Consider the following 261583-nt stretch of genomic DNA (forward strand, 5'->3'; position numbering starts at 1 on the left):
GTGGGGTCACTGTTTATTATGAGTCTCCTCCACACCTTCCTGTCTTGGGCTGTCACCACATCCAAGTTCTTCATCTTCAAGTCCTCTTCTACCAGCTCCCTCCATCTCTTCTTTGGCCGCCCACGCTTCCGCCTTCCTTGCACATCCATCTGCATGACCCTTCTTCCCACATATTCGTCCTCCCTCCTCATCACATGACCAAACCATCTCAACCTTGCCTCCTGTATTTTCGCTCCTAAGTTCGTAACTTTCACTGTTCCCCTGACATAGTTATTTCTCAGATGATCCTTTCTGGTCACACCGCACATCCACCTAAGCATTCTCATCTCTGCTACTTCCATCCTGCTAATGTTATTTTTCCTCAGGGCCACAGTTTCTATAGCATATGTCATAGCTGGTCTCACTACTGTCCTATAAATTTTGCCTTTCAGATTGATCGGCACCCTCTTATCACATAACACTCCAGCCATCTCCCTCCAGTTCCTCCAACCTGCTTGTATCCTGCATCCCACTTCCTTCTCACCTCCTCCATCTTCTTCCACTGTCGAACCTAAGTATCTAAAGTCTCTCACCTTCCTGATGACATTTCCTTCCAGCTCCAGGTCTGTCTCCTGGCCACCGCCCACTGCGCAACACATATACTCTGTCTTACTTCTGCTCACTCTCATACCTCTCTCTTCCAGTACTTTTCTCCATCTTTCCAGTTTAGTTTCCGCTTCTTCTCTTGAATCTACACACAGCAAGATGTCATCTGCATACAGCATTGTCCAAGGTGCATCTTCTCTCACCTCCTCTGTTACCACCTCCATCACAATATTAAACAGAAACGGACTTAATGCTGACCCTTGATGCAAGCCAACTGTTACTTGAAAACTTTCTGTCTGTCCCAAACAGGTCCGAACACTTGTCTTCACATTTCTGTACATTTCCTGCACCAACCTGACATATTTCTCCGGCACCTTCTTCTCCCTCAGACATCAATTGTATTAAAGTCCCATGATGCAAAATGCACCTCATTTTGGATGTGTATAATGCTGTTCATTATTTATTTCCAAAATAAGTAAACGCTCATCTCCAAAAACTAGGTTTATCCCTCATATCACTATGACCACAATGAGTTACCTGAAGGATCATTTAATTCTTGATCAATTCTTGAATATTTAACAGTGGTTCTACAGAGTGACAGGCACATCCAACCACTTAGCAGATTCACTCATCTCCAAGTGAAAAGCATCCATCAGTAAAGAGTGCTGATAATGGCCACATCAATAGAAGCTATACCATAGGCAAAGATCTAATAGAATGCAGTGATGGAGAGTTTTGTGTAAGTAAAGGTCTTGAAAAACTAGTCAAACCCTCAGAAAACTCCAATGTCAATTATTTTATTGTCTCAATTATTTTTTCATTATTTCTCTATCACTCTAAGATACTCAGCGATTATTCCACTCAGTAATAGCTACACTCTACCACTAGAGTGTGCCTATTTTGGAGTATGTAAAAAATAAATTAAAAATACTATATATATATTGGTAGAGCCTCTGCTACTAATGGCTCAGTTAAGTAAGTTTGTGCGCGGTTAGTAGTTGGAAGGGGACCAATCGTTTGATACTGTTGGCACACTCTCTCTCGATGAGTCTTTGTACTCCTTAGAGGTGTCAAATAATAATAATAATAATATATATATATATATATATATATATATAACTTTGCTCTACCTCTCACCTCCTCACCCTTGGTCTCCTGATGAAGGCCACAGTAAAGACTATACCATTGGCAAGCATCTAATGGAATACTATGATTGAGGCAAATTCAGCGTTTGTATAAGTAAATGGTATTCTCGAAAAACTGTGTTAGCCAATCAGAGATATCTGGCCCATGACTATCATTATTTATAAGCGACAACCGATGAAGAGACAGGCAAATGTTGTGCCTTCTCTTGGTACCTTGCCCTAACGGGATATGCTACTGTCTGAAATAATGTAGGTTCTACGGTCGATTTTCTTTTGTTTACAGTCAGAAAAACCCTCTTTCCCGTACCAGAGATCGACTAATTCGGGAAAACCGTCGAAGATAGGCTTAGAAAAAGTTCCTCCAGTCGGTGTCTAGACTTGAACTTACACCAGTTATCAACAGCACGAGGAGTTGTTTCTTTCGCTTAGAGATTAGTAAATGAATGGAATGCGTTATCAGAGGTAGTTATGTTTTCTCCGTGAATGAGTCCAAAAGTATGAAAGTTAGTGTTTCGTAAAAATGTAGTGGACCTCTTGGATGAATATACAGACTTCACGGAGGTGCCCGTCGAAGAATAATACTCTTTATCAATAGCATTACTTCAAAGTGCACAGAAGTCAGTCTACCGACTTTTTATGTCGGTAGGTGGTAGATCGAGAATATTTGTGATCATTAATTTGTTTCAGATGCTATGTGCTAAGTTTGTTTTAAACCGTTTATATGTGTAATTTAAATATCAAGAACCTAGTTCAGAATGCGGTACTAGTTGAACCATTTACTGCAGAAAGTGTGCATTTTTTCCATGAAAATGATATATGTCAATTACGTCAAAGGGAATTGTTCTCGATATTGAGCTGGATAAGTTCCCTTATCAGATAGTTTTTTTTTTTTTTTTTTTTTGTTTGTTTATGCAAAATGTGATTTGGTTACGTAAACAATGACTAAAAGAAACAGACCAAAAGTTTTAACTCTTAGAATTCATTAGTTGTAATTTAAAATCCGCAGTGTACGTTGAATAACTTCGAATGTTCTAAGTGAACTTGAGAAGTTGTTTTATTCCAGTTAAGCGTATTTTGACAGCTCATGAGAACTTTCAGAAAGGGTACAAAGTTCATTGCTTTTGGCAGTGCGAAAACTAATTCAAGCATAATAGTCATGCTGATTAGCTGAGAATAATGGCTTTCTAAAACGTTGTCTCTTTCTTTACTGCATCTGACTTCTTTGAATAAAAATGTTATAACTCTCGTTCTGCTTTAATCTCTTCCCTCTTTTCAAATGGATTTCTACAATGCCTTAGCTCATTCTTATGCAGCTAGTAAGTATAGTTTTTTTATATTTCATACATTAATTATTAAGTCAATCTTATCATCTTTTCACATTAGATAACTAATGTATGGACTCCATGGTGATACCTGTTAACAATAATAATAATTAAACTAATATTTGATCGACTTGCACTGAAACCAATGTAAGATAAACTTGATGTAATTTAGAGATAATAACAAAAAAACATTGCTGAAAGTAAGGCATTGTTAAATGATGGCAAATTAAGACTGAAAGGTCATGCATGATGTGACTTCAAAATTTTGTGTTTTCTTGAATTAAGAATATGGTTTTAGAACTTCATTTTGTCATGTGTACAGAGAAAACCCTTTGACTCAGGTTAATGAGAAGTGTATCAATTGGAACACATTCCAGAATGCTGTTCAAAAGCAATACTTTTATTATTATTATTATTATTATTATTATATGGTCATCTCTACTCTGTGGAGGTGACCATATTTAATAACTCATAGAGATACGGAATTCATAATAAATGCCCAAAAATGACAAAAAAAATATAATTTTATTTCAAGACTTGAACTTACACCAGTTATCAACAGCATGAGGACTTGAGTTTCTCATGATCTGTCTTCATTTATTTATTTATTTATTTATTTGCCTAGTATAGAGGTACACAGCTTGCCAGTTCACATGGTCTCTCATCCTGTTTTCCCACAGCTCATTGTTGACTACACAGCATTTCATAATCACCAACCATATAGTTTCACTTATTATCCCTTTACTGAAACTCTTTCTAGCATGGACACTTCCTAAGTCATAACTCTCACCAGCTGGTGATAAGTTTGATATATCATTTACAACCATCTTCTGAAGATTTCACCAGTTTCAACATTCTGGAATCTCAGCTGCTTCCATCACATGCTACTTAAAGTACAGTTTACTCTAATTATAATAAATGGTGGTTGTACAAACTAATGAAAAGTCCTAACTCCATAGGCACAGGGCTGTTCTAAAGAAAATTCACACTATTCTCTATAACAGACTGTTCCTATTGTCCCCTTAATTATGCTATATTGAGAATTACATATAGTTATTCCTCAGAAATGCTAGAAAAATACCCTCTTTGATTTTGTGCACTAACTCATCCTTCTATTCCATATTTTCCGAACTAAAAGTCTCCACTCTCCAACTTGAATCTGGAAGGCTAAGAAAAATATATGTTCTGACTTGAATCAAGTCAGAACATATATTTCCTGGTGCTGTAGGCATCAGGGGGGCAGAGCCCCTAGTAATAAATAAAATAAATGTATATGCAAATATTACTTCTGCATTACTTCAACCTTGGTATCACTTTTGGGTCTTTCTTCCACTGATGAGAACCTCACTAAAGCTCAAAATCAGTCTGGGTATTGGATCTTCCCATAATGCATAGCATTATACATGTCAGTATGGACATGTGCATTGCATTATGGGATACTAAGGCAATTGATGTGGTCATTAGCATCTATATACAAGTAGCCCAGTAGTGAAGTTACTTCTTGCACAAACCTAGTTTGCTTACAAACAAAGGATGAAACCAAGAATATAATGTCAGGAGAGTTACCTGACCACTGAAGCAATTGGATGATGTGAGTTTTGATGAATTCTTTCACTTTTTTTTTTTTTTCGAAGTGTGGCATGGAGTGAGATCCTGTTAAAAGATGAGTTCCTTGTCTTTTAGATCTGTGGGACCACTTTTTTCTCCAATATTTTTATGTATTGGTCACTATTCATCATACTGTCAACAGGCACAAGTGATCCTGGACTGTCATGTGTAAAACAACTCCAGAACATCTTTTTAGCTGGGTGTTTAGGAGCTTATTGACGGGGAATGGGAGAAGTGTTCTTCTCAGCCACTAATTTGCGAACATAGGGTACTCACTCTCCTTGGACAAATAAAATGGCTCTCACCTGAGGATATGAACTTCTTGTACTTCTCAACAGTCCAATCTTTTTACACTTTTCTCACTTGAGCCTCTTTTTCTGCTTAGCCTTTGTCAACAGTTGTTTCTTGTTTAGTCTGTGGGCAATCATCCCTGCTTCCAACAATCTTGGATGGGCTGTCATGTCAGAAACATTAATCCCACTAGTTGCCAAGTCTTTATTTAAGTCTTCAGCAGACAATCTTGGAATCATTTTGCTTTTCCTAACTAGTAAATGATCTTGAGTAAGTGTAGTTTTCCTTTTTTGCTCACAATTTCTTTTTCTGTCAGAAAAAAGTACCTGTCTTCCTAATTCTTTTTAAAATCACAATAACGGTGCCCAAAACAACTCCACACTCATTGGCAATTTGTCTTTAAGCCTTGGATGTGTGCTGAGAAAGAGTACATATTTTTGAATACTTTCTTGGAGATGTATCACAGTTAAAACATGCAGCAATCAACTAAAACCAAAATTATTATGAACTGAAACAAAACTCAAAAACTTGACAAAAATTCAGCTTTTTTTTTTGATTAATTTGTTCACTTTTGTATAAAGAAAAAGATGATCAGCATACCCATGAGCAGTACAGGCAAGGAGGGTGATCTGTATGGTAAGAAAGGCCAACGCTAATTATGAGAGGAAGCTAGCTGATGAGTTCAAAAGAAATCCTAAGAAGTTCTTTCACTATGTGGCAAATAAAAGGAGAAATAACTATGAAAGGATGACTTTTAAAAGTGTTGATGGTAGGAAAGTAACAGAAGCAAATCTAATAATTGAGTTACTAAGTGATCATTTTGCAAAAGTGTACCATTTTGGTTGTGATATTGTAATGCCAAATGTGTCACTGACTGAGTCTAGAGACAGAAGAAATAGAAGTGCTAATATATTACAGAACCTTAATGCTAACACTGCCATATGGTTAGATGGCATCTTGATCCATGTGTTACAAGAACTTGCAAGAGAATTAGGACCTGCTCTGATGAAGCTATTTAATTTAAGCCTCAGTTCTGGTAAAGTTCCAAATAGAGTGGAAAGAAGGGAGGTGGAAATAATCCCAGTTTATAAGGAAAGCTCCAAGAAAGGAGTAGCAAATTATAGGCCAATCAGTATATCAGGAGTGATGGTTAAAGTTTTGGAGAAATTGATAAAAATTAGAATTCAGGACTGGGTGGACAGAAATATGATACTTTATAAGGGACAACATAGTTTTGTGAAGGGTAGTGGAGTTGGATAAAGAAAATCCTTACTCATTGATACTGCTGGACTTTGCAAAAGCATTTGACAGGATTCCCCATGAAAATCTGTTGCATAAATTGGAGCAAATGGGAATGGAGCTAAAGCTGGTGATTTGGATTCGAGGGTGGCTGATAGAGAGATATCAGAGTGGTTTATGGAATAGTTGAGTCCAGGAGAAGGCAGGTGACTAGTAGTGTACCTCAGGGCTCAGTACTTAGCCTTCTCTTATTTAATTTGTGCATTAATGCTATTGGAAATAATTTGACAGGAAATATCCACTTGTTTGCTGATGATGCAAAATTGAAAGAGTGATAGTCAATGAACATGATGTAAAATATCTTGCTGGATGACTTAAATATGCTGGGAATATGTGCAAAGGTAAATGGCTGTCAGTTTAACATGGCTAAGCATAAGGTGATGCACTTTGGGAGGATGAGATCATATGCTGTGTACTATATTAATGGAATTCATAGGCAAGTTGACAAGGCAAGAGACTTAGGAGTTATTGTGGATGGAGAACTAAGTTTAGAGGGCATATTGCAAAGGTGGCCGAAACAGCACATCAGAGTACATGGTTGTTAAAGAATACACTGACAAGCATGGATAGGGAAGTTATTGTTCCACTTCATAGGGCATTAATAAGCCCACATTTGAACTATTGTGCACAGATCTAGTCACCTGGATGGATTCCTTGGTGATGAAGAATTAATGTACAGGACCCAGAGGCAAGTGACAAAGATTGTTGCAGGTTTGTGGAATGTTTCTTATGAGCAGAGATTGAAGGTCTATGACCTCTAGAAACTAGCTGATAGGCATAAGAGAGGAGATATGATAGAAGCATATAAGTTATTAAAGGGGTTTTATGGGATTAATACTGATGACTTTTTTTTCTGTACAGTGCAGGAAGGGAGAGATGAGGGGATCATCCCTGGAAATTGTGTAAGAGTGTGGTTAACAACGGTGATGTTAGAACTAGTTTTTTGCTTGGAGGGTGGTTTTGCTGCAATGCATCACCAGCAGTGGTCGTCATCTGTGAATAAGTTTAAGGAGAGGTATGATAGGTGTTGTAGGAATAATGATTAGTGTGTCAATGCAGGGTCTCCCCTAGTCAGTCATCTTACACAATGGAGACACTGTTCTAACAATAATAATATATTCACTGAATTTAACATCTTGCACATAGGTAGGTGGTTTACAGTTTTGCTTCCACTTGCATTGCTTTCTACCAAATTTTGCAAGTCATGATGCAAAGGGCCTGTAAGTTTGTTTGACAAACCCTGTTAACCCCCCCCCCCCCCAAGATACCCGGCCACAGATTGATGGAGAATTGTGCTGATGTTTTGATTGAATAACCACATGTGGATTTTGATTGGCCAACATGTGATTGTTATGATAATTAAAATTACTTTCTTGAGAGAACATTGCCTTATCTGTGTGGAGCACACAGGGGTGGGGGGGTGGAAGTATGATAGGTGTTGTGGGAATAATGGTTAGTGTGCATCATTTTCTTGCATACACTTTAAGAAAACTATTGACAAAATACCATGAGTATGGTAAACTTGAACCCTCTGTTATATGGGATAAAACCAATTTTCACACAGGACCCTCCATACAACTGCTTGGGGGGGGGGGGGAGTTGAAAGAATCTTTCACTGTGCTATTTTGTTGTTCTTTTCACTGTAGCATATGGATAATGTGCTACTAAATGCAGCATTTTTTTTTTCTCATTTCTGGTATCCTCACAGTTCTTCATTTCATAGTGCAGAAACTAGACCACACTCAGAGGTGGTTATGAAGATCAGTAAATGCTTGAGAGCACAGAATTTGACAGCCATAGACTGAACAGAACTCCTGACATTGTTCATTGTGCAAATGTGATTTTCTATATCTTAGGAATACAAAATTTTCAGATCATATTGTTAGTTTGGAGATGTAAATTTTGCCTTTAAAGTTTATAATAAGGATATAAATTAACCTGTGTGTGTTCATATATACATATCTAAAGATAAAACTATAAAATATTCTCACACTTTTCTCTGTTATGATATTCTTGAGAAAGAAACATCTTTCATCATCACATATATATAAGTGAAAAAAAATTTTATATATGTGTGTGTGTGTGTGTGTGTGTGTGTATATATATATATATATATATATTTTTTTTTTTTTTTTCAATATCCTCTATTCTTAACCAATTTTGTGATTTTCTTGTAGCTTGTATAACAAATGAACAGCCACAGAAGTATGAAGATTTTCCACACACTGAACAACCAGTATGGATTCTGGGAAAGAAATATAGTCTTCTGTATGGCAAGTATTAAATAAGAGTTCTTTGTTTTCATCATCATCAAATTCCTCCCATGTACTCTCAAGAAGTATACAGGATATGATAGTACTACATGAAAAATTTACATCATTACTAATTTCCTATCTACAATTTTCTTCCAAATCAATCCGTTACTTGTCAAGACTCCAACATTATCAGATCTTATATTTCTATCTTCTAAGGCACTTTTTACTCTATCTATCCACCTATATCTTGGTTTTCCTCTGGGTCGTTTTCCTGCCAACCTGGCAGAGAACACTTGTTTTGCTAATCTTTCCTCGCCCATTCTATTTAAGTGACCATACCACCTGAGATTAGCTCTGCTAATGCATTCCTGGATGCTGACAATGTCAAGTTCTTTCCTAATATCCTCATTGTTCATGCCCCTAATCTTTCTCAGGACTGTCATATCTGCTGTCTCTAGTCTTTGGTCAAGTGTTTTACTTCTGACCCAGCTCTCAGATCCATAAGTTAAAACTGGTTTGAACACTGTCTTATATACAGCTAATTTAGTGTTCTGACTAATTTCTCTCTTATTCCATATAAATTTATTCAATTGACTTCCTACCATACCAGCTTTGTTGATTCTGTTGTCTATTTCCATATTTAATTTACCATCTTCACTAAAAATCGTGCCTAAGTAGCTGAAATGTTTTACTTGTTCCACAGGTTCTCCATTCACAATGCAGTTGATGTTTTAAGTGCTTCTGCCTATTTTCATTGTCTTTATCTGGTTATTGCTGACCTTCATACCATATCTATTCAACAGTTATTCAATTTAGTCAGGGAATCTTGCAGACTTGTCGCAAATTTATTTAGAAGTATAACATCATCTGCATAAAGCAAAGAGCTGACATTAATATCTCCAATTTTGATATCAGGTTTAATACCACTTTCCTTCATAATGTGATCCATATAGATAATAAATAACAGAGGGGATAATGTACATCCTTGTCTGACAGCAGATTTAACATCAAACCATCTTCCTGTACTTCCTTCAATCCTAACTGCTGATTTACAACTCAAATAAAGACTAAGTATTGCTTGATATAATGCCCCATTGATACCATATAACTGTAGCGTATTGAATAGCTTCTCTCTTGGTACCTTGTCATATGCCTTTTCCAGATCTACAAAACTTAAATACAGATCTGTTAATAATTGGTGGATTTTTATATAGAAAAGGATATTCATAGATATTATCATATTATTAATCCTACCATACAGATGATCTCTGTTCAACAATTATTTTTAATTTATTTCCGAGTGTACCTATATGTTATTATATGCACGAGGGTTCACTCCAATTGGTTCAATGATCTTAATTCTTTCTTTCAGAATCCAAATAATCACTGACTCAAGACTAAAATACAAAATAAACACATTTAATATAACAAAAACAATATATATACACTTCAAACAAATATTACATAACTAACTACAAATTAATTGGATCCAAGGCCTTTTAAAAATAAACTTATACTTAAGACTAGACTAAACACTTTGTTTGCACAATGACAAAATGTTCATAGCCAGTTTCTCTCTCTGTCAAGGCCCTTTTCCGAAGATATATGATGACTCTATTCTTCATTTTTACAGGATCCTTTCTCATCACTTATGTAGCACCTATTAATTCTTCCTGACTCAATTCGGTCTCTTTTCCAGTAGAAATAATAGTCAGATCTGGTGTCCTTAATACAGATGAAACTTCCTAATCAGAGTTTTCTCGAACATTCCTTTAGAACATAAATAGCAACTTCTTTTATTCACTAATTTTTATTGACAGTCTTAACTCTTCCAATTAAAAAAACTTGCAGTTCTACGATTCCCTTTTCGGGATCCACTATAAATCTTTCAATTAGCGTTTCCTCCAATATTCAGTTTAAAATGCATATAGCAATATTTTCTTTTATTTATCCACATACTTATTCCACATTAAAACTTAATATTTCCACGATTCCTTTTTCGGAATTTACTATTAATTTTCCTCCGACTGTCAAAAAAAATTTCATGGAGTGTGCATGCTTCTCAGCGAGCATACGCACTCCATGAAACTGGTAAGCAAGAAGTTAGGTATAAATAATGGCTGACACATCGTCTCCGTTAGCAACAAGAGAGAATGTCTTCATAAAACAAAACTTTTGATAATTTTAAATTACAATAAAATTCTTGTAAGTAATTCAAATATCAAATCTAGTAAGTACATCAATTTTTTAACTTCTTTACATATCATTTTTTACAAAACAATTTCAATAACGGGCACATCGCAAGTGCCGACAATGCGTGTTATGAAACTAAAACTAATAAACATTCTAACCTAAACAATTTGTAAAAATATTCAGAATTTTAATTGTGATTATTTTTACATCAGTTTCATCTTTCTCTGAAAAATTTTTTTTGTAAAAAAAAATTTTAAATATTTAACCTATATCTAAACAAAACTTTTAATGCTTATTCCTAGATCTTAAAAAATAATGTGATTCCTGCTGATCATTATTTACACTCTCAGAATCATCTGATGCTAGAGATAATTAAGAATTTTCATCTTCCAATTTACTATGCTTACAAATTTCATTTCTATATTTCTCAAATATTTCATTTAAACTATTTGAATTATGCTCTAAATCTACAGAATCATCACTATCAGAATCAATTTCTACAGGTTTCTGAGATTCTACAGGTTTCTGAGATTCTTTATCCTTATTAACTAAATTAGAGTATTTTCACATTCCTCCGGCTTATTTAACTCTATATTAACTAACCTATGATATTCTGTTATAATTTCATCCATGTTAAAGTCAGTTTGATTATCACCACTCTTACATTGTACATTATCTGAATTATGTACCCTGAGAGTTCTAAAATTTCCTGCATTAGATTTAGTTTTACCCAAATTTAATTTTCTCCTTTGCTGCATATTTAAATTATGAGCTTTAAAACTATTCCCTTTCCCATTATTTGATTGTGAATGAGATGCACAATTAGTACTAGGAAAACTATGCTCATCTTTCAATATTTTATTCATATTGTCTCCTAATGTAACTAAATTTCTACTCCCTAGAAAGTACCTTTTTAACCTATCAGAGTGTACACTTAAAATTTTACTAGGATTTTTGACATCTTGAATCCTAAAATTCACAGGAGAAAATTTGTCTAAAATTCTATATGGACCTAAAGCTTTCTTTCCTAATTTCCCAACTCTTTTTATACTAGATTATCATCTAACAATACTAAAACTCCTGGTGCAAATGACTTATACTTTCTAAAACGATTTATATAGTTTTCTGAGAACTTAATCTACTTATTTCACCTACTAATCTGTGAGTAGTGGAAAATTTATCTACTACTATTTCAAGATACTCATTTATGTCATTATATCCTGTATTAGGAATGATTGAAACAAGTTCATTAGGAAAGATTGGATCAAAACCATATAAAGCAAAAGATGGTTTTTTCTTGATAGCAGAATGAAAAGCTGATCTACATATAAATAATGCTTGAGAAAGATATGTGTCCCAATCATTCATTTTAATTTTTTTTTAAGTTAAGGGATATTACATCCCATATTGTTTCATAGCCGAATAAGAAACTCAAAGAGTTTCATGCCGAATATAGTAAATATATAAAGTTCGGCGAGTCCAAGCATAAGCAAATACCAGGATAATGTTACAACTGACCCTTTAGGGAGTGCAACACTGAGGCAACTCATGGTAAGGGTGGAGCAAGCTCTGATCACTATTCTTGATATTTCCCCATAATGTGAAACCAAGCTCCTAGGAGCTGTATTACTGTTCTACATCATGAGTGAGAGAAGGTCACTACCCAGACCGGTTTCAACCTTTATTGAGGTCTCATCAGTGAGTAGGTAGACCTAGAAATACCAAGTAGCTGTGTTTCACATTATGGGGAAATATCAAGAATAGTGATCAGAGCTTGCTCCACCCTTACCATGAGTTGCCTTAGTGTTGCACTCCCTAAAGGGTTAGTTGTAACACTATCCAGGTATTTGCTTACGCTTGGACTTGCCGAACTTTATATATTTACTATATTCGACTATGAAACAACATGGGATGTAATATCCCTTAACTTAAATAAGTTTATGTCACCGAATTGAAGCTTTTGGCTCTTCATATAATTAATAATTTATTAGGACACCTTCTTGGCAATTCTCATAGTAGGATATATGTAAGTTCTGTTTGCCACAAACTTGGTATTTCTAAGTCTACCTACTCACTGATGAGACCTCAATAAAGGTTGAAACCGGTCTGGGTAGTGACCTTCTCTCACTCATAATGTAGAACAGTAATACAGCTCCTAGGAGCTGGGTTTAACATTATGGGGAAATATCAAGAATAGTGATTGGAGCTTGCTCCACCCTTACCATGAGTTGCCTCAATGTTGCATTCCCTAAAGGGTCAGTTGTAACACTATCCAGGTATTTGCTTACGCTTGGACTCGCCGAACTTTATATGTTTACTATATTCGGCATGAAACTCTTTGAGTTTCTTATTCGGCTATGAAACAACATGGGATGTAATATCCCTTAACTTAAATAAGTTTATGTCGCCGAATTGAAGCCTTTGGCTCTTCATATAATTAATAATTCATTTTAGTGTTTGCCAGATTGGAAAGTATTTGCTTTATATTTTTATGCAGCCTTTCACACATACCATTACACTGTGGGTGGTAAGGTGTAGTAAAAATCTTCCTAACGTTAAGTAATTTACATAACTGTAACAACAGTTCAGATGTGAAATTTGCTCCTTGATCTGAAAGTGAAGTCTGAGGAGTTCCATATCTACAAATTATCATATTCAAAAACTTTCTTGCAATAGTCTTTGCAGTTTGATCCTTCATTGACACTGCTTCAGGAAATCTAGTTAGCATGTCTATGACTACTAGAATATACCTATTGCCTTTTTTTTAGTAATTGGCAGTGGACTTACCACATCAATAGCAACAGCCTGAAAAGGTCTAGTTGGAATTGGAAATGGTTGTAATGGAACTTTTCCTCTGAAAGGGGATCTTATTTGGCACTTATGGCATGATTTGACATATGTGAGTATATCACTCTTCATACCTTTCCAGATGTAACGATCCTTTATTCTTTCCCAAGTTCTAGAAAATCCTTGGTGTCCTGCCAAGTCTGAATCATGGAAAGTGTACATGATCCAAGGAATCATTTGAGTTGGTGCCAATATTTTCACTTTCAACCTTCCATCTTCCATTTGTCTAGATAAGAGTAACCCATCTTTATCTAAATATAAGTTTTCCAGGTTTAAAAATGTATCCAGTTGAGTTTCACCTTTCAATACTGCTTCATAAATAGTTTTAAGTGCAGGATCATCTTTCTGAGCTTGGACAATCTTATCCTTTTCCCAAATTTGTGAAACTAGGTTCCTTATTCTTTAGTCTCAATATTAAACACTTGATCATTATCATTAGTGTCTTGAAAAACTTCAGGAGACTGCTCTAATTTTCCTTTGTCACCTGATTTCCTGTCCAAACAATATTCTAGTCCACACAAGGACACTGTATTATTAACAAAATTACATGCAAAACCATGACATTTCAGAAAATCAATTCCAAATATTACTTGTACATTTGGATTTAATGATTCTGGAAGAACTATTGATGAATGACAAACTTTCAATGGAAAACAAGGAATTGAAATAAAAACATTTATTTGCTTATTAGCTGAAATTTCTGATTCAAATATACCCTTTAATTTAATTGGACAACTTAAAACTGAAATATCATTTGGAATTAGAGATTTAATTTTGTTAAACAAGCTATAAGAAATGAGTGAGACATGTGCACCTGTGTCAAGTAAGATTTCACAAGGCACATCTTCAATAAATCCCTGTAGAACTGTCAAAGGATTATCTCCATTAGCATAAGGAGCTAATGCTACATCAAACTCTCTTTTAGGGTTTGAGCTGTCTTTAGCTTTACTCATGTCTAATGGGTAGTTTGACATTTCTGTCCTTGCCAGTATGATTTTGGAATAATAATTATTTACAGATTTACTTTTACCCTCAGATTTCTTATGTTGAAAACAAGATTTATCCCTAACATAACAGTCTTTAGCAAAATGACCAGATTTATTGCATCTAAAGCATTTTGGAACATATCTCCTTTGAGATGTTTTATTCCTGTCAATACCATCATATTTACAAGAGAAAGATTGACTATATGTAATATTCTTGGATACTGTTAAATCAGATATCCTCTTAAACAAAAGTTCCTGTCCTTTTACTATTGGTCTCTGTTGTTTTTCTATTTCTTCACTCAGAAATGTTTTCAATTCCTCTAATTTTCCCAAATCATGTAATTTTACCTTGGAATCAGATTCTGGAACATTTTCTATTAGATTTACAGAAATTTCCTTAGACTGTTTCTTAGCACCTTTTAATTTTTGAAACTTTCCCTTTCTCACTTTATCTGTAGCCACTGTGTCAGGAGAATGAGTTTCATTATATTGAAAAGAGCTCACCTGTTTATTGTTTGAGGAATGAAATATATCTCTAAATCTCTCTTCCTTTTCTTTAACAAGTTCAAAACACTATTCAAGATTTTTAACCTTTTTCTTGTATGCTGTTTCTTTCAAATTATCTCTAAGGCCATGTCTAAATTGATTAAACAGCAACCATTCCAAAGAGGATTTCTCTTCAGATGAAACATAAAATTTATGAGCAATGTTCTTAAGTCTGTGATAATATTTTATAACAGACCCATTACTACCTTGAGTGCACTGATGAATTTTCCAAATGTTAGGCTCTAATTCTCTTACAAGATTAACTTTCTTGATTCTAAAAATAAAGTTAAGTCATAACCAATCCTGTCGTCGACTGCGGCATTGTTAATGATTGGTGGATTTTTATATAGAAAAGGATATTCATAGATATTATCATATTATTAATCCTACCATACAGATGATCTCTGTTCAACAATTATTTTTAATTTATTTCCGAGTGTACCTATATGTTATTATATGCACGAGGGTTCACTCCAATTGGTTCAATGATCTTAATTCTTTCTTTCAGAATCCAAATAATCACTGACTCAAGACTAAAATACAAAATAAACACATTTAATATAACAAAAACAATATATATACACTTCAAACAAATATTACATAACTAACTACAAATTAATTGGATCCAAGGCCTTTTAAAAATAAACTTATACTTAAGACTAGACTAAACACTTTGTTTGCACAATGACAAAATGTTCATAGCCAGTTTCTCTCTCTGTCAAGGCCCTTTTCCGAAGATATATGATGACTCTATTCTTCATTTTTACAGGATCCTTTCTCATCACTTATGTAGCACCCATTAATTCTTCCTGACTCAATTCGGTCTCTTTTCCAGTAGAAATAATAGTCAGATCTGGTGTCCTTAATACAGATGAAACTTCCTAATCAGAGTTTTCTCGAACATTCCTTTAGAACATAAATAGCAACTTCTTTTATTCACTAATTTTTATTGACAGTCTTAACTCTTCCAATTAAAAAAACTTAGTTCTATAATTCCTTTTTCGGAATCTACTATAAATCTTTCAATTAGCGTTTCCTCTAATATTCTGTTTAAAACGTATATAGCAATATTTTCTTTTATTTATCCACATACTTATTCTACATTAAAACTTAATAGTTCCACGATTCTTTTTTCGGAATTTACTGTTAATTTTCCTCTGACTGTCAAAAAAAACCAACTCAAGTTCCTCTTAATCTGAATATCTGTCGGCCTGTGTTCTAAATTCTTCCCGAAATAATATCCTTGTTTACACTCCTGTTGCTTCAATACCGAACTTGTCAGCTGTCAATCACACATCAAACTTCTCAGCAAGCATGCACACTCCATGAAACTAGTAAGCAAGAAGTTAAGTATAAATAATGGTTGACACGTTGTCTCCATTAGCGACAAGAGAGAATGTCTTCATAAAACACAACTTTTGATAATTTTAAATTACAATAAAATTCTTGTAAGTAATACAAATATCAAATATAGTAAGTACATCAATTTTTTAACTTCTTTACATATCATTTTTGACAAAACAATTTCAATAACGGGCACATTGCAAGTGCCGACAATGCGTGTTGTTATGAAACTAAAACTAATAAACATTCTAACATAAACAATTCGTAAAAATATTCAAAATTTTAATTATGATTAAAGCGTTTAGTCTAGTCTTAACTGTAAGTTTATTTTTAAGAGGCCTTGGATCCAATTAATTTGCAGTTGGTTATGTAATATTGTTTGAAGTGTGTATATATATATATATTGTTTTTGTTTTATTAAATGTGTTTATTTTGTATTTGGGTCTTGAGTCAGTGATTATTTGAATTCTGAAAGAAAGAGTTAAGGTCATTGCACCAGTTGGAGTGAACCCTTGTGCATATAATAATATATAGGTACACTCGGAAATAAAAAAATAATTGTTAGAAACAGAGATCATCTCTATGGTAGGATTAATATTAAGATAATATTTATGAATCTATATATATATTTAAAAATCTATATAAAAATCAACCGAATGCCCCATTGACACCATATAACTGTAGCGTATTGAATAGCTTCTCTCTTGGCACCTTGTCATATGCCTTTTCCAGATCTACAAAACTTAAATACGGACCTTTATTATATTCCCATGCTTTCTCGACTATTTGTCGTAAAGTGAAGATCTGATCCTGACAGACTCTATTTGGCCTGAATCCAACTTGTTTCCAAAGCTTTTCTTCCACATTTCTTCTCAACTGTTTCTCAAGTATACTTGTATAAATCTTACTAGGAACACTCAGTAGGGAAATACCTCTGTAATTTTCACATTGTTTTATTTCCCTTTTTATCTATGAGTATTATGAGAGCTCTACTCCAATCTGGGCCACGTCGTGGGTAGGAGGCTTCTATTATCCATCACTTCTTCCGTCCTCAAGAGCGGTTTCCTTGTGTGCAATCAAGGTTATCTACCCAAATAGTCATCTTCTATTCCATTATATCAAGCAAAATTTACCAGTAATTTAAGACTTGAGATACGTAATGAACAGTCCTTGACAAATTACTAACGAGAAGTGAAAGATGTGCACGATTGTAGGCCAGTAGAGAAAAAGCAACTATTAAGAAGTGCATATGATTGGTGCGATATTAACAAAAGATCATGCTACCCAAACAAAACCAGCTGACGATTGAATTGAAATGCTAATTCTCTTAAACCGATTTCCATAATATCTGAAATGCATTCGCTATATATTTGTTAGTTTTAACACGTTCGTTCATGATGGGGGTGGTGTAGTGTCAAGCAAAACCATATGTTGCACCTGCTGTATATAGTATTTTCTGTTGGAGGGAAGATGTGATTCATTAGTTAGTGTTTATATTCCCAGTTGTCTGTAATTGCACTATTTGTTGAGAAATATATTACACAGTCTGCAAATGATGTCTGTGAACCTTATCCAGTAACACGATAAAACTAATTGCTTTTCATGTTTCTGTAGTATAATGGCTGTTGGGGATAGCATATTGTTTACTGCAGAGAGCGAATTATCACTGAAATGTGAAATTCGGGGCGAATAGAGACTCGCAATTTGAGTAGGAGAATTCATGCATAATATAATTTAATATATATATATATTTATATATAGACTATAAAAGTTTATGAAATTCACATTGTATGATACTTTATGGGTTATTTCCTTAAGTATCTAATAAGTGGGTTCTAAAATGTTTAGATTTAGTATGTATGACTATAATTTTTTTATTAAAAAAATATAATCAGCAAATATTTAACTGTCAATGGGAAATGGCACCTTTTTTATTTGGTAAACTAAATGCTGTATTTTTGTAAAATATCTTCTTGCCGTAATACGGTTGAACGAGCGCTGTGAGGCAGGCTGCCTCTATGCTACATCCTGTCGACAGTACTGAACAAAGCACAGCGTAAGAATTAATTCATGGTCTATCTTAAACTAACAATTTCCACTAAAAATATAATAAACAATCGAGAATATTTATAAAATTTTCGCTGGCTCATGCTTACTCTGTGAAATAAAATCTGTGGTAATATTAATAACGTTTCACTTCAAACGATATAATTCAAGAATAAGAAAATTTATATATTTTTTTCATTATTTCCCGTGGTGAAATGTCGCCACTGCCTTCAAGTGCTCCTTGTGCGGCGCACAATCTGCACAACTGCACAGCTCGACCCTGACTCCAATCATTGGGAATTCGTCCCTCTGTCCAGGCCTTTTGAACTATGCAGTGCAGCCACTGTAAGATTTATACCTCTATACTTCAGCATTTCTGGTCGAATATCATCTACTCCTGCTGCCTTTCCACATTTCAAGCTTTTGATGGCTTTTTCTCTAGTTTTCATGTTCACCTTTATCATCTATAATTCCTTTTACAGCACTCTTTCCTCTATTCCTAAGCTTCTTCAAGAACTTCCAGAATATCTTGCCAACTTCTTGATATTTATTTTCTATGTTTTTACCAAAGTTTTCCCATGACTTTTGTTTAGCTAGTTTTACACAGTGTTTAGCTTTCTTACATTTGTCTCTGTATTCTCTGAGAGTACTAGCTGACTTATTTGCCAGGAACTTTTGATATGCTTTCTTCTTTTCCTTCACTGCTTCTTTAACTTCCTGTGTCCACCATAGAGTTCTGAATTTTTTTTATCCTTGCAGACAACCTCACCACATGTCTCTCTGGCTGAACCAATCAATGTTTTCTTCCAGGTTTGCTGCTGAATCTCCAAAGTTTGGTTCCTATTCTCAATCTCTTTTATTTTTTCTTCCATAATCTTTGTGTATTTTAATCTCCTGTTCACATCTGAGAGCTGCTCAACTTTTATTCGCTTTAAAACTTTCTTCATGTTCTACTTTTCAATATGAAATTCAATTTTATCCTGCTCAAGACTAAATGGTGATCACTTCCAATTTCAAATCCTCTGTACACTGTGGTGTTCTGCATCAGTGAGAAAACACACTATCAACAATAACATTGTCAATGAGACTTTTCTTATTCCTTGCCTCTTCTCTCCATGTGAATTTGTGCACATTTTTATGTTGGAACCTTGTGTTAGTAATAACCAGTACTTGTCCTGAGCAGAAATCCAACAGGTATTTGCCATTATTATTAGCTTTACTCTTTTCTCCAAATTTTCCCAAAATATTTTTGCATTTCTGACACTCATTTCCTACTCTGTTATTTAGATCCCCAACAAGGACCAACTTTTCCTTTTTCATTGTGTCAGTTGCTTTCTCTAAAGCCTCAAAAAATTCCTCCACTTCTTAGTAGAGCCTTCTGTGGGACCATAGGCACAAATAAGTCTCATTGTCCAGTTCCCCATTCTGATATTTGCATATTTGCCCACGTAACTCTACTTGAGGCAGTCTCAAGTAGAGTTATGAAGAAGATTAGCCATTCAAGAAGATTAGCCTCATATTTATTGTTGAATACTATGGCTACTCCTTCTTTTCCTTGATTGTCATTGCCTGAATATAACATTTTGTATTTATTGCTCAGAAAGATCTCACCAGTTTTTGTCTTTTTTGTTTCAGTCACCCCTATTATGTCGATCTGGTACTTATTTAGCCCTGGTTCCCTGGCAAAAACAACAGGAGCCTTGTTTAACTAGGTGATGTCCCAGCTGTCATGAAATTCTGTCATGTTGTACCATTATTTTGTATTTTGGTTGAAGCCAATAAGAATACAATTTGTTAGGCTAAATCCCAAATTGCCAAGCCCATCCTCGTTCGTTCAGTAGATTCCTAACAGGGTGCACCACAAGAAGGTGAGGATTGGACATTAGGTCAGAAGCCCTGGTCAGTTCTCCGCATTCCTTTAATGTTATAAAGCTATGCAGCTTCTCTCAGTTATACAGCTTAATTTTCTATAACATCGTCGTTAAATACTCTTATAGTATGTGTGGATAGGCTTATGTGTTCGTCAGACATGTTGTAATAGGTTTCACAGTATTAAAAGAACACAGATGGTTAAGAAAATAACTATTTATTAACTTAAAAGCTAATATTTCGCTGGTATTATATCCAGCATCTTCAGAGCACACAACACAAAGTTTGTTTTAAAGGCAAGACAACAACAATCCGGTGTAACAGTGGGGACAGTATAAGTGATTGCAGCATGCAACACAAGACTAAAGTCCTAATATGGCACCATCTAGGTTAAAAAAAAAAATTAAAAAAAATTCAAAGTTTTGAAATAGTAGTCCAAATGATAAAAAATAAAAGTAATAAATATTAGTTTGGTCTTAGGATGACTGTCTCCCAAATCTTTGGTAGATTTATACAGCCATACTTGTTAAGGTTTAGAGTATGTTTCAAGGCTTCTATTGATTCCAGGAACAACCTCTCTGACTTGTAGAAGCTTCTGTGCATTACTTTTGTTTCTTTCCAATTGATCCTGTGTGCAGGGGTATCCAAAGCATGGTCTGCCAGACCTGACTTACCATAGCAAAAGTGTTGGATATATTTTTTGTGTTCACTGAGGCAGATGTCCACATTTCTTCCTGTCTGTCCATAGTAGGCTTGATGGCAAGAACAGGGCACTTCATAGACACCTGGATGTGATAAAGGAGTGCATTTGTCCTTAGGTGAGCAGATGAGAGTTGCTAATTTTATATAAGGTTTAAATACTGTGCGTAATTGGTGTTTGTTAAGCACCCTAGATATCTTTTCAGATGTGCCTTTAATGTATGGGATGGTAATGGTGTTGTTGTAGTCTTCTGTGGTAGATAGAGGGGATTTATGGGTAGCATTTAGTATGTTATCTATTTTACGGGGATTATAACCATTGTTTAAGAAGGTTTGACGTAGGTGAGAAAGTTCAGCAGTGAGAGCAATGTCATTGGAACAGATTGCTCTAGCTCTATTGGTTAGTGTTTTTAAGATACCATATTGTTGAGAAGGGTGATGGTGTGATTGTTTGTGTAAGTATCTCCCTGTATGTGGGGGTTTTCTGTAAACAGAATATGATAAGGAACCTTCTGGAAGATGTGTGATCAGTGTGTCCAAGAAAGGCAGGCAGTCATTGGCTTCTAGTTCCATTGTAAAGTGGATTTTAGGATGCTGGCTATTTAAATGCACTAAAAATGTATTCAATATGTCTGGGCCATGTGGCCCAGACACATTAAGTCCTAATATGTGGCCATATTAGGACTTTAGTCTTGTGTTGCATGCTGCAATCACTTATACTGTCCCCACTGTTACACCGGATTGTTGTTGTCTTGCCTTTGTAACAAACTTTGTGTTGTGTGCTCTGAAGATGCTGGATATAATACCAGTGAAATATTAGCTTTTAAGTTAATAAATAGTTATTTTCTTAACCATCTGTGTTCTTTTTATACTCTTATAGTAGTTAGTGTATTATTTATTATCAAACCAATTCATTTCTATATATCAGTTCTAGTTCTGTTTTCAAACCAACTCAGATCCATTGGGATCTGAATTGGTTTGACAATTGAACTAGATCATCGGTTCCCAACCGGTGGTATGCGTAGCCCTGGGGTTACTTGCTGGGCCATTCAGGGGTACACGAAAAATAATCAGTAATGGCAGAAAAAAAGTAAAGTAAACAAAATGCAAAATTAGTTATGGAACAATAAATGTTAAGTTTGAATCACCGCTAATGGAGACACTTCAAAACCTCTTGCCATTTATTAATACTGAACTATTGGAGAGAGCTTTTTCTTCTTGCACCTTCATAAAAAATAAGTACTGCAACAAGCTTAATGCAGGTCCAGATTTAAGACTGTATCTTGCATCTTTTGAGCCTGATTTCAAGAAACTAAGCATCAAAGCAAGCTCAACGATCTCACCAACAATGTTTCAATCGGCTAGTGATCTGTATACCGATTATTATAAGCTTTTCAGATAACACAAATAAATATTATTAATAATAATAAATCAAAAGTTTGTTAAATACTTGATCATCATTATCAATATTTAACATGAAGCTATACTTATTTCTGTGTTATGAATATTGTAAAATTAAATCTGTGGTTTGTACTTTTAGTGTGGTAATTTTCCTCTCCCAACTCATTACCTCATTTCCACTATTTTATATTAAGATAGGCACTGAACAAAAGTGTCAGTATTTTAAAAACAAGGGGTACAATTTATAGAAATGGGTTTGAAAGGGGGTACACAAGTGGAAAAAGTTGGGAACCACTGAACTAGATAATAAGTCAGCTCTAAATATAGTGTTGTGTGTTTCACTTCTTCTTACTGGTATTCATATCAATCCTACCAGCCTTTCCTCCTTCAGTAGCTTAAATGGTCATGTAGACTTTATAGTAACTTGATTCAGCGATTAATTGTTAAGAAAGATATCATAAACACCTTGATTAATGTATGTATTTTTGCTGTTTAGATTTGGAAGAAGTTAGAAATGATGTAAGATCCAGACTATGGTTCACATATAGGAAAGATTTTCCTGCTATTGGTAAATATATATATATATTCATAAATACATATTGAACAGTTACCTGACCTGTTTTTCTCTATATTTACTTGAATTGTGATGACTGTGTTTGATTTTTAAACATACTCTTCTCTTCTTGAGAAGTATCAAAATTTTCAATTAAAGTTCAAGATACTTATAAAATCTTCTTCTTCTAGGTTCATGTTTATAAAATTGTTTTGGCAATTTTATAAACCTGAAATCAATTTCCTTCAGTTCATTAAAAAAAACAAAATGTTTAGCAGTGCTGACTGACAGCAACAGAAGAACAAAATAAACATTATAATTAAGCCACTGCTTATATTTTACAAGCAAATATTCTTTCATAGTGCACTCTGAGGACCAGATTTAAAGTAATTATACAGCTGACATATGATAGACTGAATGTAATCTTAAAGTCACTGCCTTCCAAATGTTTGGTAAATTAATGCAGCCTTGTTGAGATGTGGGGGTATGCTTTGTTGCTGATTCAGACTCCAAAAATAATCTCATACTTGTAATGGTCCTTATGTAATATTGTAGTTTTCTTCCATTTAATTCTATGTGATGAGTTGTTCAGCATGTGATCTGCCAGTCCTGACTTGCCATAATGATGATAGCATATAAAGTTCTTCCTGTCTAGTCATAGTAAGCTAAGCTACAAGCACACTCCTGGATGTATTAATAGGTTATGTTTATCAGTGACGTCGCATGCCCATTTTGGTTGGGTGTGCTATCATGACGTATGCAACCCGTGCTACAAAATTCACATCACTTTGACCATATGATTGCATTTTTATTGATGTATGAAAGTTAAGAAGTGTACAGCACATCGGTGGTCATTTTAATTGGTCTAATACAGTTAATTGTAGGATAACTTGAAATACTTTAATTTATCAATTAATTATAACCAAATCTATACAAAGTGGGGATGATATGCTTGTTTTAAGATACTGTATATTAGAAAACAGTAATGAAGGAGAATGCTATATTTGGTTGGTATATTTGAATTACTCAAAGGCGTAAAATTTGGAAGAGAAGGATGAAACTTAGCTCCTTCGACTACAATACTGTTGACCACTGTAAATATGGGCAAAAAGGTTATTATAAATTTATCGAAAATTATATATTAAAAACTTGTCTATATTATATATAAAAACTTGCCTGCCATGTCAGTTCACACTTGACGCGTGCAAAACAGATGAACTCGGAAAACAAAAACAGCAACTCATGACAAATGACAACATTCAGTTGAATTGGTTGACACAGTAACCAATCACAGCTTCTAGGTGCTATTGACTCAGAGCTTATCCTGTCTCTCCTTCTGAGCAGTTTAAAACTACTAGAACGATAAGAATTTGGCTCACTGCATCATCTGTGCATTTTGAATTCCCACCAGGTTATTAACACAAATTTGATACAATGTTTATGCATCAAAAAGTGTCCTCTTCTTGAATCATTAGTATATTGTGTTTACTTTAAGGAATCACACAAAGTCTGGAAACAATTAGGAGAGTCTTTAACATGCAAAAAATATAATATCAGTTATATTGCTATTCAGTGAATGAGCACCGCACACCTAGCACACCCTGAATATTCGCCTCTAGTGTTTATCCTTTTGAGAACACATAACAGTTGGTAGTTTGGTGCATAGTTTAAAAGTGAAATGAAGATCTACGTGGTAAAAATAAATTTTGATCTTCTATGTCAGTGGATTTGGGGTGGGGCATTAATTTTTTGTTTTACTTGAGTCTTAGCCAGTTTCAAAAAAAAAAAAAAAATTAAATTGGATAAGTAAGTTCTGTTGTAAGAGCTGTATCATATAGTGACAAACAAATGATTAAAGACGGCTCCTGACCTAATGTCTAATCCTCACCTTCTCGTGGTGTACCCTGTTAGGTATCTACCTGGATATTGAACAAACGAGGATGGACTGACAATTTGTGATTTAGTCGACCAAATTGTGCTCTTATTGGCTTAAACCACAATATAAAATAATGGTTCAACATGACAGAATTTAATGCCAGCTGGAGCGTCTCCCAGTTAAACAAGGCCTCTGTTGTTTTCACCAGGGAACAAAGGCAAACAACGAAAAGTCAGCTACTGGAACACACACACTCAACTCAACATCACCAGAGTTCAAGATTGGTGCTATCAACATAAGAAGCCTGAATGGTAAAGAAATGGAGCTAGCTGAGGAATTAGATAAGTACCAGATCGACATAATAGGGGCGCTGAAACAAAATAGACAAAAACTGGTGAGATCTTTCTGAGCAATAAATACAAAATGTTATATTCAGGCAATGACAGTCAAGGAAAAGGAGGAGTAGCTGTAGTATTCAACACTAAATACAAGCCAATTTTCTTGAATGCAGACAGTCTCAAGTAGAGTGATGTAGACAAATATCAGAATGGAGAACTGACAATGAGACTTATTTCTGCCTATTATACCACAGAAGGTTCTACTAAGGTAAAAGTGGAGGACTTTTTTGAGGCTTTAGAAAAAGCAACTGACAATGAAAAAGGAAAAGTTGGTCCTTGGTGGAGATCTAAATAGCAGAGTAAAAAATGATTGTCAGACATACAAAAATATTTAGGAAAAATTTGGAGAAAAGAGCAAAGCTAATAATAATGGCAAATATCTGTTGGATTTCTGCTCAGGACATGGACTAGTTATTACTATCACAATGTTCCAACATAAAAGTGTGCACAAATTCACATGGAGAGAAGAGGCAAGGAATAAGAAAAGTCTCATTGACTATGTGATTGTTGATAGTGATGTTTTCTTGCTGATGCAGAACACCAGAATGTACAGAGGATTTGAAATTGGAAGTGATCACCATTTAGTCTTGAGCAAGATAAAATTGAATTTCATATTGAAAAGTAGACCATGTAAGAAAATTTTAAAGTGAATAAAAATTGAGTAGCTCTCAGATGTGAACTGTAGACTAAAATACACAAACATGATTGAAGAAAAAATGAGAGTTTGAGAACAGGAACCAAACTTTGGAGATTCAGTGGCAAGCCCTGAAGAAAATTCAGCCAGAGAGTCATGTGGTGAGGTTGTCTGCAAGGATGGAAAAATCAGAACTCTATGGTGGGCACAGGAAGTTCAAGAGGCAGTGAAGGAAAAGAAGAGAAAGCATATTAAAAGCCCCCGGCAAATAAGTCAGCTTGTGCTCTTAGAGAATACAGAGACAAATGTAAGAAAGCTAAACACTGTGTAAAACTAACTAGATAAAAGTCAGGGGAAGATTTTGGTAAGAACATAGAAAATAAATATCAAGAAGGTGGCAAGATATTCTGGAGGTTGTTGAAGAAGCGCAGAAATGGAAGAAAGAGTGCTGTGAAAGGAATTAGAAATGATAAAGTTACATGAAAACTGGAGAAAAAGATATTCTTGTTGTATGGGGTAACTACTTCGAAAAATTGCTAAATGAAACAATCAGTGACAACACAGTGGTAAAAAAACACTCGACAGTCATGCAATCAGGAATACATATCCATACTCGAAGTAGAAAAAGCCATCAAAAGCCTGAAATGTGGAAAGGCAGCTGGAGTAGATGATATTCATATAGAAATGCTCAGGTATGGAGGTATAAAAGTTTTATAGTGGCTGCACTGCTTAGTTCAGAACGCATGGACAGAGGACGAATTCCAGATTATTGGAATTCATATTGTACTCATTTTGTACCCATATACAAAAAGAGAAATAAAACTGAATGTGAGGATTACAGTGGTATTTCCCTACTGAGTGTTTTTGGTAAGTTTTATGCAAGTAAACTTGAGAACGATCGTGGAAGGGAAGCTTGGTGAAGAACAAGCTAGATTCTGAATGGCCCAGTAGAGGCTGTCAGGATCAGATTTTCACTTTAAGACTATAGTCAAGAAATCATGGGAATATAACAAAGATCTGTAATTTAAGTTTTGTAGATCTGGAAAAGGTATGTGACATAGTGCCAAGATGCTTCAGTTGTATGTTTTCTGTTTATACAGTATTGTCAATGGAGCATTATATTAAGCAATACTTAGTTGTTACTTGAATTGTAAGTCAGCAGTTAGAATTGAAGGAAGTATGTACCAGATAGAAATCACATTATCTACATAGCTCAATTAAATTAAAAATTTCTACTGCATCAAGGGCGGGTGCGGTTAAAGAAGCGAGCCCAGCAGGTGGAGAGGATGTTGCGAGTGGGAACACTGAATGTTGGAAGCATGACTGGAAGAGGAAGAGAGGTGGCAGACATGATGAGGAAGAGGAAGTTGGACATTTTATGTGTGCAGGAGACAAGGTGGAAAGGGGGAAAGGCAAAGGAACTGGGAGATGGATATAAATTGTTCTACTCTGGAGCGAATAACGAGGGAAGAAATGGTGTAGGAATTGTGGTGTGTGGCAGAATGAAGGGTGAAGTACTGGACGTGGGTAGAAGGAACGACAGGATCATGCGAATGAAATTGGGTCTTGGAGAAAAGCGGGTGGTTGTATTATGTGTATATGCCCCGCAAGTTGGTTGTACAGCAGAGGAAAAAGATGAGTTCTGGAACGTGTTAGATGAAGAAATGAGGGAATTGGAAGAAAATGAGATGGTGATTGTCGGAGGAGACTTGAACGGACACATAGGAAGACAGAATAGAGACTGTGAAAGGGTGCATGGTGGCCACGGAGTGGGAATGATGAACCAGGAAGGAGAGAGGGTTGTGGACTTTGCAGTAGCGTTTGATCTGGCAATTGTGAACTCGTTTTTCTTCAAGAGGGAAGAACATTTGATAACATTTAGAAGTGGTAACAACAGCTTACAAATTGACTACATTTTGACTAGAAGAAAACATCTTAAGGTTGTGACAAATTGTAAGGTAATTCCAACAGATCAAGTAGCACAACAACACCGACTGCTGTGCGCAGACTTTAAATTAAGATCGAAGATAAGAACTTCTGGTTGCCATGGGATGAAGACAATTAAGTGGTTTCGCTTAAAAGAAGAGAGTGTGAGGAATCGTTTTAGGGAGAGAGTGTTAGAGAGGATTTCGGATGGACTGGAAAGTGTACAAGATTGGTGGAAACATAATTCAAAAGTAATCCTGAGCTGTGCAATCGAGGTGCTTGGTGAGACATCTGGAAAGATTAGAGAGCAGAAGGAGGGTTGGTGGTGGAATAATGATGTACAAGTGGCAGTGACAGCTAAGAGGAAGGCAAAGCAGAAGTGGGATGAGTCAAGAGTGGAAGAGGACAGAGAGGTGTACAAAGAGAGAAAGCAAGAAGCCAAGAGAGTTGTGGCACAGGCGAAGGCCATGGCATATCAAGATCTGTATGATCAATTAGAAACAAAGGAAGGACAGAGAAAAATTTACCAACTAGCGAAATGTAGAAATAAAGCAGCTAAGGACATCTTACATGTGAGGCAGATCAAAGATGCTGAAGGAAGAGTATTATGGAGGGATGTGGACATAAGAAACAGATGGAAAATATACTTTGAGGGACTTCTGAATGAGGAAAATGCAAGGACTCACAGAGGAGATGGGCAGCCTTCTGAGGGGATGGTGCAGAACATCAGTAGAATGGAAGTGACGGAGGCCATGAAGAGGATGAGAAATGGAAAAGCGGTGGGCCCTGACAGAATTCCAGTGGAGGCATGGAAGGCACTGGGGGAAGAGGGAATTGACCTGCTGTGGGACCTGTTCATGAAAGTTTGCCAACAGGAAAATATACCCGAGGAATGGAGGGAGAGTACTCTTGTTCCCATCTACAAGGGTAAAGGGGATGCACAAGACTGTAAAAATTACAGAGGAATAAAGTTGATGTCCCACACAATGAACATCCTAGAAAGAGTTCTTGATGGTAGATTGAGGGAGGAGGTGGAGATTGCAAAGGAACAATTTGGCTTCATGCCTGGTAGATCAACAACAGATGCTATCTTTGGGTTACGACAGATGATGGAAAAATATCGAGAGAAACAAAGGGAGCTACATCTGGTATTTATTGATCTGGAGAAAGCATACGATAGAGTGCCAAGGCAAGAAGTCTGGAGGTGTCTGAGGGAGAAGAAGGTGCCGGAGAAATATGTCAGGTTGTTGCAGGAAATGTACAGAAATGTGAAGACAAGTGTTCAGACCTGTTTGGGACAGACAGAAAGTTTTCAAGTAACAGTTGGCTTGCATCAAGGGTCAGCATTAAGTCCGTTTCTGTTTAATATTGTGATGGAGGTGGTAACAGAGGAGGTGAGAGAAGATGCACCTTGGACAATGTTGTATGCAGATGACATCTTGTTGTGTGTAGATACAAGAGAAGAAGTGGAAACTAAACTGGAAAGATGGAGAAAAGTACTGGAAGAGAGAGGTATGAGACTGAGCAGAAGTAAGACAGAGTATATGTGTTGTGCAGTGGGCGGTGGCCAGGAGACAGACCTGGAGCTGGAAGGAAATGTCATCAGGAAGGTGAGAGACTTTAGATACTTAGGTTCGACAGTGGAAGAAGATGGAGGAGGTGAGAAGGAAGTGGGATGCAGGATACAAGCAGGTTGGAGGAACTGGAGGGAGATGGCTGGAGTGTTATGTGATAAGAGGGTGCCGATCAATCTGAAAGGCAAAATTTATAGGACAGTAGTGAGGCCAGCTATGACATATGCTATAGAAACTGTGGCCCTGAGGAAAAATAACATCAGCAGGATGGAAGTAGCAGAGATGAGAATGCTTAGGTGGATGTGCGGTGTGACCAGAAAGGATCATCTGAGAAATGACTATGTCAGGGGAACAGTGAAAGTTACGAACTTAGGAGCGAAAATACAGGAGGCAAGGTTGAGATGGTTTGGTCATGTGATGAGGAGGGAGACGAATATGTGGGAAGAAGGGTCATGCAGATGGATGTGCAAGGAAGGCGGAAGCGTGGGCGGCCAAAGAAGAGATGGAGGGAGCTGGTAGAAGAGGACTTGAAGATGAAGAACTTGGATGTGGTGACAGCCCAAGACAGGAAGGTGTGGAGGAGACTCATAACAAACAGTGACCCCACTTAAGTGGGAGAAGCTGCAGAAGAAGAAGAAGTTGTACTGGTGCTCAATTAAATTAAAAATTTTATTGTACTGGTAGAACCACTTTGTTTTCAGTATTACATGTGAAAATTGACTCAAAGAAGTGGAGAGGGGAAGACTTGTTGCAGTCCCATCTAGCTGTATGTATATTTTTGTTTTTCATGTAAAACCATCAGCATTTGAATAACTCACAGATGTTAAGGGGGGGGGTTGTAAGATGAATGGGATCTCTTTTTATTGGCACATTCATGAGATTTAATATAAATATTGGTCATGATGTCTGAATTTTTGAAGTGTGGTTTTTTAGAACAGTTTTGTAGCAAATAGAATTTTTTATACAAGAGGCTGAGTATCCTGTGAGGTAAACATTGATTTTGCCAATTGGTTGGAAAATTTTGTAGAATACCCATATTATTGACTACTGGGCACACCGGCATAATATCGGATGTGTGAAATTTTAGACCCAGAAGAAAACAAATCATTTTGGGACAAACATAAGCATAGTCATACTAATAAATAAAGAAAGAAAGGTTGTAGAAATCTTTCTTTCTTTTGTACTGTTGTATTATTGTTGGTGGTTATCATACAACATATAAACTTATTTCTATAAGTTTATATGTTGTGTGATATTTAAAAAAAATAAGTATTATTCAGTCATATTCTGTTTATTTCATTATAATGGTAGTATGCTCTTTATCTTGTTCTAAAAATCATTCAGTAACATCTCTGTGGTTAGCAACTATCTCTGTGGTTAGCAACTATCTCTGTGGTTAGCAACTATCTCTGTGGTTAGCAACTCACAGAGATAGTTCTATTTCCTACATTCAGTGTTCATTAGTATTTGTAATTTAGGTACTTGTCTGAGTGCAGCAGCAAAGTTATGACTGCAGCTGAGAATGTTGACTTCTGTTAGAGATACTGATGATTATATAACAGTTTTTAACTATGAAGTTCATTTTGGTATGACTGTGAAGATGTTATAAAGATTAGAAGAGAAACTTGGAAAAGTACAACCTGGGTTCAGGCTAATAAAGGAATATAACAAGGATTGTACTTAAGTAAAAAAAAAAGTACGACAAAGTATTGAAAGAAAAGCTCTTCACATTGCTGCATTTGTATGCGGTAAATGAAACATTATACAGAGTAACACATAGTCAATATTTAAGTTGTAAGTCAATCAACAGTTAGAATTTAGATTATTTGTTAACGTCAAATAACATTAGTTGATTTGGATTTACTTTAGATTCTAGCTGCTTACTTGTTCTTGCATTCTAGTTTGATATTTCAGTTTCATTTTGTTTTACTAATTCATCGTTATGCTTGTGTTTTTACACAGTTAATCATAGACGTGTACTTCCTTTTTCCTATTTCACTCTAATATTTTGTATTTGTATGCTTACATTTTGCAAATTTTGAATCTTCACATAAATTGCAAACTTCCAAATACAGGTATCCCTTGCTTAACGCAGGATTTGATTAACACAGTTAATCAATTTGCGACAATCCCTTTATATATACGGCAAAAGTTTTAATTAACGTACCTTTAAATTTTCCATGCAAATACATGCAAGCCTCGAGGAGTGTTTCCTGGCCGAGAGAAAGAAAGTCGTGAGTATGATGACGTCATTCCTCCAACACAGCTGGGCTCCCAGAGCCTCAGCGCCAGCCAGTTGCTTAACTTTCAATGCTCTTTTGCTTTTAGCTAACGCACCTGGTCATCCAAATTCTCTTAATGATCTGTGTGAGAATGTGAAAGTTTTATTTTTTCCACCAAATATGGCATCATTGCTACAACCCACAGACATGGGCGTCGTGGCAACTTTCAAAGTCTATTTTCTTAAAAAGGCATTCTCAAAGGCAGCAGAAACAACAACGGGAGAAAATGCAATTACGCTCCAAGAATTTTGGAAAAATTTTAACATTAAGCACGCAGTTGAAAACATTCATGACTCATGGGAGCAAGTGTCTTCTAGCTGCATGAAAGCTGTATGGAAAAACTTTTTGCCCAAATGCGCTGATGACTGATGATGTGTAGTGTTGTCATCCACACAGTGTGTATAGAATCACAATAAGTGAAAATATCTTGGCAAATGCCTAATTCACCACACTCGGTCAACATTATTATTGATCAATTCTTGCTATATCAATGCCATTGTAGCAGACTCAGTCATTATATTATAGCAGTCTCAGGATAGTTACAAATTTAAATTAATTTCACTATAAAATGTTTTTCCTTTGGTCCCTCTTGCTATAAAAATGTCATTGGAGTAAACCTTCTAGTACTTTTGTATCTCTTTTTTTTTTTTACTAAATAATTTAATGAAATTACAACGTCAACTAGGATATACATTAAAATAAATTTTAATATACTTCAATATTTCGGCAACGTCATGTTGCCATTTCAAGAAACTTAAGAACAAGACACGTGCACGCAGGTTCAACAAACAGTAAGTGAGGAAGAAGCAGGAAGCTATTATTTCTCATAAAGTCCTGATGGTGTCCCCTAGTGGGCAATGTTGGTATTCTTGGGCGATTGGACTGAAGGTCTTCTGATGTAGGTTTCCCAAATTTGAGGAAGTCTCATGCAGCTAAATTTGTTGAGGTTTGGATTGTTTCTTAGGGCTGCAGCTGATTTCATGAAAAGCCTGTCATATTTGTATTTACTATGGTGTATTATCGTGGCTTTCTTCCACCATTTTCTATGGCAGGTATCCAGCGCATAGTCAGCAAGACCAGAGTGGCTGTATTGGTGAAACTGGATGTAGTCCTTGTGTTCTGAAATTCTGATATTTGCTGTCCTGCCTATTTGTCCAAAGTAGGACAGCTTACAGCTGCAAGGGACCTGGTATACACCAGGTAGGTCTAGGGGGGGGGGGTTGGTCTTTAGTAGAGCGGATAAGGGATGCCAATTTTTTATATGGTCTGTAACAAGAAGTTAAGTCATGTTTTTTTAAAATTTTTGTAATTTTTTCTGAGGTGCCTTGGATATAGGATATGGTGATGGATTTAGAGTAATCCTTGTGAGGCGGGGGGTTGCAGTTTACTGGTTTCAATATTTTTTGGATTTTTTTGGAGGGGGGGTTAGCCATTGGCTGAGAATGTGGTTTAGTTCTGTGGTTAGAGCATTGTCATTTGAACAGATAAGTTTAGCCCTGTTGTGTAGCGTCTTAATGACTCCATATTGTTGCGAGGAGGGGTGGTGGGATTGTTGGTGAATGTATCTGCCTGTATGGGTGGATTTTCTATAGACTGAGAAAACCAAGGTTCCATCAGGCTGGCGGGTGACTAGTGTGTCTAAGAAAGGAAGGCAGTTGTTTTTTTCTTCTTCCAGGGTGATTTTGATTCTGGGGTGTTGGTTGTTTAAGTGTGTTAGGAAGGAGAGGAGTGCATCGGAACCATGTGGCCAAATAGCGAACACATCATCAACATAGCGAAGCCAAATGGTTGGTTTTTGTGCGGCAGAGTTTATGGCTTTCTCTTCAAAAGTCTCCATATAAAAGTTAGCCAAGGGTGGGGAGAGTGGAGAACCCATGGCTGTCCCCTCTATTTGTTTGTAGAATTTTCCTTGCCAAACAAAATAGCCTGAGTCCATTGTGAACTGAAATAGGGCTGTGATATTGGGAGGAAATTTAGCTTGGATTAGCTCTAAGGATCCTTTGAGTGGGACAATTGTGAATAAGGAGGAGACATCAAAACTGACTATCATGTCAGTGTGTTTGAGTGTAAGGTTTTTCTATGCTGACTTTGAAGTGGGCTGAGTTTTTTATGTGTGAAGGTGTGTTGCCAGTATAGTGTGAGAGAGCTTTGGCCAAATGTTTAGCTAGTTTGTATGTGGGGGAATCAATGCCATCCACTATGGGACGTAATGGCACATTTTCCTTATGTATTTTTGGGAGTCCATAAATACGGGGGGTGGGGGTTATGGAGTTAAATGGTTTTAATTTGTTAGTGATTTCCACAGGCCAAGAAGTGACCTTCTTAAGGAGCCTTTGGAGTTTTCTAATTTGCGAGTTGGTGGGATTGTACTCAATAGGGAGGTATTCTTCCTCACTTACTGTTTGTTGTGCCTGCGTGCACGTGTCTTGTTCTTAAGATTCTTGAAAATGACAACGTGACGTTGCTGAAATATTGAAGTATATTAAAATTTATTTTAATGTATATCCTAGTTGACGTTGTAATTTCCTTAAATTATTTAGTAAAAAATGCATAACCAACGAGAATTACTTTTGTATCTCATACAGCTTTTTTTCATGTAATTAATGTTCTCGTGGTGTAATAAGAATCAAAAGATGATTATACAAAATAGCATTGCCTACCAAGTACAGAGTTATCTCTTGACTCTCATGAGAGCATTTATCATCATCAAATGCACTAAGTTCTAATAGTATTTGCCATAAAAATTGGAATTAAAAATGTACAGAATTATTCCTATGATGTTTAGTACACATTAGGATTATTAGATAAAAGTGATTTCTTCTTCTTCTTCTTCTTTATCCAATAGTCCACAAAGGATTGTAGAATAGATATCAGGAAATATTCCTCACAGAAGTCTTCCACTCAGGTCCTTGATTGACACTTTGCTTTCAGCTCTTTTATTGAAGCACACGTCCAGTTTTTTATATTGTCTGTCCCGTTTATTCTAGGTCTGCCTCTTTTTCGAGTTCCTGGAATAAGTCCTTCATGAACTTGTATTGGTAAACCATTTGATCTGCTGATATGACCAAGCCACATAAGTTGTCTCCTTTGAATCTTAGTCATGATGTTATCCCTTGGACTGGCAAAAGAACGGATTTTTTGTCTTGCTTCAAAATGTGGGATGTGATCAGTGAAAAATCTTGACCAGTTACATATGCTTTATAGTATAGTTCTTCAGGAGAATTACAATAAATTAAGATGATAAGAAATGAGAGAAGGACTTGTACAACATTCAAGCTAATGTTAATGGAATCAATAGTTAAATAGGTTATACATAGTAAAATCATATTTGAGAGCTATTGTCATGCTGAAAGGCATAATGTGCATCATATCTGAGACCTACGTGTGCATGATTTTTGATTAACGAGGATCAGACTTGATGTAAAGTAATTCCTAGGTTTTTGTTGCTTTGGGTTGAAGTATGCATAACATTTCAGAAGCTACTTTGAATTTCCTGGTTGTGGTCAGTATACGTCATTTTTGTTTGCTCCTAAAATACTTTATAAATTTCATTTGTTGTATGGAAGACTAATCTAGATTTGTGTTGTCTGTTCTCTTTTTCACATCTCTGTGTTCAGGCATGTTGATCTACCTGGATCAGCCTGGAATTATTTTGTCAGTAATATCTGTTTGTGTCATTAACTAAAGTCCTCTGCTTTCCCAGGCTGGTTGGCCAAGTGGTTAGCATATCTTCTAACTAACAGGTGGAAGGTTCGAATTCCTCCATGGGCACGGATGTTTGTTTGACTGTCTTTATATGGGAGATGAATTTCATTGCCCGGTGGGAGACCACTATCCCACTTGTTAAAGGCCTGAAGTAGTTTAAAAAGGTTCCATGTTTGGTCTCTAGAGTAGGATTTCCAGATTATGTAAGAATTATATAAACATACAAAAAAAAAAATAATAAATGGACAAAAAAAAAATCCTTAACTCACCTGTTTGACTAAGGTACTATAAGTTTACAACCTTTTGAGGCTTAGTTGCATGTAACCTGACCTGACATCACATGTCATATTCATCTGTTTTCAATGCCCACGTTATTTTGCCATACACTTAAATGAACAGCCAAAGTATGTATTAAAGTTGTTACATAAAATTAGTTTATGAAATAATTAACTCATTAATCACTCAGATAATACACTCTGACATGGACTGTTTGGATGCTCTTGTGCAAATCTTGATGTGGACAGAAAGGCCATTTTGCATCTGTTAAATGTAATCACGGGCTTGCTGGTAAATTTTTAACTGGCTCACTTAAAAAAAATAAAATAATAATAATAAAAAAAAACTCGGCTGTTTTGCTTTTGTGAGAATTAATTACAACCCCTGAAAGCATCAATGAATTTCATTATCAGCAAATGTCTGTTTAATTTTTTCTGGCCACTTCTTCTTAAGGTTAGCAATTATAGAAACATGAGATCATTGAGCATGGGGATGTTCTTACTTTAAAAAGAAGCAGTCCAGGCAAAATTAAGCAGATGTTTGTTGGCAATATTTCTGTAAAATTGCTAGAGGAGATAATTTCTGCAATATTTCTGTAAAATGGCTTCTTTCCCTTTAACCCCCTACATGCACAGGCTACTGCATGAAAGAGGGGAAAAAGAAGCACAAAGGGTGCCAAAATAAGCATAACCCTGCTGGATTTTCTGTGTCACCATATACAACTTTATTGCTCAAATTCTGCTGTCTGCTGAATTGAAGACTGAATTGAATTGAAGTCTCTGCTGCTCTACAGTTTATTAATCATCGTTGGTTTAAGAACCAGTTCACAACATTCTTGAAAATTTAGTAAATGATTCCAGATCTGTTGGATGTAGCAAGCATAAGTTAATTAATTCATACAGCAAAAATTTGGGTTTGGCCATGCGATTAAAACTATATGCCAGATAATAAATAGTTTCAAAGAACTTTAAAGAAATCAATTAAAACTTGAATCAGTCAATCTACAGTTTGTGTATATTATATTAACCTCACAAACAAGAAGCTGCAGAACCCATTGCACATATGCTAGTGCCACATGTGAACATATGGTTAAGAAGAGAGGAAATAATTTGTTTTTCTTGAACAGCTGGAGTTTATAGTCTTTGGGGAAGGAATACTATATCAGCAGACAGAAACAGATTAAAAGTGTAAATCATCACCAGATAGCATATACACTATACTACACATGTGTAAGTACGGTGTATTTTTTTTAGTAATGTATAACTCTACTCTAATTTGTATACATCTTTCTGAAGATGTTCTTATAACAAGCATGAAATGTGAAATCTTGTGATAATTAAAGCTTTTCTTTATTTATTTGGTATTTATTGTTTACATGAATGATAAAACATTTTCTTTCATAATACATATTGTATTACTGAATGGAAGATAAAAAGGAAAAATAATTGTTAGTAATATGATTTTTTCCGATTCATCATTTCTTTTATGTTGTTAGCATTGAAACAATGAAAATCTATACATACATACATACATCTTCAAGGCCCACTCTTCCTAATTGGGTTGTGGGGGCAACAGCTGCAAGAGGAACTTCCAATGGTCACGATCCTCTGCCACCAAGCTCAGGTGTTCTGGTGGGATTCCCAAACGTGTCCACCCAAGGTTTTGGATATAATCTATCCAGCGAGTCCTTGGCCTTCCACGTGGCCTCCCATCCTCTGGCTTGGCAAAGAGGGCCTGCTGAGGGAGCCTTTCTTGTGACATTCTGACCAGGTGCCCGTACCAGCGTAACTGTGATCTCTCAACACGGAGAAGCAGCGGTTGAGTATTGAGGGTTTCCTGAATTGCAGAGCTTCTGACTCTGTTGAGTTTTGTCAGCCCTGCAACTCCTCGAAGGAACCTCATTTCAGCCGCTTGGATTCGTGTCCGCATTCTTTTGGTCATTACCCAACTCATGACCATAGGTGAGGATGGGGACATAGACTGTATTGAAGACAGCCAACTTTGCCTTCTGGCTTAACTCCCGCTTCAATACTACCGAACGGCCAAGCTCCCGCAATATTGAGCTTGCTAAGCCAATTCGAGTATCTAGCTCTACGTCCCATTTTCCATCATCCGTGAATATGGACCCAAGGTATTTAAACTTCTCCACCTGTCTCATTGGGACTCCACTTACATTTAGATTGCACTGGGATGGTTGTCTTGAGACCAAAATTTTTCAGTTTTGGCCACATGAAAATCTATATGATTCATTATTAATGAATAGTGCAGTTAGTAATTATATTGAATTTTCTCTGTAAATATGATCTTTTATGTTCTAAGGTGGAACTGAATATTCATCCGATTCTGGATGGGGATGTATGTTACGATGTGGTCAGATGGTGATGGCTCAAGCTTTAATCTGCAGACATCTAGGAAGAGGTAATGTTGCAGTATTATTTAAAGAGTTTACTGTATAATCTTAATTTTCTGATTTTAAGTATTAATAGATTTAAATAAATGTAAATAAATTAGTGTTACTTTATATAATATAATATATATATATATTTTTTTTTTCATCCTTTCAAATGCACTAAACTGTGTTCACACAGAGTGTTAAGTAAATTTACTGGAGTTCGTATCCAATTAGTGTAATGACTTTTAACTCTGCACTTTTTCAGTGTTAAAGGTCATTGCATTTTGTAGAGTAAAAATATATACTTAATTAAACTAAATAAAACTATAACAACTACTTGAATCCAAGGTCTTCTATATAAGACTATACTTTTAAGATTTCCTTATCTTTAGAGAGTAAAGTCATTCTCTCACTTACTCATTGTATTATTAGTTTGATTTACATATACTTAATCAGCTACACGACTGAGCATTTTGTTTTCCTCAGCAGATATCTACAAAAACATTAAATTTCATTAGAATCAGTTCTTTATCAGGTTTTTTTCCCAAAATATTAAGCTTCTCCTTATCTTCTATGGTAATATAGGATATCAGCATGGGTGCTAAATGGGTGTTCAGCTGAACTGGCTATTCCTTTGACCAGGTATATATAATTTGAGTCCCAGAACAGTGAAGATTCCACCGGAGTGGAAAGAATGTATGGTAATCCCATTGCACAAGGGGGATGCAAAGACTGATGTATCCAACTATTCACAAATCATTATCTCAGGAGTGGTGGTGAAGATATTAGAAAAATTGGTTAGGGCTTGCATTCAGAAATGGGTTGACAGTGAATCTCTACTTTGCAATGAACAGCATGCGTTTACTAAGGGAAGGTCATGTTTTAGCAACTTGCTCATATTCTATAATAATGTTACCATTGAACTAGACAAGGGGAATGGATACACCATGATACTTTTCGATTTTGATAAGGCTTTTGACAGAATATAGCATGGAAGATTGTTGCAAAAAATTGGAGAATATGGGTTTGGATTATAAAATATTAGCACGGATAAGAGTCTGTACATTAACACCCCAACTGGCCATGACGTCTGTAGACGTCCAGCTAAATCTGGATACGATTCTGTAACACCTATTGAATAACATGGATAAGAAGTGCAGCTTGGTCTCACTATTTCATGACAGCAGGTAGGGAGATTAATGATATTGGGAACAATTTGACAGGAGACATACAGCTATTTGCTGATAATGCAAAGATAGGAATGGTAATCAGCAATGCTGCTGATTTTCAGTTGCAGAATGATTTGAATAGGCTGGAATTGTAAGCATGGGCAAATGGATGTCAGTTCAATGTCAATAAATGTAAAATCATGCACTTTGGTATGATTAGATATCCAATGTCGTATTATGTTGGTAGGATTATGCTAGAAGAAACTGATAAAGCTAGGGATTTTGGAGTGTTAGTAGATAGGAAGTTGAAGTTCATGGGGGCTATGTAGCAAAGATGGCAAATACGAGGATGGTTCCATAAGTTTCTGGCCTGACTAACTTTTAGAGATGATAGAAAAGAAAACAACTGTGTCACTTTTCAACATAATCTCCCTTTACTTCAACACACTTTTCACATCTTTGAATTAACACTTCTATGCCCTTAAAAAAATAGTCTTCCATCTCATCGTCATCTGCAAAGTTTCTTCCTGCAAAGATGGCAAATACGAGGATGGTTCCATAAGTTTCTGGCCTGACTAACTTTTAGAGATGATAGAAAAGAAAACAACTGTGTCACTTTTCAACATAATCTCCCTTTACTTCAACACACTTTTCACATCTTTGAATTAACACTTCTATGCCCTTAAAAAAATAGTCTTCCATCTCATCGTCATCTGCAAAGTTTCTTCCTCGAATGTCTTTTTTCAGTTTCAAGAAGATGTAGATCTGGATGCTAGATCTGGGCTGTAGGGTGGGTGTTCAATCTCCTGGAATCCACAGTCCTTCACTGCAGCCTTCGCAACAATAGCCATAGCGATTGGAGCATTGCCGAAGCAGATGATCACCATGACTCTACATTCCTTGTCTCTTCTCCTTTATGGCATCATGCAGTTTGTGAAAGAGCAAAGCATAATATTCTGCATTCAAGGTGGTATTCCTTTCCTTGAAGTCAATCAAGAGACTTCTCTGGCAATCCCAAAAAATTATTGCCATGATCTTCTTGGTAGACTGAGTGACCTCCTTGGCTTCTCTGAGTGGTGGTTCACCTGGTTTGTGCCATTCCATGATTTCCTTTTAGAAAGAGGATCATAATAAAGGACCATGGTTTCATCCCTGGTGACAATGGATTTCAGCACTTCTCTCTGATTCCCTTTGCAAAGTTCTAAAACTTGTGGGAATAGGTCACACGATGCTCCTTCTGAACTGAATAGAGAAGTTGGGGCACCCACCTTGCATTGACCTTCATCGTGTGTGAAGCTTGTCGTGAATGATGCAAAAGATGGTTGTTATAGAAAGCCCCAACCTTGCTGAGATTTCTTTGATATTCAGCCATCTTCATTGAGTAGTTCCTTCTCAACAATAGAAACATTTTCCTCAGTGACCTCCTGAGGGTAGTTCTCTCACTTTTAAACACTCTAAACACACTTCCACAGACTGACCATCATGAGGATAATCTTCAATGCTCTCACTTCCTAGGCAAAGCTGTTTAGCCCATTCCTTCATGGTGGAATATGAAGGAAAAGCAAAGCTTCCTCATAAACACCATCCAATCATTGTTTGATAGCACTTGGAGAAAGTCCTTCTTTGGTGAAAAACTTTATCAACACGGTACTTAATTTTTAATATTACAGCCACTTAGTGTGCCATGTGTTAGTCAAATGAGTGCCTCCAAATGAATGACGCAGGTAGAGTTGAAACTGGTACAAAGCTCCCCATAGATGGTGCTGTCTGTCACACAAGGCATTTTAAATTTGGTGCGAATTTTGTATGTCAGGTCAGAAACTTTTGGAACCCACCTCATACAACTCAAAGATAATTGCAATGCTAAAACAAACTTTCACTTGTAAAGATCAGGATGTCATTTTGCCTCTTTGCAAGTCTTGATAAGACTTCACTTGGACTGTTTTGCACAGGTCTGGTCTTCTGGTTTATGTTGTGATTCTGATACAATGGAGAGAGAGAGCAAAGGAGAGTGTTAAAAATGATATCAGAATTGTGAAATACTGATTATGAAGACAGATTGAGAATTTGTAGACTGCAGACACTAGCAAACAGGAGAAAGAGGGTGATATGATTGAGACTTAAAAACTCCTGAAAGGATCATACAGTTGATGGAATTTTTCATTTTATGTAGGTAGGGAAAGGACAAGAGGGCATCCTTGGAATCTGAGAATGAATGCCACTAAGATGAGAGTGAGGGCTAGATTTTTCTCTTATAGAGTGGTGCATCATTGGAATGGATTGCCATTGGATGTTTTGCTTGCAATCAGTATGAATGAATTCAAGAATAAGTATGATAGCTGGTGTGTGTAGTATGTGGCCTCTCTCGATGAGTCCCTGCTTTCTTGGAGTTCCCTCTTAATAATAAGAATGTGTTTTTTATTTAGCATACATTATTCCATTCATCTTCACTCTCTCAATGAGTATAAATATTGTCTTACCTCAGGCAATTAAATTATAACAAACACTGATAACAAATTCTTTATCATAGAAAAACGGTTTCTCATCATCAAATTCCTGCCATGTACCCTCAAGGGGTGTACAGGATATGATAGTACTACATGAAAAAAATTACACCATTACTAACTTCTTATCTACAATTTTACTCCAAATCAGTCTGTTACTTGTCAAGACTCCAACATTATCAGATCTTATATTTCTATCATCTAAGGCACTTTGTACCATATCAATCCACCTATAACTTGGTCTTCCTCTGGGTCATTTTGCTGCCAGCCTGGAAGAGAACACTTGTTTTGCTAATCTTTCTTCACCCATTCTGTTTAAGTGACCATACAACCTGAGATTAGCTCTACTAATGCATTCCTGGATGCTGACAATGTCAAGTTTTTTCCTAATATCCTCGTTTTTAATATGATATTGCCATTGATGCCATCTGTTCATACCTCTAATTCTCAGGACTCTCATATCTGCGGTCTTCAGTCTTTGGTCAAGTATTTTACTTCTGATCCAGCTCTCAGATCCATAAGTTAAAACTGGTTTGAACACTTGTATTGTATACAGCTAATTTAGTGTTCTGACTAATTTCTCTCTTATTCTATATGAATTTATTCAATTGATTTCCCACCATACCAGCTTTGCTGATTCTGTTGTCTATTTCTATATTTAATTTACCATCTTCACTAAAAATCGTGCCTAAGTAGCTGAAATGTTTTGCTTGTTTCACAGGTTCCCCGTTCACAACACAGTTGACATTTTCAACAATTCTACCTATTTTCATTGTCTTTGTCTTTTTAATGCTGACCTTCATAACATATCTATTACAACAGTTATTCAATTTAGTCAGAGAATCCTGCAAACTTGTAGCGGTTATTCAGAAGTATAACATCGTCTGCATAAAGCAAAGAGCTGACATTAACATCTCCAATTCTGATCTGATATCATGTTTAATACCACTTTCCTTCATAATGTGATCCATATAGATAATGAATAACAGAGGGGATATTGTACATCATTGTCTCACACCAGATTTAACATTAAACCATCTTCCCGTACTTCCTTCAGTTCTAACTGCTGACTTACAACTCAAATAAAGACTAAGTATTGATTGATATAATGCCCCATTGACACCATATAACTGTAGCGTATTGAATAGCTTCTCTCTTGGCACCTTGTCATATGCCTTTTCCAAATTGACAAAACTTAAATACAGATCTTTGTTATGTTCCCATGATTTCTCGACTATTTGTCGTAAAGTGAAGATCTGATCTTGACAGTCTCTATTTGGCCTGAATCCAGCTTGTTCTTCACCAAGCTTTTCTTCCACAATTCTTCTCAACCATTTCTCAAGTATACTTGTATAGATCTTCCCAGGAACACTCAGTAGGGAAATACCTCTGTAATTCTCACATTCAGTTATATTTCCCTTTTTATATATGGATACTATGAGAACTCTACTCCAATCATTGGGAATTCATCCCTTTGTCCAGGCTTTCTGAACTATGCAGTGCAGCCAATGTAAGACTCTTATACCACCATACTTCAGCATTTCTGGTCGAATATCATCTACTCCTGCTGCCTTTCCACATTTCAAGCCATTGATGGCTTTTTCTACTTCAAGTATGGATATGTATTCCTGACTGAATGCCTAGTCAGTGTTTTTTACCACTGTGCTGTCATCACTGTGCTTGTTTCATTTAGCAGTTTTTCAAAGTTATTACTCCATACTTCAAGGATATCTTTTTGTCTCGTTTTCATGTCACCTTTATCATCTCTAACTCCTTTTACAGCACTCTTTCCTCCATTCTTAAGCTTCTTCAACAACCTCCAGAATATTTTGCCACTTTCTTGATATTTATTTTCTATATTCTTGCCAAAGTCCTCCCATGTCTTTTGTTTAGCTAGTTTTACACAGTGTTTAGCTTTCTTACATTTGTCTCTGTATTCTCTAAGAGCACAAGCTGACTTATTTGATATGCTTTCTTCTTTTCCTTCACTGCCTCTTTAACTTTCTATGTCCAGCATGGAGTTCTAATTTTTCTATCCTTGCAGACAACTTCACCACATGTCTCTCTAGCTGAATCAATCAGGGCTTTCTTCAAGGCTTGCCACTGAATCTCCAAGGTTTGATTCCTGTTCTCAAACTCTTTCGTTTTTTCTTCAATAATCTTTGTGTATTTTAGTCTGCAGTTCACATCTGAGAGCTGCTCAACTTTTATTCACTTTAAAACTTTCTTACATGTTATTCTTTTCAATATGAAATTCAATTTTATCCTGCTCAAGACTAAATAGTGATCACTTCCAATTTCAAATCCTTTGTACACTCTGGTGTCCTGCACCAGGGAGAAAACATCACTATCAACAATAACATAGTCAATGAGATTTTTCTTATTCCTTGCCTCTTCTCTCCATGTGAATTTGTGCACATTTTTATGTTGGAATGTTGTGTTAGTAATAACCAGTCCATGTCCTGAGCAGAAATCCAACAGATATTTGTCATTATTATTAGCTTTGCTCTTATCTCCAAATTTTCCCAAAATATTTCTGTATGTCTCACAATCATTTCCTACTCTGCTATTTAGATCCCCAACAAGGACCAACTTTTCCTTTTTCATTGTGTCAGTTGCTTTTTCTACAGCCTCAAAAAATTCCTCCACTTCTACCTTAGTAGAACCTTCTGTAGGACAATGAGGCACAAATAAGTCTCATTGTCCTGTTCCCCATTCTCATATTTGCCCACATTACTCTACTTGAGACTGCCTGCCATTCAAGAAGATGAGCCTCGTATTTTGTGTTGAATACTATGGCTACCCCTTGTTTTCCTTGATTGTCATTGCCTGAATATAACATTTTGTATTTATTGCTCAGAAAGATCTAACCAGTTTTTGTCTTTTTTGTTTCAATCACCCCTATTATGTCGATCTGGTACTTATCTAATTCCTAAGCTAGCTCCATTTCTTTGCCATTCAGGCTTCTTATGTTGATAGTAACGGTCTTTAACTCTGGTGATATTGAGTTGGGGTACTGCTTAATGAACAAGAATGTGTCAAAGTAGAGCTCTTTAATTCTCAGATTTGTCTAATTCCATCACTAGTTCCAAAAAATAATTAATCAATATCACTGGTATCTTGAAGCAGAAGAAAAAACTTTCCATTTCAGCATTTCTTTGAACATTGACTTGGAATGTGTATTTAATATCTGCTTTTTGTTACTGTTCATTTGTTTACTGTATCAGTGTCAAATAATTGTTTACTATATGAAATAATTCACTAACTTTTTATAATAGAATGACAGCTGAGTTGGTTAAAGGAAATGGTTACACAATAATTCTGCTGGATTTTGCAAAGACATTTGGCAGAATACCACATGGAACTCTGTTACGCAAATTACCAGTTAATACATTCTGACTGTCAGAATGTATTAACTGGTAATTTTCTTCCCATTTCTTGTGTTTCTCATACTGTCACCATCATTGAAGATTTCTACTCTGGTTACCCATTATATTATCTGATATTTTTGCTCTCACTACATCTACCAATGCAAACCCCTTGCCTTTAATCCCGAGGTTTCTGGCATTAGTACAGGGAGCTAACTACCAGACTGGTGAATGTTCAGGGGACTCTTGAAACATAACTAGTTCAAATAGGAAGTTAAGAGTTGAATCTTGAATTAAATTTCCCACCACATTTCCTCAGTTTCATTTTTCTTTCTTGATAAAACTAATCCTGGATTATTCCTTAAAATGCTATCATTTTCTCTCTCGCTCTCTGTGTCATTGGACTCTTAATTTAATGCATACATTGATAATTTTAATTTAATTCACTTGAAGAGCCACCTAAATATATCTAATTTCCCTGACGATTCACATTCACTCTTTTAACAAAAAATAATTTTTCATTGAAAGTTTTCTCATCATGGAAACCAATGGGGTCAGGAACTTGGGGGAAATTGTGTAGAAGGAATCATAGTTTATTTACAGAGCATATTACGAATAATCAAAATGGCACATCCATTTATGAGTTTGTTGAAGAACACACTAACAAGCAGGGATAGAGAGGTTATTGTTCCCTTATATAAGGAGAAAAATGAGTGGATATGAATATGATACTCTATGATGGACAACATGGCTTAGTGAAGGGTCAGTCATGCCTTAGTAATTCACTAAATTTTTATAATAGAATGACAGCTGAGTTGGATAAAGGAAATGGCTACACAGTAATTCTGTTGGATTTTGCAAAGACATACCACATGGAGCACTGTTACGCAAATTAGAACAAATGGGAGATGAATATGACACTGGTTATGTGGAAAAGAGGGTGGCTGCTGAACAGATATCAAAGTGGTATATGGAGGGGCAGAATCGAGGCAAAAATAGGTGACTAGTGGTATGCCACAAGGTTCAGTGCTCTTTAATTTGTAAATAAATGATATAGGAAATAACCTGAAAGGAAATATTCAGTTGTTTGCCGATAATGCAAAATTAGGTATAGATGATGTGGAGAGCTTGCAGGGATAAATTGATTACGAGCTATGTACCACATTGATGGACTGTATCCAGGAAATAGATGAAGGGATATAGGCATAGAGTTGAAGTTTAGAGACATATTGCTAAGGTTGTTAAGTTAGCTAATAAGATTATTTGACTGTTGAAGAACACTCTAACGAGTAGAGATAACGAAGTTGTTCTTCCTCTCTATAATGACTCGATATGTCCACATCTAGATTGCTGTGCTCGGATCTGGTCTCTTGAGTTTCTTGAGGAGGAGGAAGTGGTGGAGAGGATTCACAGGTAAATGACCAAGATGGTGAGTGATCTATGGAGTGTTTCCTATGAGGCAAGATTGAAGGGGTGTGGATTGCACAAGTTGGTTGATAGACAGAAAAGAGAGGATATGATAAAAACATTTAAGTTAAAGGATTTTATAGGATTAATGCAGTAGAAATGTTTCAGAACTTGAATTGAGAGTGCAGACCAAGAGGTCATCCCTGGAAGTTGAGTAAAAGTGTAGTTAGTAAAGGGGTGTGAGGACTAGATGTTTCACTCAAAGAGTGGTGAATGAATGGAACTGATTGCCAGTGTCAGTTGTGAGTGCTTTGTTTGTTTGTTAATGGGTTCAAGGAGCGGTATGATAGATTGTGTGGATATTTTGGGTCTCCACCATGTCTTTGGACTCCATGGAGGTGCCTATACATTAATAATAATGACACATCTGGATTTCGTGGGGATGAAGTGGTGGTGGAAAGAATCCAGTGTTGAGTGACAAAGATGACAGCAGGTTTATGGAATTGATTGAGTCTTGGAATGAAAAAATAGCTGATAGGTGAAAAAGAAGAGACATGATAGAATCACATTGTAGTGAACAAATTAATCCTGATGAATTGAATTTTTCTCAAGTTTTTTTTTCAGCTCACAATAATTTTGTTAACAAATCATGATGATAGTTGAAATACTTTGGCTTTTGTACTCGTGACAAAATTTTGTTTCTTATCATTGCATATGCTTCTGTGGAGAAAGGACATGCTAGGAATATGTTTTCCAGTATTTTTCCACATAAAAAATATCACATAGAAACTTTTTTTCTTGACTAGTTTCATGAAAATTCTTTTTTCACTTCATCATGATAATCACATGAATAAACTAAAAAACTAGATAAGTAGTAACAGTTAACAACTCTAGTGAAAATATTTCAACATGTTTAAACTAAATTAATATAAGCATGATTAAACATAATTCCTAATCTCCATCTAGTTTTTTTTCCACTTCATGATGAAGTGAAAAAAGAATTTTCATGAAACTATCAAGAAAATAAAAAAATAGTTTGTGTGATTTTTTTTTTTTTATGTGGAAAAATACTAGAAAACATATTCCTAACTTTGTTTTTCCTAATTTTTGCACAACAAATGGCCCACTAGAAACTGAAATTAATTTCAAAAGCCAGCATGAGAAATGAATAAAAATGAGTAAAGAATTATTGTAGCATAATTGCATTCTTGTTTAGGTATATCATTCATTATAATTATAAAAATGGAGGTAAATCATGTTAAAACTTATTTATTGTAGAATTTTCACCAAAATGTCATATGCATCCTCACTAAATGATTACATTAGGTTGTTGACAAAGAAGTAGAAGATCTGGAAAGGCAATTTAGTTATATTTCTTTTTCTGAGATGAATTAGATCCCAGGATGAAGTGCATTTAATTTGCAAAGAAACTACTGTAACTCTGAGGAAGAGCCATTCTAAATTGCAAACATATCCACATATCTGTACCAGTATGTAGGGCTTAATGAAATGTTATCAAAGATCATCATCAAATTCCTGACATGTACCCTCAAGGAGTGTACAGGATATGATAGTGCTACATGAAAAATTTACATCATTACTAACTTCCTATCTACAATTTTCTTCCAAATCAGTCTGTTACTTGTCAAGACTCCAACATTATCAGATCTTATATTTCTATCATCTAAGGCACTTTGTACTGTGTCAATCCACCTATATCTTGGTCTTCCTCTGGATCATTTTCCTGCCAACCTGGCAGAGAACACTTGTTTTGCTAATCTTTCCTTGCCCATTTTGTTTAAGTGACCATATCATATCACCTGAGATTAGCTCTGCTAATGCATTCCTGGATGCTGACAATGTCAAGTTCTTTCCTAATATCCTCGTTTTTAATATGATATTGCTATTGATGCCATCTGTTCATGCCTCTAATCTTTCTCAGGACTCTCATATCTGCAGTCTAGTCTTTGGTCAAGTGTTTTACTTCTGACCCAGCTCTCAGATCCATAAGTTAAAACTGGTTTGAACACTGTCTTATATAATAACTAATATTTAAGGAATTGACAGCGTATACTAGAAATATAGATTAAATAAACTTTAATATATACTTTCCGATATTTCGGCGAACGTCACGTTGCCATCTTCTTGGGAACTTACAATAAAGACACGTGCACACAAGTACTAATTCGCCGAAATATCGGAAAGTATATATTAAAGTTTATTTAATCTATATTTCTAGTATACGCTGTCAATTCCTTAAATATTAGTTATCATGTTTAACCAGCGTATAAGCCTCTCAACAAGAATACTGTCTTATATAGTGTTCAAACTATCTGATCATGACATCCTAATTTAGTGTTCTGACTAATTTCTCTCTTATTCCATATAAATTTATTCAATTGACTTCCTACCATACCAGCTTTGTTGATTCTGTTGTCTATTTCCATATTTAATTTACCATCTTCAGTAAAAAAAACATGCCTAAGTAGCTGAAATGTTTTACTTGTTCCACAGGTTCCCCGTTCACAACACAGTTGACATTTTCAACAGTGCTACCTATTTTCATTGTCTTTTTATTGCTGACCTTCATACCATATCTATTACAACAGTTATTCAATTTAGTCAGGGAATCTTGCAAACTTGTAGTGGATTTATTTAGAAATACAACATCGTCTGCATAAAGCAAAGATCTGATGTCTACAGTGTTCCATGAAGAAGTTGGCAGTGGGTCAGAGAAATTGGACTGTCCATAGCAGTTCCTTCAATTTTTTTTTAAATGTGAAATAATCAGTATGCATAACAAAATCAAATAGTTTGACAATTTCTGAAGGAAATTTTTCTTGAAGCAAATCAATGGTTTCTGATAAAGGATTATTAGTAAACAAGGATACAATATCTAAGCTGATCATGACATTGGAAGCACTGAGATGAAGATCTGAAATTTTATTTTTAAAATCTAAAGTGATTTTTATATAATTAGAAGATTTAGTAGAAGTCACAAGTAAATTGAATAAGTATTTAGATATCTTATAAACAGAACATCCTATACAGCCAATAGCTAGTCTTAAAGGAATACCTGGTTTATGAACTTTTGGTAGACCATGTAATATAAGTGGATGACCATAGAAGGTTTTAAACTTTTTCTTTTGTTCTTCATCCCAATTAGAACCATTTTCAGTAAGAGAATTAAATCTATTTATCTGACTACAAGTAGAATCAGAAGCGAGGGGCCTATAAGCAGAATAGTCTCAAAGTAATCGAGACATATTTTCTATCGTATTCTCTTTTATCTTGAACAACATCCTTTCTTTTGTCAGTAGGTAAACTATCTTATTATGCCAACTCACAGTATTCCAATATTGAAACAAATATTCATTATCACATCAGTAGAGTCATTTCCAGCATACCTACTATAAACATAATTTTTGTTTTTCCTAAATTCGTTTCTGAAATATCTTCTTGACACTGTTCAATAAAGATCCTGTATACCAAGTTTATCAACCATGATAAACTATTATTTCTTAACTTTTTTACCTTTAAAAATGGTTCAGTTATAGCAAAAAAAAAAAGAAACAAAAACATCTCCAGTTGTTTTGGCAATAAAAATCAAATTGTAGCAAAAAAAAAAAAAATTTTTTTTTTTTCATCAGTCAGTCTGTCTTACAACCAATTTCACAGTGAAAATTACTGCTATAGACCGAACTAAAATATTATCACTTTGAACAGTTTTATGAATAAAATTCGTCTATTACACTTAAACAAGAAATTATATTTCATCTTCTGTTTAGAAGAGGAAACACACATTATGGAGAACTAATTACCTAACTACATTTATTCTAGTGGTAAGACTTATACGTTGGTTAGACATAACTGGTAATTAATTTACGGAATTAACAACGCATATAAAGTAAATTAATTAAAGATAACTTTAATGAATCACTTCTATATTTCGACAATGTCACATTGTCATCTTCAGGAACATAAAGATATGGTATGTGCACTACAGGAACTAACAAAGCAAATGAGGCAGAAATTAAGACACTAATTTTGTTCCTAAAGTACTAATGGTGCCCTCTTGCGGGCTAATTTGGTAGTCTTGGCCGTTGGGCTGAAGTTCTCATAATGAAAGTCTCCCAAATTTGGGGCAGTTTCATGCACCCAAATTTGTTGAGGTTAGGAACGTTTTTTAGAGCTGCTGAAGATTCTTTGAATAATCTTTCGTATTTAAACTTGCTGCGATGGATTATTTTTGTCTTCTTCCAACGAATTTTATGGTGGGTATCTAAGGCATGGTCTGCCAGCCCAGAGCGGCTGTACTGGTGAAACCGGATGTAGTCTTGGTGTTCTGAAATCCTGATATTTGTTGTTCTGCCTGTTTGGCCAAAGTAGGACAATTTGCAGCTGCAAGGGACCTGGTATACACCAGGTAGGTCTAGGGGAAGTGGTTGGTCTTTGGTAGAGCGGATAAGGGATGCCAACTTTTTATATGGTCTGTAACAGGAAGTAAGGTCATATTTCTTGAGGATATTAGTTATTTTTTCAGAGGTGCCCTGGATGTAGGGGATAGTGATAGACTTGGTGTAGTCTTTATTGTTGAGGGGGGGAGGGGGGTTGTGGTTTTCAGGTTTTAGTATTTTTTGGATTTTTTTGGGGTTATAGCCATTGGCTAAGAAAGTGTTGAGGATGTGGTTTAGTTCTATAGTCAGGGCCTTGTCATCTGAGCAGATTAATTTTGCCCTGTTATATAGTGTTTTTATCACCCCATATTGTTGTGAGGGGGGGTGGTGGGATTGCTGGTGAATGTATCTGCCAGTGTGGGTGGGTTTTCTGTAAACAGAGAAAACCAAAGATCCATCAAGCTGGCGGGTGATTAAAGTGTCTAGGAAGGGTAGGGTGTTGTTTTCCTCTTTTTCTAAGGTGAACTGGACTCTGGGATGTTGGTTGTTTAAGTGTGTTAGGAAGGAGTGGAGTGAGTCTGAGCCATGTGGCCAAATAGCAAACACATCATCCACATAACGAAGCCAAATAGTGGGTTTTTGTGGGGCGGAGTTTAAGGCTTTTTCTTCAAATGTCTCCATAAAGAAATTGGCCAAGGGTTGGGGAAAGTGGTGAACCCATGGCTGTCCCCTCTATCTGTTTGTAGAACTTTCCTTGCCAAACGAAATAGCCTGAGTTCATTGTGAACTGAAATAGGGCTGAGATATCGGGAGGAAACTTGGCTTGGATGAGCTCAAGGGTTTCTTTGAGTGGGACATTAGTGAATAGGGAGGAGACGTCAAAACTGACCATTATGTCAGTGTGTTGGAGTGTGAGGTTTTCTATACTGGCTTTAAAGTGGGCCGAGTTTTTTATGTATGATGGTGTGTTGCCAGTGTAGTGTGTGAGCGTTTTGGCTAAATGTTTGGCTAATTTATATGTGGGGGAATCAATGCCATCCACTATGGGACGTAATGGCACATTTTGTTTATGTATTTTTGGGAGTCCATATAATCGGGGGGGTCTAGAGTTATAAGGTTTAAGCTTGTTGGTGACTTCCACAGGCCAAGAAGTGACTTTCTTAAGGAGTCTGTGGATAGTTCTAATCTGAGAGCTGGTCGGATTATATTCAATGGGGAGGTAAGTAGTACGGTCTCGTATTAAAGAATTACTACTTACCTCCCCATTGAATATAATCTGACCAGCTCTCAGATTAGAACTATCCACAGACTCCTTAAGAAAGTCACTTCTTGGCCTGTGGAAGTCACCAACAAGCTTAAACCTTATAACTCTAGACCCCCCCGATTATATGGACTCCCAAAAATACATAAACAAAATGTGCCATTACGTCCCATAGTGGATGGCATTGATTCCCCCACATATAAATTAGCCAAACATTTAGCCAAAACGCTCACACACTACACTGGCAACACACCATCATACATAAAAAACTCGGCCCACTTTAAAGCCAGTATAGAAAACCTCACACTCCAACACACTGACATAATGGTCAGTTTTGACTTCTCCTCCCTATTCACTAATGTCCCACTCAAAGAAACCCTTGAGCTCATCCAAGCCAAGTTTCCTCCCGATATCTCAGCCCTATTTCAGTTCACAATGAACTCAGGCTATTTCGTTTGGCAAGGAAAGTTCTACAAACAGATAGAGGGGACAGCCATGGGTTCACCACTTTCCCCACCCTTGGCCAATTTCTTTATGGAGACATTTGAAGAAAAAGCCTTAAACTCCGCCCCACAAAAACCCACTATTTGGCTTCGTTATGTGGATGATGTGTTTGCTATTTGGCCACATGGCTCAGACTCACTCCACTCCTTCCTAACACACTTAAACAACCAACATCCCAGAGTCCAGTTCACCTTAGAAAAAGAGGAAAACAACACCCTACCCTTCCTAGACACTTTAATCACCCGCCAGCTTGATGGATCTTTGGTTTTCTCTGTTTACAGAAAACCCACCCACACTGGCAGATACATTCACCAGCAATCCCACCACCCCCCCTCACAACAATATGGGGTGATAAAAACACTATATAACAGGGCAAAATTAATCTGCTCAGATGACAAGGCCCTGACTATAGAACTAAACCACATCCTCAACACTTTCTTAGCCAATGGCTATAACCCCAAAAAAATCCAAAAAATACTAAAACCTGAAAACCACAACCCCCCTCCCCCCCTCAACAATAAAGACTACACCAAGTCTATCACTATCCCCTACATCCAGGGCACCTCTGAAAAAATAACTAATATCCTCAAGAAATATGACCTTACTTCCTGTTACAGACCATATAAAAAGTTGGCATCCCTTATCCGCTCTACCAAAGACCAACCACTTCCCCTAGACCTACCTGGTGTATACCAGGTCCCTTGCAGCTGCAAATTGTCCTACTTTGGCCAAACAGGCAGAACAACAAATATCAGGATTTCAGAACACCAAGACTACATCCGGTTTCACCAGTACAGCCGCTCTGGGCTGGCAGACCATGCCTTAGATACCCACCATAAAATTCGTTGGAAGAAGACAAAAATAATCCATCGCAGCAAGTTTAAATACGAAAGATTATTCAAAGAATCTTCAGCAGCTCTAAAAAACGTTCCTAACCTCAACAAATTTGGGTGCATGAAACTGCCCCAAATTTGGGAGACTTTCATTATGAGAACTTCAGCCCAACGGCCAAGACTACCAAATTAGCCCGCAAGAGGGCACCATTAGGACTTTAGGAACAAAATTAGTGTCTTAATTTCTGCCTCATTTGCTTTGTTAGTTCCTGTAGTGCACATACCATATCTTTATGTTCCTGAAGATGACAATGTGACATTGTCGAAATATAGAAGTGATTCATTAAAGTTATCTTTAATTAATTTACTTTATATGCGTTGTTAATTCCGTAAATTAATTACCAGTTATAACTACATTTAATTCTTAACTTATTAAAATAATATTTTACCTCAGTCACCAAGTCATATTCATGGGCACGAAGTATGCTATGCACGTATGCATAGGCACCAGGAAGGCAAACAGAGACTGAGTGCAAATAAGGTAGGGTCCTGTTATCCTCTGTGGGTGTCATGATGGGATCTTGCTTGTTTAGCTAATGTTTTTTTAGATATGGAAAATGTTGTAGTGTCATGGCAGACTTAGAAATAGTCTGTCAGAAAACTTACAAGCAGATTGAAGACACAATTATACCCTCCCCCCAATGACTAATCTTTTCATGGAACATTTTGAAAAAATGGCTGCAAACTCTTTCCATTTCAAACCCACACTTTGGCTATGCTACACTGATGATCTGTTCTCCATTTGACCCCAGGACTTTGGTATGCTGGAAACATTTTCAGCACACTTGAGCAGCCCAAACCAAAAGATCAGTTTCATTAATGAAAAAAGAAAACAATAATTATCTGTTCTACCTGAACACTAGTCGCTCAGCAGATCCTTATCCTTTTCTATATACAGAAAACTTACCCACACCGGTAGATCATCTATTATCACTCCTCTCAGCAGGTTTAGTGTTGTCATAACCCTAGTAAACAGAGATAGAACTGCAGAAATTATTCACATATAGAACACTTTTTTTTTTTTTTTTGTCAGTGACTTCCTCTATTACAAAATCAACAGAACTCTCCTCCCATTCCCAAATTCAATTTTCCCACACATAACCACACACAAAAATTTACATCACAAAAATTTACTGCTATCCTGTCTTACATGGATGCCTCAGAAAAAGTTTCATATGTTCTTAAAAGATATACATACATGTCATGCTAAAAATGAGCTATCTTCATCCATTTACCAAGAGATCCTCTCCATCATCTAGATTCGGGGTGGGGAACCCTTAGGCATTGGAAGACTGCATATCACTTTGTGGATTCCTCATAAGGCTGCACACTTCATATATAATAAATTTTGCTAAAATTATAAAGTCATATGTATACAGTATGAATATCGATACCAACATTAAAAATTTATTAAAACTCAAATATTTTATTTATTTACAAAAAATTAATAATTCAAGAATGAAGTTCTACATCTCAACAGTTAATAAAACACTTTATTTTATTATATTCTAGGAATACAAGCTTTATGTTAATTTATTTAACTAAGTGGTACACTTAGTTAAAGTGGGCTTATTTGAGATTGCTTATTGCTGGTTAAGAAGCAGATATTTGGTTTCAGCATTGTTCTCTTTAACTTCAATCAATCTTCCAGGTGAGTGTTCGTCATTTGTGATCTCAAGCATATCTTAATATGAACCATGTGTGAAAACGTTGATTCACAACAGTAGGTTGTGACAAAACAAGACAGCATTCTTTGAGCATGTTGACAAATTTTTGGATACCTGACAGCATTCTTTCATATTTCATCAGAATCTGTTAGTTGAGCTATTCAGCTACATGTTACTTATGCAGCATGTAGTTGAAGCAATGTGTGGGACTCGTGTGTTAGATTTAATAATATCATCTCATACAGTGATGATAGAAGATGTCACCATGATGCCATTATTTGGCGAGAGTGATCATGTTATTTTAACATGCCAAATGGCTAGCCAGGTACGAGCTTCATGGAACAAGAAATTTGTGTGGAATTACGAAGCAGGGGACTGTAATAAATTAAGAAAACAGATTGATGATGTGAATACCACTTGATCAGTTGAAAGGGAGAGAAATCAGTAATCCCTGGGATTTGGTCCAGATTAAATTACTTATGGCAATGTTAGATTGTATTCCTAAGGTTCGGAGGATAAATAAAGTAGGAGTGAAATGGATGAATCATGGAATTATGCAAGAACTTCTGAGAAAGAAGATGTTATGGAGGAAGTGTAAAGAACAGGGTACCCATCAGCAGCACGAGGAGTATAAGGTGCAAGTTAGGAAGATGATAAGTTTATTAAGGGAAGAGAAGTTGTCATATGAAAAGAGATTTGTTGAAGCAGCAAAGCAAAACCCTAGAGAATTCTATAATTATGTTGCTAGTAAAAGAAAGGGTGAATATGGTTTCATGCAGATGTAACAAGAGTCACATCTGCTGAAGATATGGTGGAAATGTTTAATGACTATTTTGTTAGTGTATTTCATGTAGGGAGGCTAAGAGTAATGTTGAATAGCAATAGCAAGGATGGTAGATAACTGACATTTTAAGAATGGCAAGTGTTTAGAATTTTAAGTAACCTTGATGTTAATAAGGCTGTAGGATTGGATGGGATATCACCATGTATATTAAGAGAATAATGCAAAAACAGTTGGTAGTACTCTTAACTTGGTTGTTCTTACACCAGATAGCCTCAAGGAATAGTTCCTTCTTTCCAGAAAAGTGGAAAGAAGGAAAAATAGTGCTACTGTATAAGGGAGAATCGAAATCAGTAGTGTTAAACTAGAGGCCATTGTGTATATCAGGTATAGTGGTGAAGGTGTTAGAGACAGAATATGAATGTGGACTGACGAGAATGGAAATCTTTTGAGAGAGCAGCATGGGTTTGTTAGGGGGTGGAGAGGTCACTTCATGCTTCAGTAACTTGGTTACATTTTATAATAGGGTGACTAGTATATCAGATGTGGGAGATGCTTATGCAGTGACTTATTTGGATTTTGCTAAGGCATTTGATCACGTACCATGTGATAAACTATTGTTGAAATTGGGCAGGATGGGGGTCACCAGCTTTTACAGAGCTTTGTAACCAAGCTCTGTAACCAGCTTGGTTACAAAGCGGGTTGATTAATAGGAGCTAGCAAGTTGTGTATGGAGGTGCAGTGTTCCCAAAAAAAGGAAGGTGACGAGTGAGGTGCCACAGGGTTCTGTTCTGAGACCACTGCTCTTTAATTTATATATCAGTGATATAGTTTACAGTGTGAACGGACTCAATTATTTGTTGATGATGCTAAATTAGGAAGAGCAATGTCATGAAATTCTGATGTGTTATTGTTACAAGAGGATTTGAATAAGTTGATGCTTTGAGCTAAGAAAGGGGGATGTCATTTCAGTATTGCTAAGTATAAACTTATGCACTTTGGCCAACAAAAATGGAATGAGGTTTACCACACTGGAGGAACTTTGCTTCAGGAAGGCATCTTAGTGGATAGGGAACACATTCAATGTTAGAGTATTCACCAACCATTCCAGCAGTGCATTTCACTTGTTCACCACCTACCAAGCAAAAAACTCTTTTTCCACCTCTTTACTCACATGACGGAACAGAAGTTCAGTTGATACATTGCAAAACTTGTAATGGTTACCCAAAAAATTGCTGCTATAATGCAAAGAATGTTGACACGTAAGGATAAGGAAGTGGTAGTTTTACTCTATAAGATGCTAATTAGACCTCATTTGGATTTCTGTGCATAGATCTGGTAACCTGGCTATATTGGTGATAGGGAAACATTGGAGAGAATGCAGAAGCAAATAGATTGTTTCTGGACTCTGGAGCATCGAGTATGAGAACAGATTGGGGAATGTGGTCTTCACATGATTGAGATTATGGTCTTTATATGATTGAGACATATAAGCTACTGAGAGAGTCTACCAAATAGATACAGGGGAAGTATTGTATAGGATGATGGGTGATGAAAGAACTAAAAGTCATTCCTGGAGGCTGTACAAGAGTCATGTGAGTAAAGAGGTGGAAAAAGAGTTTTTTGCTTGGCAGTGGTGAACAAGTGAAATGCACTGCTGGAATGGGTGGTGAATGCTCTAACATTGAATGTGTTCAAAGCAAAGTATGATAGTTATTATGGTCTGTGAGTATTTGACCTTCCGCAATGAGTCTTCGGACTTCATGGAGGAAGTAATACTAATACTTCAGAGCCATAAGGAAGATCCATACTTAATGTTTCCTCATCAGTTCAAAGCGCATTACAAAATTGGCAGTGCCTTCAAGCATTTGCTCAAATATAGTTAACAATATCAATAACTTTCCTTAAAGTTTCTTTTAAAAGAGTAGATTTGGCATAAAAATTCTGTTGGTGTAATATACAATAGAATGAAATAAAGTTATTGGAATTTTGTATATAATAACAACCAACAATATACTTGTTAGCAATCTGTCTTACACCAGATAGCCTCAAATGAACCCTCTTCCCTGAGACCTAAAATCCTCTTTAACTTCTACCATCATTTTATAAATTTACCACCTGTGTTAAGATGGAAATATTATCAATACTTTCCAGAAAAGATTGCATGTTATTTTCATCTTAACACAGGTGGTAAATTTATAAAATGATGGTACAACATGACATTATTTCATGCTAGCTGGGGCATTGCTCAGTTAAACAAGACTTCCGTTGTTTTTTCCCAGGACGAACAGCGAAAAGTCAGCTACTGCAACAAATCCTAAAACACACCCCAACTTGACATCACCAGAGTTCAAGATAGGTATTATTAACATAAGAAGCCTGAATGGCAAAGAAATCGAACTAGCTGAGGAATTGGATCAGTATCAGATCAACATAATAGGGATGATCACATTATGAAACAAAAAAAGACAAACACTGGTGAGATCTTTCTGAGCAATAAATACAAAATGTTATATTCAGGCAATGACAGTCAAGGAAAAGGAGGAGTAGCTATAGTATTCAACACTAAATACAAGCCAATCTTCTTGAATGGCAGGCAGTCTCCAGTAGAATGATGTGGGCAAATATCAGAATGGGGATTAGACCTATTTTTGCGTATGGTCCTACAGAAGGTTCTACTAAAGTAGAAGTGGAGGAATTTTTTGAGGCTTCAGAGAAAACAATTGACACAATGAAAAAAGAATTGTTGGTCCTTGTTGGGAATCTAAACAGCAGAGTAGGAAATGATTGTCAGACACGAAAATATTTTGGGAAAATTTGGAGATAAGAGCAAAGCTAATAATAATGACAAATATCTGTTGGATTTCTGCTCAGGACATGGACTGGTTATTACTAACACAACATTCCAACATAAAAATGTGCACAAATTCACATGGAGAGAAGAGGCAAGGAATAAGAAAAGTCTCATTGACTATGTTATTGTTGATAGTGATGTTTTCTTCCTGGTGCAGAACACTAGAGTTTACAGAGGATTTGAAATTGGAACTGATAACCATTTATTCTTGAGCAGGATAAAATTGAATTTCATATTGAAAAGAAGAACATAGAAGAAAGTTTTAAAGCAAATAAAAGTTGAGTAGCTCTCAGATGTAAACTGTAGACCTAAAATACACAAACATTATTGAAGAAAAAAGTTAAGAGTTTGAGAACAGGACCAAACCTTGGATATTTAGTGGTAAATGCTGAAGAAAACATTGATTGATTCAGAGCCAGAGAGGCATGTAGTGAGGTCTGCAAGGATAGAAAAATCAAAACTCAGTGGCGGACACAGGAAGTTAAAGAGACAGTGAAGGAAATGAAGAAAGCATATGAAAAGTTCTTGGCAAATAAGTCAGCTTGTGCTCTTAGAATATAGAGACAAATGTAAGAAAGCTAAACACTGTGTAAAACTAGCTAAACAAAAGTCATGTGAAGACTTTGATAAGAACATAGAAAATAAATATCAAGAAGGTGGCAAAATATTCTGGAGGTTGTTGAAGAAATTTAGAAATGGAGGAAAGAGTGCTGTAAAGGGAATTAGAGATGATAAAGTTTGCATGAAAACTGGAGAAAAAGATATCCTTGCTGTATGGAGTAATTACTTTGAAAAATTGCTAAATGAAATGATCAGTGACAGCCCAGTGGCAAAAAAAAACTCAGCAAGCTTGCAATTAGGAATACATATCCATACTTGAAGTAGAAAAAGCCATCAAAAGTCTGAAATGTGGAGTAGCTGGTATAGATGATATTTGACTAGAAATGCCCAAGTGCAGAGGTATAAAAGTCTTACAGTGGCTGCACTGTATAATTCAGAAAGCCTGGCCAGATGGACGAATTCCAGATGATTGGAGTAGATCTCCCATAGTACCCAGAAATAAAACGGAATATGAGAATTACAGAGGTATTTCTCTACTGAGTGTTTCTGGTAAGATTTACGCAGGTATACGTGAGAAACAGTTGATAAGGATTGTGGAAGAAAGGCTTAGTGAAGAACATGCTGGATTCAGGCCAAATAGAGGCTGGGATCAGATTTTCACTTTATGAGAAATAGTTGAGAAATCATGAGAATATAACAAAGATCTGTATTTAAGTTTTGTAGATCTGGTAAAGGCATATGACAAAGTGCCAAGAGAGAAGCTATTCGAAACGCTACAGTTATATGGTGTCAGTGGGGCATTATATCAAGCAATACTTAGTCTTTATTCGAGTTGTAAGTCAGCAGTTAGAACTGAAGGAAGTACAGGAAGATGGTTTAATGTTAAATCTGGTATCAGACAAGGATGTACATTATCCCCCTCTGTTATTATCTACAGGGTGTTTGGGATAAATTTGACATATTTATAATTAATTATATTTTTCAGTAAGTTACAGGTATTAACACACACTTCTCTTCATTTAAAAGTTTGGACCCTTCTTCATTCATATACAAGATGTCAGAAAGGATGGATAGCTGGAACCCACCTGAATCATGGAAGAGAATAACTTGTATCATGATGATTCGTGCCCGCCATCAAAATAAGGATATTACGACTGCTGCCCAATGCTCCCTGAATACAGTAAAAACAATCAGGCATGAACTAGAGACTTGCAATGGTGACTACGAGGATGTAGCAAGAAGAAAGATCCCTAGCAGACGATCTGATTGCGTTCGTACAGCAGAATTCCTCGCAAATCTGCAGGAACAGGTGTTGAAGAACCCTGGCATTGGAATTCGGGCTTTGTTCGTGGAGTTGCTAACTGTAGTCAAGCCCTGGATAACAAGGGTAGCCAATGGTAGGCCGTATGTATGGCAGCAGGATTCGGCCCCTTGCCACACCTCTGGGAAAAGTCAAAAATGGTTGTCTGAAAATTTCTACGACTTCACCAGTCCAAATGTTTGGCCTCCAAACTCCCCAGACCTTAACCCCATGGATTATTTTGTATGGGGCGCAGTTGAAAAAGACACCAATCGCACTTCCAGTAATACAAAAGCCCAGTTAATGGATAAAATTAAAACAATTTTTGCGGCCCTTCCCAGGGAGACTGTAGCATCAGCTTGTTCGAGGTTCCGAGGCAGAATTGAAGCTGTGATCGATGCTAATGGTGGTTATTTTGAGTAAATCTTGTTGATAGTATTGTAATTAACTCTGCCTGTAATGTTTTTTTGTCAATTCATTAAATTTAATAGATACAAAGAAGATTTTCTTTTTCCTTACGAAACTGTCAAATTTATCCCGAACACCCTGTATATGGATCATATTATGAAGAAAAGTGGTATTAAACCTGATATCAAAATTGGAGATGCTAATGTCAGCTCTTTGCTTTATATGGATGATGTTATACTTATAAATAAATCCACTACAAGTCTGCAAGATTCCCTGACTAAATTGAATAACTGTTTTAATAGATATGGTATGAAGGTCAGCAATAACAAGACAAAGATTATGAAAATAGGCAGAAGCATTGAAAATATCAACTGCATTGTGAATGGAGAACCTATTGAACAAGTAAAACATTTAAGCGACTTAGGGATGCTTTTTAATGAAGATGGTAAATTTAATATGGAAATAGACAACACAATTAACAAAGTTGGTATGGTAGGAAGTCAACTGAATAAATTTATATGGAATAAGAGAGAAATTAGTCGGAACACTAAATTAGCTATATACAAGACAGTGTTCAAACCAATTTTAACTTATCGATCTGAGAACTGGGTTAGAAATAAAAAAACTTGACCAAAGACACAAACCGCAGATATGTGAGTCTTGAGAAAGATTAGGGACATGAACAGATGGCATCAATGGCAATATCATATTAAAAATGAGGATATTAGGAAAGAGCTTGACATTGCCAGCATCTAGGAAAGCATTAGCAGAGCTAATCTCAGGTGATATGGTCACTTAAACAGAATGGGAGAGGAAAGATTAGCAAAACAAGTGTTCTCTTCCAGGAAAGCATGAAAAAAAAAACAGGAAAACCAAGATCTAGATGGACTGATACAGTAAAAATTGCTTAGAAAAGAGAGAGAAATATGAGATCTTATAATATTGGGGTCTTGACAGGTAACAGATTAATTTGATGGAAAAATTTATTGATAGGAATTTAGTAAGGAATTAACTTTTTCATGTAGTACTATCATAATATCCTGTACACTCCCTGAAGGTACATGTCAGGAATTTGGGGAGGTGGATATTTATATGATTTGCTTGCTTTACCTTTGTGGTGGTGTATCTAGTAACATTATAGTTTAGGAGTATACCTGTAAATTTTTTGAAATATACATTGCTGTTATATCATTAAAATGAAATTAATATTGTGAGTATACTGTGTGTTGGGGGGTGGGGAGGGAATCCCATTCCTTATGGCAAAGGAATTTTGCTCTTGTCCATAATAAAAGTTTGCGAATGACTTCCAGAAAAACCTATAATAACAGCAATGGGACAGTTAAATATATTTCAGTTAAGAAATTCAATTTTCCGTGCAGTACTTATTTCTTTATGAATTTAGAAAAAAAAATCAGCTAACGCCTTTTTTATTTCTGTATAGGCAGTAGGCGAGGCCGTTTTAGCCCTATCTAACTTTTGAAGACTGAGCGGGCAGTTCAATCTCCACTAGTAGCCAATCATAGATAGCTGGCCCAAGGCTATTATCAATTAAATGGCACGTGGTGAAGAAGGCAATTAGAGAGTGCTGCCATCTTGTGGTCCCTAACACAATATATTTAATGTCTGAAACAGTGTGGGTTCTACGGTCGATTTTCTTGAGTTTCTGGGACGAAAAACCTGAGTTTCTAGGAGAAAAAACCTGCTTGCCTGTGCCTGAGATCAACTAACTCGGGAACTGGTCGAAAAAAGGCTTAGGAAAATTTCCTCTAGTCGTCGACTAGATTCGAAACCAAGTCTTCCTTCGTGCAGTTAAGTGCCGTGGTGTGCAAACATCACATCTACTGAGCTACCCGGGCTTGTTATTATGAATTATGAATTCAGTAAAGTTATAAATATCAGAAATTTAAACATCTTTTAAATTTGAATTTTTTTTAGAGTTAAATGAGTGATGAATTCTGTTTATGGTAAGTCTGTGATGTATAATGATAAATTCTATATAGGGTGGCGATGGATTCCTTCTACAGTCGATCCTGTCTATTTTCATATTTTACGAATGTTTCTAGATAAAAAAGACTGTGCCTATGCAATTCATCAGATAAGTAAGAAATTTGTTTTGATATACATAATGGATTTGATGTAAAGAAATTAAGACTTATTTTTTTATTTGAAAGTGTTTTAATTGTTTTTTAGTTATTTTAGAACTGTAGTAATGAAGTGTTAATATCAAAGACATATTCCTCATCTGTCCTATTTTTTGACAAACAAAATGTACTGTATATGGTGTGAGATAGAGGTGAATAGTATGAAATACTTAGTTGGATGTTGTTATAGACCTGGTAATGTGGATATTAGTGACTATGAAATGTATAATCTAATTAGCCAAGCAAATAAGAAAAGAGTGATTATTAATGGTGATTTTAACTATGGCAATATAGACTTGAATGATGAGATAGCAACTGGAAGTAAAGAAAATTAGTTTCTTGAGTTTTTGAGGGACAACTATAATTATACTTCAGAGTATGTAACAGAGGGTACACAAGGATTTAGGGTCTTGGATTTAATCACCTCATCAGAGGATGTAATTATAAATGAGGTGTCAAATCACCCTCCATTTGGTGAGAGTGACCATGAAGTGATTACCTTGGTGATTTCCAGCAGTGTGAGGACCTCTGTGAGAAAAGGGTTATATGTGAAACTACAAGGCTGGTGATTATGAAGAGCTCAGGGGGCAGCTTGCAGGTGTAGCATGGAATGAGGAATTATCTGGAAAAGAGATCAATGCAGCTTGGAAGATATTCAAGAACTATCTAGTAGAAGCAATGTCTGAATTTATTCCAAGAGTCAGAAGGTTAAATAAGGTAGGTGGGAAATGGATGAATGAAGAGATTAAGCATGCGATACAGAGAAAAAAGGCATTATGGAGGCAGCATAAGAGAAGTATTAATAACCAATTCCATGAGAATTTGAAGACCAAGCAAGGAGGGTGACTTGGTTGGTAAGGGTAGCAAAAGTAAAGTATGAGCAGCAGTTAGCTAATGAAGCCAAAAAGAATCCTAGGAGTTCTTTCAATATGTAGCTAGCAAAAAAAAAAAAAAAAAAAAAGTAAATAAATAAACGAATGATTGTGGAAAGATGACATTGATTGGAGAAAATGGTATAAGGACAACTACTGCAGAAGATATAGTGGAGATATTTAATGAGCAGTTCATAAAGGTCTTTCATTCTTGTGAATGTAACATCATGGAGAGATTGAGAGCAGTTGATGATGAGGAGGAGAGACTGACTGTAAGTGAGCAAGATGTGTATTGAGAATTGAGCAAACTTGATGTTAATAAGGCTGTGGGACTTGATAATATATCACCACATATTCTGATGGAATGTGCCAGAGAGTTGACATCTGCCTTGACATATTTTTTTAATATGAGTCTTGCACTGGGTTGAGTTCCAAAGGGGTGGAAGGAGGGCAAGGTTATGCCACTTCATAAGGGAGGTAAAGAACTCAGGCATCAAATTATAGGCCTATCTGTGTGTCAGGTGTTGTGGTTAAGTTGTTGGAGAAGCTGGTGAGAACTAGGATCCAGAATTGGGTTGACAACAGTGGTATTATCTTTGATGGAACAGCATGGATTTGCTAAAGAGAGGTCATGTTTTAGTAATGTACTTATTACAGTAAGGTGATGGCTTCCTTGAACAGAAGAGAGAGAGAGAGAGAGATACACAGTAGTATACTTAAATTTTGAGGCTTTTGATAGATTACTATATGATAAGTTGATAGTCAATCTAGAGCGGATGGGGTTGGATATTAGATTAGTGCATTGGATCAGAGGCTGTCTGTCTGATAGGTATCAGCAAGTTGTGTATGGGGGAGCAATATCCCGGAAGAGGAAAGTCACTAGTGGTGTGCCTCAAGGGTCTGTTTTAGGGCCATTGCTGTTTAACTTGTATGTTAATAATATTGGTGAAGATTTGGATGGGGATATTCAGTTGTTTGCAGATGATACAAAGTTGGGATGAACTATGAAGAGTAGAGAAGATGTTGTGGCCTTACAAGAACACTTGAATAAATTGAGTGAATGGGCATGGAAATGGGGATGCGAGTTCAATGTTGCAAAATGTAAGGTTTTAAAATTTGGGAAACAAAGATGGGGTGTAGAATTTATGCTTGGTGGGGGATATGTTGCTGGAGTTCGAGGAAATAAGGGATCTTGAGGTGATAGTGGATAAGGATCTGAAATTTAGGGGGACACATTGCTAAAATTGTGAGTGCAACACAAAGAATTCTGGGAATGACACTGATTTGTAGAAGTAAGGAGATTCTTGTTCCATTGTATAAGGCTTTGATTAGGCCACACATGGACTACTGTGCCCAGATTTGGTCAACTTGTTTTTCAAAAGGACAAAGAGAGGTTGGAAAGGATCCAGAGGTGACTGACTAAGATAGTTTCTGATCTCTAGAAAGTCGAATATGAGGAAAGGTTGAGAAAATGCAATTTGCAGAGTCTAGTGGATAGGAGGAGGGGTGATACGATAGAGACCTACATGTTGGTAAAGGGGTGTTATAGGATCTATGTTGGAACGGTTTTACAGAAAATGGTGGGAGATCAGGGGAGAATCAGAGGTCATCCCTGGAAGCTGTATAAGGCGGAGGGTGAGAAGCAGGTTTTTGCATGCAGAATTGTGAATGATTAGAATGCCTTGCCTGAGAGTGTGGTGTCAGCAGAGAATTTGAGTGTGTTTAAGGCGTGGTATGTATGCATGTATGACAAAATGATCTCCTATACGAATCCTTGAAACCATGGGGTCCTGGGATAATAATAAAGCTTTTTTTTTATTTATGATTTATTTATCTGTAATGAGAAAACAAGCAGTTGTCGCTTTATCAATGATTTGACTTCTATCATGAGATGATAGTCAAAGCACTGCAAAAGCATTTCTACGCTATCATGAGATGCTATAGAAATTAAACTGAAAATAGAAATTGTAAAAATCAAAAACATATTCCTATGATTGAAAAACCAAAATGACATGGGGGGGGTAGAAAAATAATGTGTTTGTTTCAGAATATATTAGAAACCAATTGAGTGGAATACTATATTTGATGGTATATTGGAATTTTAGGAATGAGTGAAGTTAGGTGGCCAGGATCAGGCAAAACTCAAGTCAGTGACATGACAATGTACCACTCTGGAAGTTGTGAAAACAACCATCAAAACGGAGTTGGAATAATAATAAACAAAGAGATTGATAAGTCACTGTTGAGCTTCATCCCTTACTCAGATAGGATGATGTTATTAAAACTGAAAGGATAACCACTAGATGTTAATCTTATACAAGTCTATGCCCCTACTGCTGACAAGAGTGATACCGAGATTGAAGAATTTTATGATCAATTAAAAGAACTAATGAAAAATACAAAAAAGCATGATATTAACATAGTCATGGGTGATTTCAATGCTAAAGTTGGGAAAGGTAGAAGTGGAGATGTGGAGAAGTGGAGTTGGCGAACATGGACTGGGCACAAGAAATGAGAGAGGTGACCGTCTTTTTCAATTCTGCCAGGAAGAGGAGCTAATAATCACAAACACATGGTTTAAGCTACCACCTCAAAGATTGTATACTTGGCGATCACCACAGGATAATAATGGGAATATAGTCAGAAACCAAATTGATTACTTACTAATTAATCAACGATTTCGAAGTTCTATAAAGAGTACAAAAACCTATCCTAGTGCAGATATTGCTTCTGATCATAACCTGCTGGTGGCAGAGTTGCAACTTAGACTGAAAGCTATGCTTAAGAAACATCAACAAAAAAGGTTTGATTTGAGAAAATTAAAAAACACAGATAAGAAGCAAATTGAGTCAAGATCTGAATCAAGAGCTAGCACTTATCAAGAATGATGACATCATGAGGGTTGATGAATCGTGGGACAAATTGAAATCTGTCTTCATAGAGAAATATACCAATACCTTATGTCCTAATAGAGCAGTTAAAAAGAAAGATTGGATGACTGATAAAATTCTTTTTCTCATGGATCAACGCAGATCATATAAAAATCATAATCCAACAAAATATACAGAGGTTCAGAAAATTATTAAACACAAGATCAAAAAAGCAAAAGAAATCTGGATGAATGAAAAATGTAAAGAAATAGAAATTCTACAGGAAAAACATGACAATTTTAATCTACACAAAAAGATGAAAGAGACCTCAGGTATATATAAGAAAAAACAATTCTGTATCCTTCGAAACAAAAAGGGAGAAATTATATCCAAAAAGGATGACAAAATACAAGAATGGGTGAAATATATAGAAGAACTCTTTGCTGATGACAGACAGAACCCAGAAAATACTTATGAACATATGGAAGGTCCATGCATTCTAAAATCAGAGGTAGAATGTGCATTGAACTCAGCTAAAAATGATAAAGCCCTAGGACCAGATAGAATACCGGCAGAATAGTAAAGTTATTAGAAGGTGACAACATTAACATATTAGTAAAGCTATTTAATAAGATCTACAATACAGGCATAATCCCTCAAGACTGGTTACAGTCGACCTTCATCATGCTACCTAAAAAAGTAAATACGAAAACTTGTAATGACTATAGAATGATCAGCCTAATGAGTCACGTTCTCAAAATGTTTCTGAAAATAATTCAAAAAAGAATATACAGAAAATGTGAAGACACCATCAGTGATACCCAATTCGGCTTTAGAAACGGCTTGGGAACAAGAGAGGCTCTTTTCTGTTCTCAGATCTTATTTCAAAAATGTATTGACCAAAACAAGGTAATATTCATTTGCTTCATCGACTTCGAGAAAGCATTTGACAAAGTCCAACATGCTAAAATGATTGTACTATTAAAAAGCATTGGATTAGATGGTAAAGACATCAGGATCATTGAAAACTTATAAAAAAAAATTAAAAAATCAGCTAACGCCTTTTTATTCCCGTATACGGGAGTAGGCGAGGCCATTTAGCCCTATCTAACTTTTGGAGACTGAGTGGGCAGTTCAATCTCCACTGGTACCCAATCAGAGACAGATGGCCCAAAGCTATCACTAATTAAGCAGTACGCAGTGAAGAGAGACGGCTCAAATGTGCCGCCATCTCGTGGTCCCTAACACAATATATTTAATGTCTGAAATAATGTGGGTTCTACGGTCGATTTTCTTGAGTTTACAGGACGAAAAACCCGAGTTTCCGGGAGGAAAAACCTGCTTGCCCGTGCCAGAGATCGACTAACTCGGGAACCGGTCAAAAAAAGGCTTAGAAAAATTTCCTCTAGTTGCCGACTAGACTCGAAATGAAGCCTTCCTTCGTGCGGCCAAGCGCGGTGGTGTGCAAACGCCACATCCACTGAGCTACACAGGCTCTGGAACCAAAAGGCATCTGTTCAAGTTGATGACATTATTACAGACTCCATTAACATCAAACGAGGAGTAAGGCAAGGATGTGTGCTGTCACCTCTTCTTTTTAACATCTACTCAGAAGCCATATTTCAAAAAGTCTTGGAAGGAAGAAAGGAAGGGATTAGTGTAAATGGTGAAATCATCAGTAACATCCGATATGCCGATGATACAGCTCTTCTGGCTGACAATATTCAGGATCTTCAAAATCTTTTGGAGCTAATAAATGCAGAGAGTGAAAAAATGGGATTAAAAATAAATAGCACCAAAACTAAATTCATGGTCATAAGTAAGAAACCAATTCTTAATTTAGCACTTTTTTTAAATAGGAAACAAATAGAAAGAGTGGCAAAGTTTAAATATCTCGGATGCTGGTTAAATGAAGATTGCAATCCAGAAATGGAAATAAAAGTTAGAATTGAAATGGCAAGAAAAAATTTTCTCTTGATGAAATCAACACTGTGTAACCGCAGTTTAAACTTAGCTTAGAGTACGCATGGTTAAATGCTATGTATGGTCTGTACTGCTGTACGGTGCAGAAACTTGGACCTTGAAAACAACATCAATAAAAAGACTTGAAGCCTTTGAGATGTGGTTATACAGACGAATGTTAAAAATCCCATGGACAGCAAAAACGTCCAATCAGGAAGTACTGAAACAAATGGGGAAATCACGTGAACTTTTAGATACCATAAAAAGAAGGAAAACTGCATATCTTGGTCACCTACTTCGTAATGAAAAATATAAGATACTTCAATTGATTATAAAAGGGAAGATAAATGGAAGAAGAGGACAAGGAAGACGAAGAAAATCTTGGCTGGCAGATATCAGACAGTGGACTGGTATGAACTCTGAGAGACTGCTCAGAATAGCTGAGAATCGCTCAAAATTTGCCAAGGTGGTCGCCGACCTCCGATAGGAGATAGTACTCAAAGAAGAATATTTAAATTACTAAAAGGTTTGTGAAACAGAATTAGAGACATTAGCCAAGTGAGATGATTGGTATATATATATGGGAACAAATTGGTATGAATAGAAATACTTTTTCATCAGAGGCAAATTAATTACTAATAATTTATATTTTTGATATCATGCGTGTTCAATAAGTTATTGTGGGTAGAACATATCATCCTATAATCTCTGGACATGCATATTCACAGTTATAAGAAATAATTAAAAACTTACGAGGAGAGGGAAAGCAATTTGTTTATGAAATATAAATAACCAATTAAAGCATTACTTGTATATTAATAGTTTAGTAAATGACTGTAAGGGTATATCCATTAAGTATAATAATATTGAAAAGATGATTCATCTAGGCACTTGGTATGAGTTACATGTATATTGATGGAGCACTAAGCAAAGCAAATCATCTTGTGCAATTTGTTGTGCTTTTTATGTGTATTCATTTCTATTTCTCTTTTGCTTTTTCATTTTCGAAGAAGAATTTTATTTTATTCAGTAACAATTGTTATGATTGTGCACTTTATTTAATATAGTAATAAATCCCAAATATGCTAATATTTTGTTGGAGACAACCAGAAGCAGTCCTTTTCTTGTAAAACATAGGAACAAATGAATTTTTATTCACTGTGTGTATTATTTCCAAAGAAGAAATGGGAATGTCTCTATATAGCAAAAATATCCCTATTCACACAGATGCAAGCAAAACAGAGTAGAAGTTTTTCATTATGTCATTAAGTGGGAGTGATAGTAGACAGAGACTTGAAGTTTAGGGGTTACATTGCTAAAATTGTAAGAACATCCCAATGGATTATGGCAATAATGAGAAGGACATTGACATGTAGAAACAAAGAGGTTATGGTTCCCTTGTATGAAGCTTTGATCAGGCCACATAAGGACTACTGTGCTCAGATTTGGTTGCCTAGTTTTAAGGGATATCAGGATGTATTGGAGAGGATCCAGATAAAGTTTACTAAGTTATCAGTTCTTGGAAAAGTCCCATGTTTGGTCTCTAGAGCAGACTATGAAAAATAAGTAAAAATTTACAAAAAATATATAAAATCAATAAGAATGGGCGGGGGGAATTCTTAGGCCTCTTGCGGTACAGATGTACTATAGGTTTACTAATCTTTCATGAGTCGAAACCACATAAAAAATCCTTCAATTTTAACTGCTAACTTCAGCTTAAAAATAGAATATATGTTGCTGTGTATACTGTCCTATTTACTCTATATAATTGTACATTTTAAACAGCATTTCTCTTGACACCTTGTCATGTGTCCCTTTGCTCCTCCTCATTGGTTCTGATTTGCATAACAGAGTACCATGTGGTATTCTGTCAAATGATTTTGCAAAATCCAGCAAAATTATCATCATCATCATTATTATCTGAGACCTCTAGGGAGTTAAGGACTCATTGAGGGAGGCTATAAATCACCCAAATCAGCTATCATACCTTCCCTTAAATTCATTCACACTAGATGTACTCACTACCCATAAGGGAAAATTATTCCACTCACTCACTGCTCTCTGGAAAAAAAAACCTAGCTCTTACCCCTTTCTTGACTGCAGATAAATTTAACTTCCATGGATGCTCCCATGTTCTCTCCCCACCTTCCATATAACAAAAAATTTCATCAGTTGATATCCTGTAGTACCCATTCAAAAGTTTATAGACCTCTATCATATCCCCCCCCCCCTTTCTCCTGTTAACCAGAGTCTGCAATCCACATACTCACAATCTGTCCTCATAATCTAAATCCCATAATCCAGATATAATCTTTGTAACTCTTCTTTGCACTCTTTCCACATCTTCTTTATCCCCTTGGAACCTGGGAGACCATATCTGTGCACAATAATCCAAATGTGGTCTTATCAAAGCCTAATAAAGAGACAAAATGACTTCCTTATTCTTACATGTCAAGGTTCACTTCAACATTGCAATTATCCTCTGAGTTGTATTTTCAACTTTTGCTATGTGACCTTCGAACTTCAAATTCCTATCTCCACCAATACACCAAGATCCCTTGCCTTTCTTGCAGCATAACCCTACTAATATAGTATACCACTGGAACTCTGATCATGCCAAAGTGCATAAATTTATGCTTACTAACATTAAATTGACAGCCATTTTCATTTGCTCAAATTTACAGACTATTCAAATCATTTTGTAATTTCTGAATATCAGTAGCATCCCTGATTGCCCTGCCTATCTTTGCATCATCGGCAAACAATTACACATCTCATGTTAGATTCTTCCTGATGTCATTAATGTATAGATTAAACAATAATGGCTCAAGGACTAAACTGTGAGGTACACTACTGGTCACCTTAAATCTGGCACATTCACACCCACTGTATACCACTTTTTGATATCTGTCTGTCAACCATCCCCTGATCCAAGTCAAGGGTTTATATTCCAATCCCATATTCTCCAGCCTTTCGTGTGGTATCCTATCTGCACAAAATGCCTTAGAAAAATCCAACATTATCATTCCCTTTATCCAACTCATCTGTAACATTGTTATAAAATATGAGCAAATTGCTAAAATATGACCTTCCTTTAGTAAACCCATACTGTTTCTTGCCGAGTATAGCATGTTTGCTTACCAATTTCTGTATAAGAGTTTTTACCAACTTCTCTAAAATCTTCACTACCACACCAGAGATACTGATAGGTTGGTAATTAGACACATCAGTATTTGCACTACCCTTGTACGTTGGAACTATCATAAAAATAAATTACACGATAATCACAGTAATTAACTTTAATGAAATAAAAGTACGAATATTTCATACTGAAATTAACAGTACATTATCAGTGTAGACAACAAGCAATTCAAAGGAATGGAATACCAAGTACATAACAGTCAGTGGATCACCAATTAAAAACTGTTTTCGCATTCTAGAAATTAATATTAATAAAGAATATTATTGAAATTATTCTTAAAGCTATTTTTTGATGGTTACATAAGATAAGAATATCTCAAACGTCTGGGAGAGAGAGACAATCGTTTTGATTCAGATTCGGCCAATGTAAAAGGGCTTTGCAACTTTCTTTGAAAAGGCGTTCATATTTAAACCTGCATCTATGGAGAAGAAGAGCTTGATCCAACTGGATATTGTGTTTAGTGTCAATACTGTTGTGCCAGACCAGACTTTTGAGGTTTCATGTATTCGATATAATATTGATGTTCATTAATTCTTTTTTCCACAGAACAGCCTGTTTATCCAAAGTATGCTCGATTACATTCAAGGTATCTAGTAAACACCAGCTAATGATAGAGGTGCCAGTTTGTCCTTTGTAGATGGCAACAGGTGAGAAATTATGTTGATCAGGAAATATGTGGGAATGAGATGATGCTACTTCAAAATTCTGCTAATAGGTTCCGAGATGCCAGAAATATAAGGCATTGGAACTGCGGTCTTTTGAAGAATCCCGAGGTGTTGGAACATAGGAGTCAATTATCTGCCGGATTTGATTAGAGTTGTAACCATTAAATTCCATTAATGTTTTGATAGTGAAAAGCTCTTGTTGTAAGCTTGAGGAAGAGGAGCATATTTTATGTGCTCTATTAATTAAAGACTTGATTTTTTGAGAGGTGTGATGAGCAGACTTTTGATGAATGTATCTGCTAGTAAAGGTAGGTATTTGATAAACACTAGTTGATAAATAACCAGAGGCTGTGCGTGTAAGAAGGATGTCCAAGAATGGTAAACTACCAGCCTTTTCTTTTTCCATAGTGAACTGAATGCGTGGGTGAATGCTATTGATCTGTTGTAGGAATGTAGTAAGTTCCTCTTCAGAATGCAGCCAAATAGCAAAGACATCATCAACATAACGAAATCCAAAGAGAGGGTTAGGGATGAATGGATAAGAACAAGGTGTCTTCCAGATGGTTCAAAAAATAGTTTGCCAAAGGTGGAGACAGAGGCACTACCTTCAACTTGTTTATAGATCTTGTTTTTCCAGCTGAAATATCCTGAATGTCTAACAAATTCAAAAATGTTTGCAATATCGGGACGGTAATCATCATGTAGTAAATTAACAGTGTCAGATAATGGAATATTGGTAAAGAGGGAAACAATATCAAAGCTGATTAACAAGTGTGATTCTTGTATTTGAACATCCTTGATTTGTTCAAGAAAATGTGTTGAATTTTTCCAATCCTCTCTTTGGTTTCGTTATGTTGATGATGTTTTTGCTATTTGGCCGCATTCTGAAGAGGAACTTACTACATTCCTACAACAGATCAATAGCATTCACCCACGCATTCAGTTCACCATGGAAAAAGAAAAGGCTGGTAGTTTACCATTCTTGGACATCCTTCTTACACGCACAGCCTCTGGTTATTTATCAACCAGTGTTTATCAAAAACCTACCTTTACTGGCAGATACATTATCAAAAGTCTGCTGATCACATCTCTCAAAAAACTGGTGTTATCAAGTCTTTAATTAATAGAGCACATAAAGTGTGCTCCTCTCCCTCAAGCTTACAACAAGAGCTTTTCACTATCAAAATGTTAATGGAATTTAATGGTTACAACCCTAATCAAATCCAGCAGATAATTGACTCCTATGTTCCAACACCTCAGGATTCTTCAACAGACTGCAGGATTCCAATCCCTTATATTTCTGGCATCTCGGAACCTATTGGCAGAATTTTGAAGAAGTATCATCTCGTTCCCACATATTTCCTGATCAACAAAATTTCTCACTTGTTGCCATCTACAAAAGACAAACTGGCACCTCTATCATTAGCTGGCATTTACCAGATATCGTGTGAATGTAATCTAGCATACTTTGGACAAACAGGCTGTTCTGTGGAAAAAATAATTAATGAACATCAGTATTATATCGAATACATGAAATCTCAAAAGTCTGGTCTGGCACAACACAATATCCAGCGGGATAAAACTTGTCTTCTCCATAGATGCAGGTTTAAATACGAGTGCCTTTTCAAAGAAAGTTGCGAAGTCCTTTTACATCGGCCGATTCTGAATCGAAATGATTATCTCTCTCTCCAGAGGTTTGAGAGATTCTTATCTTATGTAACCATAAAAAAATAGCTTTTAAGAATAATTTTAATAATATTCTTTATTAATATTAATTTCTAGCATGCGGCAACAGTTTTTAATTGGTGATCCACCGACTGTTATGTACTTTGTTATTCCATTCCTTTGAATTGTTTGTTGTCTACACTGATAATGTACTGTTAATTTCAGTATGAAATATTTGTACTTTCATTTCATTAAAGTTAATTACTGTGGTTATCATGTAATTTATTATTTATAGTTATGCCACAGGTACAGTACCTTTTAGAGATTAGTGGAACTATCATACATTCCTGTGGTATCATTCCTGACCTGAGATTCAAGTTATACAAACCTGTGAAAGAAAGGCATAGCCAAATCGGCTGAACATCCCTTTAGCGAACACTCTGATATTCCATCTGTTCCTATAGACGAATTCTTATCAAGGGTATGCAACAGCTCTTCAACCTCATTTTCATGAACCTCTAACTCTTCATCCAGTGTTGCAGTAGCACTGTGCACTTGCATACACCTTGTTGATATATTTTAGCAAAGTGTGCACTCATTAACTGAACAATCTCATTATCTTCCGACACTCGAGTACCATCTGCATTCAATAAAGTTATTCTTCCACATTTATTCTTTCTTTTACTTGTAGAATAACAATAAAATTCATTTGTATTGTTGCCTTTAGCTACATGGCCAATTTCTTTTCATATTCCGATTTAGCTTTCCTCACAATACTCGTTACTTTTGTGGCTTGTGCTTTATATATTTCATAATTCCTCTCACTCTTATTCTCACGATCTTCTTTCGACATCATCTTCTTCTTGTGGATTTCTTGCTTTATAAAGTTGGACAATCCATTTCACTCCCAACCTATTTATTCTCCGAACACTAGGAATACATTCAGATACTGCCTCATTTAAGCACTTTTTCAAAGATTCCCATCATTAATGACATTTTTCCTATTCAGTAACTGATACCATGGGACCAAAGATAGCATTTTCCTAAGTTGATCATAATTTCCAGCTTTGTAGTTCAGCATGTAACCTGATTTAATCAGAGCATCAATACAATTAGAAACTTCCCAAGAAAGTACAGCATGATCACTGTCCCCAATTGGTGGTAAAATAGTCATATTCTTCACAAAGATCCCTTTTGATGCTATGAGCAAATCCAGCACTTTTTGACCTCAAATTCTTCTTTCACATGCTGCTTGAGAAAGTTGTATCGCAACAATTCAATAAATTCCTGTTCTTTCTTATCATGAGATTTCTCTTCTACCCAATCAGTGTTTGAAAAATTAAAGTCATCTATAATGATCATTCGTTTGGTACCCATAAAGCTTAATTGGTGATGCATTTCTTCGTCCCCCTGCAACTGAGCCGCCAGGTTTATAGCAACACCCCACCATATATTTCATTCTGTTAACCTCCACTTCACATCAGATAGATTCAACCTCACCGCCACATTGGACATTGTTACCATCATTGTTTTCTTGTGTTTCTACCCTAACTGGACTTAAGCCATCTGATATCATTAGTTGCACTGCTCCTCCTCTCCCGTCTCTTCTGTCATTCCTAAAAATAGCATGCCCATTACACTCCCACTTACCACATCTGATTCTGATAGCCAGGTTTAACTAATGCCATCAATCTTAGGCAACATCATATTCAATAAAGCAACGAACTCAACCCATTTGTTTCTAATGCTCCTGGCATTTGTGTATAGACATAATAAATTACCACCTAGCCTATTCTTTTAATTAGATATGCTATCTATTTGGTCTTGTTCTAGAATTTTCTCTTTTCCCTCTCCAGTCATAGTTAAATCTCCTGAACCTAAAGCATATTTTCCCAACCCTTCACCACATACATAACCATGTTCAAAGACATTCATATCTTTATCACTTTTGCGTACCATAGCTGAACTTTCACACACATTTTTCTCATTCCTCCCTTGATGATCTAGTTTCCCTTGCTCTCTGTATTAGGTCTTATATTAAGAAGTAATTTCTCCAGGCTTTTAATGTCAAATGAATTCAACTGCAGGCCATCCTTCTTATACAAGTTTTTTCTGCTATCAAACATACCCCACACATCTAAAAACTCGCATCCATATCTTCTACACAGCCTGCGCGTGAAATCATTTGCTATCATCACCCCCCCCCTTTCTTAACTCAGTACTGTCATATCTGAGTAGTAATCCAACAATTTTTACTCTCTCGCATTTCTTTCTCGCTTCTTCCAACAGATCTTTCATATCTTCTTTCATACTATATTTGTCACTAAAATTATGTACCTATGAGAACTACCATCTCTTTTACTTTTCTTTTTTGGTTTTCAATTATGTTTATCATATTTTTAAGAAGTGGTGACTCCTTCAGCAAGTGCAAATTTTAAAATTGAGTCACCATACCATATGACCTCTTTTTTCTTAGATTTTAGATGTCTTACCTTGTTGTTATTAATATTTTGACTACTAAGTTCAGTACAGGTAACCCTTGTATAACACAGTACTTATACAACGCGGTTTCAATATAACACGGTCTACGCATTGTAGTAGTAATCCTTTATCTTTTCATATATTTTTCACCGCACAGCTTAAAAATCAAATTTTATCTTCGTTAAATTTGTGTCTGCTTGTATCGCACATGTAGTTATAATTAGCGAATTTATATTAGGGATAATACCCTTTAGCATGCATGTACATTTTTTTTTTTTTTTTTTTTTTTTTGTACAGTCAATTGTTTATTGTATAAAGTGTTTATTGTTGAAAATTGTCTTTGTTTTCTGCCAGGAAAGCACATTCAAAATCATAATTGTGTTAATCTCAAGCTGAGCACTTTATTTTTTGCTGAGTGTTACACATATATTAAGTTACAACCCTCTACACTAAAAGCTTGCCAGGGGAAAAAAAAAAATGGCCTGAAGCCATTCCAGAACAAAATTTTGTACCTCAAGTGGATGCCGAGCTAAGTCATGTAGTAAACGTTGCACACATTTTTGGTGGAGAGGGCCGCGATTGAAAACGAAATTAATGAATTAATTGATGGAGAAACAGATCTAAATGAGGAGGAACTGGTATAATTAATAGATGATGTCGAACCAAATAGCAGGGTAAGTTCTGCCGAAGATTGTGATAAATCCATAGAATTCGGTTTAAAGAAATTAGCAGAAGGAGTCGACTTTGCAAGAAAGTTTTATGGATAATGATCCCTCAATGGAGCTCTCCGGAAAATCACGAGACAATTGGATATTTGTTTACTCCATATTATGAACTTAATAAAAAATTGCAGCATAGTGGTAAGCAAGGTCTTATTACTGATTTCTTGATAATTAAACCAGCCAAAGTATGTAAATTCTGAGAAATATACCAACGATGTCCAAGAGATTTCAAGTGATGATGACATCTGGCCACTCATAAATAAAGAACATCTACGAAATGTTATTTTTGAAGACAGTGATGACAATTAAAATATGCACTTTATTTTATTTTGCCTAAAACATTTATGTATTATGTGCAATGCAGTTTACATACAATTTGTAATTTTTATAATTTTATACTATGTATTTGTTTCATAGTTTTTGTTTTCTTAACTTACATGAATTACCTGAATTAAATAAAAAAATATTTTTGTTGCATATGTCGTTGTTTATATAATTAAAAAAAAATGATTTCAGAACATAACCTTACTTTTTCTATGTGATCTGAGTCTCGTATAACACGATTTATATAATGCAGTATTTCTATGGAACTTAACATCTGCATTATACAAGAGCTACCTGTACTTTCCTGCCTGTGCTTATTCTGATCCTTTTTCTTATCCTGTCTAAGTTTAGTCAAATGTTTTTCCACCTTTTTCAATTTGCTGGTAGATTTTCTAATCATTTCTTTTAATCAAGATAATGCTAATGTCAACTTATCCTCAGACAAGTTATCCTCATCACTGCAGTAGTACTTTTGTTCATTAGGACAAACGCACTCCTCAGTAGCAGCAACCTGAGCTTTAGACGCTGCCTTGTTGTGATGAGTTTTAGGCACCATTTTTAAGAATAATAAAAACTAATATTTCTGCAATTATATTATAATATGTTATAGTACAATAATTACACTAACAACTACAATAATATACTAAAAATACACAATTAAATCTAAGAAAACACTTAATAATTCAACAAAATTCACAAATCTTTGAGGAGCTCTATCAGCACTTATTGCCTTTTTAATATAATATAAATCATCGTGTAGCCATTTTCTTTATCCAACTCTGTTGTTACTCTATTATAAAAAAGTTAGTAAATTACTAACGCAAGACCGACCCTTCACAAAGCCATGCTGACCCTCATACAGTATCATATTTTTATCTACCCATTCTTGAATTCTTTTTTTTTTTTTTTTTTGCCAATTTTTCTAGTACTTTTACCACCATGCCTGAGATACTGATTGGTCTATAATTTGCTACTGCAGTCTTAGAACCTCCCTTATTTAAAGGAATTATTTTATCCTCTTTCCACTCTCTTAGAAGTCTACCAGAGCTGAGATTTAAATTAAAGAGTAGTCAAAGGCTTTGCCAGTTGCCTTGCACATTCTCACAAAACTCTAGCTGATATACCATCTAATCCCACAGCTGTATTTACTTTGAGATTCTGCAACATCCTAAGAACCTCCAATTTATGCACCTCTGTTCCCATATTAGTGTCTGTCACATAGGTTAGAGCAGTACCCTTGCAAAGTGGCCACTCAGTAACTCGACCATTTTATCTTCTTCTGTTACCTCGTAGCCATCATCACTCGTTAATCTTCCATAGCCATTCTTCCTCTTACTTGCCACATAGAAAAGAACTCTTTGGGGTTTCCTTTGACCTGCTTTGCTAGATTTCTCATAATCTGATTTTGCCTTCTTTGCCATGCTGGTCACCTTTCTTGCTTAAGCGTTGTATGCTGGTCACCTTTCTCTTTATACCCTCCACAGCATTTTCTTCTTCTGCAGCTCATGCTTAATGATATTACTCATCTATCTAACTCCTACCCGATTAACCCTCCCTACCCTAGGTATACAATTTAATACTGTTTCCTCTAGATGACCCTTAACTATATTCCATGCACTACTAATATCCTTATCCTGCAGTATTTTATGTCATGATACAGATTTATGCTTCTTCCTAAGCATGTCATAATTACCTGCCTTGTAGTTCTACATATACCCCTTTTTGATGGAATATTCCTCATGTTTTACAATCTCCCAAGTCAAGACTGCATGGTCATTTTCACCAATTGGAGGCAATGTTGTCACCTTGTTTATGGATAGCTCTTCTGATCCTATGACCAGGTCCAACACTCTCCCACCCTTAGTCCCCTCCATCACATACTGCCTTAAGTGATTAACTTTTAGCAGGATTATAAATTCTATTTCCTTATTGCCATGTGATCTTTCCTTCCATTTTATATCTCCATAGTTAGTCCCCAAATAATCACTCGACTTGTACTCGTACTAATTTGGGAATGCATGTCTTCCAGATCATCTGTGGAACTCCCTGCCTACAGCAACAACCAACTGTATATTTTATCTTTACTGGCCTTAATCTCACATCAGATTGCTTCGAATTAACAGCCACCCTCTGGCTTGTCTCCTATTCTTTATGGCTGCAATTCATCTATCATCAGCAGTACCCCGCCCCCCCACCTCCTCCTATCTTGTCTCTCTTCCCTGAAAATACTAAACAATTCACATTCAATTCCTGTAACTACATCATCTGTTGTTATCCAAGTCTCATTAATGCTCATAACTTTTGGCAAGGTTGCACTAACCAAAGTGTAAAGCATCCAAAATTGTAAACTACTAAACAAATTTCTAAAACTACTAGAACATATCCTTTCCAATAGGAAAATAAAGGTTAATCTGAATTCAGAAAAAAGCAGAATGTTTTTCCTAGAGGATGGATTGCCACAAGATTCAACTGTATTTTATCAAAATGTCATTATTGTAACTGCTTTTAGGGAACTTCATATCCTTAATTATTTTTTCTTATTACTCCAGAAGATATTCTATTTCAAAAACCACCTTGTACAAGATCTTTTGCTCATGCAGCAAAGCCTCTGTTGTTCAGACTTGAAGAAATTTTGATATCCAAAATAATGAACATATCATGTTGATTAATTTTAACGGTATAGATGAGAATAAAGACTGATCAGAAAATAACTATTAACTTATTGCTGATATTTCGCTGGTATTCTATCCAGCATCTTCAGAGCACAAAATCAGTTTGTCACAGTATGTGAGACAACAACAATCTCGTATAACAATGGGACCAGTTTGAACAATTGTAACGTACAACACAAGTCTTACTAAAGTATTCCCATGACTTGTTTAGCTAATTTTATATTGTTTAGCTTTCTTACATTTGTTTCTGTATTCTCTTAGTGCACAAGCTGACTTATTTGCCAGGAACTTTTGATATGCTTTCTTCTTTTCCTTCACTTCCTCTTTAACTTCCCGAGTTCGTTCTGATTTTTCTATCTTTGCAGACAACCTCACCACATGCCTCTCTGGCTTAATCAATGTTTGATTCAGGGCTTGCGACTGAATCTCCAAGGTTTGGTTCCTGTTCTCGAATTCTTTCATTTTTTCTTGCATAATGTTTGTGTATTTTAGTCTACAGTTCTTATCTGAGAGCTGCTCAACTTTTATTTGCTTTAAAAATTTCTTACATGTTCTTCTTTTCTATATGAAATTCAATTTTTTCTTGCTCAAGACTAAATGGTGATCACTTCCAATTTCAAATCCTCTGTACACTCTGGTGTCCTATATCAGGTAGAAAACATCACTATCAACAATAACATATGTGAATTTGTGCACATTTTTATGTTGGAACATTGAGTTAGTAATAAACACTCCATGTCCTGAGCAGAAATCCAACAGGTATTTGCCATTATTATTAGCTTTGCTCTTTTCTCCAAATTTTCCAAAAATATTTTTGTATGCCTGCCAATCATTTCTTACTCTGCTATTTAGATCCCCAACAAGAACCAACTTTTCATTTTTCATTGTGTCAGTTGCTTTCTCTAAAACCTTAAAAAAATTCCTTCACTTCTACCTTAGTAGAACCTTCTGTGGGAGACCATAGACACAAATAAGTTTCATTGTCCTGTTCCCCATTCTGATATTTGCTCACATCACTCTACTTGATATTTCCTGCTATTCAAGAAGATTAGCCTCATATTTAGTGTTGAATGGGTTTATGGCTACTCCTTCTTTTCCTTGATTGTCATTGCATTTATTGCTCAGAAAGATCTTACCTTTTTTTTTTTTTTTTTTTTGTTTCAGTCAACTCTATTATGTCGATCTGGTACTTATCCAATTCCTCAGCTAGCTCCATTTCTTTCCCACTCAGGCTTCTTATGTTGATAGTACCGATATTGAACTCTGGTGATGTTGAGTTGTGGGTGGATTTTAGGATTTGTTCCAGTAGCTGACTTTTCACTCTTCACCCAGGTTCCCTGGCAAAAACAACAGGGGGCCTTGTTTAACCTGGTGATGCCCCAGCCGTCATGAAAGTCTGTCATGTTGTACCATCATTTTATATTGTGGCCAATAAGAATACAATTTGGTCGGCTAAATTATAAATTGTCAGCCCATCCTCATTCGTTCAGTATCCAGGTAGATACCTAACAGGTTGTACCACGAGAAGGTGAGGATTGGACATTATCAGATATTTATCAAATTTTGTAAAAGTAAATACTTAATTTTCGAATTAAAATTCATAAATTTTCTTTTAATCTTAACTATTTAATTTAGGTTAAAAATATTATATCTATTGTCCATGCAATCAAACACAACATATTATGTCCTTCCAAACCTTGCAGTTTTATGGTTACATATGTGCATAATTTACTGCCCTTATTAAACCTCAATTGTCATTGTATTTTAGTATGGTGAAAAAGAGGGGGTGCTTAAGGGTCAAAGCTGTATAACTGAGAGGAGACCTCCACATAGCCTTTAAAGGAATGCGGAGAACCGACCAGGGCTTCTGACCTAATGTCCAATCCTCACCTTCTCATGGTGCACCCTGTTGGGTATCTACTTGGATACTGAACGGACGAGGATGGGCTGGCAATTTGGGATTTAGCCGACCAAATTGTATTCTTATTGGCTAAACCAAAATATAGAATGATGGTACAACATGACAAAATTTCATGCAGGCTGGGGCATCGCCTGGTTAAACAAGGCCCCCGTTGTTTTTGCCAGGGAACCAGTGTGAACAGCGAAAAGTCAGCTACTGGAACAAATCTGAAAATAAACCCCAACTCAACATCACCAGAGTTAAGTCCGTTTGGTACTATCAACGTAAGAAGCCTGAATGGCAAAGAAATGGAGCTAGCTGATCAATTAGATGAGTACCAGATCGACATAATAGGGGTGACTGAAACAACAAAGACCAAAACTGGTGAGATCTTTCTGAGCAATAAATACAAAATATTATATTCAGGCAATGACAATCAAGGAAAAGAAGGAGTAGCCATAGTATTCAACACAAAATATGAGGCTAATCTTCTTGAATGGCAGTCAGTCTAAAGTAGAGTAATGTGGGCAAATATGAGAATGGGGAACAGGACACTGAGACTTATTTGTGCCTATGGTCCCACAGAAGGTTCTATTAAGGTAGAAGTGGAGGAATTTTTTGAGGCTTTAGAAAAAGCAACTGACACAATGAAAAAGGAAAAGTTGGTCCTTGTTGGGGATCTAAATAGCAGAGTAGGAAATGATTGTCAGACATACAAAAATATTTTTGGAAAATTTGGAGAAAAGAGCAAAGCTAATAATAATGGCAAATATCTGTTGGATTTCTGCTCAGGACATGGACTGGTTATTACTAACACCATGTTCCAACATAAAAATGTGCACAAATTCACATGGAGAAAAGAGGCTAGGAGTAAGAAAAGTCTCATTGACTATGTTATTGTTGATAGTGATGTTTTCTCCCTGGTGCAGGACACCAGAGTGTACAGAGGATTTGAAATTAGAAGTGATCACTATTTAGTCTTGAGCAGGATAAAATTGAATTACATATTGAAAAGAAAAACATGTAAGAAAGTTTTAAAGCGAATAAAAGTTGAGCAGCTCTCAGATGTGAACTGTAGACTAAAATACACAAAGATTATTGAAGAAAAAATGAAAGTTTGAGAACAGGAATTAAACCTTGGAGATTCAGTGGCAAACTCTGAAGAAAACATTGATTGATTCTGCCAGAGAGGCATGTGGTGAGGTTGTGTGCAAGGATAAAAAAATCAGAACTCCCTGGTGGACACAGGAAGTTAAAGAGGCAGTGAAGGAAAAGAAGAAAGCATACCAAAAGTTCCTGTCAAATAAGTCAGCTTGTGCTCTTAGAGAATATAGAGACAAATGCAAGAATGCTAAACACAGTGTAAAACTAGCTAAACAAAAGTCACGGGAGGACTTTGGCAAGAATATAGAAAATAAATATCAAGAAGGTGGTAAAATATTCTGGAGGTTGTTGAAGAAGCTTAAGAATGGAGAAAAGAGTGCTGTAAAAGGAATTAGAGATGATAAAAGTGACATGAAAATGGGAGAAAAAGATATCCTTGAAGTATGGAGTAATTACTTTGAAAAACTGCTAAATGAAACAAGCAGTGATGACAGCACAGTGGTAAAAAACACTGACCAGGCATGCAGTCAGGAATACATATCCATACTTGAAGTAGAAAAAGCCATCAAAGGCTTGAAATGTGGAAAGGCAGCGGGAGGAGATGATATTCGACCAGAAATGCTGAAGTATGGTGGTATAAGAGTCTTACAGTGGCTGCACTGCATAGTTCAGAAAACCTGGACAGAGGGACAAATTCCCGATGATTGGAGTAGAGCTCCCATAGTACCCATATATAAAAAGGGAAATAAAACTGCATGTAAGAATTACACAGGTATTTCCCTACTAAGTGTTCTTGGCAAGATCTATGCATATATACTTGAGAAACGGTTGAGAAGAATTGTGGAAGAAAAGCTTGGTGAAGAACAAGCTGGATTCAGGCCAAATAGAGGCTGTCAGGATCAGATCTTCACTTTACGACAATTAGTCGAGAAATCACGGGAATATAACAAAGATCTGTATTTAAGTTTTGTCGATCTGGAAAAGGCATATGACAAGGTGCCAAGAGAGAAGCTATTCAATACGCTGCACTTATATGGTGTCAATGGGGCATTATATCAAGCAATACTTCGTCTTTATTTGAGTTGTAAGTCAGCAGTTAGAATTGAAGGAAGTACAGGAAGATGGTTTAATGTTAAATCTGGTGTCAGACAAGGATGTACATTATCCCCTCTGTTATTCATTATCTATATGGATCACATTTTGAAGGAAAGTGGTATTAAACATGATATCAAAATTGGAGATGTTAATGTCAGCTCTTTGCTTTATGTGGATGATGTTATACTTCTAAATAAATATGCTACAAGTCTTCAAAATTCTCTGACTAAATTGAATAGCTGTTGTAATAGATAATGTATGAAGGTCAGCAATAAAAAGACAAAGACAATGAAAATAGGCAGAATCATTGAAAATGTCAACTGTGTTGTGAATGGAGAACCTGTGGAACAAGTAAAACATGTCAGCTATTTAGACACGATTTTTACTGAAGATGGTAAATTAAATATAGAAATAGACAACAGAATCAGCAAAGCTGGTATGGTGGGAAGTCAATTGAATAAATTCATATGGAATTAGAGAGAAATTAGTCGGAACACTAAATTAGCTATATACAGGACAGTGTTCAAACCAGTTTTAACTTATGGATCTGAGAGCTGGGTCAGAAGTAAAACAGTTGACCAAAGACTAGAGACCACAGATATGAGAGTCCTGAGAAAGATTATAGGCGTGAACAGATGGCATCAATGGCAATATCATATTAAAAACGAGGATGTTAGGAAAATACTTAACATTGTCAGCATCCAGGAATGTGTTAGCAGAGCTAATCTCAGGTGGTATGGTCACTTAAACAGAATGGGTAAAGAAAGATTAGCAAAACAAGTGTTCTCTGCCAGGTTGGCAGCAAAACGACCCAGAGGAAGACCAAGATATAGGTGGATTGATACAGTACAAAGTGCTTTAGACGATAGAAATATAAGATCTGATAATGTTGGAGTCTTGACAAGTAACAGACTGATTTGGAAGAAAATTCTAGATAGGAAATTAATAATTATGTAATTTTTTTTTCATGTAGTACTATCATATCCTGTACACCCCTTGTGGGTACATGGCGGGAATTTGATGATGATGATGATGATGAAAAATATGGCTAATTTATTTAAATAAGATCAGAAGAATGACCACCCAAACGTCTGGAGATATCAAGTATGCTTGGCAATTATTCTCATTCTTGAAAGTAAATAAAACTTCACATAGGGCAAGACTAACAGGTTAGCACTTATCACCTGTACCGAAAACTGCCTTATCGTGAAAATTTGAAGCTGATATTAATAAAAAAAAATAATCGTAAAAGATATCGAGTTTCTAACAAAACATACCGAATTAATTATAAATTTGATTTTTATGTAACAATTAGTGATATGTTGAAAAATTTATTATAAAATGTACAGTTATGTCATGCATTTGATTTTTTCTTTTCGTGATTTGGCTTGTGCCATTGTCAAAAATCGTATTTGAGTTTTAAAGAAAGTTTCAGTAAAATGAGTGAAGATACACAAAGTTATGAACCTACTCAGTATTTAAAATTATCATAAAGTTGACTTGTCGATAATAAAGTATATTAAAGAGATCAAATTAAAACCTTTTTTTTTTGGAAATTTTCTGAATTATGTTATGAGGTAAAACCTAAGTTGGAGAAAAAGTGGACATTTTGAAATATTTGAAAGTATTTTAAGTTTTTTTTTTTACATTGCAGTCTTCCTACTTTGGGTACAAGCTTACTTTACATTCTTTTCAGGATGTCAAGTATAAACTTTTTTCTTCTTTGTTTTAGAAGCTGATACAATGCACAGAATGAAATACTTTATAACACAAACTTATTGATGTTTTGAACTAATTTATACTTCTCTTACTTTTTTGAAAAAAAATCAGGTTTAATGATTTCTTGATAATGTTAAAAACATAAACTCTATTTTCATAATGCAGTTTTAGAGGTTTAACCTCTAAAACAACATTATGAAACATATAAAAGCTATAAAAACATAAAAGCTATTTGATATATTTTTAATATTATTGTTGTATTATTTTTCAATTTTAAGTTTAAATTACTTTCAAGAATGCAGATGATCTTGTTCTTTATTCTAAATCCTCTAATGCAACAAATGCTATATGGCCTTTTTTTTTTACATATTACATACATGAAATTTTTGATATCATTCTTTTTTCTTTGTCATGAAGAAATACAAAAAAAATCAGTGTAAATGATGTATGAGTATATATAATAAAGTGTTATTCCTTGCTTCCTTCCTTCCCCCTTCATATTAACTCTTACTCTTGCACACAGACATTTCAAACCACATCCAATGGAATAAGGGGTGGGTTACCCCTTATTCCTATAGTGTCTTGTGTGTGTGTGTATATATTGCATGTGTTCTGTGGCTGGTTTGGCTGATTACAAGATGAAAACCCCAAGTTTTCTCACATCAAGATGAAAAGTCCTAATAAAAGTTCATGTCCTAGATGGGATTTGAACCCAGGTCTTAACAACCAAAGGATATTGTGAAACCTGACTGAGCTATGGAGGCTTCAGCCTGTTATTGCTATTGTTTGTAATTTTATTATAATTATATGAAGGGTATACTAAAATGAAATTTCATTCATTTTATGGGTCATTAATGAATGAACACTTAAAGACTTTATAAACCAATTAATTTGAATATTTTTCGAAAATTATTGTTTTGATTTTAAATTTTAAGCCAGTAATGTAATATCATTCCTGTTTTAGCACACATGGGTATACAAGAAGGTAAAGAAGTTGGACAGTGGTATGGACCAAATACAGTAGCACAAGTGTTTAGGTAAGTATACACATTTGAAAAAAAAAAAATAAAATAAATAAAACAAAAAAGTTGAATAGTACATAGAAGAAATTATGTTCAGTTTCAGTATGAGAATGTGTGGAATGTTCTTGATTAGAGAAAGGATTTATATTATATGGAAAACTTTAAGTGATGAGGGTTTAGGTGTGAAGAGACCTGAAAAATGACAGTTGTTAGTACGAAGCTGGAGATGATTTTGTGTAAGTAACATACGGGGGGGGGGTACTACAAAAGGGAGATTGGTTTTGAAGAGAGTTGATTACAGTCACATACATACATGGGATGAACCTGAATATTATTGCATGAATGGTTACCTTTTACACCAGTATTGGCAGTTGTTGCTCAAGGAGGGGGATGAATATATCATTTGATTGAATGGTATACTTATACGTATGGGGATCAGTTATTTCATACTTCTGCCAGAAGTAGGATTCTGTTGATTTGTTTCTTAAACAACTGAAACTTGAACACATGCAGTCTTTGGGAAAATAGTGTGAGGAGGGTAGTATCAAAGAATAGAGGTAGAAGAAATGTAAGAGAAGTTAGAACCTTTTCAATATCTTTTTTTCATCCTTTTGAAAACCAGATGACAAGATGAAACCATCTTGTCATCTGTTGTATATGTTGCTCTTATATAGCAACATATATAAGAGGTATAAGAAACAAAAACAGGGCATCTGTGAGGAAAGTGATTGAAGAGAATCTGTGAGAGAAGGATCATCCATTAACCACCTAAACAGCCACACAGATAAAATGCATAAAAAAATATGCTTCATATCATATTATTTCTGACACCTAGCATATATATATATATATACTAGGCGTCAGTATATATATATATATACTATACTGACGCTTACGCTGCCCAACCTCCATGAGTTCCGGACTGGTAGGCCGATTCTCCTTGAATTTTGAAAACTCGAAAGGGGGTTCTGCCCCCCCCCCCCCACTGCCGCATGCCGTGCCCAACCCCCCCCGAGTTCAGGACTGGTAGGTCAGTTCTCCTTGAATTCTGATGACTTGAATTTTGAAAACTCGAAAGGGGCAGTCTGCTCCTCTGGCACCTGTGACGCTCCTTCCGGATTGTAGGCCAGTTCTCCTTGAATTCTGATGACACGAATTTTGAAGACTCGAAAGGGTTCCCCTCCCCCCTATGGTGCCCAATCCCCAATCCTCTGGACTGTAGGCCAGTTCTCCTTGAATTTTGATGACTCAGATTTTGAAGACCCGACACTCAGAGTAGCCCCTGAGTTTCAAAATGTTTCAAATAACTTGACAAAAAACGTTACAAAAAAGCTTATCATTTTATATTATAGAGTAGATATATGTCAAGGCTGATATGGTGGTTAATCAAATGATTCTCTTCTGATTAGTATCAAGCATTTTAGGAAGGATTTGGAATTTATATTGTTTTAGCAGTTGTACAGGTAAGAAATAATGCAGTATGCATATTGATGGTAATTAGTCATCTTTAATTATCTTTTCCATAATTTTTGAAAGAACTGAAGTTAGGGCAATGAGATGATATTATTTTTATGGTTGGCTTTTATCCTTTTTATCCTTTTACACTTAAGAATATTTTTGGAATATAACTCATCATAAGTTAATGACTTGCTATATGTGGAAGTTTAAAAGCTAATGATGCAGACTACTCAACAAATTTTTATGAGCTACTTATAGTTTGTGGGTGCTTATTTGACAGCTTCAGCTAGAATCTACTAGCACTAACTGCTGCAGATTAAAAAAAAGAAAGTTCAGTGATTACTATTCATCTTATGACCACCAGTTCATTACAACTTGTCACTGGTGGCTCACAGTCATTTCATTTTTTAATTAAGAAGTCATCAAGAAGTTCACATTTTAGAGCAACTTTCATGTTGCTCTAAAATGTGAACAATCATGAATTCAACAATCATGAAAATAATTTCATGCTCGTTGCTCAGTGTAAATATCTTAATGGTTAAGTATCTCCACTTTTCAGATATAAACAATTAACTTCTGCTTTTGAGTTATATTCTTATTTAAAAATGTGAAAAATTATTTAATACATTATTCACATTTTTATTCCTCTATTATCAGACTTCCATAGAGTTAAAATACTGATTGTGGATGGTCCTACTAGTGTGTGTGTGTGCGCGCGCGCACACACACACACACACACACACACACACACACACACACACACACACACACACACACACACACACACACACACACAGCTCATCAAACTATGCCTTAGACTCATTATCCACCACAAGTTCCATTCAGTAAAACTGACTCCCTGCTCACACCCACCTAATCCAGCTTCCAGGGATGGCCTCTTGTTCTGAAGCTGTCTAAAATCTCTCTACCCCCTCTTTCAAAAAGCTCTTCCATGTTAATCATGTTCATCATGATTAACAATTAATCCATGTTCATCAACACAAGTTGATAAGATGTTGTTACCTCTTCTCTTCTATCTCCTTCACGATATCACCACCAATTGTATACTCTACACCTCATCCTTGCTTTCCAAGTTTTAAAACCTTACTTACACTTTACAGTGTTAACAGATAGCTCTGCCCAGTTAGTCTATTCAGATCCTCCCATAAAATCACATCTACTCTACTCTTCATAATTCTCCCTAACTTTGCATCATCTGCAAAACTGCATATCTCCATTTTAAATCTCTTCTAGTATCATTACATACAAGTTAAAAGAGCAGTAGTCTCAAAACACACCCTTGGGTTCCATTAGTGGCCTTTCTCTTCTGGGATATTGCTCTCCCATACACAACTTCTGTATAGAAAACAAGATTTATTTAATTTGCTGGTTGGATAATTGAATAGTGTGAATTCAATAGTTTTTTTTTTTTTTTTAGTATATATGACATGTGCTTTCCTTTAAAAGTTTAGAGTTATGCTATTGCTAAATTATTTTATAGAATTATTATTATTATTATTATTTGACACCTTCAGGTAATCCAAGACTCATCGAGGGAGGGCACCTACTCTACAACTCTCTGTCTCTATCACTCAACCTCATCCACTAATCTCATCCTCTACATCAACGCCATCTACTATCCACCATCACCAGTACTTTCATAGACAATCACAAACATCCATGCCCACGGCAGGATTTGAATCCACAGCCAGTGGTTAGCATATCTGCTCTCCGCCCAATTTGGCTGGAGAGCAGATATGCTAACCACTAGGCCAACCAAGCTGGCAATTTCTTTGTCTGTTTACTCACAAGATGCTAATTAAGATTAAAATGAACATCTAGATATTAAGAACTCTTAAAAAAATGTAATTAAATTTCTTTGAGTAACTATGAAATGACAGTGAACTGAATTTTGGAAAGTTCTCACATTATGGTAACATAAACATAGTATCTTTAAGCTTGTTGAAACATGTGCATAATAAAAAATCTTAAATTTATGTTTTGCTGATTCAGCTTGTTAGGACTAAGTAAAGATAGTATAAATGTACACTATATATTGCAAAAATTATATTGACACACCAATTTTTGTCAAATACTCCATACACTAATAACATTGCATGTGACACAAGCAAGGTGTATAGGCCAGTTGCTTGAATACTAAATGAATAAGTTGTGTATGATGCCAGAAATTAGGTGTGGTTTAGAGCTAATTAACTTTGAGTATATTGTTGTCATAGGCCTGTTATAATTAATCGCCAGTTAGGTCAAGTAAGCAGCATATTTCAAGTATTCAAGATCAGCTGTGGATGGTTTCATTAAAAGATAGCAATATGATGGTGAAGAAATCTTAGAAATGTTCAAACAGACCACATAAACTGAAGGAAAAGGTTAGGATAGTAGTGAAAAAGGTTATGCACTACTACTACTGTTATGTTTCAATGTACTCTCTTAATTAGAAGTTTGGGGAAATCTGCAGCTGTAGAGGGTTTTTTCCAAAAAATAATGTTCTGAGCTTCATAGCCTCAGTTTTTCTTGGAAGGGCTATTGTGTAATACTAACCATTGTACTACACATCAGGTCAGACAGTGCTCATGTTTGAACTGTTTGGTGCAGAGTTCACTGCAGTCAGTAGATCAGTGGAAAGTTGTATGGTGCAATTAATCACATTGTTGCTCTTCAAATGTGATGGACATATTTGAGTACGTTATTAGCCTGCCAGAAGAAAACTATTTACTGGCATGTATTATTCCATCTTATTAAGTGTGTGAGATAGGATTGTTCAGTGGTATTATGATATGATGCTTCTTCTGGATCCCTTGTAGTAGTGTCTATAAAAATGAATAGCAAATATTATATTGATATTCTGGACGGTACGACAAGGATTACGTAACCTGCAGTAGGCCTCTGAATATTGTCTCTTTCAGTTGATTATCTCTGATAATATGCTGCATACTGAAAGGGACAATATTGTTTGAAGAAAGTGGAAGCAAAAGGTCAGACTAGCCAGCAGCAGATTCCTCATATGATCTCTGCAGAATAGCTTTGAGAGGAGCCCAGAATGTTAGTTGGAAGGCAAGACTTTTCCACATGAATAAGCTTCCATTTTGGGAATGAAATAGGCCAAAAATACTAAGATCTGTTTATCAATATATACTTGAAAATATGTCTGTGAGAGTATTATCTGTAATTGGGATTAGCTAAGAAATCATTATCAAATTCCTGGTATGTACGCTCAAGGGATGTAGAGTATAGTACTACATGATTACAATATTACTAACTTTCTATCAGCAGTCTTCCTCCAGATTACTCTGTTCTTTGTCAGAACTCTAGTGGTACCAGTATTTTGGTCTTCTGATACTTCTAACTGCATCAGACACCTGTTTGGTCCTTTTTCATTACCATTCTGTTAAAGTAACCATAACCACCTTAGATCAGCACTTTTCACACATTCCTGAATGCCAGCAATGTCAAGTTCCTTTCTAATGTCTTCATTTCAATATGATTACTGCATTAAGACCATCCATTCACTCTTCCTGATTTCTCAGAACATATCTGTGATTTCTAGTCTCTGATGAGCCAGTTTATTTTTAACCTAACTCTCTCAAATCCCCATGTTTCAACTGTTTGTCTTCAGGTGAAAATCTGATTCCAAAAACCTCTATTGGCTTTCATCCATATTTTTCTTCTCCAAGTTTCTCTTTCACAAATTTTCTTAACCTCTTCTCAAGTATGCTTGCATAAATCTTATACCTGAACACTCAGTAGCAAAATTCCAGTGTACAGTCAACTCTTACTGTAGCAAACATCACTATAATAAAATCAGTCACTATAAAAAGCTACCAAAAATCCCCAACTGAAGCTGCATAGGTACAGTGCTGTGGTAAACAAAATTCACTTTACCAACCTACTATAACAAACTACTCTTATGGTCCCCATGAATTTTCTATAGCGAGAGTTAACTGTAATCAGGTTTACTGCCTCTTGAACATCTTTGAGACTGCCATGAAGTTTTGATTTTTTTTTTTTTTTTCTTTAATCTTTACAGACTATTTTATCATATGCCTTCTGGATGAATCAGTCAGTGTTTTATTCAAAGTTTGTCACCGAGACTCCAAGATTTCGTTATTGTTTTTAAACTCTTTCATTTTTTTTCTTGAATAATATTTGTATATTTGAGTTTAGCACTTGCCTCTGAAAAGATGCTCCAGTTGATTCTTTTAAAATTTTCTTACAGTTTTTCTTTTCAATATGATATATATTATCAGTTTTATCCTGCTCTAAATTAAATGATCACAGATACCAGAACTGGCTTGCATCCAAAACTCCATCCTCTTATACAGCCTACACCAAAGCCCAGAATTGCTGCAAGAAAATTATCAGCACATTGAAAACTAATTTTGAACCAGCTAAAAGCAGAAAATTTGCATCCTGCCCAAATGACAGCCATGCCTTCTGGGTTCTAGCCAGAGCTATTGGCCATAACTTCTACCCAACATTACTCCCACCACTATTATACCCAGATGGTACTATTACATTATCATCCATAGAAAAAGCCAATCTCCTGGCATCCTACTTCTCCAACTCTCAAATAGCTGATCATGCTAAATATCTCACCAACTGGATTTTTTGGTATCAAACTGGATACCAAAAAATATCCCAGCCCTGATGCCATCCCTCTAATTGTTCGTAGAAGTCTGTGCCCAAGAGCTGACTCCCACATTTTGCTGCCTATTTACACCACTTTCTTATTACATTTGTGTCTATCCTGCAGTCTGGAAATTAACTCGTATACAACGTATTCCTAAGAAGGAAGGTAAATTCTTACTTTCAAATTACCATCAATTTCTTTCATCTCAATTCTTTCTAAAGTAATGGAATGTACAATCAATGACTTACTCCGACACTGCCTTGAAGACTCTCATCTAATAAATGATCGACAGTATGGATTCTGTTATGGCCAGTCAACAGGAGATCTACTAACCTGTCATCCTTCTCTGGACAAACAGCTTGGAAAGGTTTGGCAAATCTCAAGTGGTTGTTTTGATATCTCCAAATCTTTTGACTGAGTTTGGCACAATGGCCTGTTAGGAAAACTCCCATCATTCGGTCTGTTCCCTGACTTCTGCAATTGGGTAGCCAGCTTTCTGACCAGATGCTCACTTCAAGCGATGGTAAATGGCTCCTTATTTTCTATCTATCCTTGTGGAACTCCTATGCTGGAGTTCCACAAGGATCTGTTTTCTCACCTACTCTCTTCCTTCTATACATAAACAATCTACACCAGCTAACTCCCAATTCAGTACAGTTTTGCTGATGGCAGCACATTACTCTCCTTTTCATTTGACAAAGCTTGTAAAATAAAAATCACCACAACCTCCAGAAATCTAACCTCTACTACTTTGAATTCTGATCTTCAAAGCATTCATCAATGGAGTTTGGATAACATTATCGACTTCAATGCCAGCAGAACACACCTCTGCATTAATTCCCACAAAAACGAATCTTATTCTTCCTCAAATCTCCATTCAAGATGAGATTCACCTTCTTGGAATAACTCTAGCCTCTAATCTCTCTTGGCACAAACATATCACAACTGTTGCCTCCTCTGCATCCAGAAAATTAGACTTTCTCTTTTGCTTGAGGCATTACTTTAATTCTGAAGAGCTCTTAACCCTATACAAATCACACATCCACCCAACCATTGAATACTGTTTTCATATCTGGGGTGGTGCCCCTAAGAGCTCCATGAAAATACTGGATTCTGTACAGAAAAGAGCAGTTAGATTGATTGACCCCCCCCCTCACTAATACACTCCACTCACTTTTGCAAATGCATTGTCTATGCAGCCTGCATCTTTTATAAATACTTCTATGGCTGCTCTTCATCAGAATTGGCATCAATAATTCCCCCACCCTCTCACAGTTCATTGTCAAACCCAGAAAACAATTTCTCCTCTTCTTCATTTGTCCCTTCCACTGCTGCCCTCTGAAACATTCTTTCACCACATGTTTCCCAAAGAACACAACCCACAGCTTTTCTAATCAAATGTGAATAAGTTCCTTATCACCCACCCATGCTACTAATGTACTCTAGGTTTTAATTAAAGATGCAAAGAAATTATATTCTTGGTTTCACCCTTTATCTAAGTGTAAGCAAACAATGTTTGCACGTGAAGTCACTTCATGACTGGGCTTCTTGTGTATAGAAGCTAATGACTTCACATCAATTGCCTTATTATCTCATAATGCAATGCACATATCCTTACAGACATTTATTGAAATCTCATCAGTGAGTGCAAGACCGAAGTGATACCAAAGATGAAGTAACTCAGAAGTCATATTTCCATATACAAGTAGTGAAAAGGTATCTCACCTTATTACTAAAATACTCTGAATTAGGGGATCCTTCCCATAATGCTTAGCATTATACATGTCTGTAAAGATATGCACATTGCATTATGGGATACTAAGGTAATTGATGTGAAGTTATTAGCCTCTGTATATAAGTAGCCCAGTCATGAAGTGATTTCGCACACAAACTTTGTTTGCTTACACTTGGATAAAGGATGAAACCAAGAATATAATTTCTTGGCATCTTTAATTTATAGTATAACCAAGTGAAAAAAACTTTCAACATTGAATTACTATACTTCTACCAACCTCTTGTGAATGGCCTCTCCATTAAAATAAATAAATAAATAAAAGAATTAAAAAAAAATCCCCTGTATATTCTTGTATCCTCAATCAGTGTATCAATATCATCACTATCAATAGCAATGCAGTAAATTTTTCTTATGTCTTGTGTCTTCTCTCCGTGTACTTTGTTGTGTTGAATTATGCTGTTAGTGATCACTAGCCCATGTACTGAACAGAATTCCATCAGACACTTACCATTATTATTAGCTTTGTCCTTTTCTATTGTCTATATAACAGCTGCCTTCTCTCAAAAAATTCCTCTACTTCTAGCTTGAGAGGATCTTTTGGCGGACTATAGCCCACAAATAAGCTTCATTGTCCAATTCCCCATTTTGAAATTTGTTCACATCATTTTGTGAAAGTACCTGCCAATCAAGAAGTTTATTTTTGTATTTAGCATTGAATGCTATAGCTACTCTTTTCTTTCCTGATTACTTTTGCCCGAATATAGTATCCTATATTTTTTATTTACCAGAATCTTACTTTTTTTTACTGTATTAATTTTTCAGAGCAGCACCAATTATGTTGATTACCATTATATTCGTTTCTGGTGTAAACTGCAAAATACACTGTGGTTGCCTATGTCCTTAACTACTAGTCCAGTCTTGTTCATTCAATATTCAGTCGGATAACTGCTAATGGTGCACACCATGTGAATGTGAGGATTGGACTTTAGGTCAGGACTTTAGTCATGTTGTTCTCTACTTTCCTTAAAGGCTATATGAAACTTTCCTCTCAGTTAGCTACTTTTGACCTTAAGGTGACACCATTTTAATTATAGATGTGTATCATGTATTCAGGTTTATGTTAATAATGGATTTATGGAACTGTTTAATTTTTGCAACATAGTATATATATATATATTGAAAATACTGTAAAATTACAGAATATTTTCTACTTCATGTGGCATGTTATGTAAAATATAATATGGAGGAAAAAGTCACATTTTAGTGTGTTATGAAAAATTGCATGGATGCATAAAATGGACTCAAGAGGCAGGTTGCAATTGCTGCTTTTTGACAAGTGTATTGTAACAGTATTATTATTCTTTAAAAAAATGTTCTAAACTCTAAATTTTTCTAACTGTGCATTTAGAAACTAGAAAACATTTCAGATAACTGACAAAAACTGATAAATGAATTTTATGTTTTCAGAAAACTTGCTGTATTTGATGATTGGAGTTCAGTTGTAGTCCATGTTGCTTTAGATAACTGTGTCATAATTAATGATATAAGTAAGTTCAAAGAATAATTTACTAGACCTATTAAGATTTTCTCCAGGTTGTCTTGGCATATTAGGCAAATTATAATCTGATGTAAAATTTGGAATTTGCTGCATGTCATATTATTAAATTATTTAAGTATGCTAAACTATTCAGTTTGTTTATTAAATTATTTAAATGAGGGTTTCATTATTTTCCTATTTTTTTATTATCTATTTCTTGTGTAGCAAGTAAAAAAATTCTGCATGTTGTAATGCCACTTGCAAGCCTGCCTTCCTAGTTGGAAGAATTTTTTCATTGCATGGTATCATCACCACCAGCACCACTTTGTTTTGAATGCTTGAAGTAGCTGAAACTGTATTTCAACTGGTATCAAAGTTTGCAGCATTCCTTTATATATATTTTATTTTATTTTATTTTATTTTTTCTCGATATGTCCTCCTTCCATGAACCGTGTGAATAATGTCAAGGATTTTGAAGAGTGTAGCAAGCATCCACTGAGTAGAAAACGAAATATTTCAGAAACATGTTTTTCTTAATTATTACTGAATAACTGCAGAATTATATTCTAAATTCAAGCATTAATTAATAGGAAGAAATAATTTTCTGACCATAATTACCTTCAAAACTTGGAATCAAATTTGAATTCTAGAATATTTGCACAATGCCATTTGACACAAGAGAATGTGAAATAGGCTTTTTCAGTTATATGATAAAAACAAGGTCATGCAAAGCTAAAATAACTACCTTATGTATAGTTTATTAAGTTAGTTTCATATTGTTCCTGAAAATAATCTGATGACAGTCCTTCCTTTCATAATTCATGATCAATTATAATAGTTAATAATAGTACAAAAATCCTACAAAGTTGTAAGGTATCATGATGAGTGTCACAGCTTGCTATTTGACCCACTGTCTTTCATGGTTGAACATGTTCATTGCCAATCACGCGATATCGCGTGATGCGAGTTCTCTCCAGACGGCCGATCACACGTTATTGCGGGGATGTCGCTATCAAGTTTCTAAGCAGAATAGCGGCCACAGCGAAACGGCACGTAATATTTATATTGGCCACTGGGGAAGGGAGTGGATAACTGCCTCCGATAACTGCCTTCTCTCCGCCAGGAGAGAACTCGCATCACGCGATATCGCGTGATGCGAGTTCTCTCCAAACGGCCGATCACACGTTATTGCGGGGATGCCGCTATCAAGTTTCTAAGCAGAATAGCGGCCACAGCGAAACGGCACGTAATATTTATATTGGCCACTGGGGAAGGGATCAACTTTTGTGGAGTGGGGATGGCTGCCAGCCATTGTCTATTGTTTATGTTAGCCAGTGCGCACAGTGGCGGCGTTTGGACAAGGCGACGACGCGACGATTTTGTTTAGTTATTCGTTGATTTAGCTGGCTTGAAGTTTGGTTTTTATTTATTTTGAGTATTTTTTTTTTTTTTTTTTTTTTTTTATTTAGTAAGTTCCCTATAAATGCTGATTTCTGATAATTATTTTTTTCTATTTGTACGTTATTTTTAAAAATTCTATGTGATTATAAAAGACTGATAATTAAAGTTATAATTATTATATTTAAATGTTTTTTATTTGTAAAATATATAACTTATTTGACCGAATTACATATCACGCGATATCGCGTAATAGATATTTAGAGTACATAAATCCTATGTACATAATAATAAAAGCATATAAATAATATATTAACTTATTTTGAGCACAATAAAAACTAAATAAAAAATTTTAAAAATTTGGCCACCACACGAAATTCCAATTTTCAGCTTGGCAATGAACCTGTTAAAGATTTTATAAGTGGGGGAATGATGATGTCATTTAAATAAAATTCCACTTTGAAAATACTTGTAGAAAAAGCATAAGACAGGATGAGAAAGTGAGTGGATTAAACCTGTGTATGAATGGTCATCTTAACTGGATTGCCCTCTTCTCTTCATATAATACATTTTTATTGCTATATGATGAGGCGAAAATGCACTGCAATGTTCTTTCTTTTAAGATTACACGGTGGTCAGCATTCATAGTGAAGAATTTATGGAGACGCACGTGTTAGAATAATTACCTTAAAGACTTTCTTAATGATAAGTAAAGTTATTATTCTAACATGTGTGTTTTGTCTCTCCATAAAATATTTAATTGTCATATTGCTTGATTTGCTTGGGAAATAATGTAGAATTAATTACTGTATACCACTGATGCATTCATATTCTCTTGTATTTGGTTTAGTACTACAAACATTTCTTGGTTTAGCCATAATATGTACAGTATGTCTAGAAGTTGAAATTCTAGGCAAACACATTCTTTTAATAGAAATGCTGCTGGATACTGCAAAATGAAACTATTGTTAGTTTTGCATAGCAAAAAATTTATGAGACCTTCAAAAATATTTTGAGGCATCACTACCTGTTGCATGGAAATTTAATCAAAAGCATGGGTAACTCAAATGAGTATAGTGCATACTGTGGTGCTGCATATGGCATACAGAAACAGTCTTTTATTTTAGAAATATTAGTAATTTTAGTAATTATTTTTGCTTTTATTTTACTTACTTTCAACTGTGTGTGTGTGTGTTGTGTGACTTCTTTAGGTTCCAAGTCTCATCCATAAATTATTGTTGGAAAAACAGCTGAATCCAGAATCCTCAACTTTTCCTGTGAAGAAAGAGTTATCTTTCTGAATTTTAAACAGGTCTCTGACTGTTGTTTTAGCTGTTCCTAATCTTCATCCGGTTTTTCTGAACAGCAATTCTTCACATTAATAATGGATCCCAAGTACTCAAACTTGCTGACTTCAATTCTTTCTCCATTAAGATGCACTTGTTTCTCAGGAGCTTCACTGTCTATATTTTCTTTGAGAACCATAATCTTTGTCTTACTAGGATTGAGTTGAATTCCTCTGTTCTTGCTAATCTCATTAACTTTGTCAAGGATTCATCCTAGTTCTTCCTTGTCATTACAGAGGAGTAGTGTATCATCAGTGTACCTCAGATTACTGATCAATCTGCCGCCTATCCTATTTCCTGTCTTAAGTTCATTCAGTACTACATGCATGATGTCCTCAGCATAGGTACAAAACAGATGAGGGGAAAATAAGCATCCTTACCTGACTTCCCTGCCAACCTGAACCTAATCAATTAATCTAACGCTTTCCTACTGTGGCTACTTGCTCACTGTACAAGTTAGCTATCAACTTGATAATGTGTTGAGGAACCAATTATTTTCATTATCTCCCACAGTTTCATATGCTGAACACAGTCAAAAGCTTTGGAGTAGTATATGAAACACATTACCATAGGGAGTCTAAATTCTGTATACTTTTCAGTGATTTGTCTAAGGCAAAGTACTTAATCTCTGGTACCCTTGTCTTTCCTAAAACCTGCTTGTACCTCCAGCATCTCCACTTCAACTTTGGCTTCAGTCCTATTTAGAATGTGTTCTTTATTAAAATCTTGCTTGCATGAGAGATTTAATCTAATAGTTCTTTCAATCCTTCATATCTCACTTCTTGTGCAGTGGTATGAAACCATCTTCTTCCAGTCTCTAGGACATGATCTGTCTACTATATCATCACAAATCAATCTGTGAAACACTATCTATCCATGTGGCCTTAATTAACTCTGATGAGATTCCATCTGCACCTGGATCTTTATTATTGTTAAGCTGTTTAATTGCTCTTTCAATATTATGTCTAATTGGAGGTGGTTCCAAATTAAAATTTTTCTGGTGAAAGGGCTCCTTCAAATTTTCCTTATCCTCTCTGCTGTACAGTTCTTCACATTACTCTTTCATCTGTTTTTGATTTCTAGTTTTAGTACTTCTTTTAGTACTACTCTATTCCTGTCTTTGATGACATTCAGTTTGGTCCTAAACTTTAAGTCACAAACTAAACAAAACATCCTTTTATAATCATATGCATCACACTTTCTTATCTAATGGCTACAGTTCTCACAGTATTAAAAAAACATCACTCTTTCCTCCAATCATCGACCTTCTCTTCAGAAAGATTTCAGTAATGCTGTCATCATTCCCTGTGTCTAAGGCACTTTCGAAAAACATTTTATTAAAGATCCTTTCTGTGCCTGGAGTATATAAAGTACCCTTTCTGCAAGTTGGCCTAGTGTGGACAGACAGGAAGATCAGCCAACTTATGCATGGAAGAAACACAAAAATTACATCTGCAGTCATGACTGCAGATGTAAAGATGGTCATTTGGGTATTGTAGACCATGCTTTAGATACAGTTCACAGAATCAATTGGAAAAAAGACCACCATTCTCCATCACAGTAAATTTAGCAGAGAAAGACTATTTTTGGAATCTGCAGCTGCTCTCAGAAATCAGCCTGATTTAAATAAATATAGTTGCATTAAACTTCCCAAAATATGGCAAACACGAATAGAGATCCCACTTTACATCCTAGGCCATCAACAGGTGTCCACAGAGGGCACCCTACCTAGCTAGGACTCTGGTCTTTTGTCTACATGCTTCACTTAGTTTTGTGTTGCCTTTATGTGTATGTTACAAGTCTCATTGTACTCCCTGATGATATCTCAGTGACTGAGACAAAATATTGAAAGAATTAAATAATATTTTTAATCCTTTCTCAGTGCTGTTTCACTCCATTGTAACATAAAATAATAATAATTCTTCCTATTTGTTGCCTCCTTAATCATTTACTTAAGAAAAATCTACAATGCTGATAGCATTTTTCCAGTTTTTATATATCAACCGCACAAATTAAAAACTACCATATCAGTGCGATATGTGGTTAAGACAAAAGAAAGAACCTGTTGATGTGTTTCTTGAACAGGAAAACTGCAGGAAACACTGTTCCAAAGGACAGAAGCTAGTCACTTAGTATATATTGACTCTCAGTTGCTCATGTGCTTACAGACTTAAGGAAAAGTGGAAGAATGGTGGCAGTCAGTACATTAGAACAGTACCCACAAGAATGTCTGTAGGAGGGGCCATAAAACATAAATAGTAATAAATCTATGAAAATGTGACTGGAATTAGATGGTCAGAGGATGGGGGGAAGTCCTCATTGAATTGTATTGCTCTCTTTTGGATGTATCAAGCATTTTAGGGAGGTGTTTTATGTACCACTTCAAATTGGAGACAGTATTCTAAGGTAGGAATGATCATGCCAACTGATCATCACCTGGTTAAATGAGGTTCTTGCTGTTTTTGTCAGGGAATCAGGGAGAACAGCAATTTGGGATTTATACAATGATAGAAATGTGTAGGTGAGAAGTAATGCTTAGAGCAGAAAAAAGAGACATGTTTTTTAGGCAATAGAAGTGGCGATATAGACATGACATACTCATGCCAGGAAAGGTTACAGGTATAAGTCATCTCATGAAGAGAAATTTCATGTTGCGAGGTGATTTTGGTGCTTCCTAAGTTGAGGGAGGGAAGTAAACTATGGGCTGTCATGCATTGATATAAGGAGGACTCTGTTTTGGTAATATTGAAATTTACAAGATTGTCTTCACCCACCCTCCTGGAATTATTATTATTTCAGTCTTTCACCTCAAACTGGAGAGTGCCCACAAGAAAACCAATTCCCAAACACCAAAAAGTTGAGCTATATATACTGGCTAAAACACCATTGTGGCAGCAGTCAAACACATAGGCATCTTAATCTAATTATCACCCTTGAACAAGATGGCTTGCAGTTCTTCATATTTATAATGCTCCCTTGCATTTCCTCTCATATGTTATTTTATTTATATATATGCAACAAGATATTCAATATTTGTTGTATATGTTGATGTGTATATATACATAGATGTTCTGTACGACATATACTGCACATACACATATTATATTTTTATAATATGTGTATGTACAGTATATGTCGCAGCAGGATATGATATATGATACAGCAGGAGTCGCTTAAAACTTGAAGCTGGATAACCGGTAGGAGACCTCCAAGTAGCATTTTTAAAGAATGCAAAAAATAACTGTAGCTTCGTATCTAATATACAATCCACACCTTCCCATTGAGCACTCTGTGTCTACCCAGTTAATGAAGGAATAAGGATGGGCTAAGAAATTGGGATGTAGCTGGTCCCATTGTGTTTTTATTGGCTTAAACAAAAACATAAAATTATGGTATAGCATGATAGAATTTCATGCCAACTGATCATCACCTGGTTAAATGAGGTTCTTGCTGTTTTTGTCAGGGAATCGGGGTGAACAGCAAAAAAAGTCATCTTGGAATAAACTTTCAACCCTGCATCAGCAGAGTTATTGAAAACACAGAAGACAAAAAAAAAAACAGGTGAGATTTTTCTAGGTTACAAATGCAAAATGTTATATTCAAACAATAATGATCAAGAAAATGAAGGAGTAGTTATAGTATTTGGCACTAAATAGGATAATCTTCTTGAATGGCAGACAGTATAAAAATAGTGATGTGGGCAAATGTCAGAATAGGGAATTGGACATTGGAACTTATTTGTTCATATAGTTCTACAGAAGGATTTATCAAGGCATTAGAGAAATCAGCTAACAAAGAAAAAGGAAAAGTTGGTCCTTGTCGGAGATCTAAGCAGCAGAGCAAGAAATGATTACCAGACAGAAATGGAGAAAAGAGCAAAGCTCACAATAATGGTGAGTGCCTGCTGGATTTCTGCCCAGGACATGGACTGTTCTTTACCAACACCATGTTCCAACTTAAAGATATGCATAAATTCACTTGGTGAGAAGACAAAAATGTTTCATTGAATATGTTATTGTTGATAGTGCTCTTCATGGCAATTCACAATATTGAGTATACAGGAGGTTTGAAATAGGAAGTGATCACCATTTAGTTTTGAGTAAGTTACTGAATATCACATTGAAAAAAAAAGTGTATAAGAAAGTTTTAAAAAGAATCAAAGGTGAGCAGCTTTCAGACGTGAACTGTAGACTCCAGTATACAAATATTTAAGAAAAAATGAAAGAGTTTGAAAACAAGAACTAAATTCTAGAAATTCATTGGCCCTGAAGAAAACATTGATTGATTCAGCCAGAGAGGTGTTTGGTGAGGTTGTCTGCAAGGATGGAAAAATCAGAACTGCAAAGTGGACAAAGTAAGTTACCAAAGTAATCAAGGAAAAGAAGAAAGCATATCAAAAGTTGTTAGCAAGTAAGTTATCATTTGCCCTGAGAGAATACAGAGATAAAGATATGAAAGCAAAGCAGTGTGTAAACTAGCTAAACAAGCATCACATGGAGACTTTGGTAAGATCACAGAAAATAAATATCAGGAAGGTGACAAAACATTCTTGAGAGTATTGAAAATTTTAGAAATAGAGGAAAATATAGTATTAAAAGGAATCAGAGATGATAAAGATGGCATGAAAACAGAATAAATATATTCTAGATGTTGGTAATGATTATTTTGAAAAATTGATAAATAAATCATAAGTGATAACACATTGGAGAAAATATTCCACAGAAATGCAGGTGGGGAAAACCTGAAATATGGAAAGCAGTTGGTGTAGATGATACTCAACCAGAAAGTCTCTATATAAAAAGTTTACGGTGGCTACACTGCATAATTCAGAAGGTCAAATGTCCAATAATTGGAGCAGAGCTTTTATCGTAACCACCTATAAAATGGAAAATAAAATTGTATGTGTGAATTACAGAGCAATTTTCCTGCTGAGTGCTCCTGGTAAGATTTACTGAAGCATATATGAGAAAATGCTAAAAAAAATTGTAAAAGGGAAGCTTGATATAGAACAAGCTGGATTTGAGCCAAATAGTGGTTGTCAGGATCAATTGTGGTGATGAATAGTGTCCTAGTTACAATTTTTGCCAGAAAAGAGAAACTGCATCTGTTTGCAGATGATGTGATTTGGACACATTCAGAAGAAGAAGAAACAGGATTTACATATTAATAGCATGAAGAGTGAGAGCAGTTTTCAATTGAAATGGAAATGTTAATGGTGTTAGATGCAATGGGCAAGATTGAGAGAGTAATGAAAAGTTCTAATATACTTTCTAGTAATGGAAAAAGAGGTAATGAGAAGGAAGATTTCATTGGGCCAAACCTTTTTTAACAGTGTAAGTCTACTTTGGGACAATGAGATCCCACTGAAGTGCAAGTTTTTGATTAACACAAGTTACCTTTTGCCCGTTTTATCTTATGCAGTCGAGATATGGACACTAACAAAAACAGATGAGAATGGAATATAAGCAGTGGAAATGAAAGTTTTAAGGACAGTGTTGATTGGTAGAAACAAGGAAAGATAGGAATATGGGCATTGGGAATAGTTCTTTCTAAAAAGAGGTTGAAGAAATGCTTATGAACTCTTACTTTAAGTGGTTTTGACATCTGATGAAAATGAATTTACAAAGAATACCAAGAAGAATACATGAATTGAAATTTGAGGAAGAAGAGACCAGATAAGAGAAGTTCTAGAAAAAAGAAACCTGAACTGTTACAGTGTTCGTGAAGGAAGAATTTTGTTAGGAGTAGAAAGAAATGGAGAGATTTGCTCCACCTGACCAGATATTTTCTGTTCAAACAGTTGTTACTAAAAACAGTTATATTCATAACTTTTTATTATTCTCAAGAGAAATAATGAGAATATAATGCATGTGTATTTATTTATTTATATCTGTATTTATTTAAGTTTTGTAGATCTGGAAAAGACATATGACAGGATGCCAAAAGAAAATAAAATGCTACAAGTATGTGGTGTAAATGAGACATTTTATCAAACAATATATAGTCTTGAGTTGAAGTCAACAATTAGAATTATTAATATTATTATTATACAGGTATCTCCATGGAGTCAGAAGACTCATATTGGAAGATCCATTATTTACACAACACCTGTCATACCTCTTCTTAAACTCATTCACTGATGAAGCACTCACAACCACTTCTGGCAACCCATTCTACTTATTCACCACGCTCTTACACAACTTCCACTAATGATCCCTTGTTCCTCCTTTCTTGCCATGTACAAAAAAAGTCTTCAGTGTCTGTCCTATAAAATCCCTTTAATAACTTAAATGCTTCTATCATTTCTCCTCTTTTTTTACCTGTCAGCTAATTTCTGAAGCCCGCAGACTATCAGTCTGTTCTTGTAGGGAGCATTCTGTAGACCTGCCACTTACCTCTGGATCCTCTCCACCACTTCATCTCCATGTAATCTGGGTGCCTAGATCTGTGTGCAGTAAATAGGGGAACAATACCCTTCCTATTCCTGCTTGTTAGTGTGTGTGTGTGTGTGCTCTTCAATAACCTTGTAATCTGATGTTCTGTTTTTGTTATCTTTGCAATATGCCCTTTAAACTTCAATTCTATGTGCATATCATCTCCAAGTTCTTATCCTCATTCATATTCTTGCAGTTCAGTTCCAAAAATATAGTACACAGCTTGATCTCTTCCCAAAGTGCATCACCATACACTCGGCCACATTAAACTAGCTATCTCTGCCTATACTGTTAGTCTATTTAAGTCTTCCTGCAGGATCTCTGCATTACCTTAATTTACCTTTGCTCTTCACAGTTTTAGCATCATCTGCAAACAACTGAATATTTCCTGTCAAATCATTTCCTGTATTCATTGTTATGCAAATTAAACAACAGAGGACCAAGTACTGAGCTCTGTAGTATACCACTGGTCACTTATCTTCTCCTGCACTCAATTCCTCCATAAACCACTCTTTCATATCTATCCATCAGCCTCCCCTCTAAATCCAATCATCAGATTCATATCCATCCCCATTTGCTCAAGTTTATACAACAGAGTTCTATGTGGAATCTTGTCAAATGCTTTTGCAAAGTCTAACTATGACTGAGTAGCCATTTTCCCTATCCAACTCCATTGTCACTTTATTATAAAAATAAGCTCACTAAGGCAAGACCCATTCTTCACAAAACCATGTTGTCTCTTATAGAGTTTCATATTCTTATAGGATATCATATTCTCATAGAGTATCACCCAGTCCTGAATTTCTTTCACCAATTTCTCCAATACCTTAACTGTCACTCCTGAGATGCTGATTGGCCTATAATTTGCTACTTTTGTCTTAGAGCCTCTGTTATATATTTGCTCTTTCTTAATATATTTTATTTACCTTATGTATTTAACCTCTCTTCTTTAACTATAAGACTTACAAAATTTCCTTGACTCTAACATCTGTATCACTTCTTACGTGTTCATTCTATAAGGAAAGCAAATTCTATATCTCTGGCCGATTCCTAATTTTACTCATGTGCTTACCCTGACTGTTAAAGGTTATTCCTTGCTAAAAGAAATGAATCCTCTAATTTCTTTCTGGGACCATCTCCTCTTCAGATATTGACAAATTTATTTTTTAATGCTGTGCCAGCCAATATCTTAGAATAAAGGTGACTCTTATTCAGGGAGACTTTTCCAGACCTTTGGTGCACATAGGAGAATGAATTTAGTGCTTATACTCATAAATCAAATGCTCTACTATGGCTAAGTAAATTCTGGTTTGTAGTCGTAACCTCTATAACAACATGTTATACCTTTCTTTCAATTCCCCCCCCCCCCTGCTATGGTTCAGATTAACGAGTGGTAGTTTTGGTTCATATCACAGACAAAACTCAGGTATAAAAGGAAAACATATTTATTGGAATCCGAAGACATAATATACACTTAGACCAATCTCACTTTCAATTAGTTCAATGATATGCTAAATCAAACCTTTTCAAACTGATTAATACTCTAATACATGAACAATAAATCCTTCTTTTGAGTTAGAGACTTAACATACATAATACACACATTATACACTTCTACCAAATTTTCTACCTACTATTTTAGTCTTGCCTAATAAACTAGTCACAACCATCTATAATCATTCCTAACAATTTGTCTTATGGACATCAGCCACTGCTAAATAATCACTTAAAGTTCTCAAATACTGTCCATACCCGATTAATACACTGCAATGATCTTTACCTTTTTTTCAACGGGGTAATTATACAACAAAATCTGTACTTTACCATTTCTTGGGGCAGGGTCTCCAGGTCCATCTGAACTGCCCTTCTTTGTTTGGATTCTCTTTCGATACCTCCATAAGCCTACGTCCACGTGGTGGGTCACCATAGTCATCAGATTAAGCTATGCTCTGCACCTGGCGTTTTTCCCTTGTCTATTTTTGGTCTGTTTCGGACCATCGTCATTTCTGCTGCCGGTTCTGGTATACGTCCGCGATATTATTCTGTTGGAACTTTCAGCGAAGACAGCGTATGCTGACATCTCATGCTTTCGTACCGACGGAAATTCTGACATCGAAGGGAAAGGTGCACCGTCCGATATCGTACTATCGCCAAGAGACGCCATCAGGAACCACCGGTCCACGAGAGAAGTCAAATCATCATCCAGCAAAATAGGCGAAAAAAGCCTTGAGAAAGGGGTGCAAACCCTTTTTATTCTCCCTTCCTTCCCTCCCTCTTACTAGCTGCAATAGCGCCCTCTTACTACTTTCCGTGATCTTTTCACGCCCGCTACTTTCTTCGTCCGCGGCAACTTCGGCACATCGCGAGATCATAGCAGTGTCTTCCAGGAAATGAACATGCGTTGCTTTCCGAGATTGCCAATGCCTCAGACCCGCCCGTGACCTTTGGACTATTGTTTACATCTAATTTACCCATTCATTGTATACATGATGCATTCATATAATACTAATTTATACACAAAGTTCTTTACATGGTCTTACAATTCTATTAAAAGAAGGTAATTCTATTTCCATTTACGGTTAGTACTTTATTTCTTCTGCTCGAGTACAAGTTTTTTCTCTCAGCTGATTTTTCTGACTTGTTAAATCCCGAATGAAGTGTTTCTTTAATAAAGTGCTTTATTCAGGATGTAACACCTCCTTTATGCTATGGGACTATTTTTCCCTCCACTCCATTGGCACTTTCCCAGTACTTAGGCTTAAATTAAGCAGGTTGCTCAGTGGTGCTGCTAATTCTCTAGCACAGTCTTGTAATAGACTGGCCAATATGCCATCTAATCCCATGACTTTGTTCATGTCGAAGTTCTACAGTATTATAAGTACCTCTGTTCTCTCATCAGTAAATGTCACATGTGGCATTGCAATGTCACCATTCAGATGGTGCACCACTGCAAAATGCTCATTCAGTAATTCAACTATTTGATTTGGTTCTGTTATTTCCCTACCATCAGCACCTTTTAAAGTCATCCTTCCATATTCTTTGCTCCACTTACTTGCCATGTAGAGAAAGAACTCTTTTCTTTTGGCCTCATTAGCTAACTTTCTCTCATAATTAGTTCTGTCCTTCCTTACCATAGTGGTCACCCTTCTTGCCTATGCCTTATATTACTCGTGGGCATGTTGATCACCTTTTGCTTTATAATCCCTCCCCACTTTTCTTTGTGTGCAACTCACCTCATTTAATGAAGCTATTCATCAATCTGACTCCTACTTGATTTATTCTTCTGACTCTAGGTAAATTCTGATGCTTGTTTCTTCAAACACCTCTTTGCCACTTCCCATGTACCACCACCACCACCATCTCTCCCTTCCAAATTTTGATGCAGTGGCACCACTGAAAACTGATTCCTCAGCTTTTCATAATCACCTGCTTTGTAATTCTACATACATCCCTTCTTAACAGAAAATTCTGCATGTCTTGCAAACCTTCAAATTGTCAGACATGTGGATCAAGACTAAATGATCACTTTCTCTAAGCGGCAGCAACTTGGCTAGATTGTTTAGTGTTAAGTTTGTGTACAAGTGAATAGAAGGTTACTTGATATTAAATCAGGTGTGAGACAAGTGTACATGTTATTTCCACTGTTATTCACCATCTATATGGATCACATTATGCAGGAAAGTGACATTAAACCCGATATTAGATTTGGGTGTAATTGTCTCTGGTCTTTATGCTGATGATATACTCTTCAATAAATCCAGGACAAGTCTGCAGGATTCTCTAACTGAATGGAATACCTGCTATAATGAATTTGGTATGAAAATCAGCAATAAAAAAGACAAAGACTGAAAATAGGCAGGAACATTGAAAACAGCAACGGCATTCTGAATGGAGAACCTATAGTACAAGCGAAACATTTCAACTGTTTAAGCACAATGTTTAGTAGGATAACAAATTAAATGTGGAAATAGATAACAGAATTAGCAATTCAGATATGGTAGGAAATCAAAGAATAAATTTATATGGAATAAGAAAGAAATTAGTCAACAGGGGTGCTTAAGGGTCAAAGCTGTATAACTGAGAGGAGACCTCCATATAGCCTTTAAAGGAATGCGGAGAACCGACCAGGGCTTCTGACCTAACGTCCAATCCTCACCTTCTCGTGGTGCACCCTGTTGGGTATCTACTTTGTTCCTGAACGAACCAGGATGGGCTGGCAATTTGGGATTTAGCCGACCAAATTGTATTCTTATTGGTTAAACCAAAATAGAAAATGATGGTACAACATGACAAAATTTCATGCCGGCTGGGGCGTCGCACAGTTAAACAAGGCCCCCGTTGTTTTCGCCAGAGAACCAGGGCGAACAGCGAAAAGTCAGCTACTGGAACAAATCTGAAAACAAACCCCAACTCAACATCACCAGAGTTAAAGATCGGTACTATCAACGTAAGAAGCCTGAATGGCAAAGAAATGGAGCTAGCGGAGGAATTAGATAAGTACCAGATCGACATAATAGGGGTGACTGAAACAAAAAAGACAAAAACTGGTGAGATCTTTCTGAGCAATAAATACAAAATGTTATATTCAGGCAATGACAATCAAGGAAAAGAAGGAGTAGCCATAGTATTCAACACAAAATACGAGGCTAATCTTCTTGAATGGCAGTCAGTCTCAAGTAGAGTAATGTGGGCAAATATGAGAATGGGGAACTGGACAATGAGACTTATTTGTGCCTATGGTCCCACAGAAGGTTCTACTGAGGTAGAAGTGGAGGAATTTTTTGAGGCTTTAGAAAAAGCAACTGACACAATGAAAAAGGAAAAGTTGGTCCTTGTTGGGGATCTAAATAGCAGAGTAGGAAATGATTGTGATACATACAAAAATATTTTGGGAAAATTTGGAGAAAAGCAAAGCTAATAATAATGGCAAATATCTGTTGGATTTCTGCTCAGGACATGGACTTGTTATTACTAACACCATGTTCCAACATAAAAATGTGCACAAATTCACATGGAGAGAAGAGGCTAGGAATAAGAAAAGTCTCATTGACTATGTTATTGTTGATAGTGATGTTTTCTCCCTGGTGCAGGACACCAGAGTGCACAGAGGATTTGAAATTGGAAGTGATCACTATTTAGTCTTGAGCAGGATAAAATTGAATTACATATTGAAAAGAAAAACATGTAAGAAAGTTTTAAAGCGAATAAAAGTTGAGCAGCTCTCAGATGTGAACTGTAGACTAAAATACACAAAGATTATTGAAGAAAAAATGAAAGAGTTTGAGAACAGGAATTAAACCTTGGAGATTCAGTGGCAAACTCTGAAGAAAACATTGATTGATTCTGCCAGAGAGGCATGTGGTGAGGTTGTGTGCAAGGATAAAAAAAATCAGAACTCCCTGGTGGACACAGGAAGTTAAAGAGGCAGTGAAGAAAAGAAGAAAGCATATCAAAAGTTCCTGGCAAATAAGTCAGCTTTTACTCTTACAGAATACAGAGACAAATGTAAGAAAGCTAAACAGTGTGTAAAACTAGCTAAACAAAAGTCATGGGAGGACTTTGGCAAGAATATAGAAAATAAATATCAAGAAGGTGGCAAAATATTCTGGAGGTTGTTGAAGAAGCTTAGGAATGGAGGAAAGAGTGCTGTAAAAGGAATTAGAGATGATAAAGGTGACATGAAAACAGGAGAAAAAGATATCCTTGAAGTATGGAGTAATTACTTTGAAAAACTGCTAAATGAAACAAGCACAGTGATGACAGCACAGTGATAAAAAACACTAACCAGGCATGCAGTCAGGAATACATATCCATACTTGAACTAGAAAAAGCCATCAAAGGCTTGAAATGTGGAAAGGCAGCAGGAGGAGATGATATTCGACCAGAAATGCTGAAGTATGGTGGTATAAGAGTCTTACAGTGGCTGCACTGCATAGTTCAGAAAGCCTGGACAGAGGGACGAATTCTTGATGATTGGAGTAGAGCTCTCATAGTACCCATATATAAAAAGGGAAATAAAACTGAATGTGAGAATTACAGAGGTATTTCCCTACTGAGTGTTCCTGGCAAGATCTATGCAAGTATACTTGAGAAACGGTTGAGAAGAATTGTGGAAGAAAAGCTTGGTGAAGAACAAGCTGGATTCAGGCCAAATAGAGGCTGTCAGGATCAGATCTTCACTTTACGACAAATAGTTGAGAAAGCATGGGAATATAACAAAGATCTGTATTTAAGTTTTGTCGATTTGGAAAAGGCATATGACAAGGTGCCAAGAGAGAAGCTATTCAATACGCTGCAGTTATATGGTGTCAATGGGGCATTATATCAAGCAATACTTAGTGTTTATTTGAGTTGTAAGTCAGCAGTTAGAATTGAAGGAAGTACAGGAAGATGGTTTAATGTTAAATCTGGTGTGAGACAAGGATGTACATTATCCCCTCTGTTATTCATTATCTATACGGATCACATTATGAAGGAATGTGGTATTAAACCTGATATCAAAATTGGAGATGTTAATGTCAGCTCTTTGCTTTATGCGGATGATGTTATACTTTTAAATAAATCCGCTACAAGTCTGCAAGATTCTCTGACTAAATTGAATAGCTGTTGTAATAGATATGGTATGAAGGTCAGCAATAAAAAGACAAAGACAATGAAAATAGGCAGAATCATTGAAAATGTCAACTGTGTTGTGAATGGAGAACCTGTGGAACAAGTAAAACATTTCAGCTACTTAGGCACGATTTTTACTGAAGATGGTAAATTAAATATAGAAATAGACGATAGAATCAGCAAAGCTGGTATGGTGGGAAGTCAATTGAATAAATTCATATGGAATAAAAAAGAAATTAGTCGGAACACTAAATTAGCTGTATACAAGAGAGTGTTCAAACCAGTTTTAACTTGTGGATCTGAGAGCTGGGTCAGAAGTAAAACACTTGACCAAAGACTAGAGACCGCAGATATGAGAGTCCTGAGAAAGATTAGAGGCATGAACAGATGGCATCAATGGCAATATCATATTAAAAATGAGGATATTAGGAAAGAACTTGACATTGTTAGCATCCAGGAATGTGTTAACAGAGCTAATCTCAGGTGGTATGGTCACTTAAATAGAATGGGGGGGAAAGATTAGCAAAACAAGTGTTCTCTGCCAGGTTGGCAGGAAAACGACCCAGAGGAAGACCAAGATATAGGTGGATTGATACGGTACAAAGTGCCTTAGACGATAGAAATATAAGATCTGATAATGTTGGAGTCTTGACAAGTAACAGACTGATTTGGAGGAAAATTGTAGATAGGAAGTTAGTAATGATGTAATTTTTTCATGTAGTACTGTCATATCCTGTACACCCCTTGAGGGTACATGGCAGGAATTTGATGATGATGATGATGATAAACTAGCTGTATACAAGACAGTGTCCAAAACAGTTTAAATTTATGGATCTGAGAACTAAGTTTTAGAAATAAAACACTTGATCAATGACTGGAAACCACAATATGAGAGTTCTGAAAAAGATTAGGCTGAGTGAACATTAGCAGTCATTGCAGACTCATATGAAAATAATGAGTGCAAATTTCCCATTTTTTTCAGTTATTGGTGATTTTGTAAAAATTTTCATAAATACCAGTTTACTGGTAATATCTTACATTTTCAAAAAAAGTTATATTAAAAAATAATTGATAATTATTAGTAAATAAAGAGTTTATTGAAACACAAAACATGACAAAACTTTTTCAAAAATTTATTTAGAATATTTGCTCGGTATTGTACTACGTACTAGGACTACTTGCATTAGCTCACGCTAGTAATCGCCGATATTTTTATAGTTTACTATATTCGGCATGAAACTCTGTGATTCTAATCTTTGAGTTTCTTATTCAGTTTTAAAACAATGTGGGATTTAATATCCCCTTAATTTAAATAATGTTTATATCGCCGAAATGAAGCCTATTTGCTCTTTATATTTAAGTAACTTAATGGGCGCACCTGTTTGACAACTCGTATAGCAGAGTATATAAGTTCTTTTCGCTATACCCTTTGGTATCTATTTGGTCTAGCTACTCACTGATGAAGCCTCAAAAAAGGCTGAAACCGGTCTGGGTAGTGACCTCCCACCATAATGTAATAACAGCATACATTTCCTAGGAAATGTGTTTTTACATTATGGAAAATACCAAGAATAGCGATCAGAACTTTACCTCCTTTGCTGCGAGTTGCCTGGTATTGTACTATGTATTAGGACTACTTGTTAGCTCACGCTAGTAATCGCCGATATTCTTATAGTTTATTATATTCAGCATGAAACTCTCTGATTCCAATCTTTGAGTTTCTTATTCAGTTTTAAAAGAATGTGGGATTTAATATCCCTTAATTTAAATAATGTTTATATCGCTGAAATGAAGCCTATTGGCTCTTTATATTTAAGTTATTTAGAATAATTTTTTTTTTTTTTAATTTATTCTAAAGGGAAAAAAAATTAATATTATTTAATTATAAATAAGAGCCTCCATAGCTCAGTCGGTATAGACAAAGCCCTTTGGTTGGAAATACTTGGGTTCGATTCCCATCCAAGATGTGAGGAACCTTTATCGGTCTCTTTCGACTAAAGGTGAGTTAGATGGTCTCATACGGATGTAGGGTTTTTTTTTTTTCACCCGGTAACTTTGGACATAATTGACATAACTGAGACAAAGAAGACAAAAACAGGTGAGATCTTACTAAATAATAAGTATAGGATGTTATATTCATTCTGAATATAACATCCTATACTTATGAAGGCAATAATGATCAAGAAATGAAGGAATAGTGATAACATTCAACACCAAACATGAAGATAAATTTCTTGATTGGAAGGCATTTTCAGATAGTTATATGGGCAAACTTCAAAGTGGGGAAACGGACAATGAAACTTATCATCATCATCAAATTCCTGCCATGTACCCTCAAGGAGTGTACAGGATATGATAATACAACATGACAAAAATTACATCATTACTTACTAACTTCCTATCTACAATTTTCCTCCAAATCAGTCTGTTACTTGTCAAGACTCCAACATTATCAGATCTTATATTTCTATCGTCTAAGGCACTTTGTACCGCATCAATCCACCTATATCTTGGTCTTCCTCTGGGTCGTTTTCCTGCCAGCCTGGCAGAGAACACTTGTTTTGCTAATCTTTCCTCGCCCATTCTGTTTAAGTGACCATACCACCTGAGATTAGCTCTGCTAACACATTCCTGGATGCTGACAATGTCAAGTTCTTTCCTAACACCTTTGTTTTTAATATGATATTGCCACTGATGCCATCTGTTCACGCCTCTAATCTTTCTCAGGACTCTCATATCTGCGGTCTCTAGTCTTTGGTCAAGTGTTTTACTTCTGACCCAGCTCTCAGATCCATAAGTTAAAACGGGTTTGAACACTGTCTTGTATACAGCTAATTTAGTGTTCCGACTAATTTCTCTCTTATTCCATATGAATTTATTCAATTGAATTCCCACCATGCCAGCTTTGCTGATTCTGTTGTCTATTTCTATATTTAATTTACTAATTTTTTACTAATGAAACTTATTTGTGTTTATAATCCCATAGAAGATTCTTCAAAGGAAGAAGTAGAGGAATTTTTTGAGTCATTAGAATAGGCATCAGACATAAAGAAAAAAAAATGGTCCTTGTTGGAGATCTTAACAGCAGAGTAGAAAATGAATCCCATCAGGCATATAGGAACGTTTTGAGAAAATTTGGAGAAAAAGGGCAAAGCCAATAATAATAGTAAGTATATGCTGGGCTTGTGCTTAGGACATGGACTAGTCATTACTAATGCGATGTTCCAACATAAAGAAGTGCAAAAGTTCATGTGGAGAGAAGACACAAGAAATAAGAAAAGCCTCATTAACTGCATCATTGCTGATAGTAATATCTTCATGCTGGTTCAGTTTACAAAAGTGTACAGAGGATATATAAAATTGGAATTCTTGTGTAGAGGCTTAAGTGCTGCGAGGACATTATGTTGGAGGTTTAATGGATTTTTTACAACACTCAAAAATAATTAAAATAGAATTTAATACTTCATTTCGTCCTAGTCACTAGGACATCTACGGGGATTACAAAAACAATTAATGTAACATGCACACAAAAACTTACAATTCTAAGCCCAACCACGTGGGTGACACTAGAGTCCTATCTAGGTGGAGCGCCCTCAAAGGGCGGTCGTAGGTGGCCTGGAATGTAAGGTGGGACCTCTGGTGATGAGTGTTTCTCAAATCTTCGGAAGCTTAATGCAACTGTATTTATTTAGATTTGGTTGGTTTCTGAGAGCTGCTGCTGCTTCTAAGAAAAGTCTCTCTTTCTTGAATTTGCTGTGGTGGAGCATGGTGGTTTTCTTCCATGATACTCTGTGGGTGGTGTCCAACACACGGTCAGCTAAGCCTGAATGGCCATAGTTGTGTTTAACGATGTACGACTTGTGTTCCTCCAGCGGATGGATGCTGATCTGCCTGTCTGTCCAAAGTACGCAAGCTTACAGGAACAGGGTACTTTGTAAACTCCAGGCAGAGAGAGAGAGGGGAGGGAGCTGATCTTTCGTAGACCGGATAAGGGTAGCAAGTTTGCAGTAGGACTTATATGCTGTGTGTAGGTTATACTTTTTTAGTATCTTGGCTATTTTTTCCGAAGTGCCATGGATGTAGGGTATGGTGATGGCATTTTTAAAATCTCGTTGACGAGAGGGACGGGGAATGGGGGAGGAATTGATTATTTTTTTGATACTGTATTCGCTGTAGCCATTGGAGAGGAAAGTTCTGTGTATGTGGTTAAGCTTAGTGAGGGCGGTTCCACTGGAACAAAGATTGTGTGCTCTCTTGGTAAGAGTTTTAATGATGCCATATTGTTACGAGGGGTGGTGGTGGGAGAGTTTGTGAATGTATCTGCCTGTGTGTGTGGTTTTCTGTATACAGTGAAGGCAAGTGTATGATTAGGCAGGCGTGTGACTAAGGTGTCTAGGAAGGGTAAACAATTGTTCTTTTCCTTTTCCATAGTAAACTGGATTCTTGGATGTAGGCTATTGAGATGACTGAGGAAGGAGTCTAACGTGTCTGGGCTATGAGGCCAAATAAAGAATACATCATCTACATATCTTAGCCAGAGACGGTTTGAGTGGGGCTGAGTCTAAGGCTCGTTTTTCGAAATTTTCCATATTGAAATTGGCAAGGGGGGGTGAGGTGGGGGGAACCGATGGCGGTTCCCTCTATCTGTTTGTAGATTTTGTTCTGCCAAGAGAAATACCCAGAGTTGATGGCAAAGGAAAAGACATCTAAGATGTCAGAGGGAAAACATTTTCTAAGAGAGATAAAGTGTCAGTTAAGGGAATATTGGTAAACAATGAGGAGATATCAAAGCTTACTAATATGTCTGTATTATTCAAGGTTAAATTTTCTGTGAGGGCTTTAAAGTGGGTCGAGTTTTTTATATAGGATGCGGAATTTCCGGTGAGGGGGGACAGAGAGTTGGCCAGCTGTTTAGACAGTCTGTAACAAGGTGCATTGGTGGCATCTACTATAGGCCTGAGTGGGGAATTGGGTTTGTGGATTTTTGGTAAACCGTATATTTGGGGGGGGGGGACAGGAGAGGAAAGGTTTAAGTTTTTTCGTGACGTCAGGGGGCCAGGAGGCTACTTTTTTAAGTAAGATTTTTAATTTCTTAACTTGTGTTTTTGTGGGATGTAGGTAGCATGATCGCGGAGGATAATGTTCATTTTACGATTGTATTCACTGGTATTAAGAATGACTGTGGCATTACCCTTATCCGCTTTAGTGATGACGATACTTTTTTCTTTGCGTAGTTTCAGGAGAGCCATTCGTTGGGCATACGATAGGAAAAAATAACCAAGATACTAAAAAAGTATAACCTATACACAGCATATAAGCCCTACTGCAAACTTGCTACCCTTATCCGGTCTACGAAAGATCAGCTCCCTCCTCTCTCTCTGCCTGGAGTTTACAAAGTACCCTGTTCCTGTAAGCTTGCATACTTTGGACAGACAGGCAGATCAGCATCCATCCGCCTGGAGGAACACAAGTCGTACATCGTTAAACACAACTATGGCCATTCAGGCTTAGCTGACCGTGTGTTGGACACCACCCACAGAGTATCATGGAAGAAAACCACCATGCTCCACCACAGCAAATTCAAGAAAGAGAGACTTTTCTTAGAAGCAGCAGCAGCTCTCAGAAACCAACCAAATCTAAATAAATACGGTTGCATTAAGCTTCCAAAGATTTGAGAAACACTCATCACCAGAGGTCCCACCTTACATTCCAGGCCACCTACGACTGCCCTTAGAGGGCGCTCCACCTAGATAGGACTCTAGTGTCACCCACGTGGTTGGGCTTAGAATTGTAAGTTTTTGTGTGCATGTTACATTAATTGTTTTTGTAATCCCCGTAGATGTCCTAGTGACTAGGACGAAATATAGGAAGTATTAAATTCTATTTTAATTCTTTTTGAGTGTTGTAAAAAATCCATTAAACCTCCAACATAATATAAAATTGGAAGTGACCATTAGTGACAAACAGGATGGAAATATCACATTGAAAAGAACAGTATGTAAAAAAGTTTTAATAACAATTAAAGTTGAGCAGCTTTACAGTAAACTGCAGACTTGACTATACAAACATTATTGAAGAAAAAATAAAACAGATTGAAAACAAGAACCAAAACTTGAAATCTCAGTGACAAACTTCTGAAGAAGACATTGATTCAGCTAGAGAGGAATGTGAAGTTGTCTGCAAGGATAGAAAAATAAGAACACCATGGTGGACACAAGAAGTTAAAGAAGCAGTCCTGGGAAAGAAGAAAGCATACCAAAAGTTCCTAGCAAATAAGAGAGAGAGAGAGCTAAGCTGTGTGTAAAAGTAACTAAACAAAAGTCATGGGAAGACTTTGATAAGAATATGAAAAATCAATATCAAGAATGTGGCAAAATGTTTTGGAGGCTACTGAAAAAGTTTAAAAATAGAGAAAAGAATACTGTGAAAGGAATTAAAGATGATAAAGGTGACATGAAAACTGAAGATAAGATATCATAGATGTCTGGAGTGATTACTTTGAAAGACTGTTAAATGAAACAAGCAGAACAATAGTAGAAAATTTTCAAGAGAAATGCAGACAGGAGTACATAGCATTACTTGAGATAAAAGAAAAAAGCCATCAAACTTGAAATGTGAAAGGCAGCTGGAATTATTATTATTTCTGACACCTCCAAGGAGTCCGAAGACTCATCGCGGGAGGATACCTACAACTGTCTCAACCACTACATCGAACTTTTACTACGAATCATCTCCATCAACACCATCTATCACCAGAATAGATGATATTCAACCAGAAATGCTTAAGTATGGAGGTATAAAAGTTTTTTAGTGGCTATACTGCATCATTCAGAGGATCTAGTCAGAAGGACAAATTACAGATGATTGGGGAGTAGAACTCTAATAGTTCTCATCTATAAAAGGGAAAATACAGCTGAATATTAGAATTACAGAGGAATTTTTCTACTAAGTGTTTCATCATCAAATTCCTGCCATGTACCCTCAAGGGGTGTACAGGATATGATAGTAATACATGAAAAATTTACATCATTACTAACTTCCTTATCTACAATTTTTATCTACAATTTTCTACAATTATCTACAATTTTACAATTATCTACAATTTTTCTCCAAATCAGTCTATTACTTGTCAAGACTCCAACATTATCAAATCTTATATTTCTGTCGTCTAAGGCACATTGTACCATATCAATCCACCTATATCTTGGTCTTCCTCTGGGTCATTTTCCTGCCAACCTGGAAGAGAACACTTGTTTTGCTAATCTTTCCTCGCCCATTCTGTTTAAGTGACCATACCACCTGAGATTAGCTCTGCTAATGCATTCCTGGATGCCGACAATGTCAAGTTCCAGGTAAGATTTATGCAATCATACTTGAAAAGAGATTGAGAAAAATTGTGGAAGAGAAACTTGGAGAAGAAGCTGGGTTTAGCCAAATGGAGGTAGTCAAGATCAGATTTTTATTTTATGACAAATAGTTGAGAAATCATAGGAAAACTGTACTTAATTTTGTAGATCTGGAAAGGCATATGACAAAGTGCCCTGGGTAAAGCTTTTCCAAATGCTACAGTTATATGGGGTAAATGGAATATTATATAGATTAATACATAGTCTATATTTTAATTGTCATTAAACAGTTTGAATTGAAGGAAACTCATGGAGAGGGTTTGATGTAAAATCGGAGGTAAGATACACATTATCTCCACTCTTAATCATCATATATGTGGATCATCACATTATGAAAGAAAGTGGCATGCCTGATATTAGAATTGGACATGTGAAACAGTTCTTTATGCAGATGATGTATGCCTAAACACATCTTGTGCGAGTTCTCCAAGATTCTCTAACTGAATTGAATAATAGCTGTAACAAAATTTGCATGAAATCAGCATTAGATAAAAAGATCAACACTATGAAAATAGATAGGAACATAGAAAACTTCAGTAGCATTCTGAATAGAGATCCTATAAAAGAAGTAAGATATTTCTGCTATTTAGGTACTGTTTTTAGTGAAGATGGCAAGTTAAATATGGAAATATTATTATTAATTCCAGACTTACATGGAGTCTAAAGACTCATCATGGGAGTTCAACACTGTTGCACACAAAGCAAATCGAACTGTGCTTTTAACTCATTCAATGTATCTGCATTTACTACAATGTCAGGCAAAGCATTACGCTCACCAACCACTCTATGCATATAACCTACTCCTGATGCCCCTGTTCACATCCTCCTTATATAACTTACAGGTATATCTCCTTGTTCTACCCCCTTTCTCCCAATCTGTGAAAAATTTCTTCCACATTAACCTGGTAACAACTCTTTTTACCAACTTAAATGTCTCAATCATATCCTCTCTTGTCCTCCTATTCACAAAGCTTTGCAAACTAAACTCCTCAATCTGTCCTCACATCCTAAAGACCAGTTACGACCTTAGTCAGTTTTCTCTGGACCCTTTCCAACATATCCTCATTACAATGAAAACCAGAGACCAGATAAGTGCACAATAATTCATACGAGGCTTGATCAAGGTTAGTTAAATATAAAGAGCCAACAGGCTTCATTCCGGCGATATAAACATTATTTAAATTAAGGGGGATATTAAATCCCACATTGTTTTAAAACTGAATAAGAAACTCAAAGATTGGAATCAGAGAGTTTCATGCCGAATATAGTAAACTTTAAAAGTATCGGCGATTACTAGTGTGAGCTAATGCAAGTAGTCCTAGTACGTAGTACAAACTCGTGCAACACGCAGCAAAGGTGGTAAAGTTCTGATCGCTATTCTTGGTATTTTCCATAATGTAAAAACACATTTCCTAGGAAATGTATGCTGTTATTACATTATGGTGGGAGGTCACTACCCACAGAAATGTGATTTTACATTATGGAAAATACCAAGAATGGCGATCAGAACTTTACCACCTTTGCTGCGTGTTGTCCGAGTTTGTACTACATACTAGGACTATTTGCATTAGCTCATGCTAGTAATCGCCAATACTTTTATAGTTTACTATATTCGGCATGAAACTCTCTGATTCTGATCTTCGAGTTTCTTATTCACTTTTAAAACAGTGTGGGATTTAATATCCCCTTAATTTAAATAATTGATCAAAGTCTTATACAAGGCCTGCATCTTCTGCAAAACCTCTTAATTTGTACAATTTAAGGTCTTGTGCAATGTGACTTCTGAATTTCAGATTCTTGTCCATCACCACTCCAAGGCTCTTATCTCTTCAACTTCGTCCTAATAAGCAATGCTGGTATTGTGGGGAGCCAGCTGAATAAATTTATATGGGATGAGAGAGAAATTAGCCAAAACATGAAACTAGCAGTATTCAAGAGACATGTTCAAACCAGTTTTAAGTAATGGATCTGAGAGTTGGGTTAGAAATCAAGCACTTGATCAAAGATCTCAGAACCCACATATATGAGGGTTCTAGGAAAAATTAGGGGAGTGAACTGATTGCAGCAATGGCATAATCATATCAAAAATGAGATATTAGAAAGGAAACTTGACATTTGTATCATTCAAGAATGTCAGCCGGAGTAATCTAAGGTAGTATGGCAACTTAAATAGAGTGGTGTGGAAAAGTTAGCAAAACAAATATTTGATGCGAAGATGGCAGGATAGACCAATTTGGAGGGAAATTGTTGATAGAAGTTTAATAATAATGTAAACTTAATCATGTAATACTGTCATAATAATCTGAACATACCTTGAGGGTATATATATATATATATATATATATCAGGAAATTGATAATGATGCAAGATAAGGAAACATCAACATATGCAACTCCACATAAGCTTTTTTTTATTATTATTTATTTAGTGTCCTTTATCATTAAAATAATCGTATAGAGAACATAACTTATGAAAACTATGGTCCCATAAGCAGTGGGGAAAAAACTTTGATTCGATATTTGTTGGTCAGCTGGTTGTTTTCCTCATTTTTTCTTCTTTAAAAAATATCAATTGCATTGTTTCTTTTTAGTCTTTAATTTTTTTCATTTAGATCTTCACAAACTACTTCAGTTTTTTATTTATTTATTGTCTTTGATTACCCAGCTGATGTCAAGGGAATTGAATCTGAAGATTCAGACATGGAGTCACTAAGTTCATTTAATTTTTATATATATATATATATTATGAAGTCATTCCACTAAGTTCATAATTATATTTATTATTGTATATTTATATATGTAGTATGTACACATTTACAAGAGGGAGGGGGAAAACCCATCCTGTGTTGTCATGTCATCTGATGGCTCCTGCTACAGCAGAAGTCATCAGTTGTTTTATTAAAATATAATGTACTTTTTGATTGGTCTTTTTAGCATTGTTTACTTGCACCTGCTTCTCCTGTTTCAGTACATTTCAAATAATCCTATGATGAATTTTATCCATGGCAGACCCCCCCCCCTCAAAAAAAAAAAAAAAAAAACTTTCACTAATGATAGGAATATCATATGTTTGCAAATGATTCCTAAAGAACTCTTACTTTTCAAACAAGAAAAAGTGACTTCATTCCTCCCATCACAACAAGCTAATTTACTGCAAATGGAATCTATCTTCGCTATTAATCTCCATATCAGCTGAGATGGTGAAATAGTTAGACCAAATAGCACTTCTTATCCATGTTATTCAATAAGTGTTACAGAATTGTATTCAGATTTAGCTGGATGTCTATAGACGTCTTGGACATTTGGGGTGTTAACCAAAACCTCCAACATATATCACTGCAGCTGAACAAAAAACTTTTAAAAAAAACTATTTTTTTTAAATAAAAAAATTTAAAGAAGAATAACATTATTATAATTCACTAACCAAATGTTACAGTTACTACATACAGATACTTATTCAGTTCTTGAAAGAGATCCAACTCAAGAATTCCACAGCCATGCTAACAATCTCTACAAGACTACTATAGAATTTCCTAGAGATTGAAGATTGTCTCAACATTCACTACATCCTCTCATTCCTCGACTATATGGAGTCCTTAAAATACTTAAGGAAAACACTCCACTAAACCTATTGTGGAAAGCATTGACTCTCCCACATATAAGCTTTCAAAGCATTTGGCTAACATTTTAAAAGGTTTAACAGGTTCAACTGCCTCCATCAAGAATTCTGAAGGTTTTGTTTCAATTATTAAAAACATCTTAAAAGAGAGAAAATAAAATTACAGCTGGTTTTGATGGTATTTCCCTTTATACTAATGTGCCCACTGAGGAGGTTTTCTTATTTTAAAAGATAAGTTATCTATAAAAGTTGGCACTCCTGATCCATTGCATAAATTCTGGTTACTTTTTAGTAACCAGAACAACTTCAGTTTGGCCATGGCAACTCTTTATTTCCAGTATTGGCAAACATATATTTAGAAGCCTTAGAGAAAAAAGCCATCAATTCCTTTTCATTGAAACCAAGACTATAGAAAAAGATACGTCAATGATATTTTCTTTATTTGAATGTGGATATTAAGAAACAACAACCAGCACCCAAGAATCCAATTTACCCCAGAGTTGGAAATTATAGATTCTCTCTCATTCCTGGGTGCCAGACTTAGACTGATTGTCAAAAAAAATTCAAAATCTCTTTTTACAGAAAATCCATACATGCTGTCAGATAGATACCTTCATGCATAATCTCATCATTACTCACCCCAAAAGCTTGGCATCATTTCTACATTAGGTAACTATGCTTGCCCCTCATCATTGAAGTAAAAGAAATCTGATGATTTCTTTTACTTTAGTTCTTTGATAAGAACTAAAGTTTCTTCTAACATATCCTTTCAGAAGAATGACTATTGTAAGCAGACTATTACTAAGTATCTGTTTAATCCACCTATTCACTAAGATAATAATTGATGTGAAAGGTTTTATATTTCTTCTGTATGTCAGTTCCATTTCACCAAAGTTAGACAGAATTCTCAAAAAATATAAAATCCACGCTTTTTCTCTTCTAATCAAACTCCTTTTCTTGCTTCATACAGCAAAATCAAAACATGACAGCTTAAAGTATTCAGTTCACGTTCTTTAGTGTAACTGCAATGTCCTGTATTTTCGTCAAACAGTAAAATCTATCACACTATATATGGAAGAGCATGTGAGAGACATCACCTAGGTAAAATTAGGGCCTCCATTCTATCTAATCACATTCTTCATTTTGCTTACCCTGATGATGAAGAGTCCACCATTCACCCAGTAATCTGGGATAAATCAGATGACATTTTTAGATGCTATGAGGAGCTTGAAAGAAGACTTGTTAAATTGACATAAATTGTTCTCATTCTGGTCCACCTAAGCTATAAACTCTTTGATTGTTATTCTTCAGCTATCCAACTTTGGTGTAGGTGAGATCATATCCACGTGAACATGCTCCACAATGCTGTGGGACATAGAATGCCTTGAAATGTCAGCAATCTATTTGTAACTTAATATTACAGCAATTGTTCTCTAGTAATGTATATTTTACATTTTTCTTTTTTCACTTCCATGTTATGCACCCAATGAAGCCTTCTAGCAAGACAAAATTAGTTGTGCATTCAAAGTAATAGTTTTTCTGTTTTATTATCTCTTGGCTTTTAGTCACTTAAGTTTCTTCAATTATGTTAGGTGGCCTAAAAAAAATAAAAAATAAAGTCTGTTTACGTTCCAAGGCTTGGTAGAAAAATTTAGCCACTGTTTCTCTTGTTGCTCTCTCAAAATTAGAAAAATCAGGAGGATATGAAGCTGTTGCTGAAATTCTGGCAAAGTTTTCTCTCAGAGTGTCTCCAGTAGCTTTCTGGGATCAGCAACAGCACATCCATTATGGTCTAAGGTAGACAAACTGTGTGTTCTGTATCTACCTTTAATTTTTCAGATTTTATCCCATACAATTTTTGCACTGGTTGTTTGATTATTCAATGAGATAAACTGGATCCAAGATTGTTTTTGACTCGGGCATCTCACACAACATGCTTTGGCCCAAGCCTGATTAAACATATCTGGATATCCATTAACAGACAAAGAAATTTTAGTCCTTCAAAAAGGAAATGATTTTGCAATTAGTCCTAAAAAGATCTCTTACTTGGATTTTCTTCACAAATATAGAACATAACTTATCTAATCTTTCAAGTGATGATGCTAACAAATTACATGTAGAAGTTGCATCTAATTTACTCATGGCAAACCTCCATCACCAACATTTCTTTCTCTGAAATTAAAGCTTTACTATCCTTATGTCAGAACAATCACCTCAACATACAAAAGCCAAAAAAGGAAGAGCAACTGTAATCATGGATTCTTCTATGATAGAAAAATAACACTTCTTGTAAGTGATACTTACATATCAAGAAATTAATCATAATCCTGCAAACAGCCAAATCGACGGACTGAACTCTCTACTAGAGGATGTCACCACAACCTGTTCATTCAAAAAGACTGCTGGAAAAGATGCTGTTTTGAGTAAAAGTTGGCAATATTGCTTGAATTTTAGTATAGTATTGTTTATTTTTGATAACTTAGTGTGTCTACATGATTTTTAGCCTTGAGGAATTGTTACTGGCTTTGTTAATTGAAATTTTGAATCTTGCCTTCTTTGAACAGAACACAATGGCAGTACTCAGGGGGTCAACCACGTGAGCATCGACTGGTGCTACGTGTAGAGTGCAGTGAAAATGAAGTGCCATTAACAACATAGCTTTTCAAAAATGGTTCACTGTCATTAGTGTAATATATATGCATGATGAAATGTGTTTGTGGAGGGACTGAACAGGAGACAAGAGAAAGTATGGATTTGTAGGAAGTGCAATATTTTATTGGACTATGAGTTAGCAAATACAACACAGACTGAAGAAATGAAAGATACCATAAATGAAATGGAATGAAAGCTAGTGAGACTAAGGGAGGGAAAGAATGCAATAATGTAGAAGCGAAAGTAAGTGGTAAGGGAGCAAATGGAAGTACATATGAGGAAATGGAAGTAAGGTGTGGCAAAATGAGAGGTAGTGAGACTACAGGAGTAACATAGAGTGAAATTGTTGGAATGTAAGATTTAATGAAACAGTTATTCAAAATGAAAAATGAAATGAGGAATATGTGGAGTGATAACAGATGAAAGTGTGCAAAAGGAAAAAGAGGTGATGAGTGATTTAATAATAGCAGTATATGAAGATTCCATTGTTAGAGGATTTGTTAATGAGAGAGTCCATAAGGTCTGATATCCAGGAGGGAGAATGATCAAGGTAATTCATGCTTTGGACATGAGGAGGAAACAAGCAAGAGAATTACTGGTTGTTGTGAGGACAAATGATTTAAGTGGACATAAAGAGAATGTTAGGGCAAATATCAGGAAATTATTGAGAAGAGCAAAAGGTAACAGTATAGTGGGAATTGTTGTCAGCGTGTTGCCAAAGTATGACAATGATGAGTTGAGACGTAGAGCCAGAATCATGAATGGTCTTGCAGAACTGTGTGAGGAGAAGGGGAAAGTACAGTTTGTGGATATATGGCATGTATTTGAGGGAAGAATGGAATTATACAGACACATAATTCCATAATAGATTGTATTTGAATAACTTTGGAGTTAGTGCACTGGAGAAATTGTTGCTAGATGGAAATCAAGAAAATCAGAAGTAAGAGATAACGTGGAAAGATCAGGAGAGTGGTATTGAAGAGACAGAAGTGTTTGGCAATGGAAACAATAATATTGTGACAGATTAAGAGAGAACGGAAATGCAAGAAGAACAGGGAAACGGAAGAAACCCAGGTGGACAGGGAAACACGGCACAGGGAGTGGATGTTGGATGTAGTAGTTGAATGCATGTATGGAGATTATCAGCAAAGAAATTGAATAGATTGTGATGTGAGTGGGGAAGTTGAGATTGAGCTGAAATGGCTTATGTCTCGAGGCTTGGTAGAAAAATTTAGCCACTGTTTCTCTTGTTGCTCTTTCAAAATTAGAAAAATCAGGAGGATATGAAGCTGTTGTTGAAATTCTGGTAAGTGGTGATAAAGGTGATTTCCAATTTCAAAATTAAAAGAATCAGGAGGATATGAAGCTGTTTCTGAAATTCTGGTAAGTGATGACAAAGGTGATTAGACAAGGGCAGGTGTGATGGGGAAATCACAACCAAGTGGCTTGGGTAGGACTAATTATATAACCAAAAGTGAACTGTCAATTTATTTGCAAATGCCAGAAGTATCAGAAATAAGGGAGATGAAATGGTTTCACTGATTGAATTTCTTTCCCTCCAAAATCAAGGAATAAGTGAAACATAATTGAATGAAGATGATATCCTAACAGGAATAGAAATGGATGGGTACAGTGTTTCTTGTGAGGATAGAAAGGGCAAGAAGGGAGGGGAAAGTGCTGCTGATGATAACAGGGGAAGTATGTTCACAAGACATCCATAACAAGAAAAGTTATGGATGTCTTATGTGACATCCAAACATACATTTTCTAGTTATGGATGATGTCACTAGGCATCGTGATTGTGCAGTTTTCCGTGCCAGTCTGGCAAGTGCTGTCATCCTGTGAGAACTGGTTTGTTGTTCTGGCTGCTTTTTTTGTTAGTGCTTTACAGGCAAGTTTGGTTATTTTGTGATGACTGACTACAAGGAACAGAGTGTGCACAAAATTTTGTTTTCTTTTACGTAAGACTGCAGCTGAAACTATTGCTATGCTTTGACTAGCCTTTAAGGATGTTTTAGGTAAAATGCAGGTCAGCGAGTGGTTTTCCATTTCAAAAATGGGGGCATGTCATTTGAAGACTAACCATGATCTGGCCGACTTTCGACGAGCAGAAATGATGAAAACATCAAAGGTTTTCCAGGCAATGAAGATCATCGAAAGACCATTGAGCAAGTTTCAGAAGAGACGAATTTGTCATGGAGTTTGTGCCAGCAAATTTTAACAGATTTGCAAATGAAACGTGTGCATGCTAAATTTGTGCCTCATTTGCTCACAGAAGATAAAAAAATAAACATGAATGTTTGCCACGATTTGAGGGAGCAAGTTCTTTAATGACCAGAACTGGAAATTCATCATGACCTAAGATGGCACGTCAAGTTGGTTTGTTTTTAGGATGTGAATGGAATTGTACACAAAGAATTTGTTCTTCCTGCACAGACAGTGAACCATCATTTTTATCTCATTGTTTTGAGAAGACTGTTTTAGTGTGCGATGAAAATGGCCAGAAATGTGGAGCAGTGGAGATTGGTTGCTGCATCAATATCCAACAGTTCTTGAGTAAAAACAACTTGGCATTTGTTCTCCACCCTCCCTAATCTCTCTCTCTCTTTCTGTGTGACTTTTTTTTATTCCCACGGATAAAGAAAACTATGAAAGGACAGCGATTCATTGATGTGGATGAAGTGAAAAAAAAGTCACTGGAGGCTATAAACAGTATTCCAGTTGAACTGTTTCAAGCAGTGTAAAAAATGTTGGGACAAGTGCATTGACTCACATGGAGAGTACTTTGAAGGAGACTAGAATATGGTATTATAAACCTTAATACATTAAAATAATAATAATTTTGGTTATTTTTGGGTACCCCCCCCTTATATTCTTAGAGCAGCTGGTATTAGTAATAGTTACGTTCTGGCCAGCTGCTCCAAGAATATATCTTCTGCTAACCTTCAGATGTGTATTTTATGTAAGAAAGAAGAAGAGAAAACATGACAAAAAAATCATCATCAAAGTATTTTTTTTTTTTTTTTTCAAGAAAAATTGTGCACACATTCAGGCTTAACCTGTAAGGCATGTGCAGGGCCATTGAAGTCAATGAAGTGTTCAGTGTGTGGCTCTACTTCTTCACCATCAAGTCCAGGTGAGGGTAAGTGTTCTAGAAGTGAATATCGAAAGACAAGCTGGAAACCCATGGTATTATTTATACCACTTCGACTTGGACTTTCTACACTTAATCCAGTGTACATTCGAGGATTAAAGGTGTGTTTAAAAAATGGTTTCATTATATGTATTATTAAAATGCTTTAATAATATTAGTGGAGAAATGTAATGATTTATGATTATTCAATAAAATTGATGCTAATGTTCTGTGTATAATGCATAATTAAAATACAGAATAGGATCTGTAGAATTGAAATAGCTTAATTTCATTACATAACATGTGAAGTTCATTCTTTCCTTTAGTTACATGGTGATCAGCATTCATTTCAGACAAATTATGGGGACTACAACCATTTTAGAATTAATTACTTTAATTTCTTGATGTTTTGATCTTCATATTAAGGTCATCATCATCTGGAGTACACACACATATATCTATCTATCTACTCTGTACTATAAAATGATAAGCTGAAATTGGAAACGGATGTAGGCTGTAATGTTTTTGTGTAATGCTTTTATGTAACGTTTTGAAACTTAGGGGCTACCCTGAGTGTCAAGTCTTCAAAATTCGAGTCATTGGAATTCAAGGAGAACCGGCCTACCAGTCTGGAACACGGAGGAGTTGGGCGCCATAGTCTTCAGGGGGGGCAGAGCCCCCTAGTATATATATATAGAGAGAGAGACAAGCTATATTACATTTCAAACAGTATGCCAAAGAGAGAATGATCTGATCAATCGTTATTCTACTGGCCTGACCTCTAGTGGGAAAAAAAAGTAAGAGTTAATTAGAAATAGGACTGTAAGCAATCCAGGATCTTAACTCTAATATAACAACTCTCATGTTAAATTAGGATACCACTTTTGCTCTAATAAAACTATTTATATGAATTTGTTCTCTGATGATGTAAATAGAATAGCTTTGATGTAATTCTTTTTTTTTTTTTCACTAGAGGTCAAGCCAGTAGAATAATGGCTGATCAAATCATTGTCTCTGTGGCATACTGTTTGAAATGTAATATACCTTGTCTCTGTGTGTGTGTGTGTGTGTGTGTGTGTGTGTATACTCCAGATAATGACCTTAATATGAAGTTCAAAACATTGGGAAATTAAAGTAATTAATTCTAACATAGTTGTATTCTCCATAATTTGTCTGAAATGAATGTAAAGTTCATCCTTTCTGTAGTGTTTTTTTTTTCAGAAACCCATGAACAACTTTGGTAATTAATAAATAAATCACATAGTTATAAATATGTGTACCAGTAAAGCTTAGTGGAATTCAAAATTCAGAAATTTAATCTACTGTAACAATAATTTTTGGAAGATTGTACAAGTGCCATTTGAAAATAATGTCTCCATTGGGATAGCCCAAAAGAAGGATGTCAATGAAATCAAAAACAAAGGAAGTCTCTATCATATTGTCATACACTGTCTCTTAACATTGTTTCTGCATTATTTAACAAGTTTTTCAATGTCAGCATAATAAAAACTCTTCAGATTGTTTTCAAAATAATTTTCTTTCTGGTTTGTTCATTTTCAAAATGAAGACTGTTGAGATTCTTCAGGTTAGGAAATAGCCAGAAGTCTGATGGAGTTAAGTTTAGGCTGTAGGGAGGATGTTCCACAATGTCAAATCTGATCTCTTCACTACGTGTTAAGGGGAAAGCACATTTGCAACATGGCAATGTGTGCAGACATGCATTGTCATATTGCAAAAGTAGTTACTGTTTCTACACACTATTAATTCCTTGTTTCATCTTTCTTATGGTCTTCACATAGAATTGCACATTTTCACCATACTCTCCTAGTGAATAACACCTTTACTGTTCCATAGAACAATCTGTATATGCATTTTCTAGCAGAAGTTTGAGTGTTGAACTTTTTAGCCCTTGGTAAAGTAGGATGGCACTACCTCACCAAGATTGAATTTTCATTTGTAATGATGGAACCTAGCTTTCAACCCCAGATACAATTTTGTAACTGGGGATGAAAGCTAGGTTCCATTAATTAATTAATTAAAAAAAGCAATTCCTTCCCTTTGATAATGTTGAAGCAATTGACAACAAACTTCAAGTCTTGTGTGTTTCATTTTGCTTGTCAACATCCTGCATACTTTAACTGTATTGTATCCCAATTCTGCAGTGAATTGATTTATGCAAATCCAGTGTTCAGTTTTCCTTGTTAGCACACTTTAGGTTATTTGCCAGTTTTCTGTGATTAACTGGTTATCTTCCTCCATATGAAAATCATAGTTTGTGATTTATGGCTGCTCACACATTATGCTCTGTTATTAATATCAACTCAACCATTGCTATTTCTTTCATGTTCAGTGACATACAGTATTCATTATTCACAATAAAGACCTTGTAATTAGCAGTGAGTTTCATTAGTATTCACATTTTATGCATTAAATTTTAATTACTATGTGCTGTTTTGCATGTTCAACAAATTTGTAAAAGACTTGAGAAACACAATTTCAATCATCCTCTAAACTGTAGAAGGATGAAGGGAGAAAACAAGATTGCATGTGTTTCAGGGCCAATTAATGCTCTGGTTGCTGTGTTTGTGCACAGGCATTATTACTTTCAGAATGCTCTTTGTGAGCCTATCATATATTTAGTAAAACTTGCAGTTAGGTAATCTGAGAACTCTTCTATATAATGATGATATTAATATTTACTTTCCAAATACTTTCATGATTCTACATTGGGATTTAAACCTCACAGTTTCATTGGTTGAAGAGCAGAGATAGCTATTCATCAAGCTAGCAGTTAACAACATTACTTGTATTATATGATCATTTATCATTATCAATTCTTGATATGTATCTTAACATGTTCATTGCCAATCACGCGATATCGCGTGATGTTAGTTCTCACTGGTCGGCCGATCACGCGTTATCGCGGGGACGTCGCTATCAAGTTTTTAAGCAGAATAGCGGCCACAGCGAAACGGCGCGTAATATTTATATTGGCCACTAGGGAAGGGATCGACTTTCGTGGAGTGGGGGATGGCCGCCAGCCATTGTCTATTGTGTATGTTAGCCAGTGCGCACAGTAGCAGCGTTCGGACAAGGCGACGACACGACGATTTTGTTTAGTTATTCGTTGATTTAGCGGGCTTGAAGTTTGGTTTTTATTTATTTTGAGTATTGTTTTTTTTTTTTTTTTTTAGTAAGTTCCCTATAAATGTTGATTTTTGATAATTATTTTTTTGTATTTGTACGTTATTTTTAAAAATTCTATGTGATTATAAAAGACTGATAATTAAAGTTATAATTATTATATTTAAATGTTTTTTATTTGTAAAATATATAACTTATTTGACCGAATTACATATCACGCGATATCGCGTAATAGATATTTAGAGTACATAAATCCTATGTACATAATAATAAAAGCATATAAATAATATATTAACTTATTTTGAGCACAATAAAAACTAAATAAAAAAATAAAAAAAATTTGGCCACCACACGAAATTCCAATTTTCAGCTTGGCAATGAACGTGTTAAGGAGTATAGAAGATTTCATGATAGTACTGCATAAATAAATTTACCACATAAATACTTTCTTGTTAACAATTTTCTTCCAAATGTCTGAGGTAGATCTTCCAGGCTGACCAAAATATATTCCAGAAGAACATGGAATCTGATAGTCTCATTGAAAGTTCTGCAGGGAGGCTTGTCTTTAGCTGTTGAAAGACTAGAGGAAATTTTGTAGACAGAATGAAATGCTATTTGAATATTAAGTGACCTGAGAATTTTAGAGATGCTTTCAGATGTTCCTCACACATAAAGGATAGCTGTATTATTATTATTTTTTTTTCTTGAAAACAATTTCAACAGATCCAGTGGGCCACATTGTTTATCTCACTAATAGGAAATAATATTCCTCACCTCATCTGTTGTTCTTTTTTTTTTTTTTTTAAACGTGGACTCAAGTAATTGACCATTGTTTTGCCGCACTGTTTATTTCTGTAATGTGTGCGCATCTAACTGTATCCCATTCTTCTCACACTTTCATTCCTTCCATGCATCTTCTTTAGCTTCATTCCCACTCAAGTCGGGTTGCTGCACTGTATCAACCTCCTCACAATTCTGTCCAAGGCCATTTTCTCCTTTACTCCGAGGTCTTGGAGGTCCATCTTCAAACTGTCCAGCTATATCACAAGATGTATCAGTGAAGGATGTGACTGTTTTCCCACCAGTTAGTGACAGTGATCATGCTGTGCTAACCTGGAAAGTTGGTACGCTGAATATCCCTACCATCTTAAATCATTTTCTGTATCATTAATATACAGGTTAAAGAAAAGTGGTCCTAGTACAGAACCCTGAGGCAATTAGTCGTCCTGATTCTACTAGATTCACTCTACCATATTCTATTCTCTGATGATTCAACTTTTGCTTTCCATGTGGTATTCTGTCAATTGCCTTTGCAAAGTCCAGCAGTGTCATAGTGTAGCCATTTCCCTTATCTAATTTTGCTCTCACTTTATTTTGAAATGTGAATAAATTATTAAGGCAGGACCCAACTCTTATGACTGCATAACATAGAGTATTGTATTGCTATATGAAAGGGTTGTTAGAAGAGGCAAGAGTGAGAAAGTGAAAATAGTAAGTATATTACCTCAATATGACAAAAATGAATTAAGAAGAATGGCAAATAATTCGATGCATAGGCTGTGTGTGTAGAAGGAATGGTTGTGAATTTTTGGATGTGTGGAGTGTGAGTTTGAGGGAAGATTAGATTTGTATAAGAGGGAGCCTACACCTGAATGCGTTTGGTATCAGCAGTCTTGAAAAACTAATACCTGGTATGAGACCTAACACAGAGAGTTAAGGAAACTAAATTATAATGGGAGGAATGGTGAGAATATGAGTGTAAGAATGACAATGTTATATAATTGTGTTAATGACGGGAATGGGCATTATCATGGGAATGATTATGAGAAGAGAATAATTTGATTTTGTATTCGTCCGGTTCGGACCCATCAAACTCATCAAAGATGTCTACATATGTAAGGCACTAGAGAAGAATAGAGATCTGCAAGTTGTCCAATTGTGTCATGCAGACTGTAGACAAGAGTATACAAAAGAACATGCAGATAGATTATTATTTCTATACATGAATGTGAGGAGCATCAGAAACAAAGGGGGTAGAGTTTGTTGCCTTGGTCAGTATGTTGGGACCTCAGGTTGTAGATATTAGTGAGACCTGGCTATCAGAATCAGACATGCTAACTGGTATCGAGTGTAAAAGATGCACTATTTTTAGGAAGGATAGGAGAGAAGGCGGTGTGGTTCTAGTGATATCGGATGACTTGTATCCAGTTAATATTGAGACCTATGATTGTAGTACTGTTAACAGTATTTCATTTGGCAGTGAAGTTGAAGCCATTGATGTGATGTGGAATCTAACAAGATCAATTACATAGTGGGGTGTTGTTACAGAGCTGGTGGATCGGTTGCTAGTGATGAAGAAATGCATCACCAAATGATTGGTGTGAAAAGAGTAATCATAATGGGAGACTTTATCCAAATATTGATTGGGTAGCAGTAAAATCTCATGAGAAGAATGAAACTGAATTTATTGATCTGTTGCAAGACAACTTCCTCAGGTAGCATGTGACAGAAAGAAGTCAAAGAGTGTTAGATTTGATTATAGTATCATAGGATGTTTCAGTTAGAGACAACTATTCTGCCTCTGGTTGGTGACAGTGATCATGTGGTATTAACTTGTGAAGTGACTAAGTTTATGAATGTTCCATTCAGAAAAGGTTACATGCTAAACTACAAATCAGGAAATTATGACCAGCAGAGTGGTTTCAGTTACTGGATAGGAAGAATATTGACAGTGAATGGGAAGCATCTGAGCCTCTGTAGCTCAGTCAGTATTGATGAAGCCCTTTGGTTGGAAAGACCTGGTTCGATTCCTGTGACATGAGGAACCTTTATCTGGTCTCTTTCAACTAAAGGTGAGTTAGCCGGTCTCATATGGAGGTAGGGGAGTTTTTTCACCTGGAAACTCAGGTTTTTTGTCCCCCAGAACAGGCACACCGGCCCCTTGAACACACGTGCACATGGATTACAGTCATGAATACGTCCCAACCATATGCCAGTCCCAAGCACAGATAAAATTTTGGGAGTTGGGGAAAGCAATCATGAACTACCCTGTAAAAGTCTCACCAGGAATACTTTGTGGGCAACACTTACAAAGTCTCCTATTGTCAGAAATGACTGAAAGGTAAAACCATGGAAGCATCTAAAAAAATACTTAAACGATGCAATATCAGAATGTGTCCTTAGAGAGAATAAATAGGATAAGAGTCAAATGGATGTGTAATCTTATTAAGCAAGAGATTCATAAGAAACAGATGATGTGTAAGGAAGTGTGCATAAGAATGATGTCCATTATGAAAATTATAAATAGCAGGTTAGAATAGTCACAACTATTCTAGCCCAACTGTTATACAGAAAGCTAAGTCTGAGTATGAAAGAAACTTACTTTGCAAGCTAAAGACAACCCGCAAGAATTCTGTCGATATGCTGCAAGTAAAATTATTACTATTATTATTATTATTACTATTACGTGACACCTCCAGGGAGTCCAAAGACTCATCAAGGCAACTACCTTCATCATCTACACCATGCCATCTACCACTGACCACCACCATCAGTATCTTTACAAACATCCATGCCCATGGCAGGATTCGAACCTGCAGCCTTTTGACTGGAGAGCAGATATGCTAACCACTCGGCCAACCAGGCTGGTGAGAAAGAATGAATATGAAAGAATAACTCTTCTGAATGCAGATGGTGGGAGGGTGACAGATGCAGAATCGGTTGTTTTGTCCATTTTGCTTAAAGCTATCAACCTGGTGTATGCAACATTGAGTTCACTACAGCCTCTTCACTGGATGAAAAAACCGAGGTGTATCAACAGGAAGTATTAAAGCTGTGGCACACTGTGAATAACAATTCATCAATAGGGACTGATGGGATATCAGCATGGATGCATAAAAGAGTCTTCAGCTGAACCGGCTATTCCTTTGACAAGGATATATAATTTGAGTCTCAGAACATATGGGAAGATTCTGCAGGAATGGAAAGAATGTATGGTAATCCCATTGCACAAGGTGATGGAAAGACTGATTTATCCAATTATCAACAAATCAGTATCTCAGGAGTGGTGGTGAAGATTTTGGAAAAATTGGTTAGAGCTCACATTCAGAAATGGGTTGACAGTGAATCTCTACTTTACAATGAACAGCATGGGTCTAAGGGAAGGTCATGTTTTAGCAACTTGCTCACATTCAATAATAATGTTACCATTGAACTAGACAAGGGGAATGGATACGGCATGATACTTTTCGATTTTGTTAAGGCTTTTGACAGACTATAGCATGGAAGATTGTTGCATAAATTAGAGAATATGGGTTTGGATTATAAAATATTAGCATCGATAAGAGGATAGCATAGCTGACTGACAGATATCAAAATAGTGGTATGTGGGGAAATGCGAGTCTGCAAGATTTATAGTAACTAGAGGTGTACCACAAGAATCAGTCTTTGGTCCACTGTTATTCAATCTGTACATTATACTTGATATTGGAACGTATTTGATAAGTGACATACAGCTATTTGTTGCTGATGATGATGATGCATAGATAGGTAGGGTGATCAGGAATGACTAATATGCAGTACTTGCAGAATGATTTGAATAGGCTGGAATTGTGGACATGGTAAAATGGATGTCAGTTCATTATCACTAAATGCAAAGTCATGCACTTTGACATGATTAGATATCTAATGTCGTATTACATTGGTGGAATTATGCTAGAAGAAACTATTCATGCTGGAGATCTTGGAGTGTTAGTAGATAGCAAGTTGAAGTTCAGGAACCATGTAGCAAAGATTGCAGATACAACACAAAAGATAATTGCAATGCTGAAATGAATTTTTACATGTAATGATACAGATGTCATTTTGCCTCTTTACAGGGCCTTGATAAGACCTCACTTGGACTATTGTGCACAGGTCTTGTTTCCTGGTTTCCATTATGATTCTGATGCAGTGTAGAGAGTGCAAGGAAGAACATCAGGATTGTGGAATACTATTATGAAGACACATTGAGAATTTGTAGACTGCAGACATCAGCAAACAGGAGAAAGAGAGATGATATGATTGAGACTTCTGAACTTCTGAAAGGGTCATACAGAATTTCCGTTGATGGAATTTTTCATTTTATGGAGGGTGGGTAAAAGACAAGAAGGCATCCCAGGAATCTGAAACTGAATGCCACTAAGAAGGATGTGAAAGCTAAATTTTTCTCTCATAGGGTGGTGCATGGTTGGAATGGATTGCCATTGGATGTTTTGTGTGAATGCAAGAATAAGTATAATAGCTGGTGCGTGTAGTATGTGGCCTTCCTTGATGAGTTTCTGACTTTCTGGAGATCTCTCTTAATAATAATTATAATATACCTAGTTCTGGATTTTACCTATAACCAACTTTTCCAATCCTTGAATCACCACTCATGTGATATTAATTTGTCTGTAATTTTCTTCTTCTGTCTCGGAGCCACTTTTATGTAATAGAACTATCTTAATCTCTTTCCCCACTCCCTTGGAACATTGCCAGTTCTCTTGAACCTTCATATAGCACATGAGCCAACATGCGCACACTGTTAGGAAGGTAGGTAAGTAGGGGAACACAGAGAGAGAGAAAGTGTTAGAGGAGAGTGAGTGAGGGATGCATGTGTACAATCGAGGAACAGGGTGGTAAAAGGTGTAATGTATGGCTCAATGATCTGTGGTGTGCAAGATAGGATGTGCGAGGAGTGTTTGCCTGGAGGAACAATAGAAAGTGTGGCTGGCAATTAAGAGGGGTGCAAGGGGTGGATGAGATGATTGTGATTGTAGGAATGAATGACTTGAGAGGTAATGTAAATTGGGCAGCGAGAGATATGAGATTCTTGCTTGAGGTAGTACGAAAGAAGACACAGAGAGGAAAGATAGTGTGTGTGTTGCGTGTATATAATTTATCAAAAAAATCATAATTTTTTATGAATATTAATGAATACTATTATGAATGTTATCATCATGAATATTAATATTATGAATACAAGAACTCATTTGCTTTACAAGGGATCACAGAATTAATATGACAGTATTCTAGTGTTAAAAAATTCAAAGTTTCCATTACTAGTTGATCTGAGCATCTGTATCCTTGCACTGAGCATATGCCATCATTATTTATTATAGTAATAAATTGTAGACATCAAAAAAGGGATATTAGATGGATAATGAGACTGAAACAGACTAATATGGTCTATATCCATAATTAGCATTATGATGGTGATGATGAGTAAAAAATTATTTAATATTAAAATTCTAATTAAAACTATCATCTCTTCACTAACATGAATGATGTGATCCAAATAATGCTTTTTTTTTTTTAATTAAATATCTCAGAAGCTGTTAAAAATACTTCAGTATGCTTTTCAAAAAATTTCTTCTCATCTTTAATTTCTATAAAAAAAAATAAATAAATAAATAAAATTGAGTCTCAAATTACAGACAAAATCTGTGATTGCATCAGAATTTTTAGATTTCTTGAGGAACAATTGTCTCTGGCAGCATGTAGTGGAGGGAACACGAGGATCAAGAGTTCTGGATTTGGTCATAGCATCAAAGGAGATCTGACTGCGACTAAGATGGCAGACTTGCTTCCCAAATGATGTATTTTATTTTTGTTAGGTTTCTTAAGTCCTTGTTCCTTATTCTATCTAGTCTGGATATCCATCTAGTCTGGATACTCCAAGTAAACTCCTCGCCATTACTCTTTGGCAAACTTGGAGCATTTTTGTCTGTGTAGTTATTAGTGCCCAATTCTGGGAACCATAAGTCAAAGTTGGCAGGACAATCATATCTAATAATTTTCTTTTTAGAAATATGGAGGTCCACTTTCATCCAATGCTTCATTCCCCAGTAGATCTTCTAAGCAATGTCAATTTTGCACTGGATTTGTAGTCTCTACAAATATGTAGGAGCTTGCTGTAGTAAGAGTCAACTGTATTACAAAATCACATTTGATATACATTTGGTTTCTTTCAAATTTTCTAAGCAGCATTTATAACATATCTAAAGTACTCAAAAAATGGTTTCCATTCACGAAACCATTTTTTGAGTACTTTAGATATGTTATAAATGCTGCTTAGAAAATTTGAAAGAAACCAAATGTATATCAAATGTGATTTTGTAATACAGTTGACTCTTACTACAGCAAGCTCCTACATATTTGTAGAGACTACAAATCCAGTGCAAAATTGACATTGCTTAGAAGATCTACTGGGGAATGAAGCATTGGATGAAAGTGGACCTCCATATTTCTAAAAAGAAAATTATTAGATATGATTGTCCTGCCAACTTTGACTTATGGTTCCCAGAATTGGGCACTAATAACTACACAGACAAAAATGCTCCAAGTTTGCCAAAGAGTAATGGCGAGGAGTTTACTTGGAGTATCCAGACTAGATAGAATAAGGAACAAGGACTTAAGAAACCTAACAAAAATAAAATACATCATTTGGGAAGCAAGTCTGCCATCTCAGTCGCAGTCAGATCTCCTTTGATGCTATGACCAAATCCAGAACTCTCGATCCTCGTGTTCCCTCCACTACATGCTGCCGGAGACAATTGTTCCTCAAGAAATCTAAAAATTCAGTTCCCTTATTATTACATGCTCTCTCCTCTCAGTTTATATCACTATAGTTGAAGTCCTAATGATCGCCTGCTTTGCACTTGCCAAACTAATTTGCTGATAAAACTAATGTAAAACTTTAGATAAAACTAATAAACATTTCCTACTCATCACCAGCTATATCCCCTTGTCTGTAGCAACATGACACTAAATATCTTGTTCAATAAACATCCATCTCATACCATATACTCTCAAAGCCATTAGTGTTATTTTTACTGAGATTCTCCACCCTCAGAGCACACAGTTCATCTCTTATCATGAATAATACTCCTTATCCTGTCAAAATATGCTGTACCCTTTGATTTCTATTCCTGTTAGAACACCTTCCTCAGTTAACCAAATTTAATTGATACTGACAGTCTTTGGAGAGACTGAATCAGTCAATGCTACATTACCTTTCAGTCCTTTATTTCCTTTATTCCTAATGCTGCTAGCATTTGTGTACAGAAAAACCAGTGTATTGCCAGCCAGCCTTATAGACATTATTACTCCCCTCATACTCTGCTTGGCTCTGTAATAGAGTGTATACCCTCTTATTTCTCAAGCCACTGTCCCCACATGAGGCCATCCCTGCAAGATTTAACCTGTGCAATTCTAGTTTCCCTGTCCCTGCACACCCACTCGTCCAGAAAACAATAAATGCCTGTACCCTTCTGCATTCAAATGTAATCTGTCTTTTACATATAGCTCCCTTCTATCCTCAAACATACTCCATGCATCCACATATTCCAAACCCCTTTTCCTGCACATTCTTGCTATCATCTCATTCGTCATCACTGCTCTGCTCCACTTTATCATACAGGACAACACTCTCACTATCTTTCCTCTGACACATTTTTGCTGCACTTCATCTAACAAATCTCATGCTACATGATCACGCTTCCTCTCAGGTCATTCATCCCCACCGTTACTATCATCTCCTTCAAACTTTCACTCTTCTTCACTGCCATTGCTACACTCTCTATCATTCCAACAGGCAAGCACTCCTCTGGCACTTTACTCTGCACACCCAATCATCGATTCATTCATCCTTCTTTCACTTGGCATTCCTGACTTACAGCTTGCAATCTCTCTCCTTTCTTTCCCACTCTCCCTCTCACCTCTCTTATCTCTTGCTTCCACACTCTCTCTCATCTTTCTGCAGTGTCTTCTCTTCCATTCTCTCACCTTCCTCTCTCCCTTGACAATAGAAATTAAATTGAAACTTGTCGAGATTCTGGTCTGTAGTTTGATTCCTGTATTTAACCTGTTATTAGCTTGAAGTTTTATCACTGTGTATGATTCTCAGCTAGAAAATTAGAATAGAATGATGAAGGAAATAGCTCTACAGGTGTTTTTACATATAAGAATTTTTTTCAGGTTATTATATTTTACATACAGTAGATTCTGGTTAATTGGTCCACAGTTAATTGGGGCAGCCATATTTTTGGGACAAGTCTAGAAGAACATGAACAAAATGAGAATATAGCAAGAATTTTTGTTTATTTGGGATACAATACTATTTATTTAGGAGCCAGTAACTTCCACTACGTGAAGTGTTAAAAAAATTACATGATCTTGCTTAAAAAATTTAGTGTTGATGACATCTACAATGCTGATTGTATTTTGTCTTATGTACATACACCTTTTAAACTCTTTACATGCAACTTCGTGTAATTGGAGCAGCTACTTGATTGGGCCAAATTATGTTATTACCAGTGTGGCCTAATTAATGGGAATCCACTGTATTATCTTTCATATCTGTTCAGCAGTTCATTTGTTTCTATTTTCAGGCATCCTTTATGCTTAAACAGACATTAGGTGTAATAGGAGGAAAGCCAAATCATGCCTTATATTTTATTGGAGTTGTTGGTAAGTCCACAATATTTCAGCAGCTATTAGAAAGCATGAACAATCTAGTAACTAACAGAAACTAAAACAAGTAGAATTATTACATGATGTATTTAAATAATTTGACTGGATATTTGTTTATAAATGCTTAGTGTACTCTGTGTAAGACTAGGGAATATTTGTAAATACAGTGTGTGTGTGTGGATATGAATAGCTTTGTCAAGGATGTAATGAATCTTTATAAGGAGATCTCAGTTGGAAATGAATTAACTGATCTTATACACAAGTAACCAGAGTTTTTCTTCCCAGAAACCCAAGTTCTTATCCTTGCAAAACAACAAACCAGAGAGCACATATAATTTACCTAATACTCACTTCATAGTCTTAGTTGCTTTGGTGGATTCTAACTAACCCTAACCAAAAATCTGTCAGGATGTTTAGATATCCACAGAATTCTGTCAGTATAACCATGTCATGTTGACTGCTAGTCTTGGATAGCATTTCTGTATAGATAGCATACTGTCAACAAATCTGTGAGTTTGAATCCTACTCTCGGCATGGCTGCTTGTCTTCTTCAGGTGACAGATATTTTTCATCACCTGGTGATACTGCCATATTTGAAGATGTAAGAGTAGCTTGAAAAGTACTTGTTTATCTTTTGAGGGCGGTTCCCAAGACTGTGTAACCTTTATCCTGCCCACGACATTAAAAATCTATAAGACAGCATAGATATTATCATATTCAAGGGGATAATAATAAAATTGTCATTTCATCAAGGAAACCTGCTGCTTAGCTCGCTATAACTTTAAACTTTCCTGTAAATGTTTTGATTTTCGTTCTTACAGTTGGACATTATCTTTAATTTATGAACTGATCTTTCAAAGTGTAAACTCTGTTTTACCAGCACATTCTCAAACATAAATAAACATGAATATTCGTTTACTGATAGATTTATAAGCAAGTCACATAGGTCAGTGATGCAGAATGTATAGCCTCTTCCACTCATCACCCTACCTACTCAAGATGCAGCCTGTTTCTACCAGAGGGACTCTGGCACTATCATTGAGCAAACCCATTGTTAAAGGATACCATCTAAATCTACTAGATGGTAGATAAACTTAATTGTCACCTAGTGAAAGCCATCACCTTGTTACAGGTGATGGCTAGGGGAAAAAAAGGCTACAAAGGTACCATAGTACAAGGTGGCCATGCTGTGTTGGGTTTCCAGAGCCGGGATTCCAGCTTCTGTTTTCCTCCCCCCTTTCCTCAAACCTTCTGACATGCATTGTGAATGATGCCCTACAAGGGCATATCAAACTTGCCGTGGCAAACCAGAGCCTGCCCATCTTCAAGCGTACAGCAGTAAAGCAGTTATACAGGATGCCATACAGATAATATATATATAGGACCAAACCTGGTGGTAACCCATTTAGGTGGTTCCCAATTAGTTGGTGCATAATCCTGTTGCCATCTATGCTACCTGATCATGTAGTTGTAAGCAGGGGCCACTGTTGAGGTCACATTATGACATTCCCCATACACATAGAAAGCATGGAGATGATGCTTTTTATGTGTATGGGGAACATGTCTAAGAGTCTCTCCTGCTCATTTTCTCTTCACAGTATTACAGTGGTGAAAATTAAAAAAACTCCCCAAAAAAGAAAATAAACTAAAAACTCAAGAAAGCTTACAAAAGAAAAAAAAAACTCTTCCACATTCACACATTCACCAATGTTCATGGCATAAGCACCAACTTAAATAATGTGCATCGTCACCTATAGCCATCTACACCTGATCTATTTTTAACTGACAACAAAATTACCACCACTGCTACAATCCATCTTAATTGTTTAATCATTAACATCTTAAATAGTTTGGCATCTCTTCCAGGTTGGTTAATAGAAAAAAAAAAAAAAAAGGGTGGTAGCTAGAGTTATGGACATTAAAGTCACCAAGGAAGATGATTTCACTGTTAGTGTGACTGGATTGCGTGAATTAGTGCTTGGAAGATAAGAATTCAAAGTAGTTAGAATTTGGGGGAGGTAGAGGCAGCAGATAAACAAGCAAGTAATCAAGCAAAGAAACTTCCTTGGTGACTTTAATGTCACCTAGAGAAAAGACGAATCTTAAGCTACATATCAAAAACACAAATACCACCACACTGGTGGTATTTGTGCTTTTTGATGGGTCCCCTGGTAAGGAATATTAGATTATACAAAAATCTAATATTCCTTGCCAGAGGATACCAAACCTTGAATTTTCTCTTTTTGATAGGTAGCTTGAGATTCTTTGATATTTTACAATATCAGCAGATATTGTATACTACTCCCTCTACATCCCCCAAATTCTAAAAATCATCATGACTACAAAGGGGGGTCCGAAAAGTTCTTGGCCTCAAGAATAGATGGCAAAACTACCGGCAAGAGATTTTTTTTTTTTTTTAAGTTGGTACATCTGTCATGAGCATTCATGTAAAATTGCAAGTCATTCTATCAAGTAGTTTGTTTTATACAGCTTTCTGAAGCAAAAGTGTTGTCTGTATCCCTTGAAATGGATAAAATTGCGTTATCCTGCAGTTATAAAATTCTTTGTAAAAGAAGGTTTAATGCCAAAAGAAGTTCATAAAAGTGACGTCCAAAACTGTAACAACACCTGAAATCATTGATCAAGTGCACAATATGGTATTGGATGACCAGCAAGTCAAAGTGCATGAAATTGCTGAGACTGTAGGCATTTCAAACAAATGTGTAGGATATATTTTGCATGAAGAATTGCAAATGAAAAAGCTTTGCGTAAGATGGGTGGTGCGCTTGCTCACAGCAGATCAAAAACGTACTCGCATGAAAATCTCTGAACAGTGCTTGGAGAGTTTTAACCAGAATAAAACTCGTTTTGTGGGTCGATTTATTACTATGGATGAGACTTGGATTCACCATTACACACACACACCAGAATCCAAACAGCAGTCAAAACAATGGACAGAAGCAGGTTGTTCAGCGCCAAAGAAGACAAAGCTGGTTCCATCAGCAGGAAAGGTCATGGCATTGGTGTTTTGGGATGCTAAAGGCATTTTGTTTATTAATTATCTTGAAAAGGGTAAAACAATAACCAGAGAATATTATTTCAATCTTTTAACCAGACTAGACAAAAATTCGTGAGAAAAGACCCGGTTTGCAGAAGAAGAAAAAAATCATCTTTCATCAGGACAATGCACCTACCCACAAAGGTGTTTTGGCAATGGGAAAATTAAGGAATCTGTACTATGAATTGTTGGGACATTCATCCTGTTCCCCAGATTTGACTCTCTCTGACTTCTATCTCTTCCCAAAACTAAAACTCTTCCTCTCTAGTCTGCATTTTTTCTTTGAATCAAGAGGTGATTGCAGCTGTAGAGGGGTATTTTGCAGATCTTACTGAAAACCACTACAGGGACAGGTAATGGCGCTGCAGTCGCCAGAATAAATGTATTAGTCTCAAGAGAGATTATGCAGAAAAATAAAAATAATTTTGAAATTATAAATTTGTTTTTTTTCATTGTTAGGCCGAGAACTTTTCAGACCACCCTCGTACTTTTGAATTCTTATCTTTGAATCATGAATTCATGCAATCCAATCACACTAACAGTGAAATCATCTTCCTTGGTGAATTTAATGTCCATAACTCAGGCTGGCACCTTTTTTTTTTACTAACCAACCTGGAAGAGATGCCAAACTATTTCTTATAAGCAATCACCTAATGTAAATTATTCATCTACCTACACAAATACCTAACAATCCTCTTCACTCTGTGCTTAACCACTTCTCTTTCCAGGTACTCTGTTGAGATGACTTCTTCTTTTAGCACTTCAGATCATAATCTTACATAAGTTTTTTCTCTAGTGGAACACCATGCCCTCAGCCATTCACAACCTCATCTTTTGGCACTACAGCAGTGTCAAGTGGTAAGATTTCTTAGACTTTTATGTCTTTCTCTGGTCAGACTGCTTTTCCATTCTCCAAATTGTGATATTTGTTATGACTGCAACAAAAAGTATTCATTTTGGAATGAGGCTCTATATTCTTTACTCTGTTCAAAAATCCTGTCCAGTATCCAAGCCATGGTTTTTCCAAGAAGGATGCTAGAATGGTCCCCCAAAATAAATAATAATACTAAATAGTTAACAGTACTGACATTAACAGTACTGAGCCAGACATTGACAAAAGGGCTAAACGTAGAAAACATGCTGCTTGTTTAAATGGCAGGTAGTTCCTTCTGATCCCTTGTAAAAACTGTTGAGTACATTTCTGCCCATCTGTGCTTCCGTTTCTCTCTCACCCAGATTATTATTTTTATTTTATTTTTTTATGTTGCTCTCACTCATAAAAGATTATATACCAATCTATAGGGGGTGCTTAAGGGTCAAAGCTGTATAACTGAGAGGAGATCTCCACATAGTCTTTAAAGGAATGCAGAGAACCGACCAGGACTTCTGACCTAATGTCCAATCCTCACCTTCTCGTGTTGCACCCTGTTGGGTATCTACCTGGATACTGAACGAACGAGGATAGGCTGGCAATTTGCGATTTAGCTGACCAAATTGTATTCTTATTGGCTTAAACCAAAATACAAAATGATGGTACAACATAACAAAATTTCATGCCGGCTGGGGCATCGCCCGGTTAAACAAGACCCCCGTTGTTTTTGCCAGGAAATCAGGGTGAACAGCGAAAAGTCAGCTACTGGAACAAACCCTAAAACACCACCCAACTCAACATCACAGTTCAAAATCGGTATACTATCAACATAAGAAGCCTGAATGGCAAAGAAATTGAGTTAGCTGAGGAATTAGATAAGTACCAGATCGACATAATAGGGGTGACTGAAACAAAAAAGACAAAAACTGGTGAGATCTTTCTGAGCAATAAATACAAAATGTTATATTCAGGCAATAACAATCAAGGAAAAGAAGGAGTAGCCATAGTATTCAACACTAAATATGAGGCTAATCTTCTTGAATGGCAGGCAATCTCAAGTAGAGTGATGTGGGCAAATATCAGAATGGGGAACTGGACAATGAGACTTATTTGTGCATATGGTCCCACAGAAGGCTCTACTAAGGTAGAATTCGAGGAATTTTTCTGAGGCTCTAGAGAAAGCTACTGACACAATGAAAAAGGAAAAGTTTTCCCTTTTTGGGGATCTAAAAAGCAGAGTAAGAAGTGATTGTCAGACATTCAAAAATGTTTTGGGAAAATTTGGAGAAAAGAGCAAAGCTAATAATAATGTCAAATATCTGTTGGAGATCTGCTCAGGAGATGGACTGGTTATTACTAACACAATGTTCCAACATAAAAAATGTGCACAAATTCACATGGAGAGAAGAGGCTAGGAATAAGAAAAATCTCATTGACTAGTGATATTTTCTCCCTGGTGCAGGACATCAGAGTGTACCGAGGATTTGAAATCGGAAGGGATCACTATTTAGTCTTGAGCAGGATAAAATTGAATTTCATATTGAAAAGAATAGCATGTAAGAAAGTTTTAAAGCGAATAAAAGTTGAGCAGCTCTCAGATGTGAACTGGAGGTTAAAATACACAAAGATTATGGAAGAAAAAATTAAAGAGATTGAGAACAGGAACCAAACTTTGGAGATTCAGCAGCAAACCTGGAAGAAAACATTGATTGGTTCAGCCAAAGAAGCATGTGGTAAGGTTGTGCAAGGTTAGAAAAATGAGAACTCCATGGTGGACACAGGAAGTAAAAGAGGCAGTGAAGGAAAAGAAGAAAGTCTATCAAAAATTCCTGGCAAATAAGTCAAATTGTGCTCTTAGAGAATACAGAGACAAATGTAAGAAAGCTAAACACTGTGTAAAACTAGCTAAACAAAAGTCATGGGAGGACTTTGGCAAGAACATAGAAAATAAATATCAAGAAGGTGGTAAGATATTCCGGAGGTTATTGAAGAAGCTTAGAAATGGAGGAAAGAGTGCTGTAAAAGGAGTTAGAGATGATAAAGGTGACATGAAAACAGGAGAAAAAAGATATCCTTGAAGTATGGAGTAATTACTTTGAAAAATTGCTAAATGAAACAAGCAGTGATAGCACAGTGGTAAAAAACACTCAACAGGCATTCATTCGGGAATACATCTCTATACTTGAAGGAAAAAGCCATCAAAGGCTTGAAATGTGGAAAGGCAGCAGGAGTAGATGATATTTGACCAGAAATGCTTAAGTATGGTGGTATAAAAGTCTTACAGTGGCAGCACTGCATAGTTCAGAAGGTGTGGACAGAGGGACAAATTCCCTATGATTGGAATTCAGCTCTCATAGTACCCATGTATAAAAAGGGAAATAAAACCGAATGTGAGAATTACAGAGGTATTTCCCTATAGTAAGATTTATGCTAGTATACTTGAGAAACGGTTCAGAAGAATTGTGGAAGAAAAGCTTGGTGAAGAACAAGTTGGATTCAGGCCAAATACAGGCTGTCAGGATCAGATCTTCACTTTACGACAAATAGTCGAGAAATCACAGGAATATAACAAAGATCTGTATTTAAGTTTTGTCGATTTGGGAAAGGCATATGACTAGGTGCCAAGAGAGAAGCTATTCAATACGCTACAGTTATATGGTGTCAATGGGGCATTATATCAATCAATACTTAGTCTTTATTTGAGTTGTAAGTCAGCAGTTAGAACTGAAGGAAGTATGGGAAGATGGTTTAATGTTAAATCTGGTGTGAGACAATGATGTACATTATCCCCTCTGTTATTCATTATCTATATGGATCACATTATGAAGGAAAATGGTATTAAACATGATATCAGATCAGAATTGGAGATGTTAATGTCAGCTCTTTGCTTTATGCGGACGATGTTATAATTCTAAATAAATCTGCTAGAAGTCTGCAAGATTCTCTGACTAAATTGAATAGCTGTTGTAATAGATATGGTATGAAGGTCAGCAATAAAAAGACAATGAAAATAGGCAGAATCATTGAAAATGTCAACTGTGTTGTGAATGGAGAACCTGTGGAACAAGTAAAACATTTCACCTACTTAGGCACGATTTTTAGTGAAGATGGTAAATTAAATATGGAAATAGACAACAGAATCAACAAAGCTGGTATGGTAGGAAGTCAATTGAATAAATTATATCTAATAAGAGAGAAATTAGTCAGAACACTAAATTAGCTGTATACAAGATGGTGTTCAAACCAGTTTTTTACTTATGGATCTGAGAGCTGGGTCAGAAGTGAAGCACTTAACCAAAGACTAGAGACTGCAGATATGAGAATCCTGAGAAAGATTAGAGGCCTATACAGATGGCATCAATGGCAATATCATATTAAAAAACGAGGATATTAGGAAAGAACTTGACATTGTCAGCATCCAGGAATGTGTTTGCAGAGCTAATCTCAGGTGGTGTGGTCACTTAAAGAGAATGGGCGAGGAAAGATTAGCAAAACATATGTTCTCTGCCTGGTTGGCAGCAAAACGACCCAGAGGAAGACCAAGATACAGATGGATTGATACAGTACAAAGTGTCTTAGATGATAGAAATATAAGATCTGATAATGTTGGAGTCTTGACAAGCAACAGACTGATTTGGAGGAAAATTGTAGATAAGAAGTTAGTAATGATGTAAATTTTTCATTTAGTACTATCATATCCTGTACACCCCTTGAGGATACATGACAGGAATTTGATGATGATGACCAATCTATAGAACACTTTGTAATGTGAATGGGCTAAGGATTTTTTTTTTCTATTTTTCAATTTTATATATTTTTTGTATTTTTTAGAGATCAAACGTAACTTTTTCATGCCACTTCAGGCTTCCAATAAGCAGGACAGTGGTCTCACATAGGGTGATAAAATTCATCTCCCACCTAAAAACAATCACAAATATCCATATTTGAGTATCCATATTGTGTTTATTCTACAAATATTTCCATGGGTGCTTGGATCTTTCATGCCATCCGTTTCAGCTAAACTTGCAATGACATAAGCAACAGCTGCTACGTCATTTTATACTGAATTATTGACTCACCTGGCCTGCTATTCCCATTCATCTTTCATTCCCATCTACGTAGGTTTTGTGGTACGACCTGTTGATTGGAGAGTAGGCATGCTAACCATTCAGCCAACTAGGATAACATTATTGCAATCTTCTGGCATCATTCTCATTCTCCCCTGTTCAGTTGACTAAGGCGAATCTCCTCTAACTTTATCTAGAACACTGCATTTCATGCCTGCTATGACTTTCTTTTAGTGTTACACTGTGATCAGCATTAATTTTACAAATTATGGACTCTACAACTGTGTTATAAATAATTATTTTAATTTCCCGACATTTCAACCTTCATATTACAATCATCATCTTGGAGTATACACATATATACAGAGACAAGGTAAATTACATTTCACACAGTATGCTGAAGAGGCAATGATTTGATCAACTGTTATTCTACTGGCCTGACTTTTAGTGAAAATAAAATAAAATTACAATAAATAAATGAAATAAAATAAATTAACTACATCAAAGCTATATTCTATTTAAGACAACATCAGAGAAACATTCATTCATATGGATAGTTTTGTTACAATAAAAATGATGTCCTAATGTAACATGATAATTGTTATATTAGATTTAAGTTCCTGGATTACCTGTGGTCCTATTTATAATTAACTGTTAGGGAAAAAGGTTAAATATGAATATGTAGAATATGTGCCTTCCATATTCTTGGGATTTTTAGATCATCATTGTTGTTAAGATTAGGGTGGTTGATAAGAATCTCACGGGCCTCCTTAAATTTGTGTTCATACCATATTTTGGTGTGATAGAAACAACAGGTGCTTTTCCAGTCAATTCTATGTAAAGTGTTCAGGTCATGATCAGGAAAAAAGGAACATAAACGGCACATTATATATAATAACTATGGTATAGTTATTATATTTAAATATAATAACACAATAGTAGTCTCTATAATTTAACAAAATGAATGCTGATCACTCTGTAACATTAAAAGATAGGACACACACATACACAAATTCTCTTAAGCTATCCCCCCCCACCCCCCCCCCCCCCCACCCCCCCCCCCCCCCACCCCCCCCCCCCCCCACCCCCCCCCCCCCCCACCCCCCCCCCCCCCCACCCCCCCCCCCCCCCACCCCCCCCCCCCCCCACCCCCCCCCCCCCCCACCCCCCCCCCCCCCCACCCCCCCCCCCCCCCACCCCCCCCCCCCCCCACCCCCCCCCCCCCCCACCCCCCCCCCCCCCCACCCCCCCCCCCCCCCACCCCCCCCCCCCCCCACCCCCCCCCCCCCCCACCCCCCCCCCCCCCCACCCCCCCCCCCCCCCACCCCCCCCCCCCCCCACCCCCCCCCCCCCCCACCCCCCCCCCCCCCCACCCCCCCCCCCCCCCACCCCCCCCCCCCCCCACCCCCCCCCCCCCCCACCCCCCCCCCCCCCCACCCCCCCCCCCCCCCACCCCCCCCCCCCCCCACCCCCCCCCCCCCCCACCCCCCCCCCCCCCCACCCCCCCCCCCCCCCACCCCCCCCCCATTGCTGAAGAATACGTTGACAAGCAGAGACAAGCAGGTTATTGTTCCTCTGTATCGAGCCTTGATAAGACCCCATCTAGACTACTGTGCTCAGATTTGGTCACCTAGGTTTCTTCTTGATGGGGAGGAGATGGAGAGGATCCAGAGGCGAGTGACCAAGATGATAGCAGGTCTGTGGAATGAACCGTATGAGAACAGGTTGAGGATTTGTGGGTTGCAAAAATTGGTTGATAGGCGGAGGAGGGGAGATATGATTGAGACATTCAAATTACTGAAGGGTTTCTATAAAATTAATTCAGAAGATATTTTTGAGAACAGGGCTGGTTGTGGGAGGACTAGGGGACATCCATGGAAACTGGGCAAAAGTGTGGTTAGTAAAGGTGTTAGAGCTGGGTTCTTTACTTTTAGAGTAGTGAATGAGTGGAATGCGCTCCCTGAGTCTGTAGTGGATGCTGTGACAGTGAATGAGTTTAAGGCGAGGTATGATAGATACTGTATGAATGTCAAATAGTTGTGATGAATATGATTTGGGGCCTCCCTCGATGAGTCTAATGACTCCCTGGAGTTGCCCGTAATAATAGTAATAGAGAGTTACCCTTTAAACTCAACTGGCAGCTTGCTTTTATCTTTCAGTCATGTGATTTCCTAAAAATATATAAACACTGGGATTAACTCACAACACACTTTGTGCAAGTATTACTTAGCACTTCTGAAGATATATTGAGCCTTGGTTGAAGGAGGGAACTCTTCAACAATAAAAATCAATAAACAACAAGCAATTGGTTGAAATGTGGACAACACATGTTCACTTCAAATCTGACAAAACAGCAAGGGAAAGTGGAAGCAATAAAACTATATTGTTGTTCACTTAATCCCTCTTTTATTACTCATCATTCTGCCGCTACAAATTAAAATTTTGTTTTGTTTGGATAATTAAAATATATAGATTTATTTGGTTAATTTAAGTCTGCCTGTGGACCACCTGTCCCATTGTCGCTGACTACAGGTTGAGAAACACTGCAATAGGGTACTCACCTTAGGTGACCGCTAATTCATAAGTAGTATAGAAATAGAAGACAGGACACACACAACATAAATAAAAAAATGAATTTTAATTAGGAAAAGTATTTTGGAAAATTTTTTGGTGTATTTTAACTTTTTCTTTTTTTTTGTGAGGAGGAGGGGGCAGGGCCCCTTTCCTCAATGCACCACTGAAAACTGCTATGTCCTTTTACTACTGACTCACCTGACCTGCTATTCCCCATTCATCTTTCATTCCCATCTATCTAGGTTCTGGGTAACAGCTTTCCCCATAAAATATCTCAAAGATTACAATCTCCAGCTCCTCAAAATGAATATCAATTGATTACTTTTAATCCATTAGTACAATGCTGTGCCAATACATACATAGAGACAGTTGCCATCAGACCCTCTGTTGGATCTCTTACAGCAGTATTCTTCATCTACTTACCTCCTGCTGCAGATATCTCTCAGGATTATTAGACACACATATTCACAAGTTTCATTAAAAACTCATCTCTCGGGATGTGATGGGATCATCAAGAATTGGATTTCTCAATGATCCCAGCCTTCTCATAGTCTTCTAGCAATTTTTATAGTTTCTCTATGTGTTAGAGAGGCGTTTGATACTGCCTAACATGCACAGGGAAGTCGAAAGTGATTTGCACAGCATGTTCGACCTTGTTCGTGCAAGATAGGGAACTAACCTCTTCAGTAAACACGCTAGGAAAGCGTTGAAAATTCTCAATCTTGGTTCTTTCAAATTCTGAATCTAATGAATTGATAGCGCCTTCCACCATTCTCCTTTTCAATTCATTTGATATCTCTTTAGGGTCTCCCAATTCAATATCTAAGACCTCACTTATTTCCTTCTCGCTCCCAGTTCTAAACTTTGGTTGGAACCTTATTCCACTAAGGGATATCGTTTCATTGGTGAAGTCACACATGAACTGGTGTTTCTCCAAGAAGTCAATGCCCAATATGACCTTGGTTACTCATATCAGTGAGTTCAGGGAGAACCAACACTTCATGAGAGAGTGTGACTGGGAAACAAAGTATTGTGAGCTTCACATTCATTTTCATCTGTGAGAGGAGTTCAACTGTGGCAACTCCAGTAATCTTAACTGGCTTACACAGTTCAACGAGTCCATTTGGAGAAGCTCTACAAATTTTCTTGACCAGGGGCATAGGTATTACTGATATGTGTGCTCCGGTGTCTAGTAAAAATTTACAGGGAATACCTTCCACAAATCCTTCAACAAGGGATAAAGGTATTCGCCCACTGATCTTTGCAGTCGCCACACATTGCATCTTATAGTTTTTGAAAACCAATGATTCATGGAGGGGACAGAGACTTCTTCTCGTTCCTTCAGAATTGGTTCCCCAATACATCGCTCGCACGATTGGACCACTTGTACTACGGAGATTTCTCCTAAATGCCTACTAATTGGTTCGTGTCTTATCTCACGTTCTTTTCCTGGTGACTTCGGAGGCTCAGCTTTTCCATTTGAGTTGGAGTTGCCTTCATATCCTGAGCAGAGGGGGAGAGGAGGGACATTGCACTCTCTGTTTTTCCAATAATAACTTCCTCAGAAAATTTGCATTGGACATGACCTCCAACACCTTTTCCCTCTCCTTCGCCAGTCTATAACACTCATCTAAATTGTTGGCTCGTTTCTTGTATATTATTTCACATAAATCATCACATAGTCCTACCCTGAACTGTTGGATAGCCATCCATTCAAGGTGGGACTTCTCCTCCATGGAGAAGTCCCATTGATCGTGTGATGGAGAGCAATCTGTTAAAAAAAAATTGGTCACACTTTCTCCTTTGTTTTGTATACACCTGTAAAGTTCCCAGAAAGTCTGGAAAGGGCCCTTTTTTCGGAAAAATTTTGCAATTAGTGCTTCCTTGAATTTTGCATATTCTAAAACGTTTTTTAGGGTGGGAGATGAGTAGAGGAAGCCCTTCGCCTTTCCTATCAACTTACTTCAAGGCAGTAAGTTGATAGGAAATTTTTCTTAATTCTTCGACGTAGCAAAAAAATGCATGAACATCATCTGTCTCCTCCCCAGAGAATTGCGGAAACACCTGTTGCGGGTTTATGGTTCTAAAGAATTCATTATCGTCCATGCCTGTACTCAATGATAGTGCCATAGTGATATATCAGTTACAATTTTCAATATTTAAGTTTCAAGGTTTCTTAATATTCAGCTTGCCCGATCTTTTGTATAACCTGCTCACTTTGGTTTCTTTAATTTAGTCTATAAATTAAATCCTGTCGACTGCTGCGCCATTGTTATGTCCTCACTTTCCTTATATTTCTTCTTACTTGGATTATATTATTTACTTTGTGTCTATATCATTATTAATTCTTTAATTCAACACTTTCTGTTGGAACCTTAATTATACTTCATTAACTCTTTATGCAGTCTCAACATTTACTTTGGGCCGTTAACAACTTTAAGGATATTGCACCTAGGTAGAATACAAAAAGATTCCCAATGGACAATGGCAATTCCTTTGTTTCAGTGCTGGTTCTTTCTTCGGATTCATGGGAAAATTTTTATTATACTGCGCCACACTGAATCCTAGATTTCTGAACAATGAAAATTCAAAGAACCAGAACTTAGCATAGCACGCTATCCCCAATTTCTTAAACTATATGAAGTAGTTCAAACCTCATCTATCTTTAGCTTAGTTTGCAGTTGTAGCCTCCCCTATAGGTTACCTCCCGCCGTGGTTCGATTATTTCTGAGCGGTGCAATAGAAAATGAAATCAGGCAAGTCAACTATTGAGTCTAAAGAAAATATTTAATTACACTCTAATCAGATTACATATCATGAATAAACTTTGGCACATGATAGCTTCAATATCACTCTCAATGAAAAAACATAATTATCTAACCCTTCTTACTCTCTTAGCATGCATAAGTATCAGTTCAGTTAAAACATTCTATCAAAGGCAAATCATGAGCTTAAACTCCACAATACTAAAGGTTATTCATTCATTGACATTAAAATTAACCCTAATTTCTTTATTCATGTCTCAGAGTTACACTGCCCTCTTAAACTATATCTCTAAAGTCCTTGCATAAAATTTACAACCATCTAAGCTTAATGTGCAACTAATAATTACACTTTCTTTTATACATTCATTAAACAGATTGAAGTTTCTACTTTACCAGTTGCTGGGGAATTATTAGAACATCATACATATCACTATATAACATCTCCTCCAGGTCCATCTTCCGTTCTGCTTGGTCTGCATTACCCCACTGAATGGTCCGGACTGGATATATCTCTGACGACAAAGACTGGTGCTCGCCGTTCACTGGTCATCTGGCTCGGCAAGGCTTAGCTGTCTCTGAGGTAATCAGGAACTCGGCTTCGCTGGGCAATTCCTTAACCGGCAATCTCCAAGGACTCCTCGGCATTCTCCCACGATCTCAGCTTCGACGATCCTTCAAAGGAACGGGGACGAACCTCGGCAAGTGAAGAGGACGACAAAAAAAAAAAAGAACCTTGAGCTGGCGCTGCTTTGCTTTTTAAATCCCGCACCCAACACTCCTTACTATGTCATTCAATTTCTCCATCTTTGCTCACATCACCTTACATCTCCCAGCACCTAGCACCATAATCTCCCCTAGCATGCTCTTCGGTGTGTGTGTGTGTGGGGGGGGGAGGTACCGTGTGCTCTCCTTCCACCGTGTACGTGTACTTGGTATACATGTTTTGCTCCTAGCTATCGGTACTTAATCTGATTAGCCTTCTCCCAGCCACATACAAATATTCATAGAATTTTAGCAAAGTTTAAACAATAGACTATTCACAGTAAATACATTAAAACACTATGGACAAATAAATAGACTCTTAAATTATTATTGTTGCTGGTAATTTACAAGCAATTTTATCCATCTGATATATCAGTATATGCCAAAATGTAAGATGCAAGTTAAGTTCTGAAGAAAATATAAATTAATACAGTTTCATTCAGAACTTAACATCACCAACAACTTTTTGCAACAGTGCCTTTTTACACTGATGATTAAAAATCAAGTCCCTGTTTGGGTCTTCTGTATGTAATCCCAGACAGCATAATGTCTACCCATGGAATGTAACAACTTTACTGCTCAGCTGTATGTGATAGATCTAGCATTAAAATAATTAAGATTGCATTGGTACCAAGGGTGAATAATACATACATATATATACTCAGATTTGCCAAATTCTCTACATGTAATAAGACATATAGAGCTGCAGAAACATCCAGCGATCTCTCAAATCCAACATGTCCTCTCTCACTATGGAAGCCACGCTTGGATATATGCTTCTGTCGGATCCCAGTTCACATTGGGATTAAGGAAAATGAGGCTGCAGATACTTGAGCTAGGTGAGCTTGTTTCTCAAACTTCCTACACCAAATACAAGCAGATCATAAGATACAAACTTTTATTCTGGTGGCAGTCATGGAATAGAGAGACCAGTAATAAGCTTTATTGAATTAAGTGTTTAATTATGATATTCTAGTCTACACAAGATCTATAAAGAGGAGGTTGTTCAATTTCACACACTCCTTCCTATTGATGGGGGGCAACATGCCTGTTTGTGATTTCTGTGATATTCATGATCTGGCAGATAATGTAAGTGTGTTTGGAACCAAGGAAACATGATAGACCCTGTTTAACATGGATGTTCCTAATAAAAGAGACTTACAAACTGCCCAGTTGGAGACATCGGCAACCCAGAACAGAGCATCATGATGACTATGGAGTAGAAGAGCTGATATCAAATGAAATGGGATAATGGTGAGGACAAAGAAGAGTTTTTCTCCATCTTACTTCATGTAGAGTATCGAGTACATATTTGGTAGTCTACTTTGTTCATATTGGTTCATAATTATATAATTTTGGTGTTCTCTCTAGAGATTTAGCTACAGATCTACTAGACTGCCCATTATAAAAGAGTTTACGTTGGTAATGTGTCCTGGTACTGATAATGAGTAAATTTCACATTTCGGAGAGCAGATAAGAGAATCTAGTTTAAATATTGTTTATAAGTAATTTGTGAGAGGTATTTATTGAATATTCTTGAAATTTTTTTCAGAGACTTCTCTAATGTAAGGAACTGCTAATTTTTTGGAGTGATCTAATTAATCTGTATTAATTAGATTAGATTGTATCCATTATTAGTGAAATTTTTAAGAAATTTGCAATTTTTATTATTTATTTTTTATAACTGTTGTGTTTCTAATGAGCCATGAAAAGTCTTTTATTAACACTCATTGAACAAATGTATCTTTGCTCTAAAATCTTGAAAATAGATTGTTCAAAAGTTAGGAAAATCATAAACATTTTAACGGTTGTATGCAGTATCTCATAAACTGAATCCAATTTGATACTGATGATGAATTTAAGATCTAATCCAGATAAGTATAATATAATATAATATCTATATAATATTTGTTAATTTTTTAAAATACAGGAAATGAAGTGATTTTTCTTGATCCTCATAAAAAACAGCCAAGTGTGAATTTGGATGGAGAACATCCAGATGATAGTAGTTACCATATACCATATGGAACTAGTGGAAGGATGCCTATTGCTGACTTGGATCCATCTATAGCTTTGGTAAACATGTTTGTTTTTATCTGCAGTTAGTTTTCATTTTAACGAAGTATATTAATTGAAAATATATTGTAGTTAATCCTCCTCAAGCACGCACACACACACACACGCACAAGGCTCCAGAAATAGCACTTAAAACTACAAAAAAATTCTACTCACCCATACTATGAATTGTAATAAAAAAATTTATATTATATTATCACTGTTTCAATTACAGCAACAAAAAGAACATCTTTAATAATAGAATTATTTAAAATAAACATATTCAAATTATGTGCAACAATTTGTAAGATCTGATATGTCTCTCTCTTTAATTTTGCCACTAGTCCATTGCCTGCTAACTAATTATTAGCCTTCCAAGACAAGAATTAGTTCATTTCACTCTTTCATCTCTCATAAGTACACTGCAACTGAGCTTTAGAGAGGAATTATGTAAACAATGTATTCTTCTATTTCTATGTGTGCATCTCATAATAATGGATAAGTTTCTCCTCATTTGAAATATCTGAAGAAGCATCTATAAGAAGACTCACTAATGCACTCTGATATTCTTAATTGAAATTTGCTTAATGCTGTTAGCAGTAATTGACATATGTTCTTTACATTTCATGTCATTTTAATACTGTTCTGCTCCTGGGCATATAAGTTTTTGAATCAGTAAATTATTTATTAAATTTAACTTTATAATAGGCTGTATTAAAAAGTCTTTGCAGGTGTTAAAACATTTTAGAATCCATCTTTCTTTGGAAAGCAGTTTGAGGAATATTTCATTGGTGATTTCTGCCCAAGTCTATGTTACAGCATTATTATTATTTTATTTGTTTATTTTTTTGTGAAAATTGAAGTCTCATGAAACATGAATGTCACCACTCTTAAAAGGGTCTCAAAAACTTTATAGTAACCTAGAGTTTCTGTCAGCAGACCCAGGATATTTTTTATACATTACAGAATTCAACTTTGTTTTCGTAGCACACCCACTCGAATGCTTTGAATCATTCAAGTGGTTGAAAGCATGTCTAAATTATTTTAGTTGAACAACAGAACTCTTTTTTCTCCAGTGTTTGTAGTATATTTTGATCCCTTTACCTTCAGTTTTGAATTTTTAGTTTTTCAAAATTAAAAGGTGTAGTTTGCATTTTCTTCCATTTAGTGCCCATAATTAAGGGTGAATTTATATAACATATCCATTAAATAATTCAGTAGGAAAAGCAAGTTTATGAAATTAACAGAAAATGATCAACACTTGCAATTTAGCCAAACTCAACTTTTCAGCTTAGCTTTGTGTGATTAACTGTAAGGCTAGTGTGCATAATGTTATGATTTGTGAAGGTTTAATATTTGTTTCATTGTACACTGTATTGTGCGTTACAGTTAATCACACAAAGCTAAGCTGAAAAGTTGAGTTTGGCTAAGTTGCAAGTGTTGATCATTTTCTGTGCCAATGACAAAACAATGGCAGGCAATTTTAACATGCGTGATTATGTTCACTGTGAAGCATGTGTGAAATGTATGGCCTTCTCAGAACGAGAGATTTTTGGAAGAAGAATGAAACTGGAGAACATGTTTATCAAAAGTGTTTCATGAGTGAATGTCATAAGTATGAAGAGAGTAAGAAGAGTGATAGCAGTGAGTTGAAAGACAAAAGATGTGATAATGTGATTGTCGTAGTTAGTGTTGCAAGCGGTTATAAGTGACTGTACGAATGACACGGTGGAAAATGAAGAGAGTGACCAGATAGTAATGAAAACATAGCACAATTACATGGAGTTCTTCACAGAACAAAATGAGATTGAGTGGTTGGAGAAATGCATGCCGGATAGTATGAAAGAAAGGGGAGAGAAAGCAGAGCAAGAAAGTGCAAAAGCATGAAAATAAGGATCAGATTTTGTATGGTGATTCATTTATCTAAGAACTCCTTGAGGAGAGTCTGAAAAATCATGTTTTCCTGGAGCTAACATAAAGGATGTAAGAAGTATTCTCTAAGGATGTAGAGAGTTAAAGTGAAAGAGATGTTTATTTTGGCTGGTACAAATGATTTAGCAGGTGACTAGTGTGGTATGTGAGAAGACATGAAAGAGTTGCTAGTGCATGCAAAAAGGAAGAGTGAGAAAGTAAAAGTTGAATGATAGAGGTGAGCTGAGATGAAGAGCTATGATCGCAAATAAGTCAGTATGCAGATTGTGCAGGAGGAATGGTGTAGATTTGTGGAGTGAGTTTGACAGAAGGATTTATATGAGGTGGGTGGCTTCATCTAAATGGGTTTGTTGTCAGGAATCTTGAAAGAGTGTTGTTTAGTGAGAGTGTGGAAGTACAAAGTCAGGAAACTAGTATGTTTAGGCAGGATGCAGGTGAGTGTGAGTCCAGGCAACCTGGAGGTTAGTAAGTGGGAGAGTGATCACATGATGCAAAATGTAGCATCCCAAGTTAACTTTAGCATCAAAGTAACACAAAGTGTGAGGAAGGTTGTGGAATGAAGGGGGTATTGCAGTTTGTGTATACTAATGACAAGTACAGGTATCCCTTGCTTAACATGGGATTTGATTAACGCCACAAAATTAATTGCAACAATCCCTTTATATATGCAGCAAGAGTTTTAATTAATGCGCCTTTAAATTTACCATGCTCACGAAAGTCGGGAGCATGATGACGTCATTCGACAACCGGGTCATTCAATGAAAAAAGAGGAACCTTAGATCTAAAGCTTTACATAATTTAAAGATTTAAACGTGGTGAAAGTAAAAGTAAGACTGCGAGCGAATTTGGTTTTAACGAGTCTACAGTACGGACTATTTTATCCAAAGCTGATGAGTGTTGCGAGCAAGAAAAAGTTGCATTTACATCGGCAAGTATGCAATGTAAACGTAACCGAAGTGCTATGATGGTTGAAATGGAAGATCTGTTGATCATTAGTCTGGATGACTGCAATCAAAAGAGAATTCCAATTAGTGCCTATAATATCATGGCCAAAGCTCCAAGCCTCTTTTCAAAAACTTAAAGAGACTTTAGTCTCTTTTAAATATAAAGAAGATAATTCAAAATTTGCAGCTAGTAAAGGCTGGCTTGAAATTTTTAAATCTAGGGCTGGACTAAAGAATGTGAAAATAATAGGTGAAGCTGCAAGTGCCAATGAAGATGCTGCATCCACGCTTCCTGCTGAGCTGCAGAAAATTATCGAAGAAAATTATTACGATACCGTCAAATTTTCAATGTAGATGAAACTGGTGGGGAAAAAATGCCATCTAGAATTTTTATATTAAAAATAAGCAGCAAAGCATATCTATAAAGTATCAAAAGATCGTTTAAGTGTTAAGCTTGGAGGGAATGCTAATGGAGATTTTAAAACCTCTGCTTGTTTATCGAACTCAGAACCCAGGCTTTAAAATGATGTAACAGGAATTCTGCCTGTAATTTGGTGGGTGAATCAGAAGGCTTAGGTTACTCAAAGCCTATTCAAAGAGTGGTTTAAGTCTTATTTTTGTGCGGCAGTTGAAGCTTATTGCAAGAGAAATAACTTAGCATTCAAAGCTCTTTTGCTTTTGGATACAATAACGCCTATGTCCAACCATTCACATAGGCGTCATTGCAACTTTCAAAGCCTATTTTCTAAAAAGACATTCTAAAGGGCAGTAGAAACAACAGGAGAAAATGCCATTACGCTCCAAGAACTTTGGACAAATTTTAACATTAAACATGCAATTGAAAACATTCATGACTCATGGGAGCAAGTGTCTTCTAGCTGCATGAGAGCTTTTTGGAAAAACCTTTTTGCCAGAATGTGCTAATGACTTAGGTGGTTTTCAGAATCCTGTGAACAATGTGGTTGACGAAATCATTGCAATTGGTGAAGACCTTGGTTTTGATGGTGCTGATGCAGAAGATGTTAAAGAATTGTTGGCTTCAAATTGAAAAGATTTCAGTGACAACGATCTTGAAATTGAACAACAACGTGCATATGAAGACAACAAACAAATGGATGTGAAGATATAGGTTCTAAAGGAGATAGCAATCAAAGAACTCGATGGACTATTTCGCAGTTTAGAATTGCTTAAGCAGCAAGTAATGGATATGGATTCAGATGTTAATCGAAGAATGTTTGTTTCCGAGGTCTAGAGAGTCGTTTTGCTTGTTATCCTAGAATGTATGCTAAGAAAAAAACTATTATCAAACGACTCTTGATAATTTTTTTGATAAAAAATTGCAGAAACTAATGTAGGTACAAGCATTTATTAAACATTGACTTTGCATTCATTTTTTATCTTTCCTAAAAGAGTACCATAAAAAATGAATTTTTTATACAGTAATTGATCATGGACGAATTATGATTTTTACCATTGATTATTATGTTTGATTAACGGGATTTTGATATACGCTGTAACATCGAGGGATTAATTAATTACGTTAATCAAGGGATACCTGTATTTGAAATAAGGTTGAGAGTTTTTTAAAAATTGGTTAGCACAACTTGGCCAAAAGTTATAGGCATTAGTGAGATGTGGTTCACTGAGGATGATATGGTAATATGTATTCTATTCTTACAAAGACAGAAGGAACAGGATGGGGAATTAATGATAGCTGAGGAATTAAAGGCAAAGAGAGAGTAAAAATACATCAGGGGACAGAGATTCAGAGGGTAGTTCATTTGAAGCTATCTGGTGTGAGCTAGAGCCAACAGGACTATGTAACTGGCCTCTGCTATAATCTGGGGGGGGGGGGTAATGGTAGATGATGTGCACTCCAAATTAGTATGATGAGTACAGGTTGAGTAATTATATTATGGGGGTTTCAAATATGGGGACATAGCTTGGGAGGAGGAATGGTCACAGGCAGGGAAGGAAATGGAATTTCTACAGCTTCTGAGAGATAATTATCTGAGGCAACACATAATGGAGGGGGGGGGACACAAATTTCAAGGGTGCTACATCTGATCATTGCATCAGAAAACACTAACCAATCTAGCTACACTGCTTCTGATTGGAGAAAGTGATCATGTAGTCTTGACCTCGGAGATTACCAGACATACAGAATTTTCTATTAAGAAGGAATATATATGAAATAAGGAAGCTAAGGAAACAGCTTTCAGCAGAATAATGCCATAAAATTTGGAAGAGAGAGAGAGAGAGAGATGGTGATTCATGTGAGGTGGTCAAGGGGTGTTTGAAGAAAGCATTATCTGAATGTATACCTAGAGTCAGAAGGATAAATCAGGTAGGAGTTAGATGGATTATTAAACAGGAGTTGCATACAAAGAAAAGGTTATGGAGGGATTATAAAGAAAAATGTGATCAGCATGCCCATGAGCAGTATAAGGTATAGGCAAGAAGGATGACTGGTATGGTAAAGAAAGCAAAGTTAATTATGAGAGAAAGTTAGCTGATGAGGCAAAAGAAACTCTGAGTTTTTTTGCTTTGTGGTGAGTAAAAGGAGGAATGACTATGCAAGGATGACTTTAAAAAGTGCTGATGTGGGGGAGGTAACAGAACCAAATAGTTCAATTACTCTGAGTGAGCATTTTGCAGGGGTGTACCACCTAGGTGGTGACATTGCTGATAGGAGAATAGAGGTTGAAGAAATGGAGGTGCTTAAAATATTGCAGAACCTAAATACGAACACAGCCATGCAATTAGTTGGCATATAGGCCTGTGTATTACGAGAATGTGCAAGGGAATCGTCAGTTCCTCTGACCAAGCTGTTTAATTTAAGCGTTAGTGATGGGAAGGTGCCAGTGGAGTGGAAAGAGGACAAAATAGTCCCATTGTTTAAAGGAGGCTCCAAGACAGAAGTAGCAAATTATAGACCAGTCAGCATCATCCCAAGAGTTGGTTAAGATATTGGAGAAATTGGTGAAAGATGGAATTCAGGACTGGGTGGATAGGAATATGATGCTCTATAGGGGACAACATGGTTTTGTGGAGAGTAGGTCTTGCCCTAGTAATTTGTTTACTTTTTATAATCAAGTGACAATGGAGTTTGATAAGGGAATTGGCTACTCAGTGATATTTCTAGACTTGACAAAAGTATTTGACAAGATTCCACATAGAACTCTATTGCATAAAATGGAGCAAATGGAGATGAATATGAATCTGGTGATTTGGATTAGAGAGTGGCTGATGGACAGATATCAGAGAGTGATTTATGGAGAAGTTGAATCCAGGAGAAGGCAAGTGACCAGTGGTGTACCACAGGACTCAGTACTTGGCCCTCTGTTGTTTAAGTTGTATATCAATTATATAGGAAATGATTTGATAGGAAATTTGAGTTTTTTGCTAATAATGTTCAACTGAGAAGAGCAACTGATAAATGAAGATGATGCAGAGATCCTGCAGGAAGATTTAAACAGACTAGTAGCATGGGCAAAGGTGAATTGGCTGCCAGTTTAATGTGGCCAAGTGTAAGGAGATGCACTCTTTGGGAAGAGATCAGAAGTTGTGTTGTTAATTTTTGCTACATTCTGTATATATATATATATATATATATATATATATATATATATATATATTTATTTATTTATGTATATATTTTTTCCCTAGAGTTTTATATGTATTCCTCTTATGTTTTTTATAGTGTTCTTTTCCCCAGTCCTATATACAGGTAACCCTCGTATAATGCGGTACTTATACAATGCAGTTTCGATATAAGACGGTCTACAAACTGTAGTAACCCTTTATCTTTTCATATATTTTTCAACACATGACTTAAAAATCAAATTTTATCTTTGTTAAATCTGCATCTGCCCATATCACGCATGTAGTTATGAGTAGCGAATTTATATTAGAGGAAATACCCTTTAGCACACATGTATGTCGATTGTTTACTATAAAGTGTTTATTGTTGAATTTTTTTTTTTCTGCCAGGAAAGCACATTAAAAATCATGTGTTAATCTCAAGCTGAGCACTTTATTTTTTGGTGAGTTACATACAACATGTAATGCTTTTTTTTTTTTTCATGTAAAAAAATTAATTTTTATAGTAATGGTGATATGGTTGAAAACGAAATGAGTGAATTAATTGATGGGGAAATAGATTTAAATGAGGAGGAACTGGTACAATTAATAGATGACATCGAACCAAATGGTGGAGAAAGTTCTGCCGAAGATTCTGATTGCGATGAATCCGTTAAAAAATTCAATTTTCAGAAATTAACAGAAGGATTGAACTCGGCAAGAAAGTTATTTTATGGATAATAATCTCTCAGTGGAGCGCTCCGGAAAATTCACGAGACAATTGAATATTTGTTTAGCTCCGTATTATGAACTTAATAAAAAAAAATTTCATCATAGTGGTAAATTTCACCAAGGTCTTATTATTGGCTTCTTGATAAGTAAATCAGCCAAAGTATGCAATGAGAATTATACAAATGATGTCCAAGAGATTTCAAGTGATGACTATGTCTGGCCACTCATAAATAAAGAATATCTACGAAATGTTAGTTTTGAAGAGAGTGATGAAGATTAAAATATACACTTTATTTTATTTTGCCTAAAACATTTATGCATTATATGCAATGAAGTTTACAATTTTTTATAATTTTATACTATGTATTTGTTTCATAGTTTATATGTTTTCTTAACTTACGTGAATTACTTGAATTAAATAAAAATATATTTTTTGTTGGATATGTCATTGTTTATATAATCTTTAAAAAAAACGATTTCGGAACCTAACCATACTTTTTCTATGTGATCTGAGTCACGCTTAACACAATTTATATAACGCGGCATTTCTGTGGAACCTAACATCTGCGTTATATGAGGGTTACTTGTATTTGGTGTTTCACTGCACTACATGAAAACTAAGTTTTCTTTTTATATGTTTCATTAACAGGAGAAAAAAAAAATATATATATATATATATATATATATATATATATATATATATATATATATATATATATATATATAAACTCAACATATAAAATAAAATTATCAAATTATATGTTCCTTCTACTTATTCATACACATTCATAACCTTAAAATATTGGGTCTTGTCTTTTGACATTAAATATTGCATATATACAAAGGCAGAAATCAACATCTCTTATTCAAAAACTTGGACCATAACAGAGAGCTTAGCAAATCTTGCTCCGAAAAATCACAACATGAGTTTTAGATCAATCCTTAAGTTCATTTAGGAAACAGCAGCCACAAATTTTCTTCCTCGCAATCACACAGGAACAATGACAACTCATACCTGTGTATCCAACATATGCCTTACTTTTCTTGCATATTCAGTTACTATTTAAACCAAGTACCAAAAATATCATGTGTTCTCTATAAACTCAGCAAATAGAAAGCAGTATATATGGAACATTCTGGCATTTTTCCTTGACAGTTGTGAGTTCCACACAAACAAGAATAGCTTTTCATTTAATCTTATCTCAAAAAACCAAAAATCACAACAGTGAAGATATATAAATTTTTTACTAGGAACTTGAACAAATAAGGAAATTACAAAAGACAACCATTCATTCCATATTTCTTAAAAGGAATTATTTCCAATTCTCCCTTATATTCTTCTATTCATACCGCTTTTTTAAAACACCTCTTCTTTCTCTACTTATATAAAATTTCCCTTCTTTCTCTTTTGTGTATCAAGTGTTCTCTCAATTGCGACTGCATGATGATGTCATGACAGCTGGGTATCACAGACAGGAAAATGAAGTTTTTGGTAATGGCAGACTGGATAATGTTTGTTGGCAGTGGAATGAAGTTTCTTTTCTACTTGATGATTATTTCATTGCACTCAGTATAAAAAATGTCTACAGATAGCTTCACTGTTCAAGTCATCAGTAGAAACAGCCTATCATTCAGCAGATGAAGAATCAGCAAGATTCACATACCTGTCTATGTCACTGGAGTTAAAATATCAGCTATCAGTAGCAAAACTACAAACACTGCTGCTATTCTTTTTACAGTAATGTTTTAACATAATTTTATGAACATAACAATATTTTTATACATCCTTTATTTGATTTGTGATTACGTAAGCTAACAAGAATATTTTCCGTAAACAAAATCATGTTAAGATATTTAAATATCTTAACATGATTCTGGATGAAAAAAACCCTCTACCTCCTTATGTGACTGGCTAACTCATCTTTATTTGAAAGAGACCAGATGAAGGTGCCTCACATCATAGATGGGAATCAAACTCAGGTCTTTCCGACCAAAGGACTTCATCTATACTGACTGAGCTTTGGAGGCTCTCTCTATATAGAGAACCTCGGTAATATGTATCAACATTTTTTTCTAGTAATGTCTCAGTTCCACAAGTATTTTAATTAGTAACCCTTTCTTTATTATATATATATATCTCTTATTTTATTTTATAGAAACACATTTCTTTACTATGCTTAAAATATTTCAACATTAAAACAAAGATTAAGTGATCATTTTTGTCTTTTAACACCTGATCCTAAATAATATTATTTACTAAAGGTTTGTCTATCTCTTACTTGATGATTCAGAGATAACTCAGATGTACTTTCTAAATTATCAACATTTTCAGCAACAGATTCTGTCTGCTCATTTGATGACTGTGGAGTTCTCAGTTTACTATCACCACAGCTGGAATTTCTAAGTTCCATAATATCAGATGTCAACTGCTGAACTCTGGTAATATGTATCAAAATACTGTTCTGATAATGTCTGAGTTCCACAAGGATTTTGATTGGTAACTCTTTCTTTATTAGGTGCATCAAGGAAAGATTAGAAATTTTCTTAACCTCTTTTTTATATTTGGAAGGCAAAGCTCTTACTTTATTTATTTTTTTTTTTTTTTGCTCCAATTTTCCCTCACCTTCTAATATGTAGTTTCCTAAGAGGAATACCAGGTATTATTGTAAATACCCTTTTGATAGTAATATTTCTTTATCCTATCTGAATGTGTAGTAATGATTTTGTCAGGGTGTTTTCTGTCAACAGGAGACAATATCTCTACAACTCTATATGGTCCTCAGACTTGAGCACTTAAGCTGCCCCTTTTTCTTTTATCTCCATAGTGTTGTACTAAGACCAGATCTCTGACTGATAACCTAACTGGTTACTTTACAGACTCTTTCACTCTGAATGAATTTCCTAGTTGATAAGGGTGACAAGATTTCACATAGTTCTTGACATCATATCTCATGAATGGTCAATAAAATCTCTCTTTAATTCCAGATTATCTTTCTGTGTCCAAGGTGACCTGCCAAAGTGTAAGCATGTATTATCAAAGGTATCATCTTCAATTGAATCATTAGCTTTTCTGGTATCTTACTCCTACCTATATTAACACAAAATAAATTTTGCTCGACTAAGAAAAAAAAGGCAAATAATCCAAACACTCAGCATTTTGAATTGAGATATAGATCTCTCTCTCTCCAAAAAGGATCCTGCTGTTGAGCATTTCTGACTAAATTAATTTTTTTTTCTTGTATAATAATATCTGATATTTATAAGAATGGTGATGACTTGCAAGTTATGCAAAATAAAATGTTTGAGAATGCGAGAATACTTGTCTGTTTATTTCAAAATTAATCTGCAGATGCAGAGGAGTTTTAGTCGATAACAGAGTGAGAGATAAATAGTATTACCTATTTCATAGATAGATACTTCACATTTTCAAAACAGCAGCAGCAAGGTACCTCAAAAGAGTTATCTCCATTCGTACTAACTTTTGGCAGGAACAAACAAAGGAATTATTAAATTAATTACATATGATACTATCTCCTGATTGCAAATAAAACTTCTGTATTACATTCATTGGAGGCTGCCCATGATCATATAACTTGATAGTGAATGAGATTTAAAAAAAAAATAATTATGTGAAGAAAATAAGGCAATACATTTACAACGAGGCTGAAAATTCACTTGCAATTTGCCTTTGATAACTTGCCTGTGATAAGCTGATTCACTTGTTTAATTTCATTATTGCTTCAATCTGAAGCAATAAAATTTCATTTAATTTTATTGCTTCAGATTGTACATAGCTGTTCAATTTAATTTTCCTCCTTTAGATACACCTCATCATCATCATACATATCAAGGATTTAGGCCTAGTATGTCCTGTTTCGGCCTTAGAAGTCATCGTTGAATCGTTTAAGAGGACGTCCTGGTTTTCTTTTTCCTAATGGCTTGTACTTTAAGGCTTGTTTTGGTAATCTTTCTGTTTTCATTCTTTGAACGTGTTCCATCCATCTATGTTTATATTTTTTAATTTTTTCAGTTACTGGTTCTTGGTTTAATTCTTTCATAATATCTTCGTTTCTTTTGTGATCAAATAGGGTATACGTTGCAGTTTTTCTCATAAACTTCATTTCTGCTGTTGTTAATCTTTGTTTGTCTTTTTGTTTTATTGTCCAGATTTCGCTTCCATACATTAAGACCGGTAGGGCTAATGTATTGTATACTTTTAGCCTGGTTTGTTTTTGAACTAGGTTTGGTTTAAATATAGAGTTAATTACTCCTGTTATTTTTAAATATTTTGCAATTTTTATGTTTATATCTTTTTCATTTTCATAAGTGATTATACATCCTAGGTAGTTAAATGAATTCACCTGTTCTAAGATCTTGTTATCTAATACTATTTTAGTTCTTGCTGGATCTTGTCCTTTAAAGGCCATAGTTTTTGATTTTTCCGTTGATATTTCATACCATAATCTTTGGATATCTCATTTAGATTTAAAATAGCTTTCTGTAAGTTATCTTCAGAATTTGTAATTATTATTTGGTCATCTGCAAAGAGGAGAGTGTTTAAGTTAACTGTAGGTGAAAGTTTAATTCCTTGATGTAAATTTTTACTCCATTTTATTATTATTTCATTTAAGTAGATATTAAAAAGAGTTCCTGAGAGGGGACATCCCTGTCGGACCCCTTGGTTTATCTCTCTTGTATATGATAGCTCATGATTTAATCTTATTTGTATTTGATTATTTTCATATATACTTGTGACAGCTTTTAGGATATTATTTGGTATTTGTCTTTCTTTTAATATGTTAAATAATATGTTTCTTTTAACTTTGTCAAATGCTTTTTCAAAGTCAATAAATGCAATATGTGTTTCTAAATTATATTCTCTTCTTTTCTCTATTATTAATTTTAGGCAGAAGGCTGGGTGTCTATACATGATCGTCCTTTTCTAAATCCATTTTGTACCTCTAGAATAAAGTTTTCGGAATATTTCATTAGTTTGTTATTTAAGATTCTGCTGTATATTTTGTAACATGAATTTAGTATACTGATACCTCTATAGTTTTTAGGGTCATCTCTATTACCTTTCTTAAAGATAGGAATCACAATTGCTTTTTTCCATTCTATTGGGGGGATACCAGTTGAGTAAATTTTATTTAAAAATAATAAGATGTCTTCCTTTGAATCTTGTTCCTGCGTATTTATATAGTTCTGAACCTAGCTTATCTTCTCCAGGTGATTTTCCGTTTCTTGTTTCTTTCAGGCTGATTTCTAATTCTTCTTCAGTTATTTCCTTTTCATTTTCGTTAATTGTTTGCCAGTTGTCTTTTTTAAAATATTTATCTGTCCACAGTTCTGTGTAGTAATTTAGGAATTCTTCTAATTTCAATTCAGTGTTTAATTTTATGTTTTCTTTGGTATCTGTATTTAGGTGTTTCAAAATCTTATATACGTTGGGTCTTATTTTATATAAATCATGTTCTAACTTAGAAACAAATTTATTCCATGATTCTCTGTCTTTTTCTGACTTCTCTTTTAGCTATGGCTCTTATTCTTTTATATTCTATTTCATCTTCTAATCTTTTACTGCTTAACCATTTGTGATAGGCTTCTTTTTGATTATTTCTTTGATTGTATCATCCCAGATCTTCAGTTTTTTTCTTTTATTGAATTTTTTGGTCTTTCCTAAGCTTTCATTTGCTGCTGCATTTAGTATCGTTTTTATATTAAGCCATTCTATTTCTATTTCTTCATTTTGTTTTATTTTATCTAGATACTGGTTAATTCTTTGTTCATATAGCCATTGTACATTTGTGTCATTCAATAGTCTAGTTTTATAAACAAATGTTTCAATTTTTCTTTCTGTTCTTGTTACTTGTAGCCATTTACGTGGTAATCTTAATTTTATTTTAACAAGGAAGTGGTCACTGCTTATTTCATATCCTCTGTGAACTCTAACATCTAGTGAAAATTTTGATGTCTTTTCATTTAATATGAAGTAATCTAATATTGATTTCCATCCTCTTGCTGCCCAAGTATATTTATGTATGTCTTTATGTTTATAGAAGGAATTCATTATTTTTAGGTTATTATAAACTACAAAGTCAATCAATTTTTTACCATTTCTGTTTAGAGTGTGTTCTCCATGTATTCCTATATTATTATTAATTTTCGTGTTTCCAATTCTTGCATTTAAGTCTCCTGCTAAAATTATGTAATCATTTTTATTTATTTTATTATATATGTTTTGTAGCTGATTATAAAAATCAATATTATTCTGTTCTCTTCCTTCTTCTGGGGCATATAAACCAATTATTGTTAAATAGCCTCTATCTGTTTTTATTCTAGCTTCTATTATTCTTTCATTCCATAATTTATAATGTTTTAACTGTTTTGAAAGGGAGTTATGAATCCAAATCATGACTCCTGCTTGTGCTCTTTGGTCTCTGTCGACTCCACTTTATATCACATTAAAATTTTCAGTTCTCATAGTTCCTTTTAATTTCTTTTTTGTTTCAGTGATTACTGCTATTTTAAAATTTCTTTCATTTAATAACTGGTCTAATTCTATTTCTTTATATGCTATTCCTCTTACATTCCAGTTTGCTATGTGTATTATATTTTGTCGTTTCCATTTTCGTTTTCCCTTTTCCATTCCAGGGTCGTTTCCCATAGATTCAATCCGATTATCTTTTTCTGTCAGCTTACAAGTATGGTTATGTTCTCCATGTCAGGGGACTAGCCTGACGATGGAATAGTTCAGTGGTAGGGCTGCTACCTTAAGGCTTCTGAACTCGCCTTCTTCCGAATTTAAACCCATAGGAGGAATAGGGTATATTGAAGGGGAAAGGGTAGATTATAGAAGAAATATAGTAAGGTTTATAGAGAGGACATAGTTGTAAGGCCAGAAATGAAAAGACCCCATGGCCCCCGAGTACTCTAATAGCACAAGGGTCATAAAGTAAGAAGAGTTGGCTGATAAGGCCTTATAGGAAAGATTAAAGTAAGTGGGTCTTCCTCAAAGTAGAACAAGGAGAGGATAGATCCAGCTAGGGGCCCATGGGAGTGCCGCTTCCCTTACAATCAAGATAATGGCCCTGTTGGTCCACGAGTCCTTATTCAGTATATTCGGACCACCCCACCATATATATATATATATAAACACGCACGCACGCGCATGTACACACACACGCATGGTGGGCTCCCCTATCTGCCACCCAGGGGACGCGCTCTCTAGGGGTTACAGGGTCCCCTGAGAGTTTAGATACACCTAAAAAGGCAAACTTTTGCTAGCGATATGAAGTTTGGGCTCATTGGCCTGCTATGGCTGTAAAACTTAGCTTCATATACGAAAATCTCATAAATTTAGTTAATGCTCTGATAGGAAACCTTGATCCATTTATCATTTACACTTCACAGATGACTTAACTATCTTAAGATCCAGTCCAGATAAATGCTCATATTTGAAAATTCATGTTGCTTGTGAAACAGTTTGCCATATTATGCAGCGCAGCTGTGTGCAATCAGAAGCAATAAAAAGCAGCAATGAAAATAAACAAGTGAATCACTATATATATATATATATATATATATATATATATATATACCTAGAAAAAATAAAATGGAAATATCAAATGACTTGATATTGAAGAATGAATTATCATTTTGCCTAAAAAAGGAAAGTTTGTAATTTGCATACTCTCCCTATATTGACATATATCTGTGAAGGATGGAGACATTAAATGTAAAGAAAATTCAAAAATTGAGAATAAGTCAGTCTAGTATGAAAAGAAATATGCTTGATACCACAAGACTAGACCAGAAAATAAATATTTGGATGAAAAACAGACAGAAATTTTTGACATAACAGAAAGAGTAAAATGTCTAAGGTGGTATTAGGCCAGGCAAAATTGCTTGAAGACAGAATTCCATCAGTGGACAAATGAAGTATACTAGATTGAATACCATGGGAAGTAAAATGACCATGATGTTAACACAAATCATACTGGATGTATGAAAATGTCAGATATCAAAAGCACAGTGAAGGGAAGATATGCATGGAATCTTGCTGTATTATGTGTGTAGAGTTGATTTAGCACTACTGAAAGATAAATAACTTTTTTGTATTTAGGTGATAATATTAGGTTAACTTACTGTAGTTTTTGTTTTAAATGAATGTGTGATTGACTGAGCTATTTAGTTTGTAAGTAAAACTTTTTTTTTTTTTTTTGTTTTAATACGATTTGTCAGTATGGTGCCAATGCATGGTAGAACAATAGTGGCAAAGACCACTTTGTTGGGTGATTTGAATTTGCGTTTGCTGAGAAAATTAAAGGATATGTGGAAGGAAATTGAAACTGGAGAGAGAGAGAGAGAGAGATTATATTATGTGTTTCAAAATTGAGTGCCCATTAAGTGATGAGAATGCAGCAAATGTTAGTAGAGTGGACAGTACCGATGGTAGGATGGAAAATTATATTAATGTGAATGTGCAGCTGTGAAAATAGAGGAGAACAAAATGGACATTAATAAAGAAGTAGCGCATTTGAATGTTATCCTACACAGGACAAAATGCGAAATTGAAAAATTGCAGAAGCATCAAGAGCTTAACAGGACCAAGAAGAGAAACAAGCGGGCAATCCAAAGTAGTAATAAAGACCAAGTGAACAAAAAAGAAAAACAAGTTAAGGAGAAAATTATTTATGGAGACTCAGTGATTAGGAGAGTACTTAATGAAAGTGTTACAAAATCATGTTTCCATGGGGCAAAAATTCATGATATTGGTCAAGCCATCCAGATGCAAAAAAGTAAGTCGAAGAAAATGATTGTCTTGGTTGGCACAAATGATTTGAAAGGTGAAAAGTATTTTATGAGGGAGGATGTAAAGGAGAAGGTGAAGATTGAAAGTTTCCTACCATGCTATGATAGAGGCGAACTGGGGAGGAGGGCGTTGCTAGCAAATGAGTTTATACATCAGAAGAATTCTTGTAGAAAGGCTTATATGCTGGTTAAACATGATTATTAACTATTTAAGGAATTGACATATTGGAAAGAATTGGAAATATCGGAAAGTATATATTAAAGTTTGATTTAATTTATATTTCTAGTATACGCTGGCAATTCCTTAAGTATTTAATAAACATCAGAAGATGATGTAGGATTTGTGGATCTGTGGTCTCTGACAGAAAGAAGGATTTGTACAGTGCTGATGGACTGCATCTAAATGGGTTTGGTGTTAGGTGTCTTGAGAGAGAGAGCTTTGTTCACGAGCAGCTGAAGCTCAAATTCAGGAAAACATAAGCAATTAGGGTGGAAGCAGGCGAGATTGTGTGGAGGCACCCATGAGGCAAGTGAGTGCTAGAATGACCAAGTGCAGAATCTAGTCTCTGAAGCAAAAATATTGAATAGGGTAGTCAATTCAGGAAGTAAAGGTGGGTGGAGGCCTAAAGGGATGCTGCAGTTTTTATATGCTAATGACAGAAGTATCAGGAACAAGAGGGAAGAGTTTTGGGCACTGGTTAGTGCAACCTTGCCAAAAATTATAGGCAATAGTGAGACTTGGTTAACAGCAGATGATGTAGTTACAGGGATAGAATGTGAAAGGTTTAGTATTTTCAGGGAAGATATAGAAGATGGGATGGGGGGGGGGATACTGCTGACAATAGCAGATGAATTGCAGTCAAAATGAATGAGAGAAAGGCAGGAGGGTGGCTGTTCATTTGAAGCAGTCTGGTGTGAGATTAAGGCCAGTAAGGCAAAATATACAGTTGGTTGTTGCTATAAGCCAGGGAATTCCACAGATGATCTGGAAGACACGCATTACCAAATTAGTACAATTGCAGGTCAAGAAATTATTATGAGGGACTTCAGCTATGGAAATATAGACTGGAAGGAAGAAAGATCACATGACAGGAAAGAAATGGAATTTATACACCTACTGTGTTGGAGGGGAAATAGGGGTGTGAGAGTATTGGGCTTGGTCATAGGATCAGAGGAGCTATCCATAACCAATGTGACCACATTGCCTCCGATTGGTGAAAGTGACCATGGTTGAACATATAACATGAGAAATATTATGTCAGGAATGGGTATATGTGAAACTACAATGCAGGTTATTATGACAAGCTTAGGAAGATTTAAGCTTCTTAGGAAGAAGCTTAAATCTGTGCCATGGCATAAAACACTATAGGATAAGGATGTTAGTAGGGCATGGGAGATAGTTAAGGGTCATCTAGAGGAAGCAATATTTAATAGTATGCCTAACAACAGAGCTGGATAATGGAAATGGCTATATAGTGATTTTGCAAAGGTATTTGAAAGAGTGGAACTCTATTTCACAAATTTGAACAAATGGGAATGGATATGACACTGGTTAAGTGAATAAATGACTGCTGGACGATATCAAAAAAAGTAGTATGTGGAGGAGCAGAAACAGATAATTAGTGGTGTGCCACAAGGTTCTGTGCTGGGACCATTGCTGTTTAATTTGTACATAAAGGATATAGGAATTAACTTGAAATATTCAGTTGTTTGCTAATGATGCAAAATTAGGTAGAGTAATAGTTAATCATGACAATGTGGAAAGCTTGCAGGATGATTTAAATAAGCTGTCAGTATGGGCAAAAGATAATGGGTATCAGTTTAATGTGGAGAAATGTAAAGTTATGCATTTGGGGTTAAATAAATTACAAGCCTTGTATCACATTGATGGCACCGTACTCCAGGAAATAGATGAAGCTTTAGGAGTGGTGGTGATAGATAGCAAGTTAAAGTTTAGAGGACATATTGGTAAGGTAGCCCATGAGGTTACTTGGCTATTGAAGACCACATTAACAAGCAGAGATAAGGAAATTGTTATTCCTCTTTATAAGGCCTTGATACATCCACATCTGAATTACTCTTCTGCTTAAGTTTGGTCCTTGGGTTTCTTGAGGATTCAGAGGCGAGTGACCAAAATGGTGAGTGGCCTGTAGAATCTTCCCTATGAGGATAGATTGAGGGTGTATGGATTACAGAAGTTGGTTGATATGGAAAAAAAGGTCATATGATAGAAACATTTAAGTTGCTTAAAGGGTTTTATAGGATAGATGCAGGGGAAATGTTTGAGCACTTGGCTAGAGAGACCAGAACAAGGGGTCATCCCTGGAAGTTGAATAAAGGTGTGGTTAGTGGAGGTGTGAGTACTAGATTTTTTGCTTGGAGAGTTGTGAATGAGTGGAATGGTTTGCTAGAGTCAGTTGTGAGTGCTTTGTCTGTTAATGGGTTCAAGGAAAGGTGGTAGATTTTATAGATAGTTTGGATCTCCCATGATGAGTCTTCGGACTCTATGGAGGTGCCCGTACAATAATAATATATATGCATACTTACACAAAGTGTACCATAGATCTGGAGTCCATTGTGCCATAAAACAGTGTAGAAGACACAGGTGTAACATAAAATGTGAATAACAAATAACTAACTCTTATTTAGAAGTATTGGTCAAGTGTTAATAAACTATTTAATCACCAACTAGTTTTGCCAGCTATTGCTGTTGAAAGATTTAATGGAAATATTTAATTGTTTGGTGGTGGTGGTGATGCAAAACTGGGGAGGGCAGTAATTGATAGAGATGATGTAGATATCCTACAGGATGATTTAAATAAATTGGCATTGTGGATGAAGGATAATGAGTGTCAGTTTAGTGCTGCAGAATGTAAAGTTATGCACTTCAGGTTGTAAATGTTGCATACACAGTATGCAACCCTTAATAATAGATTGCAGGAAATTGATGAGGCTAGGGACTTGGGAATAATGGTGGACAGAGAGTTGGAGTTCAGAGTGCACTCTAAACTCCAACAACTATCTGAACTCATTTCAAAAGTTGGTAAAATAGCTCAAAGGATTAGTTGGATGTTGAAAAAGATGCTAACCAGTAAAGATAGAGCCATTATTCTTGTTTACAAGGCCATGATTTGGCTTTATCTTGACTACTGCATATTTTTGGTTACCTGGATTTGAATTGCTCCCTGTCAAGATAGGTTTGAAGGTTTGTGGGTTACAGAGTTCATTTGATAGGCTGAAAAGAGAGGACATGATAGAAACTTTTAAGATATTAAAGGGGTTTTATAAAATTGATGCATGGAAAATTTTTCAATATATACAACAATTAGAGAACTAGGGGCTATCCATGGAAGTTGTATAAGAGTATGGTTAATAGAGGTGTGTGGACCAGATTTTTTGCATGAAGAGTGGTGAATGAGTGGAATGGATGTCAGAATTAGTTAATGACGGCGAATGAGTTTGAGGAGAGGTATGGTATGTTTTGTGAAAAAAAAATTGCCTATGAACTATGAAAATGTGCTTTTATTATGACCTTAAGAGAACAGAAAACCTATTTGGGGAAGAGAAATTTTTTTTTTTATTATTTTTATTTTATTATTTATTTTTTTATTTTTTTTTTATTATGGAGTGCTTAAAGGTCAAAGCTGTATAACTGAGAGGAGACCTCCACATAGCCTTTAAAGGAATGTGGAGACCCGACCAGGGCTTCTGACCTAATGTCCAATCCTCACCTTCTCGTGGTGCACCCTGTTGGGTATCTATTTGGATACTGAACGAATGAGGATGGGCTGGCAATTTGGAATTTAGCCGACCCAATTGTATTCTTATTGGTTAAACCAAAATAAAAAATGATGGTACAACATGACAAAATTTCATGCCGGCTTGGGCGTCGCTCGGTTAAACAAGGCCACAGTTGTTTTTGCCAGGGAACCAGGGTGAACAACAAAAAGTCAGCTACTGGAACAAATCTGAAAACAAACCCCAACTCAACATCAACAGAGTTAGAGATCGGTACTATCAAGCCTGAACGACAAGGAAATGGAGCTAGCTGAGGAATTAGATAAGTACCAGATCGACATAATAGGGGTGACTGAAACAAAAAAGATCAAAATTGGTGAGATCTTTCTGAGCAATGAATACAAAATGTTATATTCAGGCAATGACAATCAAGGAAAAGAAGGAGTAGCCATAGTATTCAACACAAAATATGAGGCTAATCTTCTTGAATGGCAGTCAGTCTCAAGTAGAGTAATGTGGGCAAATATGAGAATGGGGAACTGGACAATGAGACTTATTTGTGCCTATGGTCCCACAGAAGGTTCTACTAAGGTAGAAGTGGAGGAATTTTTTGAGGCTTTAGAAAAAGCAACTGACACAATGAAAAACGAAAAGTTGGTCCTTGTTGGGGATCTAAATAGCAGAGTAGGAAATGATTGTCAGACATACAAAAATATTTTTGGAAAATTTGGAGAAAAGAGCAAAGCTAATAATAATGGCAAATATCTGTTGAATTTCTGCTCAGGACATGGACTGGTTATTACTAACACCATGTTCCAACATAAAAATGTGCACAAATTCACATGGAGAGAAGAGGTTAGGAATAAGAAAAGTCTCATTGACTATGTTATTGTTGATAGTGATGCTTTCTCCCTGGTGCAGGACACCACAGTGTATAGAGGATTTGAAATTGGAAGTGATCACTATTTAGTCTTGAGCAGGATAAAATTGAATTTCACATTGAAAAGAATAACATGTAAAAAAATTGTAAAGCGAATAAAAGTTGAGCAGCAATCAAACCTTGGAGATTCAGTGGCAAACTCTGAAGAAAACATTGATTGATTCTGCCAGAGAGGCATGTGGTGAGGTTGTCTGCAAGGATAAAAAAATCAGAACTCCCTGGTGGACACAAGAAGTTAAAGCGGCAGTGAAGGAAAAGAAGAAAGCATATCAAAAGTTCCTGTCAAATAAGTCAGTTTGTGCTCTTAGAGAATATAGAGACAAATGCAAGAATGCTAAACACTGTGTAAAACTAGCTAAACAAAAGTCATGGGAGGACTTTGGCAAGAATATAGAAAATAAATATCAAGAAGGTGGCAAATTATTCTGAAGGTTGTTGAAGAAGCTTAGGAATGGAGGAAAGAGTGCTGTAAAAGGAGTTGAGATGATTAAGGTGACATGAAAACTGGAGAAAAAGATATCCTTGAGGTAAGGAGTAATTATTTCGAAAAATTGCTAAATGAAACAAGCAGTGATAGCACAGTGGTAAAAAACACTCAACAGGCATGCAGTGAGGAATGCATATCCATACTTGAAGTAGAAAAAGCAATCAAAGGCTTGAAATGTGGAAAGACAGCCGGAGTAGATGATATTCGACCAGATGTGCTGAAGTATGGTGGTATAAGAGTCTTACAGTGGCTGCACTGCGTAGTTCAGAAAGCCTGGAAGAGGGACAAATTCCCGATGACTGGAGTAGAGCTCTCATAGTACCCATATATAAAAAGGGAAATAAAACTGAATGCAAGAATTACAGAGGTATTTCCCTACTGAGTGTTCCTGGCAAGATCTATGCAAGTATACTTGAGAAACGGTTGAAAAGAATTGTGGAAGAAAAGCTTGGTGAAGAACAAGCTGGATTCAGGCCAAACAGAGGCTGTCAGGATCAGATCTTCACTTTACGACAAATAGTTGAGAAAGCATGAGAATATAACAAAGATCTCTATTTAAGTTTTGTCGATTTGGAAAAGGCATATGATAAGGTGCCAAGAGAGAAGCTATTCAATACGCTTCAGTTATATGGTGTCAATGGGGCATTATATCAAGCAATACTTAGTCTTTATTTGAGTTGTAAGTTAGCAGTTACAATTGAAGGAAGTACAGGAAGATGGTTTAATGTTAAATCTGGTGTGAGACAAGGATGTAATATATTCCCTCTGTTATTCATTATCTATATGGATCACATTATGAAGGAAAGTGTTATTAAACATGATATCAAAATTGGAGATGTTAATGTCAGCTCTTTGCTTTATGCGGATGATGTTATACTTCTAAATAAATCTGCTACAAGTCTGCAAGATTCTCTGACTAAATTGAATAGCTGTTGTAATAGATATGGTATGAAGGTTAGCAATAAAAAGACAAAGACAATGAAAATAGGCCGAATCATTAAAAATGTCAACTGTGTTGTGAATGGAGAACCTGTGGAACAAGTAAAACATTTCAGCTACTTAGGCACGATTTTTAGTGAAGATGGTAAATTAAATATAGAAATAGACAACAGAATCAGCAAAGCTGGTATGGTGGGAAGTCAATTGAATAAATTCATATGGAATAAGAGAGAAAATAGTCGGAACACTAAATTAGCTGTATACAAAACAGTGTTCAAACCAGTTTTAACTTATGGATCTGAGAGCTGGGTCAGAAGTAAAACACTTGACCCAAGACTAGAGACCGCAGATATGAGAGTTCTGAGAAAGATTATAGGCATGAACAGATGGCATCGATGGCAATATCATATTAAAAACAAGGATATTAGGAAAGAACTTGACATTGTCAGCATTCAGGAATGCGTTAGCAGAGCTAATCTCAGGTGGTATGGTCACTTAAACAGAATGGGGAGGAAAGATTAGCAAAACAAGTGTTCTCTGCCAGGTTGGCAGCAAAACGACCCAGAGGAAGACCAAGATGTAGGTGGATTGATACGGTACAAAGTGCCTTAGACGATAGAAATATAAGATCTAATAATGTTGGAGTCTTGACAAGTAACAGACTGATTTGGAGGAAAATTGTAGATAGGAAGTTAGTAATGATATAATTTTTTCATGTAGCATGGCAGGAATTTGATGATGATGATGAAATTTTATTATTGTTATTCTTATTATAAAGGTATCTCCATGGTGTCAGAAAACTCATTGCAGGACTCGCATCAATCTTTCTATACACATTACCTGTTATACCTCTGCTTTAAACTCATTAACCATTCCACAAGCAAACAATCCAGTCTGCACATCCTTATTAACCACACGCTTACACAACTTCCAGGAGTGATCCATAGCTCTTTTCATCATGTATTGAAAAATTTCTTTCATGTCAGTTTTATAGAATTCCTTTAGTAACTGATAAGTGTCTATCTTGTCTCCTCTTTTCTACCTATCAACTAAATTTTGTTATCTGCACACCTTTAATCTATCCTCATTGGGAGCGTTCCACAGACTTTTCACCAGCTTGGTCATTCATCTCTGGATCCTCTTTACCACCACCACCTGGTCCCCAACAAACCCAGTAGTCAGGATGCAGCCAAATCATAGTCTTATAAAGAGGGATAATAACCATTCTCTCTCTCTCTCTCTCTCTCTCTCTCTCTCTATATATATATATATATATATACAGGGTGTTCGGGATAAATTTGACAGTTTCGTAAGGAAAAAGAAAATCTTCTTTGTATCTATTAAATTTAATGAATTGACAAAAAAACATTACAGGCAGAGTTAATTACAATACTATCAACAAGATTTACTCAAAATAACCACCATTAGCATCGATCACAGCTTCAATTCTGCTTCGGAACCTCGAACAAGCTGATGCTACAGTCTCCCTGGGAAGGGCCGCCAAAACTGTTTTAATTTTATCCATTAACTGGGCTTTTGTATTACTGGAAGTGCGATTGGTGTCTTTTTCAACTGCGCCCCATACAAAATAATCCATGGGGTTAAGGTCTGGGGAGTTTGGAGGCCAAACATTTGGACTGGTGAAGTCGTAGAAATTTTCAGACAACCATTTTTGACTTTTCCCAGAGGTGTGGCAAGGGGCCGAATCCTGCTGCCATACATACGGCCTACCATTGGCTACCCTTGTTATCCAGGGCTTGACTACAGTTAGCAACTCCAAGAACAAAGCCCGAATTCCAATGCCAGGGTTCTTCAACACCTGTTCCTGCAGATTTGCGAGGAATTCTGCTGTACGAACGCAATCAGATCGTCTGCTAGGGATCTTTCTTCTTGCTACATCCTCGTAGTCACCATTGCAAGTCTCTAGTTCATGCCTGATTGTTTTTACTGTATTCAGGGAGCATTGGGCAGCAGTCGTAATATCCTTATTTTGATGGCGGGCACGAATCATCATGATACAAGTTATTCTCTTCCATGATTCAGGTGGGTTCCAGCTATCCATCCTTTCTGACATCTTGTATATGAATGAAGAAGGGTCCAAACTTTTAAATGAAGAGAAGTGTGTGTTAATACATGTAACTTACGGAAAAATATAATTAATTATAAATATGTCAAATTTATCCCGAACACCCTGTATATATATATATATTGTGTTGATTTGCTTTTCAACATCTAAATAATTCTTTGAGCTATTGTGCCAACTTTTCAGTATGCCTCTGAACTTCAACTCTGTCCATTACCCCCTAGCCTCTTCAATTTCCTGCAATCCAACACCATCAGTGTGATATGGTAAATCTTAAATTAAAACCTCAATAACTTATATTTTTCTTAGTTGAAATGAGAATCCCCTCCACCTCCTGTCTCATTCTCTCTATCCTCCCTGAAAATACAATGCCCTTACATTCTGTTCCAGTAACTATATCATTTTCTGTCAAAGATTAGAGTTATAGTCAGTGGCTATAAAGCATTCTCCTAACCTGAACAAGTATGGTTGCATTAATTTGCCAAAAAATTTTGTAGACTGTTATCTTAATTATCCTACACAACTTAATACTTTTTTTTTTACAACATCAGAGGATGCCACATTGAGACTAGATCTTTTGTCTGTTACCACTTGATTTGTTTTACTTATTCATTGTTGCATGTAAACTGTAGCATATTTGTTTGTGTTCTGAAGATGCTAATTTGAATACAAGTGAAATATAAGACATTTAATAAAATCTTCTTTATAATTTAGTTGTTTGGTCTAATACCATTAAATGAGTTATGAATAACATCCAATACTTAGGTTTGCCTACTAGATTTCTGTTTACAAGTCTCACTGGTGCTGATGATTTAGAGCCAAGTCAAGCTGATCAATGCCAAAAACTCCTCTCCTTTATTTCTGAAACTTCTGGTATTTGTGTACATGCATTTCAATACACACAGGTTCCCCCTATAATGTTATTTCCAACCTTTACAGATTTGAAACCTGTGAAAGTGCATTTGGCATTTCAAAGCCGATTATACTGTAAGTATTGTATAGGGGTTAGCATGAACCGCCTATGATAAGCCTTCAGACTCGATGGAGATACTCATAATACTGAAATATTTGGAATATTATCTGTGTGTGTGTGTGTGTGTATATTTGATGTCTACTGTATTATATGATATTTTGAATTTTTGCAGTGCTTTTTCTTTGAATCTGAACAAGACTTTAATACCTGGTGTTCTCAAACACAGAAGGTGAGCTTTTTATTTATATATATTTTTAAGAATTTTTAAAAATTGAAATAGTCTAATTGCTTTATTTTATCAGTAGTAGTAGTAGTACTAGTTCTCTTAGAATAAAAGATATCCGATTTCTAATTGGAGGTATCAACTAATAATTATGGTAGTTAATAATAATATTTTAATGTATTTAAAATAATGATAAATAATTGCCAAAAGAGTCTTGAGGTCATGAATTTCAAAACAATAATGTGTGTGTGGTGGGAGATGAAATCACAAATTAATTAGCAGAATTACTAAAATCTAGTATAAAATGTAAATTAAGTTATTAATTATATGAATGAATAATCTTTAGCTTCATTAAATAAATAGGAGTGTTCAACTTTCCTGGAGTGCATTCAGAAAATTGAGAAGCATTTTTCAAAACAATGATGTCCCACTCTGTTTAAAAAGGAAGACATTTAACCAATCTATACTTCCAGTATACATCACATATAGTTGTGAAACTTTGTCTCTAACAAAAGCATTGGCAAATAAACTAGCAACAACTCAAAGAAAAATGGAGAAGTTGATGCTAGGAATCACATTAAAAGATAAACGAAGCACCTGGATAAGAAGCCAGACTCATATCACTGACATCATTCTTCACCATAAGTGACTAAAATGGAAATGGGCCAGACATCCATCCAGAAGAGATGAGCAATGGATCATCATACTAATGAACTGGATTCCAGAAGAAGGGAAATGAGGCCGAGGACATCCTAAAAGAAGGTGGAGTGATGAATTGTCAAATTTTGTTGGGGGAAAATTGGTCAACCATTACCAAGAACAGAGAAAGGTGGAAAGAACTGGAAGAGGCCTTCATTAGGTGCTGTTATCAGCTTGTAAACTATAATCCAACTAACAGAATAAAGAAAAAAAACTGAGAAATTACTTAAGTCTGTCACTTCTTCGCCATGAGACCCTATTAATAAACCTATACCCGATTACGCCTGCTCTCCCAGAATATATGGTGTTCCTGAAGTACACAAACAAAATGTTCCACTTCGGCCGATAGTGGAAGGAATAGACAACCCTAATTATCACCTAGCCAAGAAATTAGTGTCAACACACTCAAGGAGTTGATAGGTCATTCCCCCTCCTATATAATGAATATAAGCAAAATTAAAAACATAATGCTTGGCAAAGATGATTTATTAGTCAGTTTAGACGTTTCTGCCTTTTTCACAAATATCCCAATCAGTGACACAATTCTTCTCCTACAGAATAATTTTCTGCCAGACATTACGGCCCTCTTTGTCCGCGTACTGTGTTCCGGTTACTTCGTGTGGCAAAATAAATTTTACCTACAAAAAGAAGGTACAGTCATAGGCTCACCACTATCCCCCCCCCCCAATTGCTAACTTTTATATGGAAGCTTTTGAGCAAAGTGCTCTTGATTCCTTTTCTCTAAAACCCACAGTGTGGCTTAGATACGTTGATGATGTTTTTGTTAATTTTTTTTTGTGTGGCCAATTTTGTCACGGTCGACAAACTTTAAACACATTCCTCAACCACCTGAACGAACAACACGAATGCATACAATTTACTATTGAAATTGAAAATCAGAACTCGCTTCCGTTCCTGGATACACTGGTCACACGTCTTCCCTCAGGCAGTCTATCCTTCACGGTTTACCGCAAACTAACACATACTGGCCGATATATACATGCTAACTCATATCATCACCTGTCGCAAAAATTTGGACAGGTGATGATATGAGTTAACACCCTTAAAAACAGAACTATAACAATTTGCTCTAATCAACAGGCTCTTAAACAAGAATTAAAGATTATTAGCAACGCATTTATAAATAATGGCTATAACAAAAATACTATTAATAAAGTTCTTCATAAAACTTCATCAAAAAAGAATATAGATTACAGTAAAACCATAGTCATCCCATACATTAAAGGGTTATCAGAAAAAATTAATAGAATCCTATATCATTATAATCTTAATGCCACTTTTAAACTACCTATAAAATTAAAAAACATATTCAACTCTTCTAAGGATCCTCTCCTCCCATTGGCACATCCTGGAGTTTATTACATCTACTGCACCTGTAATTTACCTTATATTGGTGAAACTGGATGTACAATCCCTATACGTAAAAAAAAAAACAAAAAAAAAAACAAAAAAAACATTATAACAATTTTGGTGAAGCAGGCCTCTCAGATCATGCTCTCTACACCAAATTGATTGAAAAAGTACCTGCTTTTTACATCATACAAAAACCTGGTATGAAAGAAAATTTAAAGAAGCATGTGAAATTCTGATTAACATTAACCACCTTAATCTCATCAATAATGGTGAAATAAAAATTCCAAGAATTTGGATAGCACATATTCAGCCTACTTAATTTCCAGCATACTTTAGGACTTGAAACAATTTTCAACTTTTATTGAAAACTATTCCTTACCAATTAGTTGAAATTTATATCTATATAAACATGTTGCTGTCCAGTCCAATTTAATTTTGTAACCTAATAGATAATAATAATAGGACTCTAGCTTTGATGTAGTAAAGTTTTTTTTTTTTCCTCACCAGAGGTCAGGCCAATAATTGTTATAATGGTTGATCAGTAACTTTAGTGAACCATGTAGATTGTAGTGCAGCTTTTTTCTTTGTATATATATATGTGTATGCTCCAGATGATGAACTTGATATGAAGGTCGAAATGTCAAGTGTTCATTTTAGTTTATATTAAACTAAAGTTTTGCTCTAACACGGTAGTTGTCTCCATAATTTTTTGTAATGTTTACAGTACTCTCTTTTCTCCATTTCTGTCTCAATAGCCTCCAGAACAGTTTGTTATCTTCCTGATATTTATCTGCTATATTCTCACCAAAGTTATCCTAGAACTTTTGTTTACCTTTACACAGAGTTATGCATTCCTACATTTTTCTTTGAATTCTATCAGGGCACTTTCCATCTTGTTACTTACCAAGGACATTTGATATGATTTTCTTCTTTTTCAGCTCTGCTCTTTAACTTCAAGTCTAACATAAGTTCTAATTTTTCTATTACTGTGAACACCTTTACTCCATGCCTTTCTGGCTGAAACAATCAGTGCTTTCTTCAGATTTTGCTAGTGAGCCTTCAATGTTTGTTTATTGTTTTCAACATTTTGATTTTTTATTGAATAATATTTGAGACTACAATTCATTTCTGAAAGTAGGGTGACTTGAATTATTTTTTAAGCTTTTGTGCATATTTTTCTTTTCAATATGATATGTATTTCTGCCCTTATCAAAACTAAATAATGATTGTTTCCTATTTCAAATTTCTCGTATACTTTTTATCATGAAGCATTGTAAAGCTAACATTATCAACAATAACACAGTCAATAATAAAGCTTTACTTACTTCATGTGAATTCTTTCCATGTGAATTTATGTTAGAACATCGGTCTTATTAATGACTAGTCCATGTCCTGAAAACAAATCCAGCAGGTACCTCTCATTTACATTTATTAGTGTTGAACTTTTCTCTAAATTTTTCCACGATATCTTTATGTATTAGGAATTCATTTCCTACTCTGCTGTTTTATAGCAAGCCACAGGAATTTTGACTCGAGAAGAAAGCATATTGAAAGTTCCTATCAAGTAAATCAGCAAAATCACTGATGGAATATAGAAAATGTAAGAAAATGTGACGGATATGTAAGAAAACTAAGCTGTCTGTACAAGTCTCTAAACAAAAGTCATGGAATGACAGAAGAATATCATCATGATCATCAATTTCTCCTGGGAGTAGTGTACAGGATGCTATGATAATGTATACATGTTTAAGTTTCATTATGATTACTGTCCTGTCAACAGTTTTCCTTCAAATTATTCTATCACTTGTCAGTAAACCAATATTATGCCTTATATTTCTGTCTTCCAGGTCACTTCTAACTGCATCAATCTGCCTAGATCTTGGTCTTCCTGTGGGTTTTCCCCCTGCTATTTTGGCATGAAACACCTGTTTTGCTCATTTTTCCTCTTCCATTTTGTTTGTCCACAGCATCTTAACCCATACATTCTTGAATTGTAACAATGTCCAATTCCTTCTTAATACCTTCTTTTTTACTATGATTCTGCCATTGATGCCCATCTGTTCACTGTCCCAATTTTTTTCACAACTCTCAGATATTTCAGATATCCATTTTCTCATATCCTAGTTTAGTGTTTTAACAAGTTTCTCTTATTCCATATAAATTTATTCAACTGGCTCTCAGCCATACCAGTTTTGCTTATTCTGTTATATATATTTCCATATTTAATTTGCCATATTCACTCAAGAATGAGCCTAAATAGCTGAATTATACTGATACTTCATATGTTGATGGAGCCTATCTTCATTTCTGGTGACATTGAGTTTGTTCTACTAGTTAACAAATCCCTGTTCACCCTGATTCTCTGCTGAAAATAGCAGGGATCTTGTTTAGCCTGGCAATGTCATGGCCAGCATGCCATTTCCTTGTTTACTACTAAATGTTTGTTTCTGATTTAAGCAAATACTATTTCATTCAACATTCAGCAAATATCTGCTAACAAGATATACCATGTGAAGGTCAGTGGTCCCAAGCTTCCCAAGAACAGAGCCCTACAGCACTACTCTGTTTACTTGGGATTCTGCTCTTGATCCAGTCTATATAGCATTGTTATCATGTAATCATTTCATTGATCCAGCTTGTTTGTCATTTTATTACTGAAAGTGATTCAATTACAAAACTGTGCTGCTTTCCATAGAGCATAATGTTTTTGTTAAACCATTTCTGAATTGCCTTTGATGAATTTCTCCATTACCTTAACCACCATTCCTGAAATATAGTATGGTCTGTAATTTGCTGCCTCTCTTGGAACTCCTTTATGCATTGGAAATATTTTGTGCTCTTTTCACTACCTTGGGACCTTAACAAGATGAGAATTAAAATGACACAGGTGGTAGAGGTGCTACCAGTTCCCTTTCACCTTCTTGTAAAACACAGGATTATATCCCATTTAATCCCACAACCATTAAGATTCTGCAATATCCTAAGTGCTTCCAATTCATCTCCCCTTTTCTCACATCAGCTCCCATTACATCTGTCACTACAAAATCTCCATTTGGATGATATACTCTTCCAATATGATGATAACTCAGTAACTTGACTATTTCTTCTGCTTATGTCACCTCCTTGCTGTCAACATTCACTGCTGGAAAGAAGTCAATGGACGTCATAGTGGGAGGAACAAACAGCCATGGTATCCACCTTAATAAAATGTAGGACCTCCTTTTACTGTGATGACTGCAGCAATCCCACAGGCATATGATAGCGATCAATGGGAATTTTGGATCATTCTTCCTGTAGGCATGTAATGAGGTTTTGGACTGTTGAGGAGCAGATGTCCCTTCACTAGTTTCTCCAGTTCATCTCATAGATGTTCAGCAGATTGAGATCAGGGCTCTGTGGAGGCCATTAAATGTGGTGACGTTTATGTCCACAAACCATGTAATTACAGCAGCAGCCTTATGACACAATGCATTGTCTAGCTCAACATTTCTCAACCTTCCTAAGTCCTAGGACCAGTAAAATGCCTAAAACAATTCTACGGACCACTAAGTGTGGTCCGTAGAATTGAATAAGTTATGTAATTTTTTTAGAAACGTATGTGGGGATTACCAACATTTGGGAAAAACTGTGCCATTTATACCATAATAAATCTAAAAGCATGTTTTGAATATATATGGAAACATAATTAAATTGGAAGTAAACGATTAAAAGGGCATCATCATTGAACAAAGTTTTAATTTTCATTAAACAAATAAATAATATGGTATAATTATGTTACTATTTACTTTTAATGAGATGGATGAGCTTCTTGGACTTGTAGAGTTGCTGGATATCTGGCTCAATATCGGTCAACATCAGTCGAAGATCGGCACACACACTAAGACGATTTCTGCATTTTGTTTTTATTTGAAGGAGCGATGAAAATCCTTTCTTGTAAAGAGAGATTGTAGAAAACTGCATGACAATTTCCGATGCTTCTTCAGATAATTCGGGAAATTCACTTCTCCCTGAAGGCAAGATCCAGAATCGAGCCAAATCACGATCACTGAATTGCATTTTAAGCCCACTGTCAGTTGAAAGCTCGATTAACTGTTCTTTTTCGATAATGAAAGGTCATTCTCGTGACTGTAATCTGAAGTGGATCGCGAACCCACAGAAATTTCTTATAAAAGTTATTTGGAAAATATGTTTCTAAATTCTGTTTCAAAGTTTTGAGGTGGACACAAACTCTTTCCAGTGGTTAAATTCTAAGTGCTTAAGTTGCGGGGCCCTATACAATTAGCCAATTGTATTTGAATACTATCCGGGGAAGCTCCAAACCTCCCTGTCTCTTTCATCACTCGTACATAATCAGGCGACTGTTGATATTGACTTTATATACACATTCAAAACTGTAAACAATTGTTGAATAAAGGGAGAAAAGTCGCAAAACAGAAAAATGTTCCTACAAAATAACCAATTGTATTTATCTTTAAATGTGATTCACTTGTCGAGTGTCTAGCAAGTTAGCAAATCTTTCCTTTCGTTCAGTGTATTAATATTATCGCATTGCAACTGATGGGAGTTCTGCATTTCTGTGGATTTGTAACAGATCTCTTTCTCTTCAGAAAGTACACACAAACTGTCATTACAAACTCGTTTTGTATTATCACTATTATCTGATCTATTTTTCCGTTTAAAGAAGGTACCAGTGTACTTATCCATAATTGAAATACCATACTTACATAACTCTAATATAACTCGCACCCCTGATTTTACTTTTTGAAAAAGGAAATTAAAAAGTTTCACATATACCTTGCAAATGAAAAAAAGCTGAAACACGTTCACAGCAGGGCAATAGTAACTTGCTTCTGCAGTAAACAACATGGCCTCCTCAATAGCCACTATTGCAGAGGCAAGAAAAACAAGTACTTATATTATGTCAGTGAATAAGGTATGGCCAGTCTGTGTAATATATTTCTCAACAAATAGTACAATTAGAGACAACTAGGATAAAAACGACACTAATTAATGAATCACATATCCCCTCATACAGAAATTATGCTGTATAGACCCAAGCAAAACCATATGTTGCACCGGCAAACACAGTATATAACTAAAAACTATTGTTATTAATTAGGTGTGTGAGTTCACTCGCTGCAATGCAACAATAACATTCAACCAAACGTGTTAAAACTAACAAATTTATATATAGTGAATGTTGTTATGACAGTTTCACATATTATTGGAATTCGGTTGAAGAGAGTTAGCATTTCCACTCAGTTGTCAGCTTGCTTTTATGCTTTCCGTCACTACTGCACCAGTCATATGCACATCTTAATAACCTGCCATTGCTGTCTGTTTCACATTAGGCTTAATTACCGTAAAGGGAGAAAAGTCACAAAACATAAAAATGTTCCGGGGCCAGGTGCTGGCTGAATTTAACCACTGCCCTTTCCAGAAACTCAGAATCAACAAAAATATCATTTTCCAATGAAAAGGATTCCAATGTTGGAAAAGGTGTAAATTGTCTCTCTTTTACATAAGTAATCCATAACACCAGTTTTTCCTCAAATGCCTTTATTTTGTTGGAGGCATCAAGAACAGTTAAAGACTTTCCTTGAATGGAGAGATTTAGTTAATTTAATTTCGAAAAAATGTCTTAACCATGCTTTGTCAACAAGGAGTAATGCAAAATCAGAATTATGTTCATTTATAAACAATAAAACTTCATGCCTTAATTGAAATAACCTTGTTAGTACTTTGCCCCTGGAAAGCCAGCGAATTTCAGAATGAAGCAAAATTTTTATATATTATTATTATTACGGGCAACTCCAAAGAAACCTTAGACTCATCGAGGCAGGCCCTAAACATCATGTCCATCACAACTATTCGACATTCACACAGTATCTATCATACTTTGCCTTGAACTCATTTCCTGTCATAGCACCCACAACAGACTCTGGCAGCTTATTCCACTCATTCACCACTCTAAAAGTAAAAAACCCAGCTCTAACACCCTTACTAACCACACTCTTGCCTGGCTTCCATGGATATCCCCTAGTCCTCCCACCACCAGTCCTGTTCTCAAAAATATCCTCTGAATTAGTCCTATAGAAACCCTTCAGCAATTTGAATGTGTCAATCATATCTCCCTTTTTCCGCCTGTCAATCAATTTCTGCAACCCACAAATCTTCAAACTGGTTTCATAATTTTCATTTCATAGACCTGCTATCATCTTGGTCACTCGCCTCTGGATCCTCTCAACCTCCTCCCCATCAAGAATAAACCTAGGTGACCAGATCTGGGCACAGTAGTCGAGATGGGGTCTTATCAAACTCGATACAGAGGAACAGTAACTTGCTTATCCCTGCTCGTCAAAGTATTCTTCAGCATCCAAGTGATTTGATGAGCTGATTTAACCACTTTTGCAATGTGCCCCCTAAATTTCAACTCCCTATCCACCAACACTCCCAAGTCCTTGGCCTCATCAAGCTCCTGGAGTACAGTTCCACCAATGTGATATACTGCTGCTAATCTTTTCACCCCAAAATGCATAACCTTACATTTTGCCACATTAAATTGACATCCATTTTCCTTAGCCCAGACCTCCAATCTATCCAGATCATCTTGCAAAATTTTGACATCTTCTGCATTCACTATTGCCCTACCCAACATTGCATCATCAGCGAACAAATGAACCGTTCCTCTCAGTTCCTTCCCTATATCGTTAATGAACAAATTAAACAGCAGTAGTCCAAGAACAGAACCTTGTGGCACACCACTAGTCACAGGCCTTCTTTTGGACTCTACTCCTGAATAAACTACTCTCTGATATTTCTCCATCAACCACCCACCTATCCATCTCACCAACCCTATATCCATTCCTATATGTTGCAGTTTATGGATGTGGTATCCTGTCAAAAGCCTTAGCCAAGTCTAGCAGTATCACTGTAAACCCATTATCCCTATCCAGGTCTGCCATCACTGTGTTATAAAACCTGAGCAAGTTACTGAGGCATGATCTACCATTCACAAAACCATGCTGTCCCCCCATACAGTTTCTCATTTTCATCAATCTATTCCTGTATTTTTCCCTTGACTACTTTCTCCAAGACTTTGACAACAACTCATGATATGCTGATCGGTCGGTAATTTGCATTAGTAGTCTTGGAATCTTCCTTTATGCAGTGGAACTATTTTCCCCTCTTTCCACCCCTTTGGGACTAAACCAGACCTGAGACTCAGATTAAACAATATTGTCAAGGGCACTGACAATTCTTTAGCCGCTTCACATAAGACCTGTGCTGGTATACCATCCAATCCCACAGATGTATTCACATTAAGGTTCTGTAATAGACTATTCATCTCCACTTCATTCACCACAATTCCCATATAAACTAATAGTTCCTTAATTCCTTCAATGTTACCACCTGGATGATATACTCTTACAAATTGCTCACTCAGTAATTCCACTATATCGACTGATTCAGTGACCTCCCTACCATCAGCATTCCTTAAAATCATTCTGCCGTATACAGTTTTTCTTTTATTGAAAGAACTGTTTGGGATTCTCTTTAGCTTGCATGGCTAATTTCCTTTCATAATCTGCTTTTGCTTTTCTTACCACACTCGTTACCCTTCTGGCCCATGCTTTATACCATTCATGTGCCTGCAGGTCACCTTTCTCCTTAAATTCTCTCCACAGTTGTTTCTTTTTTTGCAGCTCAAGCTTAATGGTGTTATTCATCCATTTAACCCCTACTTGTTTTACTATTCGGACCCTAGGTATACAATCAGCCATAACCTCCTGTAAATGCTCCTTGACCACTTCCCATGCTCTATAGATGTCCAGCCCTTGCAGTTGTACATGCCATTGCACTGATCCAAGCAGTCTTCTAAGCTTGTCATACCTGCCAGCACGGTAATTCCACATGTACCCTATCTTAATCGAAAATTTCACACATTTAGCCACCTCCCAGGTCAAGACCCTATGATCACTCTCACCAATAGGTGGCAACATGCATATTCATTACAGTCAAATTTTCAGATGCTATTACGAGGTCAAGCACTCTCGAACCCCTAGTATTTTCCATTACATGCTGTCTCAGATAGTTATCCCTTAGTAATAGCTGAATAAAATCCAGTTCCTTCCTCACATGTGTCTTCTCCTCCTCCCAAGCAATGTTACCATAGTTGAAATCCCCCATAATAATTACCCTCCTTCCACTCATTTCATCAATTTGTCTATGCATAGTATCTCCACCATCTATTCCATCACCTGGTCTATAGCAGCACCCAACTGTACATTTTGTTCCGTTAGTCTCAATCTCACACCAAATAGCCTCAAATGAGCTCTTTTCACTATCCTGCAATAGAACTTCTATTCTCCTTGGCTGCAGTTCATCAGCTATCATCAATAACACTCCTCCTCCATTTTATTCTCTCTGTCACTCCTGAACACACTATACCCTACACATTCTATCCCACTAACTATATCATCTTCTGTCAGCCATGTTTCACTAATACCAATAACCTGTGATCAGGAAGAGCCAACCAAGGCCAAAAATTCTTCCTTCTTGTTCCTAATATTTCTGGCATTAGTATACATGAAATGCAGAGGTCCATTTGTCCCACCACTATCTTGATGCATTATACTAACTATCCCATTCTGATTTCTTGTCCTTCGTACTGGTTCGGGCACATTATATACATTCTTACACTCATCTGCCTCACTGATGTCTGTATATCCACTTCCTCCCCTCCTTAATAGTTCTAGTTTCCCTGATTTTGCACATCCACTCTCACTTCACTCAGCAACACTTTTTCCAGTCTTCGCACACCAAATTCATTCAAATGTAAGCCATCCATCTTGTACAAATCCTTTCGCCCATCAAACTCACTCCACACGTCCACAAACTCCACACCGCATCATCTGCATAACCTGCATATTCACTGCCCATTTCATCACCAAGTACTGAAAATAAGCTGCTATTTAACGGTCGAACCTTAATAAAATTAACTAGCCTTACTGCATTGTATAGCACAGTTTTAAATTCTGGTGGCATTCCTTTGGAGGCGAACACTTCCCTATGTATTAAACAATGTACCCAATTCATATCCGGAACTACTTGACTATAGCAATAACCCCACTATGCCTGCCTGTAAGAGTGCGAGCTCCATCTAAACAGAAGCCCATACATTTTCCCCACTGGATCCCATTGTGTATTATGTAATTATTGAGAGTGTGAAATATTTCTTCTCCAGTTGTTCGAGATGGCAAAGTTCTACAAAACAGAATATTTTAACAACAGCATGATAACAACATCACGAATGTTGTTATCACGAATGTTATCATGCACATATCGTACGTAGCATATTAACTGCGCATCATCTGTAACATCAGTAGTCTTTATTTGTGATACATAAGGGCTCTTCTTAACTCTTTAGATTAACTGAGATTCTACGTCACCTGCCATATTATTAATTCTGCGACCGACAGTGTCATTTGAAAGAGGAATCAAATCGACATCTTTTAGTAACTTGTTGCCAAACAGTTTTTACCACATCTTTTATAGCTGAAAGTAGTAAATTTTCCCCAATAGAATGTTTCCCTGTTTTCGCTATGTGCAAACTTAAGATTATTTGACCATAGCAACAACTCCACTATTCCTGCCTATAAGGGCACGAGCTCCATCCGAACAGAAGCCCATACTATCGCATACTATCGCTGTTTGTTGTTGCTGTTTTTTTTTAAGTAAATATCATTTCGAACCCATGGCCGAAACTATATATTTTCTATTAATGTTTTATTCACAATGTCTAGTTTCTAAATGTCGTTGGAGTTTCGCATGTTTCATAAACTTGTTCGACAACACTTCATAACACAAAACACATTGAAGTTTTTGTTCACTTTCATCTCCACACCAAGTAAACGCGAATTCCAAATATGAACTGTTGTATTTTTTCTTAGAACCGCTTGTTTCTTCTATTCTAGTTTAATAGTATCAGATTTACTTGCTGTTACAACACATGTATTCCAATTAGGGTTAGCATCACCTATTTCATTTGCTTTTCTTTTGAAAGTCCTAGTTCTAAACCACTTTTCCATCATTAAAAAATGTTTCCGAAAAATATATAAATACTGGGGTTAACTTACGGCCCACTTTGTCCACGTATCACTTAGCACTTCTGAAGATATACTGAGCCTTGGTTGAAGGAGAAAAACCTTCAACAATAATAAACAATAAGCAGTTGATTGAAATGTGGATAACACATGTTCACTTCAAATCTGACAAAACAGCAAAGGAAAGTGGAAGCAATAAAACCATATTATTGTTCACTTCACCCCTCTTTTATTACTCGTCATTCTGCCGCTACAAATTAAAATAGCAACAGAATGTTCATGGAATGAACATTCTGCCGCTATTTTTTTTTTTTTTTAAGTAACCATTTTATTTCAATAATTTTTACTCACTTATTCAATTTTAATTTGTTTTGTTTGGATAATTAAAATATATAGATTTATTTGATTAATTTAAGTCTGCCTGCGGACCACCTGTGGTCCATGGACCATAGGTTGAAAAACACTGGTCTAGCTGAAAGAGACAACGGTCAGTTCCATAAAAACACCACCAAGTAGGAAGCATTGTATTGTCCAGAGTGTTCAGATACCTCTCAGAGTTCAGTGTCCATGGTCCCCACGAACAGAGGGCCAAGGCCAAACCAGGACCATACCATCACACCACCATCTCCAAATTTCATAGTTGGTATTACACATTCTGATAAGAGATATTCACTGGACATTCTTCACACCCACTCCTGTCCATCTGCTCGAGAGAGGGTGTAGCATAATTCGTCACTCCATAACACAGCTTTCCAAGTTTCCATATCTCTCTTTACACCACTGAAGAGATACTGCATATTGGTTCGGATAATGTGGGGCTTGCATATTGCAAGCCCTACCACAGATACCCATGTTGTGAGCTTTGGTTCTGAATATTTTTGTGCAGATTCGTGTTCCAGTCGATGCCCGGAACTCTGTATTCAACATGCCAGTCGATGAATTGTGGTTTTTACATATTATCCTTCATAGCATCCTACAGTCATGTTCAGTGAGTGTGGTGGATCATCCACTACGGGTAGCACCTGCAGTCGACTACTTGCACTTCCATCTCAGTATGGTATCACCGGTTGTTGACCTGGGATGGCCCAATTTGTCAAATAGGCCCGACATGGCATTCCATTACAATGCCTCTTTCAAACTCTGTCAGTTCCATTCTTGCAGCCATTTCACCCAGACACAGTTACACTGACTTGGGAGTATTATATTCCTCCAATTTATACTGGCTCAAACACGTGTCTGATTACATGGCACAATTCACCTTGTCCATGGTGGTGGTGGTGTCTGTTGACTTCTTTCCAATCAGTGTACATTAAGGTCATCCTCCATAAGTCCCTTCATTATTCTCACCATGTACTGAAATAATTCATTAGGATTTCCTTTAGCTCACTCATTTAATTTCCTCTCATATTCTGATTTTGCCTTCATTACCAAATTGGTTATTCTTGTCTGTGCTTTGCATTGCTCATGAGCCTACTGATCATGTTTCTCTTTATATTTCCTCCATTATATTTTCTTTTTGCTGCTCCTGTTTAATGATGCCACTGAATAATTTAATGTCTACCTGATTTGTTCTCCTCACCCTGGGTATAATGTTTAATATTGCTTCTTTCAAACACCTCTTTACCATGCATTTCCTTATGCGTGACAATGCTTCAAGCTGCTTCCTTGTATAATCACCTGCTGTGTAGTTCCATATACATATCCCATTTCTTCTTCACTGAAAATTGCATGTTTGGCAACCTTTCAGGTCAAGACTGTATGATAACTCCTCTCAAAAGCAATGTTGCTAACTATGTTAGTGACAAGTTCTATTATATCTTCAGATCCATCACTCTCAAGCACAAAGTTCCTCCAACACATTCTGTTTTGGGTAGTTATGTCTTAATTGCTGTATAAATTGCATTTCTTTCTCTCTGTGTGACCTTTCCTTCTACTAATCCCCCCCCCCCAGTTGGACTCCTCCACAATATAATCACTTTCCTTGCACTCATTGTGCTCAATTGCAAATTCATGATTTCCACATCTTCATTTACATATCCTGGCTTATCAATTCTGCCAGACTTCCTTCTAGATCAGTGTTTCTCAACGTTTTTTGAACCTTCACCACCTCATTGTCTCAAAAATTTTGATCCCCCTCCCTCTAGCATAATAGTCAGCCAAGTTCTGAAAAAGTATAATATAAATATGTACATGTACATTTTCTAATTGCCCCTTATGGGGCATACACCCCACGTTGAGAAACACTGTTTTACATGTATACTTTCCTGCTGAGCTCTACTCTTTTTTTTTTTTTGGTTGTAATTGTACAGAAATCTCCATAGAGTCAGAAGATTCATCACAGGAGGTCCACAGTATTCCATACAATATCTGTCATACGTCTCTTTGAACACATTCATTTACAAAATACTTGCTGGCAACTCATTATACTCATTCACTGTGCTCCAAGCTAAAAATCTAGTGCTGATGTCCTTAGCATTTCTCATATTCATTGTTCAGGGATGAGCCATTGTTGTTCTCCCCTCCCCCTTCCTTAGCCATGTGCTGAAAAATTTTCCTCTGTCAGTTGTACAAAACCCTTTTAATAACTTAAATGTTTCTTCTTAAATGCTCATCAAAGTAAACATCACTCAGGTTTGCTTAAAGCAGTTCAAATGCACAGAAATTATTATTATTAACACTAGAAAACCTCATAGAGTCAAAAGACTCTTTGCAGGAGGTACATTACACATAAAGCCCATTAAACCATGTTTCAAACTCATTCAGTATATATGCATTCCACCCCACCAACCACTCTTCATGCAAAGAACCTGCTCCTTATGCCCCTGTTCACATCCTCCTTATACAGCTTCTAGTGATATCCCATTGTTCTATTTCCTTCTCCCATTTTGTGAAAAATTTCTTCCGCATTAATCTGGTAACAACTCTTAACAACTTAAATGTCTCAATCACATTCCCTCTCTTCCTTCTATTCACAAGGCTTTGTAAACTGCATATCCTATGTCTGTCCTCATATCCCAAAGACCAGTTACAACCTTGGTCAGTCTTTTCTAGACTTTTTCCAGTATAGCCTCATCATCATAAAAACCAGGGTATTAAATCCATGCACAATAATTCATAAAGAGGCCTGATACAATGGAACCAGAACTTCTTATTTTTACAAGTGAAGGTCCTTTGCATCATTGCCATAATCTGATATGATGTCATCACAACTTGTGCAGTTTGACCTCTGAACTTCAGATCCCTTCTCCACTACTATTGTAAGGTCTCTTATTTCCTCGACTTCCTCTAAAATTTCTCCAAGTATATACTTTGCATCCCATTGTTGTCTACCAAATTTCAGAACTTTACACTTTGCAACAGGACAGACAATCTATTCAAGTTATATCTGCTTGTTTCCTTCACTCTCCCCAATTTTGCATCATCTGCAAACAATTGTATATCACTGGTTGAGGTTATCTCAATATCATTAATATACAAATTAAATAACAAAATAGTTCCATGCGGAACACCACTAGTGACTTTCCTCTTCCGAGATAGTGTACTGTAAAACTCGATTGTAACTTATAACTATCAAAGCGCTTTACGTCGCTTTTTAAAAAATTTTACAAAATTCTCATGGGTCAAGTCCCATGAGAATTTTGTAAAATTAATCTTGTTTGTCTCTGTATATTTTGTGCTAGATATTATTGTAAATAACCCTTTGGAAATTAACTGTATATACTCCTTTAAAAAGAATATTTTAGAGTGTTAAAAACAAAGGCAATGTTTTTCCACTGGAACATTGTGTAATAGCTCTCTATGAGGGCATAAGAAAGGTTGTTTATGACTTGTGTATGAGAAAGTGCTTACAAGCTCTGCACATAAACATCTCCAAAGTCAGTCCAAAAGGTTCAAACAACTTTCCACTGGCCGGCAACTTACGATCAAAAGGGTGCACGGATGAGAACAAAGAGCGGGTTGAACTTAAAAGAAAATGAAAGTCATGCCGAATTCTTAGGGGGTTACAACCCTTCGTACAAGATTTCAGAGAAGGCATAATAAAAAGGGACAGAGACGAGCAGAAAGGGCTTCCAGTCGTCAGAAGTCGGAACCAGAGAGGAGGCGAACTGTAGACCATAAGCGGAGTTCGAACCAAAGCAGTGGCGGCAAAGAAAAGAGGTGAGGCAATACCCCAGTTACTTAAGAGGAGAGCCAAGATCCAGGTGCCGAGAGAGAGGAAAAGGCAAAGCACTGTTACCAAAGAGAGCCAGATTAGTACGGCAGTAAGCAGAAGTGGCAGCAATTAGAAGCAGAAGTTCCCGAAGTAAGGATCCAGAGGAGAATTTGCCTATGCTGAAACTTCTTGTATATGTGCTATTCGAGTATCGCAGATTGTAGTCCAAAAGGCCTGCTAATATCCTGAAGTGATACCGCTGTAGCAAGATACTCCTGAAGGAAGCCTAAAACTCGAGATGAAAGAAAAGCCATAAAGACTTTAGTAAAAGACTCTTGACTGAATGTGCGATACAGAGCCTCTGTAAGTTACTTCCCTTTGTATATTTTCTCTTATAATCTAGGAGATATGTTGTATATGGACTGTTAAGAATTAGTTTAATAGTAATAAGAAGTGTCCATAATTGACATGTTAGAAGTTGATATCTAATTTGTAGAAATAACCTCTTTGCGAGTAAACTAGAAGTTTAATAAGTTGAATTTGTAAGCAGAGAGTAAATAAGTTTTAGAGTTAAAGAGATTATTTAGTGTTGAAGTGAAAGGGTGCTAATTTTATGCTAAAGATTTTATAGATGGGTAGAGATAGCAATCTCCCTGTCGTTTGATTCATGTATATTTCATATTAATGTAAATGTGTTTTAATTATTTGTTAAAAGAGTGCTGCCTGATCCTTTATTTTACAACTGCACTGTTCCTAAATAAATCGGTGTGAGCAAGAAACAACTAAGGCATTAAAAGCGCAGTTTTATTACTTAAGAACCATGACTGTTTATGTAAACTTTGTTGAAGGAAGTTACGCTAGTAAGAGAGAGAGATCTACCGGAAGTTTTATTGAGCCTTATGCCAAATATTTGATATACTGATGGCGCAGTCTGACAAATTTTTCAGTGTTCATAGGCATACGACTAGTAAATACGGAAGGTGGATAAACATAGTATGCAATAGAATAAGTGAGGAAGGTTATGAGAGAGAAAGCGAGCACAGCTAATTAGTATAAAGAATATAAAAGAAGATATTACAGTAACGCAAAATAGCAGCAGACAACATAATATTACAGTACTCCCATACACAACTTGCTGATACCCATTCACCTACCCAACTCACTAGTCTGTTATCCAATCTGTCACCAAACTGTTTCAGTTTAGTGACCAACTGGTGGTGTGGCAATTTATCAATAGCCTTTGTAAAATCTAAGTATACTACTGTGCACTGCTTGGAAAGAAGCCAACAGACACCTCCGTTGGCAAGGTGCATTGTGCCATGTAATGAGTCACATGTTTGTGGCCAGTATAAATTGGAGGAATATGATGCTCCCAAGTTAGTGACTGACAGAGCTTGAAAAAGGTATTGTGATAGGATGCCATGTTGCAGGCCTATCTGTTCCACAAATTGGACAAAATGGGTGGTGGTTGTGGGAACAACCACCACCCATTTTTTCCTCATGTCCAAAGCTTGAATTGTCTTTTTCATTCTCCCTCCTGGAAAGCATAGCTTATGTACTCTTTCATTAACCAATCCTCTAATAGTGGAATCTCTATACACTGATATTCTTGAGTCATTTGTCACCTTTTTTCTTTCATTTTATCCTTTTGCACCCTTTCATTCCAATAAACATCTAATGTCACTCCAAACATTTCTCATTTCAGTTTTCATTTTGAACAACTTTCTTTCAAATCTTGTATTCTGGCAATTTCATTCTCTGTCATTCTTGTAGTCTCGTTCCCTCTTGTTCTGCCATGCCTTCCTTCTCTTTCGTCATTCCTACTTCCTTTCACTTCCATATCACTTACTTTTGTTTCTTCATTTGTACGTCCTTTCACTCCATTCTCTCTTGTTGCACTATTCACACTGTCTTTTGCACTAACATATACACTAACTTTCATTCCTTCAGTCTGTTTTGCATTTGCTGATAACTCGTAGTCTACAAATCCACAACTTCTCTAGCCTTGTGTTCAGTCTCTCCACAAACACATCTTTCACATTTTGCCACACATATGCACTCATGACATCGAACCACTTTTGAAATATCTACATTATTAATAGCATTTGATTTTCACACCACATGATGTGCAGATCTTATTTGTATTGCCATTGTGTTCTGTTCATGGCAAGATTCAAAAATTCAAGAAAAAAATCGGTAACAAATCCATTAAAAAAATGTGAACAAAACATCGATTGACACAGCCAGGAAAGCATGGGGTAAAATAATGTGTAAAGGTAGAAAAATGAGAATTCCATAATGGACACAAAAGTAGATGCAGTTCATGAAGAGAAAAAACGTAAAGAGTTTCTGAGTACTAAGCCAGCATGTGTCCTTCAAGAATTAAAAAACTGTAAGTAAACTAAAAGATGCATTAAAAAAAAGCAGCTGAATAAATGTGATGGGAAGAATACAAAAAACATAAGAGGCAAAATTTTTCAAGACTAATAAGAAACATTAGAATGGAGAAGAGAGTATTACAGAAGTGAAATAAAAACGGAGGATAAGGGTATTCTGGATGTGTGGCATAATTATTTTGAAAAATTATTAAATGAGGTAACAACATTAAAACAGTGGTAAAAAATATCCAGGAAGAGTCCCAATGACCTAATACCAAGCATACACTCCTTACCTAAATTCATGATAACCCTCTCCTAGTATAACTTTGATTTTTGTTAAACTAACTCTCCTTCCAAATACACCATAGAGATCATCTCTCCTTTCAGTAACTCAAATCACAATATTGTGTAAGTTTTCTCTCACATAGAATGCTCTCTAAACCTCATGTCCTTTGTCATAGAACTTCTACTATTCATTTCCATAGTCTGACTATTGCATTATAGCAATGCAGTATAGTCTGAATATTGCCAGTGAGGATGATTTTTGTGACTCACTCAGGCCTAGGTGTTTAGGTCAGAAGAGTAGAAGCAAACACCTAGGCCTGAGTGAGTCACAAAAATCTTCCTCACTGGCATGAAGGTCTTCATTCTCCATTCCTGAGATTTTTGTTCACTTTTCAAGCCCTAATTCAACTGAAAATGTACCAAAACAGTTGAAAAAAATAATTCAATGTACTGTCAGTGGCTTGCAACAAAAATCACAGCTTCATACTTAGCCTATGCTGAAGCATTTAGCAAATCCAAATCTGACTTCATAAAAGCTAATAGTAGAGAACTTGCCTTCTATCCAAATGGAAGCCAAGCTTTCTACATCCTTAAAGGTTGTTGGACACAACTTCTGCTCATGATGCACCACCTTATCTCACCCAGAAGGCACTTAAAGATTTAGATAACCAAGGCAAATTGCATTATGCTTCCTTTGGTTTTTTGGCAAAAATACGTCAGAAGAATACTGAACAACTTGGATACTAAAAAGTCCAGTGGTATCTCTACAATTGTACTCAAACATTATTGCTTCATCCCAATTCAAGAAAGCAAGCATATTTCCAACCTACTACAAAAAAGGAAGATAAAAGTCTACTGTCTAGCTACTCATCAGTTGCCATCACTTCAGTCCTCTCCAAGTCTTCAACAGTCAACTTCTGCATCACCTAGAGGCCATCAGTTAATCACCAATCAACAGTATAGAATCTGCCAATCTAGATCTACTACAGACTTCTTATTGCCATTGCACTTGACATTTCCAGGGCTTTTTGATAGTGTTTAGCATTAGGATCTACTAATCAAAATGCTGTCATTCAGTCTACCTGCCATGGTTGATAACTCTCTCTCTCTAAGCTTTACCACTAATGCAGGAGTGCCTCACGACTCTGTTCTATCAGAACCCTCTTTGTCCCATACATAAACAACCTAGTCTCAATTTCTACTAATCATATCTATAGCTTTGCTGATGATAATGCAGGGTGATTCTAAGTTATTGTCAGGGGTTTCCAATGTCTATAATTTTCAAACCAGGAACAACAAAATAAAACTGCTTACAGAATATGAAAGTGTAACTCAAAAAGTTTTATTTGGCAATGCTGTACTCACCATATTGATGTCTGGGAGATAATATGACATCATACTTCAAAATGGCGACTGTTCAAGAGAAAGCAATGTGCGTACGCAACATTATTACAGACCTCAGTATGGATAACCTCCACCTTCAGATAATGCTATCCAGTATTGATTAAAGCAATTTCAAGAGACTGTCAGCACCATAAAGGAGTGGGAAGACCGAACACTTTGCAGGAAGATGTTGATCAAATCCAGGAAGGATTTTATCGAAGCCCACAAAAATCAACTATCAGTTAATCACCAATCAACAGTATAGAATCTACCAATCTAGATCTACTACATACTTCTTATTGCCATTGCACTTAACATTTCCAGGGATTTTGGAAGGTTGTTCATAACTGCCTTCAACTCCATGCCTACAAACTGTAAATTGTGCAACCTTTCTAGCCGTAGGATAAACCCTGCCATTTCCAATTTGCCCAAGGCCTTTTTGTCAAAAGTTGAAGCTGATGGAAATCACTTTTGGAAATGGATATTTAGTGATGAAGCAACATTTTGCATATCAGGGAGGGTAATTTTTCTTGCAGAATATGAGGATCGAAAACCCTCATGCCATTCGAGTATTCGAAAGAGATAGTCCAAAGTCTGACGTCCTTTATCATATTCAGAAGTTTTGGGCCCTTTTTCTTTGCTGAAAAAACAGTGACAGTAGTGAACTGTCTGGACATGCCACGGATACTGCTGTCACTGTTTTTTCTGGCTGTATCTGTTACTCTAGTTGGAAGATGTTCCAAGAACATGTACCACCGTTACATTGGGCTGTTATTGTCCGAGAATTTCTTGACATGCATTTTCCTGAGTTGGACATGGTAGACTAATTCCATGGCCTCTGCACTCACTGAAATTACGCCACTTGATTTCTTCCTGTGGGGATATGTGAAGGACATTGTTTACCAGACCCCTGTGACCTCCCTCGATGAACTGAAGACCAGAATTGTTGCTTCAATAGAAACAGCTACACTGCAAATGATGGAGAACACTTGGAGGGAAATTGATTATCGCTTGGACATCTTACATGGCATGAAGGATACGCATGTTGAAGTTGTTTAACATTCTGCAGTACTGATTCTATAGGTAATAAAACTTTTTGGGTTGCACTTTCATATTCTGTAAGCAGTTTTATTTTGTTGTTTCCAGTTTGAAAATTATAGACCACAGAAACCCTGACAATAATTTAGAATCACCCTGTACGTTTCATTCATCCCTCATTCAACAAACCATGCAGTGTCATCTTCAGATATGTCATCTTTCACAATCATCAGTAACCAATATGTAAATACTGATTTCCACATCATCCTTCAATATGATGATTATAACTAGTCACTATCAATGATACCAAAATACAATTTGCCTTTTCTCAAACAAAAATGATTTCAACTTGCCTTCCCTTTATACTCTCAGTAATACTCAAATCACCAGACAGAATCAGATATCTTTCTCTGTGGACTGGCATTTACTTCTAGACTCTTCTGGTAAATGTGTCATCAACTCAAATGCTATTTTTTAACTGCCCAGCCACTAACTCCAAAGCTGGGTGGGTGAAAAATAGCATCTTGAGCCCATCCTTAGAATACTTTTCACATGCTTGAGGTAATGCACCTGAAACCTCCCTAACAATTGTTGATGCTGCCCAAATGAGAATAGTTTGGCTCATAGATATTTCCTACCTCACAGATTCACTTCAGCCTCCATCTCACAGACACAGTTTTATCTCTGTGTCTTTTCTACAGGTACATCCATGATCACTGCTTCACTAAACCGACAACCACCATTTCTCTTCTCTCTGTTAGACCTTCTAAAACAAGAGCAGCAAGTGCCCAATATCCATTTGTGAGTAGAATGGCAAACATACTGAACCCGCTTCTCCTCTTCTTCTTTTACTCCATCTGCCTCTGTAACACATCTTTCTGAAGTGTTACCAAACTACAACTTCCAACTATTCAAAGAAAATGAGTACATATCAGTAATTGAGGGATAAAAAAAAAAGCTATCAGAAACCAAAATATAGAGAAGCAAAGTAGATGATATGAACTCAAAATGCTGAAATTTAGTGGTATAAAGTTTTTTTCAGTGGCTAAACTATAATTCTCTCTCTCTCTCTCTTTTTGCTTCAAGAAATATTCGTGCAAGTACACCTGAGAAAAAGATAAAAATTGGTGAAGAATAAGTCGGATCTGGGCTAAGTAGGACTGATAATTCTATTTATAAGACCAGATTTTTCCCTCATTAATACATAATCAAGAAATAATGAGAATACAATGAAGATCTATTTAAGATTCGTTGATCTTGAAAAAGCATATAATAAATTAGGGAAACCTGTTCATATTACAAAATCTTTGTGGTTTTGCCAGGTGTAAAGCATGATTGTTTATGTTGCCTCTGCTGTAATAATAAAAAAAAAATAATACAATCTAATGTGGACCCTATTATTAAAGAAAGTGGGACTAATTGTATATTGTATACTTAAGTCTCATTACTCTATGCCAAGAATCTTTATAAAAGCCTCTTCAGCTGAAGGTGAGTTGGTTTCATATAGAGAAGCAGAGCTTTTCTTTCTGAAAACTGGTTTTTCATCCTTAATCCTGCAATGCATTTTCTTCAAACATGTTTATAGAAAATACATTGCCGTTGTATATTTGGCCATAAATCCATTAAACCAAGTCTATACAGAGGTTGTCACTCTCTTATATAAATCTGCTGCAAGTCGTCATGATTCTTTATCTGAATTAAATAATTGCTATAATATGGAAATTAACACTATTAATCTTGAATATGACAAATAAGGAAATCAGTAATAAAATGCCATAAAAATAAACAGCAAAATAAAAAAACGAAACAAACAAAAATCAACTACATTCTCTGCAGAAACCTATGAAACAGGTGACACATTTTAGCCATTTTTACACAATTTTTAATACAGATAGAAAATAGAAATATATTATATGTTAATTTATAACATTAATAGGGTTGGAAGCCAACTCGAATAAATTTATGTGGAATAACAGAAAAATCAGCAGCAGTATACAATACAACATTCAAGTCATTTTCCAGCCCAACTCTTTGATCTGTGCATCATTCTGACACGAGTCAAAGAGTTGGGTTAGAAATAAAACAGTTGGTTAGAAATTGGTGGCAACAGATATGACAGTTTTAAGGAAATCAGGCAAAGAACATATGGCACCTATGTCCAGGATCATATTAAAAATGACTATATTAGAAAATAACTTCACCTCAGTATTCAAGAATGGTTAAACATAGCTAATTTTAGATGGTGTGGTAAAATCATTTTTGTTTAAAATAAAAATGGCAGCTAAAAAGATCAAGAGTAAAACCAAGATATAGTTAGATTTTGTAGTTTTGCAGTGTTTTAGAAGTTTGAAATGTAATAACTGAAGATAAAGTCCCAGCCTCTGGGACTTTATCATACCTCTGCAGGTACAATGCCATTTTAAAGGAAATTCACTATAACAGAGTTTACGTTGTTATACAGAATTATCTACTGTAAATTATCTTTGGTTCCTACATCATCACTATAATCATAGTCAACTGTATTTTGCTTAACACATTTCTTCTCTTTCCTACTTTTCTGTGTGTTTTTGAACTTCTGGATAAGTATAGCATTTACTCTTAGTTAGCAACCTTACATCTTTCTTGTAGTATTACTGCAGTTATGCTGTGGAATCTTATAAAAACTTTAATAACTACCTATATTTCAGCAATGTTACATTGCCATCTTCAGGGATCACAAAACAATGATATGTGCATGCAAGCATTCGCATAAAGCAAATGTGGCTGAAGAAAGGCAACAGAAGTTGGTCCTAGAGTCCTAAATGGTGCCCCTGAGTGGGCTAAATTAGGTTGTCTTGGATGCTGGACTGACAACCTTAGAATATATGTATCCCAAATTTGGGTAGGCTAATGCACCCAAATTTGTTGAGTTTTGGAAACTTTTTCAGAGCTGAAGCAGATTCAAGGAATAGTCTTTCGTACTTGTTGTGGTGTAATAAAGTGACCTTCTTCCAACATATTCTGTGGTGAATGTCCAAAACATGATCAGCAAGTCCTGAGTGGCTGTATTGGTGGAACAGGATGTTAGTCATTGTGTTCAGATATCCTGATATTGGCTGTTTGCCTGTAGAAGGACGGTTTGCAACTGCAAGAGACCTGGTATACTCCAGGTCGGTCTAAGGGAAGCGGCTGGTCTTTGGGGAGCAGAGCCACCTAACCAATTGGGGGGTACTGTTTAGGATTAGATTTTGGAATCAATTTTTTTAGGAAATGACAACATAAACTAGATTATTAATTATAAAAACTATTCTAAAAATCACTCTACTTGTATATGAAAATATGACTTCTGCATTACTTCAACCTTAGTATCACCTCTGGGTCTGGGTAGTGACCTTCTATAATGCATAGCATTATAGAAGGTCACTACCCAGATACAAAGTACAAAGATACTACCCAGATACAAAATACAAAGGATATTTGCTTTGTATTTTGGGATACTAAACAAGTGATGTGAAGTCATTAGCTTCTATATACGAGTTGCCCCAGTCCTAGAAATACTTCAGGTGCCAACTTTGTTTGTTTACACTTGGATAAAGAATTAAACCAAGTATATAATTTCTTGGTATCTTTAATTTATAGTATAACCAAGTGTAAAAACTTCCAACTACTGACTTATCAGTATTTCTGGAGAAGTTGGTAAGAACTTGCATGCAGAAATTAGTTAGCAGACAGTCTGTACTTTGCAAGGAATAGCATGTGTTTACTAAATGGTGGTCATGTTTTATTGGTTTGCTTATGTCATAATAACGTTGTGGTTTAATTGGATAAAGGGAATGGATACACTATGTTACTGTTTGACCTTGCCAAAGTATTTGATAAAATACCACATGAAAGGCTGTTGAATAAAACAGAGAATATGAATCGGAATGGAATATAAACTATTGATTTGTGTGAGTGAGTGGCTGATGTACAGTTATCAGAAAGTGGTATATGGGATGGGATAGAAAATCTGCCAGATTTAACATGACTGATGATGTACCGCAGGGATAACACCATTGTTGTTCAGTCTATAGAATTAATGATATAGGCCAGAACTGTGGGCAAATGATAATGGCTATAAGTGCAGTGTTAATAGGTGTAAAGTTATGCATTTTGGCATGATGAGATATCTAGTGCTGTATTATATTGGTGGGATTATGCTTGGAGTGACATGATGCTAGGGATCTTGCAGTTATGGCAGATAGGAAATTGAAGTTAAATATCACATACATAGCAAAAAATTGCAAATACAACTCAGAAGATAATTGTGATGCTGAAACGAACATTGAAGTCATTTTGCCTCATTACAAGGCCTTGATACAACTACATCTGGACTACTGTGTGCAGATTGGGTCACCTGGGTTTGGATGAAACTGTGGAAAAGGTGCAAAGAAGAGTTACAAAATATGATATTGGGATTATATAATGTTGATTATGAGAACAGGTTGAGAGTATGTAGACTGCAGAAACTGATAAATGGGAAAAACAGGTATGACATGATACAGGCCTATAAGCTTATGAAAGAATAATTTAATCAGTGGGTGAAATTATTCATTATATGGAAGGTAGAAAGAGGACAAGGGGCATCCATAGAAGTTAAGTTTGTATGTAGTTCAGAAAGAGTTGAGAACTACTTTTTTCTCTCACAGAGCAGCCAGTGAGGGACAGTTTACCCATTGAAGTGGTGAGTGTATCTACTGTGAATAGAAAGTAGGACAACTGGTGATATATGGCCTCTCTTGATGAGCCTTTGGCACCATGGAGGTCTCTGATGATAATAATAATCTTCTTTTACTATAAAGTATCACAATACAACTGGATTTTGTTAATATTTACACTGATATATATATATATTTTTTTTTTTTTTCACTTTTATATACAGTTAATCATGAAGCTGTTTCATACAGTTTAACCATATCTATTCTGTAATACTGTAAATAAAAATTTTTTTGAATATGGAATGGAAGAACCAAATGTTCTTTTGCCTCTTATTTTAATATTTATTCTTAAATTTTACTTTAAACGTAATTCTCAGAAATTGCAAGGGCCTGCTGTATTTAGGATCGCCTTAATATATTCACTCTATTTTTGAAAATGTTTTTACTATATCTATAAAAAATAAATCTGCATACTTATACTACTTATCAGTTTATTATTTTTTATATTAGTTTTTTTTAATTAATCACATTAATTATACTATGTGTATAATTTTTGAAACTGCATTTTCAGCTCTTAATATCTCCAGAGAAGCAGCCAGTTTTTGAATTAGCAGAACAAAGGCCACCACACTGGCCTCCTTTAGAAATTGATCCTATATCCAGCGATACCAGTTGTTGCTGTAACCAAGGTAAATTATTAACCTTTGTTTTAAGGTAAATTATTCTTATTTCTAACTTGCTTATTATATTACATGAAGGTAGAGTTCAAGTCTTGATGCTTTTCAGTGATTACATGGAAATGTAAATAATATGCATTTCACACTGCAGCATGGTGCTGTTATTACACCTTAACAGTAGACTAATAAGTGGACCATCCTTGTAAAAACACTTTCATGCACACTTCATTTCTTTGCAAAGCTTGCATATACGTGTGTTGATGTAAAAATTGCTTATGTTTTTTAAATGAGAAGAGGATACATACATTTTAATGTATGTTAAGCAGTCTTATGTATACACATAACCTCTTGGCAAACATTGCAAACATTTGCTTTGTTTTTAAAATGAGGATAATTGTACATTTTAATGTTTCAGAATGTGTCAAAAGGCTATATGAACACTTTTACTTGTAAGTTTGATTATTTATATTTTACTGATTCCAGGTATTTTCATTTACTTTCATTTCTTCATGGATAAAATGTATTATTATTATTATTATTATGCGACACCAACACCACCTACCGCCCACCACTAGTATTTTCACAGACAATCACAAACATCCATGCCCACGGAGGTATTCAAACCTGCAGCCTTTTGGATGGAGAGTGGATATGCTAAACCACTCAGCCAGCTAGGCTGGCTAAGGAAGAAGTTGAGAGAGAGAGAGAGAGAGAGAGAGAGCAATTATATCTTTTGTATCAAGCTTTCTTAAGAAGGTTTTGGCACCTACCTCCAAATAACAAGTAAATTTTTAAAAAAAATTAAAAAAAATCCTCCCAAGGAACCTGTTATTAATGTGTATATTTAAAGGATTTCATGATATATGTGTGTGTGTGTGTGTGTGTATATATATATATATATATATTAATGTTCATTATTTACTTGGTAGAACTGTATATAAAAAAAGGAAATTAAATGACTTTATACCGAGAATGACAAATTTATTGTTGAGATATAACTAGTTTCGTTGAAATACAACTTCTTCAGGTATCATGGGCAAAGAATAAAATAAAAAATAACAGACACATGAAAAAATACATTAACAGATCTAGTAAAAAAGAATGCGTGCTAGAGTTCCAACTGAAGTTGACTACGTGCGTGAGCTGGTATAAGTGCGCCAGTATTGGACAGTGGCAATGTGCGCATCAGAAATATTATAGCTAAGGCTGTTATTAATATGAGACGAATCAAGCGATATTTCTTCAGATTCAGTTATTCTTCTTTCCAGTTCATCATAGCACACATGGATATTAGAGGTTTTTTGCCAGTCAACGATGTGTTGGCGGCCATCATCTGCGTTGATGGAGAAGAGAACGTGGCTAGAGAGAACGCTGGCTCTGGTTCTGTTGTAAGAAATGTCTCTCTGGTGTTCTTCTTCCATGCATAAAAGGATGGATTTAGAGTTTGGCCATAATATGGTTTGCCACAATCACACAAAATCTTATAGACTCCTGGATACTGAGTAGGAAGATGTTTCATTTTAGGTCTACTTAGTATGGAGCGAAGTTTAGGGAACACAGTGAAGCAAGTTCTAATATTGAATTTTGTTATCATACATCAGCTCTCTCTCTCTCCCCGAAACTGGCAAAAATGCTTCAGAAATTCAACATTAGAACTTGCTTCACTACGTTCCCTAAACTTTGCTCCATACTAAGTAGACCTAAAATGAAACATCTTCCTACTCAGTATCCAGGAGTCTATAAGATTTTGTGTGATTGTGGCAAACCATATTATGGCCAAACTGCTAAATTCATCCTTTTATGCATGGAAGAAGAACACCAGAGAGACATTTCTTACAACAGAACCAGAGCCAGTGTTCTCTCTAGCCACGTTCTCTTCTCCATCAACGCAGATGATGGCCGCCAACACATCGTTGACTGGCAAAAAACCTCTAATATCCATGTGTGCTATGATGAACTGGAAAGAAGAATAACTGAATCTGAAGAAAAATCGCTTGATTCGTCTCATATTAATAACAGCCTTAGCTATAATATTTCTGATGCGCACATTGCCACTGTCCAATACTGGTGCACTAATACCAGCTCACGCACGTAGTCAACTTCAGTTGGAACTCTAGCACGCATTCTTTTTTACTAGATCTGTTAATGTATTTTTTCATGTGTCTGTTATTTTTATTTTATTCTTTACCCATGATACCTGAAGAAGTATTTCAACGAAACTAGTTGTATCTTAACAATAAATTTGTCATTCTCGGTATAAAGTCATCACTTTTTTTTTATTTATATATATATAAAATGATAAGCCTTTTTATGTCACATTTTTCCCTGAGTGTCGAGTTTTCAAAATTCAAGTAATCAGAATTCAAGGAGAACCGACCTACCAGTCCAGAACTCGGGGGGGGGGGGGACCCTTTCGAGTCTTCAAAATTTGAGAGTCCGGAACATGGGGGATTGAGTGCCATAGTCCCCCCCCCCCCTCAGTATATGTATTAAAAAAAGAAAGGGGGGTTCTATTCAATGTGACCTGATGCCTTCCTTTTGCTCAAGTTAAATTTCTGTTGCTGTGTTTTTCTCAGAATTATCAGCAATAATAACGAGCATTTATGGTGATAACAGATGCTTGTTATTTCACTGGAGACCATGCGTGAATTGCTTCTATAACATTCATTTGGCTTCATTCTCTGTTGTTCAGAACTTCAAAGAGAATAAAATTTTATGTGAAAATGCCCATTACACATTTGGACCTTGTTATTGGCTGATCTCCTGATGTGTAATGGGCTCTATAAATAATAATCTTTGAAATTACTACAATTACTACAACACAGCTTCCAATACATCAATATTGAAAAGTCAAGTAGAAACATGAAAATCATTGTTATCTGCTTTTCAGTAAACATTTTTTTTTTTGAATCCCTTTATTTCGTAATCAGCCTGCTATAATTACTGCTGATGTACAAATGGAATTCAAAATGCCATCACCTTTATTGACATTTGCTTATGCTTAATTTTCACCTCTCTCTTCGATGCATGTCATGATTTGGCTGATAGGCAGTATCATCATCATGGTCTTCCCCCCCCCCCTCTCTCTCTCCAGTGCTTGGCCAGTTTGTTCCACATTATTTTGACAGTCCCATCTGTGAAAGGTTATACAGTAGTGGCATGTTCACACCATATACCATGGATGAAGATTTGAGATTGACTTGAGGAAAATGTGAATTTTATGATTCCCATATGTTTTGACGTACTCATCCTTTAGTTAGGGGGGGGGGCAGTGATAAGCTAATAATGCACATTAAAAAGAGAGAGAGAGGTAGAAACTGAAGACTGATTCATAGCCTCTATAATTATTGCAGTGGTGTGTGTTATATTAAATAGAGTGGAAATGTTTATAATACAATATATTTTAGAACACAATCATCACCCAGTTGTCATAAAATTATAACTCACCCACTCCTGTTAGAGTATTACTGGTGGGAGGGGAAGGGGACGTGTGGCCTGGGCAAACTCCCCAGCTAGTAGATTCAAACTTTACTATGACATGGATGTTTGTGAATGTTTTCAGATGGTAGATGATGCTCATTATTCAGCACAGAATCATCACTCTGCTTATTGAGGGTGTAAATAGCTTGAATAAAATACTATATCTGTTCTCTAGAGATAAAGTTCCTGGATCAGTTAGATGATCCAGGAAGCTTACTCTCCCTATCCATCAGTCTTATTTCTTATATCTGGAGCATCTCCAAAGAATAGCCAGAACCTGCTCTCCTCTAAATTAGCTCCTCCCTTTTTTTCCCTTTTAGTTCAAGATGTATACAAAGTTCCTTACATTGTAGATGCATGTAGAGTTCCTGCAGGTTGTTTTATGAATAAATGGGAAAATCTGTCAACATTTATCTGGAAAAACGTATAAAATACCATAATATTTTATTAGATATATGAAGAGCCAAAGGCTTCAATTCGGCAACATATATAACTTGTTTAAGTTAAGGGATATTACATCCCATATAGTTTCTTAGCCAAATAAGAAACTCAAAGAGTTTCATTCCGAATATAGTAGAAACTATATAAAGTTCGGCGATTCCAAGCATAAGCAAATACCTGGATACTGCAGCAACTGACCCTAAAGGTAGTGCAAGCTGAGGCAATTCGTGTCAAAGGTGGAGCAAGCACCGATCACTATTCTTGATATTTACTCATAATGTGAACTTAGCTCCTAGGGGTTGTATTATTGTTCGACATTATGAGAGAAGAATAATACAGCTCCTAGGAGCTAAGTTCACATTATGAGTAAATATCAAGAATAGTGATCGGAGCTTGCTCCACCTTTGACATGAATTGCCTCAGCTTGCACTACCTTTAGGGTCAGTTGCTGCAGTATCCAGGTATTTGCTTACGCTTGGAATTGCCGAACTTTATATAGTTTCTACTATATTCGGCATGAAACTCTTTGAGTTTCTTATTCGGCTAAGAAACTATATGGGATGTAATATCCCTTAACTTAAACACCATAATATTTAATTGCATAATGCTACTGTTGTTGTTGTTGTCGAGTCCACTGAAGAGCTTCTAGATATGACCATGCCTGTAGAACTGCTTTGGCAATCTCTTGAAAACTTTGATGGAGTAGAGCTTTTCTGTAGGGTTATTGTCAATTTTCTGTAGAGCAATGGCAATTGCTAGACAAGAATAGATATGGGCAGGTGTTAGTTCGACCCCTGGACAGTTCTTGCATGTTTCATAACTTCTAGTACCTTCTAGTACCTTGGTTATTTCTCTATTTTCATTTATTTCACTGATTTCAGTCTTCTTCTTGATAGTTTGTTTTACCAGTCTTATTTTTGCGATAGAGTTTGCATCAGTTAGTGATAGTGAGTGCAATTCTTGAGATAAATATCTTGCTTCTTTGGCTAGTCTGTCTGCTCTCTCATTGCTTTCGATATTTACATGAGCTGGTATCCATTGCAGTGTACAGTTCTTATTTTTTAAATTTAAAGTTGTTAGTTGTTTGTAAATTTCCTGTGTGAGTTTTGTTTTTCCATTTTTTAATGCTTCAAGTGCAGATTTTGAGTCGCTGTAGATGGTTATTCCTTCTGTAATATTTATTGCTGGATTTGAGAGATACTTGAGAGCTGCTTGTAGGCTGTTAATTCACAAGTGAAGTTTGAACCAATTTGAACCAAGTAACCAATTTATTAATAAATAAATCTGTAGATTTATTTATTAATAAATTGGTTACTAATTAGGAAAAAAATAATTATTTTTTATTTTGTATAGGCAGCACCCCCACTTAAAATTTCACTCGCCACCACAGTGAGGTCTAACAGCAAAACCTTAGATTAACAAAAAATATGCAGAATGACTAGTTACCAAGCCTAAATCTTGGTTGATCTACATCAACCAATCTAGCCTAGCATTTGAGGAAATATGCAAGTTACTACAAAAATCATGCACACAGCTTGAAAACAGGATTTTGATGAATCTACACTATATGTTAGGTTTAGTTATACCACCTTTTTGTCATTTAATGCATATTGCAATTCATTGAACTAGTTTAAACAGTACTTATTTAACTGAGTTAATCATTATTTTTATTTTCAGATTTTATACTTTTAGATAAAACATCTGATGATGAATTTGAGGTGATCCATTCAAATCTTTGCACAGGATCCCAGTCATCTAGTATGACAAAGAGTGAAGAGAAGCTCCTTTTTTCATTTTAACTTATTTTCAAAACATATTAGTGCATCATGTGGAAATGTGCTCTTAGTAAGCTCAAAGATCCTTTTAGTTGATAATACTAAACTTGCACAGAAAGTTTTGAGATTATATTTACCTAAATTATACATTAATTTTTTTTTAGCTATTGAAAAATATTTATAGTCATGGTAAGGAAAGACTAAAGATACGCACACACACATAACTTTTATTGCATTTTGTGATATGAAGCTTGCAGCCTGGATCATAGCAGCAGCACCTAACAAAATCATATATACTTCAAATAGAATTTTAATTAAAGTAATGCCACAACAGTATAGTTTTTCTTCCCCTGCAAATTGTACATAATTATTTTATGTAGATGATAAGCATTAATATATAATCCTGCCAGATGACCTAGTATTTTTTTAAGTTTTTCAATATGCTAATGTTGATCAAAATACTGTTAAATGTTTACTTCTGTTTGCTTATAAGCACTTCATATATTTTATGCAAAGTCTGTTGACTTTTTTTTTCAGAACCTTATTGCAAGTGAAAATTATTTGTGCATACTGGAAGATTATTCACATAATATCAGACAGAGGCAATATCATGCCTAAATTTTTGAAGTGTGTACGAGAAATTAGTTATGTTATTTCTAATATTTTTAAGGTCAAACTAATTGTAAATTATCAGTTTCTAATGATTCAACTAAATTAAGATTGTAATAAAGTAGTATGTGTACTACAATATTATAATTTTCGGTTACTGCCTTATATATATAGTCTCTTCTAATCCTGTTAAAATGTTAGTTTAATTGACATTTTATATCCCCCCCCCGACCCTTAATGTGCAATGAGTCAAATCCAATATTCAAACAGTAATTTTTAGTACTGTTCATTTTAAATCATAACATAAAAGACTATTCTATGTTCATATAGTTTTTTTAGCATAAAAATAATACAATTTTCCTAATAGTATATATATATATATATTGGTCACAAAAAAATAAATAAAATTACTGTTATATGCTTTGGAGCAGAAAGTATATCCTTCATAATGGATATGACTTATTCTACATTGACAACCTTAAAATCTCATAAGAGCACTTTACTCATTGAATGTATATACTATATATAATATAGTAATATTTTATAAGAAATTCAGTACACTTAATAAGCAAATTTAATGAATCTGTGTATAATTTTTTTGAAATGAACTAAACTTTGTGTGATTGTTTTTGATGTATATGATTTAATAAACATACTAAAAATAATTTTTATTCTCTCTCTCTCTCTCTTATATTGAAGAGAAGTGGTTCCAGTCTTTAATGACTAAGCAGTGTCATCCTGTAAATCAATGTTATCCTTTTTTTTTATACTAAGAGTTGATTATAACTTTTTTGTTTGTTTGTACTATACATTACTTATATACCGCATAAATTTTATACAGGCTTTTTAAAGTAAATTTTTTATGAGCAGATATAAATACAGTAGTTATTTAATGTGCTAGACATCACCTTTTGTTTTTGGAAAGGTTTTATTAAAACATTTGTTCAGTAAATATACACTGTATTTTCATAAAAAAAATACTTTGTGAACTGTATCCAATAAGAGTAATAGAAATATTGTAATTCCATTTTAAGAAAAGTTATTTCTTTTGCATTAGATATGTATATAATGATTGCTCTAATAAATCTTTTCTGTTTTATATCCATAACAGTTCTCACATTTCATTTCAGATAGTTTGATGCTGTGGATTTTTATTATTATTTTCTTTTCTTTTTCATACTGATAATAGTACTTACATATTTAAGAAATTATGAGTAGAAATGATGGATAAACTAAGGCAAGAACTACTCAAAACAAGAGCTGATGGGTGGGAGGGGGATTTAAGGGACTTTTATTATTACATTTAAGAATCATTTATAAATTTTGCATGTTAGGGAACATGAATGATATTTGGGCCATAAAGTTTTTTTTTTTTTTTTTTTTTTTTTTTTTTTTGACAAAACAGTGTAATTTAGAACCAAGAATGTAATACTTATTTTAATTACTAAACTAAATGTTTCACAGGGTCAAGCTTACATTATTTAGGCAAAACTATGCATCGGCATTAGACTCCTTGTGACGGTTTTTCATAATTAGATGATGGAAGTTACGGTTGTATATAGAAATAAAATAGTTGTGATTGATTCGCAAGTTTTGTAGAATTTCAGCTACTTCCAGGAATTGTCTTTATGATTTAAAATTATGCAACAGCTTGCTTTGCTTACTTCCCTCTAATGAAGTGCTCATTTTCTAGAATGATAAGCCATCTGCGGTTGTCCATATATATATATATATATATATCCTAGCCACCACACTGAAGAAAGAACCAATATTAATTAAGGGTAATATCTCTATCCCATACATCAGTTCAGTTTCTCAAAAATTAGCTGGAGTTCTTAAGAAATACAACATCAGGACTTTATTTACTACACTTCCAAAAATCCGCTCTCTAGTAAGCCATCCGAAGCCTCATCATCATAATCTGAAATATCCTGGCATGTACAAGATATGGTGTGACTGTAATATCCCTTATTTTGGTCAAACAGATAAATCTATTGAATTACGTATAGAGGAGCATAAGAGACACATCTCTTACAAAAGAACATGTGCCAGTGCCTTGTCTAGTCATGTTCTTTTCTCAAACAATCCTGATGATGAACACCAGGGTCATTCAGTCTGCTGGGATAGATCCAAAAACATATTTCGTTGCCATGATGAGTTTGAAAGAAAATTGTGAAGTCCAGAGAAATCATCCTTAATGATGAACATTTAAATAACAATTTGAGCTACAACCTCCCAGATAGCCATTCTGCTGTTGTTCAGTACTGGCGTTCACGAGAGACTGCAAGCACGTAATTAATATGAAAAAACAACGTTTTTTCATATTAATTATGTACTGCAATTTTTCCCGTGTTTCTCAGTGTTTTTACTGCCGTTTCCTATTTTTAAATGACACCTAAAGAAGGCTGTCAAAAGCTGAAACTAGTAGTGTGTTATACCATTAAAACCTTACAATTATTCTCGGTTTCAGTCATTAAATTTTCTTTATACAAATGTATCAGAACAACCGAGTCAGTGTTCCTCAACACATACACACACATATATACATAGGCTGTTCAATAAGTAATAAAACTATATTTATACAGAAAACAGATTACCTTTAATCGTCATCATTTACATGGTCTTTTTCGAAGTAGCTACTGTGAGACTCGATGCATTTGTCCCAACATTGCGTCCACTTCTTAAACACACGTGAGAGTCCGTTTTTTGAGAGTTCTTTCAAACCGCCTCTGCAGCTTTTACACATGCTTCGTTGCTTTCGAAATGGCGGCCTCTTAGTGGTTTCTTGAGCTGAGGAAACAGCCAGAAATCGCAAAGTGCGAGATCAGGACTGTATGGAGGATGTGGTAGGATATCTGTGTTGTTCTTCTGCAAAACGTCCACTACAGAACCAGCAATATGTTGCCTTGCATTATCGTGATGCAATAAGAAGCCATTCTTCAGCAATGGACACTTCCTTTTGACGTGCTTGATGATAATTGCTGCTGTGTTGATCATTGTCTCCGTGATGGACGTTGAAGGTCTTCCCTCACGTTCAAGATCTTCCACATTTTGCCTTCCTTCCTTAAAAGTTTTATGCCAGCGAAAAACACTTACCCTCGACATTGCTTCATCATGGAAAGCTTCGCGTATCATGTTAAACGTGTCCGATGCCGATTTTTGCAAATGCACACAAAATTTAATCCCATAACGCTGTTCCAAGGACGCTTCCATTTTGAAGACTGGTCACGCCTCGTAGGCACGCTGATGAGCACTTGCGTTTAGTCACGTGACACTCTGGCACATCAGCTCATATACGCCATCTATCAACCTCTTTTGTTAATACAGACAGCAACATTTCTTTATTCCACAGAAATTAATATTGTGATGAGTGGTTTCGCCATAGTAAAATTAGTCTTATTACTTATTGAACAGCCCACGTATATATCCTTTTAACCATTGCCATCTCTTCTGTATGTCCAAAATACTGGGTTCTACAACTAGATAGCTATAAAATTCAGGAAAGGATAATAGAATTCTGACCACATTTAATCCATCTTAGAGGAGCAGAAACTTTATCTCTAATGGATTCCTAAGTGTGATGTTGTAGAAGATAGCTTAATTTATCTGTAGTATCTTCAGTATAAGATAGAGAGGAGTTATAATTAATCTGGTTTCCAAAGTTGGCTATTTTCACTCCCTATAATACACTCCCTAAACCATTCCTCATATCGTCTACTACCAAACTTCTCTTTCAAGAGTTTGACAGTAGACATTATTATTAGGCTCAGCAATGTACTTAAGTTTTTAGTACCCTTGGCAAATTCATAGCCAAGTATCTTTTATAATATGACAGTTTCGATAATTGGTTAAAAAGGAGATAAATTATTATAATTTTAGAACTGAACTAGATTATGATGGGAGAAATGGTGAGAATTGACAAAAAGTGTAACCATCTTATGTAACTGTGTGAATGATAGGAATGTGCATTATCATGGAAATGATTATGAGGAAAGAATGATTGTGTATTTGTCCAGTAGATGGCTTTAAACTCACTAATTTTCCATGTTGTAGTGAGCTTAAAGCCATCTAGTGTGAAGTGGAGTCTAACAAGATCAAATACATAATAGGGTGTTATTTAGACATAATGGATCAGTTGCTATTGACAATGAACAAAATTAGCTATAAATTCACACGTATGCCACAGTAATTAACTTTTTAATAATATGAAAATATTTAGTCTTAAGCATCATCAGTACAGTTATTAAACAACAATAGGAATTGCATTAAAAAAAACATTAGTATTCATGCTTACATTAGAATCCCTCTATGTATGTAGTAGTGTGTTTAAGGATTAAAAACTGATTGGCTGTAATTAAATTAAATTAAAATATAACTGCTAAATTTATTTTATAAAACTGAGGATAACAATTTTCCAGACTTTTGGGATAGTGAGACAGTCATTACGGTTCAGATTGGGTCTATGATGTAAGGCTTCAGCACTTTCTTTATACAAATGCTCAAGTTTATATATGGTTCAGAGATGCATTTATTTACAGATCTAAATAAATCTTAAGATAATTCATATCTTAAGTTACAAGAATGGGGTGCTTAAGGGTCAAAGCTATATAACTGAGCGGAGACCTCCACATAGCCTTTAAAGGAATGCAGAGAACCGACCAGGGCTTCTGACCTAATGTCCAATTCTCACCTTCTCGTGGTGCACCCTGTTAGGTATCTACCGGGATACTGAAAACAAACGAGGATGGGCTGGCAATTTGGGATTTAGCCAACCAAATTGTATTCTTATTGGCTTAAACCAAAATAAAAAATGATGGTACAACATGACAGAATTTCATGCCAGCTGAGGAGTAGCCCGGTTAAACAATGGGGCCCCCATTGTTTTCACCGGGGAAACTGGGCAAACAGAGAAAAGTCAGCTACTGGAACAAATCCTAAAACCCACCCCAACTCAACATCAGAGTTCAAAATCGGTACTATCAACATAAGAAGTCTCAATGGCAAAGAAATGGAGCTAGCTGAGGAATTGGAGAGGTACCAGATCGACATAATAGGAGTGACTGAAACAAAAAAGGCAGAAACTGGTGAGATCTTTCTGAGCAATAAATACAAAATACAATATTTAGGTAATGACAATCAAGGAAAAGAAGGAGTAGCCATAGTATTCAACACTAAATACAAGGCTAATCATCTTGAATGGCAGGCAGCCTCAAGTAGAGTGATGTGGGCAAATATGAGAATGGGGAACTGAACAATGAGACTTATTTGTGCCTATGGTCCTAGAGAAGGTTCTACTAAAGGAGAAGTGGAGGAATTTTTTGAGATTAGAAAAAGCAACTGACACAATGAAAAAGGAAAAGTTAGTCCTTGTTGGGGATCTAAATAGCAGAGTAGGAAATGATTGTCAGGCATATACAAAAATATTTTGGGAAAATTTGGATAAAAGAGCAAAGCTATTAATAATGGCAAATACCTGTTAGATTTGTGCTCGGGACATGGACTGGTTATAACTAACACAATGTTCCAACACAAAAAATGTGTTGGAAATTCACATGGAGAGAAGAGGCAAGGAATAAGAAAAGTCTCATTGACTATGTTATTGTTGATAGTGATGTTTTCTCCCTGGTGTAGGACACCAGAGTGTACTGAGGATTTGAAATTGGAAGTGATCACCATTTAGTCTTGAGCAGGATAAAATTGAATTACATATTGAAAAGAAGAACATATAAGAAAGTTTTAAAGTGAATAAAAGTTGAGCAGTTCTCAGATGTGAACTGTAGACTAAAATACACAAAGATTATTGAAGAAAAAAATGAAAGAGTTTGAGAACAGGAACCAAACCTTGGAGATTCAGTGGCAAACCCTGAAGAAAACACTGATTGATTCAGCCAAAGAAGCATGTAGTTAGGTTGTCTGCAAGTATAGAAAAATCGCAACTCCATGGTGAACATAGGAAATTCGAGGCAGTGAAAGAGAAGAAAAAACTATATGAAAAGTTCCTGGCAAATAAGTCAGCTTGTGCTCTTAGAGAATACAGAGACAAATGTAAGAAAGCTAAACACTGTGTAAAACTAGCTAAACAAAGGTCATGTGAGGACTTTGGCAAGAACATAGAAAATAAATATCAAGAAAGTGGCAAGATATTCTGGAGGTTGTTGAAGAAGCTCAGAAATGGAGGAAAGAGTGCTGAAAAAGGAATTAGAGATGATAAAGGTGACATGAAAACAGGAGAAAAAGATATCCTTGGGGTAAGGAGTAATTACTTCGAAAAATTGCTAAACGAAACAAGCAGTGATAGCACAGTGGTAAAAAACACTCAACTGGCATGCAGTGAGGAATGCATATCCATACTTGAAGTAGAAAAAGCCATCGAAAGCATGAAATGTGGAAAGGCGGCAGGAGTAGATAATATTCGTCCAGAAGTGCTCAAGTATGAAGGTATAAAAGTCTTACAGTGGCTGCACTGCATAGTTCAGAAAGGCTGGACAGAGGGATGAATTCCAGATGATTGGAGTAGGGCTCTCATAGTGCCCATATTTATAAAAAGGGATATAAAACTGACTGTGAGAATTACATTCAGTTTTATTTCTATACTCAGTGTTCCTGGTAAGATATATTTAAGTATACTTGAGAAACTGTTGAGAAGGATTGTGGAAGAGAAGCTTGGTGAAGAACAAGCTGGATTCAGGCCAAATAGAGGCTGTCAGGTTTCAGATTTTCACTTTATGACAGATAGCTGAGAAATCATGGGAATATAACAAAGATCTATAACGCCAGCCTGGTTATCGTATCTGCTCTCCAGCTGAAAGGCTGCAAGTTTGAATCCTGCTGTGGGCATGGATGTTTGTGATTGTGAAAATACTAGTGGTGGTGGTGGTCGGCGGTAGATGGCATTGGTGCAGATGATGAAAGTAGTTACAGTTCGTTGTAGTTGGTGGATTGAGTGGTGGAGTCGGAGAGTAGGTGCCTTCCTTCGATGAGTCTTTGGGCTCCCTGGTGGTGTTATGTAATAATAATAATAATAATCTAATTAAGTTTTGTAGATCTAGAAAAGGCATATGACAAAGTGCCAGGAGAGAAGCTATTCGAAATGCTACAGTTATATGGTGTCAATGGGATATTATATCAAGCAATACTTAGTCTTTATTTGAGTTGTAAGTCAGCAGTTAGAATTGAAGGAAATACAGGAAGATGGTTTAATGTTAAATCTGGTGTCAGACAAGGATGTACATTATCCCCTCTGTTATTCATTATCTATATGGATCACATTATGAAGGAAAGTGCTATTAAACCTGATATCAGAATTGGAGATGTTAATCTCAGCTCTTTGCTGTATGCAGATGATCTTATACTTCTAAATAAATCTGCTACAAGTCTTCAAGATTCCCTGACTAAATTGAATAACTGTTGTAATAGATATAGTGTGAAGGTTAGAATTAAAAAGACAAAGATAATGAAAATAAGTAGAAACATCGAAAATATCAACAGCATTATGAAAGGAGAACCTATAGAACAAGTAAAACATTTCAGCTAGTTAGGGACGATTTTTAGTGAAGATGGTAAATTAAATATGGAATTATGGGTCAGAAGTAAAACACTTGACCATAGACCACAGATATGAGAATCCTGAGAAAGATTATTGGCATGAATGGATTGCATCAGTGGCAATATCATGTTAAAAATGAGGATATTAGTAAAAAATTTGACGTTGTTAACATCCAGGAAAGTGTAAGCCTAGCTAATCTCAGGTAGTATGGTCACTTAAACAGAATGGGAGAGGAAAGATTAGCAAAACAAGTGTCCTCTGCTAGGTTGGCAGGAAAAAGACCAAGATATGGGGTTTAATGATACAGTAATAAGTGCTTTAGAAGACAGAAATATACAATCTGATAATGTTGGAGGGTTGACAAATAACAGATTGATTTAGATGAAAATTGTAGCTAGGAAGTTAGTAGTGATGTAATTTCATGTAGTACTATCATATCCTATACATCTCTTGAGGGTATAAATCAGGAATTTGATCATGATGAAGTTACAAGAACATGGCACTTTGTATATGCCAGGTAGCATCAGTGGTGAAAGTTTGTTGTTTGGAGAAGGTAACAAATTGTGAATTTGGTTGATTGGTTTATAGGTAGCAGCGAGTTTGTATTTCTTCATAATTTTTGACAAACGTTCAGAGATGCTTTTGATATGTGGTATAGCAGTCCTATGGGCTTCTTCTTGTCTGGATTGATGTGTAGGAGAGTGGCTAATAATTTTTTTGGGTTGTTATTGGATTATATCCATTTAGTAAGGCTGTATCTTTAATAATTTCCAATTCTTGTTTTAAAGCTTTCTTCAGAAATTTGTGTGCTCTTGATACCTAAGATTTTATTGTGCCACATTTTTGAGATGGATAGTGAGCCAATGTATTCTGGATATAATTGCCTGAAAAAGTTGGATTTCAATAGACAGAAGTGGAACCATCTTGTTTACATTGGATGTGTACATCGAGGAAGGAAATATCTTCCTTCCTCGATGTTCATGAATACATGATTCTTTTTCTAGTGTGAATTTGATGCGAGGATGTAAGTTGTTGATATTATTTAGAAATGAGTAAAGTTCTTGTTCCATGTGACTGCAAAGATGTCATCGACATATCGTAGCCATAATTTTGGTTTTGGTTCAAGAGCAAAAATTTTATCTTCTAGGTGTTGAAGAAAAAAGTTGGTTAAGTTAGGTGATAAGGGTGAGTCTGTTGCTGTTCCTTCCTCTTGTTTATATATTTTATCATTCCATGTGAAGTAACTGGATGTGATTGCAAATTTGAATACCACAATATCAGATGGAAATTTTTGGGTTAACAATTCTATTGTCTGTTTGTGAGGGATATTAGTGAAGAGAGAGAGAAAGAGACAATATCGAAGTTTATTAATATGTCTGTTTCTGACAGTTTAATGTCTTATTTTTGTGTGAAATTCTGTGGAATTTTTTATCAACAAAGCTGAGTGGACTATGTGGGGATGGAGAAGGTTAGACAGAAATCTTGATATTATATACGTGGGGCTGCTTATAGAATCCACAATAGGTCTAAGTGGAAAGTCGCTTTTATATAATTTAGGTGAACCATATATTCTAGATCTTGCATGGTATTTTGAGTCTTTTGATGTTTTTCTGATCTATTGATGTTGCTTCATCCAGTAACTTGAGTTTTTTGAGCTATCTTTTGATAGGATCATAATTAAGCTGGTAGTAAAGAATACGTTTGAATGAAATGGCAAACTTAGGAACTCATGTTAATACATTGAATTCATCTTCAACTTAATTACTACCAGCTCTAATTCATACTAGAAAAAGAATCATCACAAGGTATTTCCTTCCTTGATGTACACGTGCAATGTACATAAGATGATTCCATTTCCACTTCTTATCGCAAACCAACTTTTTCAGGTCGTTATACTCACAATACATTGGCTCACCATCTATCTCAAAAATATGGCATCATAAAATATTTTGTACCAAAGCGCACAAATTTCTGAAGAATCTTTAAAACAAGAATTGGTAATTATTAAATATACAGCCTTACTAAATGGATATAATCCAATAACAACTCAAAAAATTATTAGCCATTCTCCTACACATCAACCCAGACAAGAGGAAGCCCATAGGACTCCTATACCATATATCAAAGGCATCTCTGAATGTTTGATGTGTAGGAGACACTCTCACCACTGATGCTACCTGGCGTATACAAAGTGCCATGTTCTTGTAACTTGTCTTACAATGGACAAACAGGAAGATCTGTAAATAAACCTCTGAACATCAGGCCCACATCCATTTTATCAAACCTCACAAATCTGGTCTCGCACAACATGTAGTTGAAAATGCTAACCCGCAGGATCTAATGGCAAAACACTAAGCTATTACACAGATCCATATATATATATATATATATACATACATGAGCATATGTATAAAGAAAGTGCTGAAGCCTTACGTCATAGACCCAGTCTTAACCGTAACGACTGTCTCACTATCCCAGAAGTCTGGGAAATTGTTATCTTCAATTGCATAAAATAAATTTATCAGTTATGTTTTAATTTAATTTATGGATTTTTTAATTTAATTATGGATGTGAAAAGAGTAATCTTGGGTGACTTCAAATATCCAGACATTGATTGGGTAGTGGAAATATCATGAGAAGAATTAAACCAAATTTACTGAGTTATTGTGAAACAACTTCCTCAAGCAGCATGTGACAGAAGAAACTTGAGTTTAAAGTGTGTTGGATCTAATTATTGTGTCAGAGGGTTTTTTTTAGTTAAAGACATGCCTGTTCTGCCTGCAGTTGGTGTTAGTGATCATGCTGTACTGACCATGATATCATGGGAAGTGGCTAAGTTTATGGATGTTCCATTCAGAAAAGGTTATGTGCTGAACTACAAAGCAGGAAATTTTGACCAGTGCAGAGGATTATGCTAGGTATTATTTACTAGATGGGAACAACATCAACATGGCATGGGAAACATTTAAACAATACGTAAATGAGGCAATATCAGAATGTCCCTAGAATTCAAAGAATGCATAGGGTGGGAGTGCAATGGATGTATAATCTTATTAAGCAAGAAATTAAGAAAAAGATAATATGAAAGGAATACTGTTTGCATAAGGATGTTGCTAGTTATTAAAATTATAAGGAGCAGGTCAGAAGAGTTATAACTCTTGTATGGAAAGTAAGTCTGAGTAAAATGAAACTTTTTCTGCAGGCCAAAGATAACCCAAAAGAATTGTTGTCATGCTTCAAATAAAAGAAAGAATGAGTATGAAAGAATAACTACTTAATGCAGATGGTATATGTGTGACAGATGCAGAAAACGTATGCAACACTGAGCTTAATGCTACCTCTTGACTGGATGAAGAAACTGAGGTGTATAAGGAGGAGCTGTTGCACAAACTGAATAAGAATTTGATAATAGGGATGATGAGCAGTTTGGATGCTGAGAGTTCAGCTGAAATTACCAGGCTGTGTAATTTTGAAGTCTCGGAACAGGAAAGATTCTGCAAGAGTGGAGAGAATATGAGATAATGGCATGGTACAAAGGGTGGTGCAAAGACTGATGTGCCCAACTATTGACCTATCAGTATCTTGGGATTTAATTGTTCTTTAAGTGATACTTGTGCCATGAGGTTTCTTTAATTCACATGAAAACACAAGGAAATAAGTTATTTAATATTTATTTAAACCATATATTCCAGCTAGAATATTATAGGCCATCATCAGTGGCAACGATAGTTAATTACAAGGTAGAATACAAACAGTGAATTGATTTGAAACAGTAAGAGCTACGTGATATTATAAATAAAATAATGCAAAGGTACAACTGAGGAAATATATTAATTATTCATTAACTGTATTAAAAAAAACTTTAATGATGTGCGATTAGAAAATAAGACTCTCTCATATAGTGAGAGACAGTCGTTCCAATTTCAGATTTGAAATTGGTCTCAGCACTTATTTCACAGAAAAAGTGAAATAAGTGCTGAGACCTTATTTCACTGCCCAATTTCACTGAAATTGGGCAGTGAAATAAGGTCTCAGCACTTTCTTTAAACAAACGCTGAAATTTATAGTGATACACGTGAAGTAATGTTGTGTCCCATTCTTGTTTAAGTATATATATTTCCCTTATACTTTCCTTTATATATATCTTATCCCCTTTCTTCGCGTATCATCACTTCCATACTAGAAATCCAAGCTCTTGCTCCTCTTAGTATCCTAAAACATTTATTTTTTAAAGCTGCACCATTTAGGACATTAGTTTATAAAGAAATTTAAAACAAGAAGCAATTCCTAAATAAGTAGAAGTGAAATAATCATGTAGTCATAACCTTGATCTTGTAACTTAACTCCCCCCCCCCCCCCCGTACCTAGGTTCGTATGTTATAACAAGCTGTGCATTGAATGGCAATCTCAGACAACTGAATATTTGATAAGCAAAAATTTATTGAACTCAAATACAATACATTAAATTCTAAAAACTCCAATTCAATACTAAACTGATACAGTGTTAATAAGACTGGCAAAATACTAACATTGAAAATTTCACACTATCAAGTGGGATAAACTATTAGGCCTCCACAAAGGACTCTACACACACAAGATAAAGGGGTTATTCCGTTAATGATTAAGTTGGCTTAAATCCTTCAATCTCTTAAGCACAATAATGTGATACAATGTTTCAATTAGACACAAATGGATTACACACATTAATTCACAAGAGTTATGAGGGCTTAGCAATTCCGTTGCTACAATGAACGCCACGTTCAATTTCTTTGACCTTTCTCAGTTAAGGGTAAATTACATATACTAGTATCTATACACACTATCTCTCGTTCAGTAACACTGATAAACTAGTTCCCTCTTTCTCTATACTATTAAGTGAGCTAAAGTCCTAGTTCAAAGACTAGAACTTTAGAAAGACTCATTCAAGTCCTTCAAATTCCTTAGTAATACGAACTACAATTACAGCCATGTTAAATTAACATAAAATCTTTCACAATACTGTTTGATGAAGCTCTTCTACTAGACATTACTTGTCTGCAATTCCTTAAGAAAAACTTCTGTAGTGGGACATATTTGGGGTACTTCGGATTATGAGGGCCATCTCGATTGCAGCATATCAGGCTTTTTCTAAGGAAACATGATCTATCTGCTGTTCTGCAGTCATCAGATTCGCTATGAGGATATCCACAATAATTTCTATTGATAATCTCCTTCCTTTAGACCAGGGTTGGCTTAGTATACAGTAAATACCTTTCTTCCAGACCATGTGGCAGCCTTTGTTCTCAATGGTAGAAAAACGGGACCTAAATCCCACTTACAAATATTCCATGTGGCAGACGGAGGGGACTCCTGATCATCACTCAGGAAACTGCACAAGGTAACCTCCAAACGAAAACTGGCAAAAGACCTTGTGTGTGTGGGGGGGGTTCCTAACCCTTTTATATTATGACCCTACCGGCACCTCCTGCAATTAATTTTATCTCCCCCCCCCCCCCACATTAGGATACGTTCTCGTAACCTGTTAGGGTGGCATGTCCCAGCTGAACCTTCCATCTTTGGTGGGCCATGTGCATGCGACTAACCTGCAGCATTGTCTAAATCGGGAACCATGACCTTGGATTTTACTTCGGTTCTAGGTAACCCTGTGAGTCAGCTTTATCAAACTATCAGCTCACTTATTTTTTCTAAGAATTAACATAACTTACAATCTCTTGTTTCAAGTGTATAACAAGCAAGCCTTTTACATTCAAAATTCTTATAACTAAATACTGTAAATGAATTATCTTATTTTTCTAATATTATACAATCAATGTTCTTATACAAGTTAACAATTATTCTTTTCAATATATTTATTTCATTTTATACTTAGAAGCAAGCACGATTTTCTTATTAAGGTTTCTACTTGTTAAATTGTGATTAAGTAAATTCTCTTATGAAGGTTACAAAAATCACAAATTTAACAAAGGTTCCCTCTCTCTTTAAAAAATTTCATAATTTTTTTCCCTACATTCGGGGTTCCAATTTTGTCAAGGATTTTCTGCTTCTTATCCACTCTCCATGCTGTGGATTCTCCAGATTATAGAAGTGAAGTGTGTCCTTGTGTTTGACAGCATTGTCATTTAGCTTTCTACTGGTGTAATTCACCCCCTTGGATTCCTTCCTGTCAACTGACAAACCTATTCCTTCTCTCCTCATTCCTTCAGGAACTTGCTGCTTATTGAAGAAACACCTGGTAAATTGTAGGCACTGAATTCTGCTATGTGCTTTATCCTGACTGTTTTTTTAAAATTTTTTTTTTTTAGTTTCCTTCTCCTTGCCCTACTTTTTCCTTCTCCTATTTTTTTTTAGTTTCCTCCTATTATGCCTTCTTTCACACCTCGATTAGCTATCTGAGATGCATCCCAGGTTAAGATCCTTTCGTCAGTCCTCCGTTCACCAGAGGTATGTTCACTCAGGGGATAAACTCTCTTCCTGTGGTCTACCTTACCATTTTGTCGGTGCCTAAGGTTATACCTGGTTTGCTCTCGTATCCTGTCTTGATTCTGGCTCTCGTAGTTCCTTTCCCCCACCCTGGTTGACATTCGTTCATTTGATATACTTGCCCTAATGCACTCTCCAAACCGAGTGTACCTGGAGAACTGTCTGGCTGAGACTGGATTCTCCTGCTCTCCTTGACATCTAACATTATTCTTCTTACTTGCGTGGGCATTTATATTAGGGCTTCCTCCTTGACAAGGATTGTTGTCCCCCCCCCCTCTGTAGCTCTTCTCCCTCTGCACACCAACCTATTATATCTTGTCTTGTATAATTTCAACCTATTAGAGTAGACTACCCAGGATTTTCCTTGTTTAGATCTCCCTCTTATTTTAAATGTCACCAGGAAACTTTCCTTGAATCTCATATGGTCCGACTGCCTTCCTCCCAACTTCCCCCCTTTCTTATTAATGGAGTTTTGTTCTAGCAAGACTAGATCACTGGGATTCAGATCCTTGTATTTTCTCATTTTATTGGCATAATTCCTTGCCCGTTGTGAGCAAGTTTCACTGGATTTGGTTACCATCTCATATGCAATTTTATTATCGGTGATCAGACTATTGAGATAGTTATGAGATTGGTTACCATCTCATATGCAATTTTATTATCGGTGATCAGACTATTGAGATAGTTATGAGATTGGTTACCATCTCATATGCAATTTTATTATCGGTGATCAGACTATGTAAATTCAGGATCTGGAAATCCTGAATTTACATAGGAGTTCCTGAAATCACTAGGGAAGGTTGGCTCAAATCCATAGAGGATAACGGCAGGGGCTTCTCTGATTGCGGCATGTAGAGCGGTTCTGCACGCGAATGATGTGTGAGGTAAGAAAGTATCCCAATTCGAGATCTGGTTATCAGATAATTTTGACAAGGTAAGTTTACGTCCTGTTTAATCTCTAACAACATTCCATTTCCTTGAGGATGATAAGGTGTAGTGAACAGTTTTTTTATTTTCAACAACTTACACAACTGCAACGTGACTTCAGCTGTGAAGTTGGAACCTTGGTTGGAGAGAAGTGTCTGTGGTGTCCCATATCTATAAACAACTAACTTGAAAAATGTGCACGCCACTCTTTGGCTAGATTGGTGCTTAATTGCTGCAGCCTCTGGATATCATGAAAACATGTCTATGACCACTAGTATGTATCTATTTCCTTTCTAGATGATAGGCAATGGTCCCACAATATTACTATTATTACTATTATTACGGGCAACTCCAGGGAGTCATTAGACTCATCGAGGGAGGCCCCAAATCATATTCATCACAACTATCTGACATTCATACAGTATCTATCATACCTCGCCTTAAACTCATTCACTGTCACAGCATCCACTACAGACTCAGGGAGCGCATTCCACTCATTCACTACTCTAAAAGTAAAGAACCCAGCTCTAACACCTTTACTAACCACACTTTTGCCCAGTTTCCATGGATGTCCCCTAGTCCTCCCACAACCAGCCCTGTTCTCAAAAATATCTTCTGAATTAATTTTATAGAAACCCTTCAGTAATTTGAATGTCTCAATCATATCTCCCCTCCTCCGCCTATCAACCAATTTTTGCAACCCACAAATCCTCAACCTGTTCTCATACGGTTCATTCCACAGACCTGCTATCATCTTGGTCACTCGCCTCTGGATCCTCTCCACCTCCTCCCCATCAAGAAGAAACCTAGGTGACCAAATCTGAGCACAGTAGTCTAGATGGGGTCTTATCAAGGCTCGATAGAGAGGAACAATAACCTGCTTGTCTCTGCTTGTCAACGTATTCTTCAGCAACCAAGTGATTTGATGAGCTATTTGTCACTTTTGCAATGTGTCCCCTAAATTTCAATTCCTTATCCACCAACACTCCTAAATCTCGTGCCTCATCAATTTCCTGGAGCAGGATTCCACCAATGCAGTAAACTGCCGCCAATCTTTTCATCCCAAAATGCATAACCTTACATTTTGCCACATTAAACTGACATCCATTCTCCTTAGCCCAGACCTCCAATCTATCCAGATCATCCTGCAAAATTTTGACGTCATCAGCATTCACTATTGCCCTACCCAACTTCGCATCATCCGCAAACAAATGTACTGTTCCTCTCAGATCATTTCCTATATCATTTATGAACAAATTAAACAGCAGTGGTCCAAGAACAGATCCTTGTGGCACACCACTAGTCACAGGCCAACTTGTGGACTCTACTCCCGAGTAAACCACTCTCTGATATCTCTCCGTCAACCACCCTCCTATCCATCTCACCAACCCTATGTCCATTCCCATATGCTGCAATTTACTGATTAGAATTCCATGTGGAATCCTGTCAAAGGCATTGGCAAGGTCCAGTAGAATCACCGTAAACCCATTACCCTTATCCAGTTCAGCCGTCACTGTGTTATAATACGTGAGCAAGTTACTGAGGCATGACCTACCCTTCACAAAACCATGCTGTCCCCGATACAGTATCCCATTTTCTTCTATCCAATCTTGTATTTTCCTCTTGACTATTTTCTCTAAGACCTTGACAATGATTCCTGATATGCTAATCGGTCGGTAATTTACAACAGCAGTCTTGGAACCACCTTTATGCAGTGGAACTATTTTCCCCTCTTTCCACCCGCTCAGGACTAACCCAGACCCGAGACTCAAATTAAACAAAATGGTCAAGGGTACTGACAATTCTTTAGCTGCTTCTCGTACAACACGAGCTGGTATACCATCCAATCCCACAGATGTATTGACATTGAGGTTATGCAATAGACTACTCACCTCCACTTCATTAACCACAATTCCCGTATAATCTACTGGTTTATTCGTTTCTGCAATGTCACCACCTGGATGATATACTTTTACAAAGTGCTCACTCAGTAACTCAACTATCTCAACTGATTCAGTTACCTCCCTACCATCGGCATTCTTTAAAATCAATCTGCCATGTACATTTTTTCTTTTACTTGCTACATATCTAAAAAACTGTTTAGGATTCTCTTTAGCCTGCATGGCCAATGTTCTTTCGTAATCCTTTTTTGCTTTTCTTACCACACTCGTCACCCTTCTGGCCTGCGCTTTATACCGTTCATGTGCCTGCCGGTCACCCTTCTCCTTAAATTCCCTCCATAGTTGTTTCTTTTTTTGCAACTCAAGCTTAATGGTGTTATTCATCCATTTAACCCCTACTTGATTTATTATTCGGACTCTAGGTATACAGTCAGCCATTGCTTCATGCAAGCACTTCTTAGCTACCTCCCATGCACTATCAACTTCTAGTCCTTGCAGTTGTATGCCATGGCACTGAACCAGTCAAACTCCTAAGCTTGTCATACTTTCCCGCCCGATAATTCCACATGTACCCTGTCTTAATTGAAAATTCTACACCTTTAGCCACCTCCCAAGTTAAGACCCTATGATCACTCTCACTGATTGGTGGCAATGTGGTCATATTTGTTACAGCCAAATCCTCAGATGTAATTACTAGGTCAAGCACTCTCTGACCCCTAGTATTTTCCATTACATGCTGTCGCAGATAGTTATCCCTTAATAACCGCATAAAATCCAGTTCCTTCCTCCCATGTGTCCTCTCCTCACTCCAATCAATGCGACCATAGTTGAAATCTCCCATAATAATCACCCTCCTTCCACCCATTTCTTCTATTTGCTTGTGCATACTGTCACCACCATCTTTTCCATCACCTGGTCTATAGCAGCACCCAATTGTATATTTAGTTCTGCTAGCCACAATCTCACACCAAATGGCCTCAAATGTGCTCTTTTCTCTATCCTGCAATTCAACTTCTATTCTCCTTGGCTGGAGCTCATCAGCTATCATCAACAATACTCCTCCCCCCATTTTATTCTCTCTGTCATTCCTGAACACACTATACCCATCACATTCAATCCCACTAGTTATATCATCTACAGTCAGCCATGTTTCACTAATACCAATAACCTGTGGTCTGGAAGTGCCAACCATGGCCAAAAACTCTTCCTTCTTGTTCCTAATACTCCTAGTATTAGTGTACATGAATTTAAGACCCCCATTAGCCCCTACCCTACCTTGATGCCTTATATTAACTATCCCACTCAGATTTGTTGTCCTTATTTGCTCTGGCATATTATATTCATTCTTACATTCAACTGCCTCCATAAGGACTGTATCTCTACTCCCCCCCCCCTAACAAATCTAGTTTCCCTGAATTTGCACATCCACTACATTCAGCAACACTTTCTCAAGTCTTCTTACACCATAACCATTCAAATGCAAGCCATCCATCTTATATAGATCCTTTCGCCCATCAAACTCACTCCACACATCCACAAATTCCACACCACTCGTCATACATAACCCACGCATAAAGTCATTTGCAATTATAGCCCTCCTTTTAAACATTTCACTGTCATACCGTGGCAAAAGACTAATCATTCTAACTCTCTCACTCTTTTCTTTTGCTACCTCAAACAATTCATTCAGGTCTTCTATCATTTCCATTTTATTTCCTTTCAAATCATTCGTACCTGCCACAACAATCATTTCTTTCACCCTTTCCTTTTGCTCTCTAATAGACGCAGTTACGTCCTTTATGGTCGCACCAGGTTGGTACGATTTTGTCAAATCCTCTACTAACACACCTCGTACTAACGAGTCTCCATACAGCACTCTATCCTTCATTTTGTTCATGTTCACATTCATACGTCTATTTTTCCTGTCATACCTTTTATTATTGCTTGGTTCATGCACTCTAGCTGCTGTTTTGCTCTTTCTATCGCACTATTCAACAACGCGATCTCACTCAATGCATCTATCTCATCTTTTTTGTTCTCTGAGAAACCATTTATACTATCATTCACACTTTCTACATTCACACTCTCACAATTTTCATGTACAACCTTGCCGTTTCTTGTCATATCCCTATTTCCTTCATTTTGAAGGTTGACAAAAATATCACACTCACGATCCGAAATACACTTCAATTCCACATTCTCCCTACATTTTCTACACACATTCAAACCTTTATCATCATCTAACCACACTCCGACCGCACTCCGCAAAGCGTACATTTCACAGCTAGTACACTGACTCATTTCTTTTATGCTACCGTTCTTTGATAACGATGGCGAACCTTCATTACTGGCCGCCATTTTCCTACGCACAGGTGCCATATTTATCTGTAACGTGTTTTGTCAAATTAAATGTTATAACACACCAAAAATAGACGCACTAAAATACGCAAGGCAAACAAAACAAAACTACACAATATTAAGTAATTTGTATCGATAACTGAAAATGATACTTATCTTATCTGGAGCTTGCACGAACACTACTCATTACGAATTCATCTAGCAGCGACTTCCGACATAGATTATGTTATCACTGGCTACATCCATGGCTACAGCCTGAAAAGGACGTGTGGGACTTGGGAAGGATTGGAGGGGGGGGCCCTACCCACAATGCTGGACTTTTTTTTTTGACATAGATGACAAGAGGTTACATGTGACTACATCTCCCTTCATTCCTTTCCATATATAACAATCACACACTCTATTCCAAGTTCTATACATCCCTTGGTGACCCGCCAAGTCAGATTCATGAAAGGTGTATAGTACCCATGGAATCATGACCTCTGGAACTATGATTTTATCCTTCCATCTCCCTGTATTGCTTTCTTTGGACAATAAGAGCACATCCAGATCAATGTACAAGGTTTGATGGAAAGAATACTTATCAGGGGACCTTTCTCCTCTCAAAACTCTCTCATAAACCTCCCCCCCCCCCACCACCACCACACACACACACACACACACACACACACACTGGATCCCTCCTTTGCTCCTCGTTGATGCGAGACTTCTCCTAGACTTGATCTTCAAGGGGGGGGGTAATCCCCTTCTTGCCTAACTCCCCTTTTTTGAATATAGATGAGATTATTTTCTCATTATGGCTGGTATCATTGTATCATTATCATGTGTAACATCCAGAGATCTGGATAGATAGTCCGCGACCAAGTTTGCTGAACCTGGGATGTATTTTATTTCCAAGTTAAATTCCTGCATTTCAAGTGCCCATCTAATGATTCTCTGATTTTTATCCTTCATTGAGGATATAAATGACAGAGGTTTGTGGTCAGAACGTAAAACAAGCTGTTGTCCCAACAGCATGGGACTCAGAGCATAAATAATAGCAAGCGCCTCCTTTTCAATTACAGAATAATTTAGCTCAGAAGAGGAAAGCTTCCTGCTGATAAAAGCGATTGGCTTAACCCCCCCCCCTGCTTCTTCCTGCTCCACAACAGAGGCAATTGTGTCGTTGGAGGCATCAGCTGAGAGGTAAAACACTTAACCCAGCTTGGGGTAAGATAGGACAGACGACTTAGTTAAAGCCAGATTTAGAAGTTGGTGCGCCATCTGTTGTTCCTGTTCCCACTCTAATCTCTTTCCCTTCTTTGTGAGCCTGACTATAGGTGCCATTAGTTTGGAGCATTCGAGAATGAACTTCCTGTAGAAGTTGATCATTCCCAAATACCTCCTAACTTGCCTTATAGTGGTGGGAGTTCTTGCCTTTAGTATGGCAGTCACATTTTCTTTTGTGGGTGTTATCCCATGTTCGTTGACTATATGGCCCAGATATTCACCCTCCCTGAGGAAAAATTGGCATTTGGAGCACTTCAGGGATAGCTGAGCCCTATCGTCTTTCCATGGCTCCCATTAGTAATCTCTTGTGCTCCCAGATGCAGGACGAGTAAACCAGCAGATCGTCCTGGAAGCAGATAACCCCTTCTCCCAACATGTCAGATAACACAGAGTTCATCAGACTCTGAAAACTCATGGCTGAGTTCCTGGCCCCCTGAGGAAGTCGACATAGTTGATACTTTTGCCATCTCGTGGTGAAGGCAAAGTATTTTCTATCCTCCTCCCTCAAAGGAATCTGGAAGTAGCCAGAGTTCAGATCTAGTTTGAAGAAGTACTTAGCTCCCCCCAGGCCAATCAACAGGTCCTCAATCTTGCACACAGGAAAATCTATGGGTTTTGTAACTTTATTGATTTCTCTCAGGTCCAGTACAAATCTCAATCCACCATTAGGTTTCTCTACTAAGATAAATGGACTGTTCCATTTGGAATGAGATTTCTCAATAATTCCAGCTTTCTCATATTCTAGAAGCAACTTCTTGAGTTTGTCCATATGCTTGAGTGGGGTCTGGTATTGTTTCACATATATGGGTATATCGGAAGTGATCTTGACAGTATGTTGGACCTTATTGGTACAAGAAAGCGTGCTGATCTCCTCTGTGAATGCCCTTGGATAATTGTGGAATACAGAGTTAAAGAACTCCATTATGTGAACCCTTTCCTGCTCTGATCTTAGATGCTTAAGGGAATCCTGGGTTAGCTTTTTGCTCCACATGTTGGATTCCTCTCCCTCATCCTTCAACTCGATTTCCATGACCTTGCCTTTCCCCTCATTATCTCATGGCCTGTACCTTTTTCCACATAGGGATAGTGTTCCACTAGCACAAGTCACACACAAATTTTTTTTTTTCTAAAAAATTAATACCCAGTATGACTTGATTGCTAGTGTCAGCAGTTTCGGGTAAGACCAGCATCTCATGCGTAACACTGACAGGGAAACAAGGTATGGAGACCCTCTCTCAAAGTTGGGGAGATTTCAACTCTTGCAATTCCCATGATCTTAATGGGGTTGCTTAGTTCAGTGAAGCTATCAAGGGCTATATCCCAAAACGCTTCAACCAATTTCATTGGGATCACCAATATGTGGGCCCCGGTGTCAAGCAAGAGGTCGCATTCCCTTCAATCACACCTTCTACCAAAGGCAGGGGTAATTTTCCTTCCACTTCTGCTACTGAAAGAGTCTGCATTTTCACCTCCTTCCCTTTTGTTGGACTATCTCCCTCAGTTAAACCACCAGCAATTTCAGTTAGACCCTTCGCATTCTCACCTGACACAGAAAGACTCAAGTCTTCTAATTCAACTGCTTCTGAAATAAGACTCCCTTCTTCAGCATTACATTGCTGTAACCTCATTACCTCCATCTCCCCTTTTATCATGCTTTGATGTTGCACAACTGATTTTGAGGGACCGGAATTCTCCTTGAAACTAATCGGGTGTTCAAAAACTTTGTGTGTGTGTGTGGGGGGGGTGTGCGTCCCCAACCCCTCTCATAATTGTTTCCTCAGAGAGGAGGCTTGCACCATTTCCTTTAAAATTCTTTCCCTCTTTCTGGACAGGTTGAAGCATGCATCCAAGTCCTGGGCCCCTTTCTTGAATATCGCCCCTCTTAGTCGGTCACATAATCCAATTCCAACAAGGTCCAAAGAGGAGACTCACTTCATGTGGGCCTTCCAACAAGGTCCAAAGAGGAGACCCACTTCATGTAGGCCTCCTCTTCTGGGGATGAGAATCCCATGGATTGTGATATATGCAATATTCTGTTTCGGAAATCAGACATTTTCTCCCTTCTCTTGCACACAACCATACAATTCCCTTAACACTTGGGTGGCTCCCCAAGTGTTAAGGGAATTGTATGGTTTAAATTGCTGATAATCTGGAGCTTCCTTCAGCATAGGAGAGAGATCTAGGAAAGCTTTGGCTCATCCAATCAGCTTGCTACGGAGCAAGACTAACAACTGAAAGTCGGTCCATCCTCCAACCCTTCTAAGCTGTTCTATGTAACAGAAAAAACGAATGACGTCATCGGAATCTTTGCCCGAAAACTGGGGAACACTTGCTGGGGGTTAATATACCGAAAAAATTCACTATCATTCATGTCTAAACTACTAGAGGGATCCGTCATACTTGCATCCAGTTTACAGCAAAATATACAAAAATTTTCCATGAATACACAAATTATAACTTTTGCCTTTCAGTTGTCTGATCCACATCCAAAATCAACTTGCTGTGAATAGCTTATACTTTAAGTTTAATTAACTAAACCACATCCTGTCGGCTGCACCATTTATGTTGTATCCCATTCTTGTTTAAATATATATTTCTCTTATACTTTCCTTTCCTTTATATATCTTATCCCTTTTCTCTGCGTATCGTCACTTCCATACTAGAAATCTAAGCTCTTGCTCCTCTTAGTATCCTAAAACATTTATTTTTTAAAGCTGTGCCATTTAGAACATTTAGTTTATAAAGAAATTTAAAACAAGAAGCAATTCCTAAATAAGTCTAGAAGTGAAATAATCATGTCACAGCCTTGATCTCGTAACTTAACATTTGCTCCCCCCCTGTACCTAGGTTCGTATGTTATAACAAGCTGTGCATTGAATGGCAATCTCAGACAACTGAATATTTGCTAAGCAAAAGTTTATTGAACTCAAATACAATACATTAAATTCTAAAAACTCCAATTCAATACTAAAATGATACAATGTTAATAAGACTGGCAAAATACTAACATTGAAAATTTCACACTATCAAGTGGGATAAACTATTAGGCCTCCACAAAGGACTCTACACACACAAGATAAAGGGGTTATTCCGTTAATAATTAAGTTGGCTTAAATCCTTCAACCTCTTAAGCACAATAATGTGATACAATGTTTCAATTAGACACAAATGGATTACACACATTAATTCACAAGAGTTATGAGGGCTTAGCAATTCCGTTGCTACAATGGACGGCACGATCAATTTCTTTGACCTTTCTCAGTTAAGGGTAAATTACATATACTAGTATCTATACACACTATCTCTTGTTCAATAACACTGATAAACTAGTTCCCTCTTTCTCTATACTATTAAGTGAGCTAAAGTCCTAGTTCAAAGACTAGGACTTTAGAAAGACTCTCATTCAAGTCCTTCAAATTCCCTAGTAATACTAACTACAATTACAATTATGTTAAATTCTCTTAAATTAACAGAATTAACATAATTTTTCACAATACCGTTTGATAAAGCTCTTCTATTAGACGTTACTTGTCTGCGATTCCTTAAGAAAAACTCCTTCTGTAGTGGGACATATTTGGGGTACTTCAGATTGAGGGCCATCTCGATTGCAGCATATCAGGCTTCTTCTAAGGAAACACGATCTATCTGCTGTTCTGCAGTCATCAGATTCGCTATGATATCCACAATTTCTATTGATGATCTTCCTTTAGACCAGGGTTTGCTTAGTATACAGGAAATACCTTTCTTCCTGACCATGTGGCAGCCTTTGTTCTCGTAGGAAAACGGGACCTAAATCCCACTTACAAATATTCCATGTCATGGCGGATGGAGGGGACGCTTGACCGTCACTCATGAAACTGCACAAGGTAACCTCCAAACGAAAACTGGCAAAAGACCTTGTGTGTGTGTGTGTGGGGGGGGTCCTAACCCTTTTATATTATGACCCTGCTGGCACCTCCTGCAATTAATTTTATCCCCCCCCCCTCCCACATTAGGATATGTTCTCGTAACCTGTTAGGGTAGCGTGTCCCTGCTGAACCTTCCATCTTTGGTGGGCAGTGTGCATGCGACTGACCCACGGCATTGTCTAAATCGGGAACCGTGACCTTGGACTTTACTTCGGTTCTAGGTAACCCTACGAGTCAGCTTTATCAAACTCTATCAGCTCACTTATTTTTTTTCTAAGAATTAGCATAACTTACAATCTCTTGTTTCAAGTGTAACAAGCAAAATTCTTAACTAAATACTGTAAATTATCTTATTTTTCTAATATTATACAATCAATGTCCTTATACGAGTTAACAATTATTCTTTTCAATATATTTATTTCATTTTATACTTAGATGCAAGCACGATTTTCTTATTAAGGTTTCTACTTGTTAAATTGTGATCAAGTAAATTCTCTTATGAAGTTTACAAAGATCACAAATTTAACAGTAAGCTTGTTTTAGACCATAGGGCATTGTGAGTTGTATCTATTCTGTGATGTGTTAAGCCAGATTTTTCAGATATCCTGTTGCTAATGTGAGATTGGTGTTCTTATACTCTCTTTTCCATTGAGCATTCAGTTTCTCCAAAGTAAGGACGAGCCAGAGAAGAGTTGGAATCTTTGGAAGATGCATGGTCCATGATGATAATTTGTTGGTAGGAAGAAAAGTAGCCACTATATTGTATTTCTTAAAATTCTGGAAATGGGCTCTGAGATGCCAGAAATGTAAGGAATTGGAATTCGACATGCTGCTTTGTTATTTGAGCTAGGATTATAGGAATTAAAAAGATGTAGAATGGTCCTCTCTGAGAACCATTGAGTTTCATATATCATTTGATGTGTTAAGAGTTCTTGCTGTAACTATTGAGGTGTAGATAAATGCAGTCTTTCTGTGGGATGATTGATCAGATTGATATTGAATGCAGCATCCAGTGAAAGTAGGCTTTTGATAAATGGAAGTAATTAATTCATCTAATGAGGAGCAGAGAAGTAAAATATCTATGAAGGATAATTTGTGTTTTTCTATTTCCATAATAAATTTAATTTGTGGATATAGATTGTTTACATTAGATAAAAAATGAGGTAATGTTTCTTCATTGTGGGGTCTTTTCTCATCCATACACCCTCAGCCTTCATTTTGGATTTGTTATATAGATGAACCAAAATTATATTAACATACTTTTTTTTAAAAAATTCCTATTGTTATTCCTAGAAGACGCTAACACCTATGAAAAGTTGGATCACGATCTTATGGGATATTTCCATAATAAGACCGATACCTTAAAAAAAAAAAAACATGACAAACTGGTCTTAGGAAACAAAAAAAATGCCTCGAATTCTAGACACCCTTTGGTTCCTGAAATATATAGAATCCCTAAACTGCAAACAAGACTTGCCATTGAGACCAATTGTTGATGCAAGATACTCTCCACCTTCTTTGCTATTGAAATATTTAGCAAACCTACTATGACCTTACACCAGGCAAACATCCTCTTATGTAAAGAATGCCATACACTGCATAGTAAACATCAAAGATATCACAATGGTTCATACTAATATTCTTGCAAGCATGGACATAGTTAATTTTTTCAACAACATTCCAAGAACAGAAACTGTACAACTACTACAAGACATCTTTCCCACCAGACAGAGTGGATCTCTTTAAACACTGCATCAATAGTACTTTTTTCAAATTTTAAAATTATTTTGAACAAAAAAGGACTAGCAATGGGCTCTTCTCTCTCTTGGAGTGGTTTGAAAAAAATCAGCCCTTCAGTATCAATGAACACAACCAAAAATTTGGCAAAGATATTATTATTAGACACCTCCAGGGAGTCCAAAGACTCATCGAGGGAGGGCACCTGCTATTCAGCTCTGTCTCCACCACTTAATCCACCAACTGAACACAACTACAACAACGGCATCTACCGCTGACCACCACCACTAGTTTTTCCACAGACATCACAAACATCCATGCCCACGGCAGGATATGTTGACATTTTTATCATGTGGCCCAGTAATATTACCAAATTTAGAAGATTTCATTATCTACCTCAGCAATATTCATCCTCGAATTAAATTCACTGTTGAATTAGGAACAAACAAGTCTTTACCATTTTTGGATACACCAGTTAAGTATCCAAACAAAACACATTCAACTTCTCAGTCTATATTCATTCCATTTTCCTTATGCAATAAGGCATACAGAATTTCCACCAACATAGATAAAAGGAACCAAGAGCTACAGTGTCTTAGTTTAGCCCTACAAAAAATGGCAACAATAGAACATTAATAATAATAATAAAAAATTCTGTTTCAACCTCTAGAACAATCAGATGAACATGAAAACCAACAATTGAAAGGAGTAGTGATTCTCCCAAATATATAGTCAGTCAGTCACAGATAAAATAGCAAGGTTGCCTTTTATCCACTCAACATCTCTAATCACCTGAAACCTCCATATCTTACGCTTAAAAAAAACAGGTGTCTACCAGATCAGTTGTAGTTGTGGTTTATACTGCATAGGACAGGCAAGCAAATCTGAAGAGGTACACTGATCAGAACACTCCAAAGACATTGAGAATGAAAGAAGACATAAAGCAGGGTTGGAAGCACATACAACAAACAAAACTTGAAGTATCATGGCAACAAACAAAAATGCTCCACATAGATTACCTTTTTTTTTTTCAAGAGCATTTAAAGAATCAGCTGAAATGACAAAGCATCCTCTATAGCACAACAAAAATTTTACATCAAGTGTGATCTTCATTAATTCATCATTATACATTCATATCTGCCAGTAGTATACAACTCATGAACCACCATAATAGAGAATGCACTCTTTTCATTGTTTAATAATGTTCAAATATTTTCACTAAAGTATGTAACTATTATTATTATTTTAATTTATTCATGTAATTATCCTAAAGTGAAACAAAAGAATGTTTACAAAACTAGTCGAGTAAATAAAAAATAGTTTCTGTGTGATATTTTTTTGTGGAAAAATACTGGAAAACATTCCTGGAATGTCCCTATCTCTACAGAACCCTATGCAACAATCAACAAATTATTTTTGCACATCAATATGTTTCTGAGACATGCTTTGGAGATTAAAATTTCTCCCATTCAAAGTGGCATAATCAGTTTAGCTGAGCATTTCAAACAGGTCAAAAATATGCCTCTGTCAAAACAAGTGTACTCATCATATTTGCATATTTTTTGCTCTTAAAAATCAGCCTAATTTAAATAAATATAAATTAAAGATACCAAGAAATTATATACTTGGTTTAATCCTTTATCCAAGTGGAAGCAAACAAAGTTTGCGCATGAAGTATTTTCAGGACTGGGGCAAATCGTAAAGGTGGCATGACTTCACATCACTTGCTTTAGTATCCCATAATGCAAAGCACATCTCCTTGCTGACATGTATAATGCTATGCATTATGGGAAGGGTCACTACCCAGACCAGTTTTAAACTTTATTGAGGTCTCCTCAGTGGGAACCAGACCCAGGGGTGATACTAAAGTTGAAGTAATGCAGAAGTCATATTTTCATATGCTACTTGCTGAAAGGTGTCGCACCTTATTATTAAATTACTCTGGATTAGAGAAAGGTTGTTGGAAGTTTTTCCACTTGGTTATACTACGAATTAAAGATACCAAGAAATTGCATACTTGCTTTAATCCTTTATCCAAGTGTAAGCAAACAAAGTTTGCGCCTGAAGTATTTTCAGTGCCCCACCTAGTTAGAACTCTAGTCTTTTGCCCACACGTTTCAGTTAATTTTGTGCTGCCTTTGTGTATGTGTTACAAGTCTTGTTTTTGTCCTCTGTGATGTGATGAAATATTAAAAGCATTAAATGGTATTTTTAATTGTTTTCTAGTGCTGTTTCACTCCATTAAACTTTTATCATGAATTAGGCATTCTCTTTTGTTTAAGATGCCATTTTACACCCAACCAACTCTTAAGTATATACAAATCCACCTCCACACTTAGAATACTGCTCAGGTGTTTGAGAGTGGTGCACCTAAAACTTCCCTAAAAATCTTTAATGTTGTTCAGAGGAGAGTAATTAGGCTCATATTTGATTTCCACTTTAACCTCTATTTCACACAGTGTTTCAGCACTATATCTATTCTAAGGGTTCTTCAATGGTAACATCATCCACTTTCTGTTGCATCTGTTAATACAAGAGCAAAAAAGTCCTCACCTACATTTTGCACACAGCACTAATTTGCTGTGTATGGGAACAATACACATACAGCTTGGAAAGAAGTCAACAGACACCATTGCGAGGAACAAACAGCCATGGCACCCACCTTAATAAGATGTAGGACCTTATTTTGTTGTGATGACTGCAGCAATCCTATGGGACATATGAAAGTAATCAATGGGAATTTTGGATCATTCTTCTTGTAGGCATGTAATGATGTCTTGGACTGCTGAGGGGCATGTCCCTTGACCTCACCAGTGCTCCAGTTCATCCCATAGATGTTCAGCAGGATTGAGGTCAGGGCTCTGTGGAGGCCAGTTAAATGTGGTAACGTTTAGTTCCACAAACCATGTAGTTACAGCAGCAGCCTTATGATGCAATGCATTGTCTAGCTGAAAAAGACAAATGGTCAGTTCCGTAGAAATGCCACAAAGTAGGAAGCATTGTATTATCCAGAATGTTCGGAATTCAGTGTCCATGGCACCATGAACAGAGGTCCAAGGCCAAACCAGGAAAAACAGGACCATACCATCGAACCACCACCTCCAAATTTCATAGTTAGGATTACACTCTGGTAAAAGATGTTCTCTGGGCATTTTCCACATCCATGCCTGTCCATCTGCTCAGTAGAGAGAGTGTAGCATGATGCGTCATTCTATAACCTAGCTTTCTAAGCTTCCATGTATCACAGTACGCGCTCTTTGCGCCACTGAAGACACCACTGCATGTTGGTTCAGGTAACAGGGTTTGCATATTGTGGCCCTACAATAGAAACCCATGTTGTGAGCCTTGGTTTTCTGAATGTTTTTGTGCAGATTTGTGTTCCAGTTGATGCCCAGAACTCTGCATTCAACGAAACACAGTTACACTCGTGTTCAATGAGTGTAGTGGATGGATCATCCATTACAGGTAGCACTTGCAGTTGACTTCCTTGCGCTTCCATCTCAGTATGGTGGCACTGGTTTTTAACTTGGGTTGGCCCAATTTGCCAAACAGATATGCCTGCAACATGGCATCCTATCACAATGCTTCTTTCAAACTCTGTCAGTTCCATTCTTGTAGCCACTTCACCCAGACACAGTTACACTGACTTGGGAGCATCATATTCCTCCAATTTATACTGGCTGAAACATGTGGGTCATTACATGACATAATGCACAAATATATATATATATATATATATATATATGGCATGGAGAGACTATTCCATGCAGGATACTCTGAAAGAGACTTTATTTTTAGGGCATAATTAAGAGACAACTGTTTCCATCAAAGTGAAAGAGCCAGTTCATTTGAGTGGGCAATATGCAAAAGGCACCAGTAGCTATCTGTATACTCTCTTGATGGATGGGATCCAAAGATCACAGGTTATTCTGTCTTGCAGAACCACAGATTTGAGATCCATAATTCAGCTTTGAACATATAAGCGCACAAAACACTTGAAGCAATGAAGATCGAGCCACACCCCATTCAGCAGAGGATAGAATGCAAAGGAGATTTAGTGTTCTCATGTTCTTTTCTCTTAGTTCATGAATATGTACGAGGAAGGGGAGGGCTGAAAAGTTCTGATAAACACCTAGAACAAAAATTATCTTAAAGCAACTGATATAACCACAAGAAAGAACATATCTTAAAACCGATTAACCCCCATGTATCATCAAATTGCAATTTTTTTTCCTTCTTTCTTTTAGGATATATAAGAAGAAATGTCAGAAGTTTTGAAAATAGGAGACTCAGAGGTGTGAGCCATAATAAAATTTTTCGTGCTGCAAGAAAAGTCTGCAACTGAGATTCACCAAACGTGTGACACTTTAGAAGATTGTGCCCAGCATATCCAACAGTTGCCAGATGGGTGGCCAAGTTTAAAATTTGGCATCCTGAGACAGATGAACCCAGGTCAGGAAGACCTTCCACAGTGATCACACCTGAAAACATCAATGCAATGCATGCCATGATCCTTGATGATAGACAAATACTAGCCAGAAACATTGCAAAGACTCTGGGATATCCAGGGAATGAGTTGGGATCATTATCCATCAACATCTGGACATGAAGCTCTAAGTGAAGTGGATCCCCAAATGTTTGAATGCTGACCAAAAAAGAGAATGTGTGTGTGTGCTGTCATCTCAACAAAGGATTTTGGGTCATTTTCAGAAATCAGGTGCAAATTTTTTGGTGCTCATATTGTGACTGTTGATGAAACAAAGCTTCATCACTATGACCCAGAGACCCAACAACAATCAAAGGTTCTCCAGAGCCAAAGAAGTTCTGAACCCAAAAATCAGCAGGGAAGGTTCTTCCCATTGTCTTTTGGGAAATGGATGGTGTAATCTGTACCAAGTACCTTAAAAAAGGTGAAACTGTTACAGCAACAGTTTATTCAACAGATCTGATGAAACAGAAGGGAAAAAATGGCATAGTAAACTGAGCAGAGGCGTGTTGCTTTTGCAGGACAATGCACATGCTTACAAAACCCAACAGACAATACACAACTTGGGCTTTCAATGTCTGCCTCACTCGTCCTGTTTGCCAGACCTGGCCCCACTGACTATTTCCTATTCCCAAATTGAAAGAAACATAATTTACCATAGATGATGAAGTCATATACTCATATCAGCTGAGGACTGGTTTGTGCAACAAGGGAACTTTTTTCTCAGAGGATTATAAATGACACAGTGCTGTAACAAGTGAATCACTCAATGGGAAATATGCAGAATAATCTGTAAGTTACATGGTTCTACCTCAATTCCTTCATGGTGATTATCTCAACTTTTCAGCATACCCTCGTATATACAAACTCTTATGAGAGGACAGGAGAAGAATTATATAATTGATTTCCTAATATGTACCCTGAAGGGGGTGTTCAGGCTACTATGACAGCACTATATGATTAAGTTTACATTATTATTAATCTCCTATGAATAATTTTCTTCCAAATTACTTGTCAGCACTTCTGACTGAATCAGTCCATCTAGTCTTTCTTGTCATCAAACACCTGTTTTTCTAACTTTTCCTTGCCTATTCTATTTAAGTGGCCAATACCACCTTAAATTAGCTCTGCTCACACATTATTGAATGCTAACTATAAAGTTTTTCTGATATCTTCATTTTTAATATGATTAATGGCACCTGTTCGCTCCCCCTTGTATAAAAGCAGTATACAAGTATTTGTTTAAGTTTCCAAACAAGTTAAGTTTGGAATCGCCGAACTTTATATAGTTTCTACTATATTCGGCATGAAACTCTGAGTTTCTTGTTCGGCTAAGAAACGATATGGGATGTAATATCCCTTAACTTAAACAAGTCATATGTCGCCGAATTGAAGCCTTTGGCTCTTCATATATCTAGTATACAAATATTTTACTAGTTTGGTGTTTTGGCTAATTTCTCCCATATTCCATATTCCCCACCATATATACCAGCTTTGTTTATTCTGTTGTCTATTTCCATATTTAACTTGCCTTCTTCAGTAAAAATTTGTGCCTAAATAGCCTGAAATTACTTGTTCTATAAGTTCTCCATTGAGAATGCAGCTAAAATTTTCTATGTTCCTGCTTATTTACATAGTTTTGTTCTTTTTATGGCTGATTGTTACAGGAGTTATGCTATTTAGATAAGTGCATTAGATATGTTTAGGAATACAACGGCATCTGCCTAAAGCAAAGAGCTAAGTTTGATATCTCCAATTCTAATATCAGGTTTAATATGTGATCCATATAGGTGATGAATAATAGTGGAGATAATGCATATCCTTGTCTTATCCCTGATTTTACATCAAACCATCTTCCTGTATTTCCTCGAACTCTGACTGCTGACCTTACAACTTAAATATATCCCATGTATTACTCTGTTCCATTTACCCCATATAATTGTAGTGTTATGAAAAGCTTTTTTTTTTTTCTGGGTACCTTGTTGTATGCCTTTCCAGATCTACAAAACTAAAGTACAGATACTTGCTTTATTCCAATGATTTCTCACATTGGAACTATTTATCATAAAGTGAAAATCTGATCTTGACAACCTCTTTTTAGCCTGAAAACCCAGCTTGATCTTCAAGTTTCTCTTCTACAACTTTTCTCGGCTTGTTCTTAAATATGCTTGCATAGATTTTATCTGGAGCACTTAATAGAGAAATTCCTCTAATTCTGACATTCAGCTTTATGACATAAATTATGCAAATATATATTTATAATCATAATTGTCCCCCAACCCAAGATAGTGTTATAGAATATTATAATGGTCCAATACAAGATTTCATTACTAAGTTCCTGTGCAGAGTTTTCTTTCTAAGAATGCCTTAGAAAACAGAAAAATCGAAGAACTGATCGTATTAAGTTTCTAACACAGTTAGCTCTCACTATAACAATGATATTATAATTATAAAATCGCTTAATAAAACTACTACTGAAAATTCTTCCAAACATCGCGAGGCTAAAAAAAATTCACTTTAACAAACTGCTTCTGTGGTGAAGTCGATCAGCTCTTTGATTTTTCTGGCTTCTAAGACCTCATTCTTCTTATGTCTTTGTCCTGCTAATTTTGCTAATAATGTCAAGTTCCTTTTAAAGGTATTTTGTGTGATTGGTTTAAAGTGATTAAAGGTGTAGGTATGGTGCATTCTTAAGCCTATAATAAGGTTACTAAATTTGGTAACCATGGTTCAAAATAATTCTCTTCTTTGCTCTACACAATCCTGGATAGATGAAGCTATATATCCTTACAAAAGGCACACAACACTTCTTCATTGACAAAAATTAATAACATCATCGTCATAAAATTCCTGCCATGTACTATTACCATTACTATTATTACAGGCAACTCCAGGGAGTCATTAGACTCATCGAGGGAGGCCCCAAATCATATTCATCACAACTATTTGACATTCATACAGTATCTATCATACCTCGCCTTAAACTCATTCACTGTCACAGCATCCACCACAGACTCAGGGAGCGCATTCCACTCATTCACTACTCTAAAAGTAAAGAACCCAGCTCTAACACCTTTACTAACCACACTTTTGCCCAGTTTCCATGGATGTCCCCTAGTCCTCCCACAACCAGCCCTGTTCTCAAAAATATCTTCTGAATTAATTTTATAGAAACCCTTCAGTAATTTGAATGTCTCAATCATATCTCCCCTCCTCCGCCTATCAACCAATTTTTGCAACCCACAAATCCTCAACCTGTTCTCATACGGTTCATTCCACAGACCTGCTATCATCTTGGTCACTCGCCTCTGGATCCTCTCCACCTCCTCCCCATCAAGAAGAAACCTAGGTGACCAAATCTGAGCACAGTAATGGGGTCTTATCACATATATATCAAAGGGTGTACAGGAAATGATAGTACTACATGAAAAATTTACATCATTAATAACTTCCCATCTACAATTTTTCTCCAAATCAGTCTCTTACCTGACAAGACTCTCTAACATTATCAAATCTTATATATTTCTATCTTCTAAGGCACTTTTTACCATATCAATCCACCTATATCTTGGTCTTCCTCTGGGTCTTGTTCCTGACAGAGAACACTTGTTTTGGTAATCTTTCCTCACCCATTCTGTTTAAGTGACCATACCACCTGAGATTAGCTCTGCTAACGCATTCTTGGATGCTGACAATGTCAAGTTCTTTACTAATATCCTTGTTTTTAATATGATATTGCCATTGATGCCATCTGTTCATGCCCCTAATCTTTCTTAGCACTCTAATTTCTGCAGTCTCTAGTCTTTGGTCAAGTGTTTAACTTCTGAACCAGCTCTCAGATCCATAAATTAAAATTGGTTTGAACACTGTCTTGTATACAGCTAATTTAGTGTTTTGACTAATTTCTCTCTTATTCCATATAAATTTATTCCGTTGACTTCCTACCATACTAGCTTTGTTGATTCTGTTGTCGATTTCCATATTTAATTTTCCATCTTCACTAAAAATCATTCCTAAGTAGCTGAAATGTTTCACTTGTTCTATAGGTTCTCCATTCACAATACAGTTGATATTTTCAATGCTTTTGCTTATTTTCATTGTCTTTGTCTTGTTATTGCTGACCTTCATACCATATCTATTACAACTGTTATTCAATTTAGTCAGGAATCTTTCAGACTTGTAGTGGATTTATTTAGAAATACAACATCATCTGCATAAAGCAAAGAGCTGACATTAACATCTCCAATTTTGATATCTGGTTTAATAGCACTTTCCTTCATAATGTGATCCATATAGATAATGAATAACGTACATCCTTGTCTGACACTGGGTTTAACATTAAACTATTTCTTGTACTTCTTTCAATTCTAACTACTGGCTTACAACTCAAATAAAGACTAAGCATTGCTTGATATAATGTCCATTCACACATTACAACTGTAGCGTTTTGAATAGCACCTTATCTTATGCCTTTTCCAGATCTACAAAACTTAAATATTTGTCTTAAAGTAAAGATCTGATCATGCCAGCCTCTATTTGGCCTGAATCTAGCTTCTTCTTCACCAAGCTTCCACAATTCTTATCAACTGTTTCTCAAGTATACTTGCGTAAATCTTACCAGAAACACTCAGTAGAGAAATACCTCTGTAATTCTCACATTCAGTTTTATTTCCCTTTTTATATATGGGTACTATGAGAGCTCTACTCCAATCATCTGGAATTCGTCCCTCTGTCCAGGCCTTCTGAACTATGCAGTGCAGCCACTGTAAGACCTTTATAGATATTCATCCAGAAATGCTCCATACTTGAGCATTTCTGGATGAATATCATCTACTCCTGCTGCCTTTCCACATTTCAGGCCTTTGATGGCTTTTTCTACTTCAAATATGGATATATATTCCTCACTGCATGCCTGTTGAGTGTTTTTACCACTGTGCTATCACTGCTTGTTTCATTTAGCAATGTTTTGAAGTAATTACTCTGTATATCAAGAATATCTTTTCTCCAGTTTTCATGTCACCTTTATTATCTGTAATTCCTTTTTCAGCACTCTTTCCTCCATTTCTGAGTTTTTTTCAACAGTCTCCAAAATATTTTACCACCTTCTTGATATTTATTTTCTGTGTTCTTATCAAAGTCTTCCCATGACTTTTGTTTAGCTAGTTTTACATAGTGTTTAGCTTTCTTACATTTGTCTCTGTATTCTCTAAGAGCACAAGCTGACTTATTTGCCAGGAACTTTTGATATGCTTTCTTCTTTTCCTTCACTGCCTCTTTAACTTCCTGTGTCCACCATCGAGTTGTGATTTTTCTATCCTTGCAGACAACCTCATCACATGCCTCTCTGGCTGAATCAATCAATGTTTTCTTCAGCATTTGCCACTCAATATCCAAGGTTTGGTCCTATTCTCAAACTCTTAACTTTTTTCTTCAATAATGTTTGTGTATTTTAGTCTACAGTTCACATCTGAGAGCTACTCAACTTTTATTTGCTTTAAAACTTTCTTATATGTTCTTCTTCTCAGTATATAATTCAATTTTATCCTGCTCAAGACTAAATGTCGATCACTTCCAATTTCAAATTCTCTGTAAACCAGTGTCCTGCACCAGGGAAAAAACTTCACTATCAACAATAACATAGTCAATTAGACTTTTCTTTTTCCTTGCCTCTTCTCTCCATGTGAATTTGTGCACATTTTTATGTTGGAACATGGTGTTAACAATAGCCAATCCATGTCCTGAGTAGAAATCCAAAAAGGTATTTGCCATTATTATTAGCTTTGCTCTTTTCTCCAAATTTTCCAAAATATTTTTGTATGTCTGACAATCATTTCCTACTCTGCTATTTAGATCCCCAACAAGGACTAACTTTTCCTTTTTCATTGTGTCAGTTGCTTTCTCTAAAGCCTCAAAAAATTCCTCCACTTCTATCTTAGTAGAACCTTCCGTGGGACCATACGCACAAATAAGTCTCATTGTCTAGTTTCCCATTCTAATATTTGTGCACATCTCTCTACTTGAGACTGTCTGCCATTCAAGAAGATTAGCCTCATATTTACTGTTGAATACCATGGTTACTCCTTTTCCTTGATCATGTACAAATATTATTATTATTACATGACACCTCCAGTGAATCCAAGGAGTCATTGTGGGAGGGCACACTACTTTACTTTGCTAAATACATCTCATCCACTCCACTACTACTTGGATTCACTGGAGGTGTCATGTAATAATAATAATATTCCAACCACGACACTACTATTATCACCAACAACAGTATTTTTTTGTCTGTAAATTGCGTGTGTTCTGAATGTCGATTTGTCTTTATGCGGGATGAAAAACCCGAGTTTCCGGGAGAAAAAAACCCTGCTACCGTATGAGATCGGCTAACTCACCTTCATATAAGGATTCCCCTCTTCACGAAAAGAATCAAACCCAGGTCTTTTCCAATCGAAGATCATAATGTTGCGCTGTTCTTCCAGTTGTGCTACGGTGGCGAATCAAATATCTACAAATATGGTATGTACAAATTAAAGTAATGGCTCTAGAACAGACCCTTGCAGCACACTATTAGTCACCTACATTCTTCTGGATTCTTCTCCTCCATATGCCACTTTTTAGTATCTATCCATCAGCTACCCCATGTTATTAAGATTAATGACATGTCTTAATCTTAATTTTGGCTATACCAATTGCCTCAATGAAGGATGGAAGTCTATATACTAATTTCTATTAGAAAATTAGTGATACCATGCTCTGCTTCTCTTTTAATGAATTGGTAAAGTACACTAAAGAGAACCATCTTGACTGTACCCTAATTCTGCATTCCAGTTTATTGCACAGATTGTTCTAGTGATCATAGGCATCAGTAAAAGGGGGAGGGAGGGTAAGTCGATGATCAAGTATCCTATTGAAACTAAAGATAGCATTGTTGTTGACATAATTGGTGCTAGTAAACTTCTGAATAAGTATAATTTGATTTATTCACTAGGGATCAAAGAAATGAGCTACCTTGGTAACTTTGGCAGTATGCTCTATAAACTTCAACTCTGTCTATTACTACATCCAAATCCCTAGTTTCATGTATTTCCTGGAGTCCAGCTCCATCAATGTAGAACACACCTTGTAATCGATTTATACCAAAATGCATAACTTTATATTTCCCCACATTAAGCTGAGACCCATTATCTCTTTCCCACGCTGATAGCCTATTTAAATAATCCTGGCAGCTCTCCACATTGTCTTTATTAACTACTATTTTGTCCAGTTTTGCATCATCAGGAAACAATTGAATATTTCCCATATCATTTATGTACAAATTAAACTGTAATGGCTCTAGAACAGATCCTTACAGCACACCATTAGGTACCTGCACTCTATATACCACTTTTTAGTATCTATCCATCAGCTACCCTCATATCTATCCCCATTTGTTCTAATTTGCATAACCGAGTTCCCGTGTATTCTCTCAAATGCTTTTGTAAAATCTACCAGAATCATTGTGCAGCCATTCCCTTTATCCAACTCAGCTATCAATCTATTATAAAAAGTTACTAAATTAGTAAAGCATGACTGTCCCTTCACAAAGCGATGTTAACCCTCATAGATTATCATGTTTTCATTCACCCATTCCTGAATTCTCTATTTTCTTCCATCACTCCAGAGGAATTATTTTCCTCTGGAGTGATGAGAGCTCAATAAAGGTCGAAACTGGGTAGTGATTCCTCCCATAATGCAATGCATTATACACATCTGAAAGGGTATATGCTTTGGCATTATGGGATACTAAGGCAAGTGATGTAGCCATTAGCTTCTATATACAAGTAGCCCAGTCATGAAGATACTTCACATGCAAACAGTGTTTGCACTTGAAGATCTTACATTTGGATAAAGGATTAAACCAAGAATATAATTTCTTAGCATCTTTAATTTATTGAACTATTGTGCCCTCTTCCCACTCAGAGCTGAGACTTAACCACCTTACCAGCCATTATGGATCAAATATGCATCTCATATGCTTCATATCCATCATATATTTCAATGTAATATCAATGGTATTACAATTTTAATATGCACTTCGCATTCATGGTAACTTGGACATATATATACGTCCTGGCCGGTAGCGTGGTTAAAGAGCCTAGTCAGAGGTATCACCAGTTCCCTTGCACTTTCTCGCAAAACCCAAGCTGATATTCCATTGAATTCCACAGCTGTATTTACATTGAGATTCTGCAATATCCTAAGAATGTCCAATTCATCCACCTCTGTTCTCACACCAGTCTCTGTCACATATGCCGTAGCATTAGCCTTGCAAAGTGGCCACTCAGTAACTCAATCTTTTTATAATCTGATTTTGTCTTCCTTACCATATTTGTCACCTTTCTTGCTTTAATGAGCTTGCTAGTCATTTTTCTCCTTATATATCCTCCATAATAATTTCTTTTTTGCAGCTCATGCTTAATAATATTACTCATCCATCTAATTCCTACCAGATTAATCCACCTGACCTTGACTATACAATTTGATACTGGATCTAGAAGTACCTTAACTATCTTCCATGCACTACAACATTCTTCCCTTGCAAGATTTTGTGCCATTGGAAAGCTTCTCCTAAGCCTGTCATAATCACCCGTGTTGTAGTTCCACATATATCCCTTCTTGACAGAATATTCCTCATGCAACATCTGAAGTCAAGACTACATGGTCACTCTTCCCCATTCAGAGACAACAAGACCACCTTGGTTTATTGATAGATCTTAGGATCCTATAACCATATCCAATACAGTACTTTCATACTCAAGAGTCCCTTCCATCACATGCTGCCTCAAATAATTATCTCTCTCTCAGTAGGTGTATAATATTTCATTTCCTTTCTGCCATGTGATCTTTTCTCCTTCTAATCTATATCTCTACATAATTGAAGTACCCATAATGATTACTCAACCTGCACTCACTGTGCTAATTTGCTGATGATCATCTCTGGAATTCCATGGCCTATAGCAGCCACTATCAGTATATTTTGTCTTATTGGCCTCAATCTTGCATCAGACTGCTTCAAATGAACAGCCATCCTCCCACCTGTCTTCTATTTTTTTTTTGGCTAGAATTCATCTACTATCATGAACAGTACATCTTCCCCTATCCTCCCTGAAAATACTAAACCCTTTCTGTTCTATCCTTGTAACTGCATCATTTGTTGTTGGCCAAGTCTCACTAATGCCTATAACTTGAGGTAAAATTGCACTAACCTATGCCCAAAACTCCTTCCTCTTGTTCCTAATACCTCTGGCATTAGTATAGAGAAACTGCAGCATCCCTTTAGGCTTCCATCCACTTTAAATTCCTGAATTGACTTTGCTATTTGATATGGTTACTATCAGACACCTGACACCAAAACCATTTAAGTGCAGATCGTCAGCATTACACAAATCCATCCTTCCATCAAACTCAGACCATAGGTTCACAAACCCACATCATTCTTTCTGCACAACCTGCATATTGATTTGTTTACTATCAATGCTCTCTTCCTTGGTTCACTTCTATCGTGGTGTGGCAGGATACTTAAAATCTTCGCTTTCTCGGTCCTTTTTGCTTCATCCAGCAACTCCTTCATATCCTCCCTCATAGAATACTTCTGTTGTGTCCTGAATAATCAAAATATAAGTGGGACAAAACATTAATTTATTCAGGAACAACTGACCTTGATTGTAGGTAGAGAATGTTGTGTTTTGACAATGAATGGCGTGTACATATATATAAATAACAGAAAGATAGAAGTGAAGAAATAATTAATATGAATAATATGTGAGACTTTACCTGTTTTGTAGGAAGTCTAATAGCAAATTTATTTAAGGTATTAATTTATGTAAAGTATCCCATCTCATGTAGTATAAGAAAGAAAAGTGCATAAGCTAAGGTCCAAGGGTCACACTTTAGCTGTCCAGAATAACGTATGGCCAGAGGGAAAGTGAAGTTATACAAAAAGGAAGCAAGAACGCTTTCTAGGAAAACACACCGCATGCACATAGCGTGATAAACAACATGGTAAAATGCGCGAATCTCCGAGATTGAAGCAGGCAATATAAATGCCAATTCCCCCCCCCCCCACACACACACACAAGGCTTTTTGGTTCCTGTTTCCTGACCTCGTGGACGTTGGCTCTCGGTCTCCGCCAGCGGAGAAGATTCTAGGCTGGCCGTAGAAGTTATGAGTTGTCTGCCGTAGCGTGCGGTTTAGGGCTAGCTATTTCCTCAGACTAGGATAGCTATGCTATATCGTTCAACGGTAATCCAGATGTATGCCTGCAATACTGGTGAAAGTCCTGAGCGGCACATCGCCTTTCCATTTCGGAGAATCTGGCCGTGTAGCTATCGTATGTAACCCGGAGAATTGTAGACCTTAGAGGAGCCTTGATGTCCAGACAAGGCTGAAGAAAGAACTGAATGTCATTCAAGGAACGGTAATGTAGATTGTCATATTCTGATTTCCAGTTGAAGATTTGTGTGTGAATTCATTAGGATATTTTGTGTAATGGACATATTGTAAAGAACTTTAGGAACTATCCCTATTTTGGCATTGACCTGTCCCTGTTTGACCCTGTTTATCACTAGTGACCACATGAGTGATAAAAGATAGGCTACATAAGCTAGTAATTTGTTAAATTATATATAGAAGTGGTCCAAGTAATTTGTTCTTGTATTGTAATGTTAATATTGAAATTGAGATCTTGCTTGCAATGCGATATAGTTAACCCTGCATTTATATTTTCTCGTGTATAATTTCTTGATTTAATAAATATGTTTCATAGTATTTGCCTGAGTCCAGCTTGTTATATGAATTCAAATAGCCATGAAATTACCATCGAACCTAGCGGGAGGGACTCATGAGTATAAGTTAATATTATGAGCCACGACTGCACGCAAAAATAAAGAGAACAGGAATTAGTTTATTTTATTGTTGGAAGTTTATTACTGTGTATCACTCTGAGAGAGCCACCTTGGATAAGAGCCTTGTCTATCCTCAGTATTGGCTGGCGCAGTTAAAAAAATAAATTTGTCAATATTTATCAGGTGAACTGTCTCAGAGGATATGTTTACTGGCAGCGTCCCATACTTGGACAAAGCCCTAATCATAAGTTAAATTGCATGTGTCTAAACTTAAGAGCGGCCTAAATTTAGCTTGTTTAAAGAAAAGGAAAAATTGTATGAGTGAATAGGGCATACATAACCAACAAGAGTAGATAAAAATATAAAGGTAAAGGGTTAAAGAATAGGATAAAAATATAGAGGTTAGGTACATAACACTTCTCAACACTCAGATCATTTGTGCCAACCAAGACAATTAGTTCTGGAAAATGTTAAACAGGATTTTGTCGCACTTTCATTATGTGCTCCTTTGATCATAGAATATTCATAAAAATTTTTCTCCTTACCTTGTTTCTCTCATTTGTTCACATGATCTTGATACTTACATCAAATCTCCTGCTTCTTTCTCTTCTGCCTTGCTAACTCTTGACATTTCTGCAATTTTTCAATGTTGCATTTTGTTCTGTGAAAGATAACATGCAAGTACGCTATTTCCTTATTTAAGTCCACTTCATCCTTCATGCATATTTCCACTGCTGCACATTCCGACATTAATTCTGACATTAACATTTTCCAGTCTACTGTTGATACTATCTATTCTACTAACACCTGCTTCGTTTTCTCTCCATCCTACTGGCACTCACTCTTAAAACACTTACCAATTTTGCTCTCATTCAATAAATCTTTCAGCTTTCAAGACGAATACATCTCACACACACTGCACAAAACCACGTAAATTCAATTCACCCAAAAATGACATCTTTGCCACCACTGTTCTATCATGCATAGGTGCCATACTGACAATATCCAATTTAAACAAAAATACACAGTTTACTTAAAACCAAATACAGGTAACCCTTGTATAATGCAAGTTATATCGAATATAACATGGTTTCGATATAACTATCTATCCCAATGGCTTTAACAGGCCTTTAAGGCCCACAACCTTCCAAGCATGCTTAGATTTCGTAACCGAAATACGAGGATAGAATGGTCACTCCTATGCCTCAAGGTATTCTTGGCTGTATCCCTGTGTGTTCAGGGGGCCGGTTTGCCTGCTTGCAGGATGAAAAATACTAGATAAACTGGCAGAAAAAACCCTACTGCCCACGCCCAAGACCGGCTAACTTGGCTATGGCTGAGGAAGATCCTTCAGCTCCTCACGTCTCCGACGGGAATCGAACCTAGGACACTCCTTCCCCAGGCATATGGTTGCGAAGCGCAAAGCCACTGGGCTAACCGCGCGGACGTTTCGATATAGCGCTGTCTACAAATTGTAGTACCCCTTATACAATGCGGTTTTGATAAAAACATGGTCTACAGATTGTAGTAACCCTTTATATTTTCATATATTTTTCACCGCGTGACTTAAAAATCAAATTTTATCTTCGTTGAATTTGCATCTGCCCGTATCGCGCATGTAGTTATAAGTAGTGAATTCATATTAGGGGAAATACCCTTTAGCATGCATGTTCGTCAATTGTTTACCATATAAAGAGTTATTACTACAATTTTTATAGTAATTGCTACATAAGAGGGTTTTTGCGACATCGTTGAAAACAAAATTAGTGAATCAATTGATGGGGAAATAGATTTAAATTAGGAGGAGCTGGTACAATTAATAGATGACGTCGAACCAAATGGCAGGGAAAGTTCTACCAAAGATTCTGATTCTGATGAATCCGTTAAAGAATTCAGTTTAAAGAAATTAGCACAAGGATTGGACATGGCAAGAAAGTTAGGAAGTTATTTTACAGATAATGATCCCTCAATAGAGCACTCCGGAAAATTCATGAGACAGTTGGATATTTGTTTAGCTCCATATTATGAACTTAATAAAAAATTGCAGCATAGTGGAAAGCAAGGTCTTACTGTTGACTTCTTGATAACTAAACCAGCCGAAGTATGCAATGAGAATAATACAAATGACATCCAAGAGATTTCAAGTGATGACGTCTATCCACTCATAAATAAAGAACATCTAAGAAACGTTCGTTTTGAAGACAGTGATTACGATTAAATTATGCACTTTATTTTATTTTGCCTAAAAGATTTATGCATTATGGGCAACAAAGTTTACGTACAATTTGTATTTTTATAAGTTTATGCTATGTATTTTGTTTCATAGTTTATTTGTTTTCTTAACTTACATGAATTACCTGAATTAAATAAAAATATTTTTTGTTAGATTATGTCATTGTTGTTTATATAACTTAAAGAAGAAAAAAAAAACATTTCGGAACATACCCCTACTTTTTTTTTCTATATGATCTGAATCTTGCATAACACGATTTATATAATGCGCCATTTCTGTGGAGCCTAACATCCACGTTATACGAGGGTTACCTATAACTCAGTCTATCACACACCCATACAAAACAATAAACTACAGTGAATTAACTTATCATCTAAATTATTATGAAAAAATGACTTGACTTTCAGCAGTGCTAATCACCAGCAACCTATTCAATGCACCACCTTGTGGTGATCATTTAAAATAGATCTAAAATTTAAATAAAGATTTACAACATATTTTCAACTATTTTCATAAAGTAAAGAGTTTGCTTTAAGCTTATGTAAAATGGTGCTCTTTTTTGTTTTTGTAATCCAAAAAAGAGCATCAGTAATGTCTTCGGAAGCAAACATTGCTTGCAATATTCAGAAAACTAACATAAGTGAATATCTACAAAAATAGTTTCATTACCATCACTCTCAGAAATGTAGTACCTTAGAAAATCTAACAGAGCTAACCTTGCATGACACAGTCTCCCTAAAACTGAACTGTGAATCATTAGAATTTACTATTAAAAATTTATTATTATTATTCAGGCCTCCATGGAGTCAAAAGACTCATCGCGGGAGGTCCTTCCTAAGAAACACAAAGTCTGTCAAGACTCATCGTGGGAGGTCCCTCCTAGGAAACACAAAGTCTATCATACCACTCCTTAAACTCATTGACCACTCTCACCACTCTATCAGGCAATGCATTCCACGGTTCAACCATTCTCCATGCAAAGAAACCACTCCTCACCCTCTTGCTCACAGTTTCCTTTCGTAACTTTCAGGGATGGCCTCTTGTCATCACTCCTTCCCACTGTTCAACCAAGCAAAAGAACTC

General features: G+C 36.1%; 1 protein-coding gene across 1 annotated transcript; it reads left to right on the forward strand.

Annotated features, from left to right (window-relative positions):
• Nucleotides 1-2340: 2340 nt before the first annotated feature.
• On the forward strand, nucleotides 2341-217876 carry LOC150094962 (cysteine protease ATG4B-like). Its single transcript, XM_090410953.1, has 13 exons — nucleotides 2341-3046; nucleotides 8428-8523; nucleotides 22933-23004; nucleotides 37980-38078; nucleotides 63127-63225; nucleotides 87485-87557; nucleotides 96851-96930; nucleotides 129418-129641; nucleotides 142074-142152; nucleotides 158183-158328; nucleotides 183644-183700; nucleotides 210358-210475; nucleotides 216062-217876. Exons 1-13 carry the CDS (start codon nucleotides 3007-3009, stop codon nucleotides 216181-216183), a joined length of 1305 nt encoding a protein of 434 aa, XP_090267079.1. The 5' UTR covers nucleotides 2341-3006; the 3' UTR covers nucleotides 216184-217876.
• Nucleotides 217877-261583: the final 43707 nt, after the last annotated feature.

This window comes from Typopeltis vanoorti, chromosome 21, assembly GCF_054136105.1.
Source record: "Typopeltis vanoorti isolate ZY-2024b chromosome 21, IOZ_Tvanoo_1.0, whole genome shotgun sequence".
Classification (NCBI taxonomy): Eukaryota; Metazoa; Arthropoda; class Arachnida; order Uropygi; family Thelyphonidae; genus Typopeltis; species Typopeltis vanoorti.

Excerpts from the sequence above, each read along its gene's own strand:
- LOC150094962 (XM_090410953.1), top strand. The coding sequence starts at position 3,007 with ATGGATTTCTACAATGCCTTAGCTCATTCTTATGCAGCTA. Across the intron at positions 87,558-96,850 it reads ACAGTAGCACAAGTGTTTAG|AAAACTTGCTGTATTTGATG; the intron begins GTAAGTATACAC and ends TTATGTTTTCAG. Across the intron at positions 210,476-216,061 it reads CAGTTGTTGCTGTAACCAAG|ATTTTATACTTTTAGATAAA; the intron begins GTAAATTATTAA and ends TTTTATTTTCAG.